Here is a 288,358-nt window from a genome sequence, read left to right as displayed (position 1 = left end):
AATCTCCCTTATGCTGAGAAGTTGCTTTGGGGGTGTTTTGAGCCGACTAAGGCTTCTGCAGTTCATCTCAGGTTTTAAAGGAGCATGGTAATGGGTGGTCAGCCAATGCAAGCTGTGTCCAGAGCTGGGGGCAGAGAGGCTCTGCCTCAGAAGCTGAAGGTGGAGAGTGACTGAGGAACACACTTGCTGTTGCCACCTGGTTTCATACGTATGATTGTGGCCCTGCGTTCCTTATAAACCCACATATATAACCCCCCCAACAAAATACAGGTTGAAAAATATCTATTAAAATAAAAGGTATTGTAAAAATTTATATATAGGTCTTTGTATAGATATACATTTTAATTTCTCCAGACCCAGGAATCAAAATTAGCTTTTTAAATTGGTCCCTAACAAACAAACAAACAAACAAACAACAAAAAAACCCCAGGCTGTTTCTAGTTAGGTGTGATGGCATATGCCTTTAATCCCAGCACTCAAGAGGCAAAGGCAGACAGATCTTTGTAAGTTCGAGGCCAGCCTGGTCTACAAAGTGAGTCCAGAACAGCCAGGGCTATCACACAGAGAAACTCTGCCTTGAAAAAAATAAAAGGAAATAGGTTTCATCAGCAACACTCTATCGGAACGCATGCATGTCACTCATTTAGCGATTGTCTACTGTAGCCTTCACGCTGCACCCACATTGTTGAGAAGGTGTATCGCTGTGACCGACTAGCCCATCATACTCCCAATCTGGTCCTTTAGCAGAAAGTGTGCTGATGTGTGAGTCTGGTGAGCTAACCTCGATGGACCGTCCTGCCTGCTTCCCCAGAAAGGCGGCACTCTTTGATTTTTGCTCTTAGCGATGCATGGATGCTCCATTCGTACATTATCCCACTGTTATCTTTCCTCACTTCACATTTTGGTGGGTGCTCCTTCTAAAATGTGAGAACTGGCATGCTTGACTCTCTTCAAGCTCTATCTCAACACTTGCATTTAGAACTCAAGAATCAGAAAGAATCTGGAGTGTAACTTACTCATGTTGCTATAGAAAATGTTTTCTTCAGACACACCAAAAGAGGGCATCAGACCCCATTACGGATGGTTGTGAGCCGACATGTGGTTGCTGGAAGTTGAACTCAGGACCTCTGGAAGAGCAGTTGGTGCTCTTAGCTGCTGAGCCATCTCTCCAGCCCAAAATGAAAACATGCTGGTGGTCCAAAGTTAGGAGCAGAGATTATCTGATATGGTGGCACATGCTTCCGGTTGCCCAGGGGTTCATTAAATGTAACTTCAATATTTTTTTTTCAAACCTTATTTTTAGTGATGGTTCTTAAATGCGTTAATCTCCCTTGTAGCCCGCCACCCACCAGAGGTAGCCGGAAAGAAAGGATACAGAAGTGGACCTCTTTAGAAAGGATCTTTGGAGCAACTGCCGCCTGTGATGCTTGGAAACTGGCAGTTTAGCTCTTTGACAGCCTTCTTATTGATGTGGGGGTTTTATCTTATTGAGCCTGCATAGACTTTTATTGTGTAACTCTGTGAGGGTACAGTTTACATGGTAGAAGGAATACTTCCTGGCTTTCTTGGCATAAGCCTTAGGCGATGGGTAGCTTTAGCTTGCTATCTTGTTGATATTCCAGAAGGTCTGAGGTACCACATAAGAAGTCCAATTATCTAGAAGCCACCCTGGAGGTACTATTTATAGGCACACTGTGCCCAGACTTTCAAGCCAAGGTGCCAGACATGTTCATAATATCATCTTGGACCCTCCAGCCCATCCATCTGCTACTGAGTGATCAGGTAACAGTGGTAGATGCCGTGCTGAGCAGAAAATCATCCTGCTGAGTGAGCTCAGCCCAAATTCTTGACCAATGTAATTGTGAGCTATGGGGAAATGTTTAAGTCAGTAAGGAACAATTACTGATCATTATCTAACAGTAGATAAGCAGAGACTTAATGTGCATCAGGAGAGGAGGTTTTGAGATATATAGATTTGGGGTAAGAAAACTAATGTATATTTGGTTTGGTTTTGGGGGGGTGTTGTTTGTTTGTTTGTTTTTGGATTTGTTTTTTTTTGAGACAGTGTTTCTCTGTATAGCCCTGGATGTCCTGGAACTCACTCTGTAGACCAAGCTGGCCTCGAACTCAGAAATTCGTCTGCCTCTGCTTCCCAGAGTGCTGGAATTACAGGCGTGAGCCACCACCGCCCTGCTGTTTGCTTGTTTTGAGACAGGGTTTCACTGTGAAGACTTGGCTGTCCTGGAAATTCACTTTGTAGACCAGGCTGGTCTCAAACCTATAGAGATCCACCTGCCACTGAATCCCCAGTGCTGGGATTAAAGGCATGTGCCAGCACTGCCTGGCTAAGGTGTTTTTGTTGTTGTTTTGTTTTTTTTTCTTTATGTGCTATATCTTGTGTATAAGGGTTTTTTCCTTGTCTTTTCTCAGGTTTTTGTTTGTTTGTTTTGTTTTTCGAGACAGGGCTTCTTGGTGTAGCCCTGGCTGTCCTAGAACTCACTCTGTAGACCAGGCTGGCCTCAAACTCAGAAATCTGCTTATCTCTGCCACCCAAGTGCTGCGATTAAGGCATGTGCCATCACTGCCCGGCGTGTCTTTTCACAGTCTTAAGAAAATGCCTGCTGCTCATTGTGAATGCATACCAGAGTAGCATAGATCTGGTGTTTGGAAGAAAGGAGGTTGTTATAATAGCAATTACTTATCTATGTGCCTATACATCTATAACTTATAAGTATACATGCACATATATCTGTGGGTTCTGTGTAGACATATATGGTTAAAGTATATATTTAGGTAAATATGGGAAAGTTCGTTTGCTCAGAGCGCTCCACTCAATGGTGCAGGTAGCAAGCTGTGAAAACTGATTGATTTTTATTTTTAATTAGCAGACATCTTAAGATACTATTGAGTCCTATAGCAGGAACTGTTGGAGTTTCCAGTGGAAATCAAGATGGTTTTAGAAAGAGACAACCTCGTTTTCTCTTGGTCCCAGTGCACATATCATTGCATGATGGTCACTTAGGCCTTGTCTGCCAGAGCACCCTCCATCGTGAAAACTCACAAGAACAGCCCCATTTATTTTTACCTATGCCAGAGCAATACTAACTACATGGAAGTTTCAAGGGACCAGAAAGAGGATCCCTGTCACTTGGGATGTAGTTACTTGTTAGCAACAGTGAAATACATTTTAATTTTTAAACAGTTTAAATAATTGAGAAATAGCTGTAGTAATGATCAGGTATCCAGGCGTAGCATCCGTTAATTAATTGGAAATCACTAAACTTCACCAGTCTGAAATGAGGAGTGGACCACAGCTCATCCTGTGCCTGCCCATCACTATGCTAATGCCCTACACTTGTCCCCAGATGCCTTATGTACCAACTTGCTGGCAGAGACACCATTGTCCTTTGCAGTCTTGTCCGTTGGGGAGAGGTTGGAGCAAATGTCCTCAGGACTCGCATCAAGTTCCTCTCGGGAATTAGTACTGCCCTTCTCTTTAGGTGATTATGAGATTTTTTCAGTCAAGGAAGAGAATATTGTAAATTTTAACCTTTGGGAAACGTTTTATTGGTGGGTAGGGGACACCTCTTTGTTAAGAGTTACCACATATGCTAGCCATGAAACTGGGGTAAGTTAGTTACCAGAATTCTGCTTCTCCTTTGAAGCAGAATGTGTTTGTGGCACCGTCCTTTGTGGGAGCACTGAAAATAAAGAAGAATGGTGTGGAAATGTGAGGTTGTGTTGGTGTGTGGAAAAGCCATAAAGATAGCTATATATAATATATGATACATCTATCTATGCATCTGTTTCTATCTATCATGTGTGTGTGTATGTATGTATGTATCTAATAATTTATTGTCTCTGTCTCTATTGTATGTATGTATCTATCTATCTACTTATCTAATCATTTATCTATCATCTCTATTGTCTCTATCTTATCCATGTATCTACATATCTACTTATCTATCTATCTATCTATCTATCTATCTATCTATCTATCTATCTATCTGTGTCCTAGCTACTGTCACCAGGGTCAGAGAGAGTTCCTTTTGTAACTACTTAATCTCATTGTTAAAAGGATTTAAGAAATGACATGAAAGGGGCTAAAGGACAACTGGTTGAAAACAAACAGAGCAGAGAATCTGGAGATCTTAGTAGTTCCTTGGAAAAGATAGATGCTTTAATAATGTAGGATACAGGCTTGGAGGACAAGGCAGGTGCACTGTGAAATAAAACCTGGATGATCACAGCATTTGATCCTTCTGATTTTTATGGAAGGGTATGGTTGTCCTCCTAAGGTGACATGAACCTTGGGCAAAGAAGCAATGCTCCACACCTGTGTGCTCAATGCTTAATATTCCTTGGCTTAATGCTGTAGTCAGCTGTGATTTAACCGGTGTGGAGTAGTACTGGGGGCAGACACCTTTAAGGAAGGAAGAAAGACAAGCTAACTGGATTTATTGCTATCCATTTGCCTTTTAGTTTTATGGCAGCTGTTCCTAAGATTTTAGGGTCCGAGCCTAGGCTCTGGTGGCTCTGAGAGGCTCAGCCGCCTGAACTTAGAGCACAGACTACAGTGGCATCTGATGATAAAGAGCACAGAGAGGAGGTTTACTTCATGACCGCATCAGAAAGAGCAGCAAGCTAAGAGGTCCAGTGACCCCCAAATCCTGTGAGACTGACATGAAGTTTGCCTTTAAATAAAGGACAAGGAAGTACTCCTGGCCAGAGCTGTGTGAAGTCTCCTGGGAGACAAGTCCCACTTCTGGCTGTCACTGGGGCTTCAAAGGTCTGTTTCCCCAGCAGATTTCTGGGAAAATTTGGATTCTTTGAGGGCCAGAGTTTTAAGTAGTCTGGTAGTCAAAGAGTCTCTTCCTGTCCTCACTCCGGCGAGGAAGGAGGAAGGTACAGCAGGCAAGAACAATTAACAGCTTTTATTGCCTGAGGCTTACCTTTTAGCTTTGGGCTGGGAAGGAAGCACTAACTGTATTTATTGCCACCCATGTACCCTTTAGCTCTGAGGCCAGTTTAAAGCCCTTGCTGCTGGTTCACCTTCACTCCTGCAGTTAATTATAAGCAGCCTATGGCTTTCCCACTGACTTGGAAGGCGCTAGTGGTAGTTTATTATGAATAGCAATGGAAGGCTTGCGCTGAAATATTAGTTAGACGTAGCTTGGAGATTTTCCATGATCATGCTTGAAATCTGCCCATTTACTCACTCAGTAAAGATTTTCTGTCTACCAGCGTATTGCTGATCACTGGTCATGCTATTTGTCTCAGAGGACACGGATATAGTCATGATATTCATATGGCTGAGTGGGTGCCTTGGAAGGACATGACTGCAGAAGACAGTTTTATTCCCTTTCTTCCTGTCTAGTAGCCCTGATTACTATGTCCCTTGTAGCTGAGGCTACCCCATCAGCAGTACAGCAGACAGTGTATCATAGGCTTCCCATGTTATACCTTGGGTGTAGTTGGTTGGAGTAGGAGTTGTCCCATATGACCCAAGATGAACTAGGCCAATTAATAAGTATTTATTTTTTCCTTTTTCTTAAATATGAATTTAGACACAATATAGCAGAGTTGGTGTTAAGATTCAAATGCCAGAATGAATCGGTAAGCTGGAGAGACTCCAAGAGATCACATGAAAGCCAATCTTAGAAAAGACCCCATGGGATAGCAGTTGAGTCCAGGATAGGAGGGCAAAGGAATGCAGGACAATGATGTCATCTCTAGCGAGGAAGAGCGGGCATCCATGCACGGGCTGCTGTGTGTCATCTCCTTTTGCATCCAGAACTGCTTTATACCTGTACCTGGGCTTCTGTGTGTGTCTCTCTGGAATGTTATTGTTTCTTCAGGTGGAACCTTTATTAACTTTTGTTTTGTTTTATTCCACTTGAACGAGGTAGTATCTACCTTTGTTAGTTTCCTAAAGAAATAAAATGTATAGACTTAGTCAAGTGTGGTGGCATGTACCCTTAATCCCAGCACTTGGAAGGCAGGTAAATGTCTCTGAGTTTGAGGTAAGCCTTGTCTACATAGAGAGTTCTGTGCCAGTCAGAGCTATGTAGTAAGACTGTGTCTCAACCAAACAGGCAGACAAACTATTCATAGATAAATATTCATAGATAAATCATAGTATAAATTGATGAAGCTTGAAAGTAAATTTACCCTAGGCATAAATACCCCCAACCTCAAAGTCATCACTAAATTGCTAAATATGGAGAGTGTACTTTTAATGAGGTTGGTTTCTCTGAGGTTGGTGAATCATGGAGCTGTCTGCAGTTGGCCATACATGTTAAAATGTTCATGGTCTAAAGTCCAAATATTACCTTTCATGATGCAGGCATTCATAACACTCCTTATGTGGTGCATTTCAGAACTGAACAAAATGGAAAATTTCCCTGATGTCATTCCTACCCACATTAATATACAACTTGCATGGAAAATCCATTAAATGCTTGGAGGCTGCTTGAAACTCTAATATGCAGAAGCAAATTTTGTTTCTTTATTACATTTTTTTTAATTTTGAGAATTTCACACAAGCACTGAAATTCATCATTTTCATCTCTATTTCTCTCTACTCCAATTCCTCCTGTGTCCTCCCTCATTCCCCCTCAAGTTCATGACCTCTTTGTCTACAATTACTATTATCTCACATAGACACACACACATAGACACACACACACACACACACACACACACACACACACACACACACAAAGTTGTCAACACACACAGGAATTGGAAACCAGTTGAGGAATTGATTCCTTCAGATTTCCCTGTGGCCATACCTGTGAACTTTTATTTTTAATTGTTAGTCGATGTAGGCAAGCCCTGCCTCTTGTGTTTAATACCATTCCTAGGCAAGCCAGCCTGGGTTATATATGATGGTTAACTGAACAACCAAGGAGTGCAAGCCAGTAAGTAGTATTCCCCCACTGTTTATATTTTAATTCCTTGGCTCCCTTCCATGATGGACTGTAATCTGTGAGCCATAAACTCTCTCCTTTCCAAGTCATGGTATTTATCACAGCAACAGAAAGTAAAGTGTGACCCTCACCCCATATACACAGACAGTCGACTCTGTCCCTGTAGGCTCTGGAAACCTACTGGGCCTCTTTACTGTTGCTATTGTGTTTAAGGCTGACCAATTAGAATTGGATGACCTTTCAGGGCGGTTGTCCCGTAGAAGACTGGTTTTCCCTCTCCCAGCAGCCATGGGCTTTAGCTCTTCATCATGGAGTGGGGCCAAGTATATTTTATATTTTCCCCTATGTGAATTAGCATGCTGACTGTTGCCATTATACAGATCTTGTTCAGGTCAGCACATTCAAGGTTCTATAAATAAAACAATGTTAGTTTTCTCCAGAAAAACATCGGGGGGCATTAGGACATCATTTTGCCTCTTTTCTAGAAGGCGAGAAAGGACAGGCATTCTGGTGTTCTTTCCCACATTTGTTGGCATTCCAGAGATATTCCCTTCTTGAGAAATATCAACATGGGATAGTTCCATGTGCATGTCACAATTTCATTATATCCTCCCATAGTCTAAATTCAACCCCAAGATCAGATGACTCAGTTATACCACGCCTGAGCACGGATCCAAAGGCCTCTGTATCCCATGGCGGACACAGCTGCCTGTCTATGCTTATCACCCTAGAAGTCCATTAGTGGATGAATGGATAATGAAAATCTAGTATTGATTTTTCTTTGGTACCTTCCCACCAGGTTCCACAGTGTCTGTACCAGTTTATATTCTGACCATTATATAAAGCTTCATGTAGCTTCTAATCCTAGCCAGCGTTTGCTAGTGATTGCCTTGTGGCAATAGTCATTCTGATGGGGGCAAACGGTTTTAATTTGCATTTTCATGATAATGAAAATCTGTATCTAAGTTGCAAATTGTTTATTATTTTAAAGTGTGTGTGTATGTGTGTGTGTGTTTGTATATATAAGTGTAGGTGCTCAAAAAGGCCAGAGGTGTTCCACAGCCTGAAAGCAGAATTAGAGGCAGTTGTAAGCTGCCTGACATGGGTGCTGAGATTTGAAACTGGGTCTCCTAGAAGAGCAACACGTGCTCTTAACCACTGAACCATTTCTCCAGGCCCTTTACTGTACATTTTTGAGAATTTCTTTTCTTTTCTTTTTTTTTTTTTGGTTTTTCGAGACAGGGTTTCTCTGTAAAGCCCTGGCTGTCTTGGAACTCACTCTGTAGACCAGACTGGCCTTGAACTCAGAAATCCGTCTGCCTCTGCCTCCCAAGTGCTGGGATTAAAGGCGTGCGCCGCCGCCGCCGCCGCCGCCGCCGCCGCCGCCACCACCACCACCACCCGGCCATTTTTGAGATTTATTTCTTGCCTATTGGTATTTCGTCTTTAAACATTTTTGAGAACTTCATATACAAAGTTTTTCATGCATCTGCATCACTCTTGTCCCCTCAGTTCCTCCCATGTTTTCTCTCCAATAGTCATGACTTCTTCTTTAAGTATTATTGTTACACATGTATAAATATGTAAGTATACATATACAAACACATACATACGTAGATACAGCCCACTGAGCCCATTTAGTATGGTTTGTACGTATCCAGGGATGACCTCTGTATTTCTTCTTTTGAGACCTGTCTCTTTATTTCATTAGCCCATTTATTGATAGTATAGGTTTTTTTGTGCCTATTTAATTTGTTTTTGAGTCACATTCTCCCTGTAGTTGGCTGGAACTCTCATGTAGAGCCATCAGTCTAGTCTCAAAGTCCCAAACATCTGCCTGCTTCTGCCTCCCAAGTGCTGGGATTAAAGATGTGCACCACTCCACCTGGCTTTGTACAGTTAACTTTCGCAGTCCATTGCATACTGTACCCTGTCAGGTGTGTAGCTGGCAAAGATTTCTCCTACTTTATAAACTGTCTATTCACTCGACTATTTCCTTTGCTATGCAGAAGCCATTTTTGTTCTGTGAAATCCAATTTGTGCATTTCGAAGATTATTTCCTAAATTTCTGGAGTCCTTTTTGAAAAGACCTAAATCCTAAAGTGTTTTTGCTCATATTTTTTCTTATTATTGCTAAAGTTCCAGGCTGTATGTGAAGGCTCTAATCCATTTCTATTTTTGTACCAGATGAGAGGTACAGGCTGATTTTACTCTTTCATATGTGCACATACATGTTACCCTGGACCATTTTTTCCAATACATATTTTTGACACTTTGGTTGAAAATTAGGTGGCTGTCAGGGCTCAGGCTTGCTCTCAGGCAGCCCTTTACTCTCTGCCATTCAACTACAGGTTTGCATTTGTTACAGTGTTGCGGTTTTTGTTACTGTGGGTCCATTGTGATTTGAGATCAGGGACTGTTGTTAGCGTTGCTCTTTCTGCTTAAGATGGCTTTGGTTATCCTAGGTCTTCCATACTTCTATATGCATCTTAGAATGTTTTTTCCAAGTTTAGTAAAGAATGTAATTGAATTTTAATAGAGATTGTATTGACTATGTAGATGCTTTGGTTCTAGCCATCATGCCTTCCCTGCCAGATAGATTATATCACCTTAAAACTGTGAACCAGAATAAACCAGTTCTCATTGAGGTTGCTTATTGATCACAGTGGGGGAAAAAGTCATATACCATGTAAGAAAAGAAAAGACCCTGGTAATGTTGGCTCATTCCCATGCCAAATTAAGTGTTGGCTCACTTAATTAGACAGTTGTTGTGCAATCCCACAATTTGGGAAATAGAGGCAGGAAGATCAGGAGTTCAGGGTCACCCTCAGCTACATAGTATCTGAGGCCAGCCTGAGCTACAGGAGACCCTGTGTCTTAGTTACTTTTCACAGTTCCAAAGGGTAGCTGAGTCTGTGCCCATCACTGTAGAGATCATGGCAGCAGGCATTCAAACATGGTACTGGAGCAGTAGCTCAGATATTATATGTTGAGACAACAATCATGAGACAGAGAGAAAGAGGTTCACTGGGAATAGCGTAAGCTTTTGAAACTTCAAAGCCAGTCTACCTGACACAACTTTATAAGGCCACATCTCCTAATCCTTCCCAAACAGTTCCATCAGCTACAGAACAAGCATTCAAATATATGAGCCCACTGGGCCATTCACATTCAAACCACCACATCCTGCCTGGAAAAATAAGTATAATAAAGTCTCTTTTTCATCAAGCCGTGGACTTAAGAGAACTCAAAGGTAGAGGGCAGAGTGACACAAATTGCCTGCTGCTGCTGAATTTGTCTCCCTAGGGGAGACATAAAATAGTATTTACCCCTCTTCCTAGGGTCAAATTCTCCTCTGAGAATCAATGAGTTCATTAGGCTCGCTTAAAGAACAAGAGGTAAGGGGTTATGAGGAAGAGTGTAGATGGCCTTAAGGAAGCCACACTGGGAAGTCTGCAACCAACATGGATGACTGTATGGTTAGAGCCCTACCCTCAGTCCTTCCCAGTCTGTATACTTCTGGTTCCTGCCTGGGGCAACATGCAGTTAGGACAGGACTGTGTACAGCTGATTGGAGGGAATAGCTGGATCTTTGGGTGAGGGTCCATTATGTTTCCCTCCTTATCACCAACAAACCAAGCTGTGATGGATGATCTTTTACAAGTGGTCATAGTGGAGCTCGTGAGGATGGTGGCACTTTGAGGATAGTCCTATACAACACCTGTGCCATAGGAAACTGACAGAGAGTTTATAACTAGATGAAAAAAAACTACTCCTGCAGATTAATAAGGAAAAGAAGACAATTTGTCAAGATAGTTAGAGTTGAATTGGAGCTTCATGGGAAAGGAAGCCAAGTATAAAATAATCCCGTGAAATAGGCTCAATTTACTTGTAATTGGAAAATTGCAAATTAAAAGAGAACCTCCTACACAATTATCCGAAAAGCTTAAATTAAAAAGGCTGCAATGTCTAATATGGCCAAGGACGTATAGAAGTACTGGTGGAAGCATAAGTTGGCACAGTCATTTGAAAGTAGTTTAGCATGATTTGCTGAGGCTAAAGATAAAGCAAATGTATGAACAGCAATTTTAGACTTAGGTATGCACTCAACTAGATTAGTTACTTTTCTATTGCTGTATGTGGTGGCTTGAATGAAAATGGCTCCCATAGATAGGCTCAAAGGGAGTGGCACTATTAGGAGGGGTGGCCTTGTTGGAGTGGGTGTGGCCTTGCTGGAGTAGGTGTGGCCTTGTTGGAGTAGGTGTGGCCTTGCTGGAGTAGGTGTGGCCTTGTTGGAGTAGGTGTGGCCTTGCTGGAGAAAGTGGATCACTAGAGGTCTCAGATGCTCAAGCCAGCACCAGTGACTCACTCTCTTCCTGCTGCCTGACAATCTGGATAGAGAACTCTCAGGTACCACTCCAGCACCATGCTTCTCGACATGGCAATAATGGACTAAACCTCTGAAGTGTAAGCTAGCTCCAACTAAATGTTTCCTTATAAGAGTTGCCATGGTCAGTCATGACATCCATTCACAGCAATAGAAACCCTAACTAAGGCACTGTAATAAAGCACCACAACCAAGGTAATTTATAAAAGGAAGGGTTAATTTGGCTACAGTTCCAGAGGGAAAAGCATCTGTCATGGCTGGGAATCATGGCAGTAAGGTGTAGACATATCAGTTGGGGCAGAAGCCAGGATCTCAAGTCTTGAACTGCAGGTATGAAGAAGAGATAGCGAACTTGGACTTATACAAGTCTTTAAGCTCTCAAAGCCTACCCTACTTTCAGTGGCACACTTCCTCCAACAAGGCTGTACTTCCTAAACCTCCCAAACAGCATCATTGATTAGGGCCGAGTATTCAAATCCCCAAGTGTATGGAAGGCATTTCCCATTCAAACAATGGCATTCCACTGTCTGGCTCCCATAAGTCCTTGCCCATATCACCATGCAAAATGCATTTAGTATGGCATCAAAAGTTCCCATAGACTTTCAGTCTCAGATACTTTAAAGGTCCAGAGTCTTTTCTTAGGCTCAAGACAGTCTTTTAATTGTAACTCATAAAATCAAAAAAGCAAATTTCATACTCCTACATACAATGTCATAGGATATACATTACCATTCCAAAGAAGAGCAATAGGGACACAAGCAAGTACTGGGACAAAGCAAGACTGAAACCTATCTGGGCAAACACCAATTCTTAGATATGTCTGATATCTGAGATTTTAGTTTCAAAGGTCTTAGATGGCTCTGCCCGTCTAGCTTTGTCGCCTGCAGCATACATCTCTCTCGGGCTGGTTCTACTATCTATCTGCAGCATTCCATGATAGATGGTTTTGGCATCTGCAATATCTTGGTGTCTCCATGGTAACCCAGGCTTCATTTTCACAGCATCTCACAGCCTCTTGACCTATTAGGGTCTTCCGGCAGGGATTCCCTACCACATGCTGGTCGGCTCTCACAGCTCTCTGAAGCCAGGGAGGATGAATCTATGACTCATCTGTTCTTGCATTCTTCATGTCTCTAAAGCCCATGCCGCGAGGACAGCACTGCAGAGTGTGGATACAAGCTTGGCACGGACGCTCATCCTTTTGTATCACATTAGCAACACCTTTTGTTTGTTCTCGCTTTCTTTTCACAAGTGATCTCATTACGGATGGTTGTGAGCCATCATGTGATTGCTGGGATTTGAACTCAGGGCCTTCAGAAGAGCAGCCAGTGCTCTTAACCGCTGAGCCATCTCTCCAGCCCCACCAGGCCTCTTCTTAATGGTGTAAATCTCCTTAATGATTGTACCCTCTAGCCCATCCTTTGGCTGTAACATTAAATTTTCCAATGTTCCCTTTCTCTCTAAATTGTATGCTTTAAAAAGTTCTCTCTGCCTACTTGTTCTTTTTCATTGTAGACTTGCATGAGCATTGTCAGTCATGACTGCACCATAGATTCAGCGCTATGTTATTTTGAAATTTTCTCTACCAAAGAAATCAGTCCATGTATTAGTTATTTTTCTGTTGCTGTGATAAAACACTCTTTGACTAAGGCAGCTTAAGAGAAAATGTTTATTTGGGCGTTTGGTCCCAGAAGGGTAAGAGCTGTCATGGCAGGGAGACTTGGCATTGAGAGATGGGCATGTTCGGTGGAACAGAAAGCAAAGGACTCACTCTTGACGTGCAAGCACAAAGCATCATCAACACAAAATGGCACAAATCTTTAAACCCTCAAAGCCCACCCCGGTGACATATTCTTCCAGTAAGGCCACACATCTTAAACTTACCTGACCAGAGCCAGCAACTCCGGATCAAGTATTTAAACATTTGAGGCTATGGGGGACGTTTTTGTTCAAATCACCTGTCTTAGTCAGGGTTTCTATTCCTGCACAAACATCATGACCAAGAAGCAAGTTAGGGAGGAAAGGATTTATTCAGCTTACATTTCCACATTGCTGTTCATCACCAAAGGAAGTCAGGACTGGAACTCAAGCAGGTCAGGAAGCAGAAGCTGATGCAGAGGCCATGGGGGAATGTTACTTACTGGATTGCTTCCCCTGGCTTGCTCAGCTTGCTTTCTTATAGAATCCAAGACCACCAGCCCAGGGATGGCACCACCCACAATGGGCCCTCCACCCTTGATTACTAATTGAGAAAACACCCCACAGCTGGATCTCATGGAGGCATTTCCTCAAGGGAGGCTCCTTTCTCTGTGATAACTCCAGCCTGTGTCAAGTTGACACACAAAACCAGCCAGTATACCACCTTTTAACTAGCCTCTGGCAAGTTCTCAGGGAAAAGGGGCGAAGATGGCCAGATTCTTTTTCAAAATATCACAGGAATAGCCATGAAAGCAGTCGCTGTTAAAGTCCTTTCTTCCTTCTGAAATTTCTTGAGCCAGTGCTCTACAGTTGGCTTTGCCCTCAGCACCATTGCCTTATATCACAGGCTAGAAAGATCGCTGCTTATAGCATCCAATCATGCATCTCATCCAAGTTCCCAAGCTTTCCACATTCCACCACAGAACAGCAAGGTCAGGTTTATACCTGCACCTACAGTAATACCCAACTCCTGATACAACTCCTGTGTGAGTCACTTATTTGTTGCATGACAAAACACTGTGACTAAGGTCTCTGACTGAAGGAAGAGTTTTTCTAGGTTACCGGTTCCAGAAGGAAGAGAGTTTACCACGATGAGGAAGCAACCAACAGCAGGCACGGAGGTAGATCAGCATCCTTGATTACAAGAATAAAGCGGAAAGAAGAAGATGGAAGCAAAGCGAGGCTCTTAGCTCTTAAGTCTCAGCTCCAGCTGCACACTTCCTTTAGCAGAGTTGTACCACCTAAACCTCTGCAAACAGAGTCACCAAGTGGGGACCAACTGTTCACATCTCTATGTCCCCATAAGGGTCATAGGGTCATAGTTCATTCAAATGATGGCAGTGTGTATTATGTTTCAAGGTGAATTTTCCCTTCTTGTTTCTTAGCATTCACACACTGAATATCCCTCCCCCCCCCTCTCTCTCTCTCTCTCTCTCTCTCTCACACACACACACACACACACACAGCTAGTGACAAGGGTGATACTGAAAAAGCTAGAGAAGAATTATTTTCTTCCATCTTTAGCCACTGGAGTTTCCTGACAACTCCATTTTCTACTTCATTTTTCACCAGTACCAGCTGTTCTCTAAGAAATGTTTCCACAGGATAGGATTGCATAATCTTCCTGAAATATTCTTCTTTGAGGAATGACCACTCACATCTTGGGGATTACACCTAATAGATCCTCAAAGAAATGAAGAACCGAATCCTGCCTGCTCTTTTACCGTCAGTGGCAAGCTTCAAGGGCATGCAATCAATTCGACCTGAGCATTGACAGGGGCCAGAGAGGAAATTCCGGACATTAGTAAGCTCATAAAAATAATTGGGAAAAATTCTTCTAAAAACGATGTTGGCCATATGTTCAGACATAGTCTAGCGACTAATAAATTTTCCTTGATCTTCTGTTCTTTTAAGAACTCATTTGTATAAAGAGAGCAAAGAAAGCAATTACCCTCACAGTCAGATTTGTAACTGTTGAGAGGGACGTAGGGAGTTCTGACTGGGAGGGAGGGGGGAGTTCAATGCTTTTTGTAGTGGTGGCATGTTTTGTTTCTTGACTTGGGTGTGTATACATGGTATTAGTTTGATTAACCACCATTCATTAAGCTGTGCTTTTATGTTTTGCATGCAGCAGATCTGCCCTGGACATGGGGAATATCTTCCCAGCTCCTCAGTGGATGTCAGAAATCACAGATGGTGCTGCCCTGCATGTGATATCTTTTTTTTTCCTATACAGACATACTTATGGTAAAATTCAGTCTATAAATTAAGCATGAGATTATCAATATCAATTTCTTATAATACAGTTATTACAATGTACTGTAATAAAAATGAGGATGTGGGTTTTCTCATTTTAGAGAGAATCAAAGTGCATACATATGTATGTGTTTGCCTGCACATATAGATGTGCACTGTGTGAACACTACTGATGAGGGCCAGAAGAGGATGCCAGTTCTCTTGGAACTAGAGTGATGTTCAGTTTGTGAGCTACCATGTGGGTTCTGGGAACCAAATCTGGGTTCTCTGCAAGAGCAGTCAGCGCTCTTAACTGCGGAGTCATCGCTTAAGTCCCTGTATTCGTGTGTTTGAATAACAGCTGATGCAAATAATTAAAGTTGCACAAAAGCAAAGCCAAGATCAGAAGGAGGCCTGTCCTTTGCTGTATTTCTCAGTATTAATGGCTTTAAGGGAGATTCAGAAACAAGACTTCAATTTGGCTTATAATTATCTGTCTTAAGGAGGCACAATGTTGAATGCTCCTTTAAGCCCCTGGAAAATATCTTTTGATTTATTAGAATCAGCTTTATGAAGATTAAGGAGTGGTGGTTTTCTTGACATATGGATGTTTTTCTAAAGAAAGGATGTATAACCCAGACCCAGAAAGACAACCATTGAATATTTGCTCTCTTCAGAGATGCCTAGCACCAGACCTTCGCTACATATCCTGGAGCAACTGCAGAAACGAGGAGAGCACAAAGAGAACATTGCTGGGGGAAGGCAGCTGTGGGGGCAGCAGAGAGGGGGCTAGCAGGGCACAAGTGGTCTGACCAGGGGAAATGGGAAGGGGGGCCAAGATGAGGGAGGGCGGAGACAAGTACAGAGGAGGGAGGTGGGTAAAATAAGAGTAAGAATTTCTGGAAAAGCCATCGGGAATTATACTATTAACTGTTTATTTAAAAAAATGGATAATACATGTAAATCTGTGTATCAACAGATAATTTAAATGAAAATTTCTCATCAAATATCATCTAGTGAAACCTCCAACACCAGGCATGAGAAACCCTCTTTTGAATTGTTTGGTTAGGGTTGTCCAGAAGATTCCTCAAATTTTTGCAGACTATTGTGATTGCTCTTGGTTGCTCTTCAGAGGTAGAAGGTAGGTCTCTACGGTTAAAGGCACCATGCACTTCAGACACAGGGCCTAAATGGCCCTGAGCCGGAACAGACCTGAAAAGCCCCTCCCTCAGTATTAGCTTTCACGGTCCCAGAAGGTACCATGCAAGTCTTCAAAGGTGGGAAGGAACTAACAGTCCTACCAGCTGTGACACCTATAAACTACAACAACAGCAGTGAGGCACAATAGCCCTAAGGGTAAGTAGTGGCCTGCATACCTGGGTGGTGACCTATGGCTCTCTCATTGGAGTTAAGACCTGCTCTACAGGAGGGAAACCATGCCCTCTACTGGAAACCTAGCCATGGCTATTAAAGTCCTGGATCTTCAGGGAGAACCTACAGCCATAACTTTATGAAGTTATGTAATCCTCCACTACACTCTCAGTATTTGTCCTTGTGCTCACAGACAAGTGTAGTCCTCACTCCTTACCAAGCAAACTTCTTCTAGCAGCAGATGGGAGACCATTACAGAAAGCTACAACCAATAGAAATGCAGAGCCCAGTCCCAATGGATACAAAACAATTCCTGCACCCAAGGCTCAGGGAACATTGCAGGAGAGTTTACAGTGAGACTGTGTCTCCTAGTAATGCTAGAAGCCATACTGATAAAATCTGAGCAATATGACTGCCTAAATGTGAGTGGAACAAGAACAACAGTATCAGATTTGCTAAAGTGGGCTAGGAGGAGACCATATGGTTCCAACCTTACACAAAAGACTACAGGCAACTAGGGTTGATGAGAGTGGGAGAAACGTTCTCCCCCAGGGAAGAGCACACCAGTTGGTTTTCCAGTGCCAAACACTTACAGACTGGGCAGATTATTATTAGGAATACACACACACACACACACACACACACACACACACACAGGCATAACAACAAATAATTTAAAAAGAGATCATGGTTAGAAATTTGAAAAAGAATAAGTATGGATATATGGAAAGGTGTGGAGGGAAGAGGAAAATAATACAATTATAATCTCAAAAATAAATAATTTAAAAGAAAACATTAAAAATATAGAAAAAATAAACGAAGAGAAACTAAGAGACTATAAGAAGTGGTTATCTGTGATTCACCTGAGAAACAAAAAGATATAGGTGTGAAGATTGACATCTGAAAATGTGGACAGTTTTCCTGGGGAATTTTGAAAACGGGAGATTAAAATATTTTGTATTCTTTTAGAAAAAAAGAATGCATATCATTTTTGTGCTTAAATACTTGAGTCTAGAAATGTTCTTCATGGAGAGGGAAATAGGACCTGTTGCACACAGTGGCGTCAACTGTGTCTTTAGTGATTCTAAGACATAGTGATTAAACAGGACTGTTCTTGCCTTTAATGCCTTCCATTAATATTTTAGTGAGAATAAAGTTTATAGTTTCCCACAACTCACATAGGAAATAGGACTCCCTTTCTTTCTCCTTCCTGCCTTTTTTCTTCCTTAAAAAATTTATTTATTTGTGTATGTGTTTATGTATTTATTTATTTAGTATGTGCATGATTGCTCACAAGGGGTCACCCCACTCACTGTATCATAATAAAGCAATAGCAATGATATCTGTTGTTACAAAGAGTTTACAGTGTGCCACGTGCTCCTCCACAAATCTTACATGAGTTACCAAGTTTTGAACGTAAATACATAACTGGGCTCAGGAGCCCGTTTCAGGATGGAGAAGATGACCAGCACATGAACCAGATTTATTTATCTCCATCATCGGATGCTGTGTCTGTATGGTGCAGATGCTTACAAAGGTTTCAGCAGGCAAATTACCCAGATTGTCAAATCTCTACGAAGCATCTAGGATTTTCCCGAGTTTTATATTGTATATACTCTACGGGGCTGTCGGAGAGGTCACTAGGAAGTTTTGCAACTGAGAAGGAAAACTGCCCTTTGAACAGCAGCTGTGGTTTGCTAGGCAAGCGGTCAAAGGTTGCTGTGCATGCCCACTGACGTGAGGGCAGAAACGCTCTCACGTCAGTGAGACGGAAGGGTGCGTGTTGGGGTCAACAAGGGAATACACTTCAGACAGATTCAAGTTTCTCGGAGAAATGTTGTTTGAGAATGAAAATATCCTCAAGTGGAATGTTCTAGAACAGAGCCGTGGAAGGTCCCAAGAGAATGAAATAGAAGTGACAGGGGTCTTGGGCACTAGTCACGACAGATCTGCTAATTCTGCACAGTTTTTTCTCTTTTCTACCTGGAATTCTCATTGTCTTTGAAGTGGGAAAAAATGCCCATTTTATTATATCTTTACCACATGCCTAGTACCACGGTAAGCACTTTATATGTGAGTTTGATTTATTTCTTACATCAGACCTTTTGTGATAATGATGTCTATAGCCCACTTTACAAACAGAAGAGGTTTAGGGTTGAAATTGGTTCTTGTCATGGAACATCACAAATTGAGTTACCACTAGGACAATGGCTAGGGAATTTCTTTGTACTATAGATATTCTGTACATAAATTGTGTCTGTGTGTCTGTGTGTGTTCACATGTGTGTTGGGCATGTTTGTGAGAGTGTACATGTGTGCATACTTTCACATGGAAGCCAGGGCCGACTTCAGATGCGGTTCCTCAGGAGATGTTGCAGTTTGACTTGAGCTTGATAACCGGGTCTCTTCCTCCCCAGTGTTCAGATTGCAGGTGTGTATCACCATGTCAGGGACCCGGCTTAGATAAATAAATATGGTATAACGTGGCAGACATGTATAAGCTATATATGTAGCGTATGTAGGGAACTTTGGGTGTTGAAATGAAGAAGACATTTTTCTGGGATGAAGTGATCAGAGAAGAACTCATGACTGAAGCAGAGGCTGTGTAGGGAGGGAGAGGTAGATATTCAGGGCAGTCGTGTAGGAAAGAGATTGACAGAATAGAGACCTAATGGGGAAGGCACAAGGACAAATGTGAATGTATTGATAAGGTTCAGAGTCTTTGGCAATACAGCTTTTGAATGATTAAACCATGCTGGGAACTGCAAGAAGAATTGGTTAAAGAGGAATGAGAGAGGCATCTGGGAACCCCTAAGGAAGGGATTTCCTCGATCCAGACATGAGATCAAGAAGCAGTGTATGCGTATTGCACAGTTAAGTAGGGATGGAAAGAAATGAGCTCAGGGGTAGTTCTGAAAAGGAAGTGACGACCCCTGAGTCCCAGTCAAGTCACATGTGTGAAGGAAAACAAGTCTGGACAATGGTGACTGAGGCTGAGTGCCTGATGAGGAGAAAGAAAACCGGGTGGGTGTTGGAGAATAAAGCCCGGCTTATGTGTGCTGAGCTGACAGTGCTGATGGGGCGTCTTTATACAAACATCTCTCAAGCAGTTAAGAACACAAGCTTGAATCTTGACAGACTAGGACGAAAGGAACTGAAAATCCTCACCATGTAAGCAGAAGTAGACAAGCTATCCAGATGACAGTGAGACCACCCAAAAAGTCCAGGACCCCAAAGGCAGAGCGATGAGAAACAGCTCCTGTTTTTTGAAAGTAGGGGACGGACGATGAAGAAACAGATAACAGCACTTGTTGTCTCATGTTCCTGAGACCAGCTTGTCAAGCAGGAAGGTTTGTTTGGACTCAGTTAGGGGGATTTCAGTCAATGATGGAGCTGGAGGTGGCACGGCTTTCAGGACTGTAGCTGGGGCAGCACAACACGGTGTGTGTGTGTGTGTGTGTGTGTGTGTGTGTGTGATGGAGCGGAAATCCCTCCCTCCCATTCCTGTATCCCTTCCCCACCCGCTGGACTGGGAATGTGGCTCAGCATGTGAGATCCTGACTTTGCTTCCCAGAACTCAAAAACAATTGGGGTTGAGGCACTTCCTTCATGGTCTGGAGGCTGTGAGAAAGACAGAGGGGCTGGCATCCTACTGTCCCGTTCAAGAACATCCCCCAGTGACTTAAAGTCCTGGCACTAGATCCTACCCCTTAAAGCAGTGTTTCTCAACCCATGGTTTCAATCCCCCAAGACCATCAGAAAACACAGATATTTATAATGCAATTCAAAACAGTAGCAAAATTACTGTTATAGAGTAGCCAAAAAGTAATTTTTATTCTTGGGGGGGTCACCATAACATGAGGAACTAACTGCATTAAAGGGTCGCAGCATTAGGAAGATTGAGAAACACTGGTTTAAAGGACACTCTATTTCTTCAAGGCGCAGTGTGATGAAACAGTCCTTGAATATTTGTGTTTTTGGGAGATATTTAAAAACCAAAGCATAGTAAATGCTGCCTTCAAAAAAAAAATCATTCCATGCTCAGTCATGTTGCTCTGGACCCAGAGAATAATACATGGTTGAGTACTTATTATTCTGGTAGAGGACCCAGGTTCGATTCCCAGCATCCATATGGTGGCTAATAACTGTCTATAGCTCCAGTTCCAAAGGATCCCATGTCATCGTCTGACCTCCATTGTCACCAGGCAAGCATGTGGTGCACATACATACATGAAGGCAAAATACTCACACCCCAAAATAAAATAAATAAGCCCAGAAAACATTTCATAAGAAAGAGAAAAGGGTCTCAGCGAATGGTGGGTACTTTTGTGTAATGCGTGTAATTTAGAGTACACTGTAACCCAAGAAGTCAGAAAGACATGGATAATGCCTTGAGACTCAATTGAATCAGACTGCCTAATAACTGAATTCTATTTCCTGGTTGGGTATAGTCAGCACTCAGAAGGCAGAGATAGGTAGATGTTTGTGAGCTCAAAATCAGCCTGGTTCCAGGTTGGGCTGGTTCCTGGTCCAGCCAGGGCTATACAGGGAGACCATGTCTAAAAATAAAATTCATTTGTTTAATTATTTTGCAGTTCTGGGATGGGACCCAGGTCCTCCTATGTGCCTTATAAGGCTTAGCTCTGCCCCCCTTCGTCTCATGATCTGAGACTGTGTTTATATCAGTCTCTGGTGAACTCTCTCCTTGGCTAGCACAACCCCTGGTTTAACCAGGTTATGTCGGGAGCCAGGTGGAGACAAAGAGATGAACCAGAAAGTGCTGGATATGGAAAATGAGAACTGAAGAAAAGAAGGAAAGAAAAGAAAAAGAGAGCAAAAGACCTGGCACGAGGGGTGTCTAAGCCCAGATGACATAAGCTAACTTAATGGTAAGAACTGGAGCAAACAAAACAAGACAGGACACCCCAAGAGAATGTGAATTCACTACAAATAAAATGTGTGTGTGTGCCGGGCAGTGGTGGCGCATGTCTATAATCCCAGCACTCTGGGAGGCAGGGGCAGGCGGATTTCTGAGTTCGAGGCCAGCCTGGTCTACAGAGTGAGTTCCAGGACAGCTAGGGCTACACAGAGAAACCTTGTCTCGGAAAAGAAAAAAAAATCCAAAAAACCAAAAAAAAAAAAAATATGTGTGTGTGTGTGTGTGTGTGTGTGTGTATGTGTGTGTGTACACATGTTTATAAGAAGCTGCCAAAGACCTTAAAGCAAATGTGCTTGTACTGAGGTATGAGTAAAATTCATAAAGAGGAACAAATGTCATGAATGAATTGAAGCAGATATGAAACGGGAACAGGTAAATATGAACTATGTAATTAGGTCTGTGAAAAAGAAAACATTTACATCACTGAAATGGGAAATTAAATCACTGATATGCATAATAGATCGGATGCAAAAAGAGCCTTTGACTTCAGAGATAAATGTGGCTCAGTGGAGAGGCGCTCGCTGTCTAGTGTGTGTTAGCCCTGGGTCTGATCTGCAGCCCGGAAAAGGAGAGGAGGTGGGGGGAAGGAAGGAGGAGGAGGAGAAGGAGGAGGGGAAGGAGAGGAGAGAGAAGAAAAGAGGGAGATGGAAAAGAGGAGAGGGAGGGAGGGAGGGACGGAGGAGGGAGGGGAGGAGGGAGAAATGGGTTTTGAGTGATTCTCTCAGACTGCATCATGAGGCGTAAAAGGTAAAGAAGACAAAGGAGCAGTTGAAAGATAGCAGTAGAGCAAGACCGCCTGCAGGGTCAAATGCCAGCTGAAGAGTCAGCAAAGGGAGGAGATGGCAGGGAAGGGAAGCACGACAGAGCCCAGCACCTCCTCCTAGAGCCACGTTGGTTTCTGAGTCCTCAGATGATAGAAGAGGAACTTTCAGTACTGAGAAGGATAAAGAAAATCTACAAGAAGACATATGACATTAATGTGCGGAAAGTCAATAATCCACCCCAAAGTTGTAAAACGACTAAAGGGACAAGTTTAAAAATTTTTATCATCATCATCATCATCATCATCATCATCATCACCATCATCTCACCATCACCATCATCATTTTTGTTTTTGTTTGTTCTGAAATAGGGTGCTGGGATTAAAGGCATGTGTCATCATGCCTAGTTATGAATGTTGTTGTTGTTTTAAAAAACCAGAACGAGAGCAAACTTCTCACAAATAAAATATTGCAGAATGCAAAAAAAAAGCATCGAAGAAACAAAATAATTTTGAGCTAGAATAATTCAACCAACTAAATGCCGTCAAACGAGGGGTGAAAGAGAAATAAACACTCTCAGACTCAAAGGTCGGAGTTGGCCAGTCCTACGGCTTTTGTCATATTTATGTTAGAAAATGCCTAATCACACTTATTTAGTGTGTGTGTGCATGTGTGTGCGTGTGTATGTGTGTGTGTGTGTGTGGGCACGGGCGTGTGTGTGTGTGTGTGCGCGCGCGCGCGCGCGAGCGTGCGTGCGTGCGTGTGCGCATGCGTGTGTGTGCATGTGTGTGTGTGTGTGTGTGTGCATGTGTGTGAGTGATCAGAGGGTAACATGTGTGTGGGTTGGTGGTCTCCTTTCATGGAGTGGTGGATGATGACTCTCACGGTGGCAGGTTTGGTGGCAGACGCTGACCTCTGAGCCTGCTCTCCAGCCCCTTGTCCCTTTTACACAGAGGCAGTGGGAACCTACGGAGGGTGCGGTGGCCGAGGGACTGGGAGGGCAGTGGACCAGATGTGGTTCGTGTTGACGGGATCACCAGCGAGTCTCATTTACAAAGGCAGACCGAAACTCTCCCTAACAACAACACACTGGGGATTTGCATTCAGTTGAGAAGAAGTGATAAATATTATAGTTTGCTAGAAGGAGTCATAGCTGAGAATTTATTTTAAGAACCAAAACAACCAGTAAAAGACCAGAAGCCTTTCCAATCGGCAGAAGGAAAGGGACGTCGTGTTCAAGTTTTGTATATTAAAAGCACAATTACAGAATAAAGGGAAAAATGAAGGAATAATAAAGACCATGCAAAGCAAGAAGGTGAACACGAGGCGAGCATTTCCGAAGAAGCTGGAGACAGAGAGAGAGTCGGCCTGTTACTGACGGAGATCATGGGTCTAAAGGCAAAGCCTCGATCCTGTTGCTGATTAAAAGAGATAAGACTTAAAACCGCACAGATTCCGGGGAAATAAAGAGCTGAAAGGATACAGAAAGCAAACACAGATTCAGAAAGGCTGCCGTGGCCAGCGCACAAAGCAGAAGCTAGGGCGTGCTTGTTGGAAAGGAAGAATAAAGATGCAGCCGATTAACAGGAGAAGCCGCCAGGAAGATGTAACAATTAGACAGGTTTCCACTTAACAATGTAATCTTTAATTTACAAGCCTGTTCTTACTTATCTGTAGATAACGAGGCGGGCAGAATTATGAGGGGGAAATGAATAAAAACCATAATCCAATTGGGACAAACAGGTAAGTATACGGAAAATGAGCAGAGGCTGGAGAGCTCAGTGGTTAGGACGTTCCCTGCTTGTCTAGAGGAGCAATCTGGTCTCCAGCCCCAGGGCGTCTGACACCCTCTTCTGGCCTTCTCAGGCGCGCACATACACACACACACACACACACACACACACACACCACACACACACACACACACACACACACACACCACACTCAAAAAAGAAAACAAATTTTTTAAAAGCCACAAAAGAGCTAGAAAACCTCTATTTAAAATCCATGGGGCTGGATTTGTGTGTCTGCGTTACAGCACAGGCTAGCCTTGGACAAAGTCTTGGGTACAGTTTCTAGGACCACAAAAAACAAAGAAAGAAACAAACAAAAAACCCAAACCAAAACTGACTCTAATTTACTTATTTATTTTATATTTTATTTTGGTTTTTCTAGATAAAGTCTTTCTGTGTAGTCCTGGCTGTTTAGAACTCACACTGTAGACCAGGCCAGCCTCCAACTCATAAGAGATCCACCTGCTTCTACCAGTAAAATGCAGGGATTAAAGGCATGCACCACCATGATCAGCTTCTCTCTCTCTCTCTCTCTCTCTCTCTCTCTCTCTCTCTCTCTCTCTCTCTCTCTCTCTCTTTCTGTCAAGAGAAAATCAGACCATTAATTATAAAATGATTCAGAAACAAATGCACACGGCTAAGATGACAACACTGACAGGTAAATATGTAGCTACATTATGTAAATGTGTAGCACTTATGAGTATAAAGTGTCTTTCCTTATCCTTTTTGATAACTTTTGATTGAAAATCGATTTTATTCGATATTAGAATGGCTACTCCAGCTTGTTTCTTGGAATCATTTGCTTGGAAAATTGTTTTCCAACCTTTTACTCTGAGGTAGTGACTGCCTTTGCCACTGAGGTGCATTTCCTGTATGCAGCAAAATGCTGGGTCCTGTTTACGTATTTAGTCTGTTAGTCTATGTCTTTTTATTGGGGAATTGAGTCCATTGATTTAAGAAGGAATAGTGTTAAGGAATAGTGATTGTTGCTTTCTGTTATTTTTATGTTTATGTGGCTATCTTCTTTTGGGTTTGTTGAAAGTTACCTTCTTGCTCTTTCTAGGGTGTAGTTTCCCTCCTTATGTTGGAATTTTCCATCTCTTATCCTTCATAGGGCTGGATTTATGGAAAGATATCGTGTAAATTTGGTTTTGGCATGGAATATCTTGGTTTCTCCATCTATGATAATTGAGAGTTTTGTTGGGTACAGTAGCCTGGACTGGCATTTGTGTTCTCTTGGGGTATGGATAGCATCTGCCCAGGATCTTATTATAGCTTTCATAGTCTTCAGTGAGAAGTCTGGTATAATTCTGATAGATCTACCTTTATATGTTACTTGACCTTTCCCCCTTACTGCTTTTAATATTCTTTCTTTGTTTTGCGCATTTGGTATTTTAACTATTATGTGATGGGAGGAATTTCTTTTCTGGTCCAATCTATTTGGAGTTCTGTAGGCCTCCTGTATGTTTATGGGCATCTCTTTCTTTAGGTTAGGGAAGTTTTCTTCTATAATTTTGTTGAAGATATTTTCTGGTCCTTTAAGTTGGGAATCTTCACTCTCTTCTATACCTATTATCCTTAGGTTTGGTCTTCTTGTTGTATCTTGTATTTCCTGGATGTTTTGGGTTAGGAGCTTTTTGCATTTTGCATTTTCTTTGACTGTTGTGTCAATGTTTTCTATGGTATTTTCTGCACCCGAGATTCTCTCTTCTGTCTCTTGTATTCTGTTGGTGATGCTTGCATCTATGACTCCTGATATCTTTCCTAGGTTTCCTATCTCCAGCGTTGTCTCCCTATATGATTTCTTTGTAGTTTATACTTCCATTTTTAGATCCTGGATGGTTTTGTTCAATTCAGTTAGATTCCAGAGAGTCAAATAACCCTATTAAAAATGGGAAACAGAGCTAAACAAAGAATTCTCAACTGAGGAATATTGAATGGTTGAGAAGTACCTAAAGAAATGTTCAACATCCTTAGTCATCAGGGAAATGCAAATCAAAACAACCCTGAGATTCTATTTCACATCAGTCAGGATGGCTAAGATCAAAAATCAGTTGACAGCAGATGTTGGAGAGGATGTGGAGAAAAAGGAATACCCCTCCATTTCTGGTGGGATTGAATGCTGGTACAAACACTCTGGAAATCTGTTTGGTGATTCCTCAGAAAACTGGACATAGTACTACCTGAGGACCCAGATATACCACTCCTGAGCATATACCTAGATGATACTCCAACATGTAATAAGGACATATCCTCCACTATGTTCATAGCAGCCTTATTTATAATAGCCAGAAGCTGGAAAGTCCCTCAACAGGAGAATGGATACAGAAAATGTGGTATATATACACAATGGAATACTACTCAGCTATTAAAATGACTTCATGAAATTCGCAGGCAAATGAATGGAACTTGAAAATATCATCCTGAGGGAGGTAACTCATTCACAAAAGAATATACATGGTATGCACTCACTGATAAGTGGATATTAGCCCCAAAGTTTGGAACATCCAAGATTCAATTCACAGATCATATAAAGCCCAAGAGGAAGGAAGACTAAAGTGCCAATGCTTTATTGCTTGTTAGAAGGGGGAACAAAATACTCACAGGAGGAAATATGGAGACAAAGTGTGGAGCAGAGACAGAAGGAAAGGCCATCCAGAGACTGCCCCACCTGGGGATCCATCCCATATACAGTCACCAAACTCAGATGCCTCGAAGTGCTTGCTGACGGGAGCCTGATAAGGCTGTCTCCTGAGAGAGAGGCTCTGCCAGAGCCTGATAAATACAGAGGCAGATGCTCACAGCCTGAGCTCAGGGGCCCGGATGGAAGAGTTGGAGAAGGGACTGAGGGAGTTGAGGGGGTTTGCAGCTCCGTAGGGGGAGCAACAGTGTCAACCGGCCGGACCTGTCGGAGCTCGCGGGGACTGGACCACCAACCAAAGAGTTCACATGGAGGGGCCCATGGCTCCGGCCACATATGTGACAGAGGATGGCATTGTTGGACATCAGTGAAAGGAGAGGCCCTTGGGCCTGAGGGTGTTTGATTCCCCAGTGTAGGGGAATGCCAGGTTGGGAAGACAGGTGTGGGATGGATGTCCCTCATAGAGACAGGGAGAGGAAGAACGGGATAGGGGGTTTTGGAAAGGGGAAAACATTTGAAAATATCCAATAATAATAATAATAATAATAATAAAGAACTGTCCTGTTTAGCTGGAGACATAGACATGGATGAGGGGAAGGAGTTCGCTCCTACTTCCAAGAGCAGTGACGTTACAGCTGCTAAGACAGTGGTTCTCAACATGTGGGTGAGACGCCCCGGAGTCTGCACAGCAGATATTTACATCATGATTCAGAACAGTAGCAGAGTTACAGTTATGAAGTAGCAATGAAATATTTTTATGGTTGGGGGTCACCACAGCATGAGGAACTGTATTCAAGGGTTGCAGAAGGCTGAGAACCACTGTACTAATCTGATCTGCTGTTTTTGATGGTCTAGGACTGAGGGGACACTAGACTTTTAATGCTATATGGGGACAGTTGCAGGCCCATCCTACCTATTCTTTTTTTTTTTTTTCTCAGACAGCTATAATCTTAATGCTGTAACTGGATGAGAAAATTGTTAACCAGGATCACACTTTTCATGGCAGGTGGAACAATTCTGGAAAACAATTATCAAGTCAGTTCAGAAGTATTAATGAAAGATAGGATCAAGTTTATCCCGGGAATGTGACAGTCCTTTAGAAATCTATTAATATAACATATCTCATTAACTGATGAAGACATGATGACCTATTTCACAGATGATTTATTAAATTCAGTACAAGTTGGAGGTGCACCTGTAGATGTAGCTATACGGGAGGCTGAGGCAGGAGGATAGTTTCAGCTCAAATATTGAAGTCTAGTATGTTCAGTTCAGCAACATCTCAGCTCAAGAAACACAAACACAAAAATGACTCCACACAGACATCTGGTTTTCCTTCTTCACAGAGTTGAAGCTGTCACTTCTGCCCTCATAGTAAGAGAAAATGCCAAAGCGCACTGGCTGTTCCTAGATTTACCAGAGAATTGAGGCTAGAGTACGAACTGCATGGTGCAGGTTTTTCAGGGTTGTTGCTAGGAAATGCCAGACATCAGAGTACTTAACAACCACGGCACGAGGAAGCCATGCTTCTTCAAAGGCTTTGTGGAGGAAATTTGCTGGTGTAGTGCTTGTCTCCAGGACTTCAGTCATCGTGGCGCTCCCATAATCTCTCCCTCCATCTTCACAGGATCGCCCTTCTGGTGCGCATGCGCCTTGAAGACTTGCCAACCCATTATGGCCCTAACTTGATTACCTCTGAGAAGACGGTGTTTTCAAATGTGATCATATGGTGATGTTCTGGGTGAATATGTAAGTTTCAACACACATGTGCACACACATGCACACACACAATCGCCATCAATAAAGCAATACACAAACCCTGTATGAACACGTGAGCACAGAAACTCTCACTCTATTGAGTGAATGCATGAAACACTTTAATGGTTCCTGGTGAACTGCTCCAGTGGAGGGCAGACAACCTTGATATGCAATGGCGTTCGGCAGGTGCAGGCTTGGGGAGGCTCACATTCAGGTGCTTTTACCTCTAGAGCAGTGGTTCTTCATCTGTGGGTCAAGACCCCATTTTGGGGGTTACATATCAGATGGTCACCGGCTCCCTCATGGTGAGGGGCTAAGACAAGCATTCTGCTTCTAGCAGGGAAAAGGAGGACCAAGCACCCGAGGATCCAACTAGAATTGTACATTCTCCATAATGAAGGTTTTTTTTTTTTTCTCACGAAACAGCTTTATTCAAACCTTGCCCAAGCTCGGGACAGGCAATCAGATAGTTGGAGCTCATATCACACTTTTCTGCCTCACATAATGGTTGTGTAGGGGGTGGGGTGAGGGTTAAGAAACTTTTCTGTAGATTACAGTGAAAAGGACCCACTGAAAACAGGGATTTAAGCATCAGACTTAAAGCATCAGACGACTTCTCTCACGTAACACTTACCCACTATGTCAACAGGGCTCCAGTATATTAACTGGAATGTAAGTAAGAGAGTCAAGTCAGTCTATTTAAAGATTCTAGGGAAATGTAGATAACAAGGGAGGCATAGAAGGAAACTGAAGGCCTGACTCATACAGCTCCAGTTAACAGTAAACACCGCCTAACTCCTAAGTAAACACGAACCCTCACGCTAAATGCTCTTGACTTCAGTTCCTGTTACCCAATACATTTGATTACAAGGCATGTATTGTAATCGCTAGTGGTGGGTTACTCTTGCTCCCTGAGGCAATTAGCACAGATTCTTTCATTCAGTTCATGGTTCTGCAGTTTCCTGTCCAAAATTGAGCATCCGATGACTTGGGCCTCTGGTGAGGGTCCTGGACAGCAATGGAAGGAAGCATGTCAGAGTAAATTGTTTACTCCTGGACTGTGATAAGCAGAGATGACAAAACTAGACTCCACACTCCTCTTTGTGGACATACCCTCAGTGACCTAAGCTCCACCCATAATGTCCTCCTTCTAAAGGTCAATGACATGTCCCGGGAGAGTCGCCCCGGGGATGAAGACGTTAGTGCACAGGTCTCTAGAGGACACTGTTCGAATTTGAAGCAGGTCAGCATGCCGGAAGGAAAGAAATTACACAAGCTGAGAGGCAACGCAAAGCCCTGGGAGCAAACACAGATACGGCAGCTCAGGATGACGAGATTAAATGATGATTTGATTTAAAATGGGTATGATTGTCATGTTAAGGGACCTGCTAGAAGAGTGGACGACAGGAGAACAGATGGGTGATATGAGCAGAGAGCAGGAAGTTCCTTCTAAAGGAAATCCTAGAAATAAAAAGTCCATTGTGGGCAGCGCTTGCTGGACTGAGTGCTGGGTCCCCGATGGAGGAGTTAGAGAAGGGACTGAAGGAGCTGAGGGGGTTGCAGCCTCATGGAGGGAGCAACAGTGTCAACAGGCCAGACCGCTTGGAGCTCCTGGGGACTGGACCACCAACCAAAAAGTACACATGGAGGGACCATGGCGCTGGCCACATATGTGGCAGATGATGGCATTGTTGGACATCAGTGGGAGGAGAGGCCCTTGGGCCCGAGGGTGTTCAATGTCCCAGTGTAGGGGAATGCTAGGGCAGGAGGACGGGAGTGGGTGGGGGGGGGCGCACGCTCATTAAGGCAGGGGAAGGGGGATGGGATGGAGGTTTCCAAATGGGAGACCTGGAAAGGGGAAAACATTTGAAATGTAAATAAAGAAAATATCCAATAAAAAATAAACAGAAGAAAAAGCCCATTATTATAGAAATGAACAATGCCTTACTGAGTCATCTCCAGAATTCTAATTCACAAACTGAAGCTTCAAACTATGGATTTTGGTTAATGGGCTATTATCATTGGTTCAATTGCAACAAATGCAGTATGTTAGCAATAAAGTCTCTCTGTGTGTGGATCCATGTCTGAGTGTGTATATGTGTGCATATTTGTGCATGAGTGGCTTGTATGTCTGCATGTGTGTCTGCATGTGTATCTGTGCATGAGTGTGAATATGTGTATGTGTGTGCATGGATATGTGCTGATGTGTGTGTAGGGAACATGGATCATGTATATGGGGACTCTCCAGTCTATCTGCTCAATAAGCTCTTTATTAAAAATAACTTTCCATCATTAAAAGTCCATAGCTAAGTATAAGAAACACCTCCTCAGCACACTATAAAAATGTCCTCAAAAACCAGCAAATGTAGTTATGAGTCTTGGAAAAATAACTCCTAAAATTGGGAGTAGGAAAAGATGTCCCAGTACATTTATTCTGTATTATTCTGAAGTTCCTGTCCAAAGTAATGAGATTAAAGGAAGAACATAATAAGGAAGAGTGAAGTAGATTCTCTCATTATCTGTAGATGCCAAGTTTGTTGATGTGGGGCATTTCAGAAAAATGTAACAGGTATTAGAACTTGTAAGAAAGGTTGTCAGTCTCAGGTTAAAAATCATATATATATATATATATATGCGCCATATTCCAATAAAAATTAATTAAAGAGCCAGATGTAGTGGCATAAGTCTGTGATCCCAAGACTCATGAAGTTGAGGCAGGAGAATTGCCAAGAGTTCAAGGTCAACTTAGACATAGAGAGTTTTAGATACCTGGGATTACATGGTGAGACTCACCTCAAATAAATCAAAATAGAAAATTAGAAAATGCGGTATGAGGCACTGTCACATTCAAAATATAAATCAAAATGATAAAGTTCTTAGTAAGTAGCTTACAAACGGTTGGAAATGGGAAAATCTACAGCAAATGGTCAAAAAGTTAGATATAAGCCGGGTGGTGGTGGCGCACGCCTGTAATCCCAGAACTCTGGGAGGCAGAGGCAGGCGGATTTCTGAGTTTGATGCCAGCCTGGTCTATAGAGTGAGTTTCAGGACAGCCAGGGCTATACAGAGAAATCCTGTCTCTAAAAAGACAAAATCCAACAAAACAAAACAAAACAAAAAACAAACAAACAAATAAACAAAAAGCACCAAAACGCTAGATACAGAGAAAGAGAAATCTTATTCAAAGATGGTAACACTCAAGACACCAGCTATCCCTAAATGACTCTACAAACTGAACTAAATATCAGTAAAACTTTCAAGTTTTTCCATGTAATTTGGTAAGTTCATTGTAAAGTCAACCTGCCCTATAAATATTAACGATAAAGTTGGTTAAGACACTGTGGTTTCATGGATCTGCAGTCCATGCACTTGGGAAACTGGGGCAGGACCATCACATGCTTAAGGCCAGTCTAGCTAACTGAGTGAGACCCTATCTATCTTAGGTCCTGGGATTTGCACGGTAAGTGATTTAATGATTGATAATCCCAACTCTCTCATATGAATTTTTAAGACTGTTTTTGAGTAGTTTTTTTCCATGGGCTTTTAAAATTAAATTTTTTTCTCATACAATATTTTTATTCACATAATGTTTATCTCACAAAATGTTTTTATTTTCTTCTCCAGTTCTCAGATCCCTGACTCCCTATCTGCCCAACTTTATGTTCTTTTTCTCTTTTGAAAAAGCAACCTCTTCCCTAAAACCCCAGATACAAAACCAAAACAAACAAATAAACAAAACAAAAAACAAAATCAAGAATCACAAAGCTCCCACAAAACTGAAAAACCAAAACAGACAAAAGAATATTAGACAAAAAAAAAATTAGCTCAAACAAAGCATCATGAAATAAAAATCCACAAAAATACCCCTGAGGTTTTTATTGTTTTTTTGTTGGCCAACTACTCTTGGGCATGGACCTGCCCTGAAGTGTGGTTAGGGCAGTAACACTCCATTGGAGAAAACTAATTTTCCCTTTACCAGTGGTTATCAATCGCAAACACCTTCTTGGTGAGAGGTTGGACCCCACACCTACTTCCTCTTCATGGGACTCTGTCTGGATGGACCCTGTGCAGGTCTGTGCAGGCTCTGTGCATGCTGTCAAGGTCTCTTGTGAATCTACCTGTCGTGTCTGGAGGACTCGTTCCTTGGAGTCAACCTCCATCTCTGGATCTTTCTCCTTCTGCTTCCACACAGATCCCTGAACCTTAAGGAATGGTTTGATAAAGACATTTCATTTCAGTTGAATTATCCTAAATCTCTCATTCTCTACATAGTGTCCAGTCGTAGGTCTCTGTGCTAGTTCCCATTTACTGCAAGAAACCTCTCTGGTAAGTGCTGAGTGAAGCACCTATCTATGAGTCTAGCAGTATTTCATTAGGAGTCATTTTATTGTCATGTTCCTTTAGCAAAACAAACTAGTATTAGGTTGTCCTCTAGGCCCATGACATAACAAGTCTCAGGTTCTTGGTCATTGGAGCAGTGTCAGGTATTGATTCTGTCTCATGGAGGGGGCCTTAAATCCATTCAGAAACTGGTTGGTTGCTACCATAACATTTTGCCACTATTACATCTGCATATCCCGCAGGCAGGTCACTGCTAAAGGTTTCAGAGTTTGTATCTGGTTGACAGTAATGATTTCCTTTCTTCTCTGCTTCTATGCAGAGTATGTTCTGGTACCACAGTTGTTAGTCAGTGGGGGTGAAGCTATTAGTCTGGCACTAGCTTGAATGGAGAAATTTTGAATTCATAGAAAAACAAAAAAGAAATGGGTTGTAAAGCGATTGCTATAAGTCCCCTCTCCCTATAAAGCTATACCTTATACAAAGTATATTTAATGAAAATCAAACCTGGGCACATTGAATTTGAATGGAAGAAAACCAAAATGACAGTAAATGATCTTGAAAGCACACAGGGAAAACTGACACGGCCAATTAGAAATGGTGGAGATTGGAAGGCAGAGGCGACCACAACAAATCACCTTGGCTTTCCTCTGCCTAAAAATGCGTTTCTCTCTTTATTCTTAAGGTTTGATGCTGTCCTTTGTTTGGCTGCTGATTTTCTGTTGTTGTTGGTTCGAGTCTTGCTATACATCCCAGGCTGACGTAGAACTTGGTATCTTCCTGCCTGTGGTCCCGAGCCCAGGGCATGACTATTTATTTCCCATATGGCTACTCCTCTGCATTTTCATTATTTCCCTGTCAACATTCTAGAGCTGCTGGTGACAACTTCTGTTGTTGTCTCACAGGCCTGTAGGCTGTGTGCATTTCATTCTAATTGCCCCCCTTTCAGTGCTTCGGATTGGATAATTTTTATTGTAACCTGTTTAAACTTTTGTGTTTTTTCTGCATTTAATCACTAATCTTTGAAATTTTACATTCTCAAATGTTGTGTTGAGTTTTTTTTGCATTTATTTAGTGTGTGTGTGTGTGTGTATGTGTGCGTGCACATGTGCCATGTGATCAGAAGACAACTGGTGGGACTGGGTTCATTCCTTCTGCCATTTGGGCCCTGGACTTTACACTCAGGTCCTCAGGCTTGGGAACAAGTGCCTTAACTCACGCAGCTAACTCACTGGCCCCTCAAATTTTGTATTTTGAAATTCTGAAGTTTCTAGCTTAAACATAGTTTCTACTTCTCTGCTGACATGACTGTTTGTACAGTCATCATTTCTACCTCACTGTGCAGAAGGAGGTGGTTTAAAACTCCTGCCTGATGAGCGTGATTTCTGTATCATCTCGAAGTTCACTTTCTGTTTTCTTCTCTCTTCTTTTTCATTTTGATTTTATGAAACAGGTTCTTTCTCTATAGGTCACACTGACTTCAAATTTATTGTAGTAGCCCAGGCAGGTCTTAAATTCATAATCTTCCTCCTCCAGTCTCTTAACTCTGAGACTGTAAGTATGTACCCCATATCCAGTTGTCTGTCTGTCTGTCTCTTTTTCTTTCTCCCTCCCTCCCTCCCTCTTTTTTATACAATAGGTCATATTTCCTACTTTCTTTTCCTTCCTTTTTTCCTTCTTTTCATTTTCTCTTTGTTTGTTTGTTTGTTTGTTTGTTTCCTTCTTTCTCTTTCCTCTCCTTTATTTTACCATTCCAAGCATGGTGACACAGACGATTCTGTGTTCTACACCAGCCTGGGCTACATAGGAAGACTGAAAACAAGATCCCACCCCCCCAAAAAAACCCTCCACCAACTTCTGGGCTCACGTGATCCTACTGCCTCAGCTTTGGAACTATAGGAGTGCACTAAACCCTAGGCATCCTGTTTCTTTATATATCAAATATGTTTGAATTTTATCCTAAATATTGTGATTCTTATATTGTAGTGAGTCCGTGTTCTGCTATATTCTGACTATAGATTTTGTTCCCCTCCCCCAAATACTCCCAGGACCACCCATCTTCTCTTCTACCTAAATCCACATCCTTCTCTTACTAGAAAACAAAGAGGCATGTAAAAATAATTTAATTAAAATAAAAATTGGATAGGACAAAACAACGAAGCTGAAGAAAAAGTCAAAGAAAAGGGAGTGTTGACTTGAAAAAGTATTTCTTTAATGAGTTACATAAAAACTAACTCTTGGGGGCGTGGCAACAGGAATATTTGCTTAGCTCTTTTAACCCTAGTTTGGTAGTTGTGGTTTTCATGTAGCCCTGCATGTATGTGGTTCAGAAATCAGACAGAGATTTGGGTAGAGATAATTTGTGCATCCTTTGCTTTGGTTCCTTCTCATAATTCTCCCCTCACTGTCCACCAGCTGTGGGTCCTTTAAACTACATGGCTTGCTATTTCTGGTAAGAGATGCCTTGAGCATTCTAGCTAGGAGGGTGTTCAGGATCCTTCAGCCCAGCAAGGGAAACTCATCTGGAGTCATTTCTCTCTACCAAGTGTTGATGACTCTTGAGAATCTCTTCAATACTTTCAGAGAGTGTTTTGGTCTTTTATCTGGGGTTTATAATTATTGTCTGTGGGAAGACAGGTCTGAGAGAGTCATTTTATTTGGAAGGAGTCTAAATTGGTACAGTCACTTCAGTGAGGGACTTGACAATAGCTAGTGAAAATTGGACTTACCCTTGAAGACTATTCTCTTTGTACATAAGGACATATGTCACTGACCTTTGTTCTTTGCAAAAGAAAAATGTTGCAAATAACCTAAAATTCCAATCAACAAAATCATGAGTAAATTAATTGTGGGACATTTCTATAAATGATGAAACGGGCTGTAGGGAGGCTTAGTGGGTAAAGTACTTGCATGCAAGTGATAAGAACCTGATGTAGAATTGTCAGAACTTGACAGGCAGTGGTGGTGAAACCTTTAACCAGCCCTTGGAAGGCAGAAGCAGGCAGATCTTTGAGATTGAAGCCAGCTTGGTCTACAGAACAAGTTTCTGGACAGTCAGGGGTACACAGTCTTGTCTAGAAAAACAGAACAATGCCGGGTGGTGGTGGTGCACGCCTGTAATCCCAGCACTTGGGAGGCAGAGGCAGGCAGATTTCTGAGTTCAAGGCCAGCCTGGTCTACCGAGTGAGTTCCAGGACAGCCAGGACTACACAGAGAAACCCTGTCTCAAAAAACAACACCCCCCCCAAATAAACCCAAAGAAAGAAAGAAAGAAAGAAAGAAAGAAAGAAAGAAAGAAAGAAAGAAAGAAAGAAAAACAGAACAAAGTGAAACAAAACCAAGTAAAACAACAACAACAACAACAAAAAGAATAGCCAGAACTCATGAAAAGCTGGGTGTGGCAGCATGCCTGTGGTCCTGTAGTGAGACATGAAATAGGACGCAGGGCAGAGAATCCCTGCAGACTTGTTAGCCAGATGGCTTGTCATAAGCACATCTGAACAAGAGAACATACCTCAAACAACTTGGAAGGAGAGGACACACCCTGACTGCCCCTCACCGTGTACATCCGTGTCACACACATACAGAGAGTCAATAAGCTAGTGATTAATTGACATGATTAACTAAAAGTACCATGATAAGCAGGAAGATTTATAAATATATCTATATGTATATATGCATATGGGTAAATCACACATATATCTATACTTTGATACTTATATAAGCTTAAAATATGGGAACTAGATTCTAGGTATGTAGCTCATTTGGTGTTTGTCTAACCTGCATGAAGCCCTGGGCTCGATTACCAGCACTCCAAAAACCAAGTATGGTAGTGCATACTTAAAATCCTAACACCCGGGGGCTGGAGAGATGGCTCAGCGGTTAAGAGCACTGACTGCTCTTCTGAAGGTCCTGAGTTCAAATTCCAGCAACCACATGATGGCTCACAACCATCCATAATGAGATCTGATGCCCTCTTCTGGGGTGTCTGAAGACAGCGGCAGTGTGCTCACATATAATAAATAAATAAATAAATAAATAAATAAATAAATAAATCTAAAAAAAAAAATCCTAACACCCAGGAGGCGGAGGCTGGAGTCTCAGATGCTCAAGGTCATCCTTGGACACTTTATGAGCTAGAATCCAAGCTGAGATGCCTAGGACTGTCTAAATAAAATAAAACCTGCTTATCTATCACCTACCTACATACTTATGTATCTCTATACCTACCTATCTATGAGATAGGGCTGGGGACATAGCCCAGCAGCAGAGTGATTACTTGGTATGTGTGTGCAGGCACAAGAATAAAAGAATATACATTTCCAAAATTAAAAAAATCAATTGTATGTGTATGGATGTTACATATGTCTGTGTACCATGTGCACACAGTGCCTGTAGTTACCAGGTTTGGGGTCCTTGGAAGTGGAGTGGTTGTGAGAAGAGCCACAGGCACTCTTAACTAGTCAGCCATCTCTCCAGCCCCAAAACATGTATCTTTGTGGATCTAGGTAGAGAAGAATTTAAAAAAAATGTATTTAATTGCATGTGTATGTGGAGAGGGGACTTGTGCATGTGTGTGCAGGTGCCCATAAAGATCTGAGACATGAGACTCCCCCCTCCCCCCACCTCCCCGCCCCAGAGCAGCAGATGGTTGTGAGCCACCTGACATGGGTGCTAGGAACCAGACTTGGATCCTCTGGAATGGCAGTACGAGCTCTTAACTGCTGAGCAGTCTCTTCAGCCCTATGATAATTTTGATTATATCTATAAACTATTGTATTTTATTTCTAGAACATAAATATTGGGTAGAGTATAACAAAATATTAAGATCTGATATGGACCAGGTAATAATATTAGTTTTCATCCTATTAGTCACCATGCTTCATTTTAGAAGAAAGAGTTCATTTGGGTTTATGGTTCCCGAGGGTGAGAGTCTATAATGGTGAAGCAAAGGCATGTTGCAGGAGCAGGAAGGTGGGGGTTCACATCTTGAACCACAACAGGAAGCAGAGAGAGCAAACCTCAGGTGGCGGTTGCCTCTAATAACATGTTTCATGTAGCAAGGTCATACCTCCTAGACCTATCTAAACAGCACCACTGGCTTGGCACCAAGTAGTCAACTGCTGAACACTATGAGGAAATCTCATTAAAACCACCCCATTGGGCAAGCTGGGACTAGAACTCATGAATTTTAGCATGTTTGGCTAATACTCTACCACTTAGTTATAATCCCCACCATTTCAGTTCTTTTAAAAAAATAGAACTTTTTCTTTTTTTTATTGGATATTTTCTTTATTTACATTTCAAACATTATCCCCTTTTCTGATAGAACTTAATTTTTAAAAAGATTTACTTATGAGTACACCGTAGCTGTCTTCAGACATACCACAAGAGAGCATCGGATCCCATTACAGATGGCTGTGAGCCACCATGTGGTTGCATGGTTGCTGGGAATTGAATTCAGGACCTCTGGAAAAGCAGTCAGTGCTTTTGACTGCTGAGCCATCTCTCCAGCCCCATTTGAGTTCTTAAATTGACTTATTTTCTTTATCTTAAATATACATTTCCTTTTTCCAAACTTAATATTTCTAAAAAGGGCATAGTCATTTATTAATTATTGAATTACTTGCTTAATGAAACCATTAATGTGTGTATGTGTGTGTGTGTGTGTGTGTGTATTTGTGTGTGTTAGAAGGCCAAACTCCAGACCCCACATGTATTAGAGAAGGATTTTTCTACTGAGCTATTGTAGTGGCTACTCCTGGTTGTTAACTTGACTATATTTGGAATGAACTACAGTCCAGAATTGGAAGGCTCACCTGTGATCCTAATCTGGAGGCTCAGAGATACAAGTTTCTGACCTGGATCTTGGCATGGAGATCTTGAAGCATAGTGGCTATGAATTCCAGAAGATTAAGACAAGGAGATCTTCGCGTTCAAGGTCATCCAGGATTAAAGGCTCAGTGGCACACACCTTTAATCTGGGCCGCAACCTCTGTTGGAGACCTATAGCCTTTAATCTGGGCCAGACTCTCTGCAGGAGACCTATAAGGACATTGGAAGAAGGAAGACTCACTCACTCTTCCTTGCCTGCTTGCCTCGTGGGACTGAGCAACTACTAGATCCTTGGACTTCCATCCACAGCTGCTGCTGACCATTGTTGTTGAGTTGGACTACTGGCTGTTTAAGTCACTGACAAATTCCCTAACTATATAGAGACTACGCCTAAGTTCTGTTACTCTAGAGAATCCTGACTAATACAGCTATATACTCAGTCTTCCCTTTTATATTTCTATGTTTGAGGCATTTACTAACAATAGAAGGAAAATATTTGGAGAAAGATTTGAAGAACATTATATCATAGAAGTCAAATGAAAAGGGAGTTTTCTTTTAAGACTTATATATTTATTTTTATTATTTATATGAACACACTGTACCTGTCTTCAGACACAACAGAAGAAGGCATTGGATCCCATTACAGATGGTTGTGAGCCACCATGTAGTTGCTGGGAACTGAATTCAGAACCTCAGAAAGAGCGGTCAGCACTCTTAACTGCTGAACCATGTCTCCAGCCCCATGAAAAGAGAGTTTTAGAAAGAAACAGGGAGCTGGGCAGTGCTGGCACACGCCTTTAATCCCAGCACTTGGGAGGCAGAGACAGGCGGATTTCTGAGTTCGAGGCCAGCCTGGTCTACAGAGTGAGTTCCAGGACAGTCAGAACTATACAGAGAAACCCTGACCTGAAAAAAACAAAAACAAAAACAAAAAAGAAAGAAAAAGAAAGAAAGAAAGAAAGAAAGAAAGAAAGAAAGAAAGAAAGAGGGAGGTACTTCGAATGCTGGCCCCAAGAGAAAAAGTAACTGTCATGGGTAGCAAAGAATTATCAGAGACTCCTGCAAGCATCTGTTATGGCTAGGAGTGGACCTCAGGTAGGCATGGCAATGCAGCTAGTAGGTAGTGATGCAGTAGGATGGTCAGTCCAGATTTTCCAGGGCAGAAAAGTTCTCTATATGCTAGATAATTCACTTACCTAGAACAAATGGGAGCACTTACAACTACAGGCAGGACTTAGGAAGCAAAGACATTTTATGTGGCAAGGGAAAGAGCCACAATTTCTGCAATGGACAAAAAAGTAGTAAGAAAGGGTAAGGGCAGGGGTGGGGGAAAGGAAGGGGAAAAAAATGAAGATAAGGAAGACCTTGTATCCCTGAAGGAGTAAGTCAGAGCTTGTGCTGGGACGGAGAAACGGGGTGTGGAGATTGTCCAGGCTGGTGAATTAACCCTCACAAGTCAGAATCCTGAAGCAGTGAGAGTCAAAATAGTGCCCATGGTGTGCATGATTCGGGACTTTGCAAGGGCCTGAGAGAGAACTGATCTGAATGGACCAGAGGCCTGTGAACATTCTGAGCGGTACGGCCAACAACAACCGTTGTTCATGGGTGCATGGACGCTCTAGACTCTCACAGGTATACTCATTTAATCTTGACAACGACCTTTGATATGATTATCACACTACAGTGTTTGTTTTTATGAGAAAATCAAAACATAGGAAAGCGAAAGGTCTTGAGTGGGAACACGAAAGGCAGGTCTGACACCCAGATCCGGGTTCACCCAGGTGGACGTGACCTCAGCAGCAACTGGTTCTCAATGTGGAAATAGATGTTCAGTGACAAACAGCTGCCTCAGGCAGGGGCGGGGGATAATTTCCAAGGCAGAGTTCCTCTTTTGTAATGTGTTTGTCCAAGCTACTTTTTTTTTCCCTTTCAAATTTCAATTACCGTTTTCTTTATTAATGCCTCAAGTTTCCCAGAAATTTTGGAATAAATCCTTGAGCTTTCCTCTAATCACACAAAACGGTTTTCATTTTCTCAGAAATGTTCATTATATTCATATTTTGTTCAGAACCAATTCCATGTATTTTTATTTTATTTACTCAAGATGAACTGTTCACCATCGTTCTTCACAGAATCATCTATCTTTGCCTGAGACGGGGCTGTGGTCTAGGGAGTGAGCAATCGTAGAGCGCCAGAGTCTGGGCAGGTAGCTCAAGCTACCTACTAAGAATGCAGTCACAGGGGAATCCTCAAGAGTCAAATGGCTCTCCCTTCCTTTGCAGTCAAACAGCTCTGCAGTACTTGCACCACGGACAGCTCCCTAGACGGCTGTTTTCCAGGCCACTTGGAATACCTTGATAATTGTTCACAGCACTAGTTTTTAATAGTCAAAGAGCTGGATAATTAGTACATTTCTCAGAGAATTTACTATTAACTCCTTAACTATATATCATTCTTTCTGAGATGGAAGAGCATTGATTTTTTTTCATATTAAGAATCGCTCATCAACTTAACAGTTCCTATTGCTTTTCGCTAAACCAGTTTGCTATGCTTGTTGCCTCCCCACCCCCACGTCCTGGCCCCAGTTTTCCAGCTGAAAGATTTGAATGAAGATTGGCTCTAATGGCTGGCAGCTAAACTTACAGTTTCCGATTTTTAAAAGAACTCTCGCCTCTGTTGTATTATTTCACTACCCATTAATTCCGGGTGGCAGACCCGATTTTATTGTTCCCATTTTACAGATGGGGAAGAACCACAGTCTTAGGGGGAGCAAGCAATGGAACAGGGTCTGGGATCTGGTTCTTCCAAGCCCAGGCTTCCAATGCTTTTTTTACTTTGAGGTGGACTCGACAGAAGTCTTCCTATTAATATGCAAGTTGCCCTTTTGATCGCTTTGCTTTTCCATTTGTTTCTGCTTCCCAGAGAGAGAGAGAGGGGGCTTCCGATGGCGCCCAGGTTGGACTGCTTGCAAGAAGCACCCCTGGGTTCTTTCTGTCTCCAGTTTCTCCTCTTTCTTTTCTGTGGACCTTTACCATCTATGGAAATCTCCTCCTTTCCCTAGCTCCAACCCACACCCCTTCAAGTCTTCTCACAGCCCCCTGGCAGTGGGACCTCCCATCGCTGCTCAGCAGCAGGAGAGCCCATCCACCAGGGGAGACAGAGGGCACGGAGCGCAGCACGCCGGGAAGCCATGCAGAGGGTTACTTCTCCATTTCCTTCCTCGCAGTCCTCGGGAGCACCGTCGTCGCCCTCCGGCCCGGCTGTGTGCAGCCCGCCCCGGATCCGCCTCCCTGCCCTTCCTCCCGGAGGCTGAGACGCGCGTGGGACGCACCTGTGCTCCTCTCCGGTCACCGCGTCGAGGCGCCGGGGGCTGCTTCGCCCGCAGGATCTACGGGCCTGGAGAACGCCAATGGGGAGATCCAAATGGTCGGGGACTCCGGCACTTTAAGAGGCTTTTCTCTGGGAAACACCCGGCCCCTCCGTGCGCCTTATGAATGGAAATACTCCTCCCCCGGTCGAGCCCATTTTCCCATTTCACCAGGAGCCGCAGCTCGCTCTCTCCTTTCGGTCTCCCCGCCCACATCCACGCGGGCAGCTCCAGGAGGGGACGGACAGGAAGCCTTTGGCCGCCCATTAAATCCCACCCATTTCTCCGGGGGCGATTTCCTAACCTTCCGGGACCGAATTCTGCAATTTGATGTGCGTTTTGTCCGAATGGTAGCGACACGGGCCTAAGGGAGGGGGAAAGCGAGGGGGTGGGGGGTGGGGGGTATGCGCTCTTTTCCTCGCAACATCGCTGGCGGAGCGAGGGAGCTCACACGACACAGATTTTGGGGCAAAGCCTTTCCATCTGGACAGCACCATGTCCACCAAAGCGGAGCAGTGTAAGTAGCAGCCGGCCCGGCGTTCGGCCCGGCCTCCGGCTGGGAGCTATCGCAGCTGCGGCGTTTGCGGCTGCTGGGAGACCTTGGCATTGTGCTGGTGCGGGGGTGGGGGCTGAGGTTGGGGCGGGTGGCGGGTGGGGGGTGGAAGGAGGTGGGGGGAGGGTGGACGGCGGAGGCAGCGCGGCGCTGTCCCCGGTGCTGAAAAATAATGCAGTCTACTGGGGCTAGCAGTGGGGTTCTCCAGACCGAAGACCCCGCGAGATGAAATTAAAATGGGGTCATTCTCGGGAAAAAGAGGCCTCGTATCTTTCAGATAAACATTTCAGTATCTCTTGTTGGAGTGGGGGAAGGGGGGCAGCGGCAAATCAGGGGCGGGGAACTGTCAGTTGCAACCAAAGCCTGCCTGGCCTTCTGAGCATGCCCAGTTCCTGGTGCTGGAGCCATCGGGGAGTTTGAGTCTGCAGTTTCCACTTCGGGTGGAAGAGGCAAGAAGGGAGAGAGGGGGGCAGGGAACAGGGAGCAGGCTGAATTCTGCATTCAGTATAAAGAAAATTAACTCGTGCATAGCAACACTGCTCCTTGGAGCAGTTAACCTCCACTGTGTGGGGGGCTTACAAGACAGTGAAAGGGGCACTGGGAAAATGATCTAATTGATTTAATGATTTTTCCAAAGAGCAGGCTTTCTTTGTAGGGCAGCTTACACAAACTCTAATAGCACAGGAGGAATTTGGTTGTACCAATAATGACTGACTCTGTGCTTGGCTGCTAACAACATGGTAACTCCATACGGACGGAGAATGTTTCCAGCATGATCCCCATAGTAACTCCTATTGCCAGGTGTACTAGTAGGCCTTGGGCATGCACTTGGTATGTTGGTTGATTTGATTGCTTACCTGAGTGCACTTGAGGGATTCAGAAACTTGAGCTTTTGGCTGTAAATAAATGATCATTTTAATAAGCAATCAGTTGGTATTTCATACATGAGTATCTAGAACTTATTTTCTAAATGATTCTTTGTTTCTTCCAAAGCAGTACACCTTTATTCTGATAATGCTGTCACTTCCTAAGCCTGTGCAATTCTTCTCTGGAATGGTACTAGCATGGATTTGGAATGTGTTAGATACAATGCTGTATACCATTTATCCACCACATAAGACTGAATGGCTGAAGATCACACGATGTCTGGACTGAGGCTTCTTTAGAAATTGTGTGTCCGCTTTCCCCCAGAGCTTTCGCCATGATTTTGAAATCCAGACCATCTGGGTGTAAATGTTAGTTCTGCCTCTGTTTGACCTTGGGCAAGATAACTGATCCCTCCAAACTTCATTTCCCCCTCCGTCGATCTGGGGTGAAGCAACTGATAGTGTGGTTGTGATAATAAGTGAGAAAATACACACAAATATTTCATGATCCCAGCATATAGCATATAACCAATATATGACAGCGACAGTGCTGCCATATATTAGTCCCCATGTCAATTGTCTACCTCTTCTAAATAGTAAAAAAAAAAGTTCCCTGTGATTCTTTTTTGCCTGTTTCCAAAAGTCAAATGTACCCTCGAAGTTAAATTCTGTTTCTACAGAGACCTTAAAAAATAATTGGATGCACTTATTTTACAGTATATGTAACAGAATTAGCACAGAAATTCCTTCTTGAGGACAACATTAGTGCTCCTGAAAACTTTATTATACTCTGGTTGTCAGGAAGCCCCACCACCTGTCATTTTATTCTGTAACATATTATATAAGTGTTTTTAGGTTAAAGCCAGTGGACATCACTGTCCCCTTACGGTTCTCTCTTCCCTGTGTTGTATTTGGATGTCTGTCTCATGTTTTGTTTTGCCTCTTTCCTGGGCAGTCAATTCTAGGATGGAAAAAAAAATCTAGATCAGGGCTTGGCTGTGTAGTGCAATTTGTGGACTGAAACACAACTATTTTATACTTGTTTGCAAAACAGATGATTTCGCCTACAGAGAATGAACTGGACATGTTTTAGTTTGGGCTAAAACATGTGGATTTGAGCTGTGCATGCCCTTCTGATGACCTGTGAGACCTGGGTCAATTAGCTTAATAGTTTTGTGCCTTAGAATCTTATCTAAAGTAGGGAATAACAGTAATAGCTACCATTGGAGGGCAAAGGGGATACATAAAAGGATGCTGTTTGGGGCCTTATAGACATATTTTGCATTCAGAATTAGGAATTTTTTGCTTTTCCTCCTTTACGCACTAACACGGATGGATGTGATGTGCACTTCAGAAAACAGAGCAACAGCAGGAAAATCAGCATAGTGGATGACGGCAAATAGCATTTACTAAAGCGAAGTTGCAGATTGCAGTTTAAACTTGGACTTGGTAGGAGTCCAGCTATTTGGAGAAGAGAAAGAAGAAAGGACCAGAAGGAAGATTTTTTTTCTCTCTCTTGTACTGGGTGTGAAGATCACCAGAGGGAAGAGGAGAGACAGGGGAAGTCCTTTTCTCCTCTGCAGTCAGGAGCATGCACAGTACAGTTTTCTTAAGAGTCAAGCAGGGGAAGGATTAGGCTTAATATAATGTAACAAGATTATTCTATTACTCTTTTTCTTGGAGCCTCTTGAGAAGTGAAGGTTCCACATACAGGAAGTAGATAGAGTTTGGTTGAAGCAGCAAGAGGAAGTACTTGCCTTTCAACCCAAACAGATTACGTTTGCCTCTGAAGTGTAGGGTATTAGAGAGCTGGGGCACACGGTCTTTATTTTGTACGCAGTAGCATTTTCTTATATGCGGTAAACAACAAATGCAAGACAGGTCAGTTTTAGTGAAGATGTAGTTTGAGCCAGTGTGAAGCCTCCAGTCTCTGTGCTGTCTGCAGAGCTTGCCTGAAAACAGGAGGTGAAAGCTCCCAGCATTTTCTCAGGCACCTGCAGAAGAGCCTCTTTGTGGTCCCCAACTTCTCTTACAGAGCCTATTGTGGTGAAGATGTTTATACAGCACATGTAGACATGGGAATGGGTCGTGATCTATCTAGGTTTCTCAAACGGATTCTATCACCCCTCCCCTAACTTTTTCTTTCTGTTGGTAGTTAGCGATAACCACCCTGGAATGTGTGTGTGTGTGTGTGTGTGTGTGGTTGCTTTTTAGCACAAAGCTTTGCTTTTGACAATGGCAGAAGTTAAGTCTTGGGGCTCTAATGACAGATTATGGCATTGGTTTGAATCTTGACTCTGCCTCTTGCAAGCTCTGTGACCTTGAACAAGTCAGTTTAACTCATCTGAGCTTTGGTTGAATCTTTTATAACGTTGTGAAGATGGAAGAAGATGGCCTATGAGAAATGCTTAGCACAGAAAGCTGGCCCACGGTGTGGAGTGGAGAGATGTGGCCTGCTTTTATCATCAAAAATAAAACCATGTGCTTGCTACCAAAGTGGAGGTGGCATATAAACTTTGAGTCTAGCTTTCCAGAATGCAGCAATTTTTAAAAAAAATAAGTGGTAGTATTTAAATGGGACACAGACTATTGGACGAGACTGTACTTCTTGTCTCTTCTGCATGGGGACTCCTGGAGTTGATCTTTCTAGCAAAAGGCTGTCTGGTTATCTACATAGAACTGTTTTAAGGTGTGAGCTTCCTATCTGCCATCCTTTGTGTTGTGATGACAGTGTGACAGTTAGTAAACACGAATCCTGTGTCTGAACACCCATCATAATGTCTGCCAAATTTGGAAATCAGGCACTAATAATTTAAACTCAAGATACCTAATTATGTAATAGAAATGTGTGTTATTTTTAATGTGTTCATTAACTGTATCTTTGTCTTAATAACTAGACATAATTTTGACTACGTTAGAGGCATTTAGAGAAATTTAAGTTATATTTATGCATGTGTGATTGTGTGTATGTGTGTACTTGCACACCATGGGATGCCTCTCCAGGTTAGAGGACAACTTTCAGGAGCCTTTCCTGTCTACTATGTGAGTGAGAGGACTGAACTCTGCTGTCAGGCCTGGTGGCAAGAAATTTTATCTTTCCCCATTGAGCCATCTTGCAGGCTGCAGACAAGTTCTTTTAAACTGAGCGGTTTAAGGTTGAAGCTGTTCCTTCCTAGGCAAGCCCAAACCTCCTGCTGCATAAATCAATAGACACATTCCTTTTTTTTTTTTTTTGGTACATGATAAAGTCACCAGGATAGAAAAGCATTCTTCCTTTGAACACAGGACTGCAATCTGCAGTCTTGAAAAAAAATCTTTGCATAACACCACAGAATAGCTTCTGGCAGGGGAAATGCTTGTTTTTTTGTTTTTGTTTGTTCATATACGCAACAATTAGTGATTTGTGATTGTAAAGCGAACACTGGTTTTTAGTTTATGTTTTACATGACTGGCTCCTCTGTGTTATCTGATACTAGTTAATGCCTTCCTGAAGCCCCCCCCCCCCCCCCCCATGTTCTGTCTATCCCTATTCAGACTTTTTTTTCTTTTTAGGGCTATGATTTGTTTTTAAAATATTTACCCAAATTTCCATATTTAATCCAGTCTCCTTCTCCCCGCCTCCCCAATAATATCAGCTATCTCCCTAATGTTTATTACTCCCCAATATAGCCTTCTAGTCCAAGAGTGTATCTTGAACTAGATGCCCCTACATCTCTACAGGCATCTAGCATGCAGATAAACAGACTCGCTGTATTGTCTCAAAGTGGTACATTAAAAAAAAAATGTTCATCTCGGTGAGAGGCGCCGTTTGTTTTAGTCAGACAATTACGAGTCTTCCAAGGTTTGCACTCTTCACAGTAACTCTTTAGAAAGTCACGAAGTTCTTCCTCTTCTGGCTCACCCGGCATCATATCTGTTTTATAGTTTCACTGTGCTTGCAGTGGGCTGAGTGTTTAATTCTGTCCGCACACCATGCTCTTTGTCCAAAATGTTCTTTCCCTCCATGGTCCTTGGTGTAGCGTGGCTGATGCTGACTTAATGCTGAGCATTTAGCTCAGATGCTCTGCCCCCTGTCTATCTCCTCTGTGTGTACTTAGACGCCACACTGGATTCCAGCAATTAGCTTGACCATTAGTTCCCTTAATTTACTTGCTGTGCCTATTATATTGTGTGCTTACCATAGCTCCTGGATGTGTCACGTTGCTGGTGCACATTTTACACAAAAACTGTTTCTCGAAGAAATAAAAATGATTGAGGGTGGATGAAAAAAATTTTTCTTTTGGTGTGGAAGGATTACATAATGAAGTTCTTGAATATGGTTTTATGCTTTACTTTGTATTATTATGAAATTTGGCTCTCTCTCCGATGTGAATATTGCATAAAAATATGTTTTTCAAATGGATTTATAATTGTCAAAAATACTTGAGAATATAGTTGCTTAATCAAATGTTGTAGTGTTTATATAACAAGTGACATTTTTATTGAATATTGAATATGATTTTGATTCTTTCTAATTAGCTAAAATTTCCTTTTATTATGTTTAGCACAATAATTATGATTCCTAATTGGTAGGCTGCCTTAGTCCACAACCAGCCAATTGGTTTTTGTAAGATAAAGTGGCAGTACATCAGAAGGCTGAGATCCTTTGAGATGTAGTTTTCTATGGATCCTGTTCAAGTTCTATGCACCGATTGTCCAGCTGTGTGTAAGACTGATATTGAATTCTTTTGTGCTGTCATGATGTGTTAGAACCATGGCTCTCAACTTTCCTAACTCTGTGATCCTTCAATACAGATTTTCATGTTGTATTGGTACCCAACCGTAAAAGTACTTTCATTGCTACTTTATAACTGTAATTTTGCTGCTGTTATGAATTGCAATGTAAATATTTTTGGAGATAGAGGTTTGCTGAAAGGTTTGAGACCCACTGGTTGAAAACCACCATGTTAGATGTTCATGTGCATTTATCTCATATACTCTGGAGAGATACGGCAACTCCACGGAAATGAGCAATGCTGGTTTATATGTGAAGTCTACTGCACCAGAAATTGTGTAGAACTAGCTAGCATGTACTCACCAATAGTCTAGCTTTCAGTGGTGGGTAAAGTGCAACCATTTTCTGTAGCTTTTTCCATCTCAAGCATTCTATTTCTGTCCTGGCTATCTGTCCTTCTAACCCTTTGAACAGCATATATATTGTCATGAGTCTCATTTTATATTTGACCTTGGATTAAACGTAGGGAAGTGTCCAACACCTCGAGGTATCTTTCGTTTTCATCAATCCAAGAGACTGACACATGAATAAAATTCAAAGGATGTGTGTACACATATACATTGATGTACACGTAGTGTTATTTTAATTGTAAGAACAAATAGGCTTGCCTTAGAAGTAGAAAAAGATGATAACTAATGATCATATAACCAATTTGCCATAAAGGGTCATATTTATTTGGGGCTGGGGAGATGGCTCAATCATAATCCACATTAAAAAAAGCACACACACACACACACACACACACACACACACCAGATAAAATAAAATAAAATAAAATAAAATAAAATAACATAATATAAGGTAAGGTAAACTAAAAGCCGGGCATGGTGGTTTGCACTTTAATTCCTGCACTAGAGGGGTGAGATGGTATATTCCAGGGCTTGCTGGTCTGCCATTGTGGCCTTTTTGGTAAGCTCTAGGTCACTGAGAGACAGGGTGGATGAACCTCTATAGATGAACAATCTATGAAGCTGTCCTTTAGTCCGCACATGCACCCCTACACACAAGTCTCCCCTGTTCTGCTCCACAAAAGAGTTAGTTATTTACATTTGATTCTTAACCTTTCACAGGAAGATTAGATATTTATTGTTTCTGCCTTCTTATGCCAAAGGCAGTTTGGTATATATCACTTCTAATGTTAACTTTGAGAGAGAAGGATTAATATCCTGGTACTCTGATGCTGTCTCAAATATGCCTTAGGTACACCACTTGCTCTTCTTGCCACTGCCAATTAGTTATGGAATTTAGGGTAACATTTCTTTATTACGACAGCCTTCTAACATACCTTCCCGGTCTGCTTCTGACAGCAGATCTCAGTTGTCAGTTTGGCATACCTGTGAAGTGGGAACTTTATTTGAGAAAATTCTTTCACTATATTGGGCTGTGGGCAAGCCTGTGGGGGGAATGTTCTTGATTGATGATTGATGTGGGGAGGTTCAGCTGGTATGGGTGGTGTCATCGTCCCTGGTCAGGAAGGCCTGGGGTGTAAGATGGCTAGCTGAGTAAGCCAGAGGAACATGCCAGTAAGCAGTGTTCCTCTGTGGTCTCTATTTCAGTTCCTGCTTCCGGGATCCTGCTTGAGTTCCTGTCTTGTGTTCCCTTGATGATGGGCTGTACCATTTAAGCCAAATTAATCCTTTCCTTCTGCAAGTTCTTTCTGGCAAGTGCTTTATCACAGCAATGCAAAGCAAATTAGAGCACTGCTGTTCTCTCCGTCAAATGTATTGTACAGCAGCCTGCACGACCCATCAAAAATACAGAGACTTGCCTGTCAGTGCCCTCAGCTTTAAAACCCGTGGGTAACTGACCATCACCACTGACCTCCGTCAGAGCTCTCCTACTTAGGGCATGGAACGAGCACTTTCTACAGAGTCGAACACTGAAATGTATGTAGGGTAACTGCTTTTCCGTGATAGCATAACAAAGTTCCCAGAAACATTCCACCACTTAAAAAATCATATTCCAGGTCTTCCTCACTTCCTCCCTTTAAGGTGGAAGTATAAAAGGACTCATGACCTATGCACTCACCTAGTCAGTGCAGAGCACAGGAATCTTTCTCTCCAAATATGAATATTCCTTTAGCTTGGCTCATAATAAAGGCAAGCCTATGGGCTGACTACTTCCGCCAGCTGTGATCCATAGAAATAACTTAAACCTATTAGTCTTCATCCTCTACCTGTGCAGCTGAAGGGAAAAAGAAGAAAGGAAGGAAGGAAGAAAGAAAGGAGGAGAGAGAGAGAGTGTGGGGTTGTGTGTGTGGCCATGTCTCCATCTTCTGCAGCTTCTGTAGAAATTATCAGAACCTGGATGGCTTAAAACAGCAATATCAAATACAGCCCAGACAGTTGGTGTTTTTGTTTGTCTTCTTCCGCAAAGTGGGTCTCATGATGCAGCATCCTGTAGTCTAGAGCTTGCCATTCTGCCCTTGCATTTCAGGTACCGGGGTGACAGGTGTATACCAACACATGTGATTTCTTGTCTTTTTTTTTTTTTTTTTAACTTTCATAAGAACACATTGGTATTTCTCTCTTAAGTAAGATTTTTTTTTTAGATCCTGGTAATATCCAGTAACAAAATATCTTTCTATCAATTGTTTATTAGGTTAAAATACTTATTTTATTTTTACTTTACATGTATTGTGAGTACTTGCATGGATGTGCATGTACCACTTGCGTGCTCGGTGCCTAAGGAGGACAGACCTATTGGATTCCCTGAAACTGAAGTTACAGGTAGTTTCAAGCCACCACGTAGGTCCTGGGAAATGAATCCTGGTCCTCTGCAAGAATAACAAGTGTCTTTAATCCCTTAGTCTTCTGTCCAGTGTCTGAAGTCTATCTATCTATTATCTGTCTATCTATCTATCTATCTATCTATCTATCTATCTATCTATCTATCATCTGTCTGTCTGTCTGTCTACCTATCTATCCATCCATCCATCCATCCATCCATAAGCATGATCGAGTATTGAGTTAAATTCCTTTTGTGCATCTGTTGCAAGCATATGATGTCTTTTAACTTTATTATATTTAGAAAACTTTGAGAAATTTTGTATTAATAGTAATTGGTTGGTTGGTCAGCAGGGTTTGGAGGCGGTAGGGTAGGGGTGAGCTCTCGTCAGGATTTGGGAACAAGCTTCTGGTCAGGATTGCAGGTGAGTTTGGGACACTTTGTCTCGCTCTGCAGCACAGTAGTACTGAGACTGCTCATTCTTAAAGGCTTTCTACTAGGGTGAAATTTGGTATGTTTTATTTCTCACAACAATAACAATACATTTCACATATGTTTTCTGTTTTGTTTGTATGGGGTCATGTGGAAGTCCCTATGAACTCAAAAGTCCTCTGGCTTGGTATTTGCTTCTCTTGATCATTTTTAGTGTGGTGTGTTTATGCTTTCTCCCTGGGTCTCCTGCCCATTAATTTCAGCCTTTTTTATTCCTTGTTTTTTTATTTTTCATTTAAAAATTTATTTATTTATTTGTGAGTTTTGAGTTTCTATTAATTTAATTTTTATCAACATGTGCATTTCTTATATTTTTTGATATTTCCTTTGGTTGTAGCTTACAGATTTCTGGTCACAGATTAGAGATATTATCGTTATTTTCAAGAAATTCTGCAATAGAACTCATGCTTTGCCAAGAGCCATTTATAATATAACTTCCAACATGGTTGGGCATTTTGTTTTTCAGTTTTGTTATTGATTTTATTGCTCTGTATTCCAAGGATGGTGAGCTGCCATTATTATTTAAAACCTTCAGGTTTTCTTGGTTTTGCCCATGTTCCATGTGCACTTGAAAGACTGCCGTAATGTCTATCACTGATCAGAACATCACACTTGACAGATATCTACATGATTGATTTTGATTAGCTCTTCTGCACTCTATTGATTATTAGTGCACTTGACTGGATTGGGAGAGGGATGTGGAGGTCTTTTTGATTAGTGTGTTTCTGGCTGTTCCTGCATCATTGAGTGTTGCTGCTCATGGAAGGTATTCTCGTTCTATTGGGTGCAAAAACACCCGTGACCAGAGCCTTCACTGTGAACGTTGTCTTCTGCATCGTGGCACACACATGCACATCTGGGACTACTTGGTGGCCTTCTCAGGCATCAGATGGTGGTCCTGTTTGCGTCTTCGTTTGCTTGTTTGCTTGGTACATTGTCTTGCTTTTAACTCCTTTGAGTTTCTTTGTTTTAGGTACATCTTTTCTATTCTGTATAGGGTTAGATTTTTCTTTATTAGCTAATCTGAAAATCCCATTCTTTCAGTAGGTGAGTTAAGCCCATTTATATTTGCTGATATGATTAATATGTTTGGCTTAGTTCTATCATTCATTTATTATTATTTTTTTACATATTTTATATCTAAGGCTTTTTCATATGGAGTGGGTTTTTAATTTTCTTAATTATTCTAGCCATTGAATTTATATTAATTTCTTAATGTGGGGCAATTAGCTCCTGTGTTTGGGGGGGCTAATTATTTCTCTACATTGAACAATATTGAAATTATTTGTAGCCTCTACTTGCCCAGTATCTGATATAAATATCTGATATAAATAATATCTCTTTATTAATAATTAATGTCTATTTGTCGTATCTACATGCACTATTTATTCCCCAGGCTTTTCAGCTTTTTACTAATTGTACAGTTGTTTCTGTGTTCTTTCCCTATAGTTATGTCTCATCCTTGCTTTGAGGGCTCACTAACAGTACCCACCACTTATTTTTTCTAATAGATTCTACCAGAAGGGATCACAGACTCACTATGCCCTGAGTTTTGACAGATTTATGAGGGTTTGTTTATAGCCTTGTACTTGAAGACTAGGTTGGGTAGATATAAAACTCTTGACTTATACTTCCCATATTCAAGGGCCTTGAATTTGTTAATTTTTTTTCCTTTGGGGTTTAAGAATTGGTAAATACTCTAGTGCCAGTATTATTTCCCTTTTCTTGCTTAGTGTTTTTGTCTGTTTGCCCAGATGACCTCCCCCCCCCCCTTTGAAATAGCTTTAACATGATTTGACGTGATTCGTTGTTGGCTGTGTTGGAGTCATTGTTGTGTGGCCTTTCGATACTCAATTTCAAGATATTTTAGGAAAATATCTTGAAACTATTGTTTTCTCCTATTTTTGGCTTTTTTCTCATGATTCATATCTTATGTATGCATTTCTTTTAAAACATTTATTTATATGTATGAGTCCTTTTCCTGCACACTCATCTGTGTGCCATGTGCATGCATGGTACTCATGGAGGCCAGAAGAGGGCACTGGATCCCTGGAAGCAGAGTTACAGATGGTTTGTGAACCATTGTGTAGGTGCAAGGAATTGAACATGGCTCCTCTGGAAGAACAGCCAGAACTCAAGGTGCTATCTCTCCAGCCACTACATTGTATTTTTAAAAATTATCTTCTGAGTAGATCATTTTCTGTTGTTTAAAAAATCTATATGTTTTTTATCTTTAAAAATATTTATTTATTTTGTATGTGTTTATGTGAGTCTATAGGCATCTGTGTATTTGTGCATGCATGGATGTCAGAAAAACCTCCAGGCATCCACTATCATTCTTCATGTATTCCTCTGAGGCAGGGCGTAGAGGGATCCAGCAATAAGGCTGCTCCAGCAGGGCGTCACATCCAAAGATATGATCTGGCTGGAATGCAGACACATCACACACCTTTAATCCCTCTGATTAGAATACAGACATGCCCTTAGCACACATCTTTGATCTCTCTGGCTGCAATGTAGACATGCCTTTAGTGTAGAGCTTTAATTCCAAACAAATGCCATCTAATTGGGGGGCAGACAAAGCGATGAATCAGAGAAAATTTGACAGGATGAGTCAGAGATAGGATATGCCCAACTCTAACAAGGACAGGAAAGAGAGGCTACTTAAGGGCAGTGAGGGAGAGAGAGAGAGTCAATTGCATTCAGCTGAGTTGAGTTGAGTTTGGGTGCAGTTGTGCTCAGTTCGGTTTGGAGTAGTTCAGTTCATGGAGTTCAGAGGCAGTCTTTCCAAGCAGAGTAGTTCAGTCAGAAGCTAAGAGAAGCCAATTTAAATCAGTCAGCTTGGAGAGGCATTTGAGTCAGAAGAGCTGAGTTCAGAACCAGCTGGCCAAAGTTCAGAAAGTACTAGAAAGGGTGAGATTATTTAGTAATATGTGTCAGAGGCTGAAACATTCTAGGTCTAGGTTAGCAGAGGAAGGCCGGAAGCTGAAGCCTTCAAGGTTTAGACTCGCAGAAGATTATATTGTACAGAGGTTAGAAGCATCCAGGTGTAGGCCCCGGGAGACTTAGAACAGGGATATGCTCTGGGATCAGCAAAAACCCTGTATTCATAGAGTTTGGGTACGGCTCTCATCTTATCCCTTCATCTCAGAAAATAAAAGTGACATTTATGTATATAGCCGGGTCTCTCCTTGAACCTTGGGCTTACAATTTCTCAGTTAGGTTAGAGGCCAGCAAGCCACATTGATCTTCCTGTCACTGGTCCCCCCCAGAAGAGGTTAAAAGTACCTTCAGGGACATCTAGCTTGTGCAAGTCCTGGGATCTGAGCTCTAGTCCTCATAATTATTCTGTAAACCTTTATTGATGAGCTATCTCTCCAGGCTTGTACTTTAAAAAACTACTGGCACAATATGCCTTTATTGGTCACTTTTGAACTGGTGTATTTGTGGTGATTCTGCACATATATTCATGAGTGTATCTACTTAGCCCATAACTTGAAATGTTAAATATAGATAAAAATGGATACCATTTAGTTGAGTATTGTTATCTCATGATTACCATCTTATTATATGCATAAGCATTAGCTTATAATCATAAGCATTTGACTATATCATTCTGTTTTGTTCTGTTTGCCAATTTTGGAAATAGCTTCATACTGTAAAATCAATCTGTCTTCAAAATCTTAGCTGGATAGATTTTCCTAAATTTATACATGCATGAAGGCGCTACCACAGTCAGAGTAACAGGTCCCTCACCATAGAGGAGTGCTTGTACTTTTGACCATGATCTGTTCCTTTTACCCCAGGTCCAGAGGGACACTCACTTGTATCTGTCATGGAATATTGCCTTTTGTAGAATTTCACATGAATGGAGTTGTTCCATCACTTAACCATCCATATTTATCTTTCGCTTTTCTGTTTTCTTGTTCAGCTGAGACAACCAGTTACGTTATAAGGAGGAAAGGGTTTTAAAAGTCATTGCCTGTGTTTGTTTGGGGCTGTGCTGAGCCAGCCATGTAGCCGAGAAAGCTGCTTAGCTCATGGCATCAAGGAACAAAGAGAGGAGAACCTGGGTCCCTAGCGGTTCCTACTCGGGCACACACCAATGGCCTAATGAAGGTCCCGCCTCCTCCTGAAAGTGCCACAGGCCGGTCACCTTTGGGGAACTCCTATCTGAACTAGAGCAGGCCTTGATTAGCACAATGTTTTTGAAGGTCACCTGTGTCATTCGCCTTTGTGGCTCTGAAGTATGTTGTGGCATGTGCACACTGCCCTTCATTCACACATTCCCCGTTCAGTAGCTATTTAGATAGTTCCCAGCTCTTAGACCTCGTGAATGGTGCTGCTGCGAATGCTGGTTTATGTGCTTCATGTGGGATTTAGTTTCATTTTTCTGTTTTCTGAGCCTGCATCTTACTATGGATTCCATGCTGGTCTGAAGCTCACTACGTGGTCTAGATTGGCCTTGAATTTACAGTAATTCTTCTGCCTCAGCTTTTCAAGTGCTGGGATTGTAGACGTGGCCCAAGTGCCTGGCTTTGGACATATGTTTCACTTGGTGTGTGTGTGTGTGTTGCATGTACATGACTATATAAACATACGTGTGTGCACATTTAGAGGCCAAGCAGGATGTCTGGGTGAAGCCTGTTGCTCTGTCTTATTTCCTTCAGGCAGGGCCTCTCACTGCACCAGAAGCTAGGCTGGCAGGCTGGTGAGCTCTTGGGATTCTCCTGTTTCTACTCTCAATGCTGAGGTTGCAGGCACAAGCAGATGTGCCTGGCTTTTTATGTGGGTGCTAGAGATTTGAACTCAGGTCCCAATGCTTACACTGAGTCATATTCCTTCCCTCTGTTTACACCATTTAGGTTTAATATCTGGAATAGAATTGCTTGATAGTTTGATAAATGAATCTTGATGTTAAAAGATACCACCCTACCCTTTTATAAAATGGTTGTAATGTTTTTGCACTCTCACCAGAAATGTAGGAGAGGGTTCCAGCATCCTTGCCTATACTTAATATTCTCGATCATTTTAATCTTAACCTTTCTAGTCAGGGCATAACGGAATCTTCTGTGGTTTTAGCTAGCATTTCTCAGAGAGCTAGTGACATGCAGCATCTTTTCTCGTGCTTATTGGCCATTGGGTATCTTCTTCTGGGCAATGCCTGTTCTAATCCTGTGGCCATTTTAATTGAAATTTTCAGTTTTATTGAGTCATAAGAGTTTTGTGTAAGCTCTAGGCTCAAGTACACTTTCCTGAAAAGTTTGCCTCCAGTATGTAGCTTACCTTTGGGTTTTATTAACTATGTCTTTTAAAAAAATGAGTGTGTGTGTGTGTGTGTGTGTGTATGTGTGTTCACATGTGTGTGCAGAAGTGTGTGCACGTGTGTGGAGGTCAGAGGACAACCTTGGCTGTTAGCCTCAGGAAGGCCATCCCCCTCCTTTGAGACAGAGTCAGCGATTGGCTTGGCGGCTCACCAGTTATACTAGACTGTGTAGCCTGTACCTTCAGGGACCTGCTGTCTCTGCTTCCCCAGCGCTGGGATCACAAGTGTGTGCCACCACACCTGGCACTGGACTCAGGTCCTCATGCTCTTGAGCAAGCATTTTGCCAAGCGAGGCATCTCCTCCATCCCTAACTGTGACTTTAAATATTTCCTTGTTACTTATACAAATTTTTCTTTTATCATTTTTGCTTTGATATCCTATTCAAGATTTTTTTTTCCTCATCATGGTCACAAATATTTTCTCCAACGTTGTGTAGAAGTTAAATTGTTTTTCCTCTAACTTTCAGGTCTGTGAATACTTTAGAGTCAATTTCCATGTGTGGTGTGAGGTGAGGTTTGAGGTTTATTGTTTCTTCATACAATATCCATTCATTCAGGCTCCATTTGCTATGAAAACCATCTTGTCTTTATTGAAGTCCCTGGAGACCTTTGCAGAGAATCAGTGAACCATGGATGTGTAGCTTTGTCTCAGTGTTCCATTCTGTTTATCCATCTGAGCCTCTCTCTTTAGTCTAAGACTCACTGACTTTGCAAGCCTGTGTCTGACATTCTTTTTCAAACTTGTTTCAGCTTCTTTGCTTTACATCTAGGTTTTTAAAGTCTTGGGGAAATACACACACACACACACACACACACACACACACACACACACACACACAGGAAAACACACTTGGGGAGATCTTATTGAATTGCCCTTTTCAATATTCTGTCTTTAATTAAATGTTCTCCTAAGTACTTTGGTGAATGGAGTTGTTTTCTCAATTTTGTTTCTGGGGGCGTGGCTTGTAGCTCAGTGGTAGGGTGCATATGGGGCACTTGCAAGTCTCTGGGTTCCATCTTCATGTCTAACAGAACAAAGCAAGCCTGACATGGGGGCTCATTCCTATAAGTCCAGTGCAAGGGAACTAATGTAGGATGCTTGGGAGCTCCTGGGATAGCCTGGGATACATTTGGGTTCCAGGCTATCCTGAGCTACAGTATTAACCCCTGTCTTAAAAAAAAAAAAGAAAAACAAACAAACAAACCCCAGGCAGTGGTGGCACATGCCTTTAATTCCAGCATTTGGGAGGCAGAGGCAGGCAAATCTTTAAACTTGAGGCAAGGCTTGTCTACAGAGGGAGTTCCAGGACTACACAGAGAATCCTGTCTTGAAAAAACTAAACCAAACTAAAGGAAACAACCCCCCACACACACACAATCCATAATAAACAACTGCAACATATCCTGCCAAGGGTCTAGGGAGATGGCTCAGGCTGGGAATTACCTGCCACACAGGCATGAGTTGGGATTTCTAACAGTCATGTAAAAAGGTGGTCCTCATGGCACACACTCGTAACCCCAGTACAATTGCAGCAGAGATGGGAAGATGCTTGGGACCTATTGGCCATCCAATTAGGCCAATTAGTAAACTCCAGGTTCAGTGAGAAACTACCTCAAAGCAAATAAGATGGAGAAAGACAGGAGAGGAAATCCAGTGCCAGCCTCTGGCCTCCACATCCATGCACAGGAATGTGTATGTGTGCACAGGTGTGCATCCATAGACAACAACACATGAACACATGAACACACACACACACACACACACACACACACACACACACACCAAGAGCTAAAGCAAAGGATAAGCCACCAACACTAACAACATCAGAAGTTTGTTTTCTAAGTGCAGTTGTTGTTTGAGTGTCCGGCACTGAATTCTGGCTGCTTTTGTGTTTTCACTGGCTTCCGGGCCACGTTTGCTTGTTAGGCTTAGCAGCTTGGTTTGGAAGTTATTTGAGGTTTTCAAGATACATGATCATGTGTCTTTCCTCTGTTACCTTTTATTTCTTTTAATTGCCTAATTGCACTGGCTCAGAACTTGGGAACAAGGTTAAATAGAAACGGTATGGGTGGGTGTTCCTACGCTGCTCTGTTTTCTTTGCCACTGCCCGCTCTGAGCCTCTCTCAGGATTAGACTAGCCTTGGATTACTGAAATAAACCCTGCTTGGTTAGAATCTATGTCCTTTTAAAACTTTGTTGAATCCAGTTTGCTAATAATTTGTTAAGGATTTTCCTACCTGAAAAATAGTGATACACATAATCTCTGTCTGTCTGTCTGTCTGTCTGTCTGTCTCTCTCTCTCTCTCTCTCTCTCTCTCTCAGTGTCTGCTGCTATATACCTCTAACACAGATTTCTTTTGTGACCTGAAAGAAGTAGGCATGTCTTCCCAACAGCACACACTCAGTTAATTCTGCAGAGCTGAACGTTCTCCCATCTGGCTCCTTTTTTGACACTGTCACCTTAGAGATCCCAGAGTTCCGGAACAATTTCCTCAATTATGCCCCCTCCCCACCCTCATATGCCAATCCAAGGCCTGTGTGGCTTCACCAGAGCCCTCCAGGTGGCCATCTACACACCGGAGCCCTGCAACTCTCCTCGGGTTTTATTAGTTTGATTGAGCCTTTTACAGAACCTCGGGGAAACAGGCTTGCTGGTTTCTTATGAAGGGCATTGCAAAGATTTCAGATGAAGGGATGCCCAGGGCTGAGGCGTGGGGGAAGGGGCACAGGGCTCCCATGCTCCTTCTGAGCTCGACACTTTCCAGAAACCTTCCTGTGCTCAGCTGTCTGGAAGCTGTGAGAACCTGTCCTTTTGTGCTTTGCTAGCGACCTCGTTGCATAAGCGTTAGTGAGGCTGACATATGCTCAGGACTGAAGAAGGTGCCGCATGTCTCCCAGATATGAGCAGGACTCCTCAGGAAACTGGGTGTTCTCATACCTACTCCGATAAAATATGCCAGGCGATTTCTAAATGTCCAGCTCTGAGATAGAAAAAGGAGGGGAGATTATGGAAATCTTAGGTTTTTTTCCTATGTCTGATTGTTGAGAGAAAAAGCAATAGGTTGAGACAGAGAAAGATATATGCACGTATGTATATATGTATGCAGGTATGCAGGTATGCATATGTATATGTGTGTGTATATATATGTATATGTGTATACACACACACGCACACACACATAGTTTGTGAAGTCTGCTTCTTCACTCTCAATGTTGCCTCAAGAAGCTCATGCTCTTGACTGCTGAGCCATCGCTCTAGCCCTTACCTCCCTTATAAAGCTGTTTAAACGCCACACATTTCCTTGTAAGTCCCGTGTTAAGAGAATCCTCTTGTCCTATCTTTTCTGTTTGTTTATATTTTTTTGGGCAGGGTCTCGCTGGCTTTGAACATGGCTGTGATGTGGTCCTTCTGCCTTTGTGGCTTGAACTCTGAGAGAACAGGTGTGTGCCACCATGTTGGCCCATAGATTTTGATAAGTTATATTTTCATTATTGTTCAGCTCAGAATATTTTCTAATGTCACTGGTTTGTTTATTAAACTATTTTTGAGCCTGAGAGTTCTTTGGCAATGAGCTTAATTCCAAATATTTGGGATTTCCCTGGGCACTCCCATTATTTTTTGTTTCTAAAATCATTCATCATTTCGCTCTGACACAGAGAACACATTTTGCATACTTTGACTCTTTTTAACTTTTATTTGTTTTAGGATCCTAAATATTGTCCATGCTGATAAACATTTCTTGTATAATTGAGGAGAGCACTATTGCAATTGAGTGATATATTAAAGTCTACTATCTTTTCTATGAATTTTGACTTATTTTATCCGTCAGTTATTGACTAAAGTATGTTGCAACCTTTCCCTCTGTTTATGTGATTTTTTTCTTTAAATCTATCAGCTTTTCTTTTGCGTGTTTGCAGCTGTGCTATTGGCTTCATAGGCGATGTTTTCCTGTTCGTTGTCCTTTTCATTGTCAGGAGGTCTGTGCTTGGCTTCTGTTAATGGCTGCTGTATAGGATATTGATATTGTCACTATGGTCTGCTTTTGCTGGTTGTTGGTGTGATAGATTTTTCCATCCATGCCTTCCCAACATTCCAGACTTTACTTTCCACGAAAAACTGCCCTTGGTGTTGGCAGTGAGCTGAGGTGCCCAGGCTAGCTTGAACAGAATGAAGATTCCGGGGAGTGGTTGGAAACATCATTGTGCTTCATTCTCTCTATTATTGTCCAGTTTGAGATCAGTAGTTGGGCTGGAGATGTGCGGCTGTGAGGGCAGGGTGCTTGCCTGCTGGCGTGAACTTCGGTGTCCAGTCACCAGTGCTGGATAAGCTGGGTGTGGTAGCACATGCCTGTGACCCCAACACTTGAGGATTCAAGAGTCTTAGGAGTTCAAGGTCATCCTTAGCTACAGAGACAGTTTAAGGCTAGCCTAGACTACATAACATCCTGTTTTAGAAAAAATAACCCCACAAATGTTTGCTTTAGCAATGATAATGTACAATTCATTTACGATAGTTAAAAACATGTAAATGTACTGATTGTATAAAAATCTTGCAACCCAATAGGCTTATGTCTCTGTTTTATAATTGTTTTGGTAATAATGCCTATACATGTTATAAGCTCCCCAAAGCAACATTATAGCTTTAATTTTCAAGTTACATGATTAGTAAAGAAATTAAGAGAAAAAAGTTTATTTTTGTTGTTTTGTCTAAGTTTTTCAATTTTTGAGAGGCTCCCTCCATCCCCCTCTCCCCCCTCCCTTCCCTTCTCCCTCTCCCTTCCCTTCTCCTTCTACCTCTCCCTCCCTTTCATCTTCTCTTTCTCTCCCTCCCTTTCCCCTCCCCTCCCTTTCCCCTTCCCCCTCTTTCCTTCCCCCCATTTCCCTCCCCTTCCCCCATCCCCACCCCTCCCCCTCTCTTCCTCCTCTCCCTCTCCCTCTCTCCCTCTCCCTTCCCCTCCTCCCTCTCCCCCTCTCTCTCCCTCCTTTCCTCCATTCCTTGTTTTCTCCCCTTTTAACTGGGAAGTTACTTTTATTTTTTCTCATGAAGATTCAAGTTTCCACCTGATCTCATTTCTCATTTGTCCAACCAGCTGCTTTGATTTGATTTTTTTTTTTTTTTTTGGTAGTATAAATCTGCTTGTGACCAAACTTTTAACCTTCTTTTTATCCAAAGAGATCTTTATTTTGCTCTTAACCTTTCATCATGGTTGGTTTTTCCTGAATACTGCATTCTGATTTAGCAGTTTTCTTTAACGTAGAGATGCCATTCCATCCATCCCTCGTGATTGCAGAGCGCATCGGCACGAATGCTGCAGTTTATGGCGTTTGTGTAAAGTTAATGGAGTTGATGTAAAGCTCTTTTTGTCTCAAGGCTTTCAAGGCTGCTTTATCTTTGTTTATTTTACCGGTTCAGGGACTGTGTGTTTTCCACTGGCTTGGGTTCCCAATGTGTTTACTCCTGTGTGTATGTTGTCTCTGAAAATGTCTGTCTTTTAGCAGAACTGGGGAATCTTTCATGACTAGTGCTTCAAACACTCCTGCCCACTGTTCCATTGGCTCCCTCTGATGGGCTCACTGAACCTGCATCATGGTCTCCAGTCTCACCCAGCAGGCCTCTGATATTCCACATCCCCCAAACTCCCAATTCTTTTTCTTATTTTTCACCTAGGACACTTTCTATTAATCACCCCTCCGTTTGTGTTCAGCTGCTTAGCCCATCTGGTGAATTTTTTTTTTTTTTTTTTTTTGGTCCCAATCTGCAGTTTTGTTTTTCAGCTCTAGAATTTTGATCTTGTTTTTCTTTTATTTACTTTTTAAAAAAGGACGTTTTAAATTTTGCCTACCATTGTTGTGTCTGTGTGAGTGGGTGCGTGGCGGTCAGAGGGCAACTTTCGAGAGCTGTCGCTCTGTTGCTGTGGGCTCTGAGAGCTTCTGCCTGCCTTACCTGCTTTTGTTCCCTTTTTCTGTGGAGACTTCCCGTTTCTCTGGTGAGAGTTTTATGCACTGAGAGTGTGTTGTATTTCATCTAGGACAGGTGTAGGGATGGCACTGGAATCTGTTTTATTTTTTGACAGTTGTTTCTTTTCAGGGTTGAACTAGGCTGACTTCCTTTTCTTCTGAGAATGTGTCATTATTCTGCTTTTTTGTTTGGTTTATTTGAAGCATTGCTGGATCTCATGAATACTAAGTTGCGGAGACTTTGAGTTTTCTTATCTCCTGCCTATGAATGTTGTTTATTTTGGTAGGTCATTTTATTTCCCAGTTAGAAGTGACTTGCAATCTCAGCCCCTCCCTTCCTCCCTCGGTCCCTCCCTCCCTTTCCAGATCTCCCACTCTCCATCCCTTTTCTGTTTTTTTCTTATGACAGGGTCTTACTCTAGAGTCCAGGCTGGTTTGAAACTCTTCAGTCTGAAGCCCAGGCTGTCCTTGAACTCCTGACAGTCCCCTTGCCTCAGCCTCGGAAGTGCTGGGCGTGATCTACCCAACTCAACTTGAATGGCAGACTCTTGTTTTCTCAGCAGCTTCCTGATCTGCACAGGACACTGGCCTCTAGCTGAGCTACCCTTTGCCTGTTTCTCAGAGGACAGTGAGAGACTAGACGCCTAGGGTGTGAGGACTGTGAGTGAGGTAGGTGTCTAAGGCTTGAGGACTGCCTCTCCCACTTTCTCCCTTTACAGTTCCACCACTTGTCTTAGCATTTACAGTCTGCCAACTTTCTTTTTCTAATTCCCCAGTCCAGAAAGATTGTGAGTTTGGTTTTTTTTTTTTTTTTTTTTTTTTTTTTGGTCTGCCCCTACAGTGTAGGCTGTCTCCAAGTCACTGCCTGGAGGTGGGAACTGACTTCCTGCCTCCTCTCATCCTCCTTGGGAACTTTGGCCCCATGTTCTGTCGCTTTCTTGTGTGAGTGATTTGTTTGTTTGCTTGTTTGTTTATTTAATTGTGGAAAGAGGCAGGCTCCTTGGTCGAGGCTTTTATGATCATAACCAAAAGCCACTTTGCTTCTTTTTAATTTTTAAGACTTTCAGGGGAAAGGGGGGCGGTAAGTGAGATCACTCAGTGGGTAAAGGTACTTCTGGAGAAAACTTGGTGTTCGATCCTTGGAACACATAGAAAGGTGGAAGGAGAGGACCACCTCCACAAAGTTGTCCTATGACCACCACAGGGATGCTCTGGTCCGTGTGCCGGGAAACACATGTACACATGTCTCTTTCTCTCTCTCTCTCTCTCTCTCTCTCTCTTTCTCTCTCTCTCTCCCTCTCCATCTCCCTCCCTCCCTCTTTACCTCCCTCCCCCCCCCACACACACCAATAAAACATGAAATAAAAGGAATTTCTCTTTTTGTGCTTTACTTAAGCGCTGTTGCTGTTCTTTGTGCTTTTTAGCTTTACATTTTTGACTGAAGTCATTTTGACTGATGTAGTTTTCAGTATTGAAATATTTACCTTATTTTTCCTCTCAAGAGTTGTTTTTATTATTTCTCTTTTATCTGGCCACCTAACTTTAGTATTTTTAGCAATACAGATATAGTAATTTTCTTAATTATTTTGAGCTTGTTTAGAAATATTAAAGTGTGCTGTAGGTTTTTATCTGCTTGATGGACAGACCTTGCTGCTTCTTTGTTTTTAATGATTTGTTTTTGAGTTGGTAAAATTTATATGTGCAATATAAAATTTGAAAATTATATTGTGGGGCGTTTAGCTAGAGCTGCTTAGCAGATGGACTACCTCATATCCATTTTCCCTATGACTTTCTCTCTTCTTATTATGAATTTGTTTTTTATTATTTATACATATTAATATATGGTATTTTTTGTTACTCAGTTTTTAGGTTAAATAAGTGTTCCCAGTGGTTCTTTTGATTTTTAAAAATTTAAAATTATTCTTTGTTTATTTTGTTTCTTGAGACAGTTTCTCTGTATGTCCCGGATGTTTTAGAATTTGTTTTGTAGACCAGGCTGACTTCGAACTCACAGCGATCTGCCTGCCTCTGCCTCCTGAGTGCTAAGATTAAAGGTGTGCGCCACCATTGCCTGGCTTATGTGCATTCATGTGTGTCCCTTTGTGGTTTTGTATGTGTGAGTGCTGATACCCTCAGACCTTAGAGACAATGGGTCCCCCTGGAGCTGCCTGACATGGGCGCTGGGACCAAAATGGTGTCCTGTCAAGGAACAATAGACGCTCTTAGCCACCCACACGTTTTTTTTCTCGGGTCCCATTTGTCTTCTTTCGCCCTTGTCTTTTCTGAGTTTTCCTTTAGCCTCCTTTGCCCACTTCCTCTTGTCTGCCCCCTCTCTGCCCGCCAGTACTTCCACGTGTGCTCCACCCCCACCGCCATCCTCCTCGCCCTGGTCCAGGGCCTTTACACTGTTCCACCTTCTTTCGGTTCCCAGTGGCTTTGCCTCAGTGAGAGCAGGATTCCGAGGGAGGGTTTCCGCTTGCGAGTGTTTGGACCGGAAGTCTGCCTCTTTGCTTTGAGCTCTTGCCTCACGCATGAACAGCCCTTCACTGCCCGACGGCTCTCTTCAGATCAGTCAACTACATTTCCAGTAGTACCTATTGACCATTTGGGAGGGTCCTTGTCCTGAGGACCACCGACTCCTCTCTCGTGTCTTCTGTATGACACGAAATGCTGATGACCTACACACATGTAGCTGTCACCAGCCTGTCCTTGCCCTGTGCATTTGGTTTGGGGGATGCCTTCTTCCCTGCTTTGCTACATATTGTCAGTGGTCTTTGCTGTTCTTATCCCCATAGGCTTGCCTGGTTTTAATGGAAAACACACTGGGTGCTGCCGCCAGGACCCTCTTCCCAGAACCCTCCTCCTCTTGTGGCATATTTTGGTGAACTTTCTGGACATTCAAGTCTTTTTCTCTAGGGTTTAATATCATTTCTTGGCTAGATGACAGTTACCTTTAGAAGTAGATCTGTGTCTGACCACCTACTCCTGTGTCTGGGCCCAAAGGTGGCCACAAACAACAGCCCTTCATTCTTTAATAAAAGAATGATCCACTAAGGTTGTACAGGAGCCACTTGTACGACTGAATCTTCCTTAGACCACCAGGTCTCGCTTGAGTTGATTAGTATAGGTCTGGGCGGCACATACTCAGGATGGAACAGTGAAGAGGAGCCGGGGGATAATGACCAGGACAATTAGGAAGATACGTTTATAGGAAGTGAGGACAAAGTCACAGGTAGGTACCCAGAAAATGCAGAAATGTTGTTTTGCGATCTGGGTGCAGTATGGGGAAGTGTATACACGTAATTGTAAGCTCCATCTCATATTATGAAGATAGACTATGCGGTCTCTGGGTCATGGCCTGAAGTCATCCTTGAGAGCCCCTCCTTTGGAGGTAACTAACCAAGTCAGCAAGTTTTAAAGAGGGAGACACCCTGCTTGGGGCTTTGCAGCGCGGTCGTATGAGAAGAGTTACATTGGATTTTTTGTTTGTTTGTTTAAGCTCACTTTTTACCTTCAGTGCTTAGAAGTAGCTCAAAATAGAACACTTTTGTGGGGTGAATGAGTGTCCTCAGCTGCTGGAGGACGATGTGGAAGAGGGTAGGAACTTCACCGGCTTAAGAACAGATGAAAGTCAGGCCCATGCTTGCCCGGGCAGTGCATACTGGGTTAAAAGCACAGCATATTGGGTATGGGGACTCTAAGTGACTGCAATTTTTGTCTGTCTTTTCTGTTGTTGTTGTTTTGTTTTGTTTTGTTTTTGGTGCTTTTGAGACAGGGTTTCTCTGTGTAGCCCTGGCTGTCCTGGAACTCACTCTGTAGACCAGGCTGGCCTCAAACTCAGAAATCCACCTGCCTCTGCCTCCCAAGTGCTGGAATTAAAGGCATGCATCACCACCGCCCGGCATCTTTGATCTTTCTTAAGCACTGCAGTATTTTGAGAAATATCAAGCTGCGTATAGTATCTTTTTTTTTGTCTTTAGTTTCTGACATCTTGTAGTGATATACACTGTCTACTTTTCTTCCTTGTGATGGACCCCTCTAAACATTATTATTGTTGTTGTTGTTATTATTATTATTATTATCATCAATATTATTATTATGTGTGTGGGGCACATGGGCCATGGTCACAGGACTGCTTTGTATGGTCAGCTAGCTCTGTCCTTCCACCTTTGCCTGGGTCCTAAGGATTAAACTCGGTCCCCAGGTTTCAGTGGTAAGCGCCTTTACCTGCGGAGTCATCTTGCTAGTCCATGGTGAGCCCTTTTAATCTGCTTTTACCTAAACATTCCTTAATTTCATTTAGTGGCTTCACCTCCTCTGGCTTTTTAACTTTTGGTTTGTATGCCTTTTCTGGTACTTCTAATTCAAGTTCAGTCTCCCCGATCTATTGTTTTCCCCTCATTTCATGGCCCTGTCTTTTTGCTGTACCTGGGGGGAATTTTTCCCAACTGTGTCTTTTAGTCTTGCTGTTGATTGTTTCTAAAATCATGTTTCAGTGTTCAATAACTCTCTTTTCTTGTCATTTTCTGTGTGTTATTTTTGGAAAGCTCACCAATGTTTATTTATAACCAGAGTGCTGCCCTTGGTGATATTTATAACAGTTTTTAATTTTTTATTTGTTTATCTTATGTGTATGAGTATTTTGCTTGCATGTATGATATGTATGTCTGGTGACCACAGGGGCCAGAAGAATGTGTTGGGTCCCTGGGGCTGGAGTTACAGACAGTTGGGAATTACCATGTGGATGGATGGTGGGGATTGAACTTGGGTCCTGGAAGGACAGCCAGTGCTCTTAACCTCTGAGTCATCTCTTCAGCTCCTTATAGGATTTTTAATTAATTAATCAACTATTAATTAATTAGTGTGTGTGTGTGTGTGTGTGTGTGTGCGCGCGCGCGCGCGCACAGGTGCATTCACCTATGTATGCTTGTATAGAAGAGGTGAAGGTCCAGCATCAAGGGTCTTCCTTTATCACTCTCTAGCTTGTTCTTTGAGACAGCATCTCATGGAGCCTAGGGCTTGTCATTGTTTGTCATTGTTTGTTTGTCATTGTTTGTCTGGGCAGTGGGCTGTAGAGATCTACTTGTCTCGGCCTCCCAACCTCAAGGAACCTGTCTTGTGACACCATCCCAGGCTTAGCATCTGAACTCTGGCCCTCCTACTTGTGTGGAAATATCTCCCCAGCACCTATAATATCACACACACACACACACACACACACACACACACACACACACACTCAGTATTTCTTTTTCTACTTAGATTTCCATTCCTCAAGGTAATTTGCTGTTTCTTCTGCCCCGTCTTTTCTTTATGTGACCATCCACTCAGATTTAGGCTTAGCTTTAAGATGCTGAAGAGGCATGCTGGTGGACCATTAACAGGAGGATCTCTTGATGTCACTGTTTTTAGGTCAGATTGATAGGAGGAGGGAGTAAAAGCAGACCTCCAACTTCTAACCTGAAGGTTGAGGCTGTTAGATGCTGAGATGGAGGGTTAGCTTAGCGCCGTGGTCAGCATTTGTAGTTCATTGAACTGGCTGATCGCCTTGGCTTTGGTGCGTTACCCCTATCCGCAGATGAGCATAGTCTCCATTTGAGTCCTCAGAGGCATGGTGTTGCTAGGTAGTGAGCTTCCGATCCTGCCAGGATGGGAGAAAAGTCCTTCCAGAGATGTTAAGGACAGATGATTTAGCCTTCTGATAACTCCTAACTGTTCTCTACCGTATCTTTTAAAAACCTTGTTTTGCCTCCTGTCCTTTTCTCTCATCTGTAGGTGCAGAGTTCTGTGGTGTGGCCAGTGTGCCTTAGGGAATTCTGAGATGCGCCTTCATTTTTCCTCCTCTTTGCTGCAGCTGTCCTGGGATCCAACTTCCTCCAGCTTGCCAAATCACATGCTTCCTACCTATCAGCTTCCAAGATCTCCAGATTTTGCATCTCCTTCTTTCTGTTCTCTTTCACACACACACACACACACACACACACACACCCTTATGTGCGTGCATACACACACACACATCCTTATGTGCGTGCATACACACACACACACACACAAAGCACACTCACATATATCCTTATAATGTATGCAAGTGACCTTCCAGTGAGCATGATAAATGACATCTTAATTCAGAACCCCCCCTCTGCCACACACACACACTCATCTCATCTTCTAAGACTTACTTAAGAATCATCTCTTCAGAGATCCGGTCCCAAAGTCACTTTATGCAAAAGACATACCTTCACTTTGTCTTCATTCCCTGTTTAATCCCTTATATATTTCTTTTTTTTTAAAGATTTATTTATTATATGTAAGTACACTTTAGCTGTCTCCAGAAGGAGGGAGTCAGATCCCATTATAGATGGTTGTAAGCTACCATGTGGTTGCTGAGATTTGAACTCAAGACCTTTGGAAGAGCAGTCAGTGCTCTTAACTGCTGAGCCATCCCTCCAGCCCCTATATATTTCTTTACAGACCTTTAAAGACCACTGTCTTGTTTTTATCTGTGCATGAGGTTGGCAGTGAGTATTGTCTTGTGTACTGTTGAGCATTGATGGAAGTTGCCTGAGAGAAAGAACAAATTATATATGGATGGCATGCATTTTTAAAACCGACAACAATGTTTTCAGTTTTCTTATTTGTTAAAAAAAAAAAAAGGACAGAGAAGAAGTAAAGCCAGTGCCTGCCTCATAGAACTGTCTTGAAATTTACAAGAGTCAAATGGACAAAGTGCTCCAGACACTGCCGGGGACATGGGGCTGCTATAGAAATGCTAGTTATGTTTCTTAAAAATGGTCGCCAATAAGCTGGGCTCTTCTATTTAATAGGGGTTCCATTTTGGTGGAGTGAATTTCCCTGCAGAATGGTGTGAATTACTCCCTGGTATTGCATTGTCTGCTCCAAATCATGGTGCATCTGAGTTTTAACTCCAGACTCATCATGGCTCTCCAGTTGGATTTGGGCATTGTCATGGAAGACAGTTTGTTTCCCCAGGAAAGTGGAATCCCACAGATTCCCCGTGGTTGTTCGCAGCACGGCCAGACGTTTGAGGACTATGGTGGCTGCAGTTCAGGCTCTTCTTATTTAGATGGTTTGGGAAGAGCTTAGTGGAGTTGGTTTTTGGCAGTGGTATTTTCCTTTGAAAGTGAATGATACAGAAGGGTGGCCTTCATTTTTCTCCTATCCATCATGCCGGGAAAGTGAAGACGGCAGAAGCCTGGAGCATCTGGTCGCGCTGTGTTCACATCAGGAAGCAGAGGCATGAATGCTGGGCTGCTCAGCTCCCCCTCCACCTATAGACCCCAGGATCCCCCCACCCCCGCCACAGGAGCGGCCTTACCCACAACTAAGACCTGGGTCTTCCCACCAACAATGAACTTAATCAACATTATCTCTCACAAGCATGTTTACCATGTCCCAGGTGGCTCTGTTTTTTTTTTTTATCAAGCAGACTCTAACCCTGATAGTGGTTGGCAATTCAGATTTTTCTTGAGCATTTAACTTTTCTGTAGAAATGTAAAGAGCATCACAGAGTCAGTATTCTGTCATCTCTGAAATTAATTCTACTAAAGATCTCTTAAAACTCTAGTTTTGTTATTTGTTTTTTGTTTTTGTTTTTCATTAGGGAGCAAAGTGCAATTTAGAAGAGAGATCATAGCACCTTGTAGTGTCTGTTTGATAAATCTGTACTTGTGGATTTGTGCTGTTATGGAGAGACCGGTAGTAGCTCTTGTGTTTTTCTCCCACGAAAGCTCGCATATAGTATCCAGGTGTCTTGTCGCATCAGTTGGGGACCACAATGGTTGAGTCTCGTGATGCTTTGGAAGGTGCTTAGTAATAGGGCTTCAGATTCTGCCAGTTTGAAATCTTGGCATTTGGAAGCTGCTCAGTTAACCAAGTACTATAATCTGGCCCTGTTGTGTTAGACAGGATGGGACCCTATTCCTTTCAGTGCTCCCCGACCATCAACCCTCTGGTCTAAGAATTGCATCTCCCGAATTCCTCTCTCCACCATATGGAGAGGTAAATCTGACTCACCAGCGTTCTTAGTTCAAGCTCTCCCGACCAGCAGAGCACTAGGCACTGACTTAGCAACCTTGAGTAAGTGGCTCTTCCCTCTCTAATTGCAAGTGTCTCATTTCCAGCAAGTGAAATGTTTCTGTGTTTATGTTCCCCCCAAGACAAGAGGTTAATTTACGACTTACAAATTCATATGTGGAAGCTCGCTGAGTGGCTTTAATCAGCTGCATACTTTTAATGAGCTAAAAAAATGTGCAGTGAGCCATAGCTGGTTCTAGCATCTCTTACTAGGTGGTGTAACAGAAAATGGCTCTCTGGTTTACTTCTCTTGCTACCTCAGAGTGACCCACGGAGTTCCTATCAACTAGCTTTCTTACTGAAAATGTGGGAGTAAGATAGTCATTATTTTCAGTGTTTACTAGCATTATGCAGTGCACATCAGAATTGAGAACTGTCATTGTACTTTTCTGTGATCTTCTAGAGGATAGGGCAGGGGTTGTGGTTGTGTGGCAGTAATCGTTGCTTTGTTAGCACCTCAAAGTTTTTAGTTAATCAATGTCTGTTAAATGAATAAGTACACGCGCGGGTCTTCTGCTTTGAGCTTGCTTTGCTGCGTATGTTTAAGTTTTCCTAAACTTCCAATGTCGTCTTCTTCCGTTTACATCTTCAATGCTCTAAACCTAACTGGACAATGTTGATGGAAATATGTTGAAGAATGTAAACAATTAAACAAACACAGTGTTTAGTGGCTGGAGTTCTGTGACGAGGAACGGGGATGCCCTTTGTTGACCTTTCTTGTCTGCTGACTTGCCAGGTAAAGCTGGTCACCTGGAGCTTACATGGACTGAAGAATATGTGTGCGAGGGTCTGGAGGAGCCTGAGGAGGCAGGGTGTGGCACCTGACATCTTCGCTGCTTTGGCACTCTGTCTGTTTCCTTTGCCTTTACCCTTTCTGCATGTCTTTTGTGAGGTCTTGCTTTTCAGTGAGGATGACCTTCCTCTAAGGGGGAGCGTCAGTCTTTGATCAAGGATTTGCACAGGACCCTGCATGCCCAGCAGAGTTCTCAGGCAAGGCTTTGTTCCTTTGTCCCCAACCTCCATTTTAATTTTTTGAGTATCTCCATCATTAACTACATTTGTGTATTATCTTCTGTTTAAAGGACAGAACATTAGCCTAGGGAAGGAAAAGGAAGGGAGGGGAGAAAGTCTGTAGTAGCCAATTAGAATTGAAACATTCTTTCATTGTATGCCAGTCACTGTGCTACAGAATTGCTATATACAACCCCACGCGATAAAAACAATTGTCCTCCTTGTATAGATTAGGGAATTCACTCTGAGTGAAGTTCATTGCCTTGTCTACGTTCTCACAGCTAGTACATAGGGAGCCAAAATTCGAGCGAAGACTGGTATCTACTTGCTTTTCTCATCACTGTGATAGAATAAATGACAGAAGTGACTCAAGGAAGGGGAGATTTGTCTTGGCTTCTGGTTTCAAAAGAACCCTAGGTCATCCCGCTGGGAAATACAAAGTGACTGGTTTGGTTGTTGGCAGCTCATGTGCCCAGGGAAGGCTTGCCACAGATGTGAGACTGGACGGTTGAAAGTGTAAGAAAGGAGTCAGGGGCATTAGTCCCTTTCAAAGGCCGCCTCTGGGGTTCCATTTCCACAGGCCAGGCTCCTCTTCCAAAGAGCTACAGCAGCATGGGGGCACGTGTTCAAGTACTGAGCCTGTAGCCAGGCAGGGTGGTGCATGCACAAGTGGCCAGTCTGCTCTGCATAGTAGGTACCAGGACAACCAGGCTGCACAGTGAAACCTTATCACAAACAAACAAACAAACAAACAAACAAACCAAACCAAAGCCAGAGGAGGGGCATTCAAGCCACGGCATTCTGCTCTGGTCACCAAAATGCATCCAGTGACAACTTTAGAAGTCCACACAGTCTTCTTCGCGGTCCCAAATGGTTTAAAAAAAATCTAGGCTCCAAGCAAATTGTTAACTGTGAGTCCCTGCAAAAAGAAGCAAATGAAACACCCAAGCAGACATCACGTACTTCCAAGTGTATAATGGCGCAGAGCGAACACAGCATTCCTGTTTCAAAAGGAAGAGATCAGAGCATAGCTGGGAAACATGGGGTTAAAGCAAGACTGGAGTCCAGCAGGGCAAACAGAGTTGTAACCTGGAGGACGCATGCTCAGCACGTGAGGCATGTGGTGCACTGAGGCGCAGCTCAGTGGGCTGCGGTAGCCCTGCTCCTGAGCCGGCCATTGGCAGCACACGTGAGCTGTCTCTTGGGGGGGGGGGGTTATCACTCTCTATTATTTAATTCAGATCATGTCTATACCCCCAAATAGTGATGGATTTAGGGGTTTTGAGAAGAAAGTGATACAAAGGGTCCTTGTGATGAGTACTAGAAAGAAGGGGCAGAAAACCTTAGTTACACCTTCGATTTAACTAGAATTCACGAAAGGACTAGAAACTTTAAACTGCTTCATTGTACTGAGTTATGTGTTACATTTACTTGCTTATGCAGCAAATGTAAATTCAGAGCCAGACACTTACAATATGCTGCATATACGACATTAAAAGCGATGCTTCTGATAGTCCAGTGTGGAGACAGCTATTGAGTTATTGGCAACACCACGCAGTGGTAAGCGCCAGAGAGAAGCCAGGACTGTGAAAGCTCAGATAACTTTGGCGAAGTGGATGTGTGCTAGGATAGGTTAGCTGTCTACAGGAGACATGGTTGACCTGAAACTTGGGGAACTCTTTTGGGAGCCTCCATGCAGAGAGGTAGCGATTGCATTTGTGAACAGAATGATGTTTAAGGAAGAACGTCATGTGGGCTTTTGCAAGTTAGAATGGTTGAGGTGAGATACACAGGGGGAGAGCAGGAAACTATTCTTCCTGGACTTCATATGTTAATAGAATTTCAATGAACAGAAAATGAAAAACATTTGAATTCTGGAGAGATTGCTGTGGATGTCATACTGAAAAAGGATCAGGGTGCAATCAGACAGATTATTACAGCAATTTATCTCAGAAGGAGATTGTGCACATTTAATTCAGGTGATATTGCGAGGAGGGAGAAGAAAATAGATCTTGAGAGATGATTTCATGTTAGAACCAATACGACTTCGAAAAAATTCTCATTTCTATTAATACAAAACAAGTAAACAAAGACAGATATGCAGCGATAATTAAGGCAGACATCCTATTCTGTAACCTATTCTTGACCAAGAAGACAATAAGGTACCAGACACAACTGTTGCTTATCCCCTGTGGTGATTATAGCAAGCCGATTTGAGAACTATGTCTAGATACTTTTTATTTATGTTTATAGTTTCTTTTAAAAATGTTTTACATTTATTTACTTATTTGTTTAGTCTGTCTTTTTGGGTATATGCATATGTGTGCCGTAGTGCATATTTGGAAGCCAGGGGATGGCCCTGTGGAGTTGGTTCCTTTCTTTCTTCCCAGCTGGTTATGGGGCCTGGGGATGGAATAAGCCCTAGGGCACGATGACAAGTGTCTTTACCCACTGAGCCACCATGCCAGCTCCCATGCCTGTTATTCCTTAATGAAATATTAAACTGGCAAGAAGGTAGTTTAAAAAGGGACCACACCAAATCCATTGGCAAGTTTACACAGTACAAGAAGAAACTGATTAAAATTAAGGTAGAATCAGAACGAAGACTATCAGATTTACAACATTACTAATAAAGATTGGCAAAGATTGTACTGGAAATGCTATTTTAACTCTCATTAGGAATCAAACAACATGAAGCAAGAACCGCCCCCCAAATCAAGATATTAACTGGCTTGTTAAAAATGAGAGCCCATAGTCCATCTAGGGCTCTCTGCAGGGCATTCTGAAACCACAACACTCAGCCTGTTAGAACAAGAATCGGAGAAAAACAGAGCGAGTATTCAAATATAACAAAGAAGTTATAAAACATTTGAAATATTTATCAAGAGAAAGTTTTTGAGTTCTGTTGGAACAAGGGAAGGAAATTAACCATAAAAGAATACTGCATTCTTTATGTAATTTATATAATAACTTGTACTTGGAAATAATTTGTACAAAAATAGCAGAATACTTAAATTTAAGTTTAAAGAAATTTAAAGAATTTGGAGTATGTACAGGAGGCAGGATAGCTGACATTTAAGCCACTGCTACTGCTGACTGTCCTCCATGTACAGATCCGGAGGGGTTTACAACGAAAAGTGAGGACAGGTCTACCTTCATGGACTGAGAAGTGTTTGGGAAAATGGATTTGCAAACATATGACTAACTGGAGTGATCCAGATCAGCTTACAGTTACTGACAAATGCGTGTAATGAAGTGATTCCATTAGAGAGTGGCCCTCTGCATGCTCAGAAAAGGAGCAGTTGATAATGTCTAGTTAATTAGAAGGCTTCAGGAATGATGGAAAAGAGTCTTAAGAGCTAGTGATGTGGTCTTAAGGTGGATTCCGAAGGATGAACATCATTTGAGTTTTCAAGGAAAGGATAGACTAGTGAAGCAGATATATTGAGTTGTGTGTTTCTGAAATATATATTGGAAATTTAGTCTAATAGCCCATCTGCTTGCTACAGTGTTCTTTAATGGGATATTGAAAATGAGAAGAGCTGGGTGGTGGTGGCGCATGCCTTTAATCCCAGCACTTGGGAGGCAGAGGCAGGCAGATTTCTGAGTTCGGGGCCAGCCTGGTCTACAGAGTGAGTTCCAGGACAGTCAGGCCTACACAGAGAAACCATGTCTTGGAAAAAAATAAAAAAAGAAGAAAAAGAGAAGGATTAGGAGAATATTATTTCATACATATCCATTGAATGTTCCCAAAACACTAAAATTAGAGTTAGTTCTCAACTAGCGAACAGGGTGGTGTGGAAAAAGTATGGCTCTAGGTCTGCTAAGTGACCATTTCTACCGAGTACTAGCTCTGTGGCTAAGGGCAGATCACTTACTTCTGGGGTACTTTGATTTAGTAAACTAAGTGGGAAGTGATATAACACAAAAGCTTTTACAACACACACATACACACACATGCACACACTAATACACTCATACATAAAATTGTCGATACTCAGTGATGTTATCAATGCTAATGATGTTTACATCTTTCTAAAGAACATTTTATTAACTATCCCAAATAACTTTTATTTGTTCTTTTAAAGCAATTTATTTTATTTTGATTCATGTAGCCCAGGGTGACCACAAACTTGGTGTGTAGGATGGTCTTTTGTGTGCCAGGGTTTTGCTTGTGTGCCTCTGGGCGAAGGGTAGAAGAGAGTGTCATATCTGTGAGAAGTGGAGTTACAAATAGTTGTGAGCTGCCATGTGGGTGCTGGGAAACAAACCCTGATCTTCTGGGAGAGTAGCCAGTGCTCTTACCTGCTGAGCCAACACTCCAGCCCTGATTATGAACCCTTGATTCTGCTGTTGGCTCCTTTCAAGTGCTGGAATTATAGGTACACACTACCAAATCTCACCTCCCCAATCATTGCAAAGCATTCCATAGTTGTGTATTTCATATTGTCTACATTGAAAATTGATTCTAAGGAAATACAAAGGCATGTTCAGGTATTAAGGGGGCATTCTTCTGCAGCATTAGAGATGTATTTTATTTTAAAATTATATGTATATGCATGTGCATGTGTATGTGTATGTGTATATGTCACATGTGTGTAGGCACCTGTGGAGAAGAGGGCATCAGGTACCCTGGCTCTGGAATTAGAGGCAAGCTAACTGCTGTGGGTGCAGGGAACCTGACTCATGTCCTTTTCAAGAGCAGCGTTGGCTGGCCTTCCCTAAACCATCGCTCCAGCCTCTTTATTGCTTCACACAGAATAGTGGACCCACCCCAAGCCTCACAAACATCAATAGATCATTGGTGAAATAAATTAAGATTTACTTACAAAAAAAAAAGAAGTTACAGAGTGATTGAAATGATGTATAAATCTATTTCTGATGTATGGGGGAAATACATTCTCTCTCTCTCTCTCTCTCTATATATATATACACACACACACACACACACACACACACACATGTATATATATTCATATATACACATGCACAGAAAATTTTTCAAGAAAGGCTCACACACTGAAATGCCATGTATGGTTAAACAGAAGCCTTTATGTGATTTTTATATCCTCGTGCTCATCTGATGATTTTTCTTAACTTTGTTGATAGCCTGGACAATTAAACATTTGAAATTAGTACTGGATCATTTTCAAGACATTTAGTGACATAGGAATATGTTTAAGGTTAAAAAGCAGATTTGAAACTTGTGTGTTACACAATCCTAGTTTTGTTGAAACACTTTTATGTCTACAACCGAGTTTTTCTTCTGTGTTTTGTGTCTTAAAAACAAAACAATGTAGCATCTAAGAAGTAAAGGCGCAGAGAGTTGAGACTGGATTGGGGCATGCTCAGTGAAAGCTAGTACCTTCTTTGTGAGATAAACCTCTTACAGCCGTTTTGCGTTTGCTCATTTTTGTCTTGCTTTGGCAGTTGGCTTTCTGGGCTGTAAAGGACACAGAGTTTAATGGCTGAAAACAGCCACTGTCTTGCTGAGCACCTCTTTGTCTCCCCCTCCCCTTTACCAGGACTCTGCACAGGCAGTCCTTACGAGGCCCTCGGGGCTCTGCAGTGGTGAGCACATCTGCACATGCCCACTTGGAAGAGGTAGCGAGCTGTCATCTGAACAAATACACAGTTACAAGTTGTGTTAGCTATTGGGGGTTGGGGTGGGGAATACCCTAACTGGTGTATTATAGAGAGAGAAAAGGAAGTGTGGATCAGGGAATCAGCTCAGACCGGAACACTGGCAAGGCCCCTTTGAGCAAGTGGGACGGAAAGCCACTTCTGAGGTGCGAATGGACCTCAGACACTCAGGACGCGGGGACGAGAACTCAGGGAAGTGGGCGAGCACATACATAGTTTTCGTGCAAAAAGAAATAGCTTCATATGAGAAACTGAGCAAGCGCAACTGGCGCAGCTGTAGGGGGCGAGGTCAGGCCGGAAGCGGGTGGAAAGAAGTTTGGGTTTTACTCCCAGGGCAGTGGGCGGCAGACGATTATGTGACACAGCTTTAAAAGGCCTCTCAGGCTTCTCCAAGGAGAAAGAAGTGGGCCAGAGAATCTGGAAGATGAGCTGGGATTGAGTCTGTCTGGGGACGGTGGCAAGCCACGGAGGAGGACGGAGGAAGATACTTTAAAGGAGGTATCTTTCGGTGGTTGTGTTTGTAGGAGATTGTGATGGACTAGCTTAGAGGTAGACAGCATGAGGATGCTGTTCATCCTTTGTGTGAACTTGGTAGATCCCATAGATGGTAGCAGGGTTTTATTTGAGGGTGGGTGGGGAGGGAAGGATTATTTAGCATTGGATGGGTTTACTCTGAGGTCCCTTTGAGATTCCTCAGTGAAAAAACTTGATAAGAGGTCTATTGTTCCTGTTAGATAAGCATCTGTGATGGAGATGTGCATGTCAGACTGTTGGGACCATGGATAGAACTGGCAGCCCCATGGGTGCATGGGATTGCTTAGGGAGAGAAAATAAGGGTCTGTGGTTGAGCCCTGATAATTTCCAAAATGCTAGAAGCATCGAGGTGGCAAAGCACCGTAGGAGGGATGTTTCTCAAAGGTAGAAGTCTGGGGGAATATGGTGTTAGGGAAACCAAGGGAAGAGAGTTTCAAAGAAGTGGGACAGGTGGACTGATGTATGGGAGAGCTGAAAGGGTTACTAATGCCATGGGTGACTGGGAAGTGTCATCGGGTGTGGCACTCTGGGTGCTGGAGAGAGAGAGAGAGGGTTACCAGAAAACTAGATTCAGGGCAGTGGTGATGGTGGGAGCCAGACAGGGTGAATGAGAGGACTGGAGGGAGAGAGAGAGAGAGAGAGAGAGAGAGAGAGAGAGAGAGAGAGAGAAGGACAGGAGGACAGGGCAGGAAGAGGGACAGGGAGAGAAAGAAGAGGCAGAACAACATGCAGAAGCAGAGACACACAGAAGCACACACACACACACACACACTCAGAGGAGATTATATCTACAACTCTTAATCTTAATAATTTAAGCTCTGAAGGCAGAAGCCAGTAGTTGCAGCGAAGGGAGGAGGAGGAGGACTAGGGGAAGGTGTTGTGTATTTCCCTCTGACAACAGAGATTCTAGTTAGTGAGGGTGTCTTAATAAAGACGGAGAGGTGAATGGTGTAGGGACAGGTGGTGGATGGCGGGCTCTCATGATGACCTTGGTGCTTGGTAGCAGGAGGAATGAGACACAAGTCAGCTCGTGTTATCTACGGCAAGTGAGTATGTTCCGGGCGCTGTGCTAAGTAACCGGGAACTGACTCTCGGGCGTGAACCTCTCCATCTTACAGATGAGGAAACCAAGGTTTAGTAGAGAGGAGCAGGAAGTATTAATTCAGGGCTCACACCTTTCTTCCTATCACTTAGAGACTTTCCTCTGTGTTGGTGTATTCAATTTCTCCAGCTGCCACGAAGCACCACAGATGGATCTGCTAAAACAGCAGACATTTATTTTCTCACAGTTCTGAAGACTCTCAGTTCAAGATCAAGGTGTTGGCAGATTTGCTTTCTCCTGAGGCCTCTTTCCTTACCTCACAGATGGCCACTTTCTCACCTGTCCTCACTGGGCCCTTCCTCTCCCCTCCCCCATTCCTGATGTCTCTTGTGTGTCCCAATCTTCTTACAAGGACACAAAGAAGATGGTATTCAAAGAGCACACGGCTGTAATAGCTTCATTTGAACTTGGTCACCTCTTTTAAAGGCCTTATCTCCAGCTACACTCACCTTTTGAGGTCAGGATTTCAATTTTGAATTTAAGGGAATGCGATTTATGACAGATGACTTCTTATGGAATAAGGCTTGGCCAGGTCACTCAGAACATTCTGACGATGTAACTAGAGCAGAACAGAGCGAAAGACTGCCGGACACATGTGGTCCTGAGATCAGCTGTGTTTGGAGATGATTCACATGCATCTGGTCTGCCAGGGATCGGAAGCTGCAGTTACAGTGCAGTACATGTGTGGGCTTAAGAGCAAGACTTCTGAGCTTTGATGAGGTGTTGGGTCCTCCTGGGTTTACAAACCAGCCAAAACATCCTCTCTTCTGTACAATGTTGAATGCAAATGACCTTTAGTTACATCTTTAGCACAATTACAGGCTACTACTTGTCAGAGACGGTTCTGATTATTTTCTTTCCCTTTCCTCCTCCTCTTCCTCACCTTCATCATTTTTTTTTTAAAAGGGCTCAGGTGTTTTGCCTAAATTTAAGTGCATCGTGTGTGCCTAGTGCTCGTGGAGGCCAGCAGAGGGCGTCAGATTTCCTGGCACTGGAGTTATACATGGTTGTGAGCGGCCATGCGGATGCTGGGAGTCAAGAACAAGTCCTCTGGGAGAGCAGCCAGGGCTTTTAATTTTAATTTTTTAATTGCTGAGTCATCTCTCCAGTCCTCTCATTCTTTTCAAGTAGTCAAAAGAAGTAGTCAAGAAGACATCTATGAGGGCTGAAGTTTTGTTGGTCTCCCAATATAGAAAGTAATTTGAACATTTCCCAACCTGTTGTGTAAACTGTCTTTCATGATGGCGGACTTATTCATCTTTACCCTTTTCTTTCTTCTTGAACCTTTATTTACTGGTAACTTCCTGAGTATTTATTAGGTATCTGGAATCTAAGAATATAAGAATCCATATATATATATATATACACATATATGTATATATATATTACTATATATATATATGTTATGCACACACACACACACACACACACACACAGAGAGAGAGAGAGAGAGAGAGAGAGAGAGAGAGAGAGAGAGGCGTTGCCAAGTGCTAAAGATGTTCTTAAGATATTAACTCATTGTCCATTTAAGTCCAGTGGCTGTTGGGTACCCACTTAGCACTAGGCACTGTCTTAAGACTGGGATAGAAACATCAGTAAGATGGCTCTCAGCGTCCACAATTTAATATAGAGAAATAAATGGTGAGTGAACAGAGATAGCTCTATGTGAACATGTAAATGACGCAACGATCTCAAAGGAGGAAGTGGCCGGAGCGTCTGCTTTCCCCTGCGTGTTTGGAAACCCATTGAAAAGAGCTGTTACTGCATCTTAACAGAAGTCTCTATAAAAAGCACATCCATTCATCTCATAAACACGTCTGAATGCTTGCAATCATTGTGCAATGATGGTTTTAAAGCTCTTGAATCATGAGCGAGCCATTGAGTTGGGGGGATCTTTGACTTTTCTCCTCATTTCAGCTTATTGTCCTCATCCTGAACTATCAACTTCCTTTTTAGGTAGTAGAAGGATGAACGATATTCCTGAAATTCTCCATAGAGACCTGTCGAGTGTTAAAACCTGAGAAAGGTCACAGAAATAAAATATCATTGTGATAGTGGATGAGAGAAAATATAAGGTGGCCTGGCCTATATGCCAGATATTGGGAGCTTAGACCTATACATTAACACGAGTTCTCTTGTAATGTCATTATTAAAGTTATGATGCATGACAGGTCAAAGACATTTGGAAGAAAATGGATTTTACTGATTATGTAATTGATATATTTTCTGGTATTACCTATTTATAGTTTATCTCAGAAAATTTGTTTATAACCAAATCCTGTGGGTTAAATGAAATAATAGATATTGAAGTTAATGCTGTCTTTGGAGATGACGATAGAGGCCTTTTATATGCAATGTAAACTTATTTCATTGGGAAAATGCTGAGAAGCAGAAAGGAGGAAGGGCAAGTGTGAGCCATGGACCCTGTAGACTTCAGATGAGCGATTAGCCCGACAACTGCTGGCAATTGTTTTGATGTCGTATAATGAATATTTACTGTGTGCATGCTGGCTTAATCGCAGAACTGTCATAGTGGAAAAAGCACTGGATCACAAGTCAGGAGAGCTAATCGCTACCCACCTGTGTGCCTCCTTTTCCCACCTTTAAGATGAAATGGTCTAGGGAAAGGGCTCTGAGGTTCTCCCTGTTGACGCTTACTGTTCTGTGGTTCTCCGTCGCACACCTGTCAAAAGCATTTTGACTTTCTTTAAGTTGCTTAAGCCAGCGTTTCGGTTAGATGCAACCAGGAGCTTATTCCCACTGGCTGTTGGGAACAGCAAAACCTTGCTTCTCCGGGACTCGATATGTCTTCTGCTAACCGCTGACAGTGAGCCATACCGCCTAAAAGGCTCCCTGGGTAGCCTTAAAGATTGAAAGGACAAACGGACATTATTGAGAACTCTGTGGAAGAGGAGACCAGAGAGACGTTGATCATCATGGCTCCTTGGGATTTGCAAAGAGGAAGGACTAGAGCTGGGCCATTCACTACAGCCAGGTCAAAGGTCAGGTCAGGAATGTGGACAATGCTGGTGACTCCAGGTAGGTGTAGGAGGGTATATACACATGCTTAGTCCCTCCTGTCTTGAGACTGGGAAACCAATCTCAGAAAGCTATTAGGATGGTTCCTATTTTATACAATTCATTGAAAGAAAAATGTGATCTTTGTTGTTTTTGTTTTTAATACCACATAGTCACTGTGTTCTTGACACTCAACAAGTCAATATATTCTCACCGTAGTCATGCAGCTAGGCATTCATTAAACACACTTTCATAATCACTACTGAGTTAAAGAAAACCTGATTTTAATTGATACCATTGCATAATGGACACCCAACTTTTTGGGTTTTTTTCCTTCATATCAACTGTAACTCTCTAGTGACAGAGATTTATGTTTATTATTATTTTGCTAATTGGAAGCTAATCTGGAGATAATGAGGAAGAGATTAGAATAATGCTCCCCATAGTGATTGAAAAGGAATAGACAGTTCATGTAGGGATATCAATCCACATAACTAAAAATAAGTTTAAGTCTTGAATGCAGTTTAAAGAAATTAAGTGTTTCCTATTAGGGTTTCTATCATGGAATTCCAGGAAAATTTACATGTTTTCAAAAGTATGAATTGAGTTCTTGTTTGTAGTTATTCCCTGTGTGTTTGATACATATTACAAGAAGGTCCTTCTTTTTTTCCTCTTTTTTTTTCTTTTTGCTTTTATCTAGTTGCTTCCAAGATCCGGTACTTGCAGGAATATCATAACCGAGTTCTCCACAACATTTATCCCGTACCATCAGGAACAGATATTGCAAACACCCTGAAGTACTTCTCTCAGACCTTGTTAAGGTAAGCCTTAAATACCCTTGACTTTGAGAGAGTTATTAGTTAGTACTGTTGAATGTATTGGGACCTAATTTCACACTGAATTGAAAGTCTTAAAAGGCCTTAGTTTTCTAGTGCTCTGACAGAAGAGTCTGGACTCCAGTCCTCTGGGTGAGTCTGGCATATCAGATCCCAGCTTACTTGGAAACAGGGTGGCACAGCTGTAGCCTGCCTCCTCTGTTGTGTGTTTTTTCAGGAGACCTACAGATGCTTCAAAAAAAAAAAGAGTCATATGTTTGACATGAATAGCATAAGGTTAAGGTGTGCAATTAAAATTGAGAATGAGAAACACTTTGCATTTAAAAGAAACAGAGAGCTTCATGGCAATTTAGGTTTGTTGCTAGTACATCCTGGTTCTCTGATTGGCACAGTAACAGCAGCTGCTTCCACCCTGCACATCACAGCTGATCTTAGGTGTAAGGAGGACAAGGGGACAACAGCTCAGGAGCTCTCCTTACTGTCTGCTTTTACTACAGGACGGAGGGCCATTCCCCTCACCCTTGCTACTGATGTAAACAAGCAAAGACAGGACTTTTCCAGCAGCATAGCTAGCTGTCTTTGACAAAGTTGAAGAATCGTGAATATTTTACTGACCATTCCATCTCAGTGCTTGGTCTCCCCATTGCCACAGGTCCTCTGTGAATCTGCTTCTGGACTTGCTGCCATTTCTAACTTTAGACAGCAGCAGTTCTGTAAATCAGGTATGGAAGGACACACTCTGGAGTGACTGCAGTGGAACCAGGCGTTTCCCTGGTCTGTCACTTTTGTCCTCAGACAGGCTGACCACAGACAGAGAGAAACATACTGCGCACATCCAGTTGCTGATCTTCTGTGTCAATATCTACCATTCATCTTTGGATATCTTCTCATCTTTAGAGTCTTTACTATCCCTGTCCTAGTGTGAAGGGATTCTATTTATTGGCTTGGTGATGTCAGTCAAGCATTCACAGTTGGTTTAAGACCCTAGGGCAGGCCATTTCCCCATTTCAAAAGAGACAGAATAGTTATTAGGCTTTCATGGTAATAATCAGATGAATGTGTGAACAGAGGCATCCTATTCCGTCTTCTACATTTTCCTTTTGCTTTTGTGAAGAAATTATGACTTCTCTGATGGCTTCAGAGTTTAGCACTCATGGCTTTGCATCTCTGCCAATAAGTTAGGAAATTTAGGATACTGTTTTAAGTTATGTGTGCCAGTCATGAGGGTTCTGCTTTGGTCATTAGGATGAGGTCACGGTGACAGCATCTTCATGATGGAACTGGTGTTAAGGTAGTCTCTTCAAGTGGCTATTATAACTGAGCATGGTCCACTTTAAAGGAGAGTCAATTTCAACAGCTGCTAGTGGTGACAGTGCCAATAACTGTCATCAGCATAGTAACGTTGTCATTCTACCTATATTTCTTTACATCAAGTTCTGCTCTTAACTCTTTAAGTGTGACACTTCCTTTAATCCCCTGTAATTAGGTAAAGGTACTATTGTACCCAGTTCACAGATAACGAAACTAAGTTACAAGAACAGTTCAGTAAGTTGCTCAGTGTTACATATGTAGCAGTATTGGAGTCATTAGGTCATCGGTGATCCTAATTCACAGCACACATCATTATACCCGTGCCCTGCTGCTATTCTCTAGTCATTGTCACACAGCGGGGACACTTCTTAATAAAATCTTGATCCAGCCTTTCGGAACACCAACGGCTATTATATAAAGTCCGTGGAGTGGCTTTGGCTGTCTGTGAAATCAAGGGAAGAAAGGGACTGTGTAGTGTAGAGATTTGCCATCTATTCGGAATTTTTGTTAAACTGAGATGAGCTCAGTTACAGCTGTCTCAGTTCCCAGCTGTCTCAGTTCCACCTTGCCCTCACAAGGTAGCTGCAGGCGGTGGATCAGAGAAAGGCTGGCAGACTCTGTTGCTAACTACATAGTGTGCATGTGCACAGGACACTGAGGCTTGTAATGTATCACAGATGGGACTTGAATAGGAATATTTATAGGTCAACTATTTGGTCCTATGAGTTTCTATCTTCTCTATGTCTACTGAAGCTTTTTCCGCCCCCAAAAGCAAACAAACCAAAAAACCCTACCAAACAAAACAACAACAAAACCTAAAACCCTAGAAATAGAAAACTTTTAAATCTAAAACTTTTAACTCTTGTTCTATATATTGAACCAGGTTAGAAGCCCTTTGGCTGTTGGCAGCTGCATTCATTTAAATTATATTCAGATTTCTCTTAAAAAAGCTAGTTGAAAGTTTAAGTCACATGAGATGAAGTAAGTGTTTGGCTCTTTGATCAGACATCTCTACCACAAACAAGGCGGTTCCCTTGGCTCTGGTGTAATTTTTACATTCGGAATTACTTGCTGCCTCCAGAACTCAGGTTCTTGCAAAGAAACATTGATGACAAAACTAGGGGCTGTGGCTCATGTCTGAAATCTCCAAACTAGGGACACTTTGTATGGGTTTGGAAAGGCTGGGGTTGGCCTAGATGTTTAATGTCAGTCAGTTTATTCTACAGGAGGAGAGAGATTGACTAGAAGATCAGCTGTGGTGTCTGCATAAGATAATTAGTTTGCTGGGGTTCTCTCAAATCTAGTTGGATGAGTCCTCTGCGTTATCCAGCATATTAAGCCCTTGTGCACAGAGCAGGTTTTGTCCTATAACAGGGGACCCATTGAATTGACTTGTGTGAAATTTCAGCCAGCACAGGCATTGTCGGGAGTCTATCCTGTCTCAAGGAGTGACCGAAGGTCCCAGGTAGATTACACATTACAATGAGTTGTGCTCATTTTAGTTGAACAGGATCCCAAGTCTGGCAGTGGATAATTTAGCAGAGCTTTACCACAGAAGTTGTTTTGCTTGTTTGCTTTTTAGCATTAGGGGTGGGATGAAGATTGGCTAGTCTAACCTTCTCAGTGCATACAGCTCACATTGTGATCACATTTAGATCATCCAAGGACTTTAATCTTGTCTTTTACCAGCTGGATGCTCATATGTTCCTAGTTTCCTTCCTGCTTCAGACTTGTTGATGGAAATCTTCCTTTGTGTCTCTCTTCTGGTGTTCTTGGAACCGCTAGAATGTAAATCTTTACATTTGCTACCAACTTGTTAGAAAACATGAATATATTTTAAAAGGAGATTCTACTCTCAGTCCAGTAGTCTTAATTAAATAAGAGTTTCTAAGGAGACACATGCACACACTCAATTTGAAATCCACATACAGTTTTAGATCCTGGCACAGTCAATTTGTTTAGTGCATAGATACAACATACATGTCAAAATTCTTAATTGTGTAGAAAGTCAATTTGATGTATTAATTTTCGGTACAAGAAAGGCTCGGGGGCACTCAATCACCTTGCCTACCTGGCCATAGGGGACTCTTCTCTTCTTGACAACAGAAGCCAGTGCTCACAAAGAGGGCTTAATGAGGGAAAAGAAAAGTGATAATTTGGCTGCAATGTCTGACTCTTCTGACAGGGCATTCCTAATATTCTTTTGGTTGAGTCTATAAATAGACCTTTGCGAAAGAATTTCAAATGTGGAAATCTTTGGTCATTCCCAAGTTAAACAGTTTGGTTGGGGAAATAAGAATTTTTTCTCTGAATAAACTTCATGAAACATCATAAAACCACAGTGCATTGTACATTGATTCATGAGCCCTTCCTGAGTTTTCCCACAAATGAACACATTTCCTTACATTGAGACATGAATGGTAATTTAAAACTGGTTTCATGGATAACTCATTTCCACCATTTTTTTTCCTCAACCTCACCTACTTTGCTAAATCTGAAGGCAGCAAAAGAAAGCTTTACTGTTTCCATGTTGACATTCTTCCCTCTCTGAATGTAGGACACTGTGGTTGCTGTCACTTGGGACTCCCACATGTACAGGAGGGGAAAATATAACAGCAATAGCCTCCAAAGTTATTCACTAATGCCTGTCACAGTCCACCCAGCTTGGAGTACTAGTCATGTGGAGTCAATCACATGTCATATTTCCCCCACCAAGGAGGTGGTTGGCCAGACTTTAAATACTACACATTTATGATATTCACTAATTTTTAATTGATCAAGGGATAGTATTATTTTCTTGAGAGGATGCTGGCAGCTAGCCAACTTATGCCAAAATTTGGGAAACTATATTGACATATCCATCTTATGATTGTAAAGGAATTTCAGGAGGATAGACTCTTGTAAGACTGAAAAGAAAAATGTTGGTGACTGGGCTTATCAATAATATGACATGTAAAGATGGTAATCTGAAGAGTAATTTGATTCTGTGGGAAACTATAATGTCTGATGCAAATAAAAATGTTCCTTATAATAGATGTAGGCAGATCATGCGAGGTGGAATACTTCCAACCCATTGTACAGTGTGAGGGTACAAAGCCCGATATAGCACACACTTAAAAAGGTAAATTAATTCCCTTTTAACAAAAACAAATACAGCACCTCCTACGTTCTTTCTTGCTAAGAAGTATTACATAAGTATTCTGAAATTATCTTTATTATCAATTGTTTTCCCTTGGACACTGGGTAACAGAAGACAGAGGAAATCGAGGTAATTTAGGCACATAGGAAATAAAAAGCATGTAGTCATCTCTTTTACATTGTAACATATATCTGCGCTAAGAGTAAATAAAAAACAGTATCAACTTGATGTAACAAGCATGCCAACACTAACCAGTTTTTCACGTCACTGTGATACATAGATGCCACACCATTAGCTGAGCATTTAGTAATGGATGCACACAAGTAAGTATAAAAGAAGGTTATCTTCATGAAACGAAGCATTGCATAACTGATTTCTATTTTGGCTAACAAATAACTGTACTACAGGAAAGCACTTTAGTGCCATAGACGTCTTAGTGCATAATGGTTGCCTACTAATAAATAACATAATCTAATTTAAAAAACCTAAGCATTTGGCTAAGTAGTAATTACTTTAAGTTTTAAACCAACAACTTTTTTGCCTTATAAATTTTATTAAAAGTTCTGTAGACTTAAGTGGAGACTAAAAGCAAAACTATTTTAGAGATTACTTTTACTCCCCTTAAACTTTTTTCTTAACTTTCTGAATTATCCTTTCTCTAGTGTTTAGTGAGTTTTGTTGAATAATAAAGTAAGTAACAGCAGTGACATAAGATCTTGTTGTATGATGTACAGCTTTTTAATAGATGATACCTGCCTAGCTTTTAGAGTTTTCAAGGTAACTATTTAATAAACTACTGCTTGTATTCATAAAATAAAATGTTTCCTCCCCAACACGCCAAATTAAAACACACACACACACACACACACACACACACACACACTAACATTAGTTCACCAACACATGCTATGGGCCATTTACTATATATTATTTTATAGCTTTTCCAATGTAGTTTAGTTAACACTTTAGAAATATGTATTATTTCTAAGTTCATATGCCTGTTTAAACTTCATTATCTCAAATGATACTGACAGAATGTCATGAAACAGTATCATAATATACATATAGACATTATTTTGATGCAATAAACATGTGATTTTTAAGAGTTTCTTAATAAACGCACATGTTTATTCTTTGCTAAACCATGTTTCTGCAAGTGCCATACCTATATTTTGCAAGTTTCTGCTCACACTACGAGCTAGTATTGCTGACAAGGTCGCTTTGGAAGCTCCCTATAATTAGGAACGAGACCCCTCACAGATGAAGCTAAGCCGGCATTGCGCCAGAGAAACCTTTCCTTCGCCCAGTTGACAAACTGTGAAACATGGGTCTGGCACTGAAACATGCATTTTTATATTTTTGCTCCTTATAAACCAGATAACACATGAGATGCAAATGCAGCTTCCACAAAGTCCACCTGTGTTGTTGGCACCTGGGGCACGCCGCTGTGCGCCAGCACTGGCTATGCAGACCGTGCCACTGTGGCGATTGCATCTTATGTGGGATGTATCTGGTGTTTTATCTATTTGTTTTAGAGTGTCATTTCAATGTAATGTGCTGTTCTTTGTGTCTTTGTTGTCTCTTTTTTTTCTTTGTCCCCCCAACAGCATTTTGTCCCGCACAGGGAAGAAGGAAAACCAAGATGCCTCCAATTTGACAGTGCCCATGACCATGTGTCTTTTTCCCGTGCCATTCCCACTCACCCCATCTCTAAGACCGCAGGTCAGTTCCATCAACCCTACTGTTACTCGCTCCCTCCTTTGCAGCGTCCTGCGAGATGCACCCTCAGAACGCGGCCCGCAAAGTCGTGATGCTCAGTTGTCAGAGTACCCCTCTTTGGACTACCAAGGCCTCTACGTGACTTTGGTGACTCTCCTGGATCTAGTTCCTTTACTACAGCATGGCCAACACGGTGAGCACTCTTACTGAAGTCTTTGGAGATGTCCTGTCTGTTTATGAATATTTACGATGCCGGGCGGTGGGGTGGGAGAATGTCTTTGCTGTTGTAAATCTATCGAAGGGTTTTATGCGTTCGAAGCCTTCCTGACAATGAAACTTTATCATGATACTTCCCATCCTGATGTACCTCATGGCCTGGATAACCAGGGTTGCTATCCAGGGGTTTGCATGGGAGACAATGGACAGGAGACAGGAGGATATAGCAAACAGCTCCTTCCCCTGAGCAGTTTATCATGAGACTCTCTGGCAAAACTACAGTTGAGAAGCTGAGTTTAAAACCTTGCCCTAGAAAATGTAAGAGGCAGGCTCTGATCCTTGACTGATTCTGGGAGTTTCAGGGGCAAATCAAAGTTTCTCTCTGGGACTCATTTTTTTTTCCTGATAAAAGAAATGCTCAAGGAGTCTTCCAAATTTATCTAACAACCAGCAATTACTGCAAACCACTGGGGCCCAGATGTTTTAGCACACGGTGTGTCAGTGGAGTTTAGGGTGGCGACCCATCCGGCCTTGTCTTTCTTTACCTTGGTTTCTCTCTTCCTGCAGTTCATACAGAGGAAGCCTGTGATGTCTTCTTAGCCATCCCAGATGGATTTGGACTAATAAAATTAAAAACTGTATGGGGAGTAGAGATCTGTGTGGGTTTTTTTTTTAAAGTGCTTTAGAAACCTGAGATATCTTTAAACTAAGTCTAAAACTTTGTAAATGTCTTTAATACATTTGCCATTTGGTCTCTGGAAGTATGATAAGTTTCATTGTACAGAAAAGCTAGCTATGAAAACCGGTGGGTGGGGGTTATTTTATTTTTTTCATAGAGCTACTTGTCTGTCCTAAAAGAATGCTTAGTGACTGATTTAGTATTAAGTGTTCATAATTAAAACGTCTTAAATCGTTTACTTTGATAAAATGATGAAATGGCTATTACTGGGTTTGCTTTTCTTGGGTTTACAATGTCGTATTATCGTGAAAACAAAAGTGGAACTCTGTAATGTTGCTTATCGTGAATCCCTTTGCTGTCGTAAACCTACGTAGCCTCTTGTACTACAATCTTCTCCCAGTCAGAACCAGACTGTGGGGACTTACTGGTTGTCAATTGACACATCTGCTGAGACTCACTGGAACCTTTGCTCTGTGTTACCCAGCCTTAAACGCAATATGAACTTACGTGTCCCTTGGAAGGTCCACTGGGTTAGGGTAGATGCCCTTTTATTTTTAAGATCTCCTGATTGTGGTATTTCACTTGATAAATGGCAATCCATATAATGTGTGAATCTTGACAATGATTTATGTTTTTGCTTTCATGCCTATGCCTGCTTTGTGACCTTATCTTGATATTTATTTATTGTGTTCTTGTTCTGCATAATAAAGCTTAGGAGCTAGGATAAAACTCCCCAGTTCGATCTAGTGACTGATCTAGAAAATCCAGAGAGCACCATTTTGCTCGGGGCTGTCTGTCAAAACCGGGTCATGAGGTAACTCGGAATGCACAGTTCTTCAGTGAGAGTCACTGAGCTGTGGTCCTGCCAGCTGATGTTGTGAGGCTTCTTCAGTGAGCTGAGCGGAGAATGACTGATTTCTCCAGGCTTAGAGGCTCTGTGCTCACTGTGGCCTATAGGAATGAGCCGGAGCAGTTCTCATCAGATCTCAGTGTCCTTGGGTGGAAAATACCCCAGGTGGACTTCCAGGCCCTTTTGGTGCTACTAGTCTGTAATTAGGCTTCTCAGCTGAAGCCTATAAAGGCTCAGTGCTTGTAGCTGAGGTGTCTCTTATGCATGATCTTATGTAATTCACACTAAAACACCTGTGAATTTTCCACCCATTGGTCTGAGCTCAAAGGCAATGGGCCCTGGGTCTCCAGGCTGCACCTTGACCACATTATCAGTTGACAAGGCACATTAACTCTCATGACTATCAGAAATAATTTTAGGAATGTACATGTTTCTGGAAGACAAATGTAGGACAAAGCAGACCAGAGTCTAAGACTTTGATATGTTAATGAATACAGAAGTGATCTATCTTCATGTCAAGCCTTGGCTGATGGCCTATACTTTGAGAGGTTCAAACATCACAATGTGCATCAAATGTAATGGATTTATTCTTCATACATCCTAAGCTAAATAGTTGTGGTTTGTTTTGAAGGTCCTCTATTTTCACGTCTCATGCAGGTAACATGCTAGTGCTATTAATGGCAATAAGTAGTAGCTAATGTTTCTGGAGTACATGCTATGCTATGCTGAGCTCTTTGTATTTATCTCATCTAAACCTTCTACGGAGCCAGGTAGGTATTGTTATTATATGCATTTTTAGTGTTTTGAGAGATTATTTCGAGGGAGGCTGACTTTCTGGAGAGTTAACAACTAACTATACAGGATTGTGTGACACCACCAGTTCAAACTTCCTTTCTCTGAAGCACACAGGATCTGGAGGTTACAAAGTATCTCACCGCCGAGACTTCACTGTTGCTGGACCAGTGTGGCTTGGTCCGTAGAGCAGAAATAGCCAAGTTTTATTTCTAATACTGCCTTGGATTTTTCTGAAAATCCTAGTGGGCATATCACTGTGTTTCGGCTATCTTTATGAAATGCAATGGAGCTTTTAAAAACAAGATGGAGGGATGTCACATTTTCACTTTTCACTTGGAAAGTGCTTTGAGATTAATGGAATCAGTGGGGGTCATCTGAACAGCGAGGCTTATAGATGACTGATAGATACACTGTTGAGCCACTCACAGAACAGATTTATTTCTTAATATGTTCACCAATCAAATGCTATGTACATCGCACGTTTACTTAGCAGCATGTTTCAGAACTCTCAGCAGGAAGGGAACAATAGCTGCTTTTGTAATTTAAAACCAGCTTATTAAAACTTAAAATACAAGGTTAGCATATTTTGTCAGTGGCACAATCTTCAGTGGCTGACTACTTCTTTTTGTTTTGTAGATCTTGGACAGTCAATATTTTATACGACCACGTGTTTGCTCCCCTTTCTCAATGATGATGTTCTGAGCACTTTGCCCTATACGATGATCTCAACGCTAGCCACCTTTCCTCCATTTCTTCACAAGGATATTATTGAATATCTTAGCACATCTTTTCTACCAATGGCTATATGTAAGTTCAATCTCACCTAATCCTGTATTATCTTTGTATATTGTACAAATAGAAATTGTGTTTACTGGTACAGGCACTTCATTTTTCAGGATTATAATGGAATCACTTGGGATGTAACATACTATGATCTACATTCCATCGGCTCAGCATTTACATTATGTTAGAAGTCGACAACATGAAAGATAATTATACCTTAGAATCATTGTATTCACTCAGTTTGCCCTTAGGAATAGGAAGAAAGAATGTGTCAAAGCATTCTGTGTTTCCTACATAGAAATTACAGTGTCTTCTTCCACATTAGGAAGAAGGTGGACAGAGTGTTGCATGGTGTGAAAACTATTCTCTTGTGTATGTGAAGGCAGTTGAGTGGAATGGGAATAGCAGAAGAAAGGGGGCATATATGGAGTCTGGTCCCAGCCCTGTCCCAGATTGCTATAGGGTGCTGTGCAGCTCAGTTTACGTGACTAACATCTGATTCAGTGCTAAAGCCTGGATCAACTTTCCTTCTCAGTATTTTGATGACAAAATGAGTCAAAACTTATGGTACACTTTGAAAAAAACCCAGAGCCCATGGCTCCTGTGCAAGATACAGTCACAAGTCTGGGACCGTCTGGGACCAGTCTTGTATGTATGTATGTGTATGTATGTATGTATGTATGTATGTATGTATTTATGTTTTTGGAGGCAGGGTCTCTTCGGTCCATGTTGCCCTGGAACTAGATTGGCTATGTAGTCAAGAATGGCTTTGAATTCTTCATCTGCTGTCTTGGACTCCTGAGTGCTGGGATTGTGTCTGTGCCACTGTACCTGACTTTTATAGATAAAATTCTGCAGGCTTCACAGAATTGAAAGCAAAGAGAAGGCTGAGTTGTAGCTTTTATGATGATGGCCTCTAAAGCATTCTTTTTTTATTTTCATTTATTTATTTATTTATTTATTTATTTATTTATTTATTTATTTGGTTTTTTGTAACAGGGTTTCTCTGTATAGCCCTGGCTATCCTGGAACTCACTCTGTAGACCAGGCTGGCCTCGAGCTCAGAAATCTGCCTGCCTCTGCCTCCCAAGTGCTGGGATTAAAGGCGTGCACCACCACTGCCCAGCTTTAGAGATGGACTGTGGATTAACCTGTTACAAGGAGTAAACTGAAAAAATATGATGGCTTTAGAATTCAACAAATCTCGGCAAATCTCAGCTCTGCCACTGGCTCGCTATGTGAACTTAGGCAGATGATGTAATCTTTGATTTTTGTCTGTAAACTAATAATCATAGGTGCTCTGTGAATAATCATAGCTGCCTCAGGCATAGTAATTGTAACTGCACCTTGAGGTGAAGGTTTAGTCTGGGGCACTGGTAGGTGCCACCTCTGGACCTGGCACACAGTGGGCCTTACTTATTTCTTCTCACACCTTTTTTTTTATTTTAAAGGTAGGTACATAGTGTTTTTCTATATAACCTGCTTGGTCTAGTACTATGTCACTCATAGCTATCCTCCTGCCTCAGCCTCCCCAATCCTGGGAATGCATGCCTGTGGGGTGCCACACCAACTTTCCTTATCTTGATTTTTTTTTTAAAGATAAAATAGCTCTATGGGTCATGTCTAGCATCGATGCTAGTCATATTAATGTCTTGTACTTATGCCCTTATTAAAGTTGCTGCTGTGCATCAACAAGTGGCCAATACGTGTATCTTTTCGGCTGCGTTATCTATTTTGTTTTAATGTTCATTGTTGTTTTGACTGCATGTATGTCCATGTGAGGGTGTTGGATTATCTGGAACCATAACTATAGAGAGCTGTGAGTTGCCCCGTGGGTGGTGCTTGGATTTGAACTCTAGATGCCTAGAAAAGCAGCAAGTGCTCTTAACCACTGAGCCATCTCTTTAGTTCCCTTTAGCTTATCTTGTAGCCAAGTTTAATCTAGGTACAGAACTGTGATTTTAATGTGTTTTTAGCAAGGAATCTGACCCCTATCCTAATCATTTTGCAATGGGGGAAAATGGGCGGGCTGACCACATCATTCTGGGTTGAAGGATATTGCATTTCTTTACCTTGTATTCTCACGAGCCAGGGCTCGGTTGTGGATATAGTCTTAGAATTTTGTGATCTTACTTTTTAAATAAACAACGTCAACTGTTAAACATACGAACAGGAATCTTTTAAGGCCATGTCTTCCTAATAGTGATCTAGTTCACCGTGCCTCTAGCTCTTAGATTAAGTTAGCAACTTGGGGAGAGACATGAATGAGCTTCTGACATTGTACTGAATTGATCAGTATTTTCGGCTCCTTTTTTTCAGAGCTGGTGACTAATTGCTTCTTAATTAGAGGTCCCCAGACATAAACCTTGTCATAGAATCCTTGCTTTACACAAATGTCAGAAGCAAATGAGCATTAAATCTGAGTGAGGCGAATCTAAAAAAAGATGTGGATTTCTGTATTTATTACTGGAATAACTTGATATCCATTGGAAGGTATGATCTAGTCACTTCACACCTCTGGGACTTAGTGACTTTTCAACCTTAAAGGGGGGCAGTTTCGGAAAACAAGTTGGCTCTCCCTGGTTCATTGTGGCTTAATAATTCTAGGTTGAATAATATTAATGTTATTTTATATAACAGGCACATACCTCTGTCTAACCCAGGGGTGGACCTGGCTCCTGTGTGTGTTTTGACACTCTGGTCTTGGTCTGTTAGCTCAGCCTTGACTGCTTAGCACCTCCTGATAGTTCAATAGTAGTTGATATTTGTCATCTTTAAGTCTTTGAAATATAGTGGCAGTCTCTACACTCCTTTAGATGACTGAGGCTTTTTATTTTTATTTTTTATTTTTGTACATAGTCCCAAAGACAGAAGGGAGGTGCTTTCAGATTCCTGTTAAAATAGTCTGAGATGAGGATGTGCCTCTCATTATTTTATTCACTGTTTTGGGTAGTTATTGCAATATCTAAAGCTTCTAATGGAAACAGGACAGGGACTTATAACTTGGTTGAGAATATTTTTATTTCAGTACAGATGTGTTAGGATCAAAGGCGCTGCATTTTCTGGATGCTTGATACTCTAAGCCAGAAGGACTTGCTGGAAGTCAAGGTGCAGTTTTAATTATAAAATTAACAGCACTTGGAAGGCTGAAGCCCGAGGATCACTACAAGTTCAATGCCACTGAGACCCTGTTGCAAACAAGAAAGCGCAACGCTAAACACTACGGACAGGAAAATGTTAAAAAGTGTCTCTTTGGTCTGGTATTCCTATAGTGAATGGATAGCATGGATCATTTTTAAATGATTGTCATTAATGATTATATAATGAATGATTATATAACTCATGATTATATAATTAATGATCATATCATTGTATTACTTCGATGAGGCAGTTTTGACTTTGAAGTGGATCCAGTTCTTCAAACCAAACATTGGCTGTATAGCAGATAGGCTGCTCACGCCCTCTCTGCTGCCCTACTAATTGCTTATGCTTTTATTTTTAAATAACTCCTTTTGAGGTCTTCTAGCCTATCAATTTATTATAAAATTCTCCTTGACGTTTTTAACTTATTTCATAAATAAAATATAGCTCTCTTAATTCCATATGTATGGAATCTACTTTGTTTATGAAGAGATAATAAAAGAGTTACAAAGAACTGCAAAAAAAATCATTTGCACATCACCATGGAAACCTCTCTCTTTTCCAATAAAGAACTTATGATTTATGGACCCAGTTGAAACATGAATATCTAGAGGATGATACTTTGGTGTAGGTCTAAGTGCCCATTAATATAGGCTGCTTATTTTGTAGGAAGAAATAATATTGAAGAATTGAGGCACCCTGGTCCGTGTCTGCTATCTAATACAGCTTTCCTATCTTGCATTTCCTTAGCCACTGACCCTCAGGAAAAAAGAAAGGATCATTCAGATCTTTGAGTTGACTTTAAAACAATATATGACTTCACTGATTATCTGGTTTCAGGCTCTAGGCCAAGCACCTTTTACTGTTTGGTTCTGGCTACTACATGAGACATGTGGTATAGTGTTATGTTCTCTGTGTGGTCCTGGCTGTCCTGGAACTCACTCTGTAGATCAGGCTGGCCTCAAGCTTAGAGATCCACCTGCCTCTGTTGCTGAATGCTGGGATTAAAGGCGTGCACCACCACTACCGGGCTTAGTTTTATGGTCTTATGAAGATTAATCTTACACAGACAAACGACAGTAAAAGACAAGCTATTGATGCGGTGTGAATAATCACTATAATGTCTATTCCCATTTTACTTACTCTCTAATGAGGTAGGTGCTGCTGTGAGAGCTGTCTGGGATCACAATTCATTGGGGGCAGAATTATAGTTCTTTGGTTGTTGACAGCTCTCTTTCCCTAATTTAACTTTTATTTTCTAAGCTATAAAATTGTCACTAATTATAACTCCTCCTGTCTACATCCTATCTTTGCTGTGAGACCATGAGAAGAAAGCCATGTGAGACTTGAATTTGAACATTCTATGATGTTGTGCAAATATGTAATGGATCAAATGCACAGGCAAATCATAGATATAGTAATTAAGTCACACTGCAGCAAACACTGACACTCGTCTGCCGAGATTGCTCGCATTCTTCAGAGGAGTCACTCTCCTACACACTAAGGCCGTCCAGGTGAGGCCAGACCTTCCATGGTGTATGTGATAGCCCACAGAAAACCACAACAGGGTTTGCTCTTCCTGTTCCTGCGCAGTTAGGCATCTAGCTTCCGTGTCTCCTCACTAACCCAATCGGCAAGCATTTTAATGAGTCTTGGGACTCTGGTCCTCTCTCTAAATGTAGCTGATGCTTTCTGAAGTCACGGCTCTCTCTTAACAGAGACCGTCCCTCATGGGGCACTGTCCAAGGCCTGTGACAGGAGATGCTGCTTCGCTATCCAGATGCTATCTGGCCAATGTAGGAAGTGACTATGTCACATATCCTAGGAGATTTTCACCCTAGGTGACTTCCTTGTCTTTATTGTTTAGAAGACTATATGGACAAAGGTTTTATTTCTGTGTATACTATCTCAGACTGTGTCTTACAATAGTTACTTGGATCAGTCTAATGGCTTCAGACCTGGTCTTTCTACTTCCCTGGTTAGGCTTCCAATCACCTATTCGTTACCCCAAACCCAGAGCCACCTTCCAAACATGTAGATTAAATCATGTTATTTCCTTCCTCCAAACCATCCAGCTTCCTGTCACTCTTACCGTCGAGTTCAGTGGCCTTATTTAGTTGACTTCAGTGACCTTATTTAGCTCACAAGAACCTGTGTGTGCTGGCTGTGGCCAACCTCTCTGCTTTTGTCATCATATTGTATTGTCACACGACCAATTTGCATGTCCACCAGCCTTTCTGATTTTACAAAGGCATCATCAGGCTCTCGTGCTTGCTGTAAATGATTTCCCTCATCTCAGAGCCCTTCTAAATAAATGCCCTCGTTACGTGTTTCCTTTAGGTCTCAGTTCAAGTACCATATATTTCAAAGAAAGGTGCATGTGTGTGCATGTGCGTGCATGCGTGTGTATGTGTGTGTGTGTGTGTGTGTGTGTGTGTGTGTGTGTGACTGAGAGAGATGGGGGAGAGAGACAGACAGACAGAGATTCATGGGAGGTCAAAGGGCCACATTTGGGTGTCAGTTTTCTGCCCCTTGTTGAGGCATCACCTTCTTTATTGCCCCCACTATCTCTCTGTGTGCTCCAGGCTAGGCGGCCCAAGGTTTCTCATGGCTTCTCCAGTCTCTGCCTGCTTTCTGGCTGTAGGGGTTTCTGGGTCTTCAGACGCAAGCCACTGTTTCTAGCTTCTGTGGGCTCTGGGCGGAGTTTGTATTGTCAGGCCCATGCATCCAGAGCTTCCACTCCCTGGGCCATGCCCCGGACACTCCAAGGATCATATCTTTGGAGACGGTCCCTTCTAATCTAATGCAGAACGTCCCATTATCTTGTCTCTGCTTCCTCGCCCAGCTTCCCGCTTCTCCCTGGCAGATGTTTGTACTTTTCTGCGGAACAACACTGTCCACAGAACTTTCTCTGATAATGGAAATGCATCATAAAGTTCTATGCTGCTTCAGACTGTAGGCGCTAGCATATAGGGTTGCTAAGCATGTATGATGTGTCTAGTGAGGTTGAAGAATGTAATTCTAAATTTTATTTAATCTTAGATAATATACATAGCCACCTACAAGGGCCCAGAATGGTGCCTGGTGCATTTCTATGAAAATGGTAGTGTTGATTGACTAAGTGAGTGACTGGAGCATTAGCTATGATCGTCCTTGTCTTGGACTGTCATTGTCCCCTGGGATAGTGCTGGTGCTTTCCTGCAGCTGGCTCAACTCTCACTTATAAAATGGCTTTCATTATCTGCTTACTTTTAAAGGCAAGAATCGTACAAGAACCTCACATACGGCACATTATCAAATGCAAGCACTTGTTAAGGGATTGGTACTGTTCATGGGAGGAAGGCATGGCGGTATTTTTTTGTTCTGGTGCTACTGGGGGAACAGCAGAGAGGCCTGGAAACTTTAAATTATATTTCCTGAGGACAGTCGCCTTTTCCCTTTAATTTTTATGTGTTTTTGGGTTTTTTTTGTGCTCTCATGGGATCGAGCTGCATATCTGTTTACATCATGCCTTTTAAACAAGATTCAGTAAATGATGTGTGTTTGTGCATGCTTATTAAATTAGAGCCATGGTGATTTTATTTGGTCTTGTAGAAGGCTTTGAAATTGCAAGATGCCGTCTGTTTATATAAGTATTGGAGCCAATTTCCTGGGGCTTGTGTCCTAGGGGAACTCTTGGCTTTATGGATGGCCATACTTGAGGGACAGCATAGATTTGCAGAGGTAACAGGGACATCCAAAGGTCGCTAAGCCATCTGGGCAGTTCTCCAAACAGACTTCACTTAAATCATCCGAGACATTTGGGCATCTCTCCCATTTTTAAAGGCCTCCGGGCACAGTGGCCCTCAACCTCTTTGAACAGTTTTCATTGTTGAAAAATGCTTATTATTAAAAAGTTTGAGTTGAATTTAAGTAAAGGTGAAAACACTTGTCACCGAAAGACTACACATGTGGTGAGAGAGAGAGACAGAGATGGAGGGGGATTGAGGAAGGGGGAGAGGAGAGGAAAGGAGACCAGATGAGAGGAGAGGGGATGAGAGGGAGGAGGGGATAAGAAGGGAGGGGGGAGAAAAGATGAAAAAACGAAGAGGAGACAGACAGACTGACATTCTTCTGTTTTTATGTTGGAGTTGGCATTCCTTTCCTCCCTTCTTCAACAAAGGGCACAGGAGTATTGTATATGTGCTCACCCTTCCAAGCGCTGGGTGCTGGCCTGGGCATCCCTTGTTTCCCTCTCTCCCCTCTTACAGAATTCCTCCAAGGCAGATCCAAGGCTGGCCTGCTGAGACTCACCCCACGTGCTTATCAATTGAACAGAGTTTCCCATTCCTCACGCAGTGGGCTGAGCTAGGATCTCTAGGAGTGGACCTTATGGGGCTGAATATGAAAAGGCTAAAGATGGAGAGTGTTTGATCCGAAGTTCTTCCCTCAGTTTATCCCTCTTGATTAGTCATCCTCGCGTATCTCTGTATCGATTCTTGTCTAACTATCAGCACTTGTTGACAGTGATTCGTCAAACAGATCTATGGACCTAAATACCACCTGCCCTGGGAGTCACACACACGCAGCTGTAGTGATTAATAAAAGCAGACTCAGGCTAGCAGAACTCGGATGGGGGACCTGTTTTGTTTGTTTGTGTTTCTCAAGCCTGTTGCAAAGATCACTGTCCTTTATGGCACCAGAAGCTCTTAATGTAGAAATGAAATAGAATCCCGTTAAACTTTCATCGTCTCGGCTGTTGCCGGGCAACCCTTCATAAGCACTTTGACATTTCTGTTTACTGGGTGCCTTATTGCATTGTCTTGTTCCTTATGGATGTAAATGAGATGTGCTCCTCACACACTGTACATCAATATAAAATAAAATAAAGCAGAGTTTGAGATTATCTGCCTTTTGCTGGCTGGCTGGCTGCATCAGTGGTCCTTACTGTGTAGAAACAGTGACCACTGCTGAGTCTTCACCACGCACTGTTTCTTTGTGCTTGACAGCTTGATATATAGGCGTATCTATAAGAGGTTTCTCCTGCTTGTTTAGTTATCTTTGTGGAAAAAAGGAATTCATTTAACATTTTAATCTTAATAAAAGTCTTCCTTTTGTAGGGGTCCTCTCTCAATTATTGCTGGGATAAAAATATCCTTTGGTGAAAATGTGTTGTACTAAATAACTTTCACCAGTGCTAATTTTGAGTACTTATGGAGCTACGGAGTCTATTCCATTAAAAAGAGATGATTTTAATATAGTGTTTGATGCCATCGTGAACAGGCCACTTAAAGATGTGTTAAAACCAGTGTGCAAGTGGGTATCATGATTATACAACAATTAGGGGAATTTTGAAGACTATTTGCTTTGCAATTGTGGACATTTGTTGGCATAGGATAAATGTTATTCACAGTTATTCACAGCTTCAAAAAAAGTGCTTTGTTTCAAACAACCCAGCTCGATGAGAAGAGGGTAAACTTCGGAAAGCCGAAATTGATTCTCATGATAATGAAGACAGCTGTGTAGTGACCTATAAGCACTGAAAATCATCTAAAAGCCAACGTGATCATTTTTACGATTTGTTATTTAAGATTTCTATGTCTAATTGAATATGATGCTATATGTTATGTGGAGCTTCTTTGCCTAGCTCTAAGTGTTAGTGTTAATATGTTCTAGTTGGGCTCCCATTCTCTTATGAGGTCAACCATTAAAATGTTTATATGCCCTTTAAATTTGGGACTAGAGATCACTCCTTTTTTTTTTTTTTTTTTTTTTTTTTTTTTTTTTACAGTGGCATGCAATGGTAGCATTTGTAAGCAAGAAGTTTTGTGGTTTTATCTCAATTGATTTCTATTGGCTTAGGGGCTGGGGATGTGGCTTAGTTGGTAGTGTTTTCTTAACAAGGACAAGGCTCTGGGGTTGATCACCAGCATTACATAGACTGTGTGTAGTTTGTGCCTGCCTGTATCCCCAGCTCTGAATAGTAGAAGCAGGAGGATCAGGAATTCAGGGTCATCCTGAGTACATAGAACGTCTCAGCTACAAAAGACACCATCTTAAAACAGAAATAAAGGAAGAAGATGTCGGTAGTTCCTCAGTTCATTTGGAACTTTCTCAGGAAGCTCTTTCAAGGATCTTTGTAAGGGAACAAGTATGAACTCATATCTAGAAACTGATTTGCATCTAATCGGAGAATTTTGGTTTCAGTGGGTTCCTCCAGGAGAGAAGGCGTTCCGGCCCATGTTAACCTCTCTGCATCCTCCATGCTAATGATTGCAATGCAGTACACCTCTAACCCAGGTAAGTGACCAGCTTCTACACTATCACAAGGCGACACTCAACAAACTTCTGCTTCTCCGTTCACGTGCGAGCTTCTCCAGGCAGAACGGACAAGAGATGTGTTAAACACAGACTTCTGAGTTAAAATCAATTTGTCTGTTGCCAGTAGCGATGATTTGGTTTGCTAGGGAACATTTTAGAGTGTCTGAGGATTAAGTTTCAGATGACTGGAAAGTAATGTCTATATAGATAACACTAAGGCTGGTGTGCTGCTTTCTGCCTATGTGCTTAGCACTTGGGAAGTTGAGGCAGGACAATTGTTCTTAGTTGCAGACCAGTCTGGCCTATTTAGTGAGATCTGGTTTTACACACACACACACACACACACACTACATGTATTGATTCATATGCATATATATACATGTGTATTGTATATATTTACTGTACTTTAACCACTAATGATAACCAATTATTTGGGGATATTTGCTTTGCTAATGCCACAGAAATATTTCTAAATATAAATCTTTTACCAAGTTTCAGGTTTTTCATGGAAGAAATTAATGAAAAGGGATAGAAAAAAAGCAATACTCTTCTAATTGTAGGAGAGAAAACAGTGGTTTCCTGTGGCCTTCTCCTTCACTATCCTAAAAGTTGTATTTGAGTTGAGTGGCAGAGGGGTGATACCCCTTCTGCTTCTGCATCTCAGATCACCTGTGGTATTGGCTGGACTTGCCCATCGTGTTGGGGTTTGCCAGGGTGACAGCAAATGAATCTGGAGGAACTGACCTCCAAGGCAGTTAGGTCACCACTGAAGTGCTGTGTAAGCTGTGAACTCTGGTTTTATTTTCATTTAATGTTTGTTTAGGAAATGACAACATTTTATGACCTAGTGTTTAGTCTATTTAAGTAGCATAATAATTGAGTTTTTGATTTTAAAACTTTGAAAGTAATATTTTTTATTGATTTGCTGAGAATTTCATACAATGTGTTTTGTTCATATTCACTATATAGTTCAGTCCTAGTGTCACCCTGTGTATAGTTTTGGTTGTTGTCTTGTTGTTAGATGGAGCCTATATTGCCCAGGCTGACCTCCTGGGTTAAGACAGCTTTCTGTCTTCAGCCTCCTAAGTCACTGGAATCAAGGCAGACGCTGGCTTCTAGCCTCTGTTTTAATTCACTTGTGCTCCCATAAAAAGGCTTTAAAACAACGAATACTTAAAGTTCTGGAAGCCAGGAACTTGAAGACCAAGGTCCTAGCAGACTCATTGTCTGGTGAAGGCTTAATTCCCTGGTGCGTAGGGGGCCATGTTCCTCTCACAAAGGAAGGAGGAAACGGTTCTCTGGAGCTGCCGTTATATAGACACTGTCACATTTGTTGGGGTGCAGTCCTCATGACCTCAATGGCTCCTAAAGACCCTGCCTCCTAATATTATTACATTGGGGTCTAGGATCTAACATGGGTGTTTGAGAACACGGATATTTGATTTCCCAGTATTCTACCTCCATCTCCCTAATTTCACATCCTTTCACACCTGAAACACATTAATTCCATCTTGGCAATCCTGCAAGCCTTAATTCATCCTATTATCAGCTCAAAAACCCGAGGTCCAACGGTTCGTATAAATACCATCCAGATCCATGACTGTCGGATTTGAGGCGTGATTCATCCCAGAATGCTCTGCTCTTCTATATGTCATGTATTTCCAAAACACAACTGTGAGGGCTGGGGCTGCAGCTCCACGGCAGAGCACTTGCTTCTCATAGGCCAGCTGAGGGTTAAGTCCCTAAACAGAAGCAGACAGACGTGTAAACAATAAAGTACACAGGTGGGTCAGCCAGCGAGGAGATAGCCCCGCCCCAAAGGCAGAAGGGTCAAGTTCAAAACTCAGCATCAAACCTTAGCCCTGTACATCTTCTTCAACTTGATACTGTTCCTTCTAGACGCTCTGTGGAGGCAGTCCTATTTTCTCCGTTGTTGCTGGATAAGGGTTTGGTTCCAAGGCTTTTGTAGTGACCCTGACACTATAGCACTAGGCAGCCTGGCCTCCATTGGTCCGCTGGGAGTTACCTTAGTGGGGGCTTCCTGTGGTGGCTGCCCTCACATCTACCTCCACTTCATCTTACAGTCTGGGGTCTGGTGCCCATGGCTTTTTAGGGTACCCTTTCAACTTTAAGTGGGTCTATCCATGTGCCCACAGCTTTGTTGAATGCAGTGCAAGCTACTCTGGGGCCCAAAGACCTGCAATCCGATGGGTAAAGAATAAGGCATCAGAGTGCAGGAACGAGGTAAAGGCTGTAATGGGAGGCCCTCTACTTTCTTGTGGGCCCCTAGAAGCCATTCTGTCCTTGGCTCCTTGTTCTCCAGGCCTGTGATGGGAGGAAGCCTGTGATGACTTCTAAGTTGCCTTTGGGGGTGTTGGACTACAGTGCCTGGCTTTTCTGGTGAAGGATGATTGATGTGTTTCCTAGCTCCCAGTGGTCCCTCCTGAAGAGTTTGCAGACTTTCACCTAGTTTCTTCTTTGATGAGCAATTCTGATTGAAATAATTTCTTTCCCCTGGAATTTTACTATAAACACTCAGAAAACAATAGCAAAAACAAAAATAAAAACACAAACCAGGTCACTGAGCATTTGCAGAAGGATTTCCTCAGCCAGTTTCATCTCGCCCATAGTCTCTCCCTTCTGTAGAACACCAAGAGGTCAACGTAATTTGACCATGTTCTCTGTCACTTTATGACAAGGGTGGCCTTTTCTCCAGTTGGCCATTGCATGTTCCTGTTTCTGCCTGACACCTCCTCAGAATCGCCTCTACTGTTCACTTGCTTGTGTGTGTGTGTGTGTGTGTGTGTGTGTGTGTTTTAAACCAACATCCAGTCTAGCCTGCTTCCAGAACTGTGAAGCTTTGCTCTTCTCTTCCTAAGACCTCACCTAGTTGTCTTTAATAGTCATTCAGGGTGACAGCAACTTTTTCAGAATGTACCTCAGAACGCTCCCTACAATTACCTAATGCTAAAGCAGCTTCCACATTTTTACTATTTGTTCCAATAGCACCCCAAGTCTTAGCACTAGTTCCCTGCTTCAGTATATTTTGAGGTTATATTAGTCCTTTGTTTCGTTGCCGTGGCAAAATACCCAACAAGGAACTCAAGGGAGTCGGGGAGTTGTTTTGACTTGCCGTTTAAGGCATGCACACCACACTGGCAGGGAAGCCATGTGCAGGACTGTGAGGCATGTTGTATCCACAGTCAGGAAGGGCGAGAGGTGGATGCTGGGGTTTCTGTTGTCATCCCTGAAGTGGCTCCTCCCACATTTTCCCTCCCTCAGCTGAATCTCTGGTAGCATCCCTAGAGACAGACAGCAGTTTGTCTTCTAGGTAATGCTAAATCACATTCATGAGCTATCCAGATTAGCTCTGACAGGGATCCTTTAACAGGCACCGTAATGTGAGTGGCTTATGTGATTAAACGCTTATTTCTCATGGTTTCAGAGTGTAGGGAATTTATTTTGAGGTTGTTGATAGATCTGAGTGTCTGGTAGGGGCCCATTCCCTGGTTCATTAGCAGATTTGTTCTGTCCTTGCGTAGAAGAAAGCTCATGAGGATTCTTTGGAGTCTTTAAAGAAAGGAACGATAAAGGGCTGGAGAGATGGCTTAGCAGTTAAGAGTCCATTGTGCTCTTCCAGAGGACCCAAGTTCAGTTCCCAGCACATATTGCACAGCTCACAATTGTCTGTAACTTCAGCTCCAGGGTATCCAGCACCTTCTTCTTGCCTCTGTAAGAACATTATGTGTATATTAAATACGCATAATTTAATAATGATAATACTATCACTGCTAATAAAATATCAAAAAACAAGGTCACTAAACCTACTCATGGGGCCTCTGACTTCACAACCAAAGGACACCCTAAAGCCCAACCTCCTAATGATGTCACTCTGGGGAGTAGAATTTAATATGTGGATTGTGAGAGATATATTCTGTCTACAACATATACATCATGTATAACATCTCTGGGACAATTATGTGAATTTAATTAAAATGTTTACTTTAGGGCAAGCTTAATCTTACACTGCTTACCTTAAAAGGCCATCAAAATATGACTCATATTTATTGTATTTTATATTCTGAAAGGATGCATCTTTTAGACACTAGTGAGTTAAAGTGTTATCAGGAAGAGTGGACCCTGCTATTGGGCAGCAATAGGGCAGAGTGGACATTTTGAGGTTACATGAATGTGGATTGGTTTCTGGACCTGGGTCCAGGGACTTCATTCCAAGGAAGAACCAATGTCTGAATGGCAGGGAAAAAGTAAGAGTTTATTCATTGGCAAAATAATGAAGAGGGGAGCCTGTACTCACAAATCAGTTTCTTTACCATGAGGAGTGGGGTTCCATATACAGGACAATGGTGGCATAAAAGAAGAATGTTTTTATCTTCTCTGTTATGAGGCAGACCCTTCCAGAACCTTCTTCGAAACTGCTTTGCTTTGCCTTTCCTTTCCTTTCCTTTCCTTTCCTTTCCTTTCTTTCCTTTCTTTCCTTTCCTTTCCCTTTCTTTTCTTTTCTCTTCATGGTCTGGTGGTTCCAGTCATGGGGACTGGTAGATGTCTTTAACTTTGATGGGAGAAAAGAGAGACCAGGCAAATCCAGGGAAAGTTAAATAACCCTGTATTGTATTTCTGGACACAAGTGTCGCCAGTGGTCAACATATTCATTCATAGACTCTCACCTGAAGACCCAGGTGGGAGGGATGGACACAGCATGGAGACGGAAGCCATGCCTCTTTACCTCTCCCAGACATCAACAGGCACAGAAGAAGAGTTAGGGTTTTAGACAAATTGGCTTTCAAGACTTGGAACAATAATTCAGGTGACTGTTACTGTAACCCAGACAAAGAAGTATCATTCTCAGGGGGAAACATGCCAGAAGCAGCCTTCTTAGCTGCCTAGCTTCTAAGTGAGTGATGTTTAAGTGAACCACAGGCTCTGGAAGCTACCAGGTTTGCTTTGATTTTACCCCAGTATCACCATTGAAGAGATTTGTGGGGACTGATTTGGCCCTAACAAACCATTTAATACATGATCTGACTCTGAGTGCTTCAGAGGACAGTTTTCTGAGCTCCTTTGCAAAAGACACATTGTTGCAGCCCTGAACAAGTTTACAGCCTCATGGCTGAGTTTTCTCACAGTGAAATAGGACGATTCTTCTTGCTATTTATTAACATGTTGTTAAGATCAACAAGTTAAAAACATGAGTGCACATGCTTGCTTGGCCTTGGTGTTCTGACCGGGATGGTGTAAGTGCTGGGTAGATAACAGGAACTGCTATAATGTAGTATTTTCCTCCTGGACTTGAATTGATAGAAAACTGCTGTGATCATACAGAAACACCTCTTTCATTTTCAAATCTGCTCACAGGATAATGTTTATAGCCAACGAACTATCCTGTGTTGGGGATTACATTTCTGACTCAAAACGAGTCTTGTGATATGGGAAACAGGTAAGAAGGGAGGGGACTTCCACCAGGGTCACTTTGGGGTCAACTGCATGCAGGTATGCTCAAACTTCTGATGGGGCAAGATGATCGTGCTGCCTTCTACAAAGCTCGCATTGTTGTATCATTCTCCAAAACAAAACAACCAATCAGTCATCCAAACAACCAACCAAACAAAAAATCCACCCAAAATTCCATAAAAACTGGTTTTGTAATGTTTTAAGTAAGTTTTTTTTTTAAAATCATTCTACTGTTTAAATTTTGGTGGAATGGGTAGTGAAGCAACAAGTGACCCCTTGGTTTTGCAGCCGATTGTTTATTTCAGATTAGACATCAGGGGCTGGAGACACCTCTCCAGTGTTCAGTGGTGAAGCGCACACGTTGCTCTGCCAGAGGTCTCTGGCTCCTAGCACTCACACCAGGACTCACATTGCCTATAACTCTAGCTCCTAAGGGGATCTTATACCTCTGGCCTCCACTGGTACTCGCACACATGTGTACATATCCACCCCACACATATGTATGAATAATTCATAATAAAATAAATCTTAAAGATGAAAAGGGCACTTCCTTAAGCAGCTGACTCCTGCGTGCAGGGCTTTCTGCCAGGGATTGTGGCAGCAGTGTGAGACCACTCGGACATGTAAGGCTCTGTATTTCTTTGGGAAGACGAAGTGTATTCCCATAAATCATCACCAATGTGGGGTATCCAGGCATGGTGGCATCTGCAGCCCCAACATTAGCAAAGCAGAGGATCCCTGTACATTTGAGGCCAGGTCAGCCAGGGGCCACAGAGTGAGACGTCTTTCACAAAACAGATAATAAACATAGAGCAAGCTGTGCAAAGCACCCATTAAATACTATAGGCCGTCAACTTATCAGGGGAGGACCCTGGGAATTGAAATAATCAGGAACAGCTTCATTGAGCAAAGAAACTGTGGATTAGGTTTTGCTCGATAGACTAAGTGGGGCATTTTGGAGGGGACACAGTTTGAACAGAGGTCCTCTCTAGGTCTGTTCACAGGACAGGCAGTGGAATGCTCTGAATGGGGTCTGTAATCTACACTGCAGAAGACCAGATGTTGTATAAGACCAAGTGCCCTGGGACACTTGCCCCTTCAATGTTGGCACAAGAATAGAGACTCCTCAGTGAAGCCACAAGAGGAGAGATTTAAAAAGTAGAGAGCAGCACCAAATGTGTATTAGTTTGGGTTCTCTAGAGTCACAGAATATATGGATAGTCTTTTTATATAGTTAGGGAATTTGTCGATGACTTACAGTTTATAGTCCAACTCCCCAACAATGGCCAGCAACAGCTGTGGATGGAAGTCCAAGGATCTAGCAGTTTCTCAGTCCCACGAGGCAAGCAGGCAAGGAAGAGTGAGAGTAAATCTTCCTTCTTCCAATGTCCTTATATATCTCCAGCAGAGGGTGTAGCCCAGATTAAAGGCTGTAGGTCTCCAACAGAGGGTGTGGCCCAGATTACAGGTGTGTGGGTCTCCAGCAGAGGATGTGGCCCAGATTAAAGGTGTGTGCCTTCATGCCTTTAATCCCAGATGATCTTGAACTCAGAGATCTCCTTGTCTTAATCTTCTGAAATTCATAGCCACTATGCTTCAAGATCTCTATGCCAAGATCCAGGTCAGAAACTTATATCTCTGAGCCTCCAGATTAGGATCATAGGTGAGCCTTCCAATTCTAGATTGTAGTTCATTCCAGATATAGTCAAGTTGACAACCAGGAATAGCCACTACAAAATGCTTCTGAAGAACCAGAAAAAATTCAGATGAAACATGTCTGCGGGATGCGAATGGCACAGAAGTCTGCAGTGCAGAGATTCCGTTTTGGGATGGACATGGAAAGTAACTCACGGAGAGAACCAAACACTAACCTGCCTAGTATGAATGTTGTTCTTTTGCAAGTGAATACAGGCAAATCAAAGAAGCACGCTGCTGTGTAGTTCTACCAGGTTCCCCGCAGAAGACTCCATTGTGAAAATATCACATGCTTTGAACACGAGAAATGGAGAAATCAAGTTGGTACCAGTATGACGTTTCTTCCATGGTTAGCTTTCATAGTACTAAAGGGTGCTATATGATAGGTTTCTAGGGTTAAAAAAAAATCGACAATTTTATCCAGCTATGAACCCTGTGAACTACCACAATGGGCAAGATAGGCCCATGTGTGTGATAGTGGCACAAATATGGAGGTAACCAACTGTTTTCAGATTGGATTTAAGATCCAAGACACAGGAGGAAATGCATGCCTGCAACTGTAAACTTGACTAATAATAAGGGGCTAGAGAGTTCCCAGGCCTCGGGCAGGAACCTACTGCTATTGTTTTGCTAAATGGACATGGTATCACGCTGCCCTCTGAATCATATTTTTATGCCTATTAATCAGAACAGCTCTTAGACATCAGAGAAAATGTTTTCCTTGGGATGAACTGTGGGTAATGTTGACACTCACAATTGGTCAAAGTGCAGAGTACAGGTGTGGAGTGCTCAGCCACACACGGGACATCTATATGCTCCTCCCTCCTGAGGCTCAGGGACCATCGTGGAAGACAGGCCAAATTGGGCTGATTTCCCTGTTGCTGCAATTAATAAACCTAGAAGTGGAATTATATTGTTATTGTCTGTAAGCATAATTTGTTGTAGTTCTCAGGAGTTTATATTTAGGCAGAATCATGTTATGGCTAAAAGGACAAGAGAGCGTGTGAGAGCTGTAGGTCAGGGAAGGCTGGGCTGAACTGTCTTCTGGATGTGACGGGCCTACTACACTCAACAACTCACGGAAGATCAAGCCAGTTGTGCTGGAGAGGTGGCTCAGTAGTTAAGGCACTTGCTGCTCTACAGAGGATCTCAGCACCCAAGTGGTGGCTCAGAATTGCCACCAGTTTCAGAGACTCTGGAATTCTTTTCTGGCTTCTGTGACTACCTCGAACATACAGTGCACATGCATACATACATGCATAAATACATACATGCATGCAAGCACATACATATACATATATATGTCCAAACATACAAACACATAAAATACACAAATGTCTCTAAAAAGACAAGCCATTTAGCATTCAAACATGGGGAGAGAGAGGCTCACAAGGCCCCACCCATACCTGAGTAGCAATTGACCATTGTTGGCTTCTGTGGAGAGTCAGTTTGCTTTAAGGGTGTGGCTCCTGATGGATTGAGCATGACTTACTCAGTGGCCCCATACCCATGGGTATATGGACAGCAAAAATTGGACTTGAGGGACTATTATAAAAAAGGGGAGGGGTGGAAAGTCAGGAGTGGGTCTGGGAGGAGTTAGGGGGAGAAATAAGGGGAGAATGTGATCAGATTGCATTGTGGAAAATTCTCAAAGGATTAATAAAAATATTTCACTTAAAACAAACTGAGCCAGGCAGTGGTGGCGCACGCCTGTAATTTCAGCACTCTGGGAGGCAGAGGCAGGTGGATTTCTGAGTTCGAGGCCAGTCTGCTCTACAGACAGTTCCAGGACAGCCAGGGCTATACAGAGAAACCCTGTCTCGAAAAAAACCAAATAAAAAAAAAACCAAAAAACAAAAAACAAACAAACTGAAAACCAAAAACCAAATTCCCTATCACTGGGACTCAGTTCCAGTCAGCAACATCTGCCCGGAGCTTCTGAGATGGATTTTTTCTTTATGATGAGAGGGTAGGGTTATTGATCAAGTGGTAAAATTTCTGTGTTACTTAGTAGTTTTCAGCCTTGGGGTGGGGATAGGAAAATCGGCACCAGTTTCCTAATTTCACATGGCCTGGTGTTTGTGAAGTAACATGCGTGGATCGCTCAGCACAATATATGACAAAGAAGGAGTTCACTCAAAGATGATGAGCTTGCATATGACCTCATAGTAAGGCTTTTCCTTCTTAGCTGCATTGGTCCAAGTTTACATTATTCATATTTGCAAAGTACTTCTGAATGGCTTTGGAATAAAGCTTGGTAAAGCTAAGGGCTGGTATGATTTCTAAAAGTGTGATAAATACCTTCCAATTCAATGATTAAAGTGAAAATGGATGGTGAAGTGATTTAGTATATCTCCAAGGATGATTTTTCTGGCATTTACATTTCATTATAAATTATATTTTCTACCTTACAGTGTATCATTGTCAATTATTGGAATGTCTCATGAAGTATAAACAAGAGGTCTGGAAAGTAAGTTTTGGGTCAAGATCAACCCATATTTACTAACTGGATTTATATAAATGTTAACAATTACATATTATGACTGCTGCTTTGATCAAATTTATACTAGTCTTATAATTTTGATGTGATTAACATATACTTTATTTTTACTGGTAAAATTATCACTTAGAGTAGAAATCAAACTTCAAGAACAGAACTTCTTGACAGAATAATTGAATGTATCTTATTCACGGAATTAGGCAAATATTACAGTGCGTGACAGTATGATTTTAATGTAAAATTGCTTAAGAATTGTATTTTTTCAAATAGCAGACAAGAATTGTTAAGAAATGTTATTAGGAAAATATTTTTTAAGCATTGTTTGGTGTGTGGGCATACACTGTTGTAAAAATCTTTCTTTAATTTGAATCTCATTAGAGGATTAATGGACAGTGCACTTTTGAACCCTCCTTGGGGGCACCTTTTATAGGACAAATAAACACATGAATAAATGAAGAAAATGATATGCCAGCACAATTTAATCTGTAGAGTGCACCTGGATGATGGGATCCAGGGAAATGACCTGCCTTCTCCATTAGAATTCTCTATTAGGATTTCTACTGCTTTGGCTATATTGGTGAGTGATTGTTATTTCTATTTGAGGTTGCTGAGCCAATGCGTGTCCCTTCCTCCTGCAGGATCTTTTGTATGTGATTGCCTATGGGCCCTCACAGGTGAAGCCTCCTGCAGTACAGATGCTTTTCCACTACTGGCCCAACCTGAAGCCTCCCGGAGCAATAAGCGAGTACAGGGGCTTACAATACACAGGTAAGGGGAGCAGAGCTCTGTGGCGGCCCACGTTCTTCCGCGCCTCACCTTATCTTAGAAAAACCGTATTAGATGGTTTGGCACTGTCCTTTCGGACACTGGGTTTCAAAAGAAGCCAATAAGTCCATGCTATTAGGGGAGGTTGAGGTGGGAAGATCAGTTGAGCCCAGGAATTTGGGGAGCCATCTTAGGCAACATAGGAAGATCTCATCTCTTAAGATACTCAAGCGTGGTGCTGTGAACATATGGTAATCTGCAAGCATATGGTAATCCCAGCACTTGAGAGGTGGAGGCAGGAGGATCAGAAGTGCAAAGTCAGTCTTGACTACAAATCAGGTTTGAAGTCATCATGAACTAAAGGAGAACCCATTTCAAAACAAAACACAACCCAAAGAAAAATAAGAAAAAAAAAACAACAAAACCCCTTAATTATACTAATTAAGATGTTTATGACTTCATAGCAGATTGCCTATGCCCCTATCCAAAAGGCCCACGTCTTACCTACTACTAAAGTTAATTACTACCAAACCAGAAGTGATGGAAGCAAGGCTGGCTATTTACTATCACTTAGCAGAAGCCCCAGCTGCCTATTTCTGTCCTTGTGAGAGGCCTGGCTGTGTTTTCAGTGTCACCAGAACAGTCTCATCATGACAATGAAACAGTGACATTAAATGCAATGATACAGTTGGGCATAGTGGCCTACGCTTATGACCTTAGCACCCTGTAGGCTGACATTAAAGACTCTAGAATTCAAGGCCAGCCACAGAGTGGATTATAAGACAGCCTGAGCTATATGAAAACCTTAAAAAAAAAACATTAAAATAGTGACAGATATCTACCAAAAAACTCAAAAAAAAAAAAAAAGACAGACAGACAGACAGACTGGCTGGCACAAGGTTCTAGGTTGCTGCTTATATCACAAAGTATAAGAAAATCTCAGTGGCTAATGGATTTTCTGGTGTCCATGCACACCTCCCCTCAATGGTGTTATACATGTTTTACACTGCAGAAGGCAGATTCCAAGTGGTATAGCCTAGGATAAGAAGGGGCAGCAGCGGTTTATGCAGAAAAGGCAGACAGAATTCATTGAATTGTTTTTTATTATTTTTTCTATTATCAATAGTAGAGAATATTTCACTGTTGTGAGATGAATAATTTGAATGTAAATGCCAATGTGAAATGGCTGATATACTTGATGCCGACCCTTTTTTGTAGGGTCCCGGATAAGCTCTCCTGTGATGTTTGAATGGGTGATTAATACCAGTGATATCTATTTATACAATAACTATCTGATGAGGTAGCTATGTTTCAGGCATTGTAGTTTTGTTATTGACATAGGAACCAACACAAAAGCAGCCTTCATTAAATTGAATATAGCCTAGATACAGAAATTCAGTTTATTTGGCAAGTATTCATGGAGTATCTAGATATGGAAATTCATTTTATTCAACAAATATTTATGGGGTGTCTACTGCTAGCCAGGTGTTTCTCTGTGTTTCAGTGAGGAAATCAAAACACCTTATAGTCATTAGCTCCTTGGAGCTTTCAAGCTAATTGTGTGTGTGTGGGGGGGGGGGGGGGGAATCCAGAGATTGTTTTCTAGGGCTAAGTACTAAGGGAGAGCCAAAACAAATCTGTGGGAACCATGGGAGGGCTCCCAGCCCATCCTGGCCATTGGCAAGCTGGTGGCTGAGGCTGTAACAGGTTCATAGCTAGACATGGGAAGAGAAGAACCGTGAGTGCACAAAACGAGAGTTTGACATAGAAGAGACTTCAGGTAGAAGGGCTGGTGAGAAGGTTGCCACAGACAGCTCAGCCATGTTCAGAACTGGAAAATTATAAGTCAATTAGACAATGAAGTGAGGAGGCTGGCAGAAGGCTGGCAGAACCTCCGAAAGACTTGGGGCTGTTTTCTTACAACAGAGGGGTTTCCTCCTGTAGGCTCTGGTGAGACTCACTGACCAGAGCATCCCCAATCTCACCTGCTGACAGTCATTTCCATGCTAAGATCAGAGCCATCCTTTCTAGTTCTCTTGGACTCATGGAGAGATAGCTTCACTCACAGTTCATCCTTGTAGTCATGTGTTGCCTTCCCTGTTCACTGCTGAGACCCACGTGCTACTTGGTAGCCAGGTTCTAGCCTCGGTGATAAGCGGCTCTCTTAGAATTCCCACGCTAATAGACCATGAGGGAGACACAAAGTCATCACTGTGGTCTGTGTATTGCTGTGCATCTGGCAACAGCTGCCTATTGGATGTTGTTCTTGCAGTTGTGAATGTTGAGATTTCCCTGCTGGTACTGTCATCATTCTTGCTTTGACCAGGTAGCCATGCTGTTGAAGTGTAGCTTCTCTGACATTTCTAGGAGATACAATCTCACAGCTGATTTGGGGTTCCCTGGCTCTTTTACAAATGTTGAATCATTCTTCTGAGATGTTCCCTGATCATTAGGTGCAGGGATTAATTATATTACAGAGATGTCGGTTGAGGCAAGGCACTTCCCAATGGGTTGTTCTCTGCTTTGTGACCAGTTGTAGTTTTCTATGGTGTGACTATCTGTTGAAAGAAGTTTCTTCAATGAGATTTACCAAGCAAAGAGGTCCCTAAACTCACTTAATCTCTAATGAGTGCATGGTTTGTATGCAAAGCCAGAGATCTATGTCAGGCGCCTTCTGCTATCCCTCCTTACTTTATTGTCTGCAATAGGCATTTGCTCTGAGTCTGGATGCTCTTGTAGACTGGCTGGTCAGCAATGCTGTGCTGTCCTTCTGCCTCTACCTCTCCCGCATGCAGCCTTGCCTGACTTTTTACATGGAGGCTGGGGATCCAAACTCAGGTTCCTTTGCTTCTGCAGTAAGCACTTCACTGAATGGGCCACCCACCTCCCACACTGTTCCTCGCCTTTTATTATAAAAATTACCAACACAGGAGCTGTGAGTACTGGCTGCTCTTCTGGAGGTCTTGGTTTTAATTCCCACACCAGCTATGGTAGCTCAAAACCACATGTAATTCCAGTTCCAGAAGATCTGATGCTCTCTTCTGGCCTCAGTGGGCACCAGGCACCCATAGCAAGTAAAACATCCATGTAAAACACCCATACAAATAAAATGAAACAAAAGAGAAATTATACAGTGAGTTTCTCATTACAGCATACCAAATAGCAAATGAGTTAGTCTTTGTAGCAAAGTTGTTATTTAGTTTCCATTTAAGTACATTTCTAGACAGCACAGAGAGAATGGGAGGGGCCCTGGAAGGCTAAGCTTGATCTGGGGCATCAGACATAGCACACACCCAAGATAGTGGACTTTCAAGGTGAGTCTGTGAGAGGCTGGACCAGAGCTTTCTGTGGTGCTTTCCCATCATACGTTCTTTCTTCTCTTTAACTATTTTGATGTTCTATGTACACAATGAGAATCTTGTAAGACCTGTAAGGCTTTGCTGGTGCATTGGATACATGCAGAAAGCCCCAAGTAAGCCTGTGTGGGGTCCGTCCCAGTGTGCTTCAGCATGAGCTCTTCCTTCCAACAGCAGAGGGTCAGGTTTGCCTGAGTGTGTACTTTTATAAAAATTGAAGTGTCCCTTGTGTGTGTCTATGTGTGTGTGTGTGTGTGTGTGTGTGTATCTGTGTGCTAAGGATAACTGTTGTCTGTTTACACAGTCCATAAATTGCATGTGCCGCAATTTTCCTTTCTTCTCTACTATTACCAAATGTTTGGGTTGTTCTTAATTTTTGGTTGTTGAGATAGTGCTACTCTGAGCATTTTTGAAATGTCTTTGATATGAAACACACACACACACACACACATACACACACACACACACATATCTTTATCCCTACAGTGGACCAGTTGGGCTAAAGGGTATACATGTACTCAACTCTAATAAACAACTTCCCAGTTCAGTTTTGCTAACACACGCTCTTATTAGGATTGTATATTTATTTATTGTGGTAGCTGTTAAACATTATTTTATGTATCATACCATTATAGAGCAATAAACTATATTTCCTTTCTAATCTACAAGACTTTTATGGCTTCTTTTTAATCTGTGATTTAACATCAGCATCAGTCATATTAACTGTACAGAGGACTTTCAGCATGACATTGCTACACATGCTTACAATGGCAAGTCGCATTTTTATTTACCAACTTATTATTACAGTTTTATTCAGAAAGTTATTGTCTTAGTCAATGTTCTGTTGCTGTGAAGAGACACTATACCCATGGCAACTCTTATAAAGGATAACATTTAAGTGGGACTAGCTTACAGTTCTGACGTTTAATCCACTGTCATCTGGCAGAAAGCATGGCACCACACTGGCAGACATGCTAGACAGGGGCTGACAGTTCTATATCTGGATCCGCAGGTAGCAGGAGTGGAGAGAGAGAGAGAGAGAGAGAGAGAGAGAGAGAGAGAGAGAGAGAGAGAGAGAGAGAGAGAGAGAGAGAGAGAGAGAGAGAGAGAGGAGAGAGAGAGAGAGAGAGAGGAAAGAGAGAGAAAGAGAGAGAGAGAGAGAGAGAGAGAGAGAGAGAGAGAGAGAGAGAGAGAGAGAGAGAGAGAGAGAGAGAGAGAGAGATGGACTGGCTTAGGTTTTTTGGATTTTTCGAGACAGGGTTTCTCTGTATAGCCCTGGCTTTCCTGGAACTCACTCTGTAGACCAGCCTGGCCTTGAACTCAGAAATCTGCGTGCCTCTGCCTTCCAAGTGCTGGGATTAAAGGCGTGTGCCTGGCTGGCTTTAAAAATTCTGAAGCCCAGTCCCAATCAGCAAGGCCACACCTAGCCCAACAAGGCCACACCCACCCCAACAAGGCCACACCTACTCCAACAAGGCCACACCTACTCCAACAAGGTCACACTTCCTTATCCCTGTCAAGTACTGCTACCTCCTGATGACCAAGGATTCAAATATATGAATGTATGGGAGCAATTCCAATGCCAACCAGCACAGTTACTGTCTGTCCCTAGTGCTTGAAATGATTTCCCTTAGAAATTCCAATGATTCATCTTACAAAAGCTTGTAATAGAGCTGTAGTTGATTTTTTGTGAAGGATCCAGTTTCAGTCTTGTACATGTGGATATCTGCTTTCCCGAGCATCACTTGTTAAAGATGTCTCTTTTGTTTTTGTTAAGCAATGTATGCCTTTAGGTATCTTTTCCCACAATAAAACAGTTAATGGTGCTTGGGTTAAACTCTGTGTCTTCTGTTCTACCCCCACTGTTGCTATGGCAACGCTCTGCTGGTTTCGTTACTATGGATCTGGGGTGTAGCTTGAAGTCAGTATTGTGATGTCTCCAGTATTACTCTATTTGCTTAGCAATGCTTTTGGCTGTTTTCATAGGTTTTCGTGTTCCCATATGAATTTAGGATTGATTTTTCTAGATCTGGGAAGGGTCTCATTGGCGTTTGATGGAGATTGTATTGAGTTTTGTGTATGAGTATTTGATAATATGGCTGTTCACAGAGTATTCTCCTGATCTTTGAACATCGAGTGCTTTCTATTTTTCAAATGTCTAATATATCTTTCTTGATGTTTTATAGTTTTCTTTGTAGGGAACTGTCACGCCATTGATCAAGTTTATGCCTACGTGTTCTACTTTGGTTTTGAGGCCTCTGTGATAAGGATTGTTTAACTAGTCTCTTTTTCTAGGAATTTACTGTTGATGTAGAAAGCTACTAAAGTTTTTAAATGTTGATTTTTTTATGCCTTGAAACTTTAATGAAAGTATATTGAACAAATCTAAGATTACTTTTTGTATGTGTGGATTCTTTAGGGTCTTTTAAGAGGAGGTTATATCATTGTCAGATAGGTATAATTTAATTTCTCCGCTCCCTTTTGTGCCTTCTCTTTCTCCTGAAGAGAAGAGCCACTATCGCTCTGGCTCAGTTTTTAAACATTATCACAAGAGGGAAGATGGAGGGCAATTGATTCTAACTTTTGAGTTTAAATGAAATGTTTTCTGTTCTCCCCCTCTGTGATATGTTGGCCATATGTCTGCCAGGATGTCCTTAGTTCCACTGAGCTATGATCTTTCTATTCCCCTGTTCGGCATAGTTTTTAATCCCTAGGGAGTGCTGGCCCTTGTCAAAGATCGTTTTCTGAGATGATGGTCCCTTGTTGCTCAGGCTAAACCTGTGCTGTTCTAAGTTCCTGCACCGTTTGTTCTTTGACCTGTAGATAACTGATAAGGAGAAGCAGTAGCTTTCTTCTTCTGTGGTCAGATAACATATCTTGTACTATATAATATATTAATTTTTGTATGTACGTGTTTACATGTATGTGGTATGTACATGTGTAAATGCTCATGTGTGTTCATGTGTGCATACATATGTGGTGCATGTGAGTGTGGATGTAAGAGGTTGATATCATGCTTCTTCCTCAATAACTCTCCATGTTTTTGTTTTTGTTTTTTGTTTTTTTGAAACCTAGTCTCACTAGATAGCCCTGGCTTACCTGGAACTCATTATGTAGACCAGGCTGGCCTCAAATTCAGAGTCATCTACATGCCTCTGCCTCCCAAGTATGGGAATTAAAAGTATGTATGCTGTGCCTGGCTCTACCTTACTGTTTGAGCCAGGATCTTTCACTGAACTTGAAAACTCTGATTTGGCTCCACACTGACTGGCCAGGAATCCCCAGGTATCCTCCTGTCTCTCTGCCACCAACTCTGGAATAGCAGGCACACTTTGCTGCGTTTGGCTTTTTTATTTAAGTGCTGGGATCAAATTCAGACCACTCTTCTTGCATAGCAAACACTTTATTGACTGATCCAACTTCACAGTCCTACATTATTTATTTATTTAAAAAAACTTCCTTTAGGGCTGAACATATAAATATTTCTGTGTATTTAAAACAACATGTACAATAGTCTACATGAAATAAACCAGATTTATTACTTGTCTGGTTCAAACCTATATTGCCATTGCATTTTTAACTTAAATTATTATTTTATGTGTGTGAGTGTTTTGCTGGCATGTATATTTGTGTATCACATGTCTACGTGGTGCCCAAGAGGGCCAGAAGAAGGCATCAGATTCCCTAGTATTGGAGTTACAGACAGTTGTGTGCTGCCAGGTGTGCTCCGGGAGCCAAACTCCGGTCCTCTGCAAGAGCAGCCAGTGCTCTTAACCACTGAGCCACCTCTCCAGCCCTGTCACTACATGGTGTTCACCCTCTCCAGCATTTCTAAGAGGGAAGCCCTGAAGGTTTTTGTTGTTGTTGTTGCTGTTGTTTTTGTTTTTGTTTTTGTTTTTACTGTGATTGTGGATTTGTCTAATTCCTCCTTCTTCTGGTCTATTTACTTTTGATAGTTTGAGATGGTACTAGTAGGTATATGCACATTGCAAATTTAGAATTCAGTCTCTTCCAGGCAAATTGAAGTTCTTAGCATTTTTGAATGGATTTTTTTTTATCATTCATGATTCTTTCAACGTTATAATTTATGTTGTCATAAGCTAATGTAGCTGTGCAGGCTTTTGAAAGTGTTTGTGTACTATTAACTTTTTCCATCATTTTACTTTCAACCTTTTATATTCTTATATAAAGAGCTGGCCGGCTTTCTCTATCCATCCCCCGACTCCATCTTTCTAGTGCTGCTTTAGAGGCAGCCCATGCACACACCTGGCATTCAGAAGGATTGGGGGGGTTTGAACTCTGGTCTTCATGCTGTATGGCAGCTACTTAAGCCACTGAGCCATTTGAGTTTTGAAAATAATGCACTTTTTTTGTTTCCTTTAATGTTAATCTACTGGGGATAATTTTTATCTCTTTGTATTTATTTGAAAAATATCGTCTTACATTTGTTTGTTTGTTTGTTTGTTTAGATTTTTGAGAGAGGTTACTGTGCACACCCAACAGGCCTAGAGTGTAAGATCGTAAATGTATTTTCTCTATGTATACAGTTTAAAACTGGTATTCATTTTATTTATAAACCTTGAAAGTATGTTATGAGCTTTATTTTTGTTCCTGCTATTGCTATTTGGATGCACATTATTGATTATTGCTAATTTAGAGGTAAACAACCCTCATTTGTTTATTTATTTATTTACTTACTTCTTTACTTATTCATCCATTTGGCTCTGCCATATCCAGTTCTGTTATTTCTACTTGCCTTTCATGGCACTTCATAGGACTCCTCAGTCTGACAATTGACACCTTGTCAGTTTTAGAAAGTGCCAGGTTTATCTTCTGTTGGGTGTTGATATGGTACTTACTGAAGGTATCACCTGGGCTGCTGGATCAGTGTTAGCCAATGCATCATGCTCTTGTAGTCACCACAAATACAAACAACAAGCAAGCAAGCAAGCAACAACAACAACAAAAAAAAAAACTACAGAAAATAATGGCATGTTTCTTCAGGTCCAAACCCATCTCTTGTGCCTGTGATCAGTCCCTGACATGATTTTAATAGAATTGATGCGTTCATCTAATTCAGGTATATATGCAAATAAGATGGAAGAGTATTCACTTTTCCTGTCCAGCTTCACTCATCCACACAGTAGTACTGAGCTTAATCTACATCATTAACGACATTAATTCTTTTCATTCTCCAGATGTCCTATTTTATCAATAGTTGTGCTACTTTCAACGTTTTTGCAGATATGTGAAACTGCTGTGAACATCTTACACAGTTCAATGATTTGTGTAGTAGTTGACGACTGACCTTTTTTTAATTTAAAATGTATCATTGTTGCATGTGTATGTGCCTGATAAGTACATATAGGTTCATGGGCCATGGCTTGTGTGTAGAGCTCAGAGAACGTTATAGTCAGTTCTATCCTTTATGTGGATTCCGGGGCTCAAACTTAGATCTCCAGGCTGGCTTGGGGAGCACCTGTGTGTCTCTGCCTTGCATACAGACTCTCTGTGCCAGCTCTTCCCAAGCCTTGTACCCACTTACTGCCAGCTTCCTTCTCGGTTCCCTGATCTGAGACCCTCAGAGCAGAAGGTCTGGTGAACGGAAGCAGAAGAACAGACACTGCTGCATGCGCGTAACTGTAACTGCAGGGGTGTCTCGCCGGGGTGTTAGCTGTTGGGATTTGCATATATCGATCAGCTTCAGGACAGCTCATTTCCCGTTACTTAAAGCCCTTATCTTGAAATTTTATCGTAATGTTCATATAAACTGAAATAAATCAAAACCAGAGAAGACAGATAAAGGTTATGTTTTTATGACTTCATCTTTTAATACTTCCTGGAGCTGAATTTTATCTATTTCTCTCTCTCTTTTAAAAAGATTAGTAGAGGATGCTTAGACTGTGGATTTTAACGTTAGAATGATTTCTATTTATCTGTTATAAATGACCAGTTTCCTCTCAATTTTACAGTTGCTGAATTTTACAAAACCAACAGGTTTTGATATGCAGTATTTTTATTAATGATTTTTGTAACGTTTTTGTTGTTATGTGTATGTGTGGTAATCTTGCATGAATGTCTGTGCTCCACATCCATGCCTGGTGTTCATGGAAGCCAAAAGAGTGCATATCTCCTGCAACCAGAGTTACAGATGGTTGTAAGCTGTCTGATATAGGTGCTGGGAATTGAACCCAGGTCTTCTGGAAGGACAGCCTATATTCTTAGCTACTGAGGCATCTCTCTAGATTTCATGTGCTATATTTTTATTAATACACATTCAGATTATTTTAATTTTGTATTATTCGATTTTTCTTTGTGATGCGTATAGGAGTACTGTTTAATTTCTACATCTTTGAGTTATAGCTAGCTTTACTTTTTTTACCTTAATTTCATTGTGATTAGTACATGTTGATTTTTCTCATTTAACATTATTTAGTTGTGTCAGTTTGCTGTTTCTAAGGTGAAATCATTGTAGTGTTTAATATAATACCCTTTTTATTTGCATCTTTCAAAATTGTTCCTGCTATTTGGTATTTAATAGTCTTCTCATGGTTGGAGTGTGATTGTCTCTGTATTCACTTTGCTTGGGATCTGCTGAGCTTTTAGGGTCTGTGGTTTTATGCCTCTTGTTAGTATCACAAGAACTTGGATGCCGCCCTATCTAGATAGTCTTTCCTTTTCTCATCCAGAGACTCTAAAAGTATTTAATATTACCTCCAGGGATTTTTATAGGCTTTATTGTTTTGAAGGGGGGCACAGAGGGTGTTTGAGGACATGGCTCAATTGATAACGTGCTTGCTGCACAGGAATGAGGGTCCATTTGTTTACCAGTCCCAGCTCTCAGGTGACAAGCTGGGTGGAATGAGCTATGTGACCCCTGTGCTGAGGACGCAGTCACAGGAGCTCTCTGGGGGGAGGAGGAGGGAGTCAGCTCTAGCTCCAGTGAGGAACCCTGTCTCCAAGCATGAGGTGAAAAATGACTAAAGAAGAGACTAATGTTGACTTCTGTCATATGTGTATACACCCAGACACAGACACAAAGTCTCCCATAAAAGCATGAGAGCAACACACACACACACACACACACACACACACACACACACACACACACACACCAAGCAGTACTTTAGTTAGAACTGTCTTTTAGTTCATCAAGCCATTCTTTCTTCTTGCTGTGTCCAATGTTTTTGAAAGACCACCTACTGAATTACTGATTTGATGTGTTCTGTTTCTTTTAGTACTTCTACGTAGAATTTTCATTTCTCTGTTGGAGTTTTCATTTTAACAATCTGTCTATAGTTTAAAAATAAACCTAAAGTAATTATTTTAAAAATCCTTATTCTTAATTCCAAATGAGTCTAGGTATTCTTTTCATACCCCACCCCTGTTATGGGGTACAATTTCTATGTCTTTTGTATATTTCATAACATTTTTATTGTCTTCGTGTCTGGAACTTGACATCTCAGTCGAGGTTGACCCTGACCTCTTGGTCATTCTTTTGCCAGTTGCCAAGTCTTTGCATTACATGTGTGCCACTGAACTGAAAAGAAAAATCTTCAGAAATGGAATGTATTTTTTTGTTTCTTTCTTTGAGCTTGAGCATATTAAAAATGTCTTCCTATGGCTTTACATGAAAAAAATATTCTTCTCTGTGAAAGACATGTAAACATTTGTTCATTGTTTTCTGGCATTTAGAATCATGGAAGAAGAATTTTAGACCACTGTGATTTTGTCGGAGAAATCTTTTTATTTTTCATTTGTTTTTAAAGTTTTCATGAACATGTGAGATTTAATATTTTTGCCTTGATTTTCTTGATTGTAATGCGAAGCACTTTAAAATTTTACGTTTATTTATTAATTTTGTTTGTGTGTATATATGTACATGTGACTATACCAGAGTACACATGTGGCAGTCAGGGGACAGCTTGTGGGAATTGAGTTTCTCCTACCATGTGAATTCTAGGGCTCGAACTCCGGTCCTCCTGCTTGGTGGCAAGCCCCTTTACCCACTGAGCTATCTCACTGGCTTCCAACAAAGTGCTTTCAATGTACAAATTTGGATACTTTTCAAATTTTTTTCTCTAATGAAGTGCGAATTATTGCTTTTCTTCCAATTTTTTGGAATACCAAGGGTTATTAAGTCAAAATTTTTTCTTTTGTCATCTGTAGCAATATTACCACTAATTCACATATTTATTTCTTCTCTAGATTCTTAGCTTTTCAGTCTCGCTTACACTCATATAACTTACTACATATGCTAACCCAGGATCAGTTCTAATAGTATATAGTGGCTGCGCAACACAGTAATCCCACATTCAAAGGCAGTAGTAATACTTACATATAAACTAATCTGTGTTAATACATAGATACATAGTAATGCATAGTAACACATAGATACTTAGTAGTACACAGTAATACATAGATACATAGTAATATGTGGTAATAGATACATAGTAATAGATAGTAATATGTGGCAATACATAGAAACATAGTAATACATAGATACATAGTAATATGTGGTAATACATAGATTCATAGCAATACATAGACACACAGTAATACAGATATTTAGGAACACATAGATATTTAACAATACATAGCAACATAGTAGCACATAAATACATAGTAATGCATAGACACATAATAAGGGTCTTGTCTCAAACAGTTTCTTTCTAATTCTGCCTTTTTGTTTTTAGTTTGTGTACATTTTAATCATGCCTTACCCAAATCCATTTTTGTTCCATTCTGTTAGTCTCTCCTGAGGCTGAATTTCTATGAGTTTCGGCATCTGATTTGGAGAGGCTGTGTGTTCTGCTGCACACAGCTTTCACATTTTTTCTTAGAATCTGCTCTTCCATAGAGTAGATTATTTTCAGACATGTTTCTTCTCAGCCTTTTATATGTTTTCTTTCCTTTAATGCATGTTTTGCTTGATCTTTCATTTTTGTTCTTTTGATTTTTATTTCTGGTGTTCAGAATTGGACCCAGGTTTTCAAGGCCCCAATATCCATAACCTAAACAGGAGTTTTACATTTTCATATATTAAAATTGATTGGTATCTTCTTTTACTAAGATTATAGAGAAATTACCTTTTGTTCCCCATCTTCCCTAGTGTAGCATTAAGGATCAAATCCAGGGCCTTGTGTATGTCAGATAAAATTACTATCCAGGCCCATAACTCTCCGAATTTACCCCGAGTTAGGGATGTGGTCTCGCTAAGGCTGACCTGAACTCACTCTAATGCCTTGACTGGCCTTGAACTTCTCCTTCTGCCTCCTGAGGTCATCGAGATCACAGGTCTGCATCAAGAGACCCATCAAGACTTTCTCCTATACAACTAGAAGTTTGATGTTTTACACTATGATCCATTTAGAATGGACATTTGGTATAGAGTGAGAAGAGAAGGAAAAATTTCCCCCTAAAAAGGCCAAGTTATCCCAACTCAAGTCGTTGAAGAAAATTATCTTTTTCACATTGAATTGATTTTGGTTTTCTTCTTTGGAAGGCAATTAATTGTTCACATGGTTTTCAGGTCTATTTGTAGAACTGTGTATTTTGTCCTACATCTCTTCTAGTGCCATAACTACATCCTATTACTCCACTCTGTAGTATAGAGGACCTGAGTTTTAATCCCAAGCACTCATGTAAAACATCAGGCATGGTCATGCATGCCTGTGGTTTCAGTGTTAGGGAAGCAGATGGGGGTTGGGGTGCAGAGGATCTCTGAAGCTTGCCAACTGGCCAGTTTTGCTAAATTGGTGAGGTCCAGGATCAGGGAAGACCTTGTCTCAAAACATACAATGGAGACCATAAAAACTGAGGAAGACAAGTGATGTTGATCTCTCCCCATCATGCATGTGTACATGTGCTCGCATGCACACACACACTCATGCATGTACATGTGTAAACACACATGAAATATACACATAACTACACCCCACACAATAAAGTATATTTTAAAAATCATGTGATATTCGTTGCATCTTCATGGATCTTGTCCTTTCTATAAAATAATCTGCTTTGATTTTTGAATAAGAACTGGAATATTGACCCAAAACCACCAGGAGAGAGCTGGGCTCCCAGGAGTACAGACATGCCTGTGAGCACAGTAAGACCACCACTTCTTCCAAGGGACCTGCCCAGAGCCATCAGGACACAGGAACAGAGGAGCAGCCTGGGACAGAATCCTTCTGGTTTCTATCTGCACCAAATACTGTTTCCATACCCAAATACTGTTGGGAGAGAGCTGGTCGCCCAGGAGTACTGACACAGAGGCCTGTAGGAGAGACAAGCTACAGTCAGAGACAGCAAGACCAGCTAACACTAGAGATAACCAAATGGTGAAAGGCAAGGGCAAGAACATAAGCAACAGAAACCAAGGCTACTTGACATCATCAGAACCCAGTTCTCCCACCACAGTGATCACTGCATACCCCCAACACACCAGAAAAGCAAGACTCTTATTTAAAATCACATCTCATGATGATGATAGAGAACATTAAGAAGGACATAAATAACTAACTCCCTTAAAGAAATACAGGAGAACACAGGTAATCAGCTTGAAGCCCTTAAAGAGAAAACAAAAATCCCTGAAAGAATTGCAGGAAAACACAACCAAACAGGTGTTTTTTTCTAGGGTGTAGTTTCCCTCCTTGTGTTGGTGGTTTCCATCTCTTATCATTTGTAGGATTGTAGGAATTGAACAAAACCATCCAGTATCTAAAAGTGGAAATAGAAACAATAAAGAAATCACAACCTTGAAGATAGAAAGCCTAGGAAAGAGATTAGGAGTCATAGATGCAAGCATCACCAACAGAATACAAGAGATAGAAGAGAGAATCTCAGGTGCAGAAGATACCATAGAAAACATGGACACAACAGTCAAAGAAAATGCAAAATGCAAAAAGCTCCTAACCTAAATCATCCAGTAAGTCCAGGACACAATGAGAAGGATAATAGGTATAGAAGAGAGTGAAGATTCCCAACTTAAAGGCCAGTAAATATCTTCAGCAAAATTTTAGAAGAAAACTTCCCTAAAGAAAGAGATGCCCATAAACATACTAGAGGCCTACAGAACTCCAAGTAGATTGGACCAGAAAAGAAATCCCTCTGATCACATAATAGTTGAAACACCAAATCCACAAATCAAAGAAAGAATATTAAAAGCAGTAAGGGAAAAAGGTCAAGTAACATATGAAGGCAGCTCTATCGGAACTATACCAGACCTCTCATCAAAGACTATGAAAGCTAGAAGATCCTGGGCAGATCTCATACAGATCCTAAGAGAACACAAATGCCAGCCCAGGATACTATACCCAGCAAAACTCTCAATTACCATAGATGGAGGAACCAAGATATTCCATGACAAACCCAAATTTACACAACATCTTTCAACAAATCCAGCCTTACAAATAATAAGAGATGGAAAACACCAATACAAGGAGGGAAACTACACCCTGGAAAAAACAAGAAAGTAATCTTCTTTCAACAAACTCATAAGAAGATAGCCACACAAACATAAAAATAGTATAAAATTAAGAGGAAGCAACAATCACTATTCTTTAATATCTCTTAACATCAATGGACTCAATTCCCCAATAAAAAGACATGAATAACAGACTGGATACATAAACAGGACCCAAGACTTTGCTGCATACAGGAAATGCACCTCAGTGTCAAAGAAAGACACTACCTCAGCATAAAACAATTTTCCAAACAAATGGTCCCAAGAAACAAGGTGGAGTAGCCATTCTAATATCGAATAAAAGCAACTTTCAGCCAAAAGTTTTCAAAAAGGATAAGGAAGGACAATTCATACTCATCAAAGGAAAAATCTACCAAGAAGAACTTTCAATTCTGAACATCTATGCTCCAAATGCAAGGGCATCCACATTCATAAAAGAAACTGTACTAAAGCTCAAGGCACACATTATACCTCACACAATAATAGTGGGAGACTTCAATACCCCACTCTCATCAATGGACAGATCATGGAAATACAAACTAAACAGAGACACATTGAAACTAACATAAGTTATGGACCAAATGGATTCAACAGATATCTATAGAACATTTCATCCTAAAACAAAAGAATATACCTTCTCAGCACCTCATGGTACCTTCTCCAAAACTGACCATATACTCGTCACAAAACAGGTCTCAAAAGATACAAGAAGGTTGAAATAATCCCATTATCCTATCAGATCACTATGGACTAAGGGTGTTCTTTAATAGAAACAAAAACAACAGAAAGCCCACATACACCTGGAAGCTGAACAATGCTCTATTCAATGTTAACTTGGTCAAGGAAGAAATAAAGAAATTAAAGCCGTTTTAGAATTTAATGAAAATGAAGGAAAGACACCCAAACTTATGGGACACAATGAAAGCAGTGCTAAGAGGAAAATTCAGCTCTGAGTGCCTCCAAAAAGAAATTGGAGAGAGCATACACTAGCAGCTTGACAGCACACCTGAAAGCTCTAGAACAAAAAGAAGCAAATACACCCAAGAGGAGTAGACACAGGAAATAATCAAACTCGGGCTGAAATCAACCAGGTAGAAACAAAGAGAGCCATACAAAGAATCAACAAAACCAGGAGCTGGTTCTTTGAGAAAATCAACAAGATAGATAAACCCTTAGCCAGACTAACCAAAGGGCACAGAGACAGTATCCCAATTAACAAAATCAGAAATGAAAAGGGAGATATAACAACAGAAGCTGAGTAAATTAAAAACATCATCAGATCCTACTACAAAACATATATTCAACAAAATTGGAAAATCCGGATGAAATGGATAATTTTCTAGACAGATAGCAGATACTAAAGTTAAATAAGGATCAGATAAATCATCCAAACTTTCCCATAACTCCTAAAGAAACAGAAGTAGTCATTAAAAGTCTCCCAACCAAAAAAATCAACCAACCAACCAACCAACAACAACAACAACAAAAAAAAAAAAAAACAAAAAAAACAGAACCACATGGTTTTAGTGCAGAATTCTATCAGACCTTCAAGGAAGACCTAATACCAATACTCTTCAAACTATTCCACAGATTAGAAACAGAAGGAACACTACCCAATTCATTCTCTGAGGCACAGTTAAGGTGAGTATTCGCCCTTAGGAATGGAATGGTTTCGGTTTCTTTCTAATCAGGAACTTTTCACAATTTCCTTTCATAGAGGACTTCATAAAAGATATTTTCTACGTCTATCATGTTTAATGTTCCAAATAGATTTTAAAAACTAAAAAAAAAAAAAAAAAAAGAACTCGAATATTTCACTGAATAAACAGGCTAATTTGAAAATATTGATGTTTTTCAACACTGAGTCTTTTAATCTACAGATATATAACATTTCCCACTTGTTTTGGTATTTACATTTTTTTCTTTCAGCAATGTTCCCCCATCTTTTGTGTATAGCAGTCACAATTGTTTGTTAAAAATTACTTGTAGTATTGTATAGCCTGGATTGTTACGGTAAATTGTGCTAAAACTTAATCTTCTATTTGTTTGTTGCTAATGAGTACAAACAACTTCATTTTGAAGTGAACTTTATACCTGAAACTTTGACAAGGTTCCGTGCTAGTTTTCCTGTCTTACATGTGAGTTTCTTAAGATTTCGTTTCCTAAAAACTATTATGTGCTCTGAAAACAAAGATACCCCCCCCCACCTTCCAGTGTCTTTGGGTGTGGTGTGCCTGCGTGTATGTATGCCCACATATGTGGGGGTGCATGTGGGTACTCCTTAGTTCAGAGGCCCCAGGTTCGCCTCAGTCTTCCTTGGTTTTTCCTCCCCATTATTCGCTGAGGCAGGGGCTCTAAGTCAAACCCAGAGCTCACAGATAAGGCTAACCTTACTAGGCAGCTTTTCCTAGGGCTCCCCTTATCTCCACTGCCAAGCCAGGAGTTACAGCCCCCCCCCCAACCTGCACCCCTGCTTACATGAGTTCTGTGGATTGGAACCCCACACACTTGAGTGGCAGGTGCTTTAACTGCCCAGCTCTCCCCTCAGGCCAATGAGGATACTTTTAAATTCCGTTTCCTTTTTAATCCATGCCTACCTACCTCTGTTTCAGTCTCTCCCTGTGTCCTTCATTTTTTGCACCTGTCTTTTTCTCCCTTCCTTCTGTAATACCTTGGACAGTACAAGTGTTTGACAGACAGGCAGGGGTGAGCATCCTCGCTCTCCCCAGCTGTGGGCGGGGAATGCATGAAGGCTTCATTTACCATTAAACATGATGCTAGCAATGATTTTCCAAAGATGCTTTTCTTAAACATCAGATTAAGGCAATTCTGGTCTGTTCTTCGCGGAGATTGTTAATGAGTGGAGATCAGTGGGGATAAATGTTTCCTCTTTCTGCTGAGCTGACCATATGACCTCCTCTTTTTTATGCCCCTGATATGGCAAATTACACTGATTTGATTTGCATTTTCAAACCAACTGTGAATTTCTGGGATAAACTCCATATTTTTATGCTGTATTTTATTGCCAATTTTTTTGTTAAATATTGTTGAAGCTGTATTTATGTGGGACTTTCATAGTTTTTTAATTGTCATGTTTCAAGTGGCCTTGTTGACAGAGGAACACCAGCCTCGTGGAATGAGTGGAGTCTTGGCACTTCTCTTTTCTGAGTCTGTATCGGTATTCTTATACAAAATCCTAGCCATCTGGACTCAGGTTTTTGTTTTTCAGGGAGATTTTCTGTTGTGAATTTAATTTCCTTAACAGTTGTAGGGCTACTTGCAGTCCACAGTTCTCACTGAGACGTATTTTAAAATTGTGTCTATTTGAAGAATATGAACATTTCATCCAATTAATAGATCCGTTGGTGTCAGTGTGTCTGTAGTCTTTCCCTACTTTCATTTCAGACATTGGTATCTTATATATGATCTCATGATTATTTTTTCCTCTTCTCCAGACTGGTTAGAAAGCTTATCAAATTCATTGATATTTTTCCCCAAGGAACTGGCTTTTGGTTTTATCCCTTTTCTGAACTGTTTCTTTGATTTCAGTTTTATTAACGTCTGTTAGTGTCTGCATGGTTTCCTTCCTCTCTCTAATACTGCACTTGATTTTGTATCGTCCCATCTTCATAAAAAAACAGCATAAATGTCCCTAGACCTTTTGTGTTTTTACCATGAGAATCTGAAGCTATAAATTTCCCCTTTAATGTTGTTTCCAATGCATTCTCATGAAATTGATGCATATGTCAGGAATTTGTTATATCCTGGTACCGAACACTTTCTAACAATTTTTGTGAATGTTTTACATGAGTTGCACCTTGGGCTAATATTTTTTCATCTCCTTTACCCCACGACTGTCTCTTATTTCTCCTCTACCTGCCACTTTCTTTTCCCAGATGGCTCCTCTTCTGCTCCAGAGTCTTTTCTCTGATGAGTTCAGGAGTTCAGGAGGGTTTCTCACATGTGCAAGGGGAGGGGTGTGGGAGAGAGAGAAGTAGAAGCTGGTTGAGGCCACGGGGAGAGAAAGGGAACGAGAGAGAGAGAGAGAGAGAGAGAGAGAGAGAGAGAGAGAGAGAGAGAGAGAGAAGAGCAAGAAAGAGTAAGAGAGAGGGGAGGGGGCAAACAGCCTCTCTTACAGTGGGCTGGGCCTACCTGGCTGTTACCAGGTAACCGTGGGGAGGGGCACACAGACTGTGGGGGTAGAATCCAGACAATACCAGGAGCTTGGGGCATTGCCCTATGTGACTGGTTACCACAGGATTATGGAGTTGAGGGCCTCGTGTCAGAAGCCTAGTTTCTGGGAGCATGACCAAGGGATCTCCGGAAGTTAAGCCTTGCTCATCCAGAACACAGACTGCCTTTCATGGTCCCACATGTATGGGTGTGTGTGGTGTGGTGTGTGGTGTGTATATATGTGTGCACGTGTGGTATGTGTGGTGTGGTATGTAGTGTGTGCATATGTGCGCATATGCCTATGGGTGTGTGCTATAGATGTTGCAGTTACACCTGAGCATTCAGCAGACACCTTTTCTCATCACTTTTACTTGTACATCCATTATGAGTCTTTTCAGTTACCTCTGTCCATTGCAAATGAAAGAGTCTCCAACCAATGCTGATGGCAGCCCTAGCCTATGGACATAAACATAGTTATTTTGAAGGCACTCTGATGGGCACATCATGTGCATTTAACAAAACAACAGGGGCTGGAGAGATGGTGCAGAGGTCATGAGCACTTGGCTGATCTTCCAGAGTACCCAGGTTCAGTTCCCAGCACCCACATGGCAGCTCACAACTGTCTATAACTCCAGTTCCAGGAGGTCTGACATCCACACACACACACACACACAAGCAAGGAGAACACCGATGCACATAAAATAAAAATAAATGATAAACAACAACAATAAAAACCAAAACAACAGCTCTAGCTTTCCCACTAGCACTTACGACCCTCTGCCACCTCTCAGCTGCAGGCTTTTGACTGTGTTTGCAACAGCAGATGTGAGGATGTGAATTTCCTCCCGTGGAGTGGGCCTTAAATGCAATCAGGAAGTGGTTGACTACACTCATAACAGACTTGGAACCATTTGCATGCTGTCTGGCTCGTTAATACTGTGCCCAGGGCACAGGGCTGGGTCAGCCTGCTGCTGCTAGCTTCCTGGTGCAGTCTGCTGAGCCCCTCCCAGCACTGTGACCCTGGAGGCAGGAAGGAAGCTTCTGGACCAGTGTTAGCTTAACTTCTCCATGTCTTGCATTGTTTTTAAGAAAAACATCAGTGGTTGCTCTTATCTTTAGGCCTCTTTTAGTGAGGTATCTTTTGTTCTATATGGCTGCTTTAAAAGTTTTCGGCTTTTTTCCACATTTTTGATTTGATTTGATTAATTGATTTTAACAAGTTTTGGTGTGTTTTTCCATTGCTGAATCTTGACTAGAACCTCTTGAGTGTCTATGAACTGTGGGTTAATAATTCCCATCAAAGTTGAAAAATTACTTAAGGGGACTGTCCTAGAACCTGTCCTTAGCTCAATGGCACTGGTAAAAATGGATGAAAAAAAAAACAACCCAAAAATAACAAACCAAAGGAATTGGTTCTCTCATACGTCCCCATCATCCACAGAGCAGAGGTCATTAGATTCCTGATCTAGTTTCATGGCTACCACATATGCTAATCTGTTTCTACCAGTGCCACACCAGCTGATATGTTTTACATATGACCTACTCTCATAATAGATGGGTTTAGAGAGGTCAGCAGATGTCACTGTGTATGCTTTGACTTGTGGTGACTGGAGTTCAGTAGAAAGAAGGACTGAAGAGTCATTGTGAAACTCAGAAGGAAGACTTCTGTAATGGATTAGTTATGTCTTTCACGAGTTTGGGTTGGAGAAATAGGGTGTTTGTCCTACATACTTGCAACAGTGTACAGTTTAAAGGGAGTTGTGAAGCTTCCCTGACTGTAGAAGGAAACTCACTGCCAGTCTTCTCAGTCACCTTGTCTTTACTACCCATTGGAAATGAATAGGATTATTATGTAATCCCTAAACTCCAGTGATTTTTGTTTATTTACTCATTTTTCCCTTTCAAAGCAGATATGAAACTGTGATTAGAATACTATTTCCTGTTCCCCTTTAAAATTAATTGACCAGTTGCCCTGTAAAGTTAGAATATGGCAGTTCAGAGAGGGCCCTACTTTGAAGCATACAAACATTTTACACCATTTAAATGACAGCGTGCTGTTAATTGCATTAGACTGTGTAAAGGGCAGTTACTGGTCTATCTCAGATCACTTGTCCCCCCCCCCCCAGCTCTTTATATATTGAGTTAGGGACTTGTGTACAGGTATCGACAGACTAGCTGAGACTCAGTGCTTCAGACAGGAAACTCATCTTCCAGCCTCCATATGAAGACGATGGGATGGGAACTGGAATGGTGGAGAATCCCTTCTGACCCATCATCTTGTTTCTGTTAAGCTTCTGGTGCCAAAAGCACGGGGCATTGTGCACAGTGCCCCACAGTGAGATGAACCCAGGTTAGGAACTTAGTGTTGCAGCTTCTAGCCTCAGCTTGCACCAGTTTGTGACCATCCTGGGCAACTTAACCTTCTAAAATTTAACTTAATGTGTGACATGAGCTTAATAACTTGTTGCACCTACCTGCAGAACTGTTGGGGAATCCAGTGAAAATATCTTTGGGTCACCTTGAGAACTTGGCAGTGTTGTGTACTGTGAGACTGATGGTCCTGTATTTTGCACTGGTTTTCCTTCCCAGGGAAAGTGGGCAGCGTCACCCTACCTTGACCTGATTTTGCATCTATTCTTTTCCGCAAAGGTGATTGATTCTGTTGGGATGCTATCTGATGCTATGTTTATTTAGGAGAAAGGAAAGTCGTGCGAGCTATTGGCTGTGTTTTTTATGGGAGTGTAAGCTACCTCAAGGAGAGATCTTCACTGCCTCTCTTTTGCTTTTTAGCTTGGAATCCCATCCACTGCCAGCACATCGAATGTCACAATGCAATCAACAAGCCGGCTGTGAAGGTACTGTGCCCCAAGCCTCGTCTGCACCTGAGCTCTCAGCAACCTGCTCAGTGAAGGAGCGAGTTGCCTGCAGCTCTGTAAAGCTCTGAGGGTCCGTCTTGAGCACTTCTGTGTTCAACGCTGCCAGGACAGCATTTGGCCAAGAGTAACAGTGGTCTCTGTGAGTTTGGGCTGTGAATTCACAGCCAAGGGCAGTATGGCATTGAGCTAATTATCCAAAGAATCCTGACAAACACATCTTTAACTGACAAACTCCGTCTTTCACTGGCTTTAAACCAATACATTCGGAAATCCTCCCCTCTCTGCTGAGCCCTTCCGAGGGTCTGTGATTAGGACTGTTCGACTCCAAACTGTAAGACATAGACACATTTGTTAAGTCTTAGTGCAGATCGTGTATGTGGGAGAATTGACTCAGTGGTTTTGGGTTAGCATGCACACAGCAGATCACTTTAGAGCTAAGGGAATGATTTCCTGGTGCCAAGTAGCTGGAGAGGCCAGTGGGTGGTTTGCATAAAACTAGAGACAGAGCAAGGTGCTCTCTCAGCCTGGCTTCTCTACAAATGTTGTTCAATCTCATCGAAACTATGAGTCTTAGAGGATGGATATTCAGAGGCACAGCCACATGTTTTAACAAACAAAACTGCTGGTAGTAGAGTTGTGGGATTTAGGACACATGAGGGTGGCTTGACCAGGGACAGGGTTTGTGTGAGTTAATGTCGCCCTGCCGAGAGCTGGTGCTGGCTGAATTTAGGAGCATTTACGGGCTCTTTAGAGAAACTGGTGTTACTGGAGTTCAGTTCCCTTGTCTAGCTAACTGTGTTGGTGCCCACATAATAGAAAACTAGCACCAGCACTTTACAGGAACAAGGAAGAGGGAGCATGGGATTTGGTAACTGTAAGGGACCAACAGTCGTGGGCAAGGAGCGGTGGTGACAACATCTCCGTCATCTAGCAGACGCATTCCTTGTCTGCTCATATCTGGCCCTTACTGTGACCAAAAACCGAAAGGCTCCAGAGAAAGAGCAGAAGCGAGTGAGTCAGGGACTGGAGTGCAGGCTCTGCAAGGTGCGCATTTTCCTACATAACCCCATTCTGATCTTCAGAAGATGTGGGGTTCAAGGTCTTTGTCTTTGTCGCAAGGGCGTTGCCGTAAGCGCGTGGTGGGTCATGTGGTTCGTGGAGTCTGTAGCTTCTCACAGCGAAGTCCAAGGGTTCCTCCTGCTTATGTTTTGGCGTTTTTTTCCTTCTTTCTTTTTGCCTGGTACAGGTTTCTCCAGTTATTTCTCCCTTGCTTTTATGACAGACTGAATTCTCAAGAGGCTTCTGGCATCCTGGTTAGTAATGCTTTCTGGCCATCTAATCACAGAAAGGAGAAATTAGATTTTCTCCTCTTCTAGGCAGACAGCCCAGCCCACATATCTGGGTTGACCTTACTTTTTATGCCAAAAGCCAGTCCTGGAGGCCAGGCACAGCCAGCCTGCTTTGGTATTTTTTTTTTCTTTTTTGAGATGAAATTCACATAGAAATTGTTTAAATTTAAAACTACTTGAAAGTAAACACTTGGCATTTAGTACGCTCAAATATTTGCAGCCACCACCTTGATCTGCTAGGGAGACGCTTTCATTACACTTCATTACACGCTTTCTCCCTTATACACACACACACACACACACACATTCACACACACACACACACACACACACACACACACACACACACACACACATATATATATTTTTTTCACTTAAAAAAAACTATCATTCTGGACAATGCTTTCACGCTTGTTGCTGTGTTTTGCATTATAGTGGGCCTGGCTCAGTGGTGCTTCTTCGCAGACTGGCTTTTCCTAATGGCCCACCACCCCTGGGACACACAGATGCAGGGTCTCCAACACCGGATGCGTCTATCATTCTGCTAATTGGGAAGGAAAGCAGAGGGGCTGCATAGTGTGACACAGATTCAATTTATTTAGAGACAGGTTCACATTTGAAGTGAAAACAACAACAAAATGACCTCTCGGAATGAGGATTGTTTGGTTTTAGACCCGGGGGGCAAGGGACTGAGGTGGCTGTTTTACATACCAAAGCAGATGTGGCCTTCAGGTCCTCCCAGCCGCCCCTCCCCCAGAGGCTCCTCCCTATATAATCCAGACCCATTACCACTGAGCACTCTGTCTCTGCCTCCCCCTCTCTCTTTTCCTCTCTCTCTCTCTCTCTCTCTCTCTCTCTCTCTCTCTCTCTCTCTCTCTCTCTCTCTCTCTCTCTCTCTCTCTCCTTTCCTCCCCCTCCCTTTCCCTTCCTCCCTCCCCCCCCAGGCCAGTGAACTTGCTCAAGAACAGCTTCCCAATAAATCTGCCTTTAATATAATGTATTCTGGCTTGAATTGGGTCATTTCACTGATGGAGAAATAGTCTATCATGGATGAGGCAATGATATGAGTTATTTGAAAATTTTTCTTTATCTGTGTTCCTGAGCCTGTACATAGGGCATAGATTATAAGCTGGTTTGTTGTTGTTTTTCTTTTCTTTTTTTCTTTCAAGACAGGGTTTCTCTGTGTAGCCCTGGCTGTCCTGGAACTCACTCTGTAGACCAGGCTGGCCTTGAAATCCACCTGCCTCTGCCTCCCAAGTGCTAGGATTAAAGGCATGGACCACGTTGCCAGGCCTGTTTTGTTTTGAAGCCAGGGTCTCATCCTATGACTGTGCTTGGCTGCGCACTCACTGTGTAGACCAGGCTGGCCTCAAACTCCAAGCTGTCCTCCTGCCTCTGCTTCTTGAATGCTTCGATTAAAGAATTTTTTTTAAATGCAACAGCCAGACACAAACATATTAGTTCAACAGACCCAGCTAGACGTGCTAATTAAGAAACATAACAGGTTAAGAGTCAGGCAGCCAGTCTCTAATGACTGTCTTTCTCACATCCCAGAAATTTTTCCTTTTGAGTGGAAAGGAAAACTTAGCTTTATCTGGCAGACATGTCGGTGACTTATTGGGAAAGAGCACGAAGTAACGGTGCTCAGGACATCCACGTGGGGTGCACGGAGATGCTGGGGGTGCAGATGAACCCTCAGCAGAGCCCACTCTGTCACAGACATGCTAGTCTGAGGCTTTAATGGTTCGCCCAAGGGAATGGCACTTTTTAAGTAACAGCCAACCGTCGCCATAGAGATGGGGTGAAAACATGTCAGAACTTAAAGTCTTATATCACATTCCACTGTGAGTTATTCCTGGTTCCATTTAAAGTTCACTTTATGAAACTGGCTGAAGCCCAGGGAATTATGTAAGAAAGGGTCAGCAAACCTCATATCATTGCTAATGTGGCTGCTGCTAATGTGGCCACTGTTAACTGTGAATAAAGTTTTGTTGGAATGCGTCTGCTTACAGAGCGATTGCGTTTATGCAATACCCATAGTTATTCTCTGAGCATTTGTAGAAAACCTGCCAGTGTCTCAGACCAAACAGTAGTTAGTTACTGTGTCTAAGAACCCATTACATTTACATAGGACATATTTCACATTATATTGCTAGCATTAGCTACTATGCAATTTATGAACTTTGTTGGCTTAATTATTCAAATCTAGCAATTTTGATCACTAAAATGACCCAAGATTTAAGCTTTGAGTTTTAGGTGGGGTTATCAATGTCAGTCACATTCCTCCTTCAAATCGGTGAAAACAGCTGAAGACAGAGATGCTCCGGAAGAGTTTGAGAAGCAGGCTTATTACCTGTGCATGCTAAATCGTAGGCATGTTATTCTTGAGTGCAAGCACAGAATGCAGGATGGGTTTTGGAAAAGCTAGAGATTTTAATGGATGGAGAGCTGAAGCAGTTAGCTACCTGAACATTGACTGATTTAAAACATCTAAGCATCCTGACACTCAACTATAGCATGAAGCACAATACTCCTCAATAACTAGAAGGCATGGGGGTAAGCAACCTGCTGGCTGGGGTTGGGGGAAAGTGAAATGGAGCCCTGCCTGAGTCAGAGCTAAGCTTCAGGAGTGAGGAAAGGTGCCCCTCCGAGCTAGATTTCCTATGACTGCTTCCATTGCCAGCATTTTGCTGTCAACTAATGATTTTGAAATCTTAATGATGGAGTTTCCTTTTCTTAAAGAGAGACTGCTCTGTTTGTCACTCGTGTACCGCCTCCTAGCAGCCTGATAACAGGAGGATCTCTCAGCATTGTGGCAGGAGGGAGGATTTCGTGACATTGTTACTTGAATTGCAAATTGCAAATAGAGGAACCCTGGCAGCGCCATTTACATCCGCAGCGTGGGCTCCTGGGTAGAGAAGGTGGTTTACACAGGAATGGGTTTTTCTAAAACAGTTTACTCTGCCTTGTTCTTGTTGAGCTATGTGGCTCATAGGCTGGGGATGTGGTCCGCAGGAGCAGGAGAGGTGACCCTGTCTCATCTTTTGTTGCAGATGTGTATAGACCCGTCCTTGTCAGTAGCTTTGGGTGATAAGCCACCTCCACTGTATCTCTGTGAAGAATGCAGCGAGAGGATTTCAGGGTAGGTACGAGTCAGACCAATCAGACAGCAGCCGGAAGTTGTTCGCACGTGGGTTGGTTACTCAGCTTCCCTGCCAGCCTTCGCTCTGGTGTTCAGAGGTTAGTCCGTCCGACCTTTAACACAGCCAGCTGTTAGATCCGATTTCAGTTTTCAGAAGTTGCCACATCTGTCTCCAGAGGTCTCAAGAGGGCAATTCAGCACAGTGGCGCAGCTCTGCTTTTGAAGTAGCCCCAGTAAGGCTGCAGGGAAAGCTTGACGCTATAAGAAATTGTAGTTTCCAAACAGTGTGTCCTCCCTCCCGCAGTCCCTTTGGCCATGTTAGTTTTATGATCTCACTTGCTTTGTCTATATCACCCCGAGTTTTGGTCGGCATAACTAACATCTGAAAGCATTGTCTGAATACAACTGAATGTGAGGAAATACCTGTAATTTATAGATTGTTTGAGATGGATGCATCAGATGCCTTAAAAGTTTATGATAGTGCTCTTAATTACACTGCCGATGGAAAGCTTTGATCAGAAGTGTATCATACACAGGTATGCATGCACAAGGGGGACATCTGACGAAGCTCAGAAACTAATTTCGTTTTTTCTTCCTAGGGACCACAGCGAGTGGTTGATTGATGTTCTCCTGCCACAAGGTAAGGTTTTCTCCGGAAAGGGTGGAAAATGAGTAATCGTGACTAATGACACGGTTGATTTATCTCCTTTTGTGCTATTTTATAAAGACAGCAACCAAGCCTCCGGTTTTAGGAATATGCACTGACCCGAGGCACTCCATCACTGTCTTGTTTATGTCTAAACACTTAACGACAAGGGAAGGAGCTTTCAATGCTACCAAAAATTAAGGTTAGATATCACAATTAGTGTTATGTATGGCTACAGTCCTGCTGAGTTGTGTCTTGAGGAATTTTCTGTGTGCGGAACAGATGCCGCCACGCTTGTTGTGGAGGTCGGAGAGGGGGCGACGATCCTTTTTCCTGTTGCCCTTGTTATTGACTGTATTTTGGGATGAGGGGACAACTTTTAATTGCTCTGAGAGCCTGTCTCCCAATCAGTAAGATGGGGGGTAAGTGTATCTAATGCCTTTTAATGAAAAGATTAGAGTTGTGGTGGTCCCCGAAGCCTGCAGCCTGTTAGTGTCTGGAAGCTGTGTGTTAGGAGTTGATAGGTTGCCCACAGAGAAGAGGGTCGTGCAGCCCGCCTACCTGGGCTTCATCAAGAAGCAAAAAGAAGGAAGGCAGAGGACGGACATGGGTGGGGAAGCTGGAGGTTTTGACCCCGCTCAAGAACACAGCAAGGATTGTGACTACAGGCACAGGTAGCAGAGGGACTAGCAGAAGAGGCCATGGGAAATCTGATGCAAAAACTGATAGCAGCATTTGGCTATTTACCTGGAGGTGTGACATTAACATGAGATTATTTAATGCATACAGTAGATAATCAAAGAGTTGTTTAAAGTGAGTTTTAAATACTGACTTATACATTTTACTGATTTGGGCCTGGAAAACACCTTCCTCTAATCTTTTGAGTTAGTGTAACACAGAATGTTCTATAAATAAAGTGTCAGTCCATTTCATGGGGCCTTACTATTTTAAGGGAAAATGGTGATGGATTCTTGGAAAAAATTTATTTTCTACTACTCTCAAGATATGAGTCTCCATGGAAACACAAAATGCAAACTGGAAAGAATTCTTATGCATTCATTAAGGTCAATCTCATTAGTAGACAGCAGTTTGGCTGCCTTGCTCCAAAGGATCTACTCATATCTGACAAGAGATTTTTCATAAGGAACCACAGGGTACTTTACCCTAGTTAAGACGGATAGCTCAAGTCAGAGTAGACTAAGATGAGTGTCTCCTCTAGCCTGGACAGTTCAGACCATCTCCTGCTGGTACGCTAAGCTCTGCCCATCACTTCACTTAGCTGTCACAGAAAGAGCAGTGAACAGGAGCCCAGAGTCCTTGGCTGCTCTGGAGGCTTCATTGCCCGTTGCGTCTCTGATCCCCAGAAAGCCTTCTGAGTGTTACTGTCCGCTGAACGACAAGACAAAATGAGCCGCTTTAACCTGACCGACTTCCTTAGCATATTTGGGGTTACATTAGATGAGAGAGCATGAGGCATAGTTACAGCATGGCATAAGACCTTAAAATGATGAGGACATGAGAAGGAGATGCCTTATGCTTTTGAGGGCCAAATAGAGGCCAGTAAAGGTAGATGGTAGCTTATGAGGCAAACCCAACACTTTTGATGACGTCCATTGGTTTACGTTATTAAGACTGTATTTTTTTTTCTATTACCCTTCTTGGTTGCCCTTCTTTAAAACGGGCTCTCTTGCTTTGTTGATATTTTGTGTGCCTTCCCCTTTACAGCTGAAATATCTGCTATATGTCAGAAAAAGGTAAGTGCAAACCATCTGTGTGACGGGCATGATTCTCCTGTGTTTGTGTGTAAGCTCATCCGTCGACATCTGCCTCATTTCTGCTCCATGGTTTCCCACTGTGCCCACATCAGTGTATCTGTGAAGGACGTGAGGGAGTGCCGCACGCGTGTGAGATTGTGACATCCACGTGGTCTCCCAGTCCATGGCTGCTTCTGCTCTCCGTCATATGCTCAGTGTCTTCGCTCAGTACTCTGAATTGGAAGCATGCGTGTAGTTCTGGGGAAGAGGCTAACCACAAACAGGTGTGAGTGACAATTAATCCATGGGATTTAAATTTAGGAAGCCGTGTTTCCGATGTGCTAAAAATCTTTAATGCATATAGCTTAATATATGTCAAAAATATGCCCACAACAAGTACATGTAAAAAATATTCATTCAGGTAGAAGTTGGATGTATGTTTAGTTAAATATTCCTCAGGCAAAACTGCCTTCTGCCATTTTCATGGTTCCTTTGGGCCATTCCATTTATGCCCCTCTCCTGGTTTTTAGTAGTTGAAAACTAAGGAAACAGTATGGTCTTATGATAAAAGCTTTGCCCTGTTGGTTGAGGACACTGGATTCTGGCCCACTCTATCCTGAAATGTACTGGTTACCAGTAACAATTATTTGACTGCAACTTTGTGGTTTTGCAGTTTGGCTAATGAACTCCTCTGGGCTTCTCTATGCTCCTGGCTGTTGTTGGTATGTGGCAGGGGAGTCCCTGGTGTGGAATGGAAAAGACTGACTGATCACAGATGGTCTGATGATCACATATTATATATGGTTGCTTAGGTGAATGGTTGGGATGACAGAGGTGTCTGGACTTCCCTCTTCCCTTGAGAAGTTTCATCCTCTAGAAGGTTAGGCTAGGCTTGTGCACTTTCTAAATGATCCAGAAAGAAAGTTGCAAGGCCTCTCATGACAGAAGCTCAGAAGTCACAAAACATCAGTTCTGCTGCATGCCACTGGGTAAAGCAACTGGAAGATCATCACAGTGTGTAGGAATCTGTGTAACTGATTAAAGCAGTGAATAGTTAGGGTTCCTTTGCTACAATGAAGCACCAGGGCCAAAAGCAAGTCGGGGAGGAAAGGGTTTATTTGGCTTACATGTCCAGCTCACTGTTGATCGTTGAATGTATCTAGGTCAGGAACTCAAACAGGGCAGGAGCTGATGCAGAAACCACGGAAGGGCACTTCTTACTGGCTTGTTCCTCATGGTTCATGCAGTCTGGTTTCTTAAAGAACCTACGACCATCAGCCCAGGGATGGCACTGCTCACCTCAGTCACTAATCACTAAAACCCCATCTTATGGATGCATTTTCTCAATTGAGGTTCCTTCCTTTCAAATGACTCTAGGTGAGTCAGGCTGACATAAATTAGCCAGAAGAATTGATTGCTTGTCAACTTGAGACACAAACCCATCTTTATTAAGTTATAACCTTTCCTTTCTTGTTCATCCCCAAGACCACAAATTAACATCAACATCACAAAATTAAAGCAACGTTCAATGTCTGGGACCCCCTCCAAAGGGCTTGAGTCACTTCTCCAGCTCTGCCCTCTCTAGCACACAGCTTGTCTTCTAGGCTCTGGCCTGATCCACTCCTTGGTGGTCATCCCATGATTCTGGAATTTCCAAAATGCTGGGGTCTTCTGTTGCAACTGGGATGTCATCAGTAACCTCACCTAGGCTCTCTTCTCGGTGCCAAGCCTCCACTTTGCATGACCCCTTCAGCCTCCAGCCTTCAAATGCCACCAAGGCTGCACCTTCACCAATGGCCTCTCTTGGCCTCTTACAGTGCCAAGGCTCAGCTGTTCTCCATGACCCCTTCATGCCTTCAAAACCAATACTACCTGGGTGACTATTAGACCATCAGTTGGCTACCAGCACAAGGTACCACCTTAGCCACCTCTGTGTTTGCTGTGTGCTGACTCTCAGGAAACATGTCTCAGAAGATTTCGCCTCAACAATGCTGGTTCTTTTTTTAATCATCGCTAATTTCTCAGCTCCAGCTGACCCACATCAAGTATCCCAGTAAAGCAAGGGTTTCACTTTAGTGGTTCTGGTATCTTGTTAATCACAGCTGATTTTTCAGCTCCAGCCAACCAGAACCACATACCCCTAATTCAAAATAACAAGTGGGTCTGATAGACTTTAAACTTCTCTCTGAAACTTCACACACCAGGGCTCCATCTTCTGCATTCCTTCAGCATTCCAAGCTCCTACAGAATAACTTACCAAGCACTGAATACTCAATGGCTCTTCCTCCACAAAGTTCCAAAGTCCTTCTACAATCCTCCCTAGGACAGTATGGTCAAGTCTGTCATAGAAATACTCCACAGTCCTGGTACCAACTTCTGTTAGTTAGGGTTACTATTGCTAGGATGAAACATTATGACCAAAAGCAAATTGTGGGTGAAAGGGTTAATTTGGCTTACCTGTCTACATCACTGTTCATCATTGAAGGAAGCCAAAATAGAAACTCTAACAGGGCAGGAACCTGGAGACTGGAGCTGGTGCAGAGGACACCGAGGGGTGCTGCTTACTGGCTTGTTCCTCGTGACTTGCTCAGCCTGCTTTCTTATAGAACCCAGGACCACCATCCCAAGGATGGTTTCACCCACAATGGGTCGGGCCCTCTCCCACTGATCACTAATTAAGAAATGCTCTATAGCCAGATCTTATGGAGGAATTTTCTCAACCGAGACACCCTCTTTTCGTAAGACTCTAGATTTTGTCAAGTCGATATAAAATTAGCCAGGACAAGAAGATTTAGCATCCCACTCTTTGCTCTCAGGATCATCCAAGCCTGAAAGCATTCTTCATCTTAGACCTCTGTTCACTCTGACGGAATCCATGAGAAGCACTGGCTTTTATGTGCCCATCACAGAGCTCTTTCATTAAACTCATTAGACAAACATACATGCCCTTGAGATACGCCCTGCTATACCTTTAACTCTCTGTGAGGCTTCTGGGAACAGTGCCTTGCAGTCTCAACTCTTTATTATTTAGTAATGAGGATAGTGGTGTCTGCCCTTAAAAGCTGCAGCTCTTTGCCTAAAAGAGCCTATGATGTAGCACACTCATTCCGAGTCTTAATAAATGGCTTTGTCTCTAACCCTGTCATCATTTCTTTCCCTGAGATCACATTTTCCTGATGGGGCCCTGGATTTAGTGTTTACCCAGGAACTTTTTTTTTTGCCTTGAGAATCCTAAATCACCAACTGGGAAGAGTGTCCTAGGTTCAATATTTTCTCTTTAAACTCTGCTTGTAAGTAGAGTAATTCATTCAGCTTTTCTCTCATAGTTACACTTTGTGTGTGTGTGTGTGTGTGTATGTGTGTGTGTGTGTATGTGTGTGTGTGTATATGTGTGTGTGTATATGTGTGTGTGTGTATGTGTGTGTATGTGTGTGTGTATATGTGTGTGTGTGTATATATATATGTGTGTGTGTGTGTGCATGCGCACAACTGTGCTTACCTGCATGTGGAGCCCAAAGACTGCCATGAGATATCTCCCTCTATTGCTCTCTATGTTTTGAGACAGACGCCCAGGGAATCTGGAGTCTATGGTTTCAGCTAGACTTGTTGGCCAGTGAGACTCTCATGTCCACTCGTCTCCCCACCACCCCCAGATCTGGGTCTTATGGATATATAACATTGAACCCCACTTTTACATAGCTCCTGGGCATCATAATCTTGAATAGCAAGCCTTTGACCTACTGAGCAATCTCCCCAGTGCCCCCTCAATAAGGATACTCAGATAAAATAAGAATACCCACGTAAAACTTTCTTCAGTAGACCCTGAAATCCTCATGCCACTTTTCCTGCTTCCATGACCAGGGCAGTGTCGTGGCCAAATGTTTTCCTGCTGGCTGTGCTCCTTTCTCTTGACCTCAGAATGCTTTCTTTATTTCCTCTGAGCTCTTCATGCAGCTAAAGGACCATGTCTTCCAGACTTTACAGCTTTGTAGATTACATAACTAGCCACTCAGTGTAGACGGTCTACCACAACCAGCCACTCAGTGTGGATGGTCTGTGACCGTGGCCACTCAGTGTGGACAGTCTAGCACAGCAGCCACTCAGCGTGGACTGTCTGTCTTTCATGGCAGTCATTTGATGTGGATAGTCTATCCTAGTAACCACTTAGTGTGGTCTGTCTACCATGGTAGTGCCACACTGCCAGGCACACAATTCTCCTCCAAACTCATAGTGACTCTACATCTGTGAGCAGGAGGGGCATTTGTGATGAACCTTGATTCTCTGGATGGGGACTCAAACAGTATGTGCCAGCGATGACCTGTGATGTGTAGGACAATGGTCACAGTGAAACTTTGGGGGGGCTCCTTGGATGGGGAGTATGGTTCATGCAAGAAGGAACAGAAAGAGTCACACATTCCCAACCCAGAGGAAGAGACACAGCCTCTACTTCTCACTTCAGGGAGAGTCCTTCTGACCACAGTGTTTCTGTTCCTTCTTGCCTTGTAGTATCCCACCCCCCCAAGTGCTTCTGCCATTTGGGGACCATCTATCAGGAGGCCTTCATCAGAGCCTAGCTGTTGCCTCTGCCAAGCCTTTGAAGATCCATCATAAGAAGCTTGATATCTGGAGCCATGTGTATTTTGTCATAGCAGTGAAAAACCAATGACCACGCCAGAGCGTGTGGAGAGGGCAGGTGCAGAGGCTGGGGAGAGAGGGCGCACAGTTGAGCGCATCCGGTTAAAGAAGACTCTTGACGTCAGCACTTCTGCCTTCCAGCAGTTTGAGTCATTGTTCTTTAGCCCCTGAGCATCACAGAGCAGAGCAGAGCAGAGCAGAGCCATCCTGCTTCTGTTGCATGAGAGTCTCCAACTTGGAGAATCCAGGCACATAACCAAAATGGCTAAGGTTCTGATTGGCTCATTATGCAGCCGGAGGAAACAGAGTCAGTTCTGTGATTGTTTTAAAGTTTTCAAAGGAGCATTTATTATGTTCATCTTCTCCTTCCTCCTCCCTCTCAGTGCTGGCATCTTGGTTTTGATGAATCTCTTCGGAGACCTCCTTTCCAAAGGACTCAGTCCCTGTTAGGTGGCTCCTGCCCTCTCATGCCTGACCAGGTGCAGCCTACCCAGGCGATTTGGCTCCTTCACCATTCAGTCACATGCGCATACTCATTAGGTGCCGTATATATTTTATTTTATTGCAGATAGCAGCTATCCTGGGTGTTTCACTACTACAAAATAAAAGTCCCTTTCCCCTTTCCTTCCTGCCTTTCTCTCCTTCCCTTCTCCCCTCCCTTGCTTTCTCCCCACTCCCCACCTATTCCCTTCTCCCCCCCCCCCTTTGCCATGCCAGGGACAGAGCTCATGCGTATGCAGCAGTCTATCCTGAAGAACAACTCATCTAGCTCACCTCTTTTCTAGCTTTCAAAGACCAGCTTCCCATTACCTTTCCCGCCTCCCCCAGGGAGAACCGTTTAGCTCCTGGCTCCTTTCTAGATCCCACCTCCTGCCCGGCACCAGCTGCAGTGGCTCTTAGTGTGTGTTCTAGTGTGCATCCCACTTCTGGAGTTCCTCGTCACCCCGACTAAGGCCCAGCCACACATCACATCTTTGTATGATGACTACTTACTTGTTTACAATAAACGGTAGCTTCGTAATTCAGCCTCGGGTTGACTGGGCAGCTCATGTCCTCACACATGGAGACAGTTAGTTGGAAGGTGTCTGGAGGGTGGCTGCTCCTACTTTCCATGTTGTCATGCCTGTGACATGCTGGGTCATCTGGAATGGCCCAGATACTAGGTGTCTGAACACTCTCCTGAATGTTGTGTACTGAGGTTCCTGAGGTAACAGTGTTCCATCAGACTCAGATGGGCAAAGCCTCCTGAAGAGAAACTCAGGAGTCACGTGCCAACCGTTACATGGGCTACATTCAAAGCAAGCCCGCAACACCATCTCTGACTTAAGACAGTGGGAGAAAGACTCGACTGGCTAAGAGATTAAGCTAGAAGGCCTCTAGAGAGCAGAGCCTGGTCTCAGGCATGGCCCAAGTGTCACCATCTGTCTGGGCGTGACTACGGGAAAGAAGTGAGGAAAAGAAGGTAGCAGTCAGTTCTTAATGACAGCCCGTACAGCTAAGGACTTACCTGAGGACTTAGGATTACACCAGGTGCTTAGTGGATGTTTACAAATCCTATCATTGCACTCACTAGATGAGTCTGCACCTACTGATTCTGCTTGATGTAACTGCTGCCTGCGTTGTTTATACGGCTGAATGTTTGGAGACATTGGGAGCGTGTTTTTCCTCCTCTCTGTATCTCAAGGCATTTGGAATGTTCTATATGAACCATAGAAAAATCTCACACTGAGTGTAGATAATCACGGTAAATGAAGTTTTCTTTCTTGCACATAGTAGCACAGCAAAAGAGTTTTAAAAAAAAAAGAAAGAAAGAAAAGAATCAAAAGACGGTGCTAGGATTTGGGGAGTACCTGGGCAGTTGAAAAGAGGGTGGGTAAACAGCTGACCAGAAACTCCAGGACTGGATTGTGGTGAATGATGGAATCACACCCACAGCCTGTTATTTATGTAACAGTGAAAATTTCAAAGGAACATAAAGCCAATTAGAATTGTCGAGGTCCATTTGGGCTGCTACAGAATGTCATAGGCTGGGTACCTGCAAACAACACATGTTTATTGGAAAGTCCAAGTTCAAGGCACTGGTAAATTTGACGTGTGGGAGGGCCTGCTCAGCAAACACGCCATCTTCTTGTGGCGCGTTGTTTATAGCCAGCTTTCTTCCCGCCCCTTTCATGGGGGCCCCAGGTCCACTGCTGAGGCTCTGCCATCATGATTTGCTTACCTCCCGACGGCTCTGGCCCCCTAGCAGTACCATGTGGGGGGTAAGATTTCAACATGGGGGCTCAGGGGTGCGGTTTGGAGTAAGAGTCCAGGCCACAGCAGCAGCTATGAGGGGAGAAAGGCCACTAAGCATGGACGCTGAGCAGTACTGCCCTGCTGCTAGAACCATGTCGATTGGAGGGCGGGCAGGAGGCGCTCTACACCAATGAGAACACACAGGATCAGAGCTCAGAAAGAGAAAGGTCGTTGCGTGAACTTTCCCCAGGGACATACCGATGTCTCCTCTCCCCAGACAGGGCACCCACAACAGACCGACGTAGTATTCCCTCAAAATCCATAGCCTTATGAATAGAGATGGCTGAGAGGTCTCATAAAGGAGCTTGGGTGACCGCAAGCAGCTCTACCACCAGAAGTCTAACCCTGGCATGAGTGACAACCTCCCTATAGGTAGAGTCCCCTCTTGAGTAAATATGCCACTCTCTACTCTGGCATTTTCTGAGAGCATAAACATGTGCAACTAGGGAAGAATTGCCTAGAGCTATCCGGAAGTGCAGGAGAAGTGGCTAGACACTCAGGTAAAGGTCTAGCGACGCCCCACCGCCCCATCCCTCCTTCTATGAGGGAATGTCCCCAGCCTGCGGGCCTGGTCTTTAAGATCTCATTCAGAGGTCACAGCTGTTCTGTGGACAGTGAGAACCGTTCTGTTCCGTGCACAGCGCTCAAGGCATCCGCGAACAGGGAAAAGTCGGCGCTGACTCGGATGCCAGAAACAGGAAAACCACAAGGATTCTTAGTAGAAGAATCACAAGACATCTCAACAGCTTATTTAAGAGATTAGTAAGCACATATTATAAATATTTTAAAGTCTATGGCCATAAACACACAGCTGCAGTCTGTTGGAAAAGCTGCGCCTGTGGAAAGTGTAGAGACTTAAATATCCCCATCTTGTTTGCCCTGAGTCGTGTTAAGAAAATGGGGATTTTTCTAACACTAGCATCCACAGTCAGTAGCCTCCTACCTGAAGAAATGAACTGGTCGTCCCCACTGACAGTTTGCTGCATCGCTGACATGCTGAGGGAGAGTTTGTGTTGCAGCTGTCCTCCTGACTCCCCTGGGGCTTCTGTCAGGAGGCCTCCCCACTCTCCACAAACTCTGAGTTGCTAAAAGCCCAGGGTCTTATTTGTCCTTGAATTGATCCTATCTGTGGAGCTCTCCGGCTTTGTCTGACAACATCAGGATGCTTCCTGCTCCCTCAGAGTTCCTAAGACCACTTCCCACAGAGGCCACCCAACTTCCCTGCCTCTTGTCAGGGCAGCCACGATGACACTATCCCCGCTCCCCACCCCCACCGCCTGAGATGAAAAGGCATCTCCTTCTGCTGCACCTCTGTTCTCCTTCCTTGGCTCTGTCTGTTGATCCCTCTGCTGTGGTTGGTGTTGTGACCAGCTCTGTGACTAGGTCTAGTTGTGCTTTGATGTGTCCTTGTGGTGCTGATTCTATGCTCAGTAAGCCTTTGGAGAGGTGGGAGTGGAGAAGGCCCTGCTACAGAGCCATCAGCCCAGTGTAGCGTAACCTCCGCCTGCCCTTGAATGCCGAGGACAGGTGAACTGCAGGGGAAATCGACTCTGAGCGGCAGATAAACTAATTTTTAAAAGCCTTGTGCTGGAAGTTGAAATGTTTCCCTCCTGACTCTGGGGTGCTGTGGCGTGCGTTCTCTACATCACAGTTCTACGTTTTCAGTCTTAATTTCTATTGAGAAAATCTTAAGCCTTAGATTCAATCAATCCAGCTTCCTAATGCAGTTCCATTGCTTTCTAGACCATAGCTAACCCTATCCACTAGAATCAAACACCTCTGGGTGGCTAGACAACACCTTGCATTTTGGAAACCCGGTCACTTCCCGTGGCCCCTTGAGGTTCTATTGCTGCGGGTGTTTATCCAACTTTGTCTCAGAAGCCAGCTTTAATTGGCTTTGCTTTCTCTGCTTCCAGAACTGCAGCTCCCATGTCAGAAGGGCAGTGGTCACCTGCTTTTCCGCAGGGTGCTGTGGTCGCCACGGAAACAGGCCTGTTCGGTACTGCAAAAGGTGCCACTCGAACCACCACAGTAATGAGGTGGGGGCCACCGCAGAGACTCACCTCTACCAGACCTCTCCACCCCCCATCAACACCCGGGAGTGTGGGGCGGAGGAGCTGGTCTGCGCTGTGGAGGCAGTGATCAGGTAACCATGGCTTCCCCTGTGTGCCTTTGAACTCGACTTGCGCATGCGCCAAGAGAGCAAGCAGATCCACTCCAGTTTCTCCTACTCTTTGTAGTCAAGCCATGATGTTTTAGTAAAATGTAAGACTTCAATAAATAGTTTGATTGGATGATAATCATGTACAAGGCCTTGTGCTAGGTACTTGGGAGACACAAGTGTCCTTCAGTTACCTAAGCCGGGACGAAAGAAAGGAAACCTTTAATTTAGTAGGCTCTGGTGAGCGCAGGGTAGCAGCTGGCAGAGGAAGCTGGTGTTAGGGTGGTGGGGTGTTAGGGTGGTGTAGCCGAGGCTGGAGCATCACAGTATTAGCCAGGAGGAGAATTGCAGAGCCGTATGCATGCTTCCGTGCCTGCCAGTACAGAGGTGCAGGGATCCAGGTAGCAGCAGAGCTGAGGTGAACTTCAAAGCTGAGGGATTCAGATGACCATCTACCAGGAGAAAGCAACGTTTTGCACCCCATCCTCCAGATGTGCTCTTTTCTGATATTATCCAAAGTCACAAGATCATTAAAAATTAAATAATACCTAAATATACAATTTTTAAGGAGACTTTGTCTTTTCTCTTACACCAGTGACAAACCATTATAGAATTATGATGATTTCTAAATAGCACACAGGAAACAAAGATCAAAATGCAGATGTGCAGTTCCGTACATGCCCTAGTTGTTTCCCGTGTATGTTTTATTTCTATGACCACAGACATAATGAATCTGTGGTTCTGCGCTAATATCCAATCTGCTCTTTCCATGTTGTGCTGCGGTTTTATATTTACCGCTTTCGAGTCCATGTGCAAAACTCACAGGAGAGATGGCTCAGTGTGTAAGAGCATGAGGACCTGAGTCTGAATCACAGAACCCATTGTAAAAGACTGGGCATGATCACACAGGCCTGTCATGACATCACTGGGGAACCAGGACAGGCAGGTCCTGACAGTGTGGGGCCTGTAAGCCTAAGCAAGGCGGGCTTCCAGTTCAACAGGATCCTCACTAAACAGAATGGTCAGAGAGCAATGGACGCCCAGCGTCCTTCTCTGGCCTTTGCAGGTTCACACCCAAGTGTATATACCCATATCCCCAACTCACATGTATATACCACACACCATACCACACACACACACACACACACACACACACACACACACACACACACAGAGAGAGAGAGAGAGAGAGAGAGAGAGAGAGAGAGAGAGAGAGAGAGAAAGTGTAATCATTTGTTTTTCTCTGCCATTGTTTATTTATATGGCTTTCATTTTTTTAATATTTTTATAAACCACTTTTTGATATTTTGTGCACAGGGCTCTTCCTATATAGTCTCAGGTGGGTTAGCTGGTTAAAGAGTTTAAATATTTTCACAATGTGTTACCAAATTACTTTTGAAAGCGTGAGTATCCGTTTGCAGTGCTAACAGTGCCACCTGCTTTTGCTGATCCCTCGCTAAGAGTTGTTATTATTACTTTTTACCTGCTACTTGCTCAGCAAGCTTGGAGAGGAGCCACTCCCTTGCTTCCGGAGCCTCGAACACTGATACCCACTCTTCTTCCAACCGGGTGTAAATGACCAGTCCTGCCTTGTGTGGGGTGGCCACATCAGCCTGCTTGGAGGAAGGAGACTCTTGGCTTATCTTTGAGATAGGGGAAATAGTAGGGAAATGAAACCAGGGTTTCTGGGTAAATGACAGGGACTCAGAAGAGGGTCACCACAATGCTCGAGGCTCACAGGGCAATCAATCCTTCCAAGGTCCTGTGGTCCAGGATGCGTCTTGTGTATCGTCTCACCTGTCCTCCTCTTCCTTGGGCAGCTTGTTGAAAGAAGCAGAGTTCCACGCAGAGCAGAGGGAGCACGAGTTGAACCGACGGCGGCAGCTGGGCCTCTCTTCCTCCCACCACTCCCTGGACAACACCGACTTTGATAACAAAGACGACGACAAGCATGATCAGAGGCTGCTTAGTCAGTTCGGAATATGGTTCTTAGTAAGGAAAAGACTCCAGACACTCCCCGCTTTCCTCTTCCTCACCCCTGCACTGTATCTGACAAGGGATCACTCCTGAAAGGAGACAGCAAATAGCGAAGGGATGGTTGGGGGGTGGTTAATACCTTGGGGTAGCAGCTCTCAACTCTGGGTTGTTCGTTATTTTATCCAAGAATGTCTTTCAAAAGTTATAATGTCCATGTTTGTCCCCAGAATCCTGGGCACTTTTCTGTTTTAATTATAAAGAAATTTATTTTTACAACCAATTTTTGGTACACGTATAAGCTTATCACTTACTAAAGATGAAGGAAGCTAATATAACGAGATGGATAAACCTGCTTGTTTTTATGGAAACAATTAAATATTGGCAGAATAAGTGATACTCGAGGATGCAGAACATCTTTAAGGTTTTTCAGGGTGAATCAATATTTTTGATTTTATAATTGTCAGCGCTCCCCCTCCACATAATTTGATTTTAACAACCAAGGCAGCAAGCACTTAACACAGTGCCAAGGCCTGGTCTCCCTGGAGCTCACCTCCCTCCCAAGATGCAATGAGGGCTGCTAGAGCAGGCTGTAAAGTACCAGGTTTAATATGAGGCACAGGAGATTTACATTTTATCATTTATGAACATGAGGAACCTTTTGAATAGTTAGAGGGTCTGTGGTAAACATATATACCTATAGGAGCTATGGTCAGGCTACTGGGGAGGGAGTGGTTACTTGATTTGAGTCGACGCTACTACTCATCCAGTGGAGACCAGCTACTGCACAGACCCAGCTGAGTGAGCCAATTCTGCAGAGACGCAGGCTTTTTCCCCTTGCCTGCTAGAGACAAGGATTATGCGTCTCCATAGTGATCCCTCTCTTCTATGCTTGCACACAGTTTCTTGGAGGAAAAAAAAAAAGACTACCAAATTGGGAATTAATTGTTGGTTCCACATGTCTTGCTTCCAAAGACTTATTATACAGGAACACAGTGACTCCTATTGCTGGAAACTCTTTGAAGGCAGGGACAATGCTTTAATTAATTAACTAATTAATTAATTTTGTAGTTTTTTTGGACCCTGCCAAGTGCTCAATAAACTATTGTTTCAGAACTGGTAAATATTGTTTAAAAATTACTTATAACACAGTGAGATGGCAGGAGCACTTGGGTATCAGAGTTATTACTGATGCAATGTTTTTTACCTGAATCAGATCTTTTGAGAAAGCCAGGCAGTTGTGGCATACACCTTTAATCCTAGCACTTAGGAGGCAAAGGTAGGTGGATTTCTCAGTTCGAGGCCAGCATGGTCTACAGAGTGAGTTCCAGGACAGCCAGGACTACACAGAGAAACCCTGTCTCAAAAAAAAAAAATCTTTTGTCAAACATTTTCTAGTTCAGGTTACATAATGGAGTTACAACAGGAAAGCAGTGTTTATTGGATGCTCCAGGGATGTTACTGTGGCAATCCAGTCATGCCTTTAGAGAGAACCTTAGAAACTGTAGTTCTGGATAGATGGTAACCATTTGTAACACTGCTGGTTTTGACTGCAACATTGGGAGCCCCTCCTTTGTTCCTCTTTAAATACTTTTGTCATAACCTTGTATAAGTGGGTGGAGCCTGAACCAAGTGTGTTCTGCTGCCCCAGGTGAGCCTCTGCACACCCAGCGAGAACACGCCCACGGAGAGCTTGGCCCGGTTGGTAGCAATGGTGTTTCAGTGGTTCCACTCCACGGCGTACATGATGGATGATGAAGTTGGAAGCTTGGTGGAAAAGTTGAAGCCCCAGTTTGTCACCAAGTGGTTGAAGACAGTATGTGATGTCCGATTTGATGTCATGGTCATGTGCCTTCTTCCCAAACCTATGGAATTCGCCAGGGTAAGTGGAGGTCACCTGTCTGGGCCTTGCTGTGGGAGAGGACTGGGGGCAGTGGCACCTTTGACCACCCCTCTCCCTGCGTCAGCAGCCAAAGACCGTTTACTTGGATGTGGTGGCATACACCTGTAAACGCAAACTTTAGGAGTCGGAAGCAGGAGGATTGCTATGAGGTCCATAGTAGTTTAGCCTATACACTGAGTATCAGACCAGTCAGGATTATTATGCAATATGTTTCCTCAACAATGAAAAAATAAAAATCCAAGCAAATAAAACCCAAAGAGGGCTCATCTTTGGTGATGTGCAGTTTCAGCTTTCTTTTGGAATAGGGAAGATTGGTATGATGGACTTATAAGGTGTCTATAGTAACTAAGTATGTGTTCATTCTTAGTGCTGCTCCTTCTTATTAAGAAATTGTTTCCATGTGGTTTGGGGGCCCAGTTCTTTCCTGGCTTGCAGCCAGCGAGGGGTATTTCTGTGATTTCATGTGCACTTCTAGATAATGGCAGAGTGGCGAGGACTCAGACATCACTCTTTACTAAAAGCAATGAATCTTCATGTGGGCTTGTACATGCTCGTGGGTCTCTAAAAGCAAGGTAAAGCCTGGCATCGGTAGGTTCACTTTTTACAGGTCGTCTTTGGGTCAGATCCTTCTTGATAACTGTGCCTAGAGCTGGGTTGTTATAATTGCTTAGTCCCCTGCAAGGGGAAGGACACTAAGATAGAAGCAACTCAAATGTAACTTCACAAGTGCTCAACCACCCATCTTTAAGGTGTCCTGTCTCCAGACCTTGGTAATGGCTTCTTGAAGTCTTCAGTTATACTGCACACCTTTCAAGAGCACCAAGGCTTTGCAGGAGATCACCCTGCGAGAAAACAGACTGCCCACCCCTCAGTCAGGACAGACATCTCACAGGGAGCAGATCACCCCACTTACAGCACTACAGGTCTGTTGGATACACAACCTGTGATCTAATGGAAACTACCTCCCGATTGACTCCCTCCCCCTCTTTTGGAGCGAATTTCTCAACATAGAGAATATTCTGTGTGGGCAGAACAGAGATGATGCCTAACCAGACAACAGTTTGATGGAGACTGCTCCACTATGCAGTTCTCACACCCCTTTCCCTGCGTAATTTTTACGTTTGCCAGTGTTCTGGAAGAGAGGCTCCACCCTCTTTGTCTTCCTGAATACCAAATTTCTTTTTTGCCTTCAACCATTACTTTGGGATGAGTGGCCAGACCTGATTTGTTGGGAATCCCTGTCCACTCTGGCCGCCCTAAATCAGCTTCCCATTGAAGGCTCCAGTGATGGTCGAAGTCCACACTGTGCCATTTAAAATGCCAAACATGGTTCCTAGAACTGTCGGAATCCTTTCTCTGTGTGTTGGAGGACAGATTTCTCTGTGCCTCTCCCCTTGTAGTGGATCAACAGTTGTAGATGCTCAGCTGGGAAGGCCCTGCATTTCTTCATTACAATATCATTTGTGCCTAACTCAGAAAGGTGAGGCTCAGAATCAGGTTTTGGCAGTAATACGTAATATTTACTTTCCCAAAGTATTTTCTAGGTTTTAGTTTTATTTGTAATTTTTTTCTTTCAAAAAAGACACTGAGGTAATTTTCAGTTTAAAACGGGGTTGCTATGAGACATTTGAGGAAAAATCAGAATACAGACCATCGGCAGGAATGGCTGTGACTCCAGGATTCAGACAGAGGCTAAGCAGTTATGGAGATAGGAGGTGGTCTTGTCTTCTTTGGTGCCACCTACTGACTCCTTCATAAAATTGCATCTTTACTTGCTGGGTAGTTTTGAGTTGTTGGAATAGGTAGCATTTTCATGCTTCCTGCTATTTCTCTTAGAGTGGCAGAAGACCAGTCTGATATGATTCTGAGAGATAAAAATTTATGTTGTTAGTAGAACCTCTCCTTTCCCAAAGTGGATTCTACAAGGTAGCCAATAATAGATTAATTAGAAGAGAAGGTTTATTGATGAGAATAACAAAGGATGATGAATTACTCCCAGGACAGTTAGAGATTTAAGGTTTCCATACCAAATTCAACATGACTTTGGCTTTTTGAAGCTAAGAACAAGAAGTGACTTTCTGTACAGTGGGTGGATTCTTCAGAGCGTCTCTGGACACTCTCTGGAGGGGCTAAACAGCTGTGCATTTTCAAGTTCCTCTTCTTTAAGCAGATATAAAAAGTTCAAACACACATTGTGTTTTCTTTTTTAGCCCATGGGCTTTTTTTTTTTTTAAAGCATTTCATGTTAAAACATTTTCTTAGCAATTTGGAATTTGAGTGTTTCCCATATCCCTTTCTTTATAATCTCCTTGAAATTTTACCTATAACAAAGATGCCTGTGTGCAAGATGGTCAGTGTGCAGAGGTGCTTCAATCAGAACTTGGCGATAAGGAGCCCTCAAAGTGGATAGACTGAGCATAGACTGAGCTGGAGGAAACAGAGCAGAGATCCGTGGTTGGACAGATCACAGACCTTGTTTCTGAGGCTAAGGAGCCTGGAGTGGGATTTCTAGACGTTAGTGAAGAGGTTAGCGCCACAGTGACTCTAGTTCCCCACTGGCATCGTGAATGTTGTGGGGTTTTGGTGAGTTACTTGCGGGGCTTGAACTGCTGTGGAAGTCCTTTGAAGCTTAAGCCATTGTGCAAGCCTTGTGGGCAATACTAAAAAAGAAATCACTTGTTCATTGCGTGTGGGGGAGGGATGCGCATGCGCTGGCATGCCCATGGAAGTCCGCGGACAACCCCTTGCAGTCTATTCTCTCTTCTCTTGCCATGCTGGTCTGGGTGATGGAACTCGGGTCATTAGGCGTGGCAGCAGACATCTTTACCTGCTGAGCCATCTCCTTGGCCCAAGACTACCCAATCTTAATAAGAACCTGGGCAACTGAATTTAGGTCTCTGTTGGTGCTAGGCCGGGAGGATGGGGGGTGGGATTTAGACACAGATCTGGATGACTAAGTGGTAAGAGCTGCTGCCATACAAGCATGAATATCTGAGTTCAAATCATTGGAGCCCACAGGAAAAGACACTTTAGCCGTATATGCCACCTGTAATCCCGGTACCGGTTCTGGGCATGGCATACGGGAAGATGTCTGGGGTTCTCTGGCCAACATCCTTGCACTTGGGTCAGTGAGAGACCCCATCTGAGGCATAAGGCAGAGAAGGGTGCCTGACACCCACCTCTGGGATGCACACCACATGGACCTGCACAAACCATACATCCTTTCATACTCACACACTATACACAAAGGAAAAGCTAGAAGCACTAATGACAAAATTGACAAAGTAGCAATTATTTCTTGTGCAAAAGAGTGGGGTTCGGGGGTTGATTCACCCGAAGACATGCTAAGGAGATGGGCAAAATAAGGTTTCCTCAGTCAGATCACACACTTATCCTTCCCAGAGCCCTCTCTTAACACAACTGCTTATTGATCCACTACTAAAAAAAAATAAAAATAAAAAAGATTTCCACACTTTATGTTACAAGGTAAAGACCCAGAAACAATCAACTCTTTATTAATTTTATTCTAGTAGGTAGAAAATAGAATGTAGGCTTGTATTCTTCAAAACCTACATGGGCGGCAAGGCGAACCCATGCCACACACCCATGCCACTGCCTGTTGGGTTATATTTATTCCCTTTCCAAACCTCATGTGTTCTCTCAAGTGTCTGCTCTAGCAAAACATTACAAGCCTTTTTCCAGGAAGTTTCCGGGGGGAAAAATCTATTCTCAACAAAGCGTCCTCCCACATGTCTGCTTCAGCAGAAACATCCTAGCATAAGACAGTTTTCAGAAAAACATCACATGACACAGCTGAGTCTCCAAATAAACCAGAAATTTTCACTTCAATAGACTCCTTGATACCAGGTTTAAATCAACTTAAACTTATGAATTAAAAAACTTTACTAATTAATTTGTTTTTTTTTTAAAAGATCTTTTTTTTTTCTTTCTGGTATTGAGGATTGAACCTAGGACATCATACATGCCAGGCAAGGGCTTGGTCTCTGAATTATACCCCTTGACTCCTCCAAATGCATCCTTTTATATTCATGGATTTAATTATGTTAGAACATCTTTTGGTTTTTAAAATGGCCATGGCAGACTATGAGGAGTAGAGAAAAGTGGTGTTCTGCACCACTATGCTGTCCATAAAGAAAAACCCGCAGCACAGTGTGTGGCATGAGGAAGCATGTCTCTCTGCAGGAGCAACTGCTGCTAACCCAGCTTTAGAAGGAGCAATTTTCACTGTTTTTTATCACAGTAGGACTAGAACTTTGGAATTACAACTCACTCGGGCTCCAGAAATCCACTGCAAAATAGCTCAAATTCAGTCCATGATCAACATCTGTATTTTTCTATAACTGTGCTTTTGTTGTTGTTGTTGTTGTTGTTGTTGTTGTTGTTATGGGACTTAGTGGAAAGTTCTCCACAAAAGAAACACAAATGGCCGGCAAACATGTTTAAAAGTACTTGACATCCTCAGTCCTTATGGAAATGCAGATTCAAACCTCTTTAAGATTTGGTGGTGACGGCACACACCCTTAATTTCAGCACTTGAAGCAGGTGGATCGTTGTGAGTTCAAGGGCAGCCTGGTCCCCAGAGCAAGTTCCAGGACATCCAGAACTGCACAGAGAAACTGTGCCTCTAACCCACAATCCTCTCGATGTGCCCTGCCCCCCATTTCTCACACCAGTCAGAACGGCCATCATCAGGAATACCTGTGACAACAAATGCTGCCATGGGTGTGGGAAAGGGGAGCCCTTGCGTTCTGTGGGTGGGAGTGGAAGTTAATGTAGCCTCTTTGGAATTCTGTCTAGAGGTTTCTCACAAGCTGGAAATAGATTTTCTATATGACCCAGTTGTATCACTACTGGGCATTTCCGGAAAGAACTCAATATCTCCCCACAGAGAACTTCTGTGTTCACGGATGGATCGTAACGGTGACTTTGATTCTCATGAACCTGTGACTCAGTCTCATTGTAGACCTATTCCCTTCTCAGAAGTATGACTTGTTCTTTTGCCCTTGTCAGGTTGGTGGATACTGGGATAAGTCCTGTAGCACAGTGACTCAGTTAAAGGAAGGTCTCAACAGGATCCTCTGCCTCATCCCTTACAATGTCATCAGCCAGTCGGTGTGGGAGTGCATTATGCCTGAATGGCTGGAAGCCATCCGCACAGAAGTCCCTGATAACCAGCTAAAGGAGTTCAGGGAAGTATTAAGGTGGGTAAGTAGTTTAATGAAGTCACTGGTTGTAGTGATGTCTCACACTTCTGGACATGTCCTGCCAGCCCTGCTCAGCCATCTTATATAATCTCCATGTTAACCATCCTGTGGAGCGAGACGAAGTGTCCAGATGAGACACTGCCGGAAACTGAGCTAAGATGGTTCGAATCTATTCAGAAAAGGAGTTATAAATGTATATCCTTCCCTTGGTTTATCTTCAGGTGTGGTTGATGGGGTGTGTGGGGAAAGTGTAACAGGAAATGTCTTTAGAAGCTGGGGTAGCTCCGTCCGTCCGTTAAGTCTCAGATGGGATGAATATTAATGCTATCACAACCACACAGTTGTTTCTATTTAATGGTGGAAATTCTCCTCTTAAAGTACTAAAGCACACAAATGCCTGGTGAGAACACAAGGTAACTAATCCAAAGGCCTTAGCTCTCTGAGGTTATAGTTAGAAATACTTTGGTGTCACCAGCAGCCGTTGGCTTGTGACCATCGGTCACTTACTTTTCTTGCTCTGCTTTCCAGCAAAATGTTTGACATAGAGCTGTGCCCTCTGCCATTTTCAATGGAAGAGATGTTTGGCTTTATCAGCTGCCGGTTCACAGGATATCCCTCCACTGTGCAGGAGCAAGCGCTGCTCTGGCTTCACGTAAGTGAACGATGCCACCATTTGGACCTGTCCTCTAATCACTAATCTTCGGGGACCTAGGAGAAGGGGGAGGAGTTTTTTCAGAGATTCCCAGGCCTTTGTGTTTATCAATGTTTGCTGCAGACTACTGTCACATCCACAGAGATAAATGGTTAGATTTCAGATACATGTAGCAGTAGAGTAGTGAGTAAATATAAATGTATTCGGTAACATCACCAAATTCATAGCGCCTTTGGGCCTTGCACCTGACTAGTGGGATCAGAGAACTCATCTTTACTTGAGAAGAGTGAGAGTCATGGACAGGGGAATGGTTAACGCCATCCCCTCTGCCTGGGGTGACTTTCTCTTGTGTCACCATCAGTGAGCACAAGCCCAGTCTTTTAAAGTCAGCCTCCCAAATGAACTGCCCTCAAGTTTTCTGTAGCTCTCAGTCCCCCAGATCCTCGTGCCCCCCTGTGGCACGTTTTCTTTCTGAATTCTGTCCTTTTAAAAAGATTTTTATTTTATTTTGCTTTTTGTTTTGTTTTGTTCTGTTTTGTGCTGTTGTTGTTTTGGTTTAGTTTTCCTTCTGCTTACAAACCCCTCACGCTCAGGGACCACTCCCTATTTTTAACTTTCCAGCCTTCCCCAGCCTTCTCACCTAGCATTTGGACACACATTTTATTTAGTGAATGCTCAGTTTAAAAAAAAAATGAAATCGAATACCCACCACGAAGTTTAGACAGTTTCATAAAATGAGGGCAAATTTAACATTTAATTATGATTATAGATACCTTTTTTTTAAGTTTGGTTCTTGTGGTGCTGGGGATCGAACTCAGGGCCTTCTGCATTTCTCTGAAGGCAGAGTGAAATGGAAGGTGTCAAAGCACTGGCCTAACCACTCAGGAGAGTGGACAAGAGAGGGTTCAAAACTTACTCCTGATAATTAGCTGCGGAACACTTGCAAATCTTGTGTAAACCACTTGATAAGGACTAGGTTAGAAACGCGTCTTTTCTCAGGCTCACTTCCTTCAAGCCACTGGCAGTGGGAGGAGTGATAGCAGTAATTAAACCCAGTGAAAGCAGTGACTGCAGAAAGCCCTGAGGCAGTCCTCAGAGGAGCAGACAGCTTGTACCAGAGAGCAAGACAACAGGCAGCATTCACTCAGAGCAGGATGGGGCGGGGCCAGGCCTGCAGATGCTGTCAGTCAAGTGAGATGGTGGAAAGGGAAACAGTTCCAGGTGCATGGAGGGAGATGGTGGGAAGAGCACAGCGTAGTGGACAGTGGCGAGGGGAAAATGGACATTTCAAAGGTAACTGATTCCCTGGGTGTGGATAATTGAAGACAGCTGTGCTCATATGTGTACGCGAAATGTCCTTACTTTCACGACATAACCATCATGACATTAGAGAAAATATTAGATTTTGTTTTCTGAGTCTGAAAATGTACTTTTTTGGGCATGTGTGTGTTATGTGCTTTTTTTTCTCCTCAGGTATTATCGGAGTTAGATATCACGGTTCCACTTCAACTCTTGATAAGTATGTTTTCTGACGGTGTTAATTCTGTCAAAGAATTGGCAAATCAAAGAAAATCAAGAGCCAATGAACTGGCAGGGAACCTCGCATCTCGAAGGGTAATTATTGCCATGTCAGCTCTTGTCCTTCTTGTTAAGGCTTGGGAAACCTCTGCCAGCTCTGCTGGCCTTGAAAGAGGTATCATTAGAAATCTCTTTGGAAAGATTGTATCACGTTCTGCTTCATTAATCTTTTAATTACATTAAATAAGAAAACATGTCCTAAAGACAGACTTGATATAGCCTTTAATCAGTAAGTTACTGTTCTCATTTTCGTCTTTTTTAAAAATTTAATTTGCCCTGTCTTACCATTGAGAGAACAAGAGAACAAATCTTTAGCTTATATTCTTCCTCTGGGCACAGGGTGCCCTGGAAACCAGGGATCCTTTTCTAGCTCCTGAGAGAGCCTTCATTTTGAAGGAAAAGTGGGGTGACTTGCTTTTGTTTTTGCTGTCCTGGTCTGGGGAGACATGGTCAACTGGTGGAAACTTTAGTCGATACAGAATCTGTGAATCAGCCGAGGTCTTTTTATTGCATCTTTGTGGGTGAGAGAGTGTAAGATTGGTTGGTGGGCTTTATAACGACATGCCCACGGAGGACCTGAAGGAGTTTCTGTAGGTGGAGGGATTCTCAGACCACCGGCCGTTCCTGAGAGGTACATGATCTCAATGCTCTGCATTGCAGGCCATCTCCAGAACATTCCCACAGCCATTCCACTGACATCTGGAGATCAGAAATCTTAACGAGCTCATGGGATTGTAGTTTGTATTCAGGTTTTTTTTTTGTTTTTGTTTTTGTTTTTTGTTTTTTTAAAGAGGGGTCATTGCTCTTTTGTCTGATAGGAACCATCAGCCCACCTTGTTTTCTTTTTTTTTGCAACACAAAGGTTGTGTAACAAGCCTAGGGTGTATGGTACTTTACTCTGTGTAGTGTTCATAATGAGCAATATCACAGAGTTGTAAGAGCCCCTTATCCTCATTTTTACAATTGCTCAACCTTAGATCCTGGGGCGTGATGCCATCAACATCCATTCTGATTCATAAGGGGTGATCTTTCTTACCTGTTACTGGATAAGATTTGTGATGCTTCTTGTTCACTCGAATGGTCCTTAGGAGATAAAATAGTTGTTGAGCATGATACACAGACACACCAGATAGGGCTCCACCACAGAATTTATAAGTAAAAGGGGGAGGTTTCACTGGGGACTCTGTGGGCAGAGTAATGACAACTGTTAAAGGCACAAGGACACTGAAGCACCCACCGTGAGTGACAGCTCCGTGGAAGCCACTGTCCTTGCAGGGCTGAAGGATAAGGAATTCTAGCAAGCACCCTGAGCTGGAACTCCATAAGGTGGCTGACTAAGGTCACCCTAGAGTGATGGCTTCAGACGCATTGCAGAGCAGGCAAAGGTGGCAAGAACTATCCTTACTCTTGCCTCTGCTGCCCTGGTTTTCTTCTGGTGCAGATTAGCAAAGCACAGTTGAGCTTGGGCAGGCACGCGGGAGAGAGCCAGTGTGGTAGGTCCATCATATCGCTTCTCATGGAAGTTTGGCTATTATAATCCCAGGGGCCATTCTAAAATCCTTCCAACCTAGAGATCTACATTTATAATTCTAGAAATTATCTTAAAATATTTTACTTGCCAATTTCTCATTTTCAACTTGTTTTCGGTAATGTTAGCCACCGAGGTTTATTAGTACAACGTTTGATGGAAGGGATGATAGCAGACACCTCCGTTGCTCAGGGTTCTAACTCATTTCTGGGCACAGCTAAGAGGAAAATGTGAATGTTTTCTACCTTCTTTACAAATTTTGTGGGGTTCTATCATGTCAAGTACAAATACCCGTGGGAAGCTGGTCCCACAACAGGAGATGCCTTCCCTGGGGTTTTCAGATACCTCAGCTAGAGGTCTCAGACACCTAGAACCTTTGTTGCCTTCCTGAGGTCATTTCGCATTTGCTGATGTGTTTTCTTCCAGGTGAGTGTCGCCTCTGACCCTGGTCGACGAGGTCAGCACAATACGTTGAGTCCGTTTCATAGCCCTTTCCAGAGCCCGTTCCGGAGTCCCATGCGTAGTCCGTTCCGTAGCCCCTTCAAGAACTTTGGACACCCAGGAGGAAGGACTATTGATTTTGATTGTGAAGATGATGACATGAATCTAAATTGTTTCATCCTCATGTTTGACCTTCTCCTAAAGCAGGTAGCGGAAGCATGAGATTCCTTTAGTTCACAGATGGGGCATACGAGGACCCCTGCCACGTGATCCTGTCTGGTGGGCGGGTCTCTTTGCTCTCACTGGCATGGGCGGGCGCCATCACTTAAGACTGTTGCAAACTCCTTGGGAATCTCCTAAAGAGTCTAAAATGACATGTGTGACCGGCTGCAGTATTGTTGACGTGTGAAAATGGACCTGGATTTTAGAAATATTGTTCTAGTTGAATAAATTGGATGAAAGAACTGGTTACTGCTGTTGTTGGGAAGATCACTGTATGCTTTTATTGTGATGAGGATAATTTAGGTGTATTTTATGAACTGATTTCTGAAGGGAACTTTAAAACTTGAAAAGGCTCTGATAAGGAAAATATTTCCTTATAATTTAAACATTTGAAATTATTTTGGATTCACAGTAAATTACAAGAATTGCACAGAGAATCCCTAAGCACTCTGCTCTAAGTTTTCAAATGTCCATGACTCCTGTTTTCTTAATGAATTGTTCTGAGAGTAAGTTGTAAACATGTTTCTATCTCTAGCACTTCAGAGTGTATTTTTAAATTACACTTTCTTAGATAGCCACTGTATGGTTGCTAAAATCAGAAAGTATCATCTAACTTACTGAAATTTTTATTTTAGAATTGGTATAAGCATCGCGTTTATAGCCAAAGAAAAGATAAACTTAGCAAATTTAAATTTAAAATTTTTATATATTTATTTATATATTTATTTATTTGCTGGTTTGTTTTTTATTTGTGTGTATGTGTATTTATGTACATGGGAGTTTTGCCTGCATGTATGTTTGTGTACTATGGGCATGTCTGGTTCCCATGGAAACCAAAATGGGGCATTAGATTCCCTAGGACTGAAGTTACAGATAGTTCTGAGCCACCCCGTATTGGGGTCAAACCTGGGTCCTCTGGAAGTTAAAAGCCAGTGCTCTTAACCATCAAGCCATTTTTCTAGTCCCCCTAACCTGTTTTTTATTTTAGAATAATCCAAGATTATTTAATGTAATTATTTGTCCTAGTTTATAGTCTGTCTTTCTGTTTTTCTGTCTGTCTGTCTGTCTCTGAAATATGGTCTAACTACATGGCTCTGTTTGGCTTAATACTCATGTAGACCAGGGTGACCTTGAACTTGCAGCAATCCTTCTGTCTCATTCTCTGAAGTGTTGGCTTTATAGGCAGATGCCATTGTATTTGTTGAGATGTGAACTTTTTCATCCCTGTGAAGCTGCTGATTGTTCTTAGGGCTTCGTGCAATGCTAGGCAGGCACTGCACCACTGAGTTGTGTCAACAGCCTTCCAGTCATTGTATAGATCAGTCCCTCAGTCACTGTGTAGAACAGTCCTTCAGTCATTGTATAGATCAGTCCCTCAGTCACTGTGTAGAACAGTCCTTCTGTCATTGTATAGATCAGTCCCTCAGTCATTGTGTAGAACAATTCCTCAGTCTCTGTGTAGAACAGTCCCTCAATCATTGTCTAGAACAGTCCCTCAATCATTGTCTAGAATAGTCCCTCAGTCATTGTATAGATCAGTTCCTCAGTCACTGTGTGGAACAGTCCCTCAGTCATTGTCTAGAACATTCCTTCAGTCATTGCCTAGAACAGCCTCTCAGTTGTTGTCTAGAACAGTCATTCCCTCAATCATTGTAGTTCCTCAGTCTTTGTTTAGAACAGTCCCTCAGTCATTGTCTAGAACAGTCCCTCAGTCATTGTCTACAACAGTCCCTCAGTCATTGTCTAGAACAGTCCCTCAGTCATTGTCTAGAACAGTCCCTCAGTCATTGTCTAGAACAGTCCCTCAGTCATTGTCTAGAACAGTCCCTCAGTCATTGTCTAGAACAGTCCCTCAGTCTTTGTTCAGAACAGTCCCTCAGTCATTGTCTAGAACAGTCACGCAGTCATTGTCTAGAACAGTCCCTCAGTCATTGTCTACAACAGTCCCTCAGTCATTGTCTACAACAGTCCCTCAGTCATTGTCTACAACAGTCCCTCAGTCATTGTCTAGAACAGTCCCTCAGTCATTGTCTAGAACAGTCCCTCAGTCTTTGTTCAGAACAGTCCCTCAGTCATTGTCTAGAACAGTCACGCAGTCATTGTCTAGAACAGTCCCTCAGTCATTGTCTAGAACAGTCCCTCAGTCATTGTCTAGAACAGTCCCTCAGTCATTGTCTAGAACAGTCCCTCAGTCTTTGTTCAGAACAGTCCCTCAGTCATTGTCTAGAACAGTCCCTCAGTCATTGTCTAGAACAGTCCCTCAGTCATTGTCTACAACAGTCCCTCAGTCATTGTCTAGAACAGTCACGCAGTCATTATCTAGAACAGTCCCTCAGTCATTGTCTAGAACAGTCCCTCAGTCATTGTCTACAACAGTCCCTCAGTCATTGTCTAGAACAGTCCCTCAGTCATTGTCTAGAACAGTCCCTCAGTCTTTGTTCAGAACAGTCCCTCAGTCATTGTCTAGAACAGTCCCTCAGTCATTGTCTAGAACAGTCCCTCAGTCATTGTCTAGAACAGTCCCTCAGTCATTGTCTACAACAGTCCCTCAGTCATTGACTAGAACAGTCACGCAGTCATTGTCTAGAACAGTCCCTCAGTCATTGTCTAGAACAGTCACACAGTCATTTTCATTCTTTCCAGATGATTTCTTTTTGAGATTATAGTCCAGTTATTTTATAAGGCATATTTTAAACAAAGTTTGTTTTATTTTTTTACCAATTGATTTGAGTCACACAATTATTTTGGGGCAGGAAGTTCACAGTGTGATATTCTATTTTCTCTAGTTATTGTGCCAGGCAGCAGGGGCTGGAGAGATGGCTCAGCGCTTAGTAGCACTTGCTGCTTTTCCAGAGGACCTGATAGGTTCCTGGCACCCACATTAGGCTGATTACAACTGCTTATAACTCTAGCTGCCCTCTTAAGGGCTCCAGGAGCACCTGTTCTCACACTGCATGCCCCAACCCTGGCACATATACACATAACTAAACACTTAAAAAAGTAGAGTTACAGGAGGCATAGCGTTGGCTAACATGATCTCTGCCAGTTTCTCTACTAGAACGTATAATGATGCATTGGACACCCCCAAGCTCCCAGGCTCAGCACCTGCAGAACCAAACACAACCAAAACACAGACAGTTGGGAATAATAGCATCTTTGTGAACATGCACAGACTTATCTTCTCCTTACATAAACCATGCAGCGTATCAGCTATTTATACAACAGTCACGTTGTGTTAGGTGTTACAAATATTATAGAGATGATTTAAAGCTTGTGAGATGTACATATATATCTCATTTACAGATAGTATTGTATATAAACCCTGTGTCATTTCCTATAAGAGGCTTGAACACCCACAGATTTTGGTGTTCAGTCTCCCTAAGATGCCAAGGGAGGGCTCCACTTTACCCTCTGTAATTAGTATGCAATCTGCCCAATTTCTTGTTTCTTATCAGACTCCCAACTATGGGTTTCCGCCTGCTGGATGGCTCATGCCTTAATTAATTACTATTACAATGGCTTGCAAGTTATAATATTCCAAGTCTATCTTTTTTTTTTTTCCTGTACTTGCTGGCGTGTAGTGTCCCACAAGAGGAGCCGTAGTTCCTTCTCTACTGTATATGTGCTGTTCACCTGGTTGTCCCTATACCTGTGGCTCATGTAATCTGCTGCCATGATTATTTATTCTGCTGCTCAGGCCACACAATGCAAAGGAGTGGGAACTCCTTTAAGCTGACTCTAAGTTCTTTTCTGTTTGTTTATTTATATTTTGAGACAGGGTCTCTCTCTCCCTCTCTCTCTCTCTCTCTCTCCCTCTCTCTCTCTTTCTCTCTCTGTTTTTTTAAAGATTGATTTTATTTTATATATGTGAGTACACTGTAGCTGCCTTCAGACACACCAGAAGAAGACATCAGATTCCATTACAGATGACTGTGAGCCACCATGTGGTTGCTGGGAATTGAACTCAGGCCCTCTGGAAGAGCACTAAGTGCTCTTAACCACTGAGCCATCTCTCCACCCTCCAGACAGGCTTTCTCTTATGTAGCCTTGGCTATCCTAATTTGTTCTGCAGACCAGGCTGCCCTCAAACGTACAGAGATCTGTTTGCCTCTGCTTCCTGCGTGGTGGGATTAAAGGCATTTGCCACCATTGTCTGGCCTGCCTCTATGTTCTTCTAACACATCCACTCCTTTCTCTGTCTCATTTGTGGGATCAGTACTTGAACCCCAAGCTTTGCTCACATGAAGGCATCCATTGAGCTATCCCCAGCCTCCCACACTCCTTTAAAATCTGGAAGCATGAGATTTTTTTTCCAGACCCTTATTTGTCTCAACTCTGAGATTAGCCACTTTTCCAGGGAACCCTGGTTCCTTTTGTTGGATAACAGTACTTAGAAACTAAGATCTGGACAGTAGGTGAGACAACATGTTTTAAATGTGTAAAATCACAGAGTGATAAGTTTTAAAAGAATATCTTTTAATGTCTCATGATTTTAAGGATAATCTGTGTACTTTATCTTGTACTTATATTAGTTTTAGACAGATGCTAGAAAACAGTGTGACTTTTAAGCCTGTATTGTTTCAAATAATTTAGTTACTAACAAGTACCATGGCAACACAATGCTGGATAAAGGACCGAACTCTGTCTTCTTTTTCTTCCTTCCTCTCTCCTTCTCTATGTTCTTTTCTGTGTCTTTCAGATGGAGTTACAAGATGACGGCATCACGATGGGTTTAGAGCACAGTTTGTCAAAGGACATTATTTCTATCATAAACAATGTCTTCCAGGCCCCCTGGGGGGGCTCCCACAGCTGCCAGAAGGACAAAAAGGCAACGGAGTGTAACCTGTGTCAGTCCAGCATCCTCTGCTACCAGCTCGCCTGTGAGCTCCTGGAGAGACTAGCTCCCAAAGAAGAAAGCCGGCTGGTGGTAAGCAGCTGAGGAAATGATGACTGTGGCTAACAAAGTCGGTGTAGTGTGTGTGTGTGTGTGTGTCTCTGTGTGTGTGTGTGTCTCTGTGTGTGTGTGTGTATGTGTCTGTGTGTGTGTATCTTGTGTGTCTGTGTATCTATATGTGTGTCTGTTTCTGTATGTCTGTGTGTGTGTTTCTGTATGTGTGTGTCTTTGTGTCTGTATATGTGTCTATGTTTGTCTGTGTGTCTCTGTGTGTGTGTTTCTGTGTGTGTCTGTGTATCTATATGTGTGTGTTTCTGTGTGTGTGTCTTTGTGTCTGTATATGTGTCTGTGTTTGTGTGTGTGTGTGTGTGTGTGTGTGTAGGGATGGTCGGTATTTACCTGTTATCTAGGATAGGAGCCATAGGCTACAGAATGCTTGCAGGTGGCTTGAGGGGAGTGATAGCAGTTCCACTCATGGAGTTTCCATGGACAAGGAACATTTCTGGTATCCCTAAAAGATTTTTCTCACTAGACTACTTTTATGAAGTTTAAATAATAATGAGCACAGTACATTATGCAATTAAATATTAAGTAGATTATGTTTAGATACCGATTTAAGGAACTCACCGACTTTACCGACAGTGAAGAAAACACACTTCCTTTTCTGGCTACATTCATGCTTTGCTTTCAGGGAAAATCATGTAAAGAGTTGACAGTGGCTGTTCGCCACACTTCAGTGACTCCTGCTTTAGCTGTTTTCTAGATAGCATATCTGAAGGGATATATATAATATCAAAATACTCTCCAGTCATCGGAGACAGATGAAATCGAATTATCCAAGCTGCCACATGTCTTCTTCTGTTTCTTTACCAATTGTTTAGGGTCAAAAGTTATTTCTCTAAAAAATCCAACACTTTCTGAAGTCTCACATAAAGCAATAAAGTATGCCTTCAGTTGTAGTCTGTAGACCTGATCTGTTTTAATATAATATGATATCTTTTAACCCAGCCATCAGATACTTATCGTAGAAATGCATCCCCCACCCATAGTTCCCACTCACTCCTGCCCACTGTCTGTCACTCTGAGCTCAGGTGTTTGAGATCCCGCAGGCAAAGTGAGAATAGGTCATATTTGCTTGCTTATAGTGCCTCGTTTATCACTACAACATAATGTTTACCAGGTTCATTCTTGTCAACTTGTCAGCATATGATAAAAATTTAATTGAAAAAACAACCAAACCAAACCAAAATAAAACCAGCCACAGTAACAGATGGTGAGGAAATACAAATTGGAAGCCAAGAAATCTTGGGTCTGTTTGGAGGTATAGCTCAGTGGTAGTGTCTGCCCAGCATGCACAAAACCCCGAGTTCTAACCCAGCAGTGAAAAACAAACCAACAAACCAAAACAACAGCAAAGCCAAGGGTCTAATTGGAAGCACACTTGAGTCAAAGGAAAACCACAAGGCAGCGCAATGAGCATTATATATAGCAAGTCTGTGGGGGACAGAGGAGGGACCTTGAGACTATCGCTATGATGTGAAGGGACCAGGAGTCTTTTGAGGAAGATGAGCCCTGAATTTATACCTGCAGTGAAGCCGGTGACAAGAAAATGGTGGAAAAAGAGTTCAGACTGAGGGAATTTCCGCCCAAATTATAGGTGGATATTAATTTGTCAATGGACAAGCTCTAATCATCTCTTAATGGGCCTGTCTGGTCCCATTTCTGTGTCACACCGAGCACAATCCCAACAGGCCCTACAGGGAACACACTAGCATGCACCCTGAATGCCCAGGCAGAGTGGCCATGCACAAACGTTGGATCTCATTCTTAAGAGAAAGATTGGAAAGACATAAATGCCTTGATTTACGACGTACTCTAATTCTGGGGGAAAACAACTAATAAGAGGGGGAAAGAAAGGATGAGGAGACCAAAGGTAAATCCTCAGAGGGCCAGAAATGTGAGAGAAAAATGGAGGGGAGGTCATGACAAAGAAAGCCAGGCACCCAGGTGCCAACAGTAGGGAAGACAGCACCTCACATTCTGAGGAGGGCAAAGAGAGGGAACTGTGCCCAGAGAATTCTGCAACTGCAGGGTCCTTTGCACCCCTGGGGAGTGTGGTAACCAAGGCAGAGTCTAGTAGGTGCAAACAACTGTCAACTGAGGAAATGTCTACATGAATCCTCAGCATGTCTTTGGGGGATGAACTGTGAGGGAAAGAGGCTGCATCGGGTGGCACCATGCTGAGTTCAGCTGAGTTCGTAGCTGGTTTGCAGTCACCTAAGACAAAGAAGGAAATCAAGTGTAAAAAAAAAAAAGAGCCTGAGGGACCCCAAACAATCCTCACATCTTAAGCATCTCACATCCTTACATTTGGAGGTGAAGCTAAGGATTCTGAAATTCGACTGGGAGAGAAGCAAGAAAGATGTCTGTCCTGGAACATGGCCTCCACTGCCTGTTCTCCATCACCTTCAGTCTCCCATGCCTTCCCTGGGGCAAGCGGAGGAAACAGGCAGGACAGGCTGGTGGGAGGCTTCTGCTAGTTTCCAAGGCAGGCGATGCCAGTCCTGTCACAGTACCATCCTTGTGGATTACAGATGCTTGCAGACAAATCCTTAAACAGCGGGTAACTGTCTATATAAAACTCAGCTTACAATATGACTGGCTGACTTGTTTGTAGATGGCCTAGGACTGGAGCCAGCCTCGATAAACCTGTGAAGCTGGCAAAGGTTTCTTTTCTTTTCTTTTTCTTTTTTTCAGAGACCTTGATCGAGTTCATTTTCTCTGCCAGCTAAAGAATTAAAGGGCAGAGAAATTCTTCAGTGCAGTAACAGCAGGGGAAATCTCAGATATAGCAGACAGAACAGGCAGTTATAGAAAGGCTTCTATTAGAGGTGAGGGAACACACACACACACACACACACACACTCACACACACATAGAGACACACACACAGAGACAGAGACAGAGAGACAGAGACAGACAGAGACAGAGACAGAGACCTGAGATGGGAGGGAAGGAGGGAGAGTGGGAGGGAGGGAGGGAGGGAGGGAGGGAAGGAGGAAGGAAGGGAGGAGGGAAAGAGATCATAGACATACACAGATAAGGCAGAGGAGGGCTTGTGAGGGCTGGAGTGTTATTTTTTTTAAAGGGTCATTGAGGGATCCTCCTCTCCTAATATAGATTTAGTCAGTCTGAACAAAGTCAGGAAAGCTGATGGCCCAAAACTCATAACCGTGTCCTGATCAGGCCTTGAACATGTGCCACTGCTCCACAGCAGGGGGCCCTCCTGCAGGCAAAGAAGCAAAGAAGTGCTCCGAACCTTTAGGTCTTTGTCTCTGGTCAGGAGTCGGAGGACGAAGACAAACGTTTCCCATTTCCATGATCCCTTGAGGCCCACTTTCTGACTCTGCTTATCACGTCTGTCTGACTCCTAGTCCCTACCCGCCATCAGCCATGGTTTTAGCACCACTTTCTTTCTGGTGTCTTTTATCCCAACTGTCTTTGTCTTGTTTGAACTGGTTGTCAAATAATTTTCTTAAAATTTTTTTGGTTAAAGTATTAGCCAGGAAGATATTTTTCAGACAGGATATTTAAAGATAAAACTAGGGAAGAAAAAAATAAAATAGTCAGAGATGAAATGCTTAAATAATAGCCCACCCTGCTTTTTGAGCTAGGGTCTTGGTATGTAGTCTAGGCTGTCCTTGAACTCTGGTTTACCAGCCTCTGCCTCCTGAGTGAAGGTCCCAATGCACTCTTAAAAAGAGAATTTTCTCATTGCTTCCTGTTTTTGTAGTTTGCTTTGCATGTGTAAATGTACTTTACATCTCTATATATGAATGACCCTGGCAAGTGCACAACATTGTGCCACCAGTCGCCAGGACTTCTAAATACCACCTGCCCATCTCTCTGTCCCTCCCTCCTACTATCCATTTTGAAGACTTAGACTACCGATGCTGTGTGAGTGATTGCCTACAGTGATCATGCCCTCCAGGTTCCTCTGAGGTGTAGCACACATCAGCATCTCCCTCCAAAAACTGAGTAACAAGTCCATGGTGTGGATACACATTTTGTTAATCCATCTATTGATACAGATTTGAGTTTACCCTTCACTCCCCTTAATTCACATGCTTCATGTTCCAGCAACTTCTTGCTCCCAAAACACTGCGTCTGAAGTCATTGCCTCCTAAATAAATTGGGAGTGGGATTCTCACCTCTGGGACTAAAGAAAGGCAGGGGAGCAGTCTAAGAAGATCAGTGTTTTCCATGTTTTATTTTCCTGTATCTATTTCAAATGAAAGCAAATGTTTCATCAACCGCCAATGCACATCTCTCAATAGAATGGCTGTGTGTGGGGGTGCATGCCCTTCCGAGGCACAGGACCTCTGCCTCTTAGCTAGCACAAGGTTGAGTAGATCAGGTTGATCCATCTCTGTTGATGGAAACCAAACTATTCTTTGCAGCCCCTCACACAGATGCTTGTATTTGTTGCAGGAGCCCACAGACAGCCTTGAAGATAGCCTCCTTTCTTCCAGACCAGAGTTCATTCTAGGCACTGAGGGAGAGGAGGAGGAGAACCCAGCAGCCAAACATGGAGAGAATCCAGGCAACCGTACAGTGCCCTCAGAACATGCTGGTAGGTGAACTTGGCTGATGGGAAGTGGTGTGTGTATGTGTGTGTGTGTGTGTGTGTGTGTGTGTGTGTTTGTGTGTGTGTGTACACTTTCCAGTTTATACAACTTCATACCCAAGTAGCAATTTGGACAAGCTCGGTGCTTCCTTAGGATAGACTGAACAGATAAAGAGTTTCCCACCACATTAGGAAGTGAACAGTTTTATCATGGCACCAGGAAAATGGCATTCACGGAGTCTCTTCCTGGCAGCAGTATCTTGTTATTAATCATTATTAGTTATTACCTAATTATTGGGACCTGGTAGTATAAGAAGGCTAAGGTGAATTTTATATAGTGTTTACATATGTGCAGAAGAGATTGAGAATAGCTGAGGTAGAGTGTACTGACAGCCTTAATAGCCACTTGAGGCACATGGTCAAAGCCAGTGCTTTTGGATAGAGGCAACAGTACTTGCTTCCACACAGTTTATCTGCATCCTCGGAGATTGGCCAAGACCCCAGACAGATGCTCCTTGCCTAACTGTGCTCCAGGGATGCTCATCACTTTTGGTTGGAAAGATTTTAAAAGACTATTGACGTGTGAACTGAGGGTACCAGGATGGCAGGCAGACTCAGGATCATTCCCTGACTTCCTCCCAGTCAGACAGAGTTCAGAAAGTTCAGATGTTCCTTCAGGCCTGTGGAAAGCCACATTCCTAGATCTGAGCAGTGATACTCTGGGGGCTTGTACAGGACCTGGGACAAATTTGGGAAGCCTTAAGAATCTTTTACTCCTATTGTCTCAGACTGTCTTGCTCCCGGGAAGTTCACTCTAGAACCAGGAAGCGTGGGCTTTGTCCTTTTGGTGAACAGCAAACATTCTTAGGGGACTATTTTCCGTGGTTCCTGGTACCGACACCATCCCTACACAATCCTTGGTATAGCCTACTGCTTCTGTGGGGATGGGAGGACACTATGAATGGGTAATAGACTGAAGGTCTGGCTTACACTGTCTAACTCTATTGGAAATTAGAGCTAGAAGGAGGGGATGTGTTTCATTGGCTCTGTAGTAGTAAAGGCTCCATGTTACTTCCTCTGTTAGTTCCTCCACGGCGGTGGTAATTGGTGGGAAAATGAAGGCGAATGAGGAAGTCCCCCCCCCCCAGCTTCCACCAGAGAGCTCTGCCTTCCATCTTCATATGTTGGAGTTATAAATAAGATTGTCTTTAACAGAGTATCCTTCATAGAACAAAGCTGATATGTGCTGATCTAATTCAGCCTTCTCTCTTTGTCAATGAAAAGCCCAATCCCAGATGGGCCAGGTGACTTGCCTATGGTCCAGTGGCTCATATAATTCATTTATAATGAACACTCTATCTCTACAGAAAGAAAATGAGCAAGACTCTAGCCTCTAACTCTGATTCTGGGTATATGGTGGACAGGGCCCGAAAATTGGGAGATTAAATGCTGTATATATATAGTTAGTAGGGACAGGAACTGGAACCCGGGCCTCCTGGTTTCTTAGGACTCATGAGCTTTGGGGCTACAGTTGCTGGTTTATATGGCTGGAGCTGTTTCTGTTAAGCTCTATACCCAAGGGAAGCAAGGACTTCACTGAGGATCTGACAGCTTACATTCTTCCTAGGTAAATATTTTTATTTGACAGCACCCAACTCAAGTAACTATCACTCCCTTTGTTGTTTTTGAGCTAGAGTCTCACTTTGTAGTCCAGACCGAACTGGAACACAACATATATCGAAACTTTGGCTTTGAATTTGCATTAATTTTCTTGCCTTAGATTCTTAGTCCATTGGTTCTAGAACACATCTCCTCCTTCTTTATAAATGCCCCAGTCCCTGATATAAAATGACATATATTAATGATACATAATTGACCATAACTTATACATATCCTCTCATTTATTTTAACCTGTTCTGAGGTTACATATAATATTTAATTTTATGTTGAAGTATTATGATTATGATTTATGCTTGAACCAAGGTCCTTGTGCATGCTGCCCAAGTACTCTATCCCTGAGTCACTCTAAATCCTTGTATTGTTCATAGAATAATGACCTAAAAGAAAACATTCTCTGTGTGTCCTCAGAGCAGATGCAGCCTGGCTCTCCAGCGAGCCTTGCTTCATTGATTCCACAGATGTAGAAACCATGGTTGCAGAGATCACTTACCTTCTTCCTTATGGAGTTGGCACAAATTCTACCTTTTAAAATACTTGCTCCATTCTCCCCTTTCTCGGGTCCCACATCAAGGTTCCAGGCACAGCCTCAGCCTGATTTCCTCCGTTTGTCTTTTGCTTTCTTATAAATCTCTTATGAATTATAAACTCACTCTTGAGTATGCATCTAATGTCTGCCTGTGGAAAGCTAAGGCAGGAGGATCTTGCTTTTCTGGAGGGTTCTGGGCTGTTCTGGAGTAGGTTGTTAGATTCTTATATAAAAGACAGAATACAGCACACTCTCCGGTGATAGTCTCCTAGACCAGTGTTCCATGCCACTCAGAAACTGGTGTTGCTTCTGCTCTGTGACATTCAGTGGTGAACCTGGGTGTTGCACCAATTGGCTCTGTGACTTCCACACCCTTTACATGTGTCCTCTTCCTGAATTTTGCAGGAAGTTGTATTTTGTTTTTTACAGATACCAGCTATATCTATCACCAAAACTATGTCCACTTTCACATTAGCCAGTATAGAGTTTGGTGCTGATAACTGTGTAAAATGCCTTTGAGAGGAATATTCTCAGGAAATGGACCGATCCTCAGGTATTGACCACGAGGATTTGGCTGCCATTGTCTCTGATCCCAGGAATTGCCACAGCCTTAATAATGGGCACATTATTTTGCCATTTCTTTGCGGCAGTTTTAAAAAATATAATATTTTATTAATTGTTTGGAAATTTTTTACCATGTATTTTGATCATATTCATCCCCACTCCTCTCTAACTCCTCCTTAACTCCTCCCAAACTCACCCCAACCTCCCCATTCCTCCAGCTTTTAAAAATAGCCCACAGACTCCAGTTTATGCTGGTTATGCATTCATATGTATAAAGCCATTCACTGGAGCAAGGTACACCTACAAAGGACCACACTCTTTACTGAAAATTGACTCTCCCTATCCCTGAAGCCATTAAATGTCAAAAGCTTCTTAGTTGGGGGAGGGTCTTGAGATTCTGTCTTCCCTCTCTGTTATAATGTAACACCAGGGGAGGGTTCTTGAGACTGTCTTCCTTCTCTGCTATAATGTAACACTAGTTTTCTTAACTGGTTAACTTTTGAGGTCTCTCTAGCAAACTTGTATATATCCTGTGGTGTTGTTCCACAGTGGAGGCAGAGCTTGAAGAACCTCACAAGAAGAGACATCCATAAGTGGGGTTTTCATTTGAAACATTCATCTCATTCAAAATGCCTAATTTTTCAGTTGACATTACAGCTTTGGCTTAGATGCTAATCAAGCCACACCTCTCTCTTCCATCCCCGCTTATCTCCTTTCATGGAGGCATGCCTTGCCAGCACCACATCCCTTCATCCACAGCAGCACAAGCTGAGGCTAAGGTGGGTCAGGCAGCCAAAAACAAGGAGATAACTCTACAATGAAAAAAGGGGGCTGAGAATCTTTTTTAATTTTATGTATACGGATATGTGCTTCCATGCATATATATGTGCATCACCTACATGCCTGGCACCATGGATCTCCCAGAACTGGAGTTACAGACTTTGTGAGATGCCTTGTAGGTACTGGGAATTGAACCCGACTCCTCTAGAGGAGTGCCCAGCACTCCTAACCACTGAGTCATTTCTCCAGCCCCAAGGCTGAGATTTTAAATTTAGAAGACTTTCTCTATTTCCTCATAGAAGGGCACAGGCTAAGTTGTTTGTTTGTTGTTTCTGTTTTTGTTCTTTTGTTTTTATACAGCATCTCCCTATGTAGTTCTGGCTGTCCTGGAACTCACTATGTAGACCAGGCTGGCTTTGAACTCACAGAGTACTGGGATTAAAGGTGTGCACCACCATGCCCAGTTGGCACATAGCAGTATGCAAATGGAAGCATTCTACAAACATGTCATGCGTTTTGTACCTCTTCACCCTCTCTGGTTTCATGATATTGATGAACTGATGAATGCTGGGGTAGGGGGAAAGGAGCTGAGTTAACCTTTGTGTAATCATTTTTCCTTAGCAATAAAGAATGACACGGAAAGAAAATTTTGCTACCAACAGCTTCCAGTTACATTGAGACTAATATATACCATTTTCCAGGTAGATTTTTCTGAAATATTTAAATATTGGGTTTGGGTTTGGAGCTATTTGCTGTTTTGGAGAATGTGGTGATTATGTGTTCTTTGCATAGGAAATGGCGAAGTTTGAAGAGCCAGACATTCTTTTTAATATGCTCAATTGCCTAAAGATCCTCTGTCTGCATGGGGAGTGTCTGTACACTGCGAGGAAAGACCATCCTCAATTTTTAGCCTACATTCAGGACCACATGTTGATTGCAAGGTATGGACCGTGAACATTTTTGTTTGCAATCTATGTTCAATTGTAAGATTTAAAGTGAGAGTAAGACCTATTCTGTTTCATTTGATTTTTCTCTCCCAGACCAGTAATTTGATAAAGAAACTTCCTCCCTTCCTCTTTTCCTTTCCTTTCTGATTTTGTTTTTGGGGTAGGGTTCCGCTTTGTATTCCTAGCTTGCCTAGAACTCACAGAGATTCACCTGCCTTGCCTCCTGAGTGCTGGGATTAAAGGCGTGCACCGCTACACACAGCTTTAGTTTTCTTTCTTTTATTTTCTATGTACACGAAGATAGTAGTGTTTGCTTACTAGGTTCTGTTGGGCCAGACACATAAAGTAAGGATTGTTCTGTGCTTTTTGATTGTTAGGTGAATTAAGACTATACTAGACCCTAGGAAAATGGCAGGGTTGAGTAATGTCGCCAAGTGTGGTATTTCTAAGATGGCAATCTCCCCATCACTCCAACTTAAGACGGTTATTAACTTGATTCTGTCCTCACATTCAGGATTTAAGGAAGAAAATTATTTTTGCTTAATATTTTAATTGATTATTTGGAAATTTCTCATTTTGACATTATAAAACCCAATCACATTAGTGTTCCAATCCTCCCAGGTCTGCTCCCTGACACTTGTGACCTCCCCCTGACAAGAAAGAAGAAGTAGGAGGAGGGGGAGAGGGAGGGTAGGGGTAAGGGTAGGATGGCTGGAGTGGGAGGGGGAGGGGCAAAGGACAGGATGGGGTGGAAGAAGAAAGAAAAACATCAAGTCCGATTTTTGTTGCCCATATGCTCACTCGAACATGGTCAAACTCCCAGTGGCCCAGTCCTCCCCCACCCCACCCTCATCCCCACCAGAAGCCCTCAGCTGTGGAGAACTATATGTGAACGGTAAGACAGCAATTTTACTCAAACTAGAAACCCCGTTGGGTGCTGCCTCTCTTGCTTTTTAGAAATAGGCATTTTGAGGATAGTAATAAAACAGTGCCCTAGGTTTATGATGCTGTCTTTCTGAGCACCTTCAAATAACTACTATAGTCTTCCTGGAGGCAAGCCAGAAAAAAAGATCATTTTATATTTTAAGAGTACAGTCTGATCCTTAGGAAAGGCTTGTTCGTGAGTCGTAGCAAAAGCAAGTCAAGGGTCTCCTTGGTTATTTTGTTAATTTATTTATTCATTCAACAAATATAATGTCTTGAATATGTTTTTAAAACCACAGTACTGTTCTAGATACTTTGGGGATTTTTTTAAAAATCTACTCTAGGAAGGGGTAAATAATAAATAAAAGAGTGATCAATATTTTATTGTTTAATTTTGCATTCAAGAGCATTCAGAGGATCAAGGGCTTGTATAAGCACGGGGACCTTAGCGTGGCTCGCCAGTTATCCGAATAAAAGCCATTTATAACTCCAATATTCTAGGAAGCAGGAACAAACCAATTTTGTGGGCTTATTGGCCAGTCAGTCTAGATAAAACCATGAATTCCAGGCATATGGAGAAATCCTATCTCAAGAAAGGGAACGGAAAGTAATAGAGGAAAACACTAAAGACAACAACAACACACACACACACACACTTGGACACACACAAATACACATACACACAAACACATTTACACACACATGTGCACACATGCACAGACACACATTTACATGGCTACACATACACACATGCACATACACAGGCACACACATGCAAACATACAAACTTACATGCCCACGCATTTACACATGCATGCACACAGACACAGCACATGTGCCTGCATCATGCATTGGCTTAGTTTTGAGGCTGAAGGAAGGGGACAGCCCTGATACCAATCTCCAGATAATAAACTAGAGTAAGATCTTGGGGAAGCGAAGACATAATTTTGGGCTGTATGTACACAAGTCACTAATAGTCTGGTGTCATATGGTAAGTGACTGTTCTGCACAGGTCACAGGTAGACATAACCATTCTGGACCAATGATTAAAACAGGGTTCAGCGGCAGGTACATTTGAATCGCCATTTATGGGAATGGATTTTGATAAAAATGTAATATTGGTAGGAATTTTTGGAAAGCAGGAATATCAAGGACAAGGAGATGGAGTTGCCAGAAAAGTGGCTAGAGAAGTAGGGGGTCTTGTATCTCTCTTCAATGACAGATGGGGACCCATGAAAAGTAGTAAAAGAAACTGAACAGAGTTGGCACTGGGCTTTAATAGAAGAATTTAAAGAAAAGACGGAACCCTGGGAACCACACACATTCAAAGGAACGCGTGGGAGCATGCCTCTGGGGCTCAGGGACTGTGAAGATGTCACACAGAACAGCTTTTCTATGAAAAGTCTGTTTGTAAAGGAAAAGAAACAGGCCAGGGTGGGGATGTCAAGGTCTTGGGTGTGGTGGTAAAGGGAAGTCTGCATAGATTTATGGTCAGTGGGGAGGTTCAGCTGGAAGACTCCAGAGAAGAGAGCTGTGGAGCCAAGAGTTAAAGGCCAGGCTCAGTCAGCAGAGTATAAATAAGAATAAAGGGCAGTGTGGAGAAGAGAAGGGAGGCTGACAGGAAAGATAGACTGGGGAGTAAAGAGAAGGGTGTTAAGGGGAATGTAATAGAAGATTTAAGCCTTAAGGAGTGTGTGTGTCGATGACCTCTCCAGAGGGACAAGGACATGGAAGAAAGCATATAACATGCAACTGGAGGGAAACAGCAGGGAGTCAGCAAGAAATTACAGAACTGCTGCTTCTTCAGAGCCCTGCCAGAGGAGCTAACCTAGTTTTAGAGAGTCGTTTCAAAGTTTGGGTTTCCTTTTGTCGAATGCGTAGGGTCTCAGAAGTGAAGACATTGGTTAGGGGACATACTAAATATCAGGTTTCTCCTCTTCCTTCTCCCGTTTCCTCCAGCCTCCCGCCATTATCTCAGTTCCATCTTAGTTTGTTAGATCAGACTAAATATTGACTTCTTCCTGCACAAGCTATGTCTGGGAGGTGGGTCCCTGGGCACTCTCTTATTGGTATAATCTTTCAATCATGAAGTTTGTAAAGGAGAGACCCCTGTCTCCCTGAGTCCATACCATGATCTGACAGCTTGAAGTCTGGATCATCTGCCTACTCGCTCACAGGTTAATCACTGTTCAGGACAGTGAGGTGCGCTGGTAAATGTGAATTGTGCTCATCCTTAGGATAGGAAAAGTGGGAGACCTTGGGTGACAGCCTTGTCAGGTTTTAGAGAGGCTGTAATTAGCAGACAAAGAGGTATTCTTTGCCATTCAAAGGAGATAGCCAAAGTAAACAATGATGCTTTCCAGTTATTCATATAAGAAACATTATTAAAACCATTTAGCACACTATCATCTTCACATAACTGTTACTTTTGTATATTATTTAATTCATTTACATAGCTGAATTTATGCATGGAATTAAATCTTTATATTTAAATATGTTTTTCAATTTTGTTACATAAAAGTAATTTCTTCAGAAGACATTAATAAATCAAAACTTAAATGCTTCTTGGAGGATTATAATTTCATGGACGGACGCGCTTTCACCCAGAGTATTCTACCAGCACCTACTGTCCACACTATTAAGTTACTAGTACAGGCTACTGAAGAGGCGGTGATGACGGTAATGCCTCTGCTGTTCTTGATTTCCCAGCCTCTGGAGAGTCGTCAAGTCTGAGTTCTCTCAGCTGTCTTCACTGGCAGTTCCTCTCCTTCTTCATGCTCTGTCCCTTCCTCATGGTGCTGACATATTCTGGACAATCATAAATGGCAATTTCAACAGCAAAGACTGGAAGATGAGGTTTGAAGCAGGTACTTCTATCTTAATTAAAAAATCCTCTGGTTTACAAGGTAAACCAGATGTCCAGCTTTGAAATGTATGTTTGGCTATCATTGTTGATATTTAAATTTTCCATGTAGGAGCCCCAAGTTAACTTGTTTATAGGGTTCAGTTCTCATGAGGCTTAAATCCATGTTAATACAGAGCCAGTGAGATGGATCAATGGGGGTGAAGGCACTTGTCTCCCAGGCAGAAGACCCGAGTCTAGTCCTCCGGAACCATAATGGTGGAAGGAGAGATCCAACTCCCATAGTTGTTTTCTGGTCTCCTCATATGCTCTATGCTACATGCATGCCCCACCTACAAGTAAATGAAATAAATAAACATAAATAAATAAATAAAATAACTGAGATAATATTTTAAATGAATAAGTGTGAAATGTTTATAACATGTTAATAAATGCATGTATACCTTTTGTCCTCTCTATTTTATATTGCAGTGGAAAAAGTAGCTGTTATTTGTAGGTTTTTGGATATTCACTCGGTGACTAAAAACCACCTGCTGAAGTACTCTCTGGCACATGCCTTCTGCTGCTTTCTGACAGCTGTGGAGGATGTCAATCCTGCAGTGGCCACCAGAGCAGGTCTCCTGCTTGACACCATAAAGAGGCCAGCACTGCAGGTGATGGGGAAAGGGTGTTATAAGCCCTACAGATTGTCTTTCAACAATACCACCAACAGTTGACTTTGTCATGTGTCTTTTTAACCATGTTATATCAAAATACCACAAACAGGGTACCTTAGAAAGCCATAGGAATTTATGTAGTATGATTCTGGAGTCTGGGAGGTTCATGGTCAAGGGGCTTGTAGATTCAGTGTCTGCTCAGGGCCCACTTTTATGGTTCATAGTTGATGCCTTTAACCATGCTTGGGCCCATGTCTAAGGACAAGACTCCTATTTGTGAGAATTCTGTCCACGTGGTTTTGTCCTCTCCCAAAGACTCACCTTCTAATACTGTCACTTAAATTATTGAGTTTCAGGGTGGTGAACTTTTTAGGGGAGTGGATATAAATATTCAGATTACAGTACTATGCAAACTAATGATTTTAGTGATTGTAACAGCAGAGGTCTGTGTGTTTTAAAATGTGTGCTTTTAAGTTATAATGAAAGCAAGAAGAGACATGACTTACCCCAAACTCTTCCTGTTGTACAGTGGGGGAACAACCCAGAACTCATTTCCCTCATGTGCCCTAAAATGTAGTTTGGGGGTTAATGAGGTTAACACAGTAGATATGGGTACCTGAGGCACAAATTTGAGGACCTGAGTTCAAGTTCTCAAACCTACTGCTAGAGGAGAGAATGGGCTTCCAAAAGTTGTCTCTGGCCTCCACATATGCTGTGGGATGAGCATATATGTGTACACGGGTGCATGCACACACCATAATAAAACATAGTATAATGTTGAGTGTATGTTTCTCAGTGTAAACTACAGACATTTTAAAAAGATGTACTGTTATTTTGATTAAGTGGATATTATTTAATATTTAGAAAACAAATGACATACATTTAGCTCCCATTTTTTGATCAACATTGAAGAAGTATTATGAATTAAGAGAAACTTGCTTGTATATTTTTTTCCCTTCCAATATTTGTGATCAGAAAGATTCCAATGGAATAATTTTGCTGTGTGGACAGTGCCTTGTTCCATTGACTGCCCGGGGTATTGTCTCTTAGATGCTTGTGTCTGATCCCTCTTTTCCAGGGTCTTTGTCTTTGCCTTGACTTCCAGTTCGACACTGTGGTGAAAGACCGACCCACCATCCTGAGCAAGCTTTTACTCTTGCATTTTCTCAAGCAAGATATTCCTGCTTTGAGCTGGGAGTTCTTTGTCAACAGATTTGAGACACTTTCTTTGGAAGCTCAGCTGCATTTAGATTGTAACAAAGAATTTCCTTTCCCTACAAGTAAGTAAGGCACAAGCTGTGCAGAAAATGGTCCCAGCTAAGGCACTCGGCATGTAACTTGTTCCACACATGGAAGGGTGAATTGATGTACACAGTTCATTAGCTCCTGAATGCTTATGTTGCTAATCCGTAGATTTAAACACCTCACAGCATCTGGGACCTGAGTTTTCCTCCCTTTCAGGAGGACATGTAGTAACCATCTGCAACTGTTTTCTTTACCTAGCACCCAGTTGCTAATGTCTGTGAGGAGTTTTATGAGATACATTTGTCCTGTGCAAACTCCTTTCTGTTTATTGTTTAGTCGCTTATGGTTTTACATTCATGAGGAAAAAGTAACAAAATTAGAAAGTCAAAGCTCATGATTTAAACAGTGGTAGTCATGACAGACAGCAATCGTGATTTTTTTAAGGATAGACATGCCATGCCAAGGAGGGAGGTAGAGGACTCACGTCATGGTCATAGAGGGAGACGGAGGACTGATGTATGCATGGAAGATATCTTCTTATCCCAAAACTATACTCATATGGATTATTTCAAAATGGCTGTATCATGTGGCCAGCCAAGGAAAAGAATGATAGTGTCTTTAATTCCTTTTGTGAAGCCATCACTGCTGTGAGGACCAATGTTGCCAACCTCAGCGATGCTGCCTTGTGGAAGATCAAGAGAGCACGTTTTGCAAGAAACCGACAGAAGAGTGTGCGGTCCCTGAGAGACAGTGTGAAAGGACCCGCCGAATCCAAGAGGGCGCTCTCCCTCCCCGAGACCCTGACCTCCAAAATCCGTTGAGTATCTTTCCTCTTCATCTTGTGACATCTGTTTAGTGTCTTTCTGGAACTGATGTGTCTTGCTGAGTGTTCACAGAGAGCAGCACAGTTAGCAAACTGAGCCCATCTGCCAAATTTGGTCCTCAGAGTCCCCGGGCATGGGTGGCTTCCTCTCATTAGTGGGTGCAGTAAAATCCTGACTTGTTCTATCAGTATTTCTGAAATGTAGAAGGCTGCAAACCCACCAACGCTTGGCACGAAGCTTAGAGATGTTTACTTTTGAGAGCTAGACTATAACAGTGTGCACAGCAGCCTGGGAGCCAAAGTGCTTTCTCAATGAGACTGAGACAACAAAAGTCATGCAGCTAAAGGGATAACGTTCACACATTGAATGATTGTCATTTCACGAGTGCTAGGAACAACCACATAACCCCCCCAGGAAGAAACAAAACCAGTAAAAATAGTGGCTTTTGAACAGGAAGAATCAGACTTTCCTGAAGAGAAGTTAGATTCCTATTCAACTTCAGATAACTTATAAACGGAAATATGATAGGTTGTCAATTTTGCAAAACCACACACATTTATTTTATAAATGTCTTTATACTATATTTTTCAAAGAGAGCGAGTTTCCTTAAATAACCAAATGCCTAGTAAATATAAATACTCGTATTTAACATCAGCACGTAAGGGGCAAATAATAAAGCCTGCAGAACCCAATCATGGAATGAATGGATGAATGAGAATATTTAAATGAGTTACTGAATGAATGAGTATATTTAAATAATTTAATCTTACATACCACTCGTGCAATCCATCAGTTAACACTTAAGCACACTTCTTCTGTCCGAAGCAGAAAGACTTGCATTTTCATTGGCATTTATTACAGAACAACTTGATATAACATAATCATGTTAATCATAAATATGATTTGATTTTCTTTGCTACATTTTTCTTTTTTTATGACGAGCTCTGAGTATGTGGTATTTTGAACCTTAGAGGAGTCAATGGAAAGCCTTTTATGTAATTAATAGCGTTAGCTTCGCAGGGAGTGAAGTTAATCACGCTGAAGGATGATCCCTACTGGCCCGGGGAGAAGCTGCTATCAGATCCAGGACACCCACCCTAGATTAAACTAACTGCACCTTGGATATGAGTTTTCCAACCTTTTAATACCCTAACTGACAAGCTTGGGGTATTCATTTTATTTATTCTTATTTCTTGATAATTAATTGACACAATCATTTTGATGCTTTTAGAATCGAAAATGATATTAAGAAATTTTTCATAAGATCAGTAGCAAAACGCAAAAATTCTGGAGTAAACATATTTTATGTGATGTTAATTACAAATAAGAAAACTAAGCTTGCTTCTGCTAGCCAGCTCAGTTCAGCACTGAGTATTTTTCTAGGCTCAAGTTGTCTTTAATGCTTATTTCAATAGAGTTGTTGTTGATTTTTAAGCTGTGAGGTTGACCAGGCATGAGCAGTCTGCCCCGGCTCTCGGTGGGACACCTGAACAGACGCCAGGTGGGTACTTCCGACGTTGAAGGGCCATGTTCAAGTGTCTCTATCATAGGTGGACAAGGTAAAAAAAAAAAACCAAGTGTTTCTCACTGGACCAGAGCGTTATTAGGATTTGTGAGCCTTGAAGGGTCTCAAGTGTCTGGGCTGTTGGTATGCCAATTCTTTACATGGTTTTCCAAGCAGGTGATTTCTGATTCCATTGACTTTTGGTCCAGTAAGAAGCATGTAACTTCCCACCTCTCCCTGAACAGCAGGCGTGACCAGGATTGCGCTTCTTGCTGCTATATGACTTATGTTTGTATGTGTAAGCTGCACATAGAAACACTGCATTTGTAGATGAGCATTTTCCTTAGGTAAAGCACACACTTCATTTGCATTTTGAAAGGTTTTGTGTTTGAATCACCATCTTCTCATCCTTGTAGCAGTTCTTAATTCCTTGCAAGTCTGAGCATTTCTGTTTCTCAGGAGCATTTCCATCGTTTGGAGGATCTGAAGGTCTTATCCAGGGTGACACAGCGTAACTTATCATGTCCTGTTCCTTATCGGGTGTATAACTCTGTGTCAGTATCCCGAGCATTGAGCAGATGTCTACACAGGGAGGGCCACCATTCCCGGAGGGACCATGAGCGTCTGAACACTTACTTACGTGTCTGTCACATCAACCTCAGTGGCTCACTCTTTCAGTGGTTTATTTTTCTATAAACATTTCAATTCTAATCTGAGAATAAGTTTAACTTAAAACTTTTCAAAATAGTATTGACTGACACCCAGAGAAAACATTTATGTAAGAAGACTTTGAAGATTGTGAGCATATTATAAAAAAGACACTCGAAACATAGAAATTCAGGAGTGGGAGAGATGAAAGGGCCACAGAGATCATGAATACAGGAAGTAGGAGCTGGCAGAAAACATATCTCCCTTTTCTATCGAAAGGGATCAAAAGACACAGAATAGCAAACAGGAGGCCCAGACCCTCTTCTCTGATTTGTACGCAGCTCTTCTTTGAGGTGGGAGAGAGAGATTCACAAGAACTTCTCGTCTAATGACACTGAGTGTCATTAGAATGGTGAGTTCTGAGCTGGAGAGATGGTTCAGTGATTAAGAGACTGCTCTCACAGAGGACCCAGGTTCAATTTCCAGCACCCACATGATGGTTCACAATTTTCTGTAACTCCAATTTTAGGAGATCTGATACCCTCTTCTGGCCTCTTAGGCATGGGTCATGTATATATGCCTGTGGACAAAGAGTTCACACATATAAAATAAAAAGAAAGAAATCTAGGAAGAAAGAAAGAAAGACAGAAAGACAGACAAAAAGAAAGAAAGAGAGAGAGAGAAAGAAAGAAAGAAGAAAGGAAAGGAAAGGAAAGGAAAGGAAAGGAAAGAAAAGAAAAGAAAAGAAAAGAAAAGAAAAGAAAAGAAAAGAAAAGAAAAGAAAAGAAAGGTGAGATCCATCCAGTTCCCTTTCAGTGGAACCTTTTGGAGAAAACTCTTAAGCTGTTTCATATATTTCCTTCATTTTATCCTGGGGCTGATCTTTTTGTCCAAGCTTCCTTGAAAGGCCAGTCTCTAGTTATGATCATCCTTTCTAAACATCTAACCAAAGGAGCCCCTGACATCTCTGTGGGAAAACATCCCTCTGTTCACTGAGGTTAAGAAAATCCTCCAGCTCCTCTCCCAGCAAAATGACCAGGGGGGAAGGGGCAGGTAACAGGGCTGTTTAAACTATGAAGTTAAAACTTCCGGACAGAGAATTCACACGATGAGGGAAGCTCACCTTAGATTTGGAAGTGGTTGTCAAAAACTTTCAAGGCGGTGTGAAACTGTGGCTGCATCTATAAATTGTCCTTTACTGGAAGCAGGGAAGCAATCAAGCCCTATCAGAAGATGGGGTGACTGCAGGGTAGGGTAATGTGGAAGCAAAGTGCCCTCAGCATAATACAGGGACTCCTGGGTAGTCTAGGTGGCAAGCCCTCTGTGCACACTTCCTATTGATTAGGCCTGAAGTAAACCGGATGTGATTTAATTATGCAGCAAAAAAGCTTTCTAGTTAGTTGCTGGTTAGGCTGAACTTTGGGGCTCTGGGTTTAAAATTTACAGTCTTCTACTCTTAGCCTTTATGTAGAGTGCACAGCAAATAAAACAGAGTATTTTTTTCTAGATATATGGTATACCCCTCAAGACCTGTAAAAAGCTGCATTTCTCTGTAATCTATAGCAGTCAAACCAATGTCTTTGGTGTGTGTAAATAGCACTCTTGGAATATGAAAGCTGACTCTGGAGGTATACAGGAGAAGCTGAGTTTCTCACAAAGGGATAGATATCACAAATTTGTGGGTGACAGAATTAGATGTCACATCCAGATTTCCCAAGCTCTCTGTTTACGTAGCATATGTGGCCAAGGCTAGCAGGAGCTCAGCACCGTGTTCATTGGGATTTCAGACTCTTGTAACGGTTGGTCTGACGTGCATTCAGTTATGCACAGGTGCATTTTCAGTAATACCATGAGCATCTCAGTTTTGTATGTCTATAGTGACCACTGAAGGTCAGGTGAGTGCACGGCTCAAATCTATTAGCCCAGTAACAGTGCCAGCCACAGGAATGTAAAATGCCAGATCCTGCCATGTTTCTCATTCCCTGGGATGAGTAACTGGAAGTAAGAGGATATAATTATATTTCATGTACATTTTGTGCCTCTTCACCTGTAGTGTCTTTATACAGGTGCCTAGCTTTGTCTTTATAGAGCCTTTGGATGTATGTAAGTGTTTCCCCCCCAATCTGTGTTCAGACAGGAAAACTGAAACACTACAGTATTACATCATTCTACTTGGTGCTCGACTTAAGGTCTCACCAGTTGAGAACATGATTAATAGTCACACAAAAGAGACTTGACTCACTTGTTTTCCACTACTGTAGGAGCCTCCCGATGGTTGGTTTTATGAGTTTCTGCCTTATAGCACATGAAGACACTAATCTGGTTGACTCGGTATTCAGTTCTCCAGTGTCCAGAAAAAACATTTTCTCCAGGTTGGTCCAGAGCTATCCCAGTCCTCACAGGACACACATTCTTCCAGCCTGTAGAGAAATTTGGAGATCTTATTACCCACATTTACACTTAGAAGAAAAGGTGCCTCGTGCTGGTTAGAACTGGTAAATGTGTCTTGCACTGGCCTTTCCTGCCTCCTCTTCAGTGGCCATGCCTGTGATTTCAAACAACTTCTCTTTGAGCTCCTTTGCCCTACAGATGATTTACTCTTCACCTCCCCGGCTTGCAAAGTCCCTGTTCATCACCGAAGTACCAGTTGTTTCTATTGGAATGTTTGTGTTTATAGTGATAGTTTTGAGAAGTAACTTTTTCTGAACAAACATTTCTGTATCTACTATTCCAGGAAACAGTACAACGATACATGAGAAATGTTTACAATCTCAACTTACTTATAGGCAAGGAAGGGAGCTAAACATGACCATCAGCGGCGAGTGCGCATCTGGAGAGAAAGTGGTAGATCTTTGGGTGGTTCCCATCAGATGGGCAGGAGAAGTGCATCTCATCAGCTGAAGCCACAGGACACTTTTCATCCGGGTTCTCAGTAGTGGGCACTGCCACAGTTTGTTTTTTATTATTCAGTCGTGAACATCATAACTAAACACACCCATGGAGGGAAGGGTTTACTTCATCTTAAAGCTTATAGTCCATCATGAAGGAAAGTCAGGACAGGAACTCAAGGTGGAAACGTGGAGGCAGGCACTGAAGCAAAGACCACAGAGGAGCGCTGCTTACTGGCTTGCGCTCCATGGCCTTTTCAGTTTGCTTTTTTATACCACCTGGGACCACCTGTCCAAAGACGGCACCACCTGCTGTGCTCTGGATCCATATCAATCATAAACCAAGAAAATGCCCTACACACTTGTCTACAGGGAATCTGATGGAGGTGTTTTCACAGATGACAGTCTCTCTTCCAAAATGACTCTAGCTTGTGTCATTGACAAACAAACAAAACAAAGCCAAAACAAAAACCCATAACCAGCACACAGTGTAAGCAAATGATGGTAGACATAGGCTAAGAAGAAGCAAAAATATGGAGGAGGAGCACATGAGTTATGAAGTCAGCCACAAGAATATGCACATGCACATATACATATATGTATACATGTACATATACCACACACACATTCACAGATATACACAGACACACAGACACATACACACACACACACACACACACACACACACACACACACACGACCTCCTATGAGAAAAGCTTTAAGCTGACAGATAAGTGTGAGCATAAGATTGGAATGCAGCCTAATATCCAGTTTTTGACCTTGGGATTTCTAGGCCAAAGGTAAAACACTCATGGAAGTGGTCTTTGTTTTCTCATGTGTTACTTTGAAAAAAGAGGAGCATTATTTGAATTCAGGTCACTTAGACATTTATGAACAATGGGTATCTACTATATGTTAGATATCATCCTCTGTTCCGTGAAGGATGCTAAGATGAATAAGATATAGCACATGCCTTCAAACCCTGTATGTTTTTACAGGGAAAAATAAAACCAATGAATAGATAAAGTTCTGCCTTGCATAAAAGTTATTTGGGAAGCTAAAGGCAATTTTTCCTTTTACCCCCCTGCTTCCCACCTCCCCTTTCTTATCTTTGGAACACAACAGAATATAGGGACCTTGTCCAGTTACTGACAGGAGTGTGGGCTTAGGCTTCTGGAAGGAAGATTCATGGTTCCACATGAGGGAATGGGTGGAGTCCATCTTCGTAAAGCAGAGATCACTGTGAGCACAAATAAGGGTGGGCTAGTGTTGGCTCTTCTGAGATCCCAGACACCCCAGCTTTGGGGAATGCCTAGCACTCAGGGATGTGGGAGGACCAGGAGATAAGTTGGGAAAAGCAGACCCTGATCCTGCCTGGTGCCAAATAATCTGAGCCTGTGACATACTCCCCTTCAAAGTTTCTGTCAGTTACTCCATTCTGAACACGCAGTGGTCTACACTAAATGGTGTTGGGCTAGCTCTGCCTACAGCATTATAATGATGTCAACATGTTCACCTTAAGGGATAAAAATCAAACTTTTAAACCTTGCTATGGTTAAGGAAGATAAAGGAACCACATAGACTAGAACTGAAGATTAGTGGCTGTTCTAACTGCCACGCCTTAGGAGAATGTATTGCGGTTATTTAGTTTCAAGATGGGAAATTCACATCTTTTATAATAAATAACTCTCCAGCTCATTTTTCATAGGGCTTTGATGGGAGCCACCTTTCCTTAGGAAGGGTGTATCTGTCATAACCCCACTTTATTCTAATAGATGATGAGCTAAATGCAGACTCAGACTCTTGATGGTGGGAGGAGTAAGCAATAGCGTTTTACTTTATGCACGTGGATCAGTGCATTTAACGGTTTGTTAAGGATGTGTCATCACGACTGTTGAGGGAAGTCACCTAAAGCAGCATCAGTCACTCTTGAAGCACAGGTCACTGAAAGGAGGCCGCATAAGACACGACATTCAGCCATCGGGGAAATATGATTCGCTAAGAATTTTTAAAACGTGCCCCTTGTAACGGGGAGGAGAGCCATGGAATAGTTCGGATGAAGCTAGATTCATTGTTTTTTCTCACCTGTGACTTGAGACAGAGTGAAGTGGAGGGGGAGGTCTCTCTGTTCTGAGGTTCCTAGCTCATTAGGACAGAAATCAAAGTAGTTTTTAACTGTTTACACTTCCGTTTAGGAGTCAGGCTTCACTAGACAAGGAGGAGCCAGGCATGGCTGAGAGATGTAACTTCTCTTCATCCTGCACCCCAGAGCAAAAGGACTTGAGTGCTGGCTCCTGCTCTAGCAGTACCACTTGCTGCTATAGTAATCAGAACCATGTGGAACCTGCATGCACACAATTGTCACATTTTTATCAGTTTGCTTGAAGCAGTGATGTTATTGCAGTTGTAAAATAATACCCCAAAAGAAGGAAATCAAAAGTAGTTTTTTTAAATGCTTTATATTTATATGTGTGCACACCTCCTTGTCTGTGTGTGCAACACATGCATATAGGTTCCTCAGAGGCCAGAAGAGGGATTTGATGTCACAGGTGACTGTGAGCTGCATGGTGTGGGTGATGGGAACTGAACCCCTATCCTCTACAAGATCAGCAAGTACTCTTAACTGACGAGGCAAATCCCTGTGCCCTAAAGAGACATTTTTAAATGGTTTAATATGTATATGTGTGTTTTCAGAAACTAACATCATTAGTCATTAGGGAAATGCAGACCAAAACAACCCTGAGATTTCACCTTACACCAGTCAGAATGGCTAAGGTCAAAAACTCAGGAGACAGCAGGTGTTGGCGAGGATGTGGAGAAAGAGGAACACTCCTCCACTGCTGGTGGGGCTGCAAGATGGTACAACCACTGTGGAAATCAGTCTGGAGGTTCCTCAGAAAACTGGACATGAGACTTCCAGAGGACCCTGCTATACCTCTCCTGGGCATATACCCAAAGGATTCCCTGGCATGCAATAAAGACACATGCTCCATTATGTTCATAGCAGCCTTATTTATAATAGCCAGAGTCTGGAAAGAACCCAGATGCCCCTCAAAGGAGGAATGGATACAGAAAATGTGATATATTTACACAATGGAATACTACTCAGCAATTAGAAACAATGAATTCACAAAATTTTTAGGCAAATGGTTTGATCTGGAAAATATCATCCTAAGCGAGGTAACCCAATCACAAAAGAATACACATGGAATGCAATCTCTGATAAGTGGATATTAATTAGCCCAGAATCTCTGAATACCCAAGGCACAAATTGCATAACAAATGACTCCCATGAAGAAGTATGGAGAGGGTCCTGATCCTGGAAAGGATTGATCTAGCATTGGAAGGGAATATAAGGACAGAGTAAAAGGAGGGAGGTGATTGGAGAAGGGATGGAGAGAAGAAGGTTTATGGGACATATGGGGAGGGGGGGTCTGGGAAAGGGGAAATCATTTGGAATGTAAACAAAGAATAGAGAAAAGAAAAATATTAAAAAAAGAATTTCTTTTGATCAGATCTTATAAATATTCAGTTTAGAGTTAATATGTGATGATGTTGGACAGTGTTAGTCTTTCACTGAAATAAATTATTCCCATAAATTGATTTGTGATAAATGCCTCCGTATAATGATGCTTATGGACCACTCATGTGAGAAACAAAATCTTAGGTGCTTTAAACATGATTTTAGTTGGGAAAATGTCTAAGGCATGTTGCATGTATGCGTGTTGCATGTGTGAACATTGCATGTATGCAGAATGCATGCCTTCCTAGACAGACACATAAGAGAGAAAAGGTTAATAACTTGGGGCCATAATGACAAGTGTCAGAAGCCTTAGTTTTAGTTGCTTCTGCCTCCTCTTTACTTGTTAACCATCTCCTCCTTGCAGATCACTGGTGGGGAGGTCAAAACCCTTCTGCCGACCTGAGAAAGTAGTTAAGCAAGGTTTCTGCCTTCTAGGTGGGCTGTGTTGAAGTATAACAGCTAACTGTTGGTTGGGTGTTATTTTATGCCACTGTCCCATTAGACAGCCCACTTCTTCACTGTAAGGAAACATTTCTTTTATCTTGCTTCTCTTCATGGGGTCTTTAAAGATTGGAATTTTGTCAGACTAACCGAGCTATCAGTGGCTATTAATTGCTCCCTGGATCTCTGTCACATCATTTTTTAGCACAGCTGTAACGGATGCAGCCAAGGTTAGGTTTGTGAAAGCTTGTACCCAATGCTTGTCTTCTCGCAGCAGTATTTTATTTTTCTCACATGAAGAGATGAGAATTCTGGTGTCCAGCTCTAACCTGTAACACAAAAACTTTAATTTTGATTTAGAAATCCTAATGTTGTTTGTCAAAAGGACAGGCTGCAGAGTGCTTTGACTAAACCCCAAAGCAAATAAATGCAAGAAATAAATGTATGAAGACTCACCAAACCTGACCACGGAGTGGAGGCGGGTGGGGCAGGGGGTGGGGCAGGCTAGAAGGCTGGGACCACTCAGATATAATCAGCAGCTTAAGAGGAAGCCAAGGACTAGGGTGCGTTTTCTTCCATGTGAACTCTCAGCTCATCTTCACGTGCTGTTTTTTTTTTTTTAATGTTTTTGAGAGCTCCTGTCTCTCTCTGTCTTTCCTCCCCCTCTGTGTCTCTCATTACATACTGCAGGGCTTATCATTGGCCATTTATAATTCAGGCAGTACATACTCCTGAATCTCTGAGCATTTGGGGAAAAAAAAACCAAATATTATTTTGCCCTAGCTGACTCACGAACATAATTGAATCAAGACAATAATTTAAATAAATTTAATCAAAATCCCCCAGCAGATCCTTTTAGACTTAGTGAAATTTAGCATCTGGGGTTGATCTTAACAGCATATTGCACAAACTGGGTCGAGCCTTCTTTGTCTTAGTCCTGGAGGGTACAACTTTGCTGCTCCATTAAGAACTGCTGAGTGCCAAGTTTGTTAGGTGTTTGTCTGACTCTTTAAGAATAGAGTTGCTGTATAGTTCCTCTGTTTAATTTCCATTCCTGTCTCACTCTAACTTGGTTACTTGGTGAATGATGGAGACAGCAGCTTCCTCAGGAACGACGCTTTACTGAGGAGCCTCACTGGGCCCTTAAGTTTCTCATCTAGAACAGACCTTTAACTACGCAGTAGAAGTGGAAAGTACAGACGGTGGCTTGTCCATGTCAGGTGGTGACTTGATGTAAACTTGCTTGAGGGGACGCAGCTGCACACCGATTGTGTTTCTTACACCGACAGGACACCAGTCTCCCGAAAACGACAACACCATCAAGGACTTGCTCCCAGAAGATGCTGGCATTGATCACCAGACGGTTCACCAGCTGATCACAGTACTCATGAAGTTCATGGCCAGGGATGAAAGCAGTGCGGAGTCAGACATCAGCAGTGCCAAGGCCTTCAACACAGTCAAGAGGCACCTCTATGTTTTACTCGGCTATGACCAACAGGAAGGGTGCTTCATGATTGCACCCCAAAAAATGCGCCTGTCAACATGCTTTAATGCGTTCATTGCAGGAATTGCCCAAGTAAGTGTAACGATGCTCTCAGGAATCCCGTCTCAGTTTTTGATAAAAACAAGACATCCGTTCCATTTACATAATGTTGAGTATGAACGTTTGTTCAATTCCTTGGTAAGGAAGGGGTCTGTGAAGGGGAATATGAAGAAGCAGGAGGAGTTAATAACTTTATATTATAAAGGAAATATTCGTAAAATATCTGTAACTCAACACTGTGTACAAGGGACCTGCCTTCAGGTCCTCAGTGCCCAGTGGAAAGGACAGTCACAGCAGTGTGTAGCTATAACTCCAGTGCTGGGCAATGGAGCCAGAGAAGTCCCTGGAGCTCCTTGGCTAGCCAGCCTAGCTAATTGGTGCGTCCCACGTTCAATGAGAGACCTCATCTAAAAGAATGAGGTGGAGAGGGCCCTAGGAAAATATCTGATATCATTTTGACCTAGCTCTATACACATTTGCACACGTGTGTATGATTGTGAGTACATGTGTAAATACATGCTTGCTCACAAACACATATATACATATGCCCCATGCACTCACACATATAGAAGATGTTCACAAATGTGCACATACAGAGAGAAAGAACTCCCAAACACTTACACATATAAACTTCATTTGCTTACAATCACACAAGCACACATATGCACAACTGACAAACACACACATACATCCCATGTGCTTATACACGCGCACACGTAGAACTCACAAACACATACGTATACCCAATGTGCTCTCTCACACACAAAAGGATAAACACACACAGAGAGACAAATGTGCATAACACACCTCATGCACTCTCTCACACAGACTTTTAAGAACAGTCTTATTATTATGCAGTTATTACCACTATCCATCTCTTAAAACTCTTCGTCTTCTTAAAACTAAAACTCTGTGCCCAGTAAGCAATGAGAGGTCAAACCGTTTTCTGTTTGTTTGAGTGGAATCCTGTTTAACATTGAGCCCCTTTGGCCCCAGATGAAGAGAGCTGAGTTAAGATAACTTGTTTCCTGCCACACTGCCACCCCGGCTCCTCTGAGTTTGTGTGCTCCTTCAGTGAGCTGTACTATGTGCCTCTGCAGACGTCACCTGCGTTCTTTCTAGTCTGGTGATGAGCGCTCACACTGCTCTGGACTCCTTGCTACCCCAGTATGGTAATTCAGCTCAGCAGTAAACACCCTTGGGTGTACCTTAGCACCACCCTGATCATTGCTTTTGGATGTGAGTCAGAGGAGGATTACTGGATCCTGGGCTCCATGTCTAATTAGATCAGTGGTACACATCTCACCCTCTTGATTAGCTGCGGCCGTTTGCACAGAGTTTAGGGTTTTTTTGTTTGTTTGTTTTTTTACCGTGGTTATCGGTTTGTGTCCATTCTCTTCTTTGGTTTCTTTTCTCATGGGCAATAGATTCTCTTGGTGTGGGAGGGGATTACAGTTAAGGCACTGTATGCATCTTCGTCAGTGTCTGCCTTGTGGCAGGGACTCAGCAGTTTCTCCAAAGATTGTAATATGGTGAACTCGAACAAGCAAATCATGAGTAACCTGCAGACAGCTACCCTTGCTGAGGCAGAGAGCTGGACATGTGTCATTCTACAAAACAAACACTTCCCCACTTTGTCCCCTCTCTGAGTCTACACCATGTATGTTTACTTTAGACTTTATTTTGTTTTTTTTATTTTTTATTTTTTGGTTTTTTGAGACAGGGTTTCTCTGTGTAGTTCCAGCTGTCCTGGAACTCATTCTGTAGACCAGGCTGGCCTCAAACTCAGAAATCTGCCTGCCTCTGCCTCCCAAGTGCAGGGATTAAAGGCATGCGCCACCACTGCCCGGCTTGACTTTATACTTTTTAAGATTAAAAGATATAAAATACTTCTTCTGAATCTGTGTCACATTTACACACACCCATGTGTATTTACGCACCCATGCACGCGCACACATACACATTGTATCTAGCCATATTTTTTAAAACTAACTTTGACAACTTTTTGCATTCATTTCTTTTTGTGTGTGTGTTCTAAGACATACATGTGAGGCCAGAGGACATCTTGTAGATTGAGTCTCTCATCCAACATGTGGTAACCAAGGATACAACTCAACTTATCAGTTATCAGGCTTGGCAGCAAGTACCTTACTGAATGAGCTATCCCACTGTCCTGACTCATTTTTTTAATGATAAACTCGTATAGCCAGGAGTGTTGGGGCACGCCTTTAATCCCAGCACTTGGGAGGCAGAGGCAGATGGATCTCTGACTTTGAGTCACCCTGGTCTACAGAATGAGTTCCAGGACAGTCAGGGCTACACAGAGAAAGCCTGTCAAAACAAACAAACAAACAAACAAACAAACAAACAAAAACGAACGTGAAAACAAAAACCAAAACCTAACAATCCCCTCAAACAAAAAAAAACCAAACAAGATGTATATATAATGGTGAGATGACACAGAGCTGCAATCCCAGCACTTAGAAGGCAAAAATAGAAGGATAATGAAGTATAGGCTAGCCTGGGCTACATGTGACACGTTTCATTTTTTTCTTAAAAAACACAATATTCTATATACTGATATACACATAACTTTAAAAATCAAATGAATAATTATGAAGTTTGTGTCCAAGAAATCCTTTTCTATTTAATGGCTACAAAGCATTCTTTTATATAACTAAGATTTTATTTATTTTGCTTTTTTTGTTTGTTTGTTTATTGCTACAGAATCTCACACTGTAACTCAGTATTTAGTATGTAGACCAGGCTGGCTTCACATCCTCCTGTCTCAGCCTTCCGAGTTTTGGGATTGCAGGCATCAACCACCATACCTGGCATAAATAACATTTAACTAATTGTTTAACGTGGAGATAATTTTCAGTTTGACACAACAAAGCCGTGCTGCATGTCCTTATCCAGACATTTCAGACCCCTGGTCAGATCACTCCTTCAGATTCGTTAAGCCTCGGTGATAGAGGATATATACTTTTTTCTTTGTTAAATTGCTGTTCTAGAAGATTCTACAACTTTCTGCTCTTGCCCAATTTGTCCAAACAATCTTATTGCTCTTGATGGTTAAAACAGGGGTTTCTTTTCATCCAGATGAGCCTAGTCATAGTTAGCTGTTGTAATGGGTATTTTAGTAGATACAATTTGACAATAATAAAGTAAATATTACTTTATTTTACATAATAAAGTAAATAGGTAATTAGATTAAAACTATCAATTTGTAAGTGTTATGATTTATCATGATGTTCCCTTTCATGTATACTGTCTATTAATATTGATATTTCGTGAGGTGCCTCTATGACGGCTCAATTTTTTCCTTTTACTTCTAGATATTTATAGTTTTCTTTCAGTTACTAATATTCTTCTATTTCAGGTTATGGACTATAACATTAACTTGGGCAAACACCTTCTCCCCCTCGTGGTTCAGGTGCTCAAATACTGCTCTTGTCCTCAACTCCGGCATTATTTCCAACAGCCGCCTCGCTGCTCCCTCTGGTCCCTAAAGCCTCACATCAGGCAGATGTGGTTGAAGGCCTTGCTCGTCATCCTTTACAAGGTGAGCGGCTGCGCCCCCTCCGCTGGGGCGGAAGGTTCTCTCAGACAGTGAAGTGCCAGGCGAGCACCTACCTGATAAGGATTCCACGGGATAAACACTTCAGGCATCGCTGCGATCTAGCCCGCGTTGCCCTCAGTGGTCTGGTACAAGGAGAGACGGGGGACCCTATAAAACAACGTATGGTCAGAAGCCATGTTGTTACTTTTGTGTGTGTGTTTCTAGTGCACGAGAAATACAAGAAAAGCTATCCAGTAGGATGAGCTGGAAAACGCAACCTCTGAAATAACCGCTTGTATTTTCTCCCCCCATTTGAACAGTATCCGTACAGAGACTGTGATGTCAGCAAGACCCTGCTGCACCTGATTCACATAACAGTCAATACACTCAATGCGCAGTACCATAGCTGCAAGCCCCACGCCACGGCAGGACCTCTGTACACTGACAACAGCAACATAAGCAGATACAGCGAGAAGGAAAAAGGTACTTCTCAGGACAGCTTTCTGTCCAGAACTTAGCTGGGATACAGCATGTACATCCGGACAGCAGTTTTCATGTTTTCTAAGGAGTGTGAGGAGCACCCTGTAGATCCTTAGGAAGAATCCTGTAAGACACTAAACAGTCCCTTTCCTATTTGGTTAATTTTTCAAACTCTCTCAGGAATGTTACTTTCCCTTTTGAACCGAGCGCGCATAATAATAATAATGTTAGCTCTGCTCTTTTCTGCCGTTTGATCGAGGGGCTTTTAGAGCCTGCCATTCCACGCTGCAAACATTTTGCCTTTGAGGTGTAACCTGGTTGGGTAGGCAGTCAGTGGAATCCTCATTTCTGGGTCTCTAGTTTGCCCTTGAACTTTGTGCTCACAGATTTTGAGTTCAGTCTCAATTTCCTCAAGTGCCTTTCTGAACCTCATTATTCAGTATGGCGTGATTGAAGGGAGGCACTGGAGACGAAGGACTTTTTGGGTATCAGTTTAAATCATTGTCGCTGTTGATGCCTTTCCTCAGAGGCGATGCCAGGATGGGATGCTAAACTGGGTGAAAGCCCAGGTGAAAGATGAAAAACCAAGGTTTGTACCTTTGATAAATGTCACAGTGTAACTAGAATTACAGTGGTGACATCATCGAATCTAGTCCTGGGAGAGAACCGAGTGTCTGATGACCTTGCAGTATGAGAACAGCGAGCAGTCGGAACTGGGGCTGGGGGGAGGTGCAGGAAGGAGCTGAGCCAGTGGCCAGTTGTCCACTGTTTGTTGCCGAGAGAGGACCGAGGTGCCAGGTTCAGGTTTGCGTCAGAGAAAGCTGAGGACCAGCTAGGATTCTGGCGCCAGTCAGATTCTCCTTGAAGAGCATATTGTTTGTCAGCTAAGGTCTCTGGAAAATTCCTTAGATTCATTTAAGCTGTGGCATTTTTCAGTGTGCTCAGTGTTTAGACAGGCCACCGCCAGGTGACTTCCGGGGTGGGAAGGGGATAGCTTCTTGTCCACCCATCTTTATCGTGGAAAAGAGTACAATTATTTCAAAGCTATGAAATGCAATTCACAATTGCTATTTACTTAGAAAACTAGTTTTTGAAAGAGATTTTTTTTTCCTAAAAAAACTAAAAATAAAGTGGGTCATTTTGATGCATTTTGCCAGAAACATGGGAACTTGATGGAATGTCTCATCTTTGTGTAAGTTCACACAGAGCTTTGTATTCATTTGATTGTTAATGTTTTTATTTGATTTAAAAGATTACTACAGTCCCATCAACTAAAGTTTAATGCTTCAGGTCCCATTCACTGCAAAACTCTCATGCATTAGAAGAGAATTTGTCTTTAAACTTTAGGACTGACATTTCCTTAGACTCAAGAAATTTAGACTCAGCATGGTTGTCACCTCTGGGTCACATCTTGTCACATGTAGGTATCCCTAAAGCTAAAACATTGCTGTCTCAGAGATGCTGAACTCAGATCGTGGGTAATTCCATTTACTGGGATGTGATGTGCATGTCTCTGCTCTTTTTCCCACTGCCCATCTAAGGCCTTGTCCTTTCAGAAGGATGAGAGTGGAAACTTTGGGAAGCAAGTGTTAGGTTTTGCAGCATGGGGATCTTGCTTTATTTACATGTTACTTGGATTATTTGTACCTAAAAGCAGCCTCGTAAGAATAGAAGAAGGGATCTCTAGGTGAGCTTAGTAGACCTCAAGCAACCAATGGTCTGTGTAGCCCAGGCTCACCAAAGCCAAAGGTTTTTCCATAGGACCCATAAACTCTATTGCAGACAGGCAGCAAATGCCACAGAGGAGAGTCTTCGAATAGGAAGAAGTGTGATTTTTCTGTTTTATTTTTCCTTCGTTTACTCTTTCAGTCCATAATCATCTGTGGGGCTTCCGAGATGACGAGTGGCTCTCCTAAGCTTTCTCTGTGTGTTGTGTGTTTCATTACCAAATGTAGAGTACAGTATTTTGCATTCACAAAGCATAAGGTGCATGTACTGTTAGGCTGTGTCTACGCCAGTTCCCAGATCACAAGATCATATATATATATATATATTTAGAAAGGTCAAGACACACTCCTGTTAATTTCCTCTTTGTCAAATTAGCCTGAAAAACAACAGGTGGGTTTAAGCAGTGTCCAGACTCCTGGATGAAGTGCTGGCGTCTATATATACTTTGCTTTTAAGTGTAATGGGCACACTCCCCAAGGAAGTCTCTTGAGGACCACCGAGATACTTCTGACAGTGCTGCCCACCGTCTTTCAGAAGGCTGTGGGCTGCTTTGTAACAGGCTCTGCAGCTACAGAAAGTGTCGACCATTCTAGAATGCTCTCACCGAATGCTCGTGTAGACACAGCCTAAGAGAGAGTGACCTCCTAAGTGTAATTTTGACTTTCTCTCCCCAATTAGAAGAAGATAGTGTTTTTGATGAATCTGATATTCATGATACACCTACTGGACCCTGCAATAAAGAGTCTCAAACTTTTTTTGCAAGATTGAAAAGGATAGGCGGCAGCAGGATGGTGAAGGGCCCGCCGCTTGGGATGAATTTGCAGAGAAGTATGACCTTTTCCTTAGTAGCTTCATGCAGAAATGTTGTACTCTACTGTTTGTTTGGGGTGAAATCTTAATTTTATTATGTTACTACATATTTTGATATTGTTGATTTTTATATATATGTATGCACAAACAGTATATATATATATGCATACATTTATATATATACTCAAGTTGACAGACACGTCATTAATGTCATGATTGTCTTCAAGGGCCATTGCTTGGTTTGATTTGTTGCGAAATGTTTGCTTCTCTTCCACACAATTTGAATACACGTTCCTAGATCTGCCTCAGCTGAAAAACAAAACAAAATAAACAAAACACCCAAACCAAACCAGAACAACCCTCCTCTCTAATGTCTAATGAAATATCAGAGCTGAGGCGCTACCTCAAAGCTTGATTTTTGGAAATTTGACCTTAAAGCATTACTTGGGCTTCTCTTGTACCCACGTTTCCCAGTTTTTGAAATCAGAATGAATCTTACAAAAACATGGCCAGAAAGTCAGTTTTCCCTTCTGGTAGAGCTGGGATTATAATTACGAATTGTGCCAATTGTGTGCCCAAGTTTGAGGGGAAAAATGATACACTCTCCAAGGGAAATAGTACTAGCTCTTTCTGTTTTAATCAGGTGAAATAGAACTGACCGAATATAGAGAAACGGGTGCGTTACAAGACAGCGTTCTACACTGTGTGAGAGAAGAAAGCATTCAGAAAAAAAAGCTACGCTCTTTTAAACAAAAATCTCTTGATATAGGGAATGCAGACTCCCTCTTGTTTACGTTAGATGAACATCGTAGGAAGTCCTGCATAGATCGCTGTGACATAGATAAGCCTCCCGCCCAAGCTGCTTATATCACACAACGGCAAAACGACCACCACGGACGTTCTAGACAGAATTCTGCTACGAGGCCGGACAATACTGAAATCTCCAAGAATCCAGGCACCGAAGGTTTTCAAGAAACACGAAGGCCGGTGATCCCAGAGGTTAGGTTGAACTGCATGGAGACGTTTGAAGTGAGAGTCGATTCCCCAGGAAAGCCTGCTCCTAGGGAGGATTTAGATCTGATAGATCTGTCCTCAGACTCAACATCTGGGCCAGAGAAACACTCTATACTGTCCACATCCGACAGTGACTCTCTGGTGTTTGAGCCTCTCCCGCCTCTCAGAATAGTCGAAAGTGATGAAGAAGAAGAGATGATGAACCGAGGGAATGGCGGTCCCTTGGGTAACGACGCTGCCTCCTCCCCCTCCATCCCCAGCCAGCCCTCTGTCCTCAGCCTGAGCACAACTCCTCTTGTGCAGGTGAGTGTAGAGGACTGTTCCAAAGACTTCTCTTCCAAGGACTCAGGAAACCACCAGTCCATGAGCAATGAAGATTCTACTGTCACAGCTCTGGATGACCTCACGGACTCTGAAGAGCTGTCCAAGTCAGAGGAGCTGAGAGAGTTTGCCTCTGGCAGTCCACTCACACTTAAGCAAAAACGAGACCTCCTTCAGAAGTCCTCCGCCGTCCCTGAAATGTCGGTGGACTACAACCCCGAACCTGGCCCTGCTGAAGAAAAGCCAGGGCAGACACCAACATCAGGGGCCAAAACTGTGCTCCTTAAAGTTCCCGAAGATGGCGAGAATCTAACAGAAAGTGAGAAGCCCAACACTAGTGCTGAGTCTGACACAGAACAGAACCCTGAAAGGAAGGTGGAGGAGGATGGAGCCGAGGAATCAGAATTTAAGATTCAGATCGTCCCCAGGCAGAGGAAACAAAGGAAGATTGCCGTCAGCGCTATCCAGAGAGAATACCTCGACATCTCCTTCAACATCCTAGACAAACTGGGTGAACAGAAGGATCCAGGTAAGCCTGCCTCTCTTCTTTCAGATCTTCAGGTTTGTGCATCTTACTTGGTAGGGTTTTGACATAAAATATACACCAAACTGGAAATCTTATAATGTCAAGGCTGACATTATAACTGCTCCATGACCACTCAGAATCCATCCTGCTCACCACATGTGCTGGATTCAGTTGAGGCTGTACCGGCTCCATCAATGTTCTGTGTTTGTTGTTTCTAATTTTTACATCAACCTTGGCTGTTCTGAGCAGTAAGAGACAGTGGCTAATTGATACCTGGATATTTTAAAAGTAAGTTTGGATGTCTTAAACCAACAGAAGATATTAATTTTGTGATATTTTTTATTTTCCATTTTCTCTTTCTTGTTATAATTTGCTTTCTGTTTCTGTGCTAAAACACTGCCCCAAAACAACTTGGGGAGAAAAAAAGGGCTTGTTTTGTCTTATACTTCCAGGTCACAATCCATCATTGAGGGAAGCTGGGGCTTCCATTCAAGGTAGGAATCAGGAGGCAGGAGCTGAGGCAGAGACCATAACGGTGCTTTATTGAATTATTGGCTCACTTCCAGACTCAGCAACCTTTCTTATCCCCGGTTGGCACTGCCCAGAGTGGTCTGACTCCTCATACATCAATTAGTAATTAAGAAAATGCTCTTACAGACATGCCCACAGGCCAGTCTGATGGGGGCAACTCCTCAATTGCTTATGTAATTGGCAATCCCTGTTCCCAGGTATGTACTATGAAGTTGGCAATCAAAACTAGGCATCGCACTCCTGTTGATGGTAGTGAACTATATAATCTGAAGGCAGAGTAAATGAGCTGTTGAATAGTCATTTAGGGGCCACAGCAGATTGTATATACTGACCAAACATCAGAAACACCAAGTTACCAGTTCAATCTAGATCCCCATCCACAGACACCACCTGAAGGGTTCCCAGTCCCAAGCGACATTTCCTATGCTTTCTTTGATGGTTTTAAAACGTTGCTATCAGATAGTCACCTCATTCATAAAACCAGCCTCCTGCCGTGTTATAACGCGGATAGAGGTACTTCCTCCTTGTCTGAGTGATAATGGTGATTAAAGGTCTTGAGAAAAAGGAGGTTTTGGTTAGCTACAGTTATTTCAGTAGAAATAAGTTAGAAACCAGAGAGCATAGAGAATTGGCGAAGACCTTGAAGGTGACATAGCATCCAGCCTGTAGAATCTAAGGCTTCTGTTATAAACCTTTGCCTGTGACACAGTCCACCCCAAAGCAGCTACTTGGAAAACTACTCAGACCTCTTTATTTACACCAACATTTGTATGGGTTTCTATCTCTTCTTTAGTCCTAGGATTCAGTCAACGGTTTGCCCCAAAGACACTGTGCAAACCTATAGAGTGAGCATCGGTGTCTTTGGAAAGGGTCATGTTCTAACCAGGCACGGGTGGTGCCCTGCCGTATCGGGAAACTTTACCTAGCTACGAAGGTTTTGAGGGAAATGTGGACTTTTTTTTTTTTAATCTTATTTGTAGCCAGGGAAATTGCTGCATTTAAGGATAGAATTGGCTCAGAAACTATATAGGTCTATGATAGGAGTGTAAGAAAAAAGGTCTGCACGATAAACATTTATGATAAATAGGCTGTATGTATGTCATAAGACTTGCTAGTATATGCATATGTTTTAATCTTCTTAACTTACCCTTATTTTTAATCATTCCTAAAGATAACCAGGGTAAAACCCTGTGTGTGTGTGTGTGTGTGTGTGTGTGTCTGTGTATGTGTGTGTGTGGTTTATAGTCATATATTTGATCCCAGAACAAGAGAAAAGTATATGAAGACAGTAGATGGTTGTCTCATTTTTTATATAATGTACAATACCCATCAGTTCTTTAGACCCCACTTTCCACAGGCATACCCATCTGTCCCTTTCCCTATAGGGGGGACCGGAAGGAAGACTCAGTGTTTGACTCAGGTTTTCCTGCTTCTACCAGCAGGAGTAAGAGAAGCCCAGACACCCCCACTCCCGTATCCATTCAGACTGACAGCTTCATTTTCTAATTGCCTAGAGAACTGTTCTCACCTCTCTGCTGGTGGCCACCACTGTGTGGAAGACTTATGATCTGGGCTGCTCTTTGACGCTGTGAACCTCCAGTTCTGAAAACATTCTCACGCTACCTTCCCCTGCTACCTCAGACATCCACAGGTTCCTCATGAAAAATCCTCCATCTGTCTTTCTCTCTGTCTCTCTGTCTTTCTCTAATTTCCTTCACCTCTTTAGCCTAATGGGAGCTGGCTCTTCCCAAGGGCACAGCTTTCCTGAAAGCCCATGTAACTGACATGTGCTGCTGGGTTTGGGTCACTCACCATGGCCACCCTCGGCTGTTATTTCCTTACCTCTAAGACCCACAGCTGCTGTCATCTGACCATCAGACACACAATCTCATTGCTCTTTGATCCATCAACACATATGTCCCTGCCAACATTCTCACTGTTACTGAGTGTTGATGTCTTCTGACATTCTGACTTCCCAATTTTTGGAACAGTCTTAGTTCACTTCTTCCTGGGCAGTGATAAAATACAGCCAGCCAGCTTCCTGCTAGCATCGCCATGCAGTGGACTCCCCAGCATGGTGGACTGTATCTCCCTGGAACCATGGGTTTCAGGTTCTCATTTCTGTAGTCAACTACAACCTTCCCATAATTTCAACTCTACCTACTGTTCTTTGATGATCAATTCTTCTCACTCTCCTGACCAGTACTTATTGATCCTACTGTCCTTTTAGCATCTTCTACTTCATATCTTTCCTTTTCACCTTGAGTTCAAGTCCACTAGTTTTACTCATCCCTACCTGTATCCTCTTTGGCATTTCCCTTTTCAAACATGCTTGAATAAATACATCCCTCATGAAATCACACTCACCCTGCACTAGTACCTGCCCCATATGATGAATATGTTTAGATAGAAAATGTATAATGTGGATCCTGTCATTTGAGAGTCACAGTGACAAACCTTACCCTGGAAGTTACCCACCAGTTATATTGTGGGTATTTTCCAGTCCACAGTTCACGCTCCTGCTTAACTATTTCATAGCCACTTTCCTCCCCAGAGGTCTACTGACAAGCTCACAAGATCACAGAGACATGCTTCCTCTCCATGCTCCGCACCACCTCCTGCCTCCTCCCCTGGAATTAATATTTAAACATTTGGTTTCCGGTCAAATCCCGATTCTGTTATCTACCCTGGGATACAGGCAACATTCTCCACTCTTTGTCCTCCATGATTTTTACTTTTAAATGACTTCTAACTTGAGCATGCAGACATAATCTTATTTTGCTCTTTATTTAAAAATAAAAGGCTCCTAAAGGCAGTGCTTTGCTTTTCTCTTCAGTTGTGGTGATAAAAATAATATGAACAAACACAACATAAGAAAGAAATTATTGTGCCTCACAGTTCAGGGAGATAGAATCCATCAAGGTGGGGAAGGCACGGAATGGCAGTAGCAGCAGGAAACTGGCTGGTCATTTTTATCTATACATAGGAACCAGAGAGAGCCAGGCTCTACCCTCAAGACTATAACGACACACTTCCTCTATCAAAGCCTACCTGCTAAAGTTTCCATGTAAGGAGAGTATTTTTGTACACAGTGTCCTTCCTCACCTGACTAAGGCACCTTCTGATTGGCATAATAAAGAGCTGAACAGCCTATAGCTATGCAAGAGAGGATAGGCGGGACATCTGGCAGAGATAGGTACTCTGGGAAATAGTCAGAGGCAGGAAGATTCACCATCTGCACTCAGAGGACATCAGACATACAAAACTGTGGAAAGGCAACAAGCCACATGGCAGAGCATAGAATAAATGGGTTAATTTAAGTTAGGAGCTAGTTGAGAGTCTGCCAAGCTAAGGACTAAAGCATTCATCATTAATAAAAGGTGTGTGTGTCATTATTCGGGAGAAGGTGATCCAAGAAAGTCATGTAATATTTGGCACCCAATGTGAGGCACCATTTATAACAGGACTGTCTTGAACCCACCAGTTCCCAAAAATGACTGGGGAACCTCTTTCAGTTATGAAAGCTTGGTCTTGACTTAGCAGACTCTCAACTACCTCATCTAAGCAAACCCAACCATCTAGCTCTGTCCTGCCGCATGTCTTGTTAAGTCTTCTCCATACAACATCTGGTACTTCCTCTGCATCTGGCTGGCAAATCTTTCTGTACCTGAATCCCAGAGTCCTATCTCTCTCTGGAAGTCCTGCATTTCCTCTCCTGTCTCAGCTGTTGGCTATTCAGGTCTTTATTAAACCAATCAGAAGGTGTAGAAAGAAATGTTTACAAGAAATAATGCAGCCATATGAATAACAATACCATAATAGTCTGGTCTGCACTCAACTTGCTGCTGGCAGAGAAATCAGCATTTGAGTAACAGAAAGAACAATCTTTACACAGTGTACGAAAACATTCTCCTGACAGTTCCCCAACATCCTTAAACAGCCACCAGCTGGGGATCAAGTGCTCAACTACACTAGCCAATGTGGGGCATTTATCATTCCAACCCCAACAGGCAGTTCTTTTAACAATTACTCCTCTCTCCAGTTTTCTTCCAGGATATTTTTTCTTTCACCCTTTCCCTACTATAGCAACAAAACTGTATTTCTCAAGATCACCAAGCTACTCCATTGCTAAATCCAATGGTCAGCTCTTGAAGCACATCCTCTGGGATAGCTACAATATTTGACATCGCTGATGAACCCTGTTTCAAGTGGATACTGCATGTACCTGGGTTTCCTTCTATTCAGCAATCACTACTTCCCTCTCCTGTTGCTTCTTCCTCGTTTCCCAGAGGGAGTGCTATCCTGGGTCATTTCCCCACCTCTAAGGTTACCACTTACTTTCTTGGTGATCTCATCTACTGAGACAACTGTCAGTTACTCATTGCTGAACTAGTTCAATGTCAGAAAAAAACACCAGCATGCAGCAGTAAGCTTTTATCTACTCTTGGGGGAGGGGTCTCAGTCATCTAGAGATGAACTCAGCTAAGCCAAGCTTGAATGGATGCCTGAGCTCTGTTTCTCATGCTTGACATCCTTCTCTGTGCCCCACAAAATCTAGCAATATTCTTATTGTTATACAACCAGAGTGCAAGCTCAACTACACAAACTCTAATCAAAGCTTAAGTCAATGGCCTGGTCTGCTTCCCCTTGTTGTGATAAGACATTATTACCAAAATCAACTCGGGGAAGGAAAGGTTTATTTAGCTTATAGTTCCAAGTAACAATTCATTATTGGTGGAAGTTAGGGCAGGAACTGGGGCAGAAACCATGGAGGAATGCTGCTTATTGGCTTGCTCTCTTTCTGGCTTATGTTCAGCTAGATTTCTTCTACAGCCTAAACCCACCTGTCTATCGATATACCTCCATAGTGGACTGGCCCTTGTATATCAATTAGCATTCAAGAAAATGCTCTTATATACATGCCTATAGGCCAGTCTTACCAAGACAATTGTTCATTTGGCGTTCTTTCATCCCAGGGGACACTAGATTGCATCTACCTGCAATACAGTCTTACCAGGACAGTCCTAGAATGCCTGTAAGCACTTTGTTAGCGGAAGCAGATCACATGGCTGAACCAAAACCAAGGGGAAATACGCTTTCCCCCTTAGTGGAGGGATGCCAGACGCGTTCAGTGAAAGGAGTTGGCTCAAGGGAGCAGTAGGAACGTGGGGTTTCATCTCTCACACTGTATAGAACATAATCATACTATAAAATGACCTCTTGCTGTTCATCAGAAATTAAACCTTATCTGAGCACCATTAGTTCTATCTGGCAACATTAATCTCCTTTAGATATATCATGCACCACCTTTTTCTTATGCCCCACCATCTCTATAGTCACTGCTGGTCTGAGGGGTCAGTAATCCTACCTGGCTTACCTGCTGTTGTGGACAAACTGATCACCTACTGCCTTCCTTCATTACCTTTGTTTCTCAACACAGCAGCCAGCACAGCTAAATTACAATAGAATAACATAACCTTTTCTTTTTCTGGATTAAATCCTTCCTTCCAGGGGCTTCCCACCTCCCTCACAGTAAACCTCCGAGCGCCTCGTCTGCCCAGAAAGTTCTCTAGGATCCCTGTGATGGCCTCCTCTCACTCCGTCAGTACTGCTCTCTCCACTGCTCCATGTGGCCGCAATGGCCTCTTCCCATTTCCTGACTTCATCCTACTCGCTCTTAGATATGGCTTTAAACCTGCTGTTCTCTAAGTTTTGAGCGGCCCAAGGCCCATTGGATGCATATGCTCACTTCTTTTAATTCTTTGATCCAACAACAGTCACTGACGACGAAGCCCACCCTGAGCTGACTCACCATCTTGCACGGAGCTCAGCTCCCCCCAGCCCCATTGGACATGGTGGTTCTCTTCATTCTCTAGTGACCTCTCAACAAGTAATGGTTTCTCCACTCCTGCACATGTCTCCCCTCACCAAATCAAAGTCCCCATGAAGCAGTAGTTCTTGTCTTGTTTATTTCCTGTTTATCCTAAGTGACTAAGAGAGGGCTGGAGCAAATGACTAGAAGGGAAGTCAACTGACTCTGGAAGACTGAGTGTAGCTGTGTTGAACACAAGTGGGTGGCTCTTTTTAAATACTTTCCTTAAATTGTGTATAACTGGAAGGCTTGAGATCATGATTGAAAGCTGAGAAAAGTTTGCCTAGTTTAAGAATGTGGGCAAATATAGCTCATCAATAATTGCCATCCAGTTTCTTTAAGGTTAAAAGTACATCAAAGATTTAAATACACGCTCCAAACCCTGAAAGCCACAGTAAACTTTCAGTGGATTTTTGAAAATTAATCCCACTTTCCTCATCTTCTATTATTGATGGGCCATAATCCATGTCTGTAACACACATAGAGGGAAGGTAAATACGGCAGGAGAGAAAATTTTGTAACCTTCCTAATTTTACATTTATAGAAAAACAATACCTAAAACATTTTATCTTGATGACTAAAGTCATTTCAAATGACTGCTCACCATGAAGAAGATGTTTGGGAAACTTTACAGCGGTTGCATCTTTATACTCTTCTGTTACCATGAAGGTATGAGAGGGAGCTACTGTAGCAGTGTCTCAATGGTCAGAGTGAATACTCCTTATATGGAGAGCCTGAGTTTGGTTCGTAGCATCTACATCATGTGGCTCACAGCTGCCGGGAGCTCCAGCTCCAGGGGATCCAGACTCCCCTCTTGCTTCTGTGGGCACCTGTACAAGCACACATGTGTGAATGCAAACACACAGACACACACAAACATGCATATATACATGCATATATGCAAACACACATACACTTTAAAATGTAAAAACAAAAAGCAAAAACCCCCCACAGAAGTTATTTGAAGTTATCAGTGATGATTCGGCTCAGTAAACTGTCTGCTAATCAAGCATGAGGGGCCACATTTTGATAACTGACACCCATGCAGAAGTTAAGCAAGGCAGAGTGCTTGAGGGTTGGGGGTTGGGGCAGCCTGCGGTGTAGAGACACAGATCCCTTGAGCTTGTTAGCCAGTCAGCCTCACTGAATCTGAGTTCAAAAAAAAAAAGAACCAAGTACAGATTGATCAAGGAAGACTCTCAACATGAAGCTCTAGCACATCTGTACACACCCACATGAACACACACAAGGTTACAAATATGGCGGCCATATCTATCAGAAAACCTCTGGGAATGAAATGTAGATGGTCCAAAGCCACTGGGTCCAAAGATCCAGAACATTTGTCCCAGACCCTGTTCTGGGATCTTCTATATCTGACACCTTAGCGGGTTTAATAACCATCCAGCGTTGGAAGCAGCATAGATTAATTATAAAATACTGTGGATTGATCGGTGGCAAGAAGAATCAGCTTACATTCTGCAAAGAATGAGACAGTATACTTTTTAGTTTGTAGTCATGGAAACCCATGTTGGCAAGTCTGAGGTGGCAAGAGTCTCAGTGTGTTCTCTGCCCAGTGCTGCTCTAGGGAATTGTAGGTTTGACATGATGGTCCTTTCAGAACGTTTGAGAGGATACTCTGCGGTTACCTAGAACAGGGAGAGAGGGCTTATTTCCAATACTGATAGATTAATAAGACAATATTATATATTATATACCAAAAATACTTCCTGCCAGAGAGACATTTTCTCAATAGAAATGCTTGTGTTACTCAGAAACAGTTTTCTCAGCCTGTGGGTGGCAACCCCTTTGGGAGTCACATATCAGGTATTTACATTACGATTCCTAACAGCAGCAAAATTACAATTATGCAGTAGCAATGAAATAATTTTATGGTTGCGGGGGTCACCACAACATGAGGAATTGTATGAAAGGGCCGCAGCATTAGGAAGGTTGAGAACCATTTCCTGAAAGAAATGGAGACACTCACTTAGTACTATTTATATCCTAGTGGACACAGGTCCTGCTCTTAAATTGTTCCCAGTTTAGTAACGTTTATAGGCAAATACGAAAATAGTAACATCATAGTGTGACGTGCTTGGAAACACTGAAGGGCAATTGCCCCACAAGGTCACCGGGTCAGTTTTCTTGGGAGGGAAACAGAGCCCTTGGATGCGAAATCTTCTATTGAAGATGGAGATATAAATGAAGACTAGGAAACTTCCAGACAAAGGTAGGGATAGGTGGGCACATAAAGGAAAATACTGACCTATTGTCAGGAATCAGATAAAAAGTGAGAAAGAGAGAAGAGTGAAGAGCCTGGCTCAGAGCAGCAGCAGCAGCAGAAGCAGCAGCAGAAGCAGCAGCAGCAGCAGCAGCAGAAGCAGCAGCAGCAGCAGCAGCAACAGCAGCAACAGCAGCAGCAACAGCAGCAGAAGCAGCAGCAGAAGCAGCAGCAGCAGCAGCATGACGTTTTGAGCAGTAGCTTTGCAGCTGTGGGAGCGTCAATCTCTAGGCACCATAGCTTCACGAGCAGAATGTGGTGTAGAGTCGGTTATCTGCAGGGCTCTGAAGCTGGCATACATGCCCTTTCTCTAAGGCAATCGATAGAGGTGGAAAACGCACTCGAAGTGAATGGGTGTGGTAGACAAAAGACCCAGAAAGATCCTTAAGTGCTTTGTCCCACTGTCCTTAACTTTAAACAGTATTTCCGTTTGTAGATCCCTCTGCCAAAGGACTTTCAACGTTGGAAATGCCACGGGAATCTTCCTCTGCCCCTACGTTAGAAGCAGGTGCCCCTGAGACAAGCAGTCACTCATCAATATCAAGTAAGTGCTCCTCAGTGATGGTTTCTGTGTCTGTCAACTCTGGAACATCACTGACACATATCACTTTCAATTTTGCTAACCCTCCTACTTTTTAAAAAATGATGCATTAGCTTCCTTAATGATACAGTGCTGTGTGGCCTATGAAGCTCTGGAGGGCAGTGTGACCTCCATTCCTTCCTACCTCACAAGTCAGGTTAATTACATGGACACTGATTGCCTAAGAACCCCAATTCATTAAAGGATAAATCCAGAATTTCATCATTCACTAAAATGGGCATCACTACCGAACACGGAACATAGAACTAGTCATGTGACTCGTGCAAGGATTTGTTCATGTCAGATGCTTGCCTGGGACTCATTGATTTAACCTGAACCACTTCTATCATGAACACAGCTTTATCTGTGTTATCCTGAAATCAATGCACTGTGACCCAATATGCTAGATCTGCTCCTTTTAGCCTGCAAAACAAAAATGGCCCAACACATTGCAGAGTCTACTCAAGGCCAGTATTCTGAAATGTCCCTCTGCTGTTGGGCAGTAGGTTTTGACCATAAGAAGCTTGAGTTCCATTGCTGTTCCCCCAAGGTGCACTCAGCTCAGTGGAGTCAAGAGTTTTTTTTCAGCAAAGGGAATTCTTGGAAGGAATCAGTAATACAGACAAGAGTGTATGTTTCTGGAAACCTTTGTGTCATGTCCTGAGAAATTTGTGTTTCTTATGGATGCTGCCTGAAGGGTTAGTGAGTTTTCACTTGACCATCTTCTAAAACGATCGTTCAAGAAGACAGATACCAAGTGTGTTGTAAACGCTGGACAGGTTGTATCATAACATAAATGCTGGATTGGTTGTATGAAGAGGAATCACTGTCAGCATTTATCCATTTGTGCATCCATTTATCCATTCATTCATCATGTCATGAGCACCTGCTGGGGGCCAACCATTATGCTTCCCACCGGGGATCAAGGAGGGTAAAGTGATCACGGACGGCATGGATGTCATTCTCTTTCTCTATCGACATCATGATGAGTGGTTCATACATGACATGATCTAGTTCCAATCCTTACCCAAGCACTGCATGGCAGACGGAGGAGAAAGACTGAATGCTTGCCAAAAGACACAGGGCCACTGAGAGAGAAGAAGAGAGGAGAGAGAGAGACAGAGAGAGACAGAGAGAGACAGAGACACAGAGACAGAGACAGAAGAGAGAGACAGAAAGAGTGACAGAGAGACAGAGAGAGACAGAGAGAGACAGAGAGAGTGACAGAGAGACAGAGAGAGACATAGACAGAGAGACAGAGAGAGTGACAGAGAGACAGAGGGAGACAGAGAGACAGAGACAGAGAGACAGAAAGAGACAGACAGAGAGGGAGACAGAGAGACAGAGACAGAGAGAGACAGAAAGAAAGAGTGACAGAGAGACAGAGACAGAGAGAGAAGAAAGAGACAGAAAGAGAGAGAAAGAGAGAGAGGAACTGATGCTGCTTGGCCTATGAGATTTTTCAAGTTGATATTAATTCCACACTGTCTTTGAATAATTCTAAATCATTTATAAGACGGTAAAAATTATGATAATTTCCAAGTAGCAGATATTTGGCCTTTGGTTGCAAAATAGGATGGCTAGTTCTAAAGCTAAGTGGTTTTTTTCTTCAAATCATGAAGAATGTTGGATAACTTGACAAAAATCACAAGATCATGCTTTCTCTTCCTCATTTACCTGAGAAAGAGAAAACAAAAAGAGACAGAATTCCCCCTTAGAACTCGTAAGTAGAAGGATTTGAAATGGTCAGAATGGTTAAATGGCTGTAATTCCAGTGCTGAGCGTGTGTGTCAGGAGGGGCAGGATCCCGGAGTCATGACTGAATCTGGACTTCCTGGCGTGGATTTAGCATGTTGGTCCTCACCTCCCTGATCTCGTCATGCAAAGCATCATCATGGAAGTTGGTGGTGTGCTCTTGGAGGCATAATGCCAGACAGCGCATCCGTTGGCCTTTTTCCTCTCAGGAATTCTGCTGTCTTCAAAAGCGTTTGGGAGACTGGGGGTGTAGCTCAGTGATAGAGCCCTGGCCTAGCATGTGTGAGGTTCTGGGTTCGATTCCCAAACTGCAAAACAAAGCAAAACTAGAGAGGGGAGAGAATCTCACAGGATTCAATCAACCTTGCTTGATTGAGTCTACAAGATGATAATTAGTTTTTAATTTTAAAAATCCTTTAGCTGGGGATGTAGTTCAGCAGGAAGGTGGCTTGCCTAACATGCGCAAGGCCTTGGGTTCAAAACTCAGTAAGAAAAAATATATTTCTGCTTTTGACCTTTTCTTAAAATTTTTAAATTTTTCCTTAAAGCTCTACTTTTCAAGTGAGTCACAAGCTTATAAAGTTTATCAGTCAATAAACAAATCAGTGATGTTTAATAATCAGTTGGTTAGCTATTTCCACAAAAATTTAGTGAATATGGACTCCAAGACACACAAATCCCACCATGCTCCTTTCTTGATCAAGTTGCCAGTTGATTGTTTTGTAACTAAGCATGCCGTGGCCACCATTAATCAAACAGCATGCCGACCACACCAGAAACGACGTTATGAGTGCTATCCCTTTACACCTCGTAGCTCCTGTCATTGACTGTGAAACCTCTGTATAGGGCTCTAGTGGACCTTGGGCTCTGCATTTCTTTCTTGGGTGTGTGGTTCATCAGCTTTGGCTTCTGAACTTGCCCTTTCAAGTGAACCGGGTCGGGGAATCCAAATGGGCAACTTCCAGGTGCTTGGGGTCAGGCCTACAGCCGTCTTGGTGTCTGAATGCTAACACTGTGGTGGTGCAAAGGACATTGAGTGTCTCACAGGGGAACGGGAGCTCAGGCAAGGGTGGCTTTCTAAGTCAGCAGGCAACTGGCAGGATGCTTTTTATTGGTTTGTGGGGTTTTGTTTTTGTTTTTGTTTTTTGGAAATATTTACAACTTTCTATTGCCGAAAATCCTATCAGGGCTTAATAGCAGGACAAAAATGTGTTAGGATTGTTTTCTAAAACAGAGTATACTTGTGAAATGGTATTTAATTCACTTTTTTTTTCTTCAAATGGTAGACAGGGGGCCTCAAATGCTTGGAAACAGTGCAGATTTTGAAATCAGTGTGTTTCTACTTCAGTTGTTTTTTGTTTTTGTTTTATTCAATGCAAGGTAATATTGTTTCAAATCCTTTTTAGGATGTGGCAGAGCATATAAGTTAAAATGCTAACACAAGTAATCACATTGGGAGTTGAGTAAAGACATTTAGTTGCTGGATCAATGTTAAGGAGCACCACTGTTGCCTGTACCACAGGCACACAAGAGGCATTAGTTCTTCCCATGATATGATTTGCCAAACATTGCAAGTAGCAAACGAAGACTCAGTTAAGACCTGTGTGATGTGTAGAGCCTGTGCGTGCGATGGGAAACAAGTTCCCACAGTAATCGTCTCCTAATTTCCTTCGTATAGCTCAGTATAGGCAGATGAAAAGGGGATCCCTGGGAGTTCTGACAATGAGCCAGTTAATGAAGCGACAGCTGGAGCACCAGTCTAGCGCCCCCCATAACATCAGCAGCTGGGACACTGGTGGGTCACGCTTTTTCTTCTTGTTTGCCTCTCAGATTAGCTAATGCCACTTTCTCTGTGTCCACTTTTTGTGTTCTTTGGTTAAAACAGTTAAAAAAAAAAACTAGAAGTAATTAACATTTACTCGGATTTTCCAAGCGCTCTAGAACAATGTGGTTTATGTCCAGGCTGAGTCTTGTTTAAGGCTGATACTCAGGCTGGTCCCCACCTAGGCTGGTTCCTGTCTAGACTGGTCTCCGTCTAGGCATGCCCAACTCTCCCCTGTCCCTTTAAGACCCGGATTTCAGATCTCAAGTTATCTGTCTGGGGAAGAGCCGGTAGAGCTATGATTTCACAGTACAATGTTATAAAGGGCACCAGATTGTCAATATCCTCTTTCAGAAAATACGAAGTACTGAAGTTAGGTGCCTATTTAATGACAAGTCTTGGGTCAGTGATGGCATGGTCTGCAAGTAGGTTTGGGAATGGATTGTGTAATTTTAGCCAGTGGGCTCACAAAATTGCCGGCACACACCTTCATGTTCATAAGCCGAAACCGCACCTAGCCTGTCGCCCATTAAAAACGACTGTCGTGGCACATCTGTTTTGAGTGTGACTGTTTTGCATTTCCTCCCCCTTATCACATCTATGTGTGGTGTGCTCAGCTCATAACACTGCAGTGGTCCCCCCTTAAGTTCCTGCCCCTCCTTAGCTTTTCTCTTCTTAAATTAAATGGGTCATCTGAGGTACAAGATTATAGACATGAAAGTGCCTTGAAGTTTGCATATGCTATGAAAATGTAAGAGCTGATTACTGCGACACGCTGGGGGAGTGCACTTTACTACCTCGGTGATTATTTTCAGGCTTCAATTACAAGATTATTTTTAATATTCTTCATTATGATGCAGAATCACAGTGTGCACAAAGAAAACCCCCAAGATCTTGAGCTGCTTTTCAAATTGTATACGTGTTCTCGCGTTTGCCTTTGTTGCTCTTCAAGAGGAGACCCAACCCCCAACGCAGTAGGCAGCTTCGGTCCCCTGGACTTGGACGAGGGTTTGACAGGTCATGTCAGGTCAAAGGCTTAGTGCCTTCTCTTCATTTAATGGCACACGGGAGTGAGCGAGGGGTAACTAAGAGGCGACAGATGAGAGAGAGAAGGGAAAGACTGGCTAGCCATCCCCAAGAATGTATATGGCTTAATAGTCTTTCTTTTCTGAACGCACCATGGAGGACCGTGCCTCCCTCTGCAGAGTGAGGCTGTGTGGCCTGAGAAGCACAGCTCAGTTAGCTCTCCGGGGCTAAGTCCTCAGCTTGACTTCGGGACCCTGAAATTCCACCATAGCTCAATCTGTGTCTCGAATGCAGCCATTCTAGATTCCAACTATAGCTACAACCTAGTGTGATTAAGTAGAGTTACTTAACTCTTTCTTATTTTCATTAATTTCTCTTTTAAGATTTATTTATTTATTATATATAAGTACACTGAAGCTGTCTTCAGACACACAACAACCTCATCAGTACAGATGATTGTGAGCTACCATATGGTTGCTGGGATTTGAACTCAGGACCTCTGGAAGAGCAGTCAGTGCTTTTAGCCGCTGAGCCATCTCTCTAGTCCTTGACACCTGTTTCTGATCTGAACTTTAAGCTACAAAACCTTACATGATGCTAAAAACCCCATTTAGCTACAGATTTCCCATTAGACGTAATGGGCCTTGTCTTCTTGGTTTCACTCATAAGATTCCATGTTGTCCAGATTTCTTTCACTAACATTTGCTAGGGCTTACTTTTTAATTTTCCATTCCCAACTTGGTTCTCTAGTCTATAAGTCCTTTAATAAGTTTTATCTCATTATTCTCAAGTTCTTTGTTTCTTTGGTTTTGAACACAGGCCCTTTCTTGGTTACCCAGGCCGGTCTTGAACTTCTGGGCTCAAGTAATCATTTTGCCACAGCCCCCTCCACCTGAGCCTGCCTTACACCTGACCTCAGTATTCTCATGTTTACTACTTGAGGCCAGGAGAAAAAGTCTGTGAATGTATAGTGCATGGTGTTAGGCAACATGATAGTTTGAACCATGCTCATTGATTCAGTGACTCTCTAGTTCCCACCAAGAACAACTATGGTCCTGGAGACATACTGATAAGGACAGCTTAAATTGGGCACATGATAAACTCTTCTCAGCATACACCAGTTCACTCAAAGAAAGTCCGCCTCTTCTTCACTGTACATACCTTCTGTGTGAATGAACATCCCAAGTATTGCTTTATTTCTGCTCCTTAATCTTGTTCTCCACCTTCAGCCAAATCCCTATCATTTTCTGTACCTGTCCTTGTGTTTTTTTTTTTTTTTGTATGAAGTGTCTGACCATTACTCCAGAGTATCACTGGTGTATTTATTGATTTGCATAACACATGTTTCATGGCCATGGTATTGGCCGTCATTTCATGTTGGGATTTGTACTCTTCTGAAATAGAGTGGGAATAGAACTTAAAAATAGTTTCTAATACTCTAATATTTTCAGGTGCAGTTCATTTAACTGAGTGACAGGTTTGTAACAAAACCTTGAATAAACCCCACCCTCATATTTACTCTTTATGTGTCAATAAAGTAACTGTGACAGTTTGCTGCATTGATTGTGCGGTGACTTGTACCAAACTGACCCCACTGAAGACTGAAATACTCTCTTTATCCACAGAACAGATACAGCCCGGGAAACGGCAGTGTAACGTGCCAACGTGCCTAAATCCTGACCTGGAGGGACAGCCATTGAGGACAAGAGGTTGGTTGGGCCCTGGAGTCTCAGACTGTGGAACTGAAGGGCAGGGCATCTCTCAGCAGATCCACGCAGCAGGCATCCAGACCTCTTCCTCAGCAGTTCCACCTATTTCCAACCTGCAAAACACCCTTGGGACCAGGGAATGAGTGACAGTTCATCCTTGAACATGACCAATGAGGACAACAACTCTGCCTTAGCGTGACTTCCTAACACTTGGGGCCACACAACACAATTCTAGTGTCTCTCATCCAACACTTTAGACATTTGAAGACAACTTCCCACTTAGTTTCCCCCTTTGCTCTTTCTAGACCAGACACCCTTGGGCTCTCTAGCTTTCTCCCCAAGATGCATCAGGTCTCCATGTCACCTTTTGCTCTTTTCCTGAGCAAAGTTCAGGTTGTCCTTATTTTTTCTAGAATGGTGGGTGGCTGAACAGCCTTCTTCACACACAGCTGTCTTGAATTATGTATGAAAAATATACATTTTTTTCTGCTTGTGGGGGCAAACATAGATAAACATCCATCTATGCTAGGATCATCAAAATGTTTATTTTCTAAATTCATCCCACATATTTAACTACATATTTAATTATTACTTTTGTTCTTAAAATTCAGAAGGCTTGTAAACCTATCATTGGTTACAAAAAAAAAATCCTGACCACATCTTCTAAGTAGTTTCTTGAATCAAGCAACCTATGCGGAGATAATCGTGTCCAACTTCTTGGACACTTCTTTGGTAATGGTTAGCATTCTAGCCCTCCTGCAGAGGAGATGAGTCACTAGTCTATGTGGCTAAGAAAAGCTTTTGTGAGTCAGGGTATTGAACAAATCTTTGGTGTGTGGTTGTAATCTACCCATCAAAATCAGGATGAATTGACGGTGGATGCACAGTCTTCCAGCCTCTCTTTCGTTGCAAGTGGTAGAGTCCATTGGTGAAGGTGCGCAGCTGGTGTGTGCTTGAAGACAAGCACACCTTCGGAGTCTCACCTGTCTCTGAGATTCCAAAAGGGGCGGTTATCAGGATCTCGAGCTTTGAAGTTTGGCTGTGGATATAGCGCCCCCCCCCCACCTCCTCCCTGTATTCAAGTTTCTGAGCCCTCTCTGCTTCTACTTCTGGTTCTCTGAACAGAGGCTGGATATCCTGGGAAGGAACCCGTGGTGGGGGCTCAGAATTGTTGCCAGTAAGTAGGGGACAAAATAGAGGCTGATCTAACACTGCCAGCTTAGCTGTAGGTCATTTACGATGAAAGGTTGCTGAAGTCTGTGGCTTTCCCTTTTATATTTATCTTCTCATACATTGTTTTCAGTTTCCACTTCAGCAGCAGAATTTAGCAAGCCGTGGGTTCAACTAATGTTATCCTATAAGAACCAATGGCCAGTCACCTAACCTATTCTCTCTGATAGATGACTTCCATAAATACTGCAGCATGCTTTCTGTGTTGTCACAAAAAGACAACTTCACTGGGGCTACTATAAGAACCCTCCCCCCCCATCAGGTAATGCCTGTTTGAAAGCCACAAAAATGTCCAGTCCTTCTCTGTCCTTTAGCTGTGACTTGGAGTTGTTCCTAGTGAGATTGTGGACACATCTGCATAGACCTTATGGGGGATTTATTTCTGCTCCACTGTAGTTGTCATTTTTAGCATTTGGCTAGTGTGCCCATCAATGATCAAGGGTCATGGAGAATTATCTTTAAGCTTTGTGCTTTTGCTGTCTCTGCTAGAGTCTGCCTGTATGTCTGTAATTGAGCAACATCTTTATGGACTTTCTTGGTTAACTGCACCCTTAGATATCCCTGGGCAGCAATGCTAGCTCAGAAACGGCCAGTAGTTTGGTGGCAAGGTTTATATTCCCAACTGGTATCTTTGGAAGGTACAGGCATTTTCAGAGTTGGTGCTAGTGTTTTCAAGCTTTTGCTTTGCAGAAATACACTTTGTGTGAACTTTACCTGGAGATGTGGTCTATAGTGTGGGAAGCATGAACTTCAATAGCATTTCCCCCCTCGGGCCACACAGCATTGCCCTTCAGGCTAGGCAGCTAAGGTTTATATTCTTCTATCATTAGAACTACCATTTTCTCAGTGGTTATTCTTTCGGAGGAGAAATCATACATCTTTGATTTTAGGACCAAGTTACGTGTTTCTTGATGAGAAATGGGTTATTCAATGATCATTGCTGTTCCCCTTTTTTGTCTGCTTGGAGAACTCAGATTCACAGTTGCTATTTAGCAGAACGTGCTGCTATTTCATGTTGTCACTTGGAGACTCATCTTAGATGCTTCAGCTGCACAGCTGTGAGGAATGTGCCCCACGCTGGTGTCTATCTTCATGGAGAGCGTGCTCCTGAATTCCTACATATATTACATTTAAAGATTTATATTTATTTGTGTGTATATGTGCCTGCTGGGTCACTTAGAGCTGGAATCACAGGCAAGTGTAAGCTACCAGGTCATGGATATGGGGAATGGGACTTGGATCCTCTGGAGGAGCAGAAGACTCTCTTAACTGCTGAGCCATCTTTCCAGTCCCCACATATACTGTCCAAAGGTTTATGTTGCTAAGACTCAGCCTCAGATTTCTTTGAAAGGGCCCGAACTCAGTCTCTAAGCTGTCACATTGACTGGGTAAGGTGGAGCAAGTCATCAAGTCAAACAGCTGACGCTGCAGTCATAAATACTTCAGTTGAAAATGAAGTCTTTTTGCATTAGTGCTTATGATAATAATTTTCAAAGCAGAAAAACTAAACTGTTTTTCTAGCTCCAGTACACCCTTCTGTTCATCTGTGTGAAATCTGGGGTCTCACTGCCTCCCACTTAGTCAGGTGTGTCTGGGGTCTCAGTGTCTTCTGATAACAACCACACTTTAATGATGACACTTGTGCATTAGACATGTCACATTGTTCAGGCGTTTTCCTTTAACGCTAGGTAAGTTCATCATTATCTTAGACTCTGCTGGCCCTGATGGGAGTTATGTTTTTCAAAATCATGAACCATGGAAAGACAGGCATCCAACTCTTTCTTGGCCCCACTTCACTGTGTGTGTGTGTGTGGGGGGGCTTTTCCATGCCGTAGATGGGAGATGGGATGGGGTCACAGTCTCATGAATGTGATCCTCTGAGAGTTAATGAAGGCAGAGTGCAGACTCCCCTGGCTCCGGAGGCTTGTCTGTATTCACGGTTGTCTCTCTGTTGCTTACCCAGGCGCCACTAAATCCAGCCTGCTGTCAGCACCCAGCATAGCCAGCATGTTTGTGCCCGCACCTGAAGAATTCACAGAGGAGCAACCCGCGGTAATGGCTGACAAGTAAGCTGCCTGCTATTTTCCCAGCTTTAGTCATAAAGTTGGAGCCTGGCTACCAGGCGGGGAAATAAACTCTGTTCTTCAACAGTCCGAAGCTGTGCTGTACACATTTACAGTTCAGAATTGTGCACGGTATAAGCAGGGTCCCCCTCCTTTATTTTAAATTAGATTGGGTCAGATAATTTCACTTATCCCTAAAATTAATTTAATGCCCATAACTGCTCCCCCGCCCATCCAGAAACATCAAGTCGTTGCACTAGAAATAATAAATAAATAAATAAATAAATAAATAAATAAGACCCCATTCCTATTTCATCCTGACAGTGCAGTCCATTCTCTGCATCTCAAACTGGCTTGTCACCTCTCTGCCTGTCAGTTCCCGGCAACCTTGAGTTCTTCTAGGTTTAAGCCCACATGTAGCTCATTAGGTAAGGTATGCTACTGTGTGAATGCCCCCACTGCTCTCTCCCTAGCCCCATCTAGAATTCCAGAGCATTCCTGATGTGTTCTCTCTCCTTACTTGGTCTCCCTAGCAAATTCCTATTTATTAATCTACAATCTAGTGGAAGACAAAGTTTCCCTGTTGATGAGGGGCAGGGTTCCATTTTTTCAGGGCCTCTGGCACATCCCTAGCCCAGCACACGTCACACTATATTTTATTTCTTTGTCTAAAAGGTACAGGTGCATGTTATAAACTAGATGGTGAGTTCCCTGGGAATTTCTTCTATATTTTGTGCCCCGAGTACACTATGCCTTGCCTGGCACACAAATCTCTTTTGGTAAGTGTGACAAAAACAAATTAGGCCCACAGATTTTCAAACCTGGACAGATCCATTGGGAATAGACAGGCTCCCAGATAAAGGCGGCTCACACTCTAATAAAGGAAAGTAAGTAGAAAGGACGGTGTGAAAATCCACACAGGGATGCTCACTGCTCAGTCATGAGTGAGCTAGCCGATGGCTGTCTTGGGCTTTCTACATCTGTAATTAAACACCATGATCAAAAGCAACTTACAACATGTAGTCCTTCATCGAGGGAAGTCAGGGCAGGAGGCCTGGAGGCAGGAACTGATGTTGAGCCCACGGAGAATGCTGCTTGTTCCCCCAGCACTGTCTTAGCTCGCCTTTTCATAAACCTCTGGATGACCTGCATAGGGTGGCACTGCACACAGTAAGCTAGATCCTCCCACGTCAGTCACCTGCCAAGAAAATGCCCCAACGACATGCTCACGGGTTGAGGCTCTAGAGGCATTTTTCTCAATTAAGATCCCTTCTTTCCAGATAATCCTAGCTTGAGTCAAGCTGATATAAAAACTACCTATCCCAGTGGCCAGATAGAGGCAATAGTGCCCGACTCATACAACTGCCTTGAACTGGCCCCGGAGCTTTGGTTATAGTTTCCCCATTTTGTGTCATGCACTCCCCCATTTCAAGTTCTGATTTTTTCCTAGTTGCTTCTGTGTGTGCACATGCATTTTTAGTTCTTAGTTTCCTTTTATACAGCTGCCTTTGCTGAGGTTGGGTGAGTTGAACCCATATTAGGACATAGTTAAGAGCCTCCCCCCCCCTCAAAAAGAGTAGTAAATGTGGGCTTCTTAAAAGTAGGTGCCAGTGCTCTTCTGTATTAGTTTAGCAGGACTGGGCACTCACAAAGCTAGGGTAAGGGAGCAGCTGAGAAGAGGCTCAGCCTGCCTCTGCCGGCTTCCTAGGATGCCCAGGTTCACTGAGTCCTCTGTTCCTCCACCACGGGTAGAACATCTTTTTGAAAGCTTCTAGCCACCTGCAGGCATTTTTTATTTTGACAAATGAAAATTTATGTAGTTACTGCCACCCCTTCCTCTTTCCCTGCTGCTGCCTGTGAGGTGGCTGCCCCCAGACATCTGAAAAAGTCCAAGATCATCAAATAGAGGACCCTGAAGGTCATCCTGCACCAGTCACGGCAATATGTCCAAATTAAGTGCATCTGGTGAAACCCAGAGGCATCAACAGGGTGTGAAGAGATCCAGGGGCCAGGTTCAGATGATCAGCATTGGTTACAGGGCAAGAAAACTAGGCACTGCTGCCCAGCAGCTTCCAGAAAGTCCATGGTTCATAGCACCAAGGATGTGGAAGAGTTCCTACTGTGAGTAACTCTTACTGTGCTGAAATGTTTCCTCCGTCATAGAAACAGCAGCACAGCTGGCCGTCAGAGCCACCCATTGTATTACCAAACTATATGACAAGGAAAAACAAGTAGATGTCTCACGTGCACATTTATTTGTGCTTAAATAAAACCACAAAAACTGATCCAAAAAAATCTGGTTACTGACTGTGTTTAGACACAGTTTCACATTCTTAAAGGCCCAAGAGCTGTCAGCCCACCGGAAGCTCTTTCTCAAGGAGCAGAAACCCCTCTGGGGCCAGATGCTCATGGACTGAATGGTAAGGAAACATCTAAGATGGCTGCCATCCACGCTCTTCCCATGTCTTACGGTAACAGTGGCACCGAGGTCTCCACTTACATTAAAGTGAGCCCAGTTGTCACCATTTTGGGTCTTTCCGAAGACTTCAGACAAATGGCTGTGCCTGTATGTTACCTTGAAACCACAGTTGGGTTTCTCACAGTCCCTTCCTCTGCTTCCTTTGCAGATGCCACGACTGCGGGGCCATCCTGGAGGAATACGATGAGGAAACCCTCGGGCTAGCCATCGTGGTCCTCTCCACGTTCATTCACCTAAGCCCAGACTTGGCGGCGCCGCTGTTGCTTGATATCATGCAGTCTGTGGGAAGGTGAATGTTAGGTTCTATTTTATCTGCCGGAGAGGAGCCTTACTTAAAATAGAAACCATCCGTTTGAAGAGGGAGCATCGGGTCAGTCACCGCGCAGATGCCTGGAACCTAGGGGGATCAACTCAGACTGGTTTTAAAAGGATTGGATGGAAACATCTTTTGATTTCAGCTCTCAGCTGTACCAGGTCATGAGTCAAGGTCAGAGTGGAGGCAGAGGAGGCTGCACCGAGGGAGTTGTACTGCTGCTCCCTGCTGCTGCATGTGTTTGGAGGGTCCGTCCACAGACTTTGTGTATTAGCCATTGTACTGCTATTACTGTTCCCTCACTGAACTGTTCAGCTCGGGACATTATTGTGTGTCTCATAGCATCCCCACAGTTCTGGCTTCATGTTTTAGGAACAGGACCTTCAGCCTGAGTGCTAGTGTGAAGGGACTTCCCCTTATATGTAGATATCAGAAGAGGAATGTGGCTCGTGTTCACGACTAGATTCCAGTTCAGTAATAACTGTGCAGCTCATCAGCACTGGGATACATTCTGCATGGAGTTGCTAACTGTCCCATCTCTGCCAACACAGTGTTTGGTGCCTTAAGAAAGAGGTAGCTCCCAAGGCTGGAGAGATGGCTCAGCAGTAAAGAGCACTGGCCGCTCTTCCACAGGACTCAGGTCTAATTCCCAACACCCACGTGGTGCCTCACAACAGTCTGTGACTCCAGTCCTAGGAAATCTGATGCTCTTTTCTAGCCTCTTAGGGTGCCATACACACCGTGAACAGACAGATAAATGCAGGCAAAACACTCATACATATAAAATTAAATCAAATATTAAAAATAAAAAGAAGACCTAGATCCTATGCTTAGGTGATATGTGGAGTTTGTCTCCTTTTCTTTTCTTTTCTTTTCTATTTTTTTGGTTTTGTTTTGTTTTGTTTTTGTTTTTAAGGCAGGGTCTTGCTATGTAGCCCAGGTTGACCTTAGACTTGCTGTGAAGCCACATTTGTTTGGGACCTCATGACCCTCCAGCCTTAGCCTCTGAGTTACTGGGATTATAGGTATCTACCACCATGCCTGGCTGTGACATGGTTGTTGAAAGAGACAGTTTTGTGTGAAATCACTGGATGGCCATATAGGACAGGGCATGGAGAAGTGCTTGGAGAAGCTCAGGGTAGAAAGGCTTCCCGTCATTTGGAGGGAGCAGATTTGCAGATACTTGGAATTTGAGGGAGATAAAAGCAATCTTTTGGTTTGTGGGTATTTTTTCCCTTTTGTTTGGTTTTGGTATAGGGTTTCACTATAGTAGCTCAGGCTAGCCTCTGACAGTATCCTAGGCTATCTCAATCAACAGTCCTCCTGCCTCCAAAGTGCTAGGATTACGGGCATGTGGGAGCATACTTACTGAGAATAAGTTTTGATGGAGCTAAACTTAACTTTAAAAAGAGTAACAACAGGATCTGCAGGGAAAGCTCAGTGGGGAAGAGCAGTTTAAGTGTGTGGACCTGGGTTCGAATTCCCAGCACCCACGTGATAAGCCAGGCATACACAGGTGAGCACCTGTGAACCCAGTGCTGAAGGGGACTGAGGCAGAAGGATCACCAGGGCTTCCTGGCTGCCAGCTGAGCCCCGGGTCAGCAAAGGACCCTGTCTTCAGGGAAGAAGGCAGAGAGTGTAGAATAGGATACCAGTATCCTCCTCTGGCCTCTGCACACCATCTGAACATATATGCAGTACAGGTATACATCATGTGCACTCACGTATGTACACAGTAGTAGTAGTTATAGTAGTAGTAGTTATAGTAGTAGTGGTAGCAGCAGCAATACTAGTTATAGTAGTAGTAATTCTCATATCAAGTTAAACAGGAAAACCTTAAAACTTGATTGCAAAAATATATAGTCCTGTTCTTTGCTCCCTAGCCCAATTCATGTGAATAGTATAGTGTGGCATGTGTGTGGTTCAGGCGGTGAGGTATGGTGTGGTATTTATGTGTATGATATGTTTGTGGTGTGTTTAAGTGTGTGGACACACACCTATTTACATTTGCAGAAGCCAGAGGACTACAGATGTCTTCCTTACCACTTTCCTTCTCTTTCCCTTGAAACAGGGCCTCTCCTTGCACTAGAAGCTTGCTGTTTATGCTAGACTGTCTGGCAGTGAGCTCTCAGACCCTGAGTGTCTCCACTTCCCTGTGTTGTCATTGCAGGCTTACAAACCATACTCACCAATTTTTTTCATGAGTTCTAGAGATTTGAACTCAAGTCCCCTTAATTTGCACAAGGTCTCCTGCCCACCTTGCTGCACCATCTCCCTGTCCAACCTCCCTGATTATTTTCAAGTACCTTTAGAGTCACATAATCAGAGACAGCATAAAGTGAAGTGTAATTAAAGTTTAAAGCCATTGTGAGAGGTACGTGATGAGTATGGGCCTGGAAGAGCAAAGGAAAGGATAGTTTCATCCCAGCCATTGAATTTTAACCCAGTCTTGCTAATTATAGAACACACGTGTCCTCTATCGCCACTGCTTGTGGAGTTGAAGGCTTTTATTAAGGCACGACCACTGTTCCTACCATCAGGACTTTGTAGGTTTAGAACAGGTAGTTGTAGTTCTGCTCTGTCGCCATCTTGGAACAGCTTATTTAAGCCACAGAGGACAGAGAGCAGATTGTGTTGTTTAACATAAAAATATATAATCCATGTCCCAGTTACTACCAGATGTTAGGATGGAAACCTGAGAGCTTTGATGAACAGCATGGACAAACAGCAGCACACATCCGCGTTCTTACATCCGCACGCACTGCAATGTCTACATTCTTCCATTTGACTTACTCGCTCTGTTGTGTAGATGAGCAAGAGACTGGAAAACATTTAGTACAAATTGTCTAACTCTTGGTAGCCTAAGCCCAACAATCAAGCTGCTAAGGAAACAGATTCCAGAATCATCTGGCTGGAGGTTCCTTCACACGTCCCAGTTGCACTGTGAAGAACATGTGAGGAGACACTGCCAGGGATGACCACAGACCCTCCTTGAATGTTCTAGGAGTCAGCCCTTTCATTCCTCCCTCAGATGGGTTCCAATCTCATGTAGCGCCATCTATTTAGATCCCGTTCAAGCTCCACTCCTCTGGCTTTCAGGTGAATCCTTTAAGTTCATGTGTCCCACACTCTTGGTTACTATTTAGTTGAGTTGCCAACGCTTATCTCTCCATCATCATCTTTAGTGTAGGGGCCAAGAGCTAAAGCAGCTAGGAAGGGCCTTGATGATGGTGGTTGCAGGAGGTACTGTCCCTCTCCGGAACTCTTGCTTCCTTCAGCTGTCCTATTAAAATAGAAAGAAGAACTAGTTTCTTCAGTTTCATGTGATATCTTACAGATCATGGTAGGTTTCTGAATCCATCAACTTCGCCCATTCTCTGTCAGGAGAGAACCTTCGCCCACAGTTTAAGAGCCACATCATAGGCTCTGAAATGTGGGCAGTGCCGGTTATTGAATTCCTAGTTCTCATCTCCAAACAGCAGATTTCCCTGCTTGTCACTTCAACTCAGCAGCAAGCTGAGGACACCTCTGCTATCTGTTTTGTTGTGGTGGAGGGCTTTACAATTTGCAGTTCGCTTCTAGTCAGGTTTTCAAAGTTGTTGACAGAGAAATACATTGAGTCAATGCAAGGATCACTGGATTGCAGGTTCTGGTGTCTGTCTAGCCTGGTTACAACCGCCATTTCTTTTTATGTTGGGTGGGCAAGAGTAAACTTTTACCTGTCTGCATTTACGTGGGGATCTGCGGTTGATACAGAAGACAGGTTTGGGAGATTGGATTAAGTTTAACCCTATACATGACTGCTGAGTAGTCCCTTTGATGCCTACACAGGGACTCTCATAGTGAGAGTATACTCACCACCAAACCCGAGGACCTAGCTCAACGGTAATGCACTTCACCACGGAAAGCTAAGATACCTGTGTGACTTTTTCCTTTATTTTCCAGGCTGGCCTCCAGCACCACCTTTTCTAATCAAGCAGAAAGGTAAGAACCTCCAGTGGGCTCTGCTCATTTCTCTTTCACCCTGAGCATGTCCTCACAGTCGACACTGGCCACCGGCACGTGCTCTCCCAGATAAGGGCTGCTATTCCACTGTAGCTCCTAAACCTGGGTTTGCACATTTACTCATTCACTCAGTTTACTCAACAAGCATTTTAAAGCCCAACTTGTACCAGTTAAGGGGAGGTTTCTGTTGTTGGTCATGCTGTGAGTCCAACTGAGAGCCGCAGGCATTCTTGGAAAATGCTCTACTGCACAGCTGCACCCCAGCCCTGGGTGGGTCCCCGTTAAAGGCAATAGTAGGCATGACTTGCTCAGCTTGCAGTCTTACCAAGGAGGCAAACATGAATGAATAGTCACAAAAGTGTGTGGTGACTGTGCTAACTACTGTGAAGGAAATAGACTCACTTAATGTTAATTCATTACATGTTTATTTATTTGCATGTGTGCATGTGTGCACTTTGAGTGTAGAAGTCAGAAATCAATACCGAGTGTCTCCCTCAGCACCCTCCACCTTACCTTTTGAGACAAGGCACTCACCAGTGAGCCCAGGGGACCCTCTTGTGTCCTCCTATCTTGCGCTAAGGTTAAAGACCCATAAGTGAGTATCTACAGAGTTAGTGTCAGGTGCTAGAGAGGATAATCAGATGTCAAATCCTGGTTTTTGTGGAATTTACATTCAAGTAGACAAGACAGAAAATAAGCAAGTTAATGAATAAGAAATTTCCTGTGTAATTTAGTATCATTTAATGTGATGTGTTATGAGTATTAACTAATTCCAGGTAATAGAGAAGGCTCAGGACTAGTATTTTAGATACAGTGGCCAAGGACAGTGTCCTGGAGGAAGTGCTATTTAAACAAAAATCTAAGTGGGGACAATGAGTTATACAGCAAGTTATGGAGAGACTGCCCCAGGCAGAGGGCACAGCCAGGACAAGGGCTTCAAGTCAGAAAAGAGGTTGGTAATCCTGGAGACAGACCCATGTGGCTTCAGTTCACATAGAGAAGATGGCAGAAAGTAAAGTGAACAGGATAGAAGCAGCCAGACCACGGAGGTCACTCAAGGTTAGCTTTTACTGAAGTCCCAGAGCACTAGGTGGAGGCCAACATTCCTTGCCTTAAAACACTTAAGACCCTCTGCCCTGGCAGGGCCCGTAAATAATACACTCCTGTTGACAGACTCCATGGTGGTTCTTTAGGTGTGGCTTTCCTTTTGTAAAAATTGCACACAACCCTAAATGTACATTCACTGAAGTTGACAAATAGCTTTACCTGTACACCTGGGCCCTGTCAAGACAGAACTCAATCATGATGGCCAGAAGGGCCCGTCTTTCACCAGTCCAGCTGCCTTCCAACCATGGATGCCGATGATACTCTTTTCTTCAGTGGTAGATTAATTTTGCCTGCTGTAGAGAAATGTTCTTTTCTTCAGGGGTAGATTCATTCTGCCTGCTATAGAGCTTTGCATGAATGTATTTGTATTGCTGTTTTGTGTCTGACTTCTTTGGGCAACAATGCTTTGAGATTCATCCATGCTGTTGCTCGTAACTTGGTCTGTGTCTTTGTCAAAGCCGAACATGCATCACACGGTTAGTTCAGGTTTCTACTAAAGGGTATCGAGGTTATTTCTAGTTTAGTGTGGTTTCTTTGCTGCTATGAACATAATTAGACAAAGGCTCTTTGTAACTAGATGCTTTATTTCTCTTGGAAACAGAATCGTTGGGCCACAAAGTATATGTGTGCTTGATTTTTTTAAAAATAAGAAATCAGAACTTCTCTTACATAAATATGGTTGTATAAAAGTGGTTGTGCTAGGGCCTAACTCAGCACTTATGGGAACTTTGGTTCCCAGAGCCCAGGCAGCGCATAACTGCCTGTAACTCCAGTTCTAAAGGACCCAGTGTTCTTTTCTGATCTCCGAGAGCATCTGAACGTGTGTGTTTATACTCACACAAAGATGCATAAGTAAAAATGAAGAAAATATTAAATAAAGGTTATTCTATGTATCCTATGTAAGATGCTATTTTATATTTCCACCTTCAGGATGCCCCACATCCTTGCCAGATTTTGGTGTTGTTTGTATTTTCAACTGTAGCAGATGGTGTGACTGTATGGTGGCTATCTCTTTGTGGTCTTAATTTGCATCTTCCCAGTGACATTTTTTTCAAGTGTTCATCGACTGTTTTATATATCCTTTGCTGAAGTGTTCATTTAAATAACCTTTTCCATCTTTTAAACTAGGCTGTTTTCTTTTCACTCTGGAGCAGTCTGACTTCTTTGTATAAATTTTTTTTAAGAATATCTTTACCTAGGCTGGGCTCATTCATTTTCCTATTCAGCTATAATTTGCTGACGAGGTTTTCATTTAGATGGAGTCTAATTTATTCATGATTTAAAGTATGTGTAATTATGCATTTTTATTGTTTAGCAAAGCAAACCTTGTCTTATCTGCTTCTAAGACATGTGTATTTTCTACGATTTTCTTCTAGTGTGTTTTCTATTACTTTCTTCCAGAAGTTTCATAACTTTGGCATTTAGATGTATCTCTTTCATAATCTATCAAAATTAACTTTTATATAATGTTGGGCAGGAGTAGGGACATTTTCTGTATTCACATCAAATATCCAGCTGTGTCAGCACCTTCTTGTGCTAAAGATTCCTTTCCTCGTTGGCCCACTGTGGTATGTGTTAAACTCCAAGAGCCCTATATGGTAGTGTGTATCTGCCTGGTTCCTTTGGGCTGTACACTGATCCTGATTCTAGTGTGGTGGTTCTCAACCTTCCTAATGCTGTGACCTGTTAATGCAGTTCCTCATGTGTAATGATTCCCCAACCATAACATTATTTTGTTGCTACCTCCTAACTAATTTTGCTACTGCTATGAATTGTAATGTAAATATCTCATGCACGGGGTATCTGATAGGCAACTCCCAAAGGGGTCATGACCTGCAGGATGAGAACCCCTGATCTGGTGCCACATGGTCTGGATTACAGTGGTGAGGCTTGGCACCAGGTAGCCAGGGTATTCTTCCTTAGTTTGGGGGGCCCTCCCTCCTTTCCTCTCTCCCTCCCTCCTGTTTTCCTTCCTTTCTTCCTTCCTCCCTCCCTCTCTTCCTCCTTGCCTCCCTCCCTCCCTTTCTTCCTTCCTTCCTTTCTTCCTTCCTTCCTTCCTTCCTTCCTTCCTTCCTTCCTTCCTTCCTTCCTTCCTTCCTTCCTTCCTTTCTTTGTCTACAGATTTGTTTAGCTATATAAATTCTTTAAATTTCCAAATTATTTTCTCCTTTTTTCCGGTCCTGGCTTTTCAAGCAGTGTCTTGCTTTGAGCCCTGCTGGCCTCAACCTTGTGGTGATTCTCTTTTCTCTGTCTCCTCACTGTTGATGTGCTAGGCCTTAGCAAAACACTCTGCCCAAGCTTCTCCTCGATTAGACAAAATGGTTCCTGAAGCTGACAGTGTACATTAATTTGGGAATAACTGATAGAACAATTGAACAATGCTGGATCATAGTTAAGTTTTAAGTTTCTCTCAGCGAGGATTTTGAAACGTGTGCACACATGTAGAGGGTGCCATCTAGCTCCTGTGAGACAAAGCCCCTTATTGGTCTAGAGGTTCCTGTTAGGCTAAACTGGCTGCTCAGTGCTCCCCTGCGCTCCCTTCCTCTCCTCCCCAGTGCTGGGATTCCCAGTGTACACCACCAGTGCCTTTCCCTGTTATGAAGATTCTGGGTTCAAACTCAGCTCCTAGAACTTGTAAGGCAAGGGTTGTCTAGGCTGAGCCATCAACCCAGCCCCCCCCCCCTTCCCAAGCAATGGTTAGTAGTGGTCTTGTATATTTTTGGTTAAATTTTACATTTTGTAATTTTGTAAATCTTCTGTTAAATCTTTAAATTCTAAATTTTGTAATTCTTTTGTTAAATTTTGTTAGATTGATCCCTAAAATTTTATGCATTTTAGAGCTAATGAAAATTGAATTTTGAAGGAAATGATTTTCAGGTTTTTTCCTGATGGATAAATAGATTTTTCTGAATTAGTGTTGTATTTTGTTGTTGTTGTTGTTTTTGATTTTTGGTTTTTTCAAGATAGAGTTTCTCTGTATAGCCCTGGCTGTCCTGGAACTCACTCTGTAGACCAGGCTGGCTTCGAACTCAGAAATCCGCCTGCCTCTGCCTCCCAGAGTGCTGGTATTACAGGTGTGTGCCACCACCGCCCAGCCCTAGCTGAATTCACACACAAGTTCTAGAAGCTCCTTAGACTTTTAGACTTTACAGACTCCTTATGGCTTTATTTTGTTTGGAAATCATTATATCACCTATCAAAAAATATGTTTTGCTATATCCTTTTTGATATTTTGGGGTTTCTGTTACCTTATCATAGTAGGCAGAGCCACCAGCACAAGGGATATGGAAGTGGCCATTCCTGTTTTGTTTCCTGCCTTCAGCATCTCATTCTGGTTTTGTGTTAGCCAGGGTTTTTGCTTTCATATTTGTTTTTCTTTTCACAGACACCTTTTTAACAAATTGAGGGTATTTTCTTCTATTTCCAATATGTTGAATATTTTAAAACTCATGTATTTTTTATTTTAATGTTGAATTATATTGATTTTTCTCTTCTTTTTGTGTGTATAGCATGTATACATATGTATATATATGTAACAGTTCACATTGCATATGTGAGTGCACATGTCTGTAGCTGTGTGAGCTTTTGTGTGTGAAGGACCAGAGTTGATACCAGGAATCTTCCTTGGTCATTCTCCTGCCTTGGTCATACTTTGAGGCGGGGTCTCTCTCTCCACCAGGCCTCAGAACTTGCTGATACAGTTTGTCTGGATAGGAAGGTTGCTCACACAGGGGATCCCCAATCTCCATCTTCCTGAGGCTCAGGGTATATGGAAGATCTGAACTCTGGTCCTCCTCCTTGCCTCCTCCCCAGCCCCTACGTTGATTGTGAAATTATTCTGCCATTCTATGGACAAACCCTACTTGGTCATGCTATATTATCCCTGTCATCTATAGTTGGATTTGGTGTCCAGAGGAATACTGTGCTGTCTGTTCTCTTCCTGATCCCTTGTGTTTGTTTATTTATTTATTTATCTATTTATTCTGATAACAGTTTTGTTTGATGTTAGTTTTAGGGCACTGGGGGCCTCATGAAACAAATAGTCAATGGTTTCCCTTGTTCTGTTTACTTAGGTTAGTCTTAAGTTTAGGATTCTGTTTTCGCTGAAGGTCATCTTTGACCTTTGAACCAACACTCCAGGGTGGACTTGGCATAATGAGGCAGAGGCTGATGCACCTAGCTTAGCAGTGCTTCTTGCCCTTCATCCACTTGGGATCTTTGATTTCTTCCTTCCTTCCTTCCTTCTTTCCTTCCTTCCTTCCTTCCTTCCTTCCTTCCTTCCTTCCTTCCTTCCTTCCTTCCTTCCTTCCCCTACCCAACCACCTCAGGAATTATTCTTTCTGGTGCTTTTGTCTAAGAGGCAGAGCCCTGTAAAATTCTTGGATCCTCTTTTTGCCACAAGTGCCAGCTCAGATACACCAAGAAAACATGGCGGATCGCCCAAAAGACGTGAAGATATCCTCACTGCATTCCCTCAGGGCAACCCTCTCTTGGCCTTGCTAGGTCCTTGATGATAACTCTTGTCCACTTCTAGACTTTTGACCTCTGCAGGTCACTGGCTTTGGGATGCTCGACTGCACTTGGGGAGGCCTGGAATAACTCTGCTGTCACTGGCACTTTATGGCTTTGCCTGAAATATTGTTATGAAGTATTAGGTTTGACTATGGGTAATTTCATCTCTCAGGGGCAAATAGCAAGCAAGATCGTGGATAAAATTGTGGTTCAGAGCCTGACCTCTAAATCATTGCACAAGTGCTCCTTGGTCCATAGCTTGTGTTTTCCTCTCTGTTTGAACACAGCATGATGGTTCCAGGCAATGCAGCAGGTGTGGCCAAGCAGTTCCTGCGCTGTATCTTCCATCAGCTGGCCCCCAACGGCATCTTCCCTCAGCTCTTCCAGAGTGCCATCAAAGGTAACTCACTCCCTGAGGACCCAGATGCCACAAGCCTGGCCAGTCCCCGGGAACCCTACTAAAATCTGATCGTTTGCCTTACAGATGGGACTTTTTTACGGACCTTAGCCACATCTCTCATGGACTTCAATGAGCTGAGCTCAATTGCTGCTCTCAGTCAGCTCTTGGAGGTAGGTTTGCGTGAAAGGTACCCCAGACCCCAGGCCAAGTCATGTACCACACATATCTCCCCCCATGAGGCACCCCTGAACTGCTTCACGGTGCAGGGTTGTATCTCAAGATGGGCTTGAGGTCTTTATGGGCAGCATAGAGAAGTCCCGGACTGCTTCACCATGCCCAGCTGTTGCTAGGAAGAATGCAGCAGTTGCTGTTATCAACGGCTCCAGTGTTGATTCTGGAAGGTTCTTTCCACCAGGAAACATTCATTACCTTCTTAGCACCTGATCACCCAGTTATATATCCTTAGGTAGTTCTTAATTCATGATCCCATTTTATCTCACGTGTGTAACATCCCCCCCCCCCACACACACACAACTAGTTTTTCTTCTGTATTCCTTCTACCTGTTAGAGCAGTCGGCCTGTGTAGCAGGCTGCCCACTGTGTTTATAGCGTGAATAGTTAAGGTTTCTAAGGGAACCTTCCCTGGGTAGCTTTACAATTCATGTGCTATTTCAGCAGTTGATTGCCTATGCTTTTGTGTTTTTAGGGTCTAAATAACAAAAAGAATTTACCAGCAGGGGGTGCTATGATACGCTGTTTGGAAAACATTGCCACCTTCATGGAAGCTCTGCCCATGGATTCTCCTAGTAGCCTCTGGACCACAATCAGCAACCAGTTTCAGACATTTTTTGCCAAGCTGCCTTGTGTTTTACCTCTGAAGGTGAGCTCAGCCCAAGTTTTTAGCTCCCATTATTTTCTGCCCATCTGTTTACAGAGATCAACATGTGAAACAGGCAGGTGATCTGATAGATCCCAGGGGGCTGTGAAATAGACAGGTGATCTGATAGATCCCATGGGGCTGTGAAACACAGACAGGTGATCTGATAGATCCCAAGGGGCTGTGAAACAGACAGGTGATCTGATAGATCCCATGGGTCTGTGAAACACAGACAGGTGATCTGATAGATCCCAAGGGGCTAGGGGAAACCCGTCAACTAGAATGAAGAGAATTATTTAGGTCGCCCACTTGGCTGTCAGCAGCATGGAGTGGATACTTTACTTGCTGATAATGAAGGTACCCAGTGGCCGCATAGATTTTAGTTGAGTGCCAACAGACTTTGTTTTGTTTCTTTCCTTTCTTTCTTTTTAAATTTGTGTTCATTTTCATTTTCAGTGAGGGGGGCTAGAACCCAGGGCCCTGTGCACGCTAGGTAATCGTTCTGTTACTGAACTATATCCCCAGTCCTTAGATCGCCTTCATGCAGAAACCTTTTCCTCAAGTGGATAGCCAATAGGCAAGGAAATTAATAATTTATCTAAAAGGAATCCAGACATAGGCATATAGGTTAGCTTTAGAGAATTATTTAAAGTGACATGTGGGGTTTTTTTGAGTAATGTTCAGGAATGAGCAAGATGATATTCAGTGATCAATCTGTAGTTCAAGGATCATTCTCATCACGGGCCTGATAATGAAAAAAGAAGAGAAAAGAAAAGAAAGAAAAGCAGGAGCTGATTTTATTAAAGCTGGGGAAACCAAGAAGACATGTTCTTCCTGCATGTCCTCAAATAAGGAACTGTGCATTAAGAGAGGAGGTGTGAGTTGTAATTGCTCCATGGAGGTGGGGTGAAGATTGGAACCACGCCTCTTGACTCTCACACTAGTGCTGCTTGTACAACTTCACACTGTTGTAAACCAAGAAAGCCACAAACATTCGTACAACCAGGACCCGAGCGGGGAGGTAGCCAGCATCGGCAGAGTTAGTTCTTTGACCCTTGCTCCACTAGAGTTGTGTGGTTTCTTCATGTAACTTATAGATAAAATTACTTAAATGGAAACAAAACGGGTCACTTGTTCATCTGACCAGTGAAGTCACATGTTGGTACTTCCGGAATAAATGCCTCCTATGTGTAAGATGTCGGCTAACTGTGGCAACCACGGCTGTTGAACCAATGGATGCTGATAAGGGTACCGTGAGCTGAGCTCAAGTCAGTTTAGCCTGCTGAGTGCTGTTGCTAGGGTTCGAAGGGACTGTGGAAAGCAGCACAGAAGGTTTCTGTATCACCGCTCTTTCTCATACCTGTTAATCCATAGCTTAAAGTAGATGAACAAATCCAAGCAAAGAAGGCCAGTCCTGGGCTAGCAAGATAGCTCAGGGAGTAAGGGTGCTTGCCGGCAAGCCTGACAATCCGAGTTCTATTCCCAAGTCCCCCACAATAGATGGAAAGACTGACTCTTAAAGATTTCTAACATCCATATGTGTGTCATGACACATGCACACAAACACACACCCACACACATTTTAACATGGTCACACAGAACCCCCTTAGACAAGAGAGTCGCTCTGGAACATTCTTTGCTGATGAACCACCCAGAAGCATTCAGAAGCACCTATTCCGATAAATAGTGAAAATGCTGAACTAGATACTGACCAGCAGGGGGTGCTACTGCTGTAAACAACTGGCATGACTAATTTGTGACAATCAGCTGTGCCTGCAGGGACTCCACCCTTAATGAGTTGAGTGGTGTGGTGAAAGGCAAGGTAATAAGGAGAACTGAGACCCTTGACAGCGTTAATGCAAGGCTCCTACGGAGGGCTGCGCTCCTCTCCTGCTGATGGTGGTCATGTGGGAACAAGCCTCAGCATATGGACCTCCCCCCTCCCCCAGGATGACATTTTCTGGCTTTTAAGTCACTAGAGTTTAGCCTGATCAACAGCTAGTTTTCAGCTCCTGCTTTAAAGTAAGTAAATGTCACACCAATTCTGAAGGGTATTGGCATATTGAACAGGCTGAGATTCTTTTAAAAGATACTTAGAAAATACCGCCAGGATTTGTGTAAGAGCTTTCACTACTAGGTCAGATCTGAGAACTGAATTCTGTTTTGTCCTTAATCTCTTGGGAAAATACTCTCCACTGAAACTCTTGCAGTTTGCTTTTGAGAAGTCTCATTGAAGTGGATCTTGGACTTCAATGTGCACCACGGTTCCTGCTAAAGTCTGGGCTGTGACTGGTCTGAGTGTGGCCTGAGGATTTGCATTTGAACAAATGCAAATTTCAGGTGACAGAGCAGCTGCAAATCCTGGGCTCCAAGAGGATCCCTCTGGCTTAGCCTATACCGCGTGGAAGGGGCCGTGCCCATGGTAGAAATGTTGCTGTAAGGATATGCTGGCACAGTAAAAGGCAGCTCATATGAGCTCAGCCATTTCTTCCCCATCTCTGCAAACTCGGGCTTTCAAAGGATATTTTGATGTAGAATCTTGCAAAGCATGGTTTTCTCTCTCAGAAATTTTGCTGCTTTTCTCCAGGTTCAAGGTCATGTCTTTTCCAGACAAAGGGAAGGTGATTTCCCTCCTAGGGACTGGGGATACTAGCTCAGCAGGACCACACCTTTTTTCTATGCACAAGGACCAAGTTTAATCTCCAACCTTGTGAAAAAAATTAAATTAAGAAACAAATCCCAGAGATAGGATGATAAAACTGGATCTTATTTGGATTAATGATTTCTATAAGGTCTTTTTTTTTTTTGCCCCCAAAATAGCTTTTCATAATTTAGTCTCTCCTTAAACTCTATACATTTAACATCTGCCTACTTACCTATGTATCTACCTAACATCTCTCTAGCCAGCTCTTCATTCCCTAACCGCCCATCTATCCATCCATCTATCTATCCATGTATCCATACATTCGTCTATCCATCCAGTTCTTTATCCAACTTTCTATATCATTTAATTCTTTAACTATGTCTTTGAGAAATAGCGTCAGAGCTGTGTTTATTTAATTTATTTAATGATTATTTTAATTTTATGTAATTTTTTTTCATTGAAACCTTTATCTGAAAATGATTATTTTAATATACACAGGAAACAATACAGCTGTGGTTACAGTAAGAATTATGTGTGCATATGTGTGTGAGTTTGTGTGTAAATACATGAGGGTGTGTATGTGTGTGTGCATGTTTGTGCATGTGTGTATGCGTATGTGGATAAGGGTATATGTTTGTGTGAATTGCTGTGAGTAGGTGTTCATGTGGAGGCCAGAAGTCAGTACTGGGAATCACTCTTTAGGCATGGTCCACCATGTCTTTGAGACTTGGGCTCTCTTCTTGGCCTGTTGGCTCACTGAGTTGGCCAGGTTGACTGACCAGCAAGCTCCAGGAACCTCAATGCCTTCACCACCCTGGCCCTTCGATTTAAACAGCTGCCAATACACCCAGTTCATTTATATGGGTTCTAGACAGCAAGTATAGGGCTCTATGCCTGTGTGGCAAGCCCTTTACTGACTGAGCTATCGTCCCAGACCCATGTTCTTCCTTTTACAAAATAAATGCAGGAAATATTTGAAGCAAAGGAAACCTTGAGAGCTGACGTTTCCCTTTTCATATCTGTTCACAGTGTTCTTTAGATTCCAGTTTGAGAATTATGATTTGCCTCTTGAAGATACCTTCCACCAATGCCACGAGGGTATGTATTTTTTGTTTTAAAGTACTTCAGAAAAACTTGACTGTTTGGTTATTTGATTACTTTATAACTGAAAGGCAGGCAGATAGCAATACTGATAACATGGCTGTGAATGGAATGACCCCATCTAACATCCTGTAATGCTACTGTTTGTAGCTATTCATCCTGGTCTAGCTCATCACTCCATCCTCCAGATTACCAACTAGCTGAGCCTTTTGAATAGGGTTGTGTTGGTTCCTTAGCTAAAAGTCTTTGATGACTGCTGATTTCTTTCAGGATAATGTTTAAATTCTTTGATGTGGCATACAGTCACATCCTTTCTCACCAGCCTACCTTCCCAGTCTAATCGTTGCTACTTGTTCCACTCACCCATGCCTCCCTTGAAGCTTCAAAGTCAGCATCACTATCATCATGACGACAGTGGACACTGTTGAATGCTCCTGTATTGTATTTAGTGCTTTACACATAAAATCTTAATTTCATACCCTTACCTTTGTTTAGGCAGTTTCCTTTGCCTGACAAACTTTAAACCCTTGTCAGTGTGCTAAACATCTTTTCATCCTTTAAGTCCCATTTAAGGGTTCTAAATGCTCATATTATCTGTAGGAAGCACTTCCTTGATTGAGCTTTTAGTATTTAACACTGACAGTTTCCTGCAGATGCCAGGAAGATCATGAGTCTTGTGGAGGTGTTTAGGACTCTTTCTCATTTCCTTTTATACCCTGCTCACATATCTTGGCTGCTTCCTGTACAGCAGTATAAGAGCTTATTTTATGACAGTGCATAATTACTAGCTCATCATCACCAACATCGCACATTTCTTATAGGTTCTTACCTTAACTATGCTTTTACAGAGTCACAGTTCATGATAGTTGGTTGAGAGGTTAGCCAGTCCGTGGCTGTAGAGAGGCCCAGAAGCAACATGTCTACTCAAGGAAATAGAGCTACTTTGTGAATATCTAAAACTTAAGCATAGATCCTTAGAGAAAGCAAGTTTCTTGGATTTTCTGCTGTGCCATGTTGGCAATTAATTAGCTGTTGTTTAGGTGTGTTTCCATATAAGCCATAATATAGCTTTCTATCTATAGGCACCATTTCAAAGTTTCTTTAAGGTTTTCTATATGAAAAGCATCACAAAGATTTCTACAGAGGAGTACCTATAAATGAAAAACACTCCCATTCTCAGGAGACAAACAACAAGTAATGAACTGCTTTTTATGTAAATATAAAAGGAACCTCAACAAGTTTCATATCTGGGTTAAAGAGAAGGTTTAACAACTAAGAGTACTTACTGCTTTTGCAGACCCCAAGTTTGCTTCCAGGCACCCATGTCAGGCAGCTAACACCCTCTTGTCACTCTGGCTCCAAAGGATCTGACGCCCTCTTCTGGCTTCCTCAGGCTCCTGCACACACATGGCATAAACACCATACAAATATACACATGTAAATAAAAATAAACTAAATCTTTAAAAATAAGTTCATATCTGGAGCTGCAAAGATGCTTGGAGGGTAAAAGCCCTTGGCAACAAGCGTGACTTCCTGAGTTCCCATCACCAGAACTCACATTAGAGCTGGATGCTAGACAGGGGCTTTGAGAAAGGGCAAGAGAGACTACCTAAAATAAAATGGAAGGTGAAGACAGGTACCTGAGGTTATCCTCAGACATGTGCACCATGGCACGAACACATACTCATATGTGAACATACACCAAGTAAATATTTTTAAAATGTTTATATCCTCTTATTAAGTCATTCTTTTTGGGAAGTGTATTTTAAGGAAGAACATTGAAAATTTCACACAGACGTATTTGTTGAAGCATTGTTTTCAGTGTGGCTATTAAGATGGATGGCTCTGAAGAATTGAATAGCACTTTAATTTCTTTCATTGTTAATAAAAAATAGATTCTGTATGTCTATATCTAGATCCAAGGTTCCAACTAAGAAGGGGAGAATCCAGTGCCAGAGCTTGCGCTCTCCCTGGTTCCCGGGGTTGTCAGAAGAACTTTGGATAGAGCAAACAGTGAGGAGCCAGTGAGCTCTGCCCGGCACTCAGCACTCAGCGTGTGCTTACAAACCATGAGTGACTTGTGAAAGCTTGCTAGACTAAAACTTGGCCCTGATGGTCGGGCTCTGATAGGAAAAGACAGCTTCCCTCTGATACTCTCAGGAAGCTGGGCAGCAGGAACTGCGACTGAGCTCATGGGCCTTGGTGATACACAAGGGACTTCTCAAGAGCATAACTGGTGGATATGAACCTGAGCAGCCATAGCTGCCCAACGATCCAGAGGAATAGACCCTTGTTAGAGCATCATCCTAACACAGTGATCCTAACACAGCCTCAAAGGGGTGGGATGGCCTAGCCTGGCATGAGGACAGGGCCACAGTTACATTGGTTTGTAAATGACATCATGTGAGAAAATGGGAGTTTTGATTTTTTTTTTTTTGGAACAATAAAGTGACTGAGTTATTCTCTTTGAATTGTTGGTTGATTTGTTAGACCAACAGAGTGACTTTTAACAACAGCTTGCATTGGATTTCTAAAAAAACCAAAAAAAAAAAAAAACAAAAAAAACAAACAAACCCAACAATTGTAGCAGTTAAGGTGTAATAAGACTAATGCCTTTGTAGAATGAGGAAATAAACAATTTATCTGGTCTCCTTGCAGAGTTTGTTGGAACCATTTTCCAAGCTACTGAGCTTTGTCATTCAGAATGCAGTCTTCACGCTGGCCTACCTGGTGGAGTTGTGTGGCTTGTGCTATCGAGCGTTCACAAAGGTAAGTCTCCGGTGTGTTCCCACGACCCCAGAGACAGAAGTGGCAAATCTGTCAGCCTAGCTTCCCTGTTGATGGTATGGTGAGCTGTGAAACTGGAGTCTGGTTGGATACTTTACACATGCATACATTAAATGGTTCTGAAATGTACAGATTGAGGCTACGTGAGAGACTGAGGACACATGTTAGAAAACGAGAGTAAATGACCTAAGTGACCTCATAAAGACTTTTTCAAGTTTGTTAGAGCATTGTTAGTGGGCAGAGCGTCACTGTGTGTCCTTCTTTATAGCCAAAGAAGAAAAAAAAAAGATAGCAGCTCCGTGTTTGTAAACGCCTCTGGTGTGTTCCTTAACACTCTAATGTTTGTGTCCCAGCTCTGGGTCCTTGGCCTCTGAGAGGAGACTCTTATTCAGGGTTTCTCTGCTGGGTTGTCCTTAGCACCTCTCTCCCACACCTGAGTGAATGGAAAGCTACTTCTGTCCAGTGGCTATGGCTGCCTTTTCATGGCTGGTAGGCACTGGCCTCAGGAAATGCAGGCAGCAGGGTTAAAGTGGGATCCCTCCCACCCTGAGGACACTGCCGTGCTCCCTTCCAAGGCCCAGCGTCCTGAGCTTGTTTTCAATGGGCCTCTGTTTCTGTGCTCCCTCCTGAGCATGCAGAGCACTCTTTATTTCTGTTGCCCCCTTCTGTGCACCCTTTCTTTTCCTCTTAAAACTCTCATTTTACAACAAAGCCTTCTTTCTCTTTATAAAAAGCTCCCCGTCATCTTTCTTTGACAGCGTGCACCCATTCCGCCATGCTAAGTGTCCCACGATTCCGTTCTCTTTGGCCTTTCACATCCTAAGCTACTTTACTGGCCTGCCCGGGGCACGCATTTTCCACCTCTCAAGACAGTATTTTTTTCCCCTTGCACATTCTCTTTGAGAAGTAACTCACCCCCTTTTTCTTTTGTACTTAAAAAAAGTGGATATACACAACAGAGTCCCACATTCAGTAAAATGCTTTATTTTTAGAAGTCATTTTATTTAAAAAGTTTTATCTAATAGTGCCTGCTTATGTAATCAAATGGGAAGACAGGAAAACACGAAGAGCCCTGGTGACACCCTTTCCCATCAGTGAGGTGGTTTAGAAAATCCAGAACCGCCCCCACTGAAAAGACTAGAACTTGGATGAAATATAGTCACGCTTTTATAATATTTACTTTAGATGTACGTTTGATGTTATAAGAATGACAGAGACAAATGAAGAGGGATTTGAGAACCCAAATGTGGAGCACGTAAGGAGGCTTGTGTCAGGGAGTTGCTGTCTTAACAACACGGTGTTTTAAGTGCCAATGACCGCACAAGAAAAGGGGATGGTGTTTTTAGTTCCGTGCCAGGAGTTGGAGCTGGGTCATCACCCACAGGAGGTCAGAACCCTTGCAAGGCTGTCTACTGGGTAAAAGGGTAGTTTGGGAGGAATGCATTTGTGATGTAGTAGTGACAAGCAATGCTACAGATTTTAGCCTTCTAATGGAGAAATAATATGTCTTTTGAGAAATTAGTAAGCACAGGCAGATCATTGAAAAGAGTAATGGTTTGAATTTATGGTCCTCACAAGCTGCGACAGCAGCCAAGCTGAAGTCATATGACACGGATGCTACTCCAGCAACAGGTGCTGAGTTTTGGCGTCTCTGTGGCAGGAAGCTCAGAAACAAGCCTCAGGCATCTCTGGAGAGAGGGGCCTGCAGCCCAGCCCCAGTGTGATTCCTGAGGCTAAAACCCTGAGGGGCATAAGTAGTCTACACTCAATTCTGCCCAAGTAAAAACACCCACCAGGGACTAGATTAGGAGAGCCAATAAATAGTAATGATATTTCTCCCAAGAACATAAAAATTGTGAGGCATGGGCCCTTCGAGTACACGCCATACTATAAGCATATAAAGAATTAAAGAAACAACCTGGAAAGGAGTTCAGTCATAAAAAAAAAAAAAAAATCAGGCCAATTTAAACCTGATAAAAAGTGAAATGTAAAAAAATGCAATTGACAGGTTAAATAGCAAATTAGACATAGCTTAAAGGGAGAATTGGAGACATGGAAAAGCAGAAAGACATTGAAAAACATTGAAACAAAGATAAAAAGATGAAAGATATAAAAATCTAACACACATTAGGTAAATCTGTAGAAAAACATACTAGGCTTTTATCATTTGCCTAGTTAATGAAAACCATCAGTTCTCTGATGATTTGGGATACACTGTGTCCAAAAGTATTACAATCCTCTCACCTGTGCCCCCTCACCTGCACCCACTCACCTGCAAACACTCACCTGCACCCACTCATCTGCACCCACTCATCTGCACACACTCACCTGCACACACTCACCTGCAAACACTCACCTGCAAACACTCACCTGCACACACTCACCTGCACCCACTCACCTGCAAACACTTACCTGCACCCACTCATCTGCACACACTGACCTGCAAACACTCACCTGCACCCACTCATCTGCACACACTGACCTGTAAACACTGACCTGCAAACACTCACCTGCACCCACTCACCTGCAAACACTCACCTGCACCCACTCACCTGCAAACACTCACCTGCAAACACTCACCTGCACCCACTCACCTGCAAACACTTACCTGCACCCACTCATCTGCACACACTGACCTGCAAACACTCACCTGCACCCACTCATCTGCACACACTGACCTGCAAACACTGACCTGCAAACACTCACCTGCACCCACTCACCTGCAAACACTCACCTGCACACACTCACCTGCACCCACTCACCTGCACCCACTCACCTGCACCCACTCACCTGCACACTCACCTGCACACACTCACCTGCACACACTCACCTGCACACACTCACCTGCACCCACTCATCTGCACCCACTTACCTGCACACACTCACTTGCACCCACTCATCTGCACTCACCTGCACACACTCACCTGCACACACTCACCTGTGCTCACTCACCTGCACCCACTCACCTGCACCCACTCACCTGCAAACACTCACCTGCAAACACTCACCTGCAAACACTCACCTGCACACACTCACCTGCAAGCACTCACCTGCACACACTCACCTACTCCCACCACCCGTGTCCACTCTCCTGCTCCACTCACCTGTATACACTCACCTGCTCCCACTCACCTGCACACACTCACCTGCACCCACTCACCTGCACACACTGACCTGCACACACTCACCTGCACTCACCTGCACACACTCACCTGCAAACACTCAGCGGCACCCACTCACCTGCACTGACCTGCACCCACTCACATGCACACACTCACCTGCACACACTCACCTGCAAACACCTGCAAACACTCACCTGCACACACTCACCTGCAAGCACTCACCTGCACACACTCACCTACTCCCACTCACCTGTGTCCACTCTCCTGCTCCACTCACCTGTATACACTCACCTGCTCCCACTCACCTGCACACACTCACCTGCACCCACTCACCTGCACACACTGACCTGCACCCACTTACCTGCACACACTTACCTGCACACACTCACCTGCACTCACCTGCACACACTCACCTGCAAACACTCAGCGGCACCCACTCACCTGCACTGACCTGCACCCACTCACATGCACACACTCACCTGCACACACTCACCTGCAAACACCTGCAAGCACTCACCTGCACACACTCACCTACTCCCACTCACCTGTGTCCACTCTCCTGCTCCACTCACCTGTATACACTCACCTGCTCCCACTCACCTGCACACACTCACCTGTGCCCACTCACCTGCATACACTCACCTGCACATGTTAGTTTATATGACCGGCTGTGATTTGAACAAGTAAGAAAAAGAAATGTTTTAGGAGCAACTGAGAGAACAACACTCTGAAAATAGACTTAACAGCAAACCTTACAATCCCGGAGGGAACTAGATTCTCCAGTGGGAAAGTCTTTAAAATGATACAAGAGAAAAAGAATTGTTTACCTAGAATTCTCTATAGCTAAGAACCCCTTTTAAGATTGAAGGCTAAGGAGGTATTCAAGAGGAAGAAAAGGAAGTATTGATCGATTCCTGTGGAGATTCATTTCTTTTTATTTTCTTTATATGTGTGAGTGCCAGTATCTATGTGCGTGTACCATGTGTGTGCCTGTTGCCCAAGGAGGCCAGGGGACAGCATTGGAGCCCATAGAATCGGAGTTACAGATGGGAACTGTTCACGTGGGTGTCAGAAACTGAACCTGAACCCTCTGCAAGAACAGTATTTGCTCTTTGCTGAGTCATTTCTCCGGCCCCTGAAAATGTGAACATATTCTTATTGACATAGTATTTCAAGATATAATAAGAAGGGAATTGAACCAACAAAGAAGTTTTTTAAATATACAAAGGAAATTTACCAATGAAATTAGTAAAATGTTTAAATCTAAGAGACCATTGACAATATAAATATAAAGCAACAGTAGTAATAATATTAAGTATACATAATATTAATAATACTAAGTATAAAAATTGACAATAAGTTATCAGCTCACAATAACCTGTGTACAGGATGCGTGTGTGCACTTTTCTCAATTCTTACAAAGTGTGTCAGCAGTGCTACCTGAGGCATGTTATATTTGGCAGTTAAAATATACTTTTAAATAAGTCTAAAATCAAAACCATGTTTAAGAAAATTTAGAAGAGCCAGGCAGTGGTGGTGCACGCCTTTAATCCCAGCACTTGGGAGACAGAGGCAGGCAGATTTCTGAGTTCAAGGCCAGCCTGGTCTACAGAGTGAGTTCCAGGACAGCCAGGCTATACAGAGAAACCCTGTCTCAGAAAAACAAAAACAAAAACAAAAAAATTTAGAAGACTATTTATTACCAATTTAGAAAAAAAATACTTCCTTCAAAAGTGGAGGATTATAGTCATAGCCTACTGAGAAGCAAATTTAATATCCCATGTATGTGTGTGTGTGTGTGTGCACAGTTTCATATGTGTACATATGCATGTACATGTATGTGATCCAAAGGTCCACAGTTTATGTTGTGTGTCTTCTTCTCTGGCTCACCACTTCATTTTTTGAGACAGGGTTTCTTAGTGCACCTGAGCATCACTGGTTAGCTCCCTGTCTGTGCCTCTCCAGCAGTGGGATTACGAGCCCTCTCTGCCACGCTTGACTTCTTCTGTGTGTGTGTGTGTGTGTGTGTGTGTGTGTGTGTATGTGTTTGTGTGTGCACGCGTGCGCATGTTGGGGATGTGAGCTTAGGTTCTTGTGTCTGCACAACAAGCAATTTCCCAGCTGAGTACCCCTGTCCTAATTACTTTACTAGAAAGAAAGAGAGAGAGAGAGAGAGAGAGAGAGAGAGAGAGAGAGAGAGAGAAAGAAAGAAAGAAAGAAAGAAAGAAAGAAAGAAAGAAAGAAAGAAAGAAAGAAAGAAAGAAAGAAAGAAAGAGAAGCTATATGAACTAAACAGGCCAACCTATATAACAAGTGAGAACAGAGAGTTTAGGGAGGGGGCTAAGGATGGTGTCACAGATCCATGGAGGAGCCACAGAGCTAAGGTGGCCCTGTGGTCAGACCCTTGAGCACGGTGGTCAGGAAAAGCAGATGAAATGGCACAGATACAGAGTATTGGCCAAAAGTAGCATGCATGTTAGGGTTAAGCCAGTCAGCTTCAAGCCAGTGCCTTGAGTTCTTGTACGACAGGGGTAGCTGTCTGCAGAAACATAATAGGCAACAACTAGGAGAGAAGAGAAAGAGTGCATTACATGTTAACTGATGAAACATGCGTCGACAGTTTAAAGCCTCTCACAGATGAACACCATGCAGCCCTAGTGATGGCGTCCACTCAGGGTTTACAAACACACTGATCTGCACCTTATGCACACTAATAGAAGAGAAACTGGGAGCCCTGCCCACACACTCTACAGGGCAGCAAGCTCCTGATTCCAGCCAGCCAGGGGCAGCAGGGAAGAAGACAGATCGGTGCCCTTCACACATGAAAAACTTCCGATGAGCACTACAAACTGGGGTGTTAAATGCAGAGCCTCGTGAGCCAGCTGGGATCTGCAGGACTGTAAAATAGGCCAACAACCAAATATTTACTGCTAATAAACTATGGGTAAGTTTATTTTAGAACAAGTATTTGGTGGGCATGCACTTTTACCATTTATTAAAGGTAAAGGAAAGTTTGGGGCGATGGAAAGATGGCTTAGCAGTAAGAACACACACTTGCCCCTGCAGAGGGATTAAGTTAAGCTTCTTGGAGCCAATGTTTGGCAGCTCAAAGCTGCTTATTACTCCAGTTTCAGCGCCATCTTCTGGCCACTGCAGCCACTTGCATTCACAGGCGCATGCCCACACACAGATATATGCACAGGCGCATTAAAAATAAAAAAGTGAACCTCTCTTTTAAAAATTCTTATTGATGAGATGGAGCTGCTTGTTTAATATAATCAAATCTTACTGGAGCCTTTGATCCTGCAGGGCATAGATTGTCTTTAATGTTTTTCAGAGTTGTTTGGTATTTTATTTTATTCTCATTGATGCTGAGGACCATGCTTTGCATAAATGTGTAGCACAAACACTGCAGAAGTATATTCGAGGCCATCTCGAATTGTTGGAAATTCTTTCCTAATCCCAAGCTAAAATTCACGTAGCAATTTTATAAATGAGGCGTAAATCACCAACTGAAGCAGCAATTTTAAAATTAAACATTCTAACTCCATGACTCAGAGGTACACTCACTTGGTATGTACATGCAGAGGAATTGTGGTGAGGCCATCTTAAAAGTCTTTGTTCACCATAGCTAAGCCATATATTCTGTAAAAGCAGAGCTAAGCCGTATATTCTGTAAAAACAGAGCCTTGTGGATACACTAGAAGCACAAGCATGTCATAGCCTGAGCATAACACCCACATGCTCAGTGTGTGTGTGTGTGTGTGTGTGTGTGTTGTGTGTGGTGGTGTGTAAGAGAGTTTTTAAGTAAGTAGATCATTTTCTTTTCAGTTTCTTGGAAGCATCAGTATGATAACCAAATACACAGACATCATGTGGTTGGTGTCTAGAGGAGCACAGTACTTACTGTAGAGCTGAGAGTGTGTCCCTGAAGGCCAGTTCCCCCTGGGAATGCTGGGAGTGTGGACATGCGAAGGAGAGACTGAGCTGCAGTTTCAGAGGCCGATGAGGGTAGAGACAAGCATCAGCGGGAGACTGGATTCCACATCCACCAGGCATATGCTCTGTCTAAGGCCACAAACTAAGAAAGCCCAGAGTAAACGTGGTTTTGATGGACCCAGCACAATGTTGGCTCTGAGGTTAAATGCGCAAGGCGTTCTGGGTACTAAGGTACCTACGCTCAGCCAGGGCTGGCCGTGAACATCTAGGGATAGCAAGCAGAAGGTGCTTTGAAGGTAGAGAATAGTTCGGGAAGAGCCTATCTCCACCCTGCCTCTGAAGAGGAGTCTTCCTCACACAGTTGACTATATCCAGCTAGGCAAATGGAGACAGTGAGTGAAAGTAGGCAGAGGCCTCCCTGGAGCTCCTGTCAGATTTGCCATGCGCTTCTCTGTCCCGCGTGTTCATCGCCGAGAGCTAAGCCCGTTTGCACTTACCTGGACACTTTCACACTATACACTTTCCTCCGTGTGCGTGTGTGGTCCTTGAGAACGAAGAAGGCCTGTCTAGCGTTCAGTTGACAGTGAATTGTACACAGCTATACAATATAATTTTAGTAAGCTGTTGACTCAAAAGAATGAGTTAAGTCTATCAAGGACTAATTAAAGAAAACAACACAAATAATCCTAAATTGAAAAACAGGTACCCACAGTCTGCGAGGCCATAGTACTAAGTTAAAAAAAAGACAATGCTCCAACGAAGGCGAACACACGTAGTCAAAATACAAAAATACAAAATAAGTAACAGATCCAGAGTTGTGAGGACTTCAGGGAGGGAGGGCCCTGCAGGTGACTCTGTTGAAGGAGTGGTTTCAGCAGGGGTGGGCAGCAGTGGCCGCAGAGAGTCCCCCATTCCCCCTGCTTCTCTGTACACTCAAAATCATGTCAAAAAAGGAGTCTTGGCGGGAACGTGGGGCTTTGGGGGCAGCCGTGCGAGCCTCTCTGTATCCGTTTGTATTGAAAAGCACACTTAGTTTTGTTGGAGTGATGCAGCTCTTGGCCTCTGCTCCATGTGACTCGGAAGCAAATCCTGGGGTTTTGATATTCAAGAGAAATCCCACCCCTTCTCACCCATTCTGTGATGTGTCCTTGCTGTAGCAGGAACGACGGACTCCTTCCGTACACAGAGCCGCCTGTCTTTTGGGATGAATTTTATTTCTGAAAGGCAGCACAATGCACTTCGAGGCTCCGTTTTGAGTTTCCAATCTGTCAATTTTTGAGGCTCGCTTGGTCTGTTGAGTTTTGAAAATGACTGGGCCGTTTCTATCCTGTTTAACTCAGGAGCGGGATAAGTTCTACTTGTCTCGGAGTGTCGTTCTGGAACTTCTACAGGCCCTGAAGCTCAAGTCACCTTTGCCCGACACAAACCTCCTCCTGCTCGTCCAGGTAGGCCTGTGCTGCATGCGGAAAACTTCTCATGATCCAGCCTATGTTTGGGAACGGAGGCCTGGGGCAGGCACCGAAGGCCGAAGCCCGCGTCAGGAGACAGGGGAGTGGTGTTCTAGTGCTCACAGTATATTTCCACTGGCTAAAAGAGACCAAAAAGGAGTACCCCCCCCCGGGGTGTGGATCTAGTTTTGTGAATGATTTTTTAAAAAAAGCAAAATAATTTTTCTCATCAAGAAACTTACAATTCAGGGCTGGGAAGATAGATGGTCATTAGGTTAAGAGCACTTGTTTGCTCTTGTAAGAGACCAGGTTTGGTTCCTTAGCACCCACATCTCACTCAATCCAGCTCAAGGAGAGATCCAACAGTTTTTCTGATTTCTGGAGCATACATGCACACACACACACACACACACACACACACACACACCTCCAAGAAAGGGGGAATTTTAAATCAAAGAATTTAAAAAAGAAAGGAAATTTGTAATTCCTCAGTTGCCAGGCAGCTCAGACAACAGCGGAGATGGGACCAACAGAGCCTGGAGTGAGGCTGTGGCCAAGGTTCTCCTGTCTGGTCCAATGATCACGTGTGAGCCCCAGAATCTTCCGTATGTATGAGGATGGGCCAACCCAGACACAGCCAACGGCAGGATGTGCTGAGTCCATGGGGCGGAAGTAGGGATCAGCAGCTGTGGGTCCGAGAAGGCAGCGGGCTGGAAGCCAGCCCTGGAGACTTAATGACACTAGTGACACTTTTGGATACTGGGCTACACGTGAGGGGTTGAAGCTGTCTGTCCCCAGTGTCCTTAGCAGCTTTGCAGGCTAGCCCATTTAAACCTCCAGCATAGGCTGGGACTTGTGCCAGGAGGGAGAGAGATAAGGAAGATCCTTGGGGAAGCTATGAACAGGCGGGACTCTGTCCTGTGCAGTGTGCAACCAGGAAAGACTTTGTCGGGGACCTGCCATTACAGCTGGGTCATCAAGGACAAGTGTCTGCCTGCCATGCCAGGCAGCCAGAGGCCGCAAGGCTTCAAACAAGCTCGAGGGCCCTGGGTGCTCTCCGCAGCACTGGACAATCAATCTCCCTCGGTCCTGAGCACGGCGTATCTGCATGGCTGATCTTCTTGGGGCCTGACACCGCACACTGTAGCTGTTGTGGGCTGATTTCTCTGAAGTACTCGAGTCAACCGTAATAAGGGCTTATCACAAAACCCGCAAAAGAATGCTGACAGTTTCAATTACCCGGCCGCTTAAGGCAGCTGGGAAAACAGTGATTACTGCAGCACTGGGTGGTGTGTAAATAACAAAAACATTTGCTATAACAAGAAAGAAGGCTAAATGTAGACATTTCTAGATGGGACTCAGGAAGGTGTGTCCCTGTCACAAATACAACATATTTACGTTATTTTGTTTTTTAAGACTGAGTCTCATCCTGTAGTCTAGGCTAGCCTCAGCTTCTTGGGGGCTCATGCCTTAGTCTTCCAAGCACTAGGATTATATTTCCAAAGAAACACACACACACACACACACACCACAATATATACCATACACATATCACACATACATACCATACACATATCACATACACCAAACACACATCACACACACATACACAAAACACACATTACACACAAAACACACATCACACACATACCACACACACTACACACACATTACACACATACCACACACACCACACACACACCACACATCACACAGACCACACATACACCACACACCCACACACATACCACACACACATACCACACACACAAACCACACACATCGCACACATTACACACATACCACACACACCACATACACATTACACACATCATACAAACCACACACACACCACACACACACATACACCACAGACACACATACACCACACACACACATATACCCCCCCCCCACACATCACATACACATCACACACACACCACACACACCACACACCACACACACACACACACACACACACACAAACACACCACACAGAATCATTAAGTTTAGAAATTATTCGTGTTCAGGAAACACTACTATTCTATTCTGGAGGAACAGTTTTCTGACTAATGTTTCACCCTTCTCTAACAAAAAAATTAAACATCATGCCATTTTGAAGTAACCCATGTTCTCTAAACTCTTAGAGTAAATCATTCTAGTTATTAATGAGATAAGCGCAAGTGAGGCCTCCTTGTCCACTCAGGGGTCCTACCCCGCCTCCCTCCCGCTGTGGAGAGAGCTCCCCCCCCCCCCCAGAAGAGCCGCCTGCTTCCTTCACCCAGCTGTCTCTGGAGAGAAGTGAGGAGATCCCCATGCTCTCCTGCCTGTCTCATGGTCCACTCTTTCTTGGAGGGCAAGTGTCAGCTCCCAGCACCGAGACAATCAGACAGGGAAGGACAGAGCATGTACCTGGGACCCTGGGGATTTGGCTTTCTTCACGTGGATTAGTGACCATGTTCTGAGGGCAGCAGGGTGTGTCTCTGTAACTGAAAAATACAGCTTGGGAGACAGAAGAGGATGTCCCCAGGTAACCAGCATGGGTCACTTTGCTGCCTGCTGTCAGTGAGAAGAACTTGTTGCCCTGACACCGGATCCACATTCACCCTTCAATGAATAGCCAGCCCAGCGGGGTCTCAGGCGCATCCCCAGAGATGCTTCCTAGGTGGACGAGTTTGTCCAAATGGTCGTCCTCTTCCTTAATTGCGTCTCAGTATGGGTGGCGGTACCACGGACCTCTGCCGACAGTGAATGCTTGCCTCTGAAAAGACAAAAACTCCAAATCCAAATGGGTTTCCTCTGCTCCTGGGTTTGGAGAGAGGATTCTCCAAATTTGCATGCGCCCCTCCCACGCCGTGGGTTGCCTGCACACCCAGGTGCTCAGGGGTCCTGTTGGTAAAGGTTCTCTTTTTAAAAATAGGTTAGTTGTGGGCTGAGAACAAAGGTATAGCTGCTGTTTTTAATTCACACCGCTGATCTGATCGAGCTGCTAATGCCAGCTGAGTTACTAATGACCCGCCCTAAGGGCGGCGATGCAGAGGCACTATTTTGGGTATTCTTGGGTGATGGCACTCAGTGATGGCACACAGTGCGCGGTGTACTTCTTTGTACCCTTGAGTTTCTTGTGGAGGAGAACATATTTCGGTGGTGTATCTCTCTCTGAAAGCATAGAATTCTCTTGGTTATGTTTTGAACTTTTATCTTTGAGACTATAATATAATTACACTGTCTCTTGTCTTCCCTTTCCCTCCAAAGCCTCTCACACACTGCTCCTGGCTCACTTTCAGATCCACTACATCTTTCATTATTATTATTATTATTATTATTAGTCATTGTTGCTACATGAAAGCACGTCGCTTACCTCACCCCTCCCCCAACTTTAGTCATATCTTTCTATTGAGCAGTTCTATACAGTTACAGTGCAGGGCCTTGCCAGTTTGTGCTTGGCAGCTGTAATGAAAATGACAGATTTACCGAATTCAGTTGTTCATATGTGGTAAAAATACACTGGATTGCTGACTGTCCATCCCGGTGTGTGGCTTTACTCTCTTTCAAGGGAAGTCCCTTTTTTTTTTTTTACTTGTATAAGTCATGACAGTTTTGAACCTGTGCACCCCAGGCAGCAGGCACCTCCTGGAGGTGGAGCCTGGTGCCCACATCTTCTTTGCTGACCTCCCCTTGCTCAGCGGCCACTAGGCCACACAAGTGTATTTGGAGGGCCCAGGACCTCCCGCCGTCCTGAGAGACTTCTCTAAATGCCCTTTCTGTCACACAGTTGGTGTGGCTCTATCTGACCATGGCCTCCTTGATGGAGTCTCTTTTTCATCATCAGAATGAAAGTTAGCGCTGGTGTCCTGAGGGTTTAGCACTTAGGTAGAGGAAGTCTGTCTCAGGATGCAGTCTTAGATAGCTTTGGAAAAGTCACTTCGTAGGAAAACCTGCAGTGTCTGCTAGGAGTTGGGCCAGGAGTAGCGCCTTCTGTACTCTGCTTGTCTACTACATGTTACTTACCCATTTCACAGTTTTAACTTACAGATCCTGGCCGAAGTTAAAGGCTTTCGGATGTCTGAACCTGATTGAGGACTTTTCTTTATACAGTACTAGAAATGAGCATGTTAGATTGCAAATGGATGCAGGCCGGGCTCCGCACACACCCTTGCCACACAGCAGAGCTCGCCAGCACCCACTCCTCATCCCCGTAGCCTGGGATTGAAGCTAAGTTCCTTTCATGAATGGCCACACCTCCCACTGGCAAGGCTCGCCCGTGTTAGTCAGCCATTAGGCTTGGGCCTCAGAAGGTCATTCACTGACTTAGAGCCCTACTTTGTTAGCCAGAACCTGCTGCTCATCAGCAGTGCGTGGGACCCCTGATTGGCCACCCCGGACGTTGGTTTCCATAATTTCTCAGCGGGCCTCCCCCTCCCTCTGTTCCAACTCAACCGCTGTCTCTTCTTCCAGTTTGACAGGATGGAGCTTGCTTAGCCCCACACAGGTGATCCGACCCACCCAGGTTCCCCCACACCTTCCAAATGGATGGGAAGGAGAGGGTGTCTGTCTCTGAATCCTGCCAACAGCAGATCCCAAAGTTGCTAGGATAGCTGGCCAAGAAGAGAAATTAAACAGGGATTACTTACTCAGCAATCTCTGGGCTTCAGTCCCCGCCGCCCCCATAAATAGCCAAATGTTAGATTAAGTAGGAAACAAATGTCAAGGTCTATAATAAAAGCAAATTAAGTTATAATCTGGCAAATCCATCCTCATCATGTTCTTAAATCGTTATGATTAATTGGTTCATAAAGTCTTCCTGGGCCACTCTGGGACACCAGGCTGGCTCTGCAGAGGGCCCTGACAGACAGGTCAGCTCTTGTGAAGAGGTCCCAGCAGATTGAGAAGCAATGGATTGGCTACTGAAGTCTGAGGGCAGCAGCTGAACTGCCCATGTGTGGAAAGCCCCATGGGTGCATGGGACAGGACCCAGGCCCTCTCAGCACAAGGGAGCACTCGTGAGTCAGGTGGAGGGAAGAAAATGGGCATGGAGGATCGTTGGGGAGGACTAAACAGAGCCCTCATTCTGGCACCCATTTTTTTTTCTGTTTTCACTCTGAATCTCGCTGTCGTGATAGAAGACATAGAAGCCCATGAGTGTGCCAACAGCTGTCAGATGCTGCAGGAGGGCCTGGGAGCCTTGTGAGCTTTTGATTTAGTCCTGGGTTTGTACATGAAGCCAGCATCCACACATTCATGCTGTTTCTAAGCTGATAGGGATGAACCACCATGTTTAGCAAGTCTGGTAGTTTCCAGGGTGGACCATGATGGAAATGAACATGAATGAATTTAAACTCTGTTAATAACATTATAAGTTAGTTACGACTGTCCAAGCACTATTAAGAATAATTCACCTTTTTCTTTTCTTCTTCTTTTTTTTTTTTTTTAGTTTATTTGTGCAGATGCTGGGACCAAGCTAGCTGAGTCCACCATCCTAAGCAAGCAGATGATAGCCTCTGTGCCCGGGGTAGGTCCTGACTGAGCATACAGTCTGTGTTTTTGTATCTCAGCGAATGACGCTTCAGTCTGGGATCCCAGCTTGAGGCTTGGCATTCACAAACGGTGACTTGAGAGTAAAGTCACTGTGGCTTCCCACTTCCTTGTTGTCCATGTTGAGAGCTGACTGAGATAACACCTGTTAGGCATCGTGCAGAGTGAGTAAGTACGTCTTACCGATGCTGGACACGGTGGCTTCCATCGGGAGTCACAGACCAGCATCATAGAAAACTCCCCTAAAACAATAGCTATAAAATAATACTAACAGACATCACCTGTGGGTGTCTTAGTTTCAGTACACTGCTGCTATTGTAATCGAGATGCAGTGAACATCTTTACCCTTAAAACTGTGTCCAGCCGGGCGGTGGTGGTGCACGCCTGTAATCCCAGCACTCTGGGAGGCAGAGGCAGGTGGATTTCTGAGTTCGAGGCCAGCCTGGTCTACAGAGTGAGTTCCAGGACAGCCAGGGCTACACAGAGAAACCCTGTCTCCAAAAAAAAAAAAAAAAAAAAAAAAAAAAAACAAAAAACAAAAAACAAAAAACAAAAAAAAACAACAAAAAAAAAACAAAACCAAAAAACCAAAAAACAAAAAAAAAACAACCAAAACAACAACAACAAAAAACATGTGTCCATACTTCAGACTCTTTCCTTACGATAGATTCATGGGAGGGGAATTACCCCACTGATTTTAAAGGGCTTTTAACAGTTGCCAGTATAGCATGAGAAGGGATGGGATCAAATTCCAGTCCCTAGTAGCTTAGCTCACAGAAGTGTTTCATTTCCTTGAGTGCAGTGTGCAGGGCATCCAGAGTCAGGGGATAGCAACTACTCCAGAGGTGGCCCCTTCCTCCCCCAGCCCTCTGTCATTAACTGGTAAGGTTAGGGGAGGAGAAGACAGCACAAACATGGCAGCCTTCATAGGTCTGGTCCAGGCTACCATATCTCTTTGGCTTGTCTTACACAAGGACACAGCAAGCAGCTGCAAGCGAGGATGGGAAATGTGGTCCAGTTCTGTGCCTGGGCAGCCAGATGCTCTGCATCTCCTCTGCCTGTGTTGATGAATTCCTTAAAGGGTGATAGGTGCTTCCTACATGGTTGTTTAAAAAATGCACCACTGATGGGGCTGGAGAGATGGCTCAGTGGTTAATAGCACTGACTGCTCTTCCAAAGGTCCTGAGTTTAAATCCCAGCAACCACATGGTGGCTCACAACCATCTCCTAATGAGATATGACTCCCTCTTCTGGAGTGTCTGAAGACAACTACAGCGTACTTACATATAATAAATAAATAAATCTTTAAAAAAATGCACCACTGCTCTACAAAAAGTTGTCAGAATCAATAAGAAGAAGGCAGATTTACCATCATCACCAACAAAGCAGCCGTTACAGGATGCTTTCCAAAGCCCTTTCCAGTGTCACAAAGGAGGCCACTCAAAAGACATAATTTAAAAAAAAAATACTTATTTTTTTACTATTTTATATGCATGAGTGTTTTTGCCTGCATGCACATCTGTGCACCACATGTGTGCTTGGTGCCTGAAGAAGTAGTGAGCCTCCATGTGGGTGCTGGGAATCGAACCCAGGTTCTTCGTAAAAAACAAGGAGCCCCAAAAGACTTCTACTTTCACCTACCACCAATGAATTATTAATTAATTAATTAATTCAGGGACAATAAATATAAAATATCTAAAAACAAACAAACAAAAAAAACCAAAATGGCTAATCAGCAGAATTTCCTTTTTCTCTTACAAAAGAACTTTAAGCTTCGGTTGACATGTAAAAAACTATAGATCTCTGATTTGGAGGTGAGCAGATACCTACGAAATCATTACCACAGCCTGGACACACGCACATGTTTGCAAGGTCTTACTAATTATAGTAACACTTCACATATGAACAGCCCTCAGGGCAAAGTTGTAGGGGCCATTGTCACCCAGCAGTGTACAGGATTTACCTGTCATAACTGGCACCTTGTCCCCATTGGCAAATGCCACCCATTCTGGTCTCCTTGGCACACTCTTGATTGCTACCCTTACTGATGGCCATGTGGAAATGGTGTTCCTATGAGCCCCTGGTGGGGTGAAGCCACCCTCGGGGAGGCCAGTTTGATAAATTACTTCTAGAAATGGGTTTGAGAAAATAAAAGGTTGTTGGATATCTTGCATTCAAGTGTCATTTTATACATTTCTTTTAAAATAAGAAAAAACAGGAAGCAAGGGGAATACCCAACACCACCACTGTTTAGGTAAGGCCAGGTTCTCCCCTAAGGTAGACTGCTGTGTGGATATCAAGCAAAGATTTCAAAGAATTTTGCCCCATCAGGAAATGCTTGTGATGCGCTTGACTGGAGGGGGCTACAGAGCAGAGCCATGCCAGTCTTCCTGCATGTTAGGTACCCTCAGCAGAGTTTTGGAAGAAAATATAAGCCATGGCTCTCTCAAAAGAAAAAGGTGGGGCTTATAGCATTTTACGTTGCTCTTTTTTAACACATTGTGTTTTCCACCTGTCTGCAATGAACTCACGCTGTGTTTACAATATAAGGAATACAGCTTTTAAAACAGATGGATTTTTGAAGGGCGGTTTTAGCTCACGTGCTTGAGGTTAGTGCGAGTCCAGCTCCTTTGTCACAAATTTCCTGTCAGAGCAGACAGATCCTTCTGAAATGCAGGGAGCACGGTCCCTTGTTCTGTCTTCTGGTGACACATCTAAAGATATGCCCACATCTTACAAAGGAAAGGGGGGATTGGAAATTACAAGGGTGTGCTTTTTAAAATGCAGACAGCCCGCTCCCCAAGATTTTCCTGAGTCTAAGGTTGGTTTTAAAGCTGGATGTAGTCGCTGGCAGTAGAACAAACTAACTATGCAAGGGTAAATATTGAATAATGTTCCTAGTGATTCTTTTCAGTGACATTTGCCTAGTTAAACTGGTATAAAAATATTGCCTATGAAAGAAACAAATCCCTTTCAAGACATTCAAGAGCAGCGGAGTCTCTGCTCCTATTTGCATGATACATGAAAGGTCAGAGAGACTGGAATGAACCAGGGAGGGGATCCTGGTTTCGCATTGAAGGATTCATATTGCAAAAGCCTGGAGCACAATAACCTTTTATAATTCCTTCACTGGATTTAAATTAGAAGGAAAAAGCCTTAGAACATGTGAGATGCTTGGAAATCGCTGACAGACTGGCCACTGACCTTATTTTACTATTTGTTATCCCGTCAGAGGAACTGACAAGCGGAACATTCTAGAAGAGAGGAGAGGTGATACAGTTCAGTGCGGTGCGGATTTACATGAATATAGGGAAATGAAAAGTCTCTGGGTGAGCTAGTTAAGTCTGTAATGTTCCAGATTTTAGTAAAGGAAGCCCAGAGGAGACCATAAGCAGGGTATTCACAGAGCTTCAAAGCCTGTGTGCCTTTGATCCGAATTGTGCAGCTGACCTGTGGGTTCTCTCGCAGGCGTGGCTTTGATGAGGGAGCCTGTCCACCCACTTTGCTGCTTCACTTCAAATCCCAGATTCACCACACTACACCCAGAGAGCAGGTCCCTGCCAGTCCATAACCCGTCATACAAGTGTGCCTTTTCTTGTGTTTTGAAATTGGCCAAACACACTTGAAGTGTAGAAGGGAGCCCATCTTAGTTTTTCTAGTTACCTAGCCTAGAAAGAGCACAAGGTGAGCACAACACAGAGTCCACCTCATAACACATCTGCCATGCATGTGAAGTCAAACCATGACTGAATTTGAAAAGAACTTTTGACCCTGCAAACACAATATGCTACCTGTGTGTGTGTGTGTGTGTGTGTGTGTGTGGTGGGGGTGGGGCAGAGATGATCGAGGTGGTGTAAACCTTGAGAGCGCACATCTCACAGGCATCTGATGGATCAGTGAGGTCTGACTCTTGCGTTTACACCGGTTTAAAAGCAAGCAAGCATCACTTCAATTACCCAGTGGAAGTAGCAATCAGTCTCCCTTCCTTCAAGCTTTTTCGGTTTCTTTGCTCTCTAGCACAAACTTTTTTTTTTCTTTAAAACCAGTTTTGTACTGAAGGTAGCGGTGGGGGTGGGGGTGGGGTAACGGAGAAGAAGACAGCTCTACTGTGAGTCTGTGGTGACTGAGCTGTGTCCCTGTGTTTCAGTGTGGGACTGCAGCGATGGAGTGCATACGGCAGTACGTCAGTGAGGTGCTGGACTTCGTGGCAGACATGCACACCCTAACCAAGCTCAAGGTAAGCTTGCTCCCACCCACCCGCCCCTAAGGGTACAAAACAGAGAGGGGTCTCAGACAGTAAGCTAGACCCTCAAGGGAATCTGTTGCCCCCTTCAGAAGCGGCTGCAGTACTATAGAATGAGACCATTCTTGGGAGGGGGAGAGGGGCCGAGGGGTGGGGGGGTGAGGGAACGGGCTCTGAAGAATTAGGGTCCAATAGTTCTGCGAAATAAAAGGAAGAAAGGAGAATCCCCAGGTATCAGCTTTTTGTGTAGTTTTAAAAATACCTGCTCCATTCTTTAAATGTCCTTGTTCAATACTAGTCCGCTTTACAAAGGTAGAAACTGTGGCTTGGGTGATATGGCCCTGTCAAGTCACTCTCTGTAGAAAGTGGTGACATCAGAATTGATCCTCAGACTGCTGAGAGCCCTGGTAAAGTCCCCTCCTACCAGCCAGAGACATTCAGAACCTGAGTGACTTCAATACAAGAAGAGGCAGCAACTAATCCCTAGACATCTTGAGCTTGTTTTACAGCAACTTTTGAACAAAATATTCACAAAGGCCAGCGGTGGTCGAAAAGTTGATAAATCCAGCCTCTGACTATTAACTCCTATTAGGAAGCAGTCAAAATCCTCAGGGATGGGGATTTTTCAAGATGGGTGCTGCTGGGAAGCAAAGGGTTTAATAGGAAAGTTAGTAGTAACACTATGGACAGACAGACAGAAGCATCATAGTGGCTCTCAAGAGAGTTCAGAGCCCAGCGCCAATGCTACACTGGCATGGTAGGACCCCTGAAGAGAAGACTCACAGCCCACATTGCAGAAGTAGGGTGTCTCTCTGAGGATTGGGGGAAGGTATCATAGCACAAGCACCCAGCCAGGCCCTCTGAATCCCAGGCAGGAAGTGTATGTCTGTCTACCAATACCTGCTCTCAGGTAAACTCATCTCCCAAGTGAGTGCACCTGGCACTGGGAAGTCTGTTAGCTGAGGGATCTGGACTGTGTCTCAGCAGGTGACTCCGTCTATGGAAGGCAGAATTGCCACAGAGTATTATGGCCTGGGCAGCAGCTATATCCCAACATTGTGACTCAAACATGACTACTCGGAACAGAACTGGCTCTAGAACCTATGTCTCAAGTCCCTGGGCAAAGGAAGCCTTCAAAATTAACTTAGCAAATATACATTGAGAGTTTGCACTATATCTAGCCCGCTTGTAGGATTGCATTGGTGGGCAAACACAGGATACAGACACAGTAGCTGCCCCCATTTAAATTTACTGTCTGCTAGGGACCAGATTTAGTGACTAGTTTATATAAGCTGTAATAAAGCTGTGGCTTTCACAACTACTGTAGAGAAGCAGCAGACGGTAGCGTGGGTCTGGATACGGAGCTCAGGGAAGGCTTTCTAAAGGAAGTAAGTGATGCTCAAGCTAAAAAATTGAACAATTCCACAAAGAGGGGCAGTGTTTCAGTTAGACAAATGGGAGTTGGTAGAACCAGTACTACAGAGCATAGAAAGAATGTGTGGGACAATTCAGAGGCCTGGACAATTGTCACTCTCCAAAGGCCACAGGGTGATCCCATTGACTCCATCCTGCCCCATGCCCAGCTCTTAGCCTAAGGACAGAGGGAAACCATTCAAGAAGCTAAGCAGGTTGTGTGCCTAGGGTGCTACGGAGTACAGTTGGGAACAACCTCACCTTTCCAGTAACAGGAGGAATGGGGTTGTCTCTGATTCTTTTGCCTGCACTTGGGACCCTTTTCCTCCTACTGGGTTGCCTCTTCCAGCATTAATGTGAGGAGATTTGACTAGTTTTCTTATAACTTGATATGCCTTGTTTGGTTGCTATCCCTAGGAGGCCTGCCTTTTTCTGAGGGGAAAGGAGGGGAAGGAGTATCTCTGGGGAAGACAGACAGGAGGTGTTGGGTTCATAAAAAGAGAAAGGTTTAGAGAATGTGGTATACGGCGGTGTGGGGGAACGGGGTGCCTAGGTGGGCTCGTGCCCAGGCATCCCTTCCCCCGAGGGATCAGACACACACAGACATGGTATAGAATAGAGTTTATTCAGGGCAAAGGATGGGAGTTAATGGGGTAGTGGAGAGAGAGAGAGAGAGAGAGAGAGAGAGAGAGAGAGAGTAGATAAGTGGAGGCCGGCTATGACCACGTGGAGAGAGGGGGAAGGGAAGAGAGCCCAAGAGGGGCAGAGAGGAGAGAGGTGAGAGTGCCAAGAGGCAGAGTGATGAGAGAGAGAGAGAGAGAGAGAGAGAGAGGAGGGACAAGTGGCCCCTTTTATAGTGGGCCAGGTCTACCTGGCTGTTACCAGGCAACTGTGGGGAGGAGCTTAGACAAAATCCTATCTGGAGGTGAGCAGGGAGAAGGACTGGGAGAGAGGACAGAGGGGAAACTGAGGTCAGGATGTAATAATATACAAGAGAATAATAAAGAAAAAAAAAGAGAAAATAAGTGGTCTGAACACCTCCAGGTGTCTGCCAGGCTTATAACATATCATTTGATTTTACAGAGTCACATGAAGACGTGCTCCCAGCCTCTGCACGAGGATACCTTCGGAGGCCATCTCAAAGTTGGCCTGGCTCAGATTGCAGCTATGGAAATCTCCCGGGGCAACCACAGAGATAACAAAGCTGTGATCCGCTATCTGCCTTGGCTCTACCATCCTCCCTCTGCAATGCAGCAAGGGTGAGGTGCCTCGAATTTTAAAGCTGTGTGTGGGGGGGGGGGACCAGGGAGCTGGCTCTGTGACTAAGCACCAGGCTGGACTTCCACAGGGGTTGATTCTCAGCACATGTGGCTCATAGCTGTCTGGAACTCTAGTCCCAGGGAATCTGATGCCCTCTTCTGGCTTTTAAGGACCTTGCACACACGTGGCAGCATACACAGAGGCAAAGTGACATACACATAAAATAAAGTTAAAATGGGCTTGCAAATGAGCAGAAGTGCTCTCAAATCCCTGAGCCTTAGATGGAGCTAATGGCCATGTTGAAGATTTCTAAGAGTGGAATATAGCTGACTAGAAGGAAAGAGTACAGACACAATCCTTATGCTTGTTTGCAGTTTGTGACAAGCTACCCAGAAAAGAAGCCAGCCTCTAACCCTGGCTCACTTTCACAGGCGATGAAGACTCACTTGAACCCTAACCCTCAGCTTGTTAGTAAGCTAGGCACTGGGAATCACACACCCCGTGCTTCCAGGTACCTTGGCTTGTAGAGCAGAAGCCACCACAGGGATGAAATGAACTCTGTGGGGGTTCATGGCTCTGACCTGCCTCTGTGGAGGCTGAAGGCAGGCACCCGTGGCTGAGTCCCCTGAGCTCACCAGGGTCTCCTCAGAGGAAGGATTGAGGGTGAGCAGGAGGGGAAGAGAAAATACTCGATGGGTGTTGGCTCCCTCTCCTCTGATCCTCCTCCCTTTGTGAGAATATCTGGGAAGAACTTTCTGATAAGAAAGGATTCCAGAAGAGTCCAGGGAGACAGCCAGACTGGCTGAAGGACACTGAATCTTGTCCCGCCGAAGCCGCCCCCTCCTGAAGGGCAAATCCAGGATTAGAGCAGAAAGCAAGGCAATAGAAAGGATTTTGGGTTTCTTCTCTTGTCTTGATGTTTTGTTTTATGTACCGGTCTGTGAAGCTACACCTTAATCCCTGCCTCCACTAGGTAGTCTCTGGGCATCGAAGGAAAGAGAAAACCTAAAGTCACCCCTAATGCAGCCTTTCTTTCCCGACAGACCTAAAGAATTCATCGAGTGTGTCTCCCACATCCGGTTGCTGTCCTGGCTGCTTCTAGGGTCCCTCACACATAATGCAGTCTGTCCCAACGCCTCCTCCCCCTGCCTTCCCATTCCTCTGGATGCAGGTTCCCACATTGCAGACCACCTTATTGTTATCCTAATTGGATTTCCAGAGCAATCAAAGGTAAGTGATTTCTGCAGGACTCAGACCCTGTGCAATGGAATTGCTACCGGGACCCTTATCAGCTGATTAGATTCTTCTGAGCAGTAAGGCATTTTAGCTCACTCTCCCATGTCTATTAGGAAAGTAATTGTGCCTTACTTAAAGTTGCTTAAATTCCCAAGCTGTCTTTTCTCCCTCTAAATTGTTTTCTGGCTTACTTTTATGGAGATAAATTATAGCAGTAAGGAAGAGTTGGTTTCTCAGGCATTTTTTTTTCCTCTCAAAACAACAGCAAAAAATAACAGGCTACAAATACAATAAAAATTTGGTGCTCAGTTTTAAGAACCAAGGATGAAGTTGTGGGAGATGTATGCCCATCTCATTCTTTATGTACGTTTTTTTGGACTCAAATCCTGTAGGATACATGAACACACAGCATGAAAGTAAGAAAGTTAGCGTGGTGCTCAGCAAAGCATGCTGGGATCACCTACCCAGAGGAAGTTTGCAAATTGCAGAGACAGATGGCATGCTTAAGAGACTGAAGTAAAACCCAGTCTGATATAAGTCATGAGCTCCAACTTGCAAACCAGGCAAGTCAGCTACCAGGAGTCAAGGGCTGGTCCTGGAGCTTAGGCAAGCTCTTGGAGATCCCAGTAGTTTTAAGAGAACCTGAGACACAGGCCAGTGCAAGCTCTGTGAGGAAACAGAGTATCCACCCAGATGACCCACATGATGTTTGCAAAAGGAAATGTCTCCACCCAGACTCAAGCATGATCCTTATGGAAGGTACCTGTACCTTTGTACCTCGTTCTTGCTTGGTTCAAGGGACTTGATCTGACTGGGATTGGGGAAAATTAGAAAAGACAGACACACAGAAAATCCCTGGTCAGGTGGACTGGACTATCTGATAGAGAAGCCCCAGCATCCCAGACACTTAGCACGTTCATTATATAGAATTGAACAAAGAGGTGGGGTCAGTGCACATTGCTGAACAAGGAGATGTGGTTATCACATACAGATAAACCCAGAGGCAGGCTATGGTATACAGCTGAGCAAGGAGGCCGGTTTAACTAACTGTAGGAGGAGCAGACCCTGTGACGCAGCCATCTTCAGGCTGTAAGCATCTGGGAACAGGAAGATATGGTGGACACTTTGTGCATCCACTATCATCATCTGCACATGACCAGAAGAATATTTTGTCATCCCTTTGGGCCTCAGCTCAGGGAGAAGACCTCACCATTTTCCCAAGGGACACTGCAGTGTCTGTGCCAAGAACACACATTCAGTCAAGACTTCATTCAGTCAGGGTTTCCTCTGCTCCTCACAACCTTTGTGAACTTGAGAAAAACTATTTAATTTCCCCCAGCTTCAGGTCTTCCTCTGTAAAGTACATAGTAGGATGACGTGAGACTTGTGGAAGTAGTCTGCGGAAAGTCTCCATGATCCTGTGTCAGTGACTGCCCACCACAGATAGTTCTTCTGCTGACACTGTTCTGCTGCCGTGTGAGTCTAAGCCCAGGGAAGAGGATCTTGCCTGCCTCTCTTTCACTCCTAGCTGACCCTTCGACAAGCTTGCCCTTCTCCCTGTTTTATCGATGTGCAGTCACGTAAACATGGCTAAATAGAACATCCATTTTCCTAATCCAGCTCAGGAATGAAAATGTCAAGTTTCAGGAAAGGACAAGGATGTTGGTAGATTTAGTCTGCAAAATAAAGAAAAAGAGGGTTTTTTTTTCCCCTTCACGTACACCCCCACTGACAGTGAAGAGCCGATTCAAAGCGTAGAACCAGGAGTCCGCGGCTGGGATAAGACCCTTGTGAGTCTTCCGTGCTCCCTGGCAAGGCCATCTGCCGTGAGCATGGAGCAACGCCTGTGCTCCTCTTCCTTTCCAGACCTGTGTGCTCCACATGTGCTCCCTCTTCCATGCGTTCATCTTTGCCCAGCTCTGGACGGTATACTGCGAACAAAGCGCCGTGGCGACAAACGTCCAGAATCAGAATGAATTCAGCTTCACAGCAATACTAACAGCACTAGAATTCTGGAGCAGGGTGACCCCGAGCATCCTTCAGCTGATGGCTCACAATAAAGTGGTGAGTTCCTGGGGATCCCTGTGAGACACCCCCAAGCCACTCCAGGTCATAACCCACAAATAAGGATATAGTGGAATGTGTGTGCGGAGTGGCTTTATTTAGCCTTGCTACCATATCAAAGTATCATGTCGCAGGTCTTAAACCTTTTAAAAACCAAAGCAAAACAAATGCAAAGCTAAATGAACTCTGTATGAAATTTCTACCTTTAGGATGGTGTAAGGTCAAAGGATTAGGAGAAAAAGCCATGCTGGCTCTGAATTCCAAAGCATCATGGGCAAATCTCCACCATTAGGTCCCCTTCTGTTCTAGTCTGAGAGCAGGCTAACCACAGGAGGTCTCAAAGCCAAGAGAGGGGCTGTCTCAGGGGGGCACTCAGCCTACACCTATTTCTTTACGCAAATTTGGATAGTCCTCCCGGATTTAAGAGCATGAGAGGTATTCGTGAGAGACTCCGGGAGTTCAGTTGTTTGGAGGATTCTCAGCTGAAGGGGCGGCAGCCAGTGTCTTGGTCCTAAGGGTCCCATGGGTGGTGTTCTAACCTGTAGACAGTTAACAAGCTGGAAGCATGGTCTAGTGATTCCACTGTACCTAGGACCCCTCACTGCCTTGCCGCAGAGGTATTTGGGCATGATGTCTTAATTGAGGAATATTTTCTGCTAACATTTTGTAAGGAAGGTGGATTCCATAGTCCCTTTATTGAAGCACGTTCCTTTCCTTGGAGGAGACGGTACAGTATTACATATGGAAGGATGGTGTTTGGTTTGGTCAAGGAAAGCTATGTTCCTGATAGGGTTCACAAACAATTCCTGGTATTAAAGAAATAATTGCATTTATTGGGTCACAGTTCTATGACCAAAAAAAAAAAAAGAATTCAGGGATCAAATATGTTATTTCAAAGATGCCAAAACTGGATCTTTACACATTATGCTGGAGATTAGCAATTTCATTCAATGTCAGAGTTTTGGTGCCATCACTTTCCTCCAAATCCCTCTTGGCACTCAAATGTTGCAAATGAGCATGTCCCCAGAGCATTTCTTACATATTTTCTTACATACAAAATTTCTTACATACAAATTTTAATTATTTTTTTTCCTGAAAAAAAACGTATTCAATCCAGTAAGTTAGGCAGTCGAGTAAAACCTCCCTGGAGTATTAAAAACCCATCCCTAAGGATTTGCAGTGAGGGACACAATCTCATTTGAACTAGCATGAGCATGGCTACCTGGACCATGGGGAAGAAGATAGGAGAGGCAAATCTATAAGCTACTTCCCAAGAGGCTTCCCCGTGTGTCTTCCAACAGGAGCTAGAAAGCCCCGAAAATCAGTCATTCCTGAGTGCCAACAGCAGCCTGACCAGCGTGATGAGCTCACCCAAGTGAGGGAGGCAAGCAGCCTGACCAGAGTGAATGGAAATCACTCTCTGTGGTCTTCAGTCCTTAGGCAAAGAGAGCTTCCGGGTGCAGGGTACCAGACCTCTGTGGCTGCTGACGAGTTTACAATGTTTCTAGTTCACTGGGAATGGAATTGACTTTGATGTTTGTTGTTTCAGATGGTAGAAATGGTGTGTCTCCATGTGATTAGTTTAATGGAGGCATTGCAAGAATGCAATTCAACCATTTTTGTCAAGGTAGGAGAAGCTTATGAGTTTTACAAATCATTTCATACTGCTAAAAGTAAATATGGATTTGTTTTGAATGCATGATACAAAGAAGGGAAAAGAATGGATTTGTTTTAAACACATAGAGCTGGGGCTAGAGGATATATATATATATATATATATATATATATATATATATATACATACATATGTGTGTGTATGTATATATATATGTGTGTGTGTGTGTGTATATGTATATATATATATGGCTAATATGCTGTGTCTGCTCTGGCTGTACCACTGTGATGCATTCTTCCATATCAGACCATGACTTTGCATAACACAGGAGTTAAAAATACAGCAAAGAAACATTGTTTAAAAAACATCACAAATCAGTTAGTGGTGCCCCACTTGGCAAAAGCGATCCAGAGAACCAGAGAAATCGCTGTGCATTGTCTGAGGCACCTGCTGCTTCTGTCTGACATAGTTCAGTCTCCCGTGTTATTGTTTTAAACCAGTACGTAGTATAAGAAGATAATCCAAGCATCCATCACCCTTCCAGAGACAGCAGAGCATGTGATTGAAGAGTGAGGGGGACCTGTAAGCACATGGGTAACTTTGCCACAAGGAATAAAACCCGAGAGACAGATCTGCACCCCGTTAACCCCGCTCTTTACCTTCTAGCTCCCCGTTTCCCTGGATACCCTGTCATCCCTCCTCCTTATCCCACGGATGCTGGCTCCACCCTGCCCGGCCACATCTTTTCTTTGCCTTCTACTCTGTATCCTCCTGTCTCGACCTCTGCCACCACTGCCACTCAGCACAGGGCACCAGCCTGGAGGCTGACGCTGTTTCTCTCCTTGCTTTGCTCCACTCTTGGTTAAAGACTCTTTCCCCCCATTATTCCAAAAATATTTATAAATCACAGTAAATGACAAAACTTTTAACATATATGTGTACATTTAAACTGAAATGTACATATGCATTTAAACTGAACTATTTCATTATGTTCATATTGTATGCATCTTAATATAATTTAAAACAATTAAATTCTTCTTTGGTGTAGTTGATCTTTTGTCTAATGTGAGAAAAACAAAGGCAGTCTTGAGTACGATAAGAATAGTGCATCCTCTCAGTTTTCTTGTTGGTTATTGATACGACATGAGTGTTACTATAAAATCCACATACTCAGAGTTGCATAGAACAACACATCACTGTATATGACTATTAAACTGAACAGCTTTAAAATGTTGTTACATACATCCAATGTACCCTATCCCCTCCTTGCTTATCTTTTGGGGGTTTTTCTTTAATACTGTCACTTAACCCTGAGGACTGCTTTTTGGATCATCTGTGCACATTGATCACAAATTTCTACATAATATTTAATTTACAATTTAAAGACAAGCAATAGTCAACATATAAAAAAAACTAGACAGCATCTGTACCTACTGCCTCGCTTAAGCGTCATACGTTATTTTTATGGACAGTCTTCAAGTGTGAGTGTTGCAGACGGAGATATGCATAGTACTATCATCAGGCACACGCAACAAAATTTCTCAGTTTAAGAGAATGAATTTATGTGTAATTAATACTCATTAGCAAAGGAAAACAATTTCTAGTGGAGTTTCGCTGGGTGTGTTAACCACACTTCAGGTTAAGTTCCATGCCCAGGAGTAACTGACAATGCAAAATTAACTAAATGGTCTTGTTGTAGGGTTTTTGTTTTTTTTTTCTTTCACTTGCTTAGAGCATTTTTTTGTTTCATTGGTCTTTTACTTGTATATTTGGGTTTTCAGTTGTGTGGGGGTTTTCGTAGGGAAAATTTGTGTGATTCTTGGTTTTTTATTGGCATTTTAAAAGCAGTAAGAGATATGTAGAGTGGAGCAGGTGGTGTCAAACTCATGGCTAATCTGCAACGTCCACTCTCTAAGGGCTGGGAATATGAGTTACCACCATCACAGATGCTCTGAACCCTCTGCTTTCTTTGCCTTTTCAAAAGATTTTAATTGAAAAATTTTATACACTTTATTCTCTTCATACTTTTTCCGGTTAAGGATTCTTGTCACCTCGCTGTCTCAGGCTGTGCCGGAGAACAGCAGCCCTTTTGCAGGGACTGCTTGACTGCCACCAGAAGAGCTACATCTTAGCATTTTTTAATATGGGGGGAAAAGTCAACATTGTGGGAGAAACTGTCAGCTGGATGATGCTGTCTGATTTTAATTTTTGACAGTTTCTTTACAGTTTACATGGCTTTGCATGTGCTAAGCTGAACATATCTAAGCTGTATGCTTTGATGAGCCTTGACATCTTTTACTGTTTTTTTTACAGTTATTTATTTTCATAAGCACACGTGTATATGTATAGGTGTGTGCTGCCGTGGAGTGCATGTGTGATCACATGTGCATGTGTGTGTGGGATCCAGCAATGGAGTGTGTGTGGAGGTCAGAGGATGAATTCAGAAGCCTATTGGCCCCTGGTCTCTGGGTCCCTCAGGTTTAACTGAGGTCATTGGGCTTAGTGGTCAATATGTTGGCTCACTGAGATGTGTCACCAGCCTGACATCAATTACTTCTGTGACCCCATCACCACAATCAAGAGAATGAGCACAGCTGCCATCTCCAAAGCACTGTCACAGCCTTCACCATGCCTCTGTCCAGCTATTGCTGCCCTTGGGCAGCTATTGATCTGATTGCTGCCATCTGCTATGAATGGAGTCATACCTTGCATGTTTCTGCCTTCCTTATCTTAGGACCATCCGACTGAGATTAATCTATGTTGCTGCATACATTAGTTGGCTGTTATTTTTATCTTTGTTAGTAGTCCATTGTATGGATATACTAGACATCATTTATCTATTGTTGTTAGTTGGACATCAGAGGTGTCCAGTGTGGGTCTCTTATACAAGCTGCTGAGAGGTCACACATATAATGAAAACACTGTTCATTTTCTTTCTTTTTTCTTTGTCTTTTTGTTTGTTCGTTTGTTTTTGTTTTTCGAGACAGGGTTTCTCTGTATACCTCCAGCTGTCCTGGAACTCACTCTGTAGACCAGGCTGGCCTCGAACTCAGAAATCCACCTGCCTCTGCCTCCCAAGTGCTGGGATTAAAGGCATGCACCACCACTGCCCGGCCACTGTTCATTTTCTATCAAATGCTTTTACATGCATGTTGGTGCATGCATGCGTTTGTGTGCTGGATAGATACCCAAAAGTGACTGCTGGGTTGTCGGTGTGTTTATCGTGACTGTCTCCCAGGTGCCAACGTTCTGTTGCATTCACTATAGCAATGAAGAGCGTTCCAGTTCCTCTGTGGCATTTGATGTGCTGACATTTTCATTAGTGTGGATTGTTATTGTGACATTTCATACATGCATATATTGTGTGATGTAATCGGTTCTAACAGTTATTCTGAGAGTTGGGTACTAGCATCTTGCTGTGGTTTAAACTGTATTTCTCTAATGCCAGTTGTTACTATTTTTTTTTCATTTCCGTGTCTGTTATGTGAGTCTGTTTGGTGTCTATTTGACCACATTTGGCTGGGTTGAAGTTTTATTCTTACTGAACTGAGAGATACAAAACCTGTGCGAGAATGTCCTTTCCTACAGGTTGTCCTTTCATTGCCTAGACAGTGCTGAGGATTTTTGTTTTGGCAAAGTATCATTCATCACATTTCTCTCTTCCTTTCCCATCTTCTCTAGCTCTCTGTTTAGACAGTGTAGCATATAGCCAAAGCCGGCCCTGGAGCTACTGTGTCCCCAGAACTGGTTTTGAACTCCTGATCCTCCTAATGCTGAGATTACAAACATGCACCACTGTGTCCAATTCTCAATTTTAAAAAATCACTTTGATGTTGTAATTCTAGAAAATCTTTGCTGAATCTAAAGCCATGTAAAATTCCAGCCTCCCTTCCTTGTCTGGCTTCTGCGCAGTACCCCCTGCCGCATCTTCCATCTTCTTTTGTGGAAGTGCCTCCTATTAGCTCTGGCTAGCCTTGAACTCACGGCCCTCCCACTCAGCATCCCCAGGCTGGTTTTATGCGTGCTCGGTCCTATATCAACATCTTTGTTTTACCCCAGTTTTTAATCTGTGTTCTCTTCCATTCTCATGCCTGTGATGCATCCTGAGATAATTTTTGTATGCTGTGAAGTGTGAGATACTTTCCATGTCTATCGGGTGTAATTATTCCAGTGGTGGTGTTAAAAACACTGTTCATTTTCTGTCAAATGCTTTTACATTTTTGTCAAAAAATGTGTATATGTCTGGATTCTTCCTTCTGGTCCATGGCTGCTCTTACCCCTACACCAGAATGTGATGGTCACCCTGTCACAGAAGCCATGGTCTTTCATTCATCCTTTTCAAAGTGTTCTAACGTTTATAGCAACTTTGCCTTCAGAGGAAAGTTTTAAAAGTTTTAAAATCAGCTTCTCAGTTTCTACAAGACTGCTCAGATTGTTACTGGGATTTCTTTGAGGCCTAAGGTTGGAAGAAACTGCAGTCTTTACAATATTGTCTCCTGACCCACAAGCACACTCTCTGTCTTTACAACTCGATGTGTTCAACTTCTCTCAGAAATACTGCAGAGCTCACAAGTATTTCTAAAAGGATCGTATCATATTTCTTTCACTTTTATCCACAAACATGTCACTTGGTCTACTAAGTCAGGGAAGGGAGTTTCGGGAGAGCAGTGTAACTTATGGACTTGCTATCTCTCTTTCCAGTTCTATCAGTTTCAATTTTATGTATAATTATTAAGAAGCTCTACTATCAGGCCTACAATGTTTAGTATTTTTGTGTTTCCTTAATGACTTGAAATTATGAACTATCACCTTTTATACTTGGTAAATCTTTCCCCTGAAAGTGGTCTTGTCTAATGTTGATAAAAAGCAAGGTAGCTCTTTCTTGCCTAGTGTTAGGATGGTAAATCTACTTCCATCTTTTTTTTTTTGAATCTTTTTTTTTATTCTATATATTTTTTATTTACATTTCAAATGATTTCCCCACTCCCAAAGAGTCCCGTAAGTCCCCTTCTCTCCCCCTGTCCTCCCACCCACCCCTTCCCACTTCCCCGTTCTGGTTTTGCTGAATACTGCTTCATTGAGTCTTTCCAGAACAAGGGGTACTTCCATCTTTTTAATCTATGTCTATAAAGTGTATTTCTTGCAGATGATGGATAGTCAATTGTCTTTTTAAAAGTATCCAGTCGGACAGCATCTTCCTTTTGGTTAAAATCTTTAGGCCATTTTTATTTAGTGTATTCTGTCAAATTGTGGGTTTAACTCAATCAGTTTTTCACTTGTTTTCTGTTTCTCACCTGTTCTTTGCCCTTTATTCTGCCCCTCCTCCGGGATTAATTGAGAATTTTGTGATTATGTTCCGATTATACTTTTCTTTGTTTCATTTCTTAAGATGGGAACTGGGCTCATTCATTTAGAAGTTTCTTTTCAAGCACCAATATTTAGACTTAGTTTCCTTTTGGGTGCTGCTTTAAGTACTTTCCCTCAATTGGGGGGTATATATTCACTTGTACTGAGTTAAAAACACTTCCTAATTCCTGTTTTTGCTTCTTGTTGGACTTGTAGATTTTTTAAAGAAGTATTTTCAATTATGTTAACAGTCTTCCATTTATTATTTTTAGTGGTTGATTTTGAGTTTATAGTATATAATTTTTAACTTGTCATGATCTTCAAGTAATACTGTATAGTATTACTTGTATCTATTCCCACTCCCTGTATCTATACATGTTATAACCAAACAACCCATTACAAGGATGATGATGATGGTGATGGTGATGATGATGTACCAGAGTTTGAACCTAGAACTATGTATGTGCTAGGAAGTGTTCTACCATGAAACCACCCTCATATCTTTTTATTTTTTTACCTTTTGATACAGCATCCCCTAAATAGCTGAGATGAAAGGCCTATACCACCATGCCTAGGCATTATCTTATTTTGGTCTTAAATAATTAATAATCACTTAAAGGGATTTGAAATAGGCTTTGAATTTATTATACCCTCAATTGTTTTCATTTACCACTTTCTTTTTTAAGGTCTGTTTTTGTTTTTATTATTCACGGGGATGTGTTACATGTGTCTGCCACATGTATACACTTGCTGGCACCAGAATAGGGTGTCAGTCCCCTGGAACTTGAGTTACAGATGGCGGTGAGCCACCTGACATGGGTGCTGAGAACCAAACCTTTTACAAGGTAGACTTGCTCTAACCACTGGGCCATCTCCAGCCCCTGTGTCATCATCTCTCAGCTCCTGTGCGGGCCATTTTCTATTTCTTCATGCTTACACCTTCTGTTATCCTTCCTTCTTTTCTTTTTAAAAAAAAACATTTCTTATACCAGCCTACTGGCAATGCATTACTTTAATGTCTCAAAATACATTTAGCAATTTATATTTGTTTATTCAGCTTTTATATTTAAATAAGTCAAGGTATAACTAGGTAGACCCAGCTGGCTTTGGATCTCAGCAATCCTCCTGCCTCTGCTCCTGGGATTACAGGTTTATAGACTACACCTGGCTTGCAGTGCTTTAACAGTCCAATGTGCTGGGCACCAGGCTCTGGATACACAGTGTCACCCAGCGTCTGAGAGGTTTTGTGGCCCACTGTCTGCTTCCATTATTCCCAACAGGAGTCCGCGTGCTTCCCACTTTTCCTCATCTGTTGTGATGCACCCTGCTTTGAAGGCTTTCCCCTTTCCCCTGTTGTAAAGTGTTTGGAAGATGGTGCATCCTGGTAGTGTTCCCTTTACCGTCCTGTGTTTGAGTTTGAGACTTGGAGTTTATAGGTTGATTTTTGTTTGCTTGCTTGTTTGTTTTGGGGAGGTGTCACCAGTTTCCTTAACTGTTTATCTTCAGCTCCTGGCTGACTGCCTCAGTCTTCCTTTCTCTTGCTCTTCCTAGAAATAAGCTTAGTGGCTTTGGTGAGATGCTCAGCAGGCAAAGACTTGCAGCCCAGCCTGATGACCTGGGCTTGGTGCCTGAGCCCCGTACAGTGGGAGAGAGAACTGATTCCTGCAAGTTGTTCTTTGATATACACATCCATTCTCTCTGTCTCTGTCTCTGTCTCCCTATCTCTTTGTCTCTCTCTGTCTCTGTCTCTCTGTCTCTCTCTCTCTTTCTCTCTTACATACACTATTCCTCAATGAACCACTTTTTAACTAAAAATAGGTGTAATGATTCTTTTAATTCTATTGTCTGCGTCCTTTTGATTTGTTTTCTATCAACTGGCTTTTCTTCTCATTTGTGGGTCATTTTTCTTTTTCTTCACACACCTTATTGGGTTTTTATTTTTTATGTTTTTGATTCTTGACATAATGGATCTGCTAGCTGTTTTTATGCTCATTTTAACATTCTTGATCTCATTTAGTGAGATAATTAAATCACTCACAAACCTTTGAACCTTTCCCAGGCTGGCTCTCCAGCCTTGTCAGTGGAGATAGAAGCGGAACTTCCACACTCATACTGATTCCGCAGCACCTCTGTGATGGAGCCCCTTCCTGGCAGACTTATTCAGTCCTCCCCTCTCACCCACCCAGTGAGCACAAGCTCTTCTCATCCTAAGTCGCCAGCGTGGCTGCTTCCCTCCAGTCACTTTACATCATCTTTTCCTCAGTGTTGGGTACCTTTCCGACTGATGCACACCGGTCGGTATTCAGCTGAAGTATAGGGAGACCCCTAGAAGACCTGTGGCACTGTTCCCATGGTACTGTCTCCGTGGCACTCTGTCTCTGTGGCACTCTGTCCCTGTGGCACTCTGTCTCCGTGGCACTCTGTCTCCGTGGCACTCTGTCTCCATGGCACTCTGTCTCCGTGGCACTCTGTCTCTGTGGCACTCTGTCCCCGTGGCACTCTGTCTCCGTGGCACTCTGTCTCCGTGGCACTCTGTCTCCGTGGCACTCTGTCCCCGTGGCACTGTCCCCGTGGCACTCTGTCCCTGTGGCACTCTGTCTCCGTGGCACTCTGTCTCCGTGGCACTCTGTCCCCGTGGCACTCTGCCCCCGTGGCACCCTGTCCCCATGGCACTCTGACCGTGGTGCAGTTGCTTTCCCCCACTCTCTCCACATCGCTCTCCTCTTTCCCATTTGCCCTGCAAACTCCAGCCACGTGGAATAGCAAGTTCATCTTCAGATTATGGCAGGTTGCTTGTGCATGCAGAATGTCTCCTCAGATCACTGCAGGCCACCTCTACAGGAAAGCCCTCTCTCTTACTCTCTCTCTTCATGCTCAGAAACCATTCCTGCCTTTCCTGGACCACCAAGCAACCTCCACTCTAGACCCTGACTCCAATGTCCATGTCGTTCTTCACCTTTCTTTAACTGGCTGTATCATGCCTCTGTGGTGAAAGGGTTCTGCTTGTCTTTGGGAGGTGTTGTGAATTTGGAATTAAGCCCAGACCCCCTAATGGGCCATCCAAAGTCATCTGTGGCTCATGGTGGGTGGCTTGGTCTTTGGTTTCTAAGCCCTCTTACCATGACCCGCTAAGACTCTTTCTTCTCAGCATGCATGAGTCCCTCCTATCCCTTGTGGCTCTGCACACTCCCACAGCTGTATCCAGGCTTTCTCCCTTCCCGAAGGACCTTGTATTCTTTCTCTGGGGTCACCATAGTGAGGACCTCAGTCTGGGTGGCTTAGATATCAGAAACGTATGCTTCCACAGTCTGGGGGCTAGGGGTGGGGTACCAGCAGGGCTGGCTCCTTGTGCAGACAGACAGTGAGAGGGCCTCTCCCTGCCTCTCTCCTAGCCTTTGGCAGATCTTTGGCATCTCTTGGCTTCCATCTCTTCTCAGGGTTCTCCACAGCGTGTTTGTGTCCAGGCTCTCCTCTTCATGAGGGTGCCAGCTGTATTGGGTTGAGGCCCTGCTGTTCCAGTATGACCCCATCTTAACTGACTGCATCTTCAACAGCCCTGTTTCCAAATAAGGCCACATTCTGAGCACTGCAGGCTAGGACTATAATACAGAAGTTTTGGAAATTCAGTTTAATCCGCAAGAGCCCTACTGTTGTGTTGGAGAGATGTTTCAAAGAAACACAGAGTGAGGTGTCACAATGCCTGCTCATTTAAGAAGGTGCCAAGAAGTGCCAGAATAAACCAACATTTCCAGACTTACCGGATTGGCATCTCTATTTACTTGTCTATTTACAAGTCACCAATGAGATTTCTGGGGCACATCGCTAACTTCCTTCCGTATTTACAAAGCGATGAATGTTTAGGAACATTTTAATGGGTAAAAGTGTAAGCCAGAGGTCAAAGCAGAGAGCAGAGAGTGTTGCTGGAGATGGTTGTCATGGGGTCGTGTGACCCCAAGGAAGGAGTGACAAAGCAGAGACAAACCCGGTCTTGTCGGTACCCACCCTTTCAATATTCCCAGTTTCATCTTGCCTTCTAGCCTCTCTCCATAGCTTTCCTAAAAATATGCCCACCCTCATCCTGGACCCTTCTGCCCTCCCTTGTCCACACACTCCCATGTTGCTGTGGGAGTGTCTTGCCTTTGCTCTGGGTCCTAGTCAGGCACCTCCAGGGCTCTTTGTTTCTTGTCATGGATACATTGTATCTCAGCGGTGTTCCTCACAGTGCTGCGTGATACTCTTACCAGCTACAGGCAAATCCAGTTGCTACTCCTCTAGGAGCCTTGTAAAGATCCCGGGAGAAAATCCCATTTCAAGAAAGTAGAGATTTAATTAAACACATACACATTTAATTTCTCATGTTGGTCAATTCAAAAGACCATAGTTATCTACTCTAACGTGTGTGTTTTAAGCAGCTATGGGGATGCTTATTAACCTCCAAATGCTGCCATCTCATTGGGGTTTAGCCTGGGAAAGACATTGCTACTAACAGTAGCTCTGTAGCAGGTCTGCATCTTATCGCTGCTAACAGTGGCTCTGTAGCAGGCCCCAGTCTCTTGTGATGCTGCGCACATTCATTGCAGCCTGTGTTCCCTTGCAGTAATGGAAGCTTATGTGGGAGAATGGAAGACACCAGTAACTAGCTTTCTGTCTCTCTCCACACAGCTGATCCCTATGTGGTTACCAATGATTCAGTCAAATACCAAGGTAAGTCATCCCCGGGGCTGTCTGGAAGCTCTGTTCCCTCCAGAGAACCTCAGAGCATCTGTGAGGGAACATTACTGCCCCCTTGACTATAAAGAAGGAACCATTTTGGCCTACTCCTGGTCTCTTGGGCTAATAATGCAGGAGACTTTTGGCAGATAAGGGGCTTACAGAGGTCATCAGCAGGGGCGCTGGTCCTGCTCACTGCACATGAAGAAAGAAGCACTGGCCCCTAACTCGAGGACAAACCCTTCTTAAGAAGGATAACCATAGAGTCTAATCCAGGCTAACCTGGTGCTATCATATGACAATCTGGGATGGAAGGAATTCCAGGAAGAAAGGATAACACTGAATAAATGACAATTGAGCTAGAAAGACCTGAATCTCTTCATTCTGTGTATGAGGAAAGTTGGGACCATAAGGAACAGTGACTTGGATTGGGTCCCCGATCCTAGAAGGGAAGCCCTCCGAGTGAATGTGTTTCTCGTCCTGGGTCTTACTGGTGGTGACATTTGGGCACATGCCTCCTAGTGACAAATATAGTGGGGTTTGGCAATAAATGGCAGAGCCAAACACTGCTCCCTTACACCTGGTACCTGCCTGTGGCATCTGGAACGTTGGGGAGAGGAAGAGGGCAAAACCACTCTTGCTGGATTTCTTCCCTACGTTGGGAAGCCATGCTAGTGGAAGGAGAGGGTGTGGACTCAAGACTCCTGGATGTCAAAAGCCAGAAGGGAAACTGTCAACAGCATGGACAGGAGGGCTTGGTGGGGAGCTGGGAGAAGGATAAACTTGACATAGCTGCTCCTTGTCGAGTGCCATGGAGACCGAGAGACCATTATAATACTAAAATATACTGACCATCTGCTGTGAGCCAGGTTCCCTTGTAGAAAGTCTGTTAACTCACTTGTCTTACAGAGCCTCTGAAATAAGTGCCATATCCCCAATCTTCCTGGGACAAAACCCTCAGACAGACTTGTTCCCGCAGCTTCCCCACTGCAGAGCCCGAGCACCTGACTGCTGCATCAGCACAGGCCCCTGTGAGCACAGGCTCAGAGCCGCAGGCCAGGTGCTTGGCATTAGCTCCGGTCCCATTGCAGTGAGAGCTCATCAGTAAGGATGGAGCGAAGCAGGCTCACCACCCCCCACCCCCCACCCCCACCCCCACCCCCAGCATTGCCAAATTCGAAGGCAAGCTCTCTTCAGGCCAGCTCTGATTGCTACCTGTAGACCGACTGTCACCCCTATCCCCACCTGACCTGTGCACCTAGCAGAAAGCTCTGACCTGTCTACTGTTTCTTAACAGCACTTATCCGCCGGCCTCCAGCTTCGCCTCCAGGCCATTCAGAATAACGTGAACCACCACAGCCTAAGGACGCTGCCCGGCTCGGGCCAGAGCAGTGCTGGCCTAGCAGCCCTCCGGAAATGGCTGCAGTGCACCCAGTTCAAAATGGCCCAGGTGGAGATCCAGTCCTCGGAAGCAGCTTCTCAATTTTATCCTCTATGAGTGGACTCCTCGGCTCCAGTGTCAACGCGCTGGCTTAGCAATAATGGGTACAAAAACAAACAATTTGATCCAAGCAGGTTGGGGAACCTTGGTACTGTACTCTCTTTCTAGTTTAGTATAAAGACGTGCAAAGGCCGGAGAGGGCCACAAACGAAGCTTTCTTGCTACACATATTTCTGATGACTCCTTGGGCTATCTGATTAAGTGTTTCCTTACATTATTTTTTAAGAAAAAAAAAAACAAAACCAAAATCATTTTTCTTTATCTAACTTCTATTTTTTTTAAGAAAAAAAAATAGACTGGTGGGTACTCACAGAAAAGTTGTATAAAGTCCCCCTGTTGCTATTTTTGATGATAGAGAATAAATAGGGTTTTTGAAACCTTTGTAGTGTTTTTTCTTAAAAATCCACTCTTGGAAAATGCAATAAATCTAAAACAAAAGCAAACTAAAGTCACCAGAATCCAGTGACACTTGACCGAAGCTTTTTGTCATTATCCCTAGAAAAAGAGGCAGCTTGCAAGGAACATTACAAAGTGCACTTAGAAATTAGGTGGCTAAACTGTGCAAATTGTTTTTGTTTGTTTGTTCGTTTTTTAATACACTTTCCCAAAACCGTCTGTTAAGTCGTATTATTTTTAAAACTAGTTTTTCAACTCAGTAGTACTGGGCTGGGCTTTCTCGAAAGTTTTATAGTTATCTTTGTAGTTTTGTGAGTCATGATTTTATTCTTTTGTTAGCACTTGTCTAGGACTCCATTCAAAACCGTAGCTTGCACAGTGGACCAGAGGAAGGCCCTGTACAGGTTCCGAGCGCCGCCCCTGGAGTTGCATTCCATATGATGAAATTTTAACTATGTTAAGAGGACCAAGGTTTATTCATACTCACATCTTAGTATTCCCAAAGCAACGTCTCCTCCCCCAATCCCCACCTCCCGCTGTAACGCACTGACCAGAGAAGACATAGTCTACATTTCATCTCAACGCTGACACACTATTAAATGCAGTTTTGCTCTCTTTGTGGGCCTGGGGTTTTCAGAAGTCAGTTTCCAGAGCTAGCGCTTAACTTCCCAGCATCCATCTCTTCAGGCCTTTTATGGATTCTCGCCTCCTCTAAGACGGAGATCATCAGAGACAAGGGCCTCTTTTCTTATCTAGTCCACTCCCTCTCGAGGACTTTGAAAGCACAAGATAATTCCCTTTTTAAAGAGTTAGTTAGCAAGAGCCTCCTCCTCTGTTCTTCGGGGAAGGCTGATGTGCTTCTCAGAGTCCTAGGCTGTGTGAGTGCTCCAGGGAGGATCGCAGAGCTTGGTGCTTCTGAGAACATGCAGGGAACCTACTGGGCCTGTCCTAAGAGCACCAAAGTGATGCTTTGTATCTTACTGACATAGTCTTCAGAAAGGCCTTCTTGCATAGTCAGGACTCTCCTCTGCCCCCAGCTGTGCTTGGCTGTGTTTCTGTGAGTATTGCAGATGGTGACAGCTTTGGGGGGCATTGTGCCTTCCCAATCCCCAGAGTGTGGCAGATAGTAGAGTTTGATAATGTTAGCTGAATGGGATGCGTGTAATTCTTTGTGGTGTTACGCAGTGGGCTCAGCTAGGGGTGAACTGTCACATTCTGTTCTGGTTCAAGGATCCCTGAGGGGTTTTCCAACCAGAGGAGCAAGTTCTAACCGATCTCCTGGGGAGTGGCTTTGTTGACTACCCCATCCAGACTCAACTGTAGGCCCCAGGCTACCTAAATGTTAGTGGCCCCATCCCAACCTTAGACAATGTCGGCTCCTTTTCCAGCCTACCTTTGCCTCAGCTCCTTGAGCAAGCATCTGCCTCCACTGCCTTTGTGTTTGTATTCTCAGTGAGGGCCGGAGTTGAGCCCTTAACCCAGTGTCTGAACTCTGTGGTCTTTAATCCCAGTTGCCACTTACTGTGTGCTCCCACCTAGACATGCCTCCTCCTTGCCCTTGAGGACATGATCCTTTTATTGCCAGTTGGGCACAAGTTCTGTCCCTGTGGTCAGCATAGTACTATTATTTGTTGGTTGATAGAGATCCGTAAATTACCCAGCACTACATCCACAGATGCCAATATCATCCCTGGTTACCGATGTCAGCAAGAACTCAGATATTAGGAGACAGGAAGAGAGAGAGCACATTTTAACAGGATTGCCCATGGAGGAAAAGCTGTTCATGTAGGTCAAGGACCGATAAACTAAAGTCCCAGTCCATATACCATCTCCAGGACAGATGCTGTCCACAGGCAAGATGTAAGATGCAGTCCACAGGCTAGCTACAATTCACAGGCTAGCTACTGTCCACAGGCTAGCTCCTGCCCACAGGTTAGCTACTGCCCACAGGCCAGATGCCATTCATAGGCTAGAGACTGTCCACAGGCCAGAATCTATCGGTGGCCTGTTCAAGTGTGATTGGACAAACCCTAGCTGACCCACATGTAGACTGAGGCTGCTCTTGGGCTGCAGTAGCAGAGCTGAGTTGCAACAGATATTATATCCCAGAAGGCTTCTTAATGCCCACACTGCCGGGCCCTTCAGAGCACATGCTAACCCCTGTTCCTGGCAAAGGCGACAAAAGACCACTGAGCTGGAACCCCACTACCTCGGGATGATTGGAATGTCTTTATTAGTGTTTCTTCATCTTTTAAATGGGGGGGGGCAAAGACACATTCTACCTCATAGGGTTCTTAATGCAAAAAAAATCATACAAATTTTAATGAAACTTAGGGCAATAGTTGGCACATGGTGAGCATGCAGGAAATTATTATTTTTATTCTTGCTAAAGCCTAGAGAGGTAAAGATAGTTATCCAAGGTCATAATTATGTGTAAGGAGCAGAGCAAGGTTGGGTCCCCAGGCTATCCAGACCAAGGACTGTGTTCCTGAACGAATCCTGGGTTAGCTTCAGCTACATGTATGCCCCACACCAGTGCTGTGAAGGCAAGGGCAAAGGCGGAGAGAGCCCAGCCAAACGCCGCCTGGTCCAGGGGTGGCAAGCACTAGTAGCTTGGAGAAGGGTTAAGGAGTCACCCAGTTTTCCTTCCCTCGGGGAATTCTATTGGATTCAGTATCCTCGAATTACTCAGAGATTCCCAAGTGTGTCATGGGCCCATCTCTTTTAAGTACAAAGATTCTGTTCTCAATGATTTGCCATGGTGCCTATGCCTCTTACTAGTTGGTTGACCTTGGACAGATTATTGTGTCTGGACCTCTGTTTTCCCTTTCTGTAAAATGGGTCTTTCTGCCACTCCTGGGGTAATGGAAAGTCCCAGCAGGCAGAGGACTACGATGCTCCTGGGAGACCACAGGGATCCACAGAGCTCCAGAGGACTGCCACTACCTGGCAAAGACGTGGAAAAGGAGAGCCCATGGCTGCTCACTTGGTTTTCCCTTGAGCCAGCACATCTGAATCAAGATCTGCAAGATCACGGGAGCTAAAAATGTACTCATTGGCCAACATTTCCCAGAGTCCACTGTCTGTCGTCAACTTGCAAGCGTGTCCTCGTCATTCTGCCACACACTGAGATGTTTCCAGCAATCTCTTCCCTAAGATTCTCCTCCTACTACTACTAAGGCCAAGTAGTACAACTGCTCCGTCTCCACTGTCAAGTGACAACAGGACAAAGGAAGACCGGATCAGGTCAGAGAAGATGATGTTGTCCCCCAGGACTGATGAGCTGTGATTGGAGGACCTCTGTGCTCACTGGGCAGTGCAGACACTCACTGTAATATATAACTTTGCAAATGTGTATATTGGGCCTATAACTTGTTTCAATGATAATGGTTCTTTTGCAGAATGGAATGGGCGGAACTTATTGCACAGTATAAAACCATGGTGTTATGAAGGGTGACCCATGACTCATAATGGCTGGGGTGTCGAAGAGTGGCTGGCCAGCTCCACCCTCAGCTAAGAAGCAAGCAGTGAGCCAGTAGGAGGGACCTTCAAGGGCAGCTGAGGCAGCCACTGTGTATTGAGTGCCTACAAGGTCCCAAGCGGCTTCTAGACATTGCCCTCAGTGTCCTGACACAGGTGTGGAGTTTCCTCCTGTTTGTGCAGGCAGCACACTGGAAGCCCCTGAGCTAGCAATGGCTTACACTTCAGGGGTGTAAGTCCCATGTCAGAGCTCCGCTAGAGATCGTTTCTTTTTGTCGTGGCTGAGCTGTGTCAGAAGCATGGACTAGGGAAGTCTGGGGACTTTCCGGAAGCATTTCTGTTTATTGGTTTCCTCAGTTTTGTCCTCACAAAAGAGTCACCTCATCTGACAAAGGCATTTTCCCTCTATCTTGGGAATTAATTTTTGTGGAAAAATTATAGACCATAACTTAAATCTCATTTAGCTTCACAATTACTATGTTTTTAAAATTCTTATCTCATATATTACATCCCAACTGCAGATTCCCCTTTCTTCTCTCCCCCACCTATAACACACACACACACACACACACACACACACACACACACACACACACATGTATGTATATATATTCTACTGAAGAGTGAGGCAGGAGACTCACAAGTTCAAGGCCAGCCTAGGCTCTTGGCCCCTATCTCTAAATCAAAATCAAAAAAAAAAAAAAAAGATAGGGGGTGTAGGTAGAAGGATCAAATGTCTGCCTAGTATATGCAAAGCCCTGAGTTCAATCTTTAGCACCACAGAATTAATACTAATGACAATAGGAAACAGAATAAACCTGGATGAACTGAAGGTTGTGATGATCAGCTAGCTCTTCAGTTCAGGAAGCTCCTGGGTGGGATTCAGTCCGTTCTGAAAAGACCTGCCCCTCACTAACTATAGCCGCAGACAGCGCTGACAAGGGCTTACTACATGTCACAAGCTTTTGGTGTGACGTCATTTAATCTTTACAATGGTGTGAGGCAGGTACCCCCAATCCCTTAATTAGGCTCATAGGAGATATGAGGAGAAGGAGGCTCTTTGCAGGAGCCCTTCAGCATGTGTCTGCTTCCAGCAGCCTCTGTTTGTACATTACAGAAACTAGCAACTAGACACTTGGCTGCTTGTCTGACCCACAACAACTATTTAGGCCCAAAGGCATCAGTGGGGAGCCTATAGGCTGCTGATGGCCAGCGTACCTTTGTGTGATGAGCTTTCAATTTTATTTCTTCTTTTGACTAGAGCATCTATGGTTGGAAACCATGCGATTTCTAGCATGGTCTATCTCCCACCACTGATCTGGCCTCACATGGGCTAGCTCTCACCACTGATCTGGCCTCAGAATCAGGAAAACCCATCACCATAGCCTCTGAACAGAAAGCCTATAGTCTCTGAGTTGGTCCCTGGCTCTGCAGTCTCTCCTCCTTTACCTCTTTGCCCCAAGGCTCTGGTCTCACTAATCTGGGCTTAGAATGAGTTCTAGCTTACAGGTACTAAAGCGTCCCCCAGCCAACAGGGGGCAGAGGACAAAGGGCAAATCAGGGCTTGAGGCCCTGCTCATTTACTCCATATTGATCCTCATGTTCCTGGTGGCCATCACTCCTTTGATTCATGCTCAGGGCTGCCAAGGACCCTGCCTCTCAATGTGGTGAACAACAGCGACCCAGCACCATGCTGAATTCTTCCAAAGAGAAGCCAAGGACAGGTGGGTATGCCGTGGTGAGCCCCTGGCACAAGCCACACTCTGCAAGGCTCACAAGAGTTTGAGACATTGGTTTCAGGAACAAAGCAGTGCTTTTAATTACACAGCCCAGACAGGTCCTTGCTGGCCAGTGGAGAAGGGCGCCTCCTGGGGCTGCCTGGCTGATACCTTGATTTCTGCTTCTTCGAGTGGCCACTTAGCAAAGACAGGAATCAATGGATAATCAAGCTGAAGGACTGTGGCACTTTCCAGGTGAGGACAGTCACTGCCTGGGGGAGTGGGAATTTGCAGCATTAGAGACCAATGGGGCGGGGAGTACTGGGCAGACGGTAGAGTTTGGGAGATCCTCATCTGTGGAGCAGAAGCCCGGCTTCAATGGGAACCTTAGGGAATGGTACAGATATGGGCTTTACAGCCTGGGGTTGGGACTTGCATGTTCTCCTGCCCTCTGACCATGCGTGAAATGCTTAAGTTTCAGCTTCATTAGTGACAAAATGGAGGTGACAGTCCCCCTACCCCTATAAAAAGTACAAGAAGAGGTGCTGTCTGTCCTCAGCATCAAAAAAGATGTCAAGTAAGTCAGGGATAAACTCTTCCAGGACCTGCCTCATCCTGGGTCTGCGTGTCACCACTTAGCATAGCGCTGGTGACAGCTGGTGTTTTGCTGAAGAGAAATCACAGCTTGCCACGGTCGCCTGGCTCCAGTTCTTCAGCGTGCGGTGCCGTTCCCACGCTGCCTCGCTCTGTGCGCTGACTCAACGCTCCCACGTTTTCCAAGTCTGAATGAGCAACCGGGGAATCCTCCTCCACACGGCACACTCTGCCAACATTGGGAGTCACATGGAGTGAGCACAGCACTGTGTTTGTAATGGGGATAATATTTTGAAAATAATAACTGCATATGTTTTTTTTTTTTTACTCCTCTCCAGGAAACAGCACGCTTCAGTCTATTCTGTGGCTGGTGGGAGCAGGAGGAAGCTGGTACGTGAGGAAAGTTCTAGTCAGACAGGATGAGAAAGCAGTCCCCACCTCTTCTGGATCCTAGTCGAATGCTCTCAAAAGAAGGACAGAAGATCTGGGAGGCCAGAAAGATAATCTATCTTTCCTCAAGAAGTTGCAGAGTTGCAGAGTTCTGCATGAGCCTGGGCATCCTGGAAGTGTCTACAGCCCTTCTTTGACCCATGTGCCTGATCAGAGGCCAGAGTCCCCAAGGGTCAGGGGCTAAGAAAATAAGCTACAACAGGAGGACACTTCTAGCACAAGCACTAGACAGGCAGCTAGTGACCTGAGGAACTAGAAGAACGAGGCGTAGTATGTCAGCCCAAGGAAGCAGCCAAGCCGGTCCTTCTGCAGCTGGGATTGGAGACCCCTGAGAAGAGTAATCTAGCCTAAGGCCAGTGGCTACGTATCACTGCTGTTGCCTGTCCACTGGCCTAGGTTGGTGCCTTCTGGGGGCAAGTGGCCCTTGGAATGACGTCACAGCGTGTCTGGCAGCAGGAAACGGAGTTGATTGAAAGACACTATTGAAATAAGAGAACAAAATATCACCATGTGTTAGTTCAGGTTTGACAACACCCAACTGTGTGCTAAAGGTATTTAAAGGAAATAAAACGTTTTCTTCTTTATGACTGTGTATACTCTGTTTAACAAACATTTCTAACATCAGGCACATTAGGGTGTTAGGAGGACTGGAGATTTGGTAAGGAGTGAACCCGTTTTCTAACAGGGCTAGGGCACGAAACAGCAATCATTCACTGGACAGCATTGCTATATTGCAGCCAGATGAAGGTGATAGTCCAGAGAGAACCTGGGAGCGCTCAGAGGTAGTCACGAAGGACAAGAGGGAGAGCCTGCCAGGCCTTATTCTCCCCCACACAGAGAGAGCAGAGTCTCTGAGACCCAAGAGCCTGGTCAGAGGCTGGGATGGCTGCGAGGCCTGCCCCTTTGCTGAGCTTTGGAGAAGTAACTCATGAGTGTTTGTGTGTGGTGGGGGAGAGGGGAAGGTACGGGTCATTGAAATCTCTGAGCCCATCTGAGTTAGAAGAATTGGACCTTGTGGTCATGCAGAATCCTATCTTAACTGCAGCTCTGTTCCCTGGAGCCCTGACAGCCCCTTAACATTTCTGAAACTTAGTTTACCCCCTCTAAAAGAGGGGTGTCCCCTAGGCTTAAGGGGAGGGTTCAAGTCAGGAGATAGAAGTGCTGGAAAGCCGGCCCTGGGTGTCCCTCACCTCCATACGCTCACATGTCATCTGCTATGCACACATTGCACAACTGTTGCCCGCACCAGCTCCTAGAGGTTAGGACCCTGCAGGTTCCCCTTTGTATCCCCAGGACACAGCATGGGTATGGGGGAGGGGAATCAAGAATCGCAAGGGGCTTACAGGCAGGGTCACATGGCAGGGGATAATGGGAGGGGTCCCATCCATGGGGGATCGCAGAAAGTAAGAGCTACGATGGACTAAAGGGGCCTGTGGGGGTGCATGGGTGCTCTGAGGCATAGGGAGGAGACAGTCTCTACACGGGACTTGGATGGCGGATTAGATGGCAGAGAGAGGCAAGCCAAATAAGAAAGAAGGATGATAAGGATGGGTCAAGGAGTGGGGGTGGTACGCATCGGAGACTGCAGTATATCCAGCTATGGGTGGGAGTGAGGGGGTGGGGTGAAGTAGCGAGGGCCCAGGGCAGCAAGACTGAAGACCAAGGCCAGGGAAGGAAGTGCAGCAGTCAATAGATGGACTGGATGAAAGGCAGGAGGGCAGACAGCAGGTCAAGGAAAAATCAGTTGGGTGGAGGGAAGACCTGAAGTGGAATGGGTGGGTAGAAGGGAGGAGCCAGGAGGGTGGAGGTTGGTTTGCAGGGCAGCCTGAAAGGCTGAGGCATTTCAGTAGCCAAGGACCTCTGAGGTGTCCAGCTGGGACCTCAGGTGAGGAAAAAGCTGGACCTGTGTTCAGTGTGGCTCCTGGGAGGTAAAGTCCCTTTTGGGGGATGG

The 288,358-nt window shown here is 43.1% G+C and overlaps 1 protein-coding gene across 2 annotated transcripts; it reads left to right on the top strand.

Annotated features, from left to right (window-relative positions):
- The first annotated feature begins 92,339 nt into the window (after positions 1-92,339).
- Positions 92,340-280,367, top strand: Unc79 (unc-79 homolog, NALCN channel complex subunit). Of its 2 annotated transcripts, XM_052185184.1 has the most exons (49): positions 92,340-92,505; positions 101,809-101,901; positions 111,501-111,556; positions 112,225-112,354; positions 134,135-134,199; positions 138,623-138,711; positions 139,311-139,351; positions 141,083-141,111; positions 149,958-150,187; positions 152,023-152,194; positions 153,828-154,058; positions 159,111-159,301; positions 159,833-159,956; positions 161,430-161,570; positions 163,489-163,710; positions 168,425-168,652; positions 173,111-173,252; positions 177,418-177,497; positions 177,589-177,737; positions 181,377-181,534; positions 182,002-182,183; positions 183,265-183,466; positions 184,068-184,247; positions 185,691-185,756; positions 194,549-194,835; positions 198,185-198,367; positions 198,685-198,847; positions 201,251-201,400; positions 202,026-203,246; positions 212,364-212,471; positions 215,941-216,057; positions 218,736-218,819; positions 222,013-222,115; positions 224,740-224,880; positions 228,850-228,888; positions 234,816-234,928; positions 235,013-235,098; positions 235,635-235,808; positions 239,479-239,547; positions 242,209-242,319; positions 250,739-250,843; positions 256,281-256,358; positions 260,529-260,618; positions 263,121-263,296; positions 264,341-264,527; positions 266,400-266,597; positions 268,147-268,224; positions 278,221-278,262; positions 279,566-280,367. In XM_052185184.1, the coding sequence occupies exons 1-49, from the start codon at positions 92,418-92,420 to the stop codon at positions 279,764-279,766; spliced, it is 7,593 nt and encodes a 2,530-aa protein (XP_052041144.1). In that variant the 5' UTR covers positions 92,340-92,417; the 3' UTR covers positions 279,767-280,367. The 2 variants fall into 2 exon arrangements, with proteins under 2 accessions (XP_052041144.1, XP_052041145.1); XM_052185185.1 differs by lacking the exon at positions 185,691-185,756.
- Positions 280,368-288,358: the final 7,991 nt, after the last annotated feature.

The sequence above is a fragment of the Apodemus sylvaticus genome, chromosome 6 (genome assembly GCF_947179515.1).
Source record: "Apodemus sylvaticus chromosome 6, mApoSyl1.1, whole genome shotgun sequence".
Taxonomy (NCBI): domain Eukaryota; kingdom Metazoa; phylum Chordata; class Mammalia; order Rodentia; family Muridae; genus Apodemus; species Apodemus sylvaticus.
The sequence above is the reverse complement of the archived record's forward strand: the minus strand, read 5'-3'. Positions and strand labels throughout refer to the sequence as shown.

What these genes read in the sequence shown, in the direction of transcription:
- Unc79 (XM_052185184.1), top strand. Translation starts at nt 92,418, where the DNA reads ATGATCTCAACGCTAGCCACCTTTCCTCCATTTCTTCACAAGGATATT. An exon ending in AGTTCGGAATATGGTTCTTA is followed by an intron (nt 152,195 to 153,827) that starts GTAAGGAAAAGA and finishes CTGCTGCCCCAG; the next exon opens with GTGAGCCTCTGCACACCCAG. An exon ending in CCCTCTGCAATGCAGCAAGG is followed by an intron (nt 263,297 to 264,340) that starts GTGAGGTGCCTC and finishes CTTTCCCGACAG; the next exon opens with ACCTAAAGAATTCATCGAGT.